This window comes from Halichoerus grypus, chromosome 10, assembly GCF_964656455.1.
Source record: "Halichoerus grypus chromosome 10, mHalGry1.hap1.1, whole genome shotgun sequence".
In the NCBI taxonomy this organism is placed as follows: Eukaryota; Metazoa; Chordata; class Mammalia; order Carnivora; family Phocidae; genus Halichoerus; species Halichoerus grypus.
The window spans coordinates 52,235,883-52,524,240 of record NC_135721.1 but is presented as its reverse complement, the minus strand read 5'-3'; the positions used below and the strand labels follow the sequence as shown (position 1 = coordinate 52,524,240).

General features: G+C 43.7%; 5 protein-coding genes and 1 long non-coding RNA gene across 7 annotated transcripts; 3 read left to right on the top strand and 3 right to left on the bottom strand.

The window, feature by feature from the left end:
• Window positions 1-20,724: 20,724 nt before the first annotated feature.
• On the top strand, window positions 20,725-31,841 carry PROKR1 (prokineticin receptor 1). The gene is made up of 3 exons (XM_036078618.2): window positions 20,725-20,896; window positions 22,864-23,514; window positions 31,145-31,841. Exons 2-3 carry the CDS (start codon window positions 23,030-23,032, stop codon window positions 31,839-31,841), a joined length of 1,182 nt encoding a protein of 393 aa, XP_035934511.1. The 5' UTR covers window positions 20,725-20,896; window positions 22,864-23,029.
• Window positions 31,842-70,613: 38,772 nt separating this feature from the next.
• Window positions 70,614-79,260, bottom strand: LOC144379221 (uncharacterized). The gene is made up of 2 exons (XR_013441761.1): window positions 79,123-79,260; window positions 70,614-72,087 (listed from the first exon to the last, which is right to left on the bottom strand). It is a non-coding gene; the product is annotated as an uncharacterized LOC144379221 (long non-coding RNA).
• ARHGAP25 (Rho GTPase activating protein 25) lies at window positions 78,752-163,709 on the top strand. Of its 2 annotated transcripts, XM_036073094.2 has the most exons (11): window positions 78,753-79,199; window positions 118,234-118,433; window positions 126,628-126,715; window positions 130,914-131,030; window positions 144,940-145,147; window positions 150,275-150,407; window positions 153,509-153,582; window positions 155,047-155,168; window positions 155,983-156,179; window positions 159,179-159,711; window positions 162,760-163,709. In XM_036073094.2, the coding sequence occupies exons 1-11, from the start codon at window positions 79,139-79,141 to the stop codon at window positions 162,965-162,967; spliced, it is 1,941 nt and encodes a 646-aa protein (XP_035928987.1). In that variant the 5' UTR covers window positions 78,753-79,138; the 3' UTR covers window positions 162,968-163,709. The 2 variants fall into 2 exon arrangements, with proteins under 2 accessions (XP_035928989.1, XP_035928987.1); XM_036073096.2 differs by lacking the exon at window positions 130,914-131,030 and having other exon boundaries at window positions 78,752-79,199.
• A 32,564-nt stretch (window positions 163,710-196,273) lies between these two features.
• Window positions 196,274-202,637, bottom strand: BMP10 (bone morphogenetic protein 10). The gene is made up of 2 exons (XM_036073093.2): window positions 202,304-202,637; window positions 196,274-197,362 (listed from the first exon to the last, which is right to left on the bottom strand). Exons 1-2 carry the CDS (start codon window positions 202,635-202,637, stop codon window positions 196,422-196,424), a joined length of 1,275 nt encoding a protein of 424 aa, XP_035928986.1. The 3' UTR covers window positions 196,274-196,421.
• Window positions 202,638-253,399: 50,762 nt separating this feature from the next.
• Window positions 253,400-261,064, bottom strand: GKN2 (gastrokine 2). The gene is made up of 6 exons (XM_078057448.1): window positions 261,053-261,064; window positions 259,028-259,078; window positions 258,448-258,585; window positions 256,243-256,353; window positions 255,438-255,594; window positions 253,400-253,527 (listed from the first exon to the last, which is right to left on the bottom strand). Exons 1-6 carry the CDS (start codon window positions 261,062-261,064, stop codon window positions 253,445-253,447), a joined length of 552 nt encoding a protein of 183 aa, XP_077913574.1. The 3' UTR covers window positions 253,400-253,444.
• Window positions 261,065-279,517: 18,453 nt separating this feature from the next.
• On the top strand, window positions 279,518-284,954 carry GKN1 (gastrokine 1). The gene is made up of 6 exons (XM_036073092.2): window positions 279,518-279,588; window positions 281,504-281,557; window positions 281,893-282,030; window positions 282,974-283,084; window positions 283,945-284,092; window positions 284,737-284,954. The coding sequence occupies exons 1-6, from the start codon at window positions 279,577-279,579 to the stop codon at window positions 284,814-284,816; spliced, it is 543 nt and encodes a 180-aa protein (XP_035928985.2). The 5' UTR covers window positions 279,518-279,576; the 3' UTR covers window positions 284,817-284,954.
• The last annotated feature ends 3,404 nt before the right edge of the window (window positions 284,955-288,358 follow it).

The window sequence follows — 288,358 nt, the reverse complement described above, 5'->3', positions numbered from 1 at the left end:
GAAGGTGGTTCTAAGAATGATGGCAGGTGACTGAGGCCTTCTCCTCATTCACTCTAGGTCAATAGTTCAAGAACTCCCTTCCAACCTACCAAGTCCCTTCTACCTTTTGAAGCTGTCCCTAGTTAATAGTGGTGGGTTCAAGGATAGAACCGGTTCACCTGATGCCTTGACCAACTCTCTCACACCTAAACTTATAAACAAAACGAAGGGCCAAGAGGTCTGATTTTTATCTTGTGCTTCGATCTTGCTTCAGGGCACCAATTTAGAATGGACAATCAATGACAGATTAACACGGTGACTGGCCCTATTGAATCCCTCCTTTCGTGAGCTAAATTCTCCTTTGCTAGATTTGCTATTTAAGAGAATGAGAGCCCAGGAAATAAAATATATGCCAACCTGGTGTCATTCTTTCAGTGACAAATCAAGTATTTCTGAAACAGGAGTTCACGATTAAAGATGCAAGGACCTGTCATGTTAATGTTAGCTCATTTCCTGCCTCAAAATGTCTTCCTGCCTCTGTCACTGCCAATTAAATTCAAGCAGTGTTTGCTTTTCTTGACCTTTAATGAGAAAATGCATTTTCAGGCTCTGGACGTGAATGAAGTGCTTTAATTTGGAGAGAATAATGTGTTTGCATCATCCCAGCAATCTGTGGATCTGACGACCTGTGTTATTTCTACATTCCACTTCACAGCGGACTTCTGGAGGATGGCTGGTAGCGTCAGACGCACCGTAATTAGTGCCGAACCTTGTCTCTCTGCACATGTGTCACCCCAAAAAGGGCCTGTTTATTTCTGAAGGGAATGAATGAAGGCTCTAGCTGACCGCTGCTTTCAAGAGCCTCCGAAACCTATTTCTTTTGGACAGCCTAGATTTTTCATATTCTGTTAAGGTCTTTGTTTATACTGGCTCATATGAACAAATAGTTTTCTCAAGTTGTACCTCGATTTTCTTGCCTTCACCCGCTCCTTCCTGGTTTCCTCATTGCTCTCCATCCCCCCCTACTGGGGAAGACTGGGTGGTGCAGCAGCTTTGTGCCACGCAGGGGATGCGGGAGAGGAGCGCCAAGGGAGTGGGCTCAACCGCGCAGGTGGGGAGCTGCCCAGGAAACAAAAATAAAAAAATGGATAAATTGGGCTACATAAAAATTCTAGAGCAAAAAAAAAAAAAATTAAAGCTTCTGCGCATCAAAGGACATAACCAATAGAGTGAAAAGGCACCCTATAAAATGGAAGAAAATATCTGTTAATCATGTATTTAATGAGTGAATACCCAGAGTATATAAAGAACCTCTACAATTCTACAACAACAAAAAACAAATAACCTGATTAAAATATGTGCAAAGGACTTGATGGGGCGCCTGGGTGGCTCAGTTGGTTAAAATATGTGCAAAGGACTTGAATAGACATTTCTCCAAAGAAGATTTACAAATGGTCAACAAGCATATGAAAAGATGCTCAACATCAGTGATCATTAGCGAAATGCAGATCAAAACCACAGGAAAATACCTCTCACCCATTAGGATGGATACTTTCAAAAAACAAACAACAACAACAAAACACAGAGAATAAGTGTTGGTGAGGACATGGAGAAGTTGGAACCCTTGTGCACTGTTTGGTGGGAATGTAAAATGGTACAGCTGCTGTTGAAAACGTTATGGCGGTTCCTCAAAAAATTTAAAATACAATTATCATATGATCCATCAATTTCACTTCTGGGGATTTACCCAAAGGATTGAAAGCAGGGTCTCAAAGACATTTCCATGCCAGCATTATGCACAATAGCCAAAAGGTGGAAGCAATGCAAATGTCCATTGACAGATGAATGGATAAACAAGATGTTGTATATATGTATAACGGAACATTATTCAACTTTAAAAGAGTAGGAAATTCTTTTTTTTTTTCACGGTGCAAAAAGGTGTTTTTATTATAGCACAGGGACAGGACCCATGGACAGAACGAGCTGCATTGTGATTGGAGGGAGTGACTGATCACACAGGGTTTTCTATCCTATGGAGGTGAAGGTGATGTTAGGGCTCTAGGAAATTGAGTCTATAGGTTCCTGGAGGTCTGATGATTAAGATTGTGTTTTTCTTTTTAAATTTAATTAATTTAATTTAATTTTTTATTATTATTATGTTCAACTAGCCAACATATAGTACATCATTAGTTTTTGATGTAGTGTTCAACGATTCATTAGTTGCGTATAACACCCAGTGCTCATCACAACGCGTGCCCTCATTAATACCCATTACCCGGCTACCCCATTCCCCCAGCCCCGTCCCTTCTGTAACCCTCAGTTTGTTTCCCGGGGTCCAGAGTCTCTCATGGTTTGTCCCCGTCACAGTAGGAAATTCTGACACCTCCTACAACATGGATGAAACTTGAAGACATTATGCTGAGTGAAATAAGGCAGTTACAAAAAGACAAATACTCTATGATTCCACTTAGGTGAGGTAGTAGAGTAAGTCAGATTCAGAGAGACAGAAAGCAGAGTGCTGGCTGCCAGGAGCTGGGAAGAGGTGGAAAGTTAGCAGTTGTTCTTTTACAGGGATAGAGTTTCAGTTTTGCAAGATGAAAAAGTTCTGAAGATGGTTTGCAAAACAAAGTGAGTGTATTTAACATTACTGAAATGTTCACTTAAAAGTGGTTAAGATGGTAAATATTATATGCATTTTATCACAATTAAAAACAAGAAATTCTTCTTACAAATAGAGACATTCCAAAGCACAATTAGAGAATATCAGTTAAAACACTTATTCCAATTTTTTAGATCCTCTAGCTTTTATAGGGATAAATTTCAACATTTCTGCTTATAAACTTTTTTTCAATAATTGTAATTTTCTTCCACATAGAAAATGTGTGTGTGTGTGTGTGTGTGTGTGTGTGCTGATAATCAGCACAATTTAAGCCGTTTGGTGTTACAGTCACTGAATACTTTAACTGAAGATCTGAAATTGTTTATGCTCAGAATGCAACCGAAGTTTAGAGGTCCTATTAAAAAGGTTTTAAACAATTTTATACAACTTTAATTGACAAAGTTGTTCTTCAAAGGAATAAACATTTCTAAAATCTGATTGATAACACAAAGTAGAGAACATTCTGCCAACCTAACGGCCTTTTTTTTGTATTTAGCAGTAACTTAATTTTAAAATTCTGTTATTCTATGTATATTTATAATATTTATAAATGTTGACAACTGTAGCTTCTATGTGGTTTTGTAAAATATTGAAGTTTGAGTATAATATTGAATTATGTGTGCAACAAAACTAATTCTGGAGATGGAATTCTACTCCATAAGTTTCTTTATTTAATAAGAACATAGTTTTTGCCACAATATTGTGCTGCATCGAAATTCTGATCATCAGCACACACACACACACACACCATATAATTTTGTCATCAATGTTGAACTTATTACTTGACTTTACAATAACATTCGCTATAATGTCAAATGTTTGCCTTTGCCAGAATGAACTTCCTAAAGCTTTACTGTGAGTCTGTAAGTATTGAAAAAACCTGATCAAACCATTATTGGAATCAGCTGACTTTCGATTAGAGTCATTTGAAGACACCAATATAAAATGTTTATATAAAATTTTTCTTTTATAAATGGAGCCAAAGCACTAATAGCTATTGCTTCCTTTGTTTGCACAGACCAAAAAAACTGAATTAAAGCAGAGTTAACTTAGAAGATTGGTCATTTGTTCTAAATGAAAAGCCTTACTTCACAGAATGTAAGTAAATGGACCTTCTGCATTGGAACATAGCAAATTCTGCAGCCTTCTTAAAATAATTTCTAATTCTTGTGCTGATGCTTTCCGGCACGTATGTATCTTGTTTTCATGTGGTCAGTGATACCACCATGGCCCCCATCGTGGACATTTGTCATCAACTGCCCTAAAAAATGAGAATAAGTATTTTCCTTTCTGTAAGTTCATTGCTACCAAGGAGACTAATACAAAATAAATTTTAAACCCATATTGTAAATTTTTAAAACTTCATATTTTTCTGATGTCTTCCACAAACAGACTGTGAGCAGCCTGCCCAGATGACCAGGTACACAAGTGTGATAAGGCAGGTTCCCCTCCTTGCCCTCCCTGTGACCTAGCAGCATTCAGTTGCACTGATGAAATCCCCTCATGCCTTGTGCTGTGTACTTCACCTTGACCCCAATGAGGTTACTTGTCCACAGGTCCTCACTCTCTCTTGGCTCCCCACTTGCTTAGTTGAGCTCACTCCCTTGACACTCCTCTCGGTGGTCCCCTGCATGACACACTGCGCCTTCCTCTTTTAGGACCTAAGAATATAATAAATCTCTTTGACTTTCATACACCCCTCCGTCATGTGATTCCATGTCCATAACAGACTGATCATCCAAACACCCCATTTTAAGTAACATAATTATTCCGTGTGATGCACAAACATTAAAATAAATACACGGATCTAGATTTACACCCCAAATGATTAAAGCACTGTAGCACAAGCATTCAGACTCCTCTCTAACTCTGTGGCAGGGCAGCTCCCGACACACTTCCCGTGTTTCCCAGGGGCCCCGGCAGCGGACGGCTGGGAAAGCTCGGAGCATCTCACAGGCCACAGCGTATGGGCCATGGTGCCCCTGGCTGGCTCGTTCCCCGAGTAGCCAGCACAACAGCAGCCCTGAAGACTTCCGCTCCCACCAGAAGAGCTGAAGAAGTTAAATAACCCTCAGGTCTGGTTTTCTCTGCCCTTTTGAGGCTTCACCGGTTTACACTGCCTTCCAGGCAGACATCTGAGTTTGCAAGCCCTGGTTCTAAAATGCCTCCAGCCTTGTTAAGGTATATTTTTGTTTATAATCCTTGGATTTCTCTAGGTGATTATTTAATTAGATTTGTCTAGTTTTAGTTTTTATTTATATATTTATGTATTTATTTTAATTTTTAATTTTTATTTATTTTTTATTTGACATGTATTTAAAATATACTTGACATATAACCTTGTGTAAATTGAAGCCTTACAGCAGGTTAATTTGATATATTTATATATTGTAATATGTTTGTCCCTGTAGCAATAATTAGCGCCTCTATCGTGTTGCATAATTATCCTTTCTTTTCAGCAGTTGGAATCATTATGTTCTGGTCTCTTAGCAAGTGTGATGATTATAACAGAATATTGTTGTCTATATTTACTGTATTGTGTATTATATTCCTAGGGCTTATTTACTACTCATGGCATGTAGATGCTTTCAAATACCTCTGTTTTGCACCCACTCACTTTCTCAGACACCTCTGACAAGAAGCAAAGTGCTGCTCCCCGGCCTGCAGGGGACGTCGAGAGTACAGATAATAAATGGCAGCACAGGACGTCTGATCCCAGGGTTCGTGCTCTGTCCGAGACTCCACGCTGCCCCTCTTACCCCGGAGCACAGGTGGGAGCACGGATGATGGATGAATATAACCATCACTGTTTGTTGAGAGCTGCCGGGTCCCGCGGTAAGCATTTTAGGTTCTGAAGCACTTTAGAGGCTCAATGTCGTTGTTTTAAGCGCTCAATTTGAGTAATTTTTATGTAGCAATCAATAATGAATGTAATTAATGTTACTTTGATTCCTTTAACCAACCAACCGAACTTATTCAGCTTCCATTGTTGTCCAGGAAGCTTACCCAGAGAAAGCAGCTGATTCCTGGGGATCTGCCTGTTCCAGATCCCATGGGAGTTAGAGTTCTTTCTTTAAGTTTGTCAACAGAAATGTTGATTTTATTCTTCTGTCTCACATGCTTGAATGATAGGAGTTCACCACTGAGAGGTGCACCAGCCTCGTTTGGCTGCAAGGCCCTACCCTGCGTGGTTGTGAGCACAGGAAGTTAATGATTGCCCAGTGAGGGGATAACAGCCTTCAGGCCATTCCTTCGGTGAATGCACCTGCTTTTCTACATACAACTTCTCAATTTGGCTACCTGGGAGTAAGTAGGAGTCCTGAGGAGCCTAATTCTCATGGGACCTTGAATCTGCAGCGCTCATGACTCCTCTGTTCTCTGTTTTAAGTAGAAGCTGAATGAGATTGAGGTGGTGGTGGTTAAATAAAGGAATCAAGTATTTGTGGGTATGTTATTATTGATTACTGTCTCATGTTACCCCAAACAACAAACACTTATTTCTCTAAATTTCTGTGGGTTCAGAAATCTGGGCATGGCTTAGCTGGCAGCCTCTGGGTTAGGATCTCTCATAAGACTCCAGTCAAGGTGTCATATGGGGCTTGGGTTGTCTCAAGGCTCACTTCTAAGCTCATTCATGTGGCTGGTGGCAGGTCTACGGTCCCCACTGGCTACTGGCCAGACATCAGTTCCTTGTCACGAAAGCCTCTCCATCGGGCAACTCACAATATGGCAGCTTGCTGGCTCTAGATCAAATGAGACACCAATATGGAGCCATCGCTTTTTTTTTTAACCTAATCTCAGATGTGACACATATCATCACTTTTGCCATATTCTATTTATTACAAGTGAGACAGTAGGACCAGCCCATGCTCGAGGGGAGGGGATTGCACAGGGCATGAATACTGAAAGGCTGGGGTCATTGGGCGTCATCTTAGAAGCTGCCTACCACAACCCTCCCTGTTCTTTTTCAAAATTGTCATGGCTATTCTTGGAGATAGACTTTAGAACCGGATTTCCAAATTCAATAAGGAATTCTTTTCAGATTTTTAATTGGAGTACACCAAATTTATAATTTAATTTGGAGACTGCTGACATACTTACAAAATTCAGTCTCATCCAGAAACATACCAGCCCCTTGATCTATTTTGTTCTGCTTTTATGTCCTTTAATATTATAGTTTTCTTAATAGGCTTGCATATTTCCTGTCACTTTTATTTCTAAGTACTTCATAATTATTGTTGCCTCTGTGGATGGAATATTTTTTTCTTTGCATTTTCTAATTGGTTATTGCTATTGCTGTAAATATGAGAACAACTCCATTTTCCTGTGCTGATCTTTTATCAGCCCAATTTAATGGACTCACTTATTAGTTTTAATATTTCTTTCACGTATTCTAGAGATTTTCTGGTCAAACAATGATGTCATCTGCAAACTATGGTAGCTTTGTGTATTCTTTTTTAAATTTTTAAAGAAGATTTTATTTTATTATTTATTTGAGAGAGAGAGAGAGCACGAGTGAGGGGAGGGGCAGAGGGAGAAGCAGACTACCCACTGAGCAGGGAGCCTGATGCGGGACTCGATACCAGGACCCTGGGATCATGACCTGAGCCGAAGGCTGACGCTTAACTGACTGAGCCACCCAGGTGCCCCCATTCTTTTTCAATATTTCTACTTCACTAATTTTTCTTGTTGCATTAAATATTAGCTAGAACTTCCAGGACAATGTTGGTAGTGGAAGTGGCAGCCAGAATCCTTATCTTGTTCCTGATTTTAATGAGAGTGCTTCTAATGTTTCACTATGAGGTATGGGACCTGCTGCCATTATAGAAAAAAAAAAAATCACAGCATTAGAATTTTATAAACTAGGGGCGCCTGAGTGGCTCAGTCGGCTTAGCGTCCAACTCTTGATTTCAGCTCAGGTCATGATCTCAGGGTGGTGAGATTGAGAACCCCCTGCCGCCCCCCGTTGGCTCTGCACTGAGCCTGGGAGCCTGCTTGAGATTCTCTCTCTCTCTCTCTCAAAAATAATTTTACAAATGAAACTTCTGTCTCTTATCTGAAGAATTGTATAGAGGAGGAAATGAAGGAAACAAAAACAATAGCTGGGTCCTTTATGCATTAAAATCACAGGGTCTTTTTTTTTTTTTTTAATAATGTAAGCATAATCTAAGAGCTCTTCAAGAATTGCCTTAGGGTAAGCAAGGAGAAGGGTCTCATGACATAAAGCAGGAAAGGTAAGACCCATGATGCTCAAAAAGGAAGATGAGAGTGGCACTTGGGTCATAATTTAGAAAGGTCATTGACGGGGCACCTGGGTGGCTCAGTTGGTTAAGCGTCTGCCTTCGGCTCAGGTCATGATCCCAGGGTCCTGGGATGGAGCCCCACATAGGGCTCCCTGCTCAGCAGGGGGCCTGCTTCTCCCCCTCCCTCTGCTTCTCCCCCTGCTCATATTCTCTCTCTCTCTCTGTATCTCTGTGTCTCGAATGAATAAATAAATTAAAAAAAAAAAAAGAGAGGTCATTGATAACACACATGATATTTATCCAGGAAAGTATTTGAGAAGGCACCACAACATCGTTTCCAAAGGAGTCAAATACTGAGCGCCTATAAAGAGATCCCGGAGTTGGTCCAGAGGAGTAAAATATTAAGTAATTCTTTGAGATGTTAACATTTAGAATATATGACATGATATTTTATTGATCACTGGGTCTGCTTTCTTCTGTAAATAGGTTTCTAGTTAAATAAGTTTACTTTTATTTATAGCTTATAAAGAATTTTAAAAGGAAAGAATGGTTTTGAATTTATCACAATTTTTAGCATCTACTAAATATATTTCTTTGCCATTCACCTATTCTTTAATTATGTGATGAGTTACATAATATATTTCTAATATTGAACTATGCTTGTATTCCTGGAATAAATCCTGCTCATGATTCTCCTGCTGTATCCAATTTTGCTAATATTTATTAAAGGTTTTTGATCTTTGTTCATAAGGGTGATGGGCAAATATTTGGGGAGATTTCCATCATCTGTTCCTCAACAATTCTATAGACTTTTTGCATAAATCTGGGCTTGGTACGTTTAAAGAAGGAGATCTTTAACTACTTTCTCATTTATCTATAATTACTGTGATTTATGCCTCTTCTTGGGTCAATTTTTATAATTTCCATAAAATGAGACATTTCGAATGTATAAAAATTTACTTTCACGTTATAAAAATCTCCTATACAACTTTACTAATATTCCTTTTTTGACTGCTAAAGCTATCCTCTACCACTGATCTGTTCATTTCCTTCAGAGGTTTCATGCCTTGGAAACTGCCTTAGTAATAGTGCATGAAGTTTATGGTGATTTGAATGTGTATGATTGTTATTTTCTTTTCCTACCACTACCTGGCTATTTCCTTTATTCTGTTTGCTTTTGTTACCTCCCTGAATCACTGACCACTAACAGGGCAGAATGGAATAGGGGAAATGTTCTAATATCAAGATACCAAGTTCTCATCCTGGTTCCAGAACTTATAAGCCTCAAACACATACCATGCTGTGAACAACTCATTCCTCTCAAAATGAGAATCATTACAATAGGGGCCAGTGGTACAAGGTGGGGAAGGTAAGCCATAATGATGTTTGGTCTCTTTTCTTGCCCTGATTCAAGGAACAAAGTATAGAAAACACTGCTAAGGATTGAACTGTGTACCCGCCCCTCAAATTCATATGTTGAAATCCTAATTCCTAGCTCCTCAGAATGTGCCCTTATTTGGAAATAGGGCCATTGCAAATATAATTAGTTAAGATGAAGTAATGCTGGAGAAGAGTGGGCCCGTATCCAATAAGACTGGTATCCTTATTAAAAGATTTCATGCTTATTATAACACAGGGCCACAGACATGCATACAAGGAAATCACCATGTGAAGAGGGAGGCAGAGTTTGGGGTGATGCTTCTACAAGCTAAAGAATGTCAAAGACTGGGGTGCCTGGGTGGCTCAGTTGTTAAGTGTCTGCCTTCGGCTCAGGTCATGATCCCAGGGTCCTGGGATCGAGCCCTGCATCGGGCTCCCTGCTCTTCGGGAAGCCTGCTTCTCCCTCTGCCTTTGCCTCTCTCTCTCTCTCTCTCTCTGACTCTCATGAATAAATAAATAAAACATTTTTAAAAGAAATTAAAAAAAAAAAGAATGTCAAAGACTTCTAGCAAACCACCAGAAGTGGGGAGAGACATGGAACCAGTTTTCCTCATGGCTCTCAGCAGGAACCAACTCTAACTACACTATGATCTTGGATTTCTAGCCTCTAAGACTACAAGACAATACATTTCTGTTTTTTAAAGTACTCAGTTCGTGTTACTTTGTTGTAGCAACCCTAGCAAACTGATACAAGTGCTGAGCTAAATGGTATCTCTAGGAGTATTCTGGATACGCCAGCATTCCATGCTTCTTGTATTTGTAAACCATTACGGACTATATTAATCAGCCTTTGCTGCAATAATGGTGCAGTAACTCCGAAACTCAGTAGCTTAAACCATAAACATTCCTGTTTCACTCATGGGTCTGGGGCTGTGGCCCTGCCAAATGCTGCTGGGCTGGGTGGGACTCGGCTCCAGCACGTGGGAAAGATCCAGGTCTGCTCTCTCTTCTCATTTTGGGACCAAGACTGAAGGGGGCCCCCACACACTGCCAAGGCTTTTCTCATGGTTGTTCCCATCATCAGTCAGGACAGTGGAGGAAGTCTGGCCACACAACCATGATGCCTCTCGAAGACCAGTTCACTTCTACTATTGGCTCTTCCATATGGCCTGTCTGTGCCTCCCTGCCACCTACCCCAAGGCCCATCCGTTTCCTGCCTGTGCATGACCGAGATGCAGAGTGACTGCCTTATTGTCTTGTCCTTTTGGGTTCCCAAGAGACCAACTCCCTGGGGGGGAAGTAATCTGAGCTCGGAATTCTACCAAAGCACGGATTGTTCATCCTTCTACCTGGTTTCTCTGACACGTATACATAGACAGTGTGCTGCTAACAAGCCATGGATGCCTCAGAATGTTTAATGTTCTGGCACGGAGGCAGATACTTGCCACATTTGTGAATTTATAGTCTATCCTATTTGTTAAAATATATGTTAACATATGCTACTATCACATTAATGAATTCTGTATAAGATTATTTTATTTATTTATTTTTTTAAAGATTTATTTATTTATTTGACAGAGAGAGACACAGCAAGAGAGGGAACACAAGCAGGGGGAGTGGGAGAGGGAGAAGCAGGCTTCCCGCGGAGCAGGGAGCCCGATGCGGGGCTCAATCCCAGGACCCCGGGATCATGACTTGAGCTGAAGGCAGTCGCTTAACCAACTGAGCCTCCCAGGCGCCCCATGTAAGGTTATTTTAAAACACACCATATTTACAAAGGTATCTATATCCAACTGCTAATCATGGGATTAGGGATAAAGGTAAATGTGACAATTTTTTTTTTAATTTTTTTTATTGTTATGTTAATCCCCATACATTACATCATTAGTTTTAGATATAGTGTTCCATGATTCATTGTTTGTGCATAACACCCAGTGCTCCATGCAGAACGTGCCCTCCTCAATACCCATCACCAGGCTAACCCATCCTCCCACCCCCCTCCCCTCTAGAACCCTCAGTTTGATTTTCAGAGTCCATCGTCTCTCATGGTTCTTCTCCCCCTCCGATTTCCCCCCATTCGTTCTTCCCCTCCTGCTACATTCTTCTTCTTCTTTTTTTCTTTCTTAACATATATTGCATTATTTGTTTCAGAGGTACAGATCTGAGATTCAACAGTCTTGCACAATTCACAGCACTTACCAGAACACATACCCTCCCCAGTGTCCATCACCCAGTCACCCCATCCCTCCCACCCCATCCCCCACTCCAGCAACCCTCAGTTTGTTTCCTGAGATTAAGAATTCCTCATATCAGTGAGGTCATATGATACATGTCTTTCTCTGTTTGACTTATTTCGCTCAGCATAATACCCTCCAGTTCCATCCACGTCGTTGCAAATGGCAAGATCTCATTCCTTCTGATGGCTGCATAATATTTTAAATGTGACAATTTTTGCTTTCTATGTTTAATATGGTTTACTTTTTTTTAATGACAACACATTACTTTTGTGATTAGACAAAACTTAAAGACATTGAAAATATATACCTCATGTACTATTCCTAATTAAACATTATATATACGCTATATATATATTATGTGTCTGTGTATGTGTATATATCCCCTTGTTCGTGAGAATGGAGTTTGTTTGGGGAAGGAGAGAGAGGTTGAGACGGAGAGCAGGTGCAGGTGAGCACCAGCTCTAGATACATGCTGAGCACTGGTGAGGGGTACCATCACTCGGGAAGGACGGATGAGGAGGCCAGGGAGTCGAAGAGAAGGTGCTACCCTACAAGGTGGCCTTTCTGTGAGCACCTTCAACTCCTCAAACCCTGCTTACTAAGTCATGGCTTCCATTCTACTTCACCTACTTCACAGAAAGTTCTAGTCCTTTGTCTTGGTATTTGCCCTTCCTGTCATTGCCCTCTCCCCAAATGCTCTTTAGGTTAATCAACATTAAACGTGTTTTCATTAGGTTGGCTGTGTCACTACATTCTGGCTTTTGGTTGGTGATAAAGTGCCTCTGGGGCTTTGCCAGGCATATCCCTTGTCTCCCACTCCCCACCACACACACACACACACACACACACACACACACACCCCCTTGAAAATGGTCTGCATATAAGATAGTACTGTAACTTATTCAAGAAACCACGCAAAAGATTAACCACACATTTTTGAAGTATAATGTGAGTTCAGTCTTCTCCTGTGGTTTCTCTCTAAGTATAGGGAACAAAGTACTCTGACACTTGACCTTACTTCGAATGACATCATCTTCTTGGCCCCGTGCCTGTGTCTGTTCTCCTGGCGGCAGCTCAAGTAAATGTCAGGCAGAACTAAAATCGGAAGAGGAGAAAACGGTTGTGTGGAATCAACGGAATCAACCTGTATTTATTACAGAGCAACTCTAGACACAAGGCAGGAAAGGCTGAGGAATCTCAGAAAGCTCAAGATTCTTTCCAAGTTACAGAGCTTATTCGATTCTTAAAGTGAGCTACTGATCCAATTTCAATTTTTAGTTTGTGATGTTGGCTTACGTGATAGGCAAAATGGTATCTCATTGTTTTTAGATGATATTTCTTTTTGTGAATTGCCTATTAGTGTATTCTGCTCATTATTCCTCTGAAGTACTGATTTGTTTTTTTTTTCTTATTACAGTGTAATAGTACTTCATATATTAAGAATCATGACCTTTTCTTTGCAACATTTGTCATAAATATTTTTCCCTGGTTTGACATTTATCTTTTAGTTTTGTTTATGATTTTTCTTTCAAATGTTTTGAATTTTAATGTAGAAATAAATATAAATATCTATTCATCTTTTCTTTTGGGAGCTCATCGATTGCTTTTTTTTTTTTTTGCTTAGTAAAACCTTCACTACTCTGAAATCAGATAAATTTTTATCAATTTTTTTAAGTTTTAAATTTTTTGAATTCAACTGTTTAATCCTTTTTTAATTTTTTTATATATTGCATTTTTAGAAAGTAGTGTGAGATAAAGATCTAAATTAATATTTTTCCCTAGTAGTTGAATCTCTTATTCATTGTTATTGATTAATTCACACTTTTCTCATTTATGAAACGTAAAGCAAGCATTATACAAATAATATAGGTTCATTTAAAAAAATTAGAAAATAAAAAATAATTGAAGGGGAAAAAACTTGTATTTTCTTTCTACTCTGAGTTGAATGTTAACAATTTGCTTTGTTTCTGCAGATATTTTCTTCTATAGATATATGAATATTTTTCCCCTCCAAATGGAATCATATTGCAATATGGTATTGTAACTTGATATTTTTCCATTCAGTAATATGATTATCTTTCCGTGTCAATCAATATACTTTTTACAGTGCTAGGTCCTAATTAACTTTTCATTGAAATATACTACACATTCAGAAAAAAAGCACATTTCATAAGCGTATAGCTGGTTGAGTTTTTACCAACTGAACATACCCATGTAACCAGCTACCACATCAAGAAAAAGAATATTACTGGCACCCAAAAGCCCTCCAAATGGCTCCTTCCAGGGATCTCCCTTCCCCGAGAGTAACCTTTACCCTTCTATCCTGACTTCTAACAACATAGATTCATTTCACAGCCCCATTTTTGATAGCTTCGTAGTATTCTGTCACACATAAACGTATCGTAATATGCTTGTTATGGGTTAAATTGTGTCCTCCGAAAGGATAGGTTGAAATCCGAACCCCCAGTACCTGCTAATGTGACCTTATTTGGAAATAGGGCATTTGTGGATGTAATCAAGTTAAGATGAAGTCATTAGGGTGGGTCCTAGTCCGGTCTGACTGGTGTCCTTATGAGAGGAAAAGGCCCCAGGAAGACAGAGACACACAGGGAGCATGCCATGTGAGGACAGAGGCAGAGACTGGAGTGGCACAACTTCAAGCCAAGGACACCAAGGGTTGTCGGCCACCAGCAGAAGCTGGGGAGAGGCAAGGAAGAATTCTTCCCAGAGTCTCAGAGGGAGCCGACCCTGTCGACACCTTGATTTCAGACTTTAGCCTCCAGAACAGTGAGAGAAGGCATTTCTGTTGTTTTAAGACACCTAGATTGAGGTACTTTGTAATGGCAGCAGTAGGAAACTAATAGATACTTAACTAATTTTGATGGAATTGGGGTCTTTCTAACATTTTATTATTTTTTTACACTGTTATGAATATTCCTTTAATTTTTTTTCCTTAGAAGAAACTACAAAAGTGAACTCTTTGTATCAAAGAATATTCATAGGGAATATTAGTAAGACAGTGGCTATGAACGATCAAATCACTATCTTTAAGTGTTGTACTTGGTGATATAGTTGATGTGGACTGCTTCCTTTGTAATGTGTTCTCCTATAACTCCACTTTCACCAGGATTCCCTAACTTGTGGGTACAGTGGACTCACATAAAATATAACTGTCTCCTGCCACCATCCTCATAAAGCAGAAAACCCCAGACCCTTATTTCTGGAAGTCTCTGGGGTGAGGGAGGTTATCATTCAAGTTCTCACTTTCTTCCCCTCCTGCCCAACCCCTCAACACATCCACCCATAAAGACTTTTGGGGCCTGGCTGTGCTATTTCTCTTGAGAGAACACCATGTTAATGGAAAGGACCCATGTCAAGGCCTCAGAAGGTAAAACAGGGTACAAAGAAGGACGTTGTGACATTCCATGTGGTACTCACTGCCTTAGAACCAGGCCACATGTCTCAAACAAGGAGAGGCCTTTCTTCCCTTCCCTGTACTAGGGGCCCCAAACCAGCACTAGCAGTGTCCCCCGTTTCTCAGAGTCCCATTGCCTCTGGCCCCGTCTCCACAGGGCTTAGTCAGGAAGACCAGAATCGGAGGCAGATACCATGCACTAGCTCCATCCTTGTCCTCAGCTCTCCCCTCCCCCATCCCTATGTGAAATATGCCAGACTGGCGAGTCCACTGAGTTATCAGACTTCATGTAAAGACATACCCAGATCTCAAGAGTGGGCACACTTTATGCTCAAGCTCGTTAGGTGCTGTTTCCTTGAACCTTCATAATATTTTAATATTAATAGGTCAGATTTCCCCGTATTACTCTTCTTTTTCAAAAAAATTATTTTTTTTAAGATTTTATTTATTTATTTGAGAGACAGAGAGACAGAGATAGCGAGAGAGAGAGAGCATGAAAGGGGAGGAGAGGGAGAAGCAGACTTCCCGCAGATCAGGGAGCCCGATGTGGGGCCCAATCCCAGGACTCTGGGATCATGACCCGAACCAAAGGCAAACGCTTAACCAACTGAGCCACCCAGGCGCTCCTCAAAAAAATTCTTATATGCTATTACCTGTTTATTCCTTCAGATAAACATAGGGATAGTTTGGTCAACCATTAAGTATTTGTTAGGGAGGTATTAAACCAATGAAATTAATGAAAGAATTGACATCTTTGAAGTGTTTGGCCTTCCATCAAGAATGAGGTCATGTCTCTGTATCTATCTGAATCTTCCTTCATGGCTCCTCCAGAGGGATTTGGGGAAGTGGAGAGGAATAGCAGAGAGCAGTCCGAATGACCCGCTGAGTGGGCTTTGGGAAGCCCACCAAACACTGCTGGCTTGAGTGCTTCAGAGGTAATTGGAAAAGGAAGCAGGATGGGTTCCGAGCCAGCTCTGGGTTTCTTCCAGGAATCCTTGATTTTTTTCATGGCACTGGATGAGAGTGTGTGCCAAGAGAACAAATCTGATGAAAGCAGAAAATGAGCTGATTTAGTAAATTTGCCAGCCAGGAGGAATTGTGACCAGAGCCAAGGTTCATGGAGAGAGCGGCAAATGAAGGCTGGTAGCAGTAGGTGTTGTGAGTGTGGCCGTCGGAGATGCAGGATGGGGCTAAAAGTCAGGAGATTGGGATTCCAGTCTGGGCTCTGAAATCAGCGCTCTCTGTTCCTTGGGCTAGTGGGCTTCCCTCCTGAGCATCTGCTTGTTCCTTGCTCAACCTCAGAGTGCTCACTGAATGAATTCCGAGGGCTCCTTGAGCTGAATTTCTATGTGGTATTTACTAGAGCATCACAGGAATTACATGGCTGAAAAATGCCCCAAGACATTAAAAATTTCCATGTGTAAACCAAAGGATATAAGTATAGACTAAAATGATGAAGAAATGAGATTCAGAGGACTTTTTGGATGATTCCTGCTAGTGAAATAGGAAAGAAATCTAAAGTAGCCTAAGGACATTATTTAGGGGTGAGGGACATCTCCAAAGAAAGTGCTTCCTAAGTGAGTTCTTTGATCTTGTTTGGTGAGGGGTCCCTGGGATGGCAAATTCTCTCAGATATTGTGGCTTCTTTTGTAGGTAGGATGAGGCAAAGCACTTTTACCCCTCCTGGCAGTAGACTGTAATCATAGGAAAGATTTTTAGGCTGTTGGCATCCTTGTGGCTGCAAGTTTGAAAAAAGAAATTGTACCATCGTAGTACCGGATTTGTTAATTCCTTTCCTTTCCTTCCCTTTTTTTTTAAAAAAACTTTTTTAGTGCCATATTTTGCTCTAAGCTCAGGTAGCCCTAGTTTAACTCTGTCACAGAGACAAGCTATTAATGTAGGGCCCCCGATGGGCGTCTACTCCTCAGATGAAAGGGAGATCTCTTGAAGTCTGGCAGAAACTGACACATAGGGATTGATTTCTCCAAGGGAGTTCCCAATATGACCTACCAGACTGTATCTATTTCCATTATTTCATTTCTTTCATGGGGGTCCTGGGCCAACAAATCATCCCAATTATACCCTCCAACTCCAGAGGTTATGCAGGACCCCCCTACTCTGAAGTTCAAAAATATCTTCTTTGTGGCTAACCTCTTTGCTAAACTCAGGCACCATTCCTTGTCAGGTCTTTGAAGGGGAAAAAGGAGAATTCTAAGTTTTGCATGGTAACCAGTCCTTAAGGTGGCCTATACCACATAATCAGTCCCCAGTGACTCCCCCCCACCCCCTGGTATTCATACACTTGTGTGGTTCCTTCCCACATTGCACCAGGGTGATCGTCATTGTTGTTTGTGGTGAATAACATATAACAGAAGCAGGTGGGGGTGCGTCAGCTAGCAAGTTGTGAAGTCATTCGGGCAGCCTATGCGAGGCTCACATGATGAAGAACCAAAGTCTCAGCAACAGCCAGGGAAACACTGAGGCCTGACAACAACCTCATGAGTAAGCTTGGGAGTGAATTCTTCCTCCGGTTGAGGCTTCAGATGAGACTGCAGCCCTGACTGACAGCTTGACTCCAATCTCATGACAGAGCCTGAGCCTGGCTCCAACTAGCTGAGCCATTCCCAGGTTCCCAACCTTCAGAAATTTTGTGAGATAATACAGGTTTGTTGTTTTCTGGTGCTGGAGTTTCAGGGTAATTTGTTTTGTAGCAATAGATAAACTCTGTGCTTTGTTTTTGATTTTTGAGTAGAGATAGAGTCAAGAAGACATTTGCTATATGGAATGCCCACATATGCTGTGTGAAATGACAAATCAATATTTGTCTATCTTTTGCCAGGCTCTGATCTAGGTCCCTGAATTCCTAGATTTATTTGAAAATAGGAATCACCTGGGGTGCTGGTTTAACGTACAGATTTCTAGGCCCCTTCCCTGGGGTTTGGGGTGAGACCAAGGAATCAGTATGTTTAACTAGCACCCCAGATAATCCTGTCATCAGGCAAGCCTGAGAAATATTGCAAGAAAGGATTCAAAAAAATGAACAAGACATAGCCCCTCTTCAGGTAACAGTGCAAAGTAGAAAGCAAATTGGTTGGTTAAGATCTCATGGAGCAAGATAGGGAAAGAATCAGAGTGATAGTAACAGCTGGCATTTATCAGGTACCTGCTAAGCATCAGGCATTGTGCCAAACACTTTACCTGTTTTACCTTATTTAATCCTCACAACAACCTTATGCAATAGGAGCTACTGCCATCTGTAACTTACAAATGGGAAAGCTCAGCTTTGGTTACCATACTGCCCAGGGTCACACAGCTCCTGTGTACAGAGCTAGGTGGAAAGGAGGTGGGTGACTCCATATGCCATTCTCTTAACTGCTATCATGTTCCATGTCCCAGCAGATGTGAAAGGGTTGTGACATCTTTGCAAATGGCAGGAGTGTTGTGCAAATGACAGGAGAAAGTGTTCAGGGAGGGATATGGGCCCGGGGAAGATAACACATGAAGTCCTGGAACCTGGCAGTGACTTCCCAATATAAACTCAACTCGTTTTGTAAATGAGGAAAGGGAGCTCCAGAAAGTTTATAGGACTTGCCTGAGTGGCAAAGAAGAGTAGAGATGCAGAACTTGAGCAGCCCCCTTTCCATTGTGGATAGTTGGAGGTCAAACTGGGATTGGCCTTGGATGCCTTGCTAATGAGGACTGAGCTGTTCTGTAGATCATTTTAACCATTTTAAGGGTACAATTCAATGACATTAAGTGCATCCATCTTCAGAACTTTTTCATCATCTCAAACAGAAACTCTGTATCCACTAAACAATAACTTCCCATTCCTCCCCCTCACCCTGTACATACCATTCTACTTTCTGACTCTGAATTTGCCTATTGCAGCTACCTCATATATGTGGAATCATATACTATTTGTTTTTTTGTGTCTGACTTATTTCACTTAACATGATGTTTTCAAGATTCACCCACATTGTAGCATGAATCAATAGTTCATTCCTTTCCCCCCATTTCTTTATTGTGGTGAAATACACATAATATTTACTATCTTAACTATTTTGCAGTGTACAGTTCAGTGAATTAAGCACATTCACATTGTTGTGCAACCATCACCACCATCCATGTCCAGGATTCTCTTCATCTTGCAAAACTGAAACTCTGTACTCATTAAACGGTCACGCCCCCTTCCTCTAACCCCCCAGCCACTAGCAACCACCATTCCACTTTCTGTCTCTTTGGTTTGGACTACTCTTTGTATCTCATATAAGTAGAATTATACACTATTTGTCTTTTTGTGACTGGCTTATTTCACTTAGCATAATGTCCTCAAGTTTCATCCATATTGTATCGTATGTTGTATTTTCCTCCCTTTTGGAGGCTGACTTATATCCCGTTGATTGTATACATCACATTTTGTTTATCCATCCATCTGTTGATGCATCCTTGGGTGGTTTCCACGTTTTGGCTATTGCGAATAATGCTGCTATGAACATAGGTGTATAAATAGTTCTTTGAGACCCTGCTTTCAGTGATTGTGAGTGTATATCCAGAAATGAGATTGCCGATCCTATGATAATTCTATTTTTTAACTTTTGAGGAACTATCATACTGTTTTTCACAGTGGCTGTCTCATTTTACATTCCCACCATCAGTGCACCAGGATTCCAGTGTCTCCACATCCTCACCAACACCTGTACTTCATTATTTTTTTAAAGATGAGAAATATTCTCAGGTTATGTCACATTAAAAAAAAACGATTCATCAGTTGATGGACATTTGGGTTGTTTCCATCTTTTAGCTATTGTGAATAATACTACTATGAACACTGGTACACAAGAATCTGAGTTTCTTTCTTTCTTTCTTTCTTTCTTTCTTTCTTTCTTTCTTCCTTCTTTATTTTTGAAAGTGAAATTTCTGGATCATAGGGTAATTCTATATTTAACTTTTTGAGAAATCTAGACTTTGGAAGGAGATCCGTGCTCTGTTAAGTTGGCCCTGGTCATCCTAGCCTTCTTCTGCACAGATACGGGTGAGCGGGGGACTCCTCCCTCTCTCCAGCAACCACACTGTCCCCTCCCCTCACTTCATCGCTTTCGGGAAAGCAGTTCTCTGAGCCTCTTTCACACAGAGGTGCAAGCTGCTGAAATGAAGCTGACCCTAGTGTGCAGCTGGGCTTGCCCGAGGGAGCGAGGTTTAGGTCCGTCCCAGCGTCTCCAGCGAGGGCGGTGCTGTGGGCGGGAGGGGAGGCTCCTCCCGGTTCTTTGAAATCCCACCAGCTAAGCGGGCCGTGTCCGCCCTCTCCCGCGGCCGGAGCTGACCAGGTGAGCGGGCCCACAAGTCCCGTGCCCCCGGGCGGGCACAGCGGGCGGGCGGTACTCCCTGCTCGGATCCGCGCTGAGCCCTGCTTTGAGCGCCAGCGCCCCCGATCCTGCCCGCGGCGGTCGTTCCGGAGCCTGAGCGCGGGGAGCGCGCGCCGCCCGGCGCCCGGCTCCCTCCCGCGTGTCCTCGCCGCCAGTTGCCGCCTCTGCGTCCCCGCCTCTCCGGTCCTGGCGCGATTCCCGGGTCCCCAGCCGCGCGCCGGCCCAGCGACCGCGACGTGCCCAGCCCGACCCTGCCTCCTCCCACCCGCCCAACGCCTCCCCGGAGCAGGGACCCCAGGACGTCCGGGAGCCCTGCGGACTCGGCCTGAGCAAGCCTCTTCTAATCAGCTGGCGGTGCTCTGGGGCCCCGCGGCCACCGGGGGCGGGGACCGCCAGTGCGGGGCGGGCCCGGGCCGGGGGTGGCCCTGCCTCCGGGCCCGCGTTCCTAGGATCTGTGGCGGCGGCGCGAGCGCAACTCCAGCCCGAGCCGGGAGAGAGCCCGGAGAAGAGGAGGAAGAGAGGGGACCGGTCCGGTCCCTGCGGGCCTCTCGGAGCAGCAGTTCGTGCCCCCGGGCCCGGATAGAGAACCGGGACCTCGTCCGCCCGCCAGGATGCCGCAGGTACCGAGCGCGCACTCCCGGAGAGATGCTCCGAGGACCCCACGCGGCACGCGCGGTCGCGGGGTGCAGGGGCTTCTGAGGGGGGAGAAGCCTTTCAAGAGACTCGCTTTCGCGCTCATTTCCTCACGGGAGCCGGGCTACCCGTCCCTCTGCCCTTGGAGTAGCCTCGGCGACTCCGTGGAAAAAGGTGGGAGCCCCAGAGGGCTTCTCAGCCCAGGCTGCAGAGAGGCTTCCAGTGATCCGCAGGGTCTGGCCAGGGGGCGAGCGCTAAACGACAATGCCCCAGGGGACACTGGGTGGGAAAGGAATGGGGTTCCTCTTTGAGAGGTAAGAGTACAGGAGAAGAGATCGCAGGACAATTTCTCCCCAAGTGCTAAATCTCCCAACACTCCCTGCGCCCCAAGAAGTTTATATTACCCTTTGTTTTTAAAACCTGACTGGGAGTCTTCCAGGTAGCATGCTTGAAGGGTACCCCTGGGGGGGGGGCGTGCCTCAGAGACACACGGGGCCTGCAAGGGATGAGGACTGTCCCACCAGGATTGCAGCTGTACCTGTGTGGACCCCAAGACTTGGCCCCCTCTGACCTTTCAGCTCACGCTTGTGCTCACACCTGACAGGGGCATAGGGCAGGGACTGAGAGGGACAGAACTGATGGCTCAGAGGAAGGGAAAAATATAAGAAAAATGGGGGTGAGGAGTTGGGGGAGAGAGGCAAGTAGTGGCTGAGCCTCATTGGGGTGCAGAGCGACTTTAACCAGGGTCCTCCAAAGACAGGCTCTGGAGATCTCACTGCTGAGGAGTGTGGGCAGCAGGCTTTCCCGGGGCAGAGGGGTTGCTAGGTGTCTCCGGTTCCCAGGAACCTCAGGTTTTCCGTGCTTGCCTGCCCTCTCCTGTGTTCCTGACATTTGAGGTCCTCTCCAGACCTCAGCTCCCTTACATCCCAGCAAGTTGGTCTGATGTTTTCAGGCTCTGGGCCGGACTGGGACTGCCAAGGAGAGGGCAGAGGTTCCTCTTGGTTTTGGGTCCCCAGCAGGGTAGGCCCCCCGCCCCCCCCCCCCAGCCCCCATGTGCTACGGTGGAGTCATCTGGGTCAGGATTCCCCTCCCCTTCCTTGTGGCTGACTGAGGAGGCCTGAGCACTCAATAGTAATTCTTTGCAGTCCTAGGGTGTAACACCCTCCCTCTCTAGGGAGCTCCGTGCTTTACAGATGTTATTGATCTGCTGCCTGGAGGATGTTGAAACCCTGAGTGTTTAAGCTATTTACCTCAGGACACACAACCGGTCAAGGAAGGATTTTGCTCCAGAGCCCCCTTTCTAAGCCACTCAGGGATTTAGGCTGTGATTTCAACCCTGCAGCCTCTGCCGGGGGACAGGCCTTGGTAAATGCTGTGCTGGACTACTAGGGTCACAGCGGACTTGGGTGTGGGGACAGGAAACCAGTGAGCAGAGGAAAAAGGGGTCTGCTAGATAGGCTCCGGGATTTTAGAGCTGTGTTTTGCCGGAGGAAAGAGACCAGCTCCAGGGGAGCAGACACGGTGTCTCATACACGACTGATGGATGATATTCAGCATAATTTCTCTTAAGCCCCACAGAATCGGACAATTTCACAAAGACCAAGTTCAAGCTGTTAGGACGGGGAGTAGAGTTTGGAGCAGGGCACTTTCATTCTCTTTAGCTTCCCCACACTCAACTTTGGTCCTTGAGCAAACCTGCAGCATTTCAGATCTTCAGTAGAAACGAAATACACTGAGCCGGCGCCTGGTTGTCTCTACAGCAATGCAGCCTCCCCTGTAGGAGTGGGTCTGTGGTTTTTGTGCATCTGTTTTCTCTCCCTGGTTCCTTTATTTCCGCTCCATCACTCAGTGTTCGTTCTGAGCAGGTGGCTAATGGGTCTGCTTGGGTTACAGGATGGTTTTGAATTTGGCCAGTTCACTCACATGTGTAGCCAACTGCTTGTATGTCTTTCAGAGGCTTAGGATGGAGCTCAGATACTGTCCCCCAAGGATGCTGGCAGACACATTCTGACTCATTAAAGGAGAGCTGAGTGTAAGCAGAGAGGGGAGAAGACATCAGCCTCCCACACATCACCTCAGAGGAATTCTAAGTAGCGCTGCTCAGAGCACCACCTGGCCCGATGGAGATCACAGCAGGGGTCATGGATGAGGATGCCAGCAACACCTCCACCACCTTCCTTTCTGTGCCGCCCCCCCCTGGAGCCCACGCTGCTTCCTTCCCATTCAACTTCAGCTATGGTGACTATGATATGCCTTTGGATGAAGAGGAGGATGTGACCAATTCCCGTACTTTCTTTGCTGCCAAGATCGTCATTGGCATGGCCCTAGTGGGCATCATGCTGGTCTGTGGCATTGGCAACTTCATCTTCATTGCTGCTCTGGCCCGCTACAAGAAGCTGCGCAACCTTACCAACCTGCTCATCGCCAACCTGGCCATCTCTGATTTTCTGGTGGCCATTGTCTGCTGCCCCTTTGAGATGGATTACTACGTGGTGCGGCAGCTGTCCTGGGAGCACGGCCATGTCATGTGCGCCTCTGTCAACTACCTGCGTACTGTCTCTCTCTATGTCTCCACCAATGCCCTGCTGGCCATCGCCATCGACAGGTGAGTAAGGGGGCACAGAGACAATAGGAAAGGGGCATTGGAACTGTCCCTTCCTTTACAGCAGGTGTGGACTGATGAGAGAGATCTTTATTCTCCATCCATGTGGATGCATGGGGGGTTAAAAAGTGGGCCCATTGACTGAATAGTAAGGAGAGTTCTAGTTTCCCAGCTGTGGGCAGGGACAGTAGAGCTCCCCAGAGTTGGGCAGTTGGGAAGGCTTTTGATCCCTCTGCTATGGACATGCGCCTAGATGTATCCCGTCAAGGTCTAGAGGTACATAGGTAAGAGGAGCGTGGAGGGACAAGTTCAAGTTCCAGGCGGGTACTTCTTGAGTCAACTTAGAAATCCTGAGGAAGATTTTCTCAAAATACAAGCAGCCCTTCCCCAACCCCCAGCACCAGCTGATTTTAAAATAAGATTGATGATTTGTTTTGAACAAAATAGAAAAAAGAAAAAGGAAAAAAGGTAACATACTTTTACTTGTTCTTTTTTGTTGTTGCATTAATCAGTTTGCTCCTTTCCATACATTTGCACATGACAGTATAGAAGACCTGTTTCTAGTGATGGGAAATCAAAGCAATAAGAGCAGTCTATGTAGATCTTTCTTCTGTTGTGTTTAGTCTCCTCGTTTAGGACAATCACTTGTGCTAAGAACCAGGATGGGTTTTGTTCCCTCAGGACAATCTTTGCAAACCTCTCTGCCCAAAGTTTACTCACATTTACGAAGCACCTTGGTATAGTCCAGAGCCAGTTGCCTGGAGGGTCAGGACCAATGTGTACTTGGATCTGAACAGCCCGTCTCTCTCCCTGAACCCAGAGAGCCCGGAGCCCAGATGCCCTCCCAGTTTCGTGGCCCTGGGGCTCTGGTGGAGTTTAGCCTGCCCCCGCCATCAGGACATCCCAGGGCAGTGTTCCAGGGAAGAGCACAGCAGATCGAACCTGTTTCCTGAAGCCAAAGGCAGAACAACCAGAGATTGGATAACCTGGAAACAGGCCACTACCCAGGACAGGGAGTCAACCCTATCCTCAAGAAGAACCCTGGCTTTAAAAGCATTAAGGATTGGGGCCTTTGTCTCCTTTCTCCTGGGAGGAGTGACAGGGAGTTTGCCACTTAACCAGCCCCGGCTCTGTCCCCTGTGGAAAGAAGGTGCTCGGAGTTGTCATCCCTGCAGAGGGCTACTTTGGCCAGGGTCCTCCACAGGAGTCCGGGAGCTCCACGGCATTTTAGCCACCCAGGAACAGACCCTGGGTGAATCAAGAAAGGGACAGTCAAGTAGAGTATCTGTCCCTAAGTCCCTTTCAGGGCGGTCAAGGAAGAGCTCCAGGAACCTTGTCTCTGATCTTTCTGAAAGTAGAGGCTGAAAGCATAGAGTGTCCTTTCCCGAAGTTTCACTCCAGCAAGACATCTTTGCGGAGGGGGTGCTCCCAGCCACTAGAAGTGGGGTAGGTTACTGCCTGCTTTGGGGCAGGCCCGTGTTCCCTAGGTGAGATCCATTTTAGGATGTAGGGGCCCATTGTCGGAAGGGGTCACACGGCAGGCGGGCGTGGCTTCAAGGGGGACAGAGGCCAGGATAAGTGAAGGGGCCTTGGGTTATTCTGAACATGTAAGAGGTGATTTCTGTGTCGATCAGTCCACCTCGAGCTATTGCATTTTTTCACATTCGTATCCTACTTATGTACCAAACTCAGCTGTCTAAAATCCTGCAGGCGTTTCTCTTGCAGTGTGAGTTTATGTAATGCAATTTAGATACAATAAAAAAGTTCATTGGAGAACGTGTTTTGCATCGTGGGACTGCTAGTGTTTACAGTGGGGTTGTGATTGGAGACCTGGAAACCAGACACTGGAGGAAAGCTCTGTTGGCCTACACAGGCCGTCCGGGGCCTTGACCAACTAACTGGCTGCTCCAAGGTGTGAAGTTACTTTACTGATGTTTGTGATCCTTGCTTCAAAGTATTTGTATGCGTTTTTACCATCTAATTTCACTTTTGTGGTCAGGACCCCATTGATTTTTGTCTGGCCTTGTGTGTTGTTCAGGATGTGATCAGGGATGTTCAGGTTCTATTTGGTTAGTTTGGGACAACTCATTTTTATCTCGATCTAACAAATACACTCCAGTTATAAAAATGCCTTTACTTTTGTTTAATGAAATTGTAGGGGTAGTGTTAGTGGTTATTCTGCCAGGCTTCAAACCCCTGCTGCTGCACCTGCTAGCGGCTGGGCCCCGTGTGAATTCTTTAATGTCTCTCTGCCTCGGTTTTCTCATGTGTACAATGGGAATAATAAGAAGACTTAAGGATGGGTTGCCTTGAGGATTAAAGGAAGTAATACATGTAATTGTTTGGAACAAGGCTTAAACTGGAGTAAGCAACAAATAAACAGTGGATCTTAGAATTTTTAAATGAACGCTTCCAGGAACAACAACAAAACAAACACAAGTAAACTAATGGAAATTTTCTATTGAAGTGATTCATTTTCATTGACGTGATTGTTTTTAGGATGTGATGTTTAAAAAAAGATAATGCAAGGTTTCTAAGAAATGCAGTTATGACGCTGTAGCGGAACAGAACTACTTACGTTCTAGCTTCTCTGTTTCTGAGATTGGTTCCGTGGTTCTCGCAGATATCTACGCTCGCACGGCTCTGTTGTCACGGCTGCTCTCTCCCTTTCTCCAGCATGCCTTTGGTTTAAAGGACCTGTCAGTGCCTACTCCACCCCCCCCGCCCCCCCCCCCCCCCCCGGGCCTGTTCACTCCAGCCCGGGCTCCTTGCCTCAGTGCCTCTTGGCTCTGCCCAGCTGCCACCGCTCCTCCCCTCACAGTCCGTGCTAAACACTCATTCATTCAAACAGCGCGTTTTTGTAGAGCAACTATGATATGACAGAGACCCGGCCAAGCACTGGGTGCACGATGGTACAGGAGAGAAAACAGCTCCTCGCCTTCGTGGAGCTTTAACTCATGGGAGTGGAGAGAGATCACAGTCAGGCAAACAAACAAAGGTAATTTCAGAAATGCTCTGAACAAAAAAGACAAACACTGAAAGTGACGGAGGATGGGAGCTGCTCCAGGTACGTCGTCAGGAAAGTGTCCCTGAGGAGAAGGCATTTGAAGGGAACTTTGAAAAAAAAAATAAATAAATAAAGCCAGCCGTGTGAAGATTGGGAAAACGCATTCCACACAAAGGAAATTATCAGTGCAAGGGTCTGAGACAGGAACAAACATGAAGGGTTCAAAGAACAGAGAAAAGGCTCCTGTGGCCCAGGGAAGAAAGCAAGGCTGCAGCTAAATTAATCTTCCATCTTGTACGCATCTCCCCTCTCTTGCTCAAAAGACCTCTACTAACCGCATTGTCTACAAAATATGGCTCAAATCCCTTCACCTTTTATTATGATTATTGAGTCCCAGACAGCCTCCCAGGCTCAGGCTAGGTAAACACATTTATGTCCTGTTTTCTAAAAGAGGTTGCAATCTTATTGAGAACTGTCACGATGGCTTGTTACATTCTATTCATCCAGTGCCAAGCACTTGCTGAGAGTGAAGGTTTACTAAAATCCTAGGTGCCCAGAATTCACTGACAGTAAGAAGTTACAAAAGAAGTAAGACTGAGCTCTGGAGGAGCTTACCATCAGGGGAAGGGGGATGGGGATCGTGGAATAACACTTAGTAAATAGAACATAAAGTAAAGGATGAATTCTAAATGAAATTTACAGAAGGGTGACATCATTGTGTACTAGAGGAGTCAAAGGAGGCTTCATGGAGGAGGCTGACTTTTAACTGGCCTTCAACTAATGATAGTCAGTAAAGGACAGGAGAGGTTTTCCATGAGGGTAGGGCAGTGTTTGCAAAAAGATGAGGTGGGAATGCTTGAGGTATGAGGTCCCTTGGGGAGGTCTGTGGGATCCTCGGGGGCAAGGAACAGAAGCAGAGTCGAGATCAGAAAGGATAGGGTCATATTCCAGAAGATCTCAAAATCTAGGTACAGGAAGTCAGACCTGATGGAGCGGGGAGCTGAAAAAGATCATCAGAGGACTCTGTCCCCCAAGGTCTGGGTTCCCTCTTGGATGTGGAGACACCTGCACTGGACTCAATGTGTAATCCATAGGTCCCAGGGGAAATGACCAGCCAGCCTGCCCACTGACCGCTCTTCTCTTCTGTCTACATGGGGCCAGCTAAGGCTTGAGTACCTGTGCTCAGCCTTAAGAAGCACAAATGCTCCCCAGTGAGTTCATTGATGGGGCTGACTGGCCCGGGGAGTGGGTTCTGAATTCCCTGATGATCTCATGAATGGCCTAGAAGCTGCTGCAACCACCATTTCCATGGTTTGATCTGGGGCTGGGTCCTGGGGATAGAGGGAGCCCAAATTTTCTTTGCTTAATCACCTAGCCCACCCTCATCACACAATCACTGCCTAGATGTTTCTTTGTCCAGCAGCCTTCATTCTTTGTTCTCTGGGAAATGTAGGCTCTAAGTGGATCTGGACCTGAGCCATTATACTGGTAGACACACAGGGCAAGCCAAGGACATACACATACGTAGAGAAAAGTAGCTGCCTCTGCCTGACTCCTTGAAACATCAATAGGTAGAAATCAACTGCGATGGAGAGAAAAGAGAAAAAGGATGCTAGGATTCTGGTAGGATGCCAGGAGGGTAGAAAGAAGGGGTATTGCTTGCTCCAATAGGAAAGGGAGGGAGGGGACAAGTGGCGTATAGGAGACCCAGCTGGATTTGGAGCAAGACATGGATGGGTCTGCAGCATGGTTCTGTCAATTTCTAGCTGTGTGGCTTTTGGCAGGTTATTTAACTTCTCCGAATCTCAGTTTGCTCATCTGTGAAATGGTCATCTTTGCTCTCTTACCTATTCAATAGACCTAGGGACATGTAATGAGAAAGTGGATTTAAAAATGCTCTGTAAATTGTAAGCTGCTTTACAAACATAAGCAAGTATTACTATGCTAGAGTTCTGGAGTTCTGATCCTAGCATAGCCAAGACTGCTGGCAATCCTTGAAACAGTTTTGCAATTTTCCTTTTGGTAAATGTATTTGGAGGGCTTCTTGCACAGCTCCTGGGGCTAACCCTGGGGTTGGAGTCGGGGTGAAGGCCAAGAGAGCCGGGATGGGATAAACATCTGATGGGGAGTCACAGGTTACCCTGAAGATTAATTTTGATGTGAAGATAAATAGATCCAATAAAATAGCAAGTAGCAGAGAATTTGAAAATGAACTATTTGCCAATAACAGGTAAAAAAAAAAAATTGCTGTGTATACCGAATAGCTCTGAAAAAAGACATTTTAGGTTGCTAACCATTTCTTGTAATTAGAAACCTCTGGTTGTTTATGTGCAGTTGATGCCAGCAGGCTGGGTCTGAGGACCCAGAGGGGGCCCCGCAGCACCAGCCAAGAGGGGTCCCTGGCTGCACGCAGAACAGAAGGCAAACACGAGCCAGCACGAGGTGAAAGCAGTTTAGTGAAGGTTTAGAGAGCGTGCAGGGACAGACAGAGTGGGAGACTCAGAAAGGAAAGGAGGGAATCTCTCCTTTGTTCGAGGTCTGGGGTTTTTATTGGGGACTATGGTCTAGTATACGTGTTCTCTCAGGCATCCAGGAACTGGTTAGAACAAGGACCAGGGCCCAAGTGTTACTCCTTGGAGCTGGGGGTCTTCGTGTTGAGATGTCTGGAGCCGGTGGTCTGGAATATGCATCTGATGGCTTTGTCGGGTCATTCTCATGCGGCCCTTCCTTAGGTGATATCTATTCTAAAGAAATCATTAACTCCTTGTCCCTTCCAAGGAGGACATATACTCTTTGCATTATGAGGCATGTGTAAAACGGGGGTGCAGTTCCTAGCAAGAATAGAAGCAGGAAAAGGAGGAAAAAGCAGATTTTTATGGAGTCCCATAGTTTCCCTATCTCACACTGTCTAACTGGAACCTTGCAGTATCTCTGTGAGGTCGGCGAGGCAGATGATATTCCCATATTACAGATGAGTAAATCGAGCCCACAGGGCTAAGAAAAGTGACTCAAATTCACATAACAAGTTTGTGGCAAAGCTGGAATTAGATTCTTGGTCTTCTGACTCCTAGATCGTCATCCTCTCCTGCTTGTTCATTGAAAAAAAAAAAAAAACACTCTGATCTTGAAACATCATAAGGACTTAGGAAGTTGCCATTGAGAAAGGAAGGAATAGAATTATATAGTGAAAATTCATATAGTAAACAAGTATAAATATAGAAATATTCTTTGACAGAATAATCAATAGAACATGGTGGGGCAGATAAAGAGGGAGAGAGTGAGTGAGAGCAAAGATACCAAACTCTTAGTACTTGTTATGAGTCTGAGTGAGTTTGGCGCACTCATTGTAGTGGGAGCAGCGCGGTCTTTCTGAAGGGCCCACACACGTGCATTGCCAGGAGCATTGCCAGCACCCTGCAGACATTCCCATTCCATCCTTCAGTGCTCGAGAGATTGACAAGAGTGACAGGGACTGTTGCCGGTGGCAGAGGACATCAAGCAGCCAGCTGCGTGTACGGAGGGTGGGCCCAACCCATCCAACTTCATCTCACATCTCTAGAAGACAGCAGGAGCCTCACTCCAGCGAACTCTCCAAATGACACTCAGGGGAGCTGGCTGCCTGTGTTTGGGGGAAGAGGGACACAAATAGCAGGAATATAAACAGGAAAAAAAATAGGAATGAACTTCTTCCAATCAAAATCCCAAGAACGATGACCTCAAAGGCATTGGTTTCAAAGGAAATAGAGTAGGTCTGGCTTTCCTTCAGGTTTCTCTCACATTTGCTCTTGGCTCTACCTGGGAGAAGCCATGGACACGTGAGAATATGGTGTTGTTTAGCCATTCCCTCCCACTTCACTCTCCATCTTTCTCCTTCTCTAACTTCTACCCCCTGCCAGACACAGAAAGTCTTCCAGGAAACCAGAACTCTCTGGGAAGGAGGCTTTCATACCACACAAATGACTCATATCCCCCAGAAAGTGCTCTCTCTTTGTTCCTGGACCACTGTGGCAACAGCAGTGTGGTTTTTTGGGAAAGAACAAAAGCAATATCTTTTACTGTCTGATGCTTTGTGGTTAAAAAAAATACATTCAATGTATATTCTTGATTGATTTTTCACATCAACCATGAGATGAGGTTAAATGTTTTCTGTCGAGGGTCCTGGGGTATATGACCTTGAGAGTGTCACTCATCTGTCTCCAGATTCCATTTTTACACCTGAAAAATAAGGTACGTTGTCACGCGCTCTTCCTTCACTTTTGCATACGGAACAATATTTTAAAAAATGTGGAATGAAGACAAAACTTTGCCCACGGCTTCCACTGGAAAGGGCAAGTTCTCCTGACAACTCTTTGGAATTATCAGGCCCTCTTAGCTCTAAACGGTGGGGTTATTAGGATGAATGGCCCTGGACACAAGAAGGACCTGGGAATAGTGCCAGGCCAGAAGCCAATGGGAGGCATTACTACTACACTTAATAATAGTTACCATTTATCGAGTATATGTCATATTTAAAACTGTCTCCTTCACACGTACTTTTCAGTTGCACCTTCTAATATTGTTGCCGAAACAATATCACCCAGAACTTTCTCCTCACAGTTGTTGACCCTATTTCTGTTCTTGTCCTAGATATCTGGCCATTGTCCACCCACTGAGACCCAGGATGAAGTATCAAACAGCCACTGGCTTGATTGCCTTGGTGTGGATGGTGTCCATCCTCGTCGCCATCCCTTCTGCCTACTTCACAACCGAAACGGTCCTCATCATCGTCAAGAGCCAAGAGAAGATCTTCTGTGGCCAGATCTGGCCAGTGGACCAGCAGATCTACTACAAGTCCTACTTCCTCTTCATCTTTGGCATCGAGTTCATGGGCCCCGTGGTGACCATGACCCTGTGCTACGCAAGGATCTCCCGGGAGCTCTGGTTCAAGGAGGTGCCGGGCTTCCAGACGGAGCAGATCCGGAAGAGGCTGCGCTGTCGCAGGAGGACGGTGCTGGTGCTCATGTGCATCCTCACCGCCTACGTGCTGTGCTGGGCGCCCTTTTACGGCTTCACCATCGTGCGCGACTTCTTCCCCACCGTGTTCGTCAAGGAGAAGCACTACCTCACCGCCTTCTACGTGGTCGAGTGCATCGCCATGAGCAACAGCATGATCAACACGCTGTGCTTCGTGACCATCAAGAACAACACCATCAAGTACTTCAAGAAGATCGTGCTGCTCCATTGGAAGTCTTCTTACAATGGGAGTAAGTCCAGTGCAGACCTCGATCTTAAAACCACAGGGGTGCCGGCCACGGAGGAGGTGGACTGCATCAGACTGAAATAAGCCGATGGACCTTTCAAAGTTTAAGCGAAGACAGACCTTTGGGACACTGACCAGTGTACTAGGACACAAACCATCAACCAAGAACCCTTGGTTTGCTGCAGAGGGCAGAGTGAATGGACAACTGTGTGAACACTGTGCCCAAGGAGCTCAGAATTCCTAAAACTGATGTGACTAGGTTCCAGCACCGGTGGCCAACATTCGCTAAATGTCTGATTTGTGCAGAGTAGGCACTGGTGAAACGTGTATGTGTTGACAACATTTAACTGGCAGAAAGAAATAGGGATTAAGCCAAGAAAAATACTGGGGCATAGAGAGCCTGAAATGAGAGACTTTCCAGAAGGGAACCCAAGTAGGCATCTAGGACTGCGGTACATGTGTTTGTAGGGTGATGGTCTCTCTGACCATCTCAGCTACTCATCAGATACTGATGTAGCCCATCTCTAGGATTGTCCTTAGGCTTGAGTTCACTCCTAACATTTGTGGGGTTGGAGCAAGAATACAAAACAGGCTCCTAGTTCTTTCTTCAACCCTTCTATTCTCATCTCTGGTCCTGACTCTCACTGTGAGGAGCCTTACGTGCATGCACATGGACACCCCAATATGCATGGGCAAGTTCTGTCCAAACCCTCCTCCCCAACACTGCTCCATGGCTACCCCTTGGGCTTATGGCTGTGCCCATACATGGTGAGACTCATCATCAGGAGAAGCCACAGAGACCCTGGAAGCCATTTGGTCAAGGTATTAAGGGGTTCTGGATATTTTGACTTGCTCCAGGGAAGGCCTAGGCTCAGGATGAATATGTTCTCTTGGCTCCATGGACTTCTCATCCCAAGGGGAGAAGTGCAAATAGCAGACCTCTAAGAGCCTGTGGGGCTCAGGGCAGGAGCTCAGGTTTTCTGGGTCAAAGGATGATACTGCTTCTACCTCTCAGTTATTCTGGCTTGGACCTATTAGGCTTCCCCTTACGTCCTTCTTTTCCTTCCCTTGTGTCCATGCTTGTGAAACAGAATCTTTGAAAGTAGACACAACACCTCATGGATACGGCTGTCAGCCACTTCCCATTTCCACCAGCTCTCACCCTCAATTGTTACGATTTGAGGGCGAGATGTGTTTGTCACGGGTGCCTGAAACCCATCACAGTTACTAATCTTTTGGATTAAGACTTGCTTTTCTTTTAAAATGGATATAGTCTTGGGACAGATAACCTGTCATATTTCCACTCCTCATGTAAATGAAGCCATGTGATCCAGTGGCAGGTGGTGAAGGTTGGTGGTACAGCCCTGGGCACCCAGGAAAGACAGGGACATACAAATGGGTGGTGGGCGCCCAGTGGGATTCAGTGACTCCACAGGCTTATTGAAGGCTCATCCTACTTTCTAACGCACCCTCATTGTTTGGTGTTTCAAATTGTAGAATTTGGACTGGTGGAACCAGAAGATCTGATCCAGCCTTGGCTCTGTCCCCTGTGTGACCCTTGGGAAAGCTTCTCAAAGGGGACAAACATAATACCTGTGATAGCTCCTGATGAGGTGGTTGTGAAGAACCAATGAGATAATATGTGGGTAAACTCTTTTCAGCCACACGAGTAATCAAAGGAACGGACCAATAACTGTGTGTAACGTGCCTGACAAGGAAAAACTTGTCACCTTGGCTTATGTATCTAGAAACCTTATCATCTCCCCCTTTCCATTACTCTTTGTGTGAATTATTCCTTTACCTCTCTTAGCCATGCTATATGTGTTACATTCCTAACAACATGCTGGTGCAACAAGGCGGTGAAACTTGGTGGTAAAAGTGTAACAGGGAACGGCAGTGTCACCAGTTAGAAGATGAGCGCAGGGTTTTAAGAATTTCAGAATCAGAGCATCTTTATAATCTTGGAAGTGTTGACCATGTTCCTGTGCCTGTTCCCAGCCAGCATGAATCTGGGCAATGTGATATTGTTTCTCAATCTTTTTTCACTCTCATGGGTATGTGTACCTAAAGAGTAGATGTGTCCTTTTCCTCTCAAATAATTTGAGAGCAGCACATTTCTAAGGCTATTTAACTAACAATTGTATGGCGTTTCCCCTCCAAATATAGTCAACTCTTTATTTTTGGCAGCAAAGTTCATTTTTTAAATAGTTACTTTATTTCCCTGGAAGACACATTCAAATACCTATTTATTTCTTCCTATTAATCATCCAGCAGACTTATTCTACAGTGCAATCAGAATACTCTCAGAGAATAAAAACTGATTAAACTATTAGCCCAAATCCAACATGCCTTGGAAGGCAATTCTTGTTTCTTATAAAATTACATGTTACATTCTAAAATCGGGAAAGTTAGCTTTGGACCAAAACATAATTAAAGGACATAATACGTTGTTGTTCCGTTCACCTTTTCCATTAGAAATGCTAAGCAAGAATCGACTATTAAATAGGAGCTTTTTATATGTGACAACCACGCTTCTTTTTGCTTTTCAGCCTAGAATGTATCAACCTTTCACTCATTGAACTGTCTGTAATATTTTTAGATGTTGTGTCTGCTTGTGGTTTTACAGTGAATGAAAGTGTTGTGTTGTGATCAAGTGAAATAAAAAAAAATGCACATATATAATCATGGACCGTAGTGTGCCTATAATTTTCATCCCTCTTCCCCAACCTCTTCTTAGTTACGGTGTGGTGCTTCTTTCAGTGAGCGCTGAATAGAGGCTGATTCCGTGATCAGCAATTGTGAGAACAGTGCTACCTCATACCCCTTTTGCCTTCGAACTTCTCTTCTCTGTCCTAAAGAGATTTCACTGATTTATATCTTCTTCCTATAAGCCTGCTCTGGTAAAACCATTAATGCTTTTTAGCATCTGAATGCCAAGACTTGAAACCTGAGGACCCGTTTATGCCTCTTACATAAGCTACGGCTAACCTTTTGAATAGGCTTAATGTCTGCACATGTGAAACGAACCAGGAGATGAATGTGAAGATTCCACACCATGTTCAGATGAGTGGCTGACTCATTGAACTGAGTGGTAGCCTGCCCAGCTGATGTTCTCCCCAAAAACTGGGGGTGAGCCCAACAAGGTGACACTGGTGCTTATGTGTTCCTTTGCTGTTTTCTATGCATTTTCGATACGTAAAGAGATGTGCACATCGTCATATACAGAAGGATAAAGACGTGATTTTTAAAATCAAACCATTTCCTTAACTAAAGCAAACGAGCAGGGTGGATTTACAACAAAGCTTTTGAAAATTTTGCCTAATGATTACACACTTAAAAAATAATTTCTTAAAGACACTAAAACTGGGGCGCCTGGGTGGCTCAGTCGGTTAAGCGTCTGCCTTTGGCTCAGGTCATGATCTTGGGGTTCTGGGATCAAGCCCTGTATCGAGAGTCTGGTACCCACCCCCCCCCACCCCCGCGGGATTGTGCTCTCTCTCTCACTCACTGTCTCTAATAAATAAAATCTTTTTTTTTTTTAAAAAAAAGACACTAAAACATGGCAAGGTGGCAGTCACCATGCCAGCCCTCAAGCGTGAAACAAGTTCCATGCTTATGGAAAAGAATGCTAAAGAATTTGTGATGGCCAGAAAATTCTAAATATGAATCCTGTTTCTTGAAAAATCTGATACACTTTGGAATGTATCCACAAAGAATGAGTCCAGTTCTGCCTAGAGTGTAAGTGAGAATATTAAATTCATCGAATTCGTTTTACCATTAGTGAAACTGAAACCCAGAACAGAGAAGAGAGGTTCAAGTTCTGATAGCGGGTCACCATGACAGCCAGGGTTAGACGTCAAGGCCCCCAGAGCTCAGTCCACGGTTTTTCTACCCCAGCCTTCATGGGTGCAGGAAGCATTTTTGGAAGGGAAGGATCTTCCCCAAGAATCCTTGAGGTGACTAGTCAGCTCCAGTCGGGCCTTCTCTGGAGACCCTTAAGGAGTTAAGCAGAAACATTCCTGGTTCCTTTGCAAGCCAAATTTAGCTCATCTTAATCCCCAGGAACTCACAGCACAGACAGGGAGGTCAGGAGGTTTTAAGGGAAGAACTGCTAAAAAACGTTCACCGCTGCTCTTTCTTCACATCGCCTAATTGAGGGTGTGAAAGAATATAAAAGGAAAGATACAAGGCTGTTCAAGAGAGTGGCAGCCCTGCCCCAGCAAAGCAGGAGAGAAAGAAGCCGTGCTTTGCTGAATGTCCACACTAGAGGGCAGGCCTCTGTGTTCAGGGTTCCGTGGCATCAGAAGCCTACCTCCTGCTCCGGCAAGTGAGGACAGAGATGTGGAAAGCTTGGATGAGAGAGGACTTGAACTGGACGAGTGGGGTGTAGAGAAGCAAGAGGGCGAATACTCCACATGAGAAGAGAGATGTCTGTTTCACCTGCTCTTGGTAACAGAAATGGATTTTTTCCAGGAGTGGGTTCGGGGGGTGGGGGTAGGCTTCTCACACAATGAAGGGATTGTCATCCCTGGAACAGGTAACCGAAAAACTGAAAAACAGAGGGACATAAGGAGAGACAGACACTAGCCTCCTGAAACAGGTCTGTATGATGGAGTGAGGGATGCCGCTCACAATAGGAAGACAATCAGTGAAGGGCTATGGAAGAGGAAGCTGGTGAGCACAAATTTGGCTGACTTGAACTCTAACAGCCAGGAGCATCTACCGTGTGCCGGGGCTGATCCAAGCAGGGCACAGGAATGTCTCACTACATCCTCACAGCGCCCCCTCTCAGAGCAAACGACCCTCATTTACAGATGAGGAAATCCAGTCTCAGCTCAGAAGGGTTGCTCAGGGTCACACGAGGACTGAATGGTGCTCTGAGATTTGAACCCAAACCCACGCTTTTGATCGCACTATGCTGCAGCCTCTAAATGGTTTTCCTCCACCTTCCTTGTGCTTTCTAGAAAACTAGATAAATGCCTCTCTCCTTGAGTGCAAACATGAGGTGATAAATCATCTTCTAAACTAACTAGATTTGTCTCAAAAACTGAAAATAGCACACTCCCACCTTTGTTTGTCCTTCTATGAAAAGTTTTGTTCACCCTCAACAGCTGATCCTAATGGCGGAGGTCCTTAACATTTGGTGTCATGGGTGCTTCTGGCATCCAGTGGATTATAGCCCCTTCTCAGAATAATGTTTTCAAATTTATTAAGTAAAATACATAGGAATGTCAAAGAAATAAATTATATTGAAAAGAGATTAAAATATTTTTAAAGTTTATGATATAATTGTATAAATCTTTATATCAGATTTCTTTGTATTAAATCTTTATTGAATGCCTTAAACAAGATTTAGCATCAGGGCTAACAACTACCATAATTTTGAAGTAGTGATGAATGTGAATGAGTGTTTAGGTCTTTCCCCAAATTGCAAGGTAGCATAAAATATCCGTGATCTTTCCTGGGGACAGTTTCAGGGACTGCTAAGACTAGAGTGGCTTGTTGCCTATGTCATCATGGCGGGAAAGGCTCAAGCTTGGTTACAGGTTAGTGAGAATAACAATGAATTTTGTTCATCCATGTTCCTAGCTCTGGAACTGGTTAAGAAGACCTTCCTGAGGGATGCCGAGGCAAGCGCAGCCTGGAGTGGGTACTGGTAAAGATTTTTTTTTTTAATTTTATTTATTTGACAGAGAGACAGAGAGAGGGAACACAAGCAGAAATGGAGATTGCAGGAAGAGGCACACACATTTAGATGGAATTAATCAGTAGAACTTCACTGGGTGCTCTTCTTGTGAAGACACCTCCGTAGGCGTTGGGGTTCCCTGACTCTCCGCCCTGTGCCTTCTCGGGGCTCCAAACCTCGTCCGTGTGGCAGATTCCTCTGAGAAACCGACAAGTTCTCTCTTTATAACATGAAGATTCAGGACTCTTTTACACAATTATTTAACATTTATGGTTGTAGGTTGTGATGTTACAAAAATGAATGACACAATGATAACTCTTGTCCGTTGATGACCTGACTTAAAGAGATAGGATGCTTTGGTTGTTGGGAAGCACAAAGAAAAATCCTATAAAAGCAGCATTGCAGATTTACTTATCAAGTTGACTGCTTTGCTCTCTTTTCTTTTGTTACTTTCTGTTGTTATATTATTTTGTTGCTGCTTTCCTCGCTTTAATCTTTTGGTCTTACCTTCTTGAGTTGAACATACACGTGTTTTTGTTATTTTTTGTGTTACTTTAAGGGAGTGAGTTTCCTTTGAACAGAGCTTTACTCTTGGTTGGACATATAGAACATCTTTAGCTCTGAAACACCCCTTTTTATTTCATCATTTTTGACATATGTATCTCTTGGGTCATGGTTTCCATATTCTCCTTACGTATTTAAAATTCCCAGGATTTGTTGTTTTCCTTTCTTTCCCATGATATTTATTTCTTTCAGAGTAGACTATTCAGTTTTCTTTTGCAGGCTCTAGTCTTTTTTTTCTTCCCTTCCTTCCTTCCTTTCTTCCCACCCCCTTTCCTTTTTGCATAATTGTATACAGTTTTTCTATTACTTCTTTTCATTTTTCCCACCTTGGACAACACAATATCTGGTTCTAAGGTGAATATTTATATAGGTATCTATCTATCTATCTATCTGTCTGTCTATCTCTATACCTATACACAGTTGACCCTTGAACAACACAAGTTTGAACTGTGTGGGTCAACTTCTAGGCAGATTTTTTTGATAAATACAGTACAGTACTATAAATGTATTCTCTCTTCCTTATCATTTTATAATAACATTTTCTTTTCTCTAGCTTACCTTGTTGTAAGAATACAGTATATAATACATACCAGCTATGTGTTAATTGACTGTTGATGTTATTGGTAAGTCTTCTAGTCAACAATACACTATTAGCAGTTAAATTTTTGGGAGTCAAAGGTCACACTCGGATTCTTGAATGTGCGGGGAGTGGGGAGGGCAGGGTCAGTGCCCCTCCCCCCCAGGGTTGTTCAAGGGTCAACTGTGTATGTTACTGTTGTTTATTTCAATAGGTTTTATGATCCTGTGTCTCCTTCACCGTATTTCCCCAGAAGTCTATCATGTTTGTGTAGAAGAGTGCAATAGGACCACTGATATATTAGAAGGATTAGTGGCTGGAAGGACTAGAATCAGAAAGACTAATAAGGAGCGAACAAAAATACAAAGGAAGAGATTGTTGCAGTGAACGTTTTATAGGGCTACTGGAGATAAGGAAGGAGGCATAGGGATGGATGATGCTCATGGAAAATTCAGGAGCAGGAGCTGGTTTAGGGCAGATAATAAGTTTATTATTAGATATGTTGATTTTGAGGTACTGATAAAATTTTGATGTATAGCCAATGAGTAGTTAGAAATCTTGATGAGGAATTTAGGAGAAAAGGGGAAGTTAGAGAGATGTGGCTACCATCCACATTGAACTATCACAAAGGGTCAGATTGTCAAATTAGACTCATAAATTAGAGCTCTTATTCAGTGTCAAGCTTTGCTAGTCATCTCAAGTTTCAAGAGATCAAGAGGCTCAGGTAGAACAGGGCTTGTCTAATACAATGCAGTGACTATGCACGTCCTTTTTGGTGTGAGACGTAGTCTTTCCCCCAAAATAAAAGATGAGGTCTCTAAATGAGGTTTGCAGACCACGATACTGGGTGGAGAGCACTTAAGCTATGAAATATCACAATTATTTTTTAAAGATTTTATTTATTTATTTGAGAGAGACAGAGAGAGAACAATTGGGGGGGAGGGGCAGAGAGAGAAGGAGAAGCAGACTCCCTGCTGAACATCGAGCCCCACTAGAGGCTGGATCCCAGGGACCTGGGATCATGACCTGAGCCAAAGGCAGACACTTAACTGACTGAGCCACCCTGGCACTTCCATCTCAATTTTTTTTAAACACAAATCATTACAGGGATTTTGTGACATTTGTTAGAGGTCATGACTCATAAGAGTCTTTTTTTTTTTTTTACATTTCTTTTTATTTTTTAAATTGAAGTATAATTGACATACAGTGTTATATTAGTTTCAGGTGTACAATATAATGATTTAACAATTCTATAGATTTCTCAGTGCTCATCAAGATTAAGTGTACTCTTAATCCCCTTTATCCATTTCACCCATTCCCCACTTACTTCCCCTCTGGCACAGATTCTAGTTTTATTTACCATAAGTGATCCTGAAATAGGGATATCCTGCTAAAAGAATTTTACAGATGAGGACTCTTTCCATATAAAATCTTTAGTTGATTCCAGGAGATCCAGTAATCAACAGGCTTACATGAACATTAGACTGGGCCACCTGTCTTCTCACCTTGGGAATATCCCTCTGATTATAGGGAGAGAAATGGACCACAGACCAGCTGGTTTGACACCTTCTTCCCTTCACATAAACTCAGAAATTGAAGTCTGGAATGGATGAAAAATTGAAAGGACAGAATCTATAGAGAAAAGTAGAATAGTCAGTGAGAAAAAGGAGAGAGAGGAACCAGGAATGAAAAGAGAGATAAAGAATATTCAGAGAAGAGGAATGAATTGAGTGTGGCTAAGTTTAGTTTCCTCTCACTCTGCAGTACTCTCTTTTTCCTTAGTAAGAGAACCAAATTATTATTTCAAAGTAAAGACTATATTTCACAGGCCCCCTTGCTGCTAAAGATGATCTTGTGACCAAGTACCTATCAAGAAAACCTAAGAGGAAACTTATGAAAGTATGGAACTTACTTCACTAAAAAGGGAAATGCCTTTCTCTTCGACTTGCAAAATCCTGTAGTTTAGAATGCAGATGTAATGGCTCCAGCAGCCATCTCAGACAATGAAAATAAGGCTTGCACCGTAGGGATGGTTGACCAGAGAGCTGGAAGGGTATTGGGCCTATGGTAACTCTGGGTGTCCATACCAAAAGGGGACTGACTATCTCTACACTTCTGAGTGAGATAAAAATAAACCATCTAATTTAAGTTACTGTTTAAGGAGTTCTGTTCCTACCTAACTGAGCACGTAGAATGGCTCAATATCAGCTCGCTCTGACTATGTTTTGTCTTCCACATAATGCCCATCTTTTCTAGAATGGTTATGTTGTTGAACTGTATGAAAAAGATATCAATATTCCCTAGCATATTAGTACCTTAATAAAAATCTAATCTGAACAATTCTAATTTAATCTCTACCACATCTATGAGGGTTTTTTTATTTTTTTGTAATTGGCCTCAAGGTGCATCATCTGTATCATAGGCAAGTTTTTCTTTTTATGGATAAGAATTGCTTAAATGTTGCTTTTGGCGATTCTGACATGGAATAAATATATACTATATATAAATATATACTATATATATATATAAATATATACTACACTATTAATTCTAGTTAATCAGGGATTTCTATACACTGTATTAAGTAGTTTATAAGTGTGATTTTATTTAATCCTCATAACCCTATGAGGTGTGTGGTAATATTGTTCCTGAGGGTCACTTGTCCAGTAGGTAGTCAGCCTGCCATTCAAAACCAGGCTGGTTTGATTTCAGAGCATGAGGTCAGTAGACACTTATGGGGTGTCTTCTACCTTTGCATTTAAAATGACAAGGCCACAGATTGGAAGGGATACCTCTGAATTATATCAAGATGGAACTACCTTATTTGTTCTTTTCTTTAACCCCTCTATATCTACTAATGTACAGAGGACTGTTTACAGACAAGGACTCCACCTTTTAGCTCCATCATAATGAGAATTCTGTCTAAGTACACAAAGTTTCTGCATTTTTGCCCTTGTCCCCAAAGCTAAAAAGCAACAGGTAGGCAGTGGTTCTAATGAATCTGTCAGTTTCCATACACTGCTAAGACCTCAAACTGGCCACCAAGATGGGAGTTCTGAGGCTACTGATAGCAGAGACGTGAGCACCACTGACTCTTTCAAAATTAGGGTTTCTGAAATGTTTATATCAGAGAACTAAAATGAATAGATGGCTTGTTTGGAGTAGGCTTGCAGAAACCCAACATTAGAACAGTTCTCAGGATAAGGCATTAACATGTATTCCTACAGCTCTTTGACCTTCTTATTTAAGAAGTAGGTCAACCAAAGTCTTCCATGAATTTCAAGGAAGAACATTTTGAGCATGAGTAAATAGTAAATAACCTAATGAAGACATTTTGTTTTTTAACAGCATTGAAAATATATGGGACAAAGATAGGTCATCTTCTGGACATACATAGAAACTTAGAGAATCCTTGCATTAGAATAGGCATCTGAATTTTTGTGTCATTATTTTTGGAATTCACCAAGATAAAATGTCTAAAGACTCTTAAGATGGCAGTTTGTAAAACAAACCGGACCTCATTCTAGGTGTACTTCCAGACATTTAAAAGAACTTTTGAACCCTAGGGGAGGTCAGGTCTTCAGATGAATGTCCTCAGGAGTCAATCAGTGTATCCATAGCAACATATCACCAAACCAAATAAGAACACCACCCCCCACCTATTAGTTAGAGTGCAGTGATCTTACATTTGCTTAATGTAATTGTCATTCATTTCATTGTCACCTATTTATAACTTAGCAGAAAATCCAGGCACATGATCCTCTTTCTATGTATTACTGAGGCTCCCTGAGGAAAGTCTAGGTTTCACAAATCTCTTCTTGGTTTTTGCTCATCACTTCAGCTGGGTCTCTTACTTCCACAGTCTGCAGCAGCTGTTGCTGGAGTTCGGTGGGCTGTGCCTCTCCACAAGGGGGTGACAGATGGCCAGCATGTTGTAGGGACTTGTCTGCCTTTCAAAGTCCCTCAGCATGGGAGAAAGAGGAAACTCTCCCTCCTCAGTCTGAGACCAGGCTGCATGCATTTCCTTGGCAGAATTCCCTTCTCTTGCCCACTTTTACTACTTTACTAATATTTCTGAAAACCTGAGTTTTTTCAGTCTTTAATGAGACTGATAAGTCTTAATAAGTAGCCCACCTTGTGCTCAGGAAACCCAATTTCTCCTTTTATCCAGCATGAGGTAAAGAGCAGGTGGCCCTAATGTGTGCTCTTGATAATGTGGTCTTCAAGTGAGTAAATACATGTGCAGAAGTATACACAGACATCTACTAAAAATAAACACCTGTTTTTTAGGGATTGTTCATAATCCACAATTAGGGTGTGTCTGTTGTGGGAGGAGAGGACACTGACTAGAAGGACACAAAGATATATCAAATTACACTATGAAAACCAAATTAATCTCAGTCTAGAGCATCAGCAGTCAGGTATGGTGTCTTCTCCATGAGCAATGGATAAGAGTGGGTATTATATATGGGTATTATATATACTTTATAGATATATACTGATATATATATATCATACATATACTTTATATACATCATATATAGTTTACTTTATATACTGTGGTAGGTTGAATAATGGCCCCAGAGATATCGAGGTCTGAATCCCAGGAACCTGTGAATTCGGCCCTATATAACCAAAGGGACCTTGCCCACGTGATTAAGTCAAAGCTGTTAAGATAGGAGATGATCTTGGATTATCCAGGCGGGCCCTAAATGTAATCACCAGTATCCTTATAAGTGGGAGGCAGAGGGAAAAAGGGTGATGTGACCATGGAAGCCAAGATTGGAATGATGTGCTTTAAAGATGGAGAAGGGGTAACAAGCCAAGGCCACTAGAAACTGAAAAAGTCAAGGAAATAAATTCTCCCCTCTGAGTCCCCAGAGGGAACCAGCCCTGCCAACACCTTGACTTTAGCCCAGTGAAACTGATTGTTGGATTTCTGACCTCCAGAACTGTAAGATGACACCAAACTCTCCTTAAGATTGTTGCCTTGAGTTTACCCTGGAGACTTTAGGTTTCTACCCAACCCCTCAGCTCTGCTTCTAGAATCTGCTTAGGGGAACTCCAGTGTTGGGTCTTGTCTGCTTCTCAATCCCAGGCCCTCGACTCTGGACTCCCTCTGCTGTTGGATTCCAGGCTCCAGCTGCCAACCCTGTATTGTCATGCTGAAGACGCCTGCCAAGTTTTCCTTGGGGGACATGGCATTTTTGGAGAATGAGATTATTATTATTTGTGGTAAAATGAGATATTTGGATTACCAGTGGATTTCTTTACATTGTCCTCTCCATACTGCTTACTACAATGGAGATATTCCATAGGAGTTGACAGTCTAAATACTCTTCTCAAAAAAGTCTCCCTCATGGTTTAAAGAAAATCCATCTCCTCTGCATCCTTGTGGCTTGGAACAGAAAGAAACTAGCTGGGAAAAGGCAGGTCAGCACTGCTGATCCCTTCTTCTTCCGACGTCTTTCTGAGCCATCATCAAGAATCACTTTCCTGGAGAGCTTAGCTCATTTGGAACTGAGACTCCTTCGGCCTTGGTGTGTCCCAGTGGAAGCATTTTATTATGCAGAAAATGAGCAGAGGCAGCTGCTGGCTTGTTTACATGCTTAGCTAATAGAAGTGCTGTGTTGCTCCCCTTCCGTGCCTAAGGTTCTGCCAGAAGGGAGATATCTCTGGGGCTCACAGAAGAAATGTCAAGAGCAAGCTGTTCAGGCCAGATATTCTGTTTGCAGCTACCCCCTCCAAGGCTTATAGGTGTCACAAAAATTAAACCAATTTCCTTTGTTTTTTGTCCAAACTTTTACTTTACTTTGCAGATTGAAAATTTAGGGATTCTATAAAAATAGTCATTGCAATTGGTATCATTGTTTTTATCATGTAACATTATTTATTTAACAAATATCTATTTAGTGCTTACTATGTACTAGTACCATGTAGATTTTGGGGATTCAACAGTGAACGAGACAAAAATTCCAGCCCTTATGGGGCTTATAGCCTAGATCAACCAACCAAACAAGCAAATAAGAGCACATACATAGACATGTAATTTCTGACAGTGGTATTATGAAAAATGTAGAGCAGAATAAAGGGCCAGCAAGTGACAATTCATGGAATGAGACAGAAAGGGGTTGGAGGTAGTTTAGGTTGGGAGGTCAGGGACAGCTTGGCTTCTTGGAGACTTTGCTCTGCCAAGATCTGGGAGAAGAGCTTTACCAGCAGAGGGACCAGCAAGTGCAAAGGCCCTGAGGCAGGAGCAAGTTTGGCAAGATGAGAAACAACAAGATGCTTGCATGGCTGGAATGAGTGAGGAGGAAGTGACCAGAACTGACTTTTGTGAGGGGGCCATACCTCAGATCATATAGCCCCTCATAACTGTGTGAATTTTATATTAAATGTGAGGGGATTTTGCTGGAGAGTTTTGAGCAAGGAATTAATGTGACTTTAAATTAGGCTTTCAAATTAACCACTGTGCCCATTGCACTGGGCCAAGTTTGGAAGCCAGGAGACCAGCTGCAAAGCTATCCCTTCCTCTACTTTCTGGAAGATTTCCATTCCATTGATTCTATTTTCACTTATGTTTCCATATTTGTAATTGTTAAGATTTTTTTTGTTCTCTTCATACTCCATTTTATAGCATTCTTTTCTTGTTTCTGACATGAAGTTCCTTCTCTTATATTTCAAAGGATATTATTGGTACTTTTTGAAGTCCTATTTTCTCTGAATTGTCTCTATTGCTAACATGGGTGTTTTATTTTATTTACTTATTATTACTTTTTTGACTTAGTTGTTAACAGCATCGATTCAAGCCACATTGTGTGGTTAAAATAAAGCTTCCCCACTTACTAGTTGGGTGAATGTGGGCCAATTACTTAATGTCTTTATGCTTCAGATTCTTCATTTGTCAGTGGAGATAATAATAGTATTAACTCGAATGCTGGTTGTGAGGATTAAATGAGCAATTGCATAGAAAGTACTTAGAACAGTGCCTCGCTCCTATAGGGGCTCAATAAAGGTCAGCTTTTACTTTTTCTATTTGGTTTGGTCTACCTGTTATACCAGATGCTTTCCTCACATGTATGGGGATTCTTGCCTCTCTGTTCAAACTCAAGACTCTGAACAGCCTCAGGAGCCCTGATTTGATCAAGTCGAGCAGATTTTCTTTGTGATTTCAACAGCCAAGGGCAAAGAGCCCACTCTGGCCTCCAGCTTGTTGTTAAAGCCTGAGAGAGCTTGGAAAGTTCTACTCTCATCTTTCCCAACTTCTTATCCATGAGGTTGTCATCTGTCCATGGGAGAACAAGTCAAGTTTCTTATTCTCCCTCACAGTAAGCTAATACCTGAGGGAGGTATCTCATTCTACTAAGTCAGTTTTTATAAAGAGGATAAAATTCCCCTGAATGCATGAGTAATAGGATAGATATTTCCTCTCAGGAAGAGAATCCAACCAGACTATGTGTAGAAGACAAAGCAATACGATGAAATACAGGGGATGAGTTTGGGGAAATGGAATCAGTGGTGACCCAACCAGTGCCAGGATCAAATAAAGCACATTAAGAAGAGAAGATGAGTGCTATAGCAGGACAGGCCAGGGGTGGGGTGGAGGAGGAGAAATTATTTGGAAAGTTTTATCTGCTGATGATTTTACAGTTTTGGATTGTGAATATCCTAACTATGAGAGAGAAGTTCTTACAATAATATGTCTCAAAAGGCTTAACTCTTGATTCTTCTGTGATTCAGAACAGTAGACACCTACAAGGCTTGGCGTCTTATGGATATCTACCTGCCAGCCCGGAAAAACACTTGGGCACAACCCTGGCCAAGATCACCCCTGGTACACGATGACCTGCAAGAAACCAACTCTCAAATGGATACTGCAACAACTGAATACCTCAATGGCAAAGAATGAACCTCAAGTCTTATCTCTCTGTAGAAACAAAAATTAATTTCAGATGGCTCAAAGACTTAAAAATATTAGCAAGAACTATAAGGATTCTGGAAGAAAACTGAGTATCTTCAAAATCTTGGGGGTCAGAAACAGATTGATTAGGACATGAAAACCATAACAAAAAATAAAAATGTAGTAAATTCAATTCATCAAAATTAAATATTTCTGCACATTTGAAGGCACCTTTAAGAAAATAAACAGGCAAGCCAGGTGGCGCCTGGGTGGCTCAGTCGTTAACCGTCTGCCTTCGGCTCAGGTCATGATCCCAGGGTCCTGGGATCGAGCCCCGCATCGGGCTCCCTGCTCAGCGGGAAGCCTGCTTTCTCCCTCTCCCACTCCCCCCTCTTGTGTTCTCTCTCTCACTGTGTATCTCTCTCTGTCAAATAAATAAACAAAATCTTTAAAAAAAAAAAAAGAAAAAAAGAAAATAAACAGGCAAGCCACTGCCTGAGAGAAAATATTTGCAAAACATATACCTGACGAGGGCTTGGATACAAAATATATAAAGAATTCCTAAAAATTAACAATAAAATGACAAACAGCCCAATTAAAAATGACAAAAGACTTGAACAGATACTTCATAAAAGAAAATATACAAATGGCTAATAGGCACATGAAAGGTTCTCAACATCATTTGCTATTAGGAAAATGTAAAATAAAATCAGTTGATGCCAATTCCCACCAACTAGAATGGCTAAGATACAAATATTGGCCATACTCTACATTAGCAAGAATGTGGAAGGGCTGCAACTCTTTTTTTTTTTAAGATTTTATTTATTTATTTGACAGAGAGAGAGAGAGATCGAGCGCCCAAGCAGGGGGAGCGGCAGGCAGAGGGAGAAGCAGGCTCCCCGCTGACCAAGGATCCCGATGTGGGGCTCAATCCCAGGACTCTGGGATCATGACCTGAGTCGAAGGCAGGTGCCCAACCACTGAGCCACCCAGGCGTCCCCGAGGGGCTGCAACTCTTGTATATTGCTAGTGGGAATGCTAACTGACACCCCCTGCCCCCGCAAGATGATGACTTCTGGGTCCTTCTCTATAGCTTCCTGTAAAAATGATCCCTCTAAACACCTCCACTGCCACATTCTGGACCACCAAGCACATAGAGCACACAGCTGGATATGAGTGTCAAGCCCCTACCCTACCACACACAGAGGAAAGGGTATCTTAGTTACTGTGTATTTCCTAGAAAAATATGAAATTTCCATGTCAATTTAAAGGAAAGCTATGACTGCACAGTCTTTCACCATTTACTCCATTTTCTCCCTTTTCAAACTGCACTGTGATCTCTTCATTTCTGAATCTCCAGAACCTAGTACAGTTCCCAGACTATAATGAGGCACAATAACCATGGGTTTGGTCACTTTCATGTGGAACCCACATAAATGGCGGAAATAAATTGGTTAGAAATGTCACCCGTTCATATTATTCATTTATTCAAAAATATTTATGGAGCTATTATTTTCTGCTTATTGATTTATGATGATTATTTCTTATTTTTTTCCTTTTCCGTCTCCTTTTCAAATTTTTATTTACATTCTAGTTAGTGCAATATTGGTTTCAGTAGTAGAATTCAGTGCTTCATCACTTACATATAATACCCAGGGCTCATTATTACAAGTGTCCTCCTAATACCCATCACCCATTTCAGCTTATTAATTTAAAAAAACCTTGGGCTTTTGGAAGAAATACCACATATCCGCCATCTCTTAGCTACCAAGCAGAGCAGAATCAGTAATTAGAAGAAATGTGTTTTATGTGAAATTTTTTACTCACAACAACACTGTAGCTGTAGCTGAAACTGACATCACATTCTAAATAAGGGACTAAGTAATTCTTGTATGAAATGTAAGTCTGGTATGAAAATTTACTGCTTATCTATAACACTTCTAGGGAGCCATTTCCTCCCAAGGGGCCATTTGGTTTGCATTCTAGGTCACTGCTGAGAAATTTAGGTCATAAAATTCCTTTATTCCATGTGACTTGTATTACTTAAAGTTTCAGAGTTGGAAGGGACCTTAGAGACTACCTGCTCCAATCCCCCCTTTTTCAATTGAGGAAACGCTCCAGGGAGGTTAACCCCAGATGAAGACCACACAGCTAGTTGAGACTTGGGATACGAATCTGGTCTTGCAACTTCTTGTCCATTGTTTTTCCTTTACCTCAGGTAGGTTAAGAAGAGAAATCCTGGGAATGGCTTATTTTGGGGGGCCTTGGGGGACCAAGTGTCAGCTTTGGGGAGAGTAGGTTTATTACAGAGCTTTCCAGAAGCCCTGTTTCTCAGAAGCCAAGCTATGCATCTTCTTTCCTCCTTTGCATGTCTAGGTCAAGTTGTGGGAAGGGGGTGCTGGATGCTAAAGGATCTAGAGAGAATGAAGTTCAGCAACTTATTTCACAGAAGAGGAACTGAAACCAGAGAGGTTAAGCAACCTTCTTCTTCTTCTTTTTTTTTTTAAAGCAACCATCTTCACCCTCCTTCTTAGTGAGAGCTAATTCTGTTGAAGCTGATTTTGAATATTGCATTTAATCATGATCTCTGGGCTATGTGCCTTATTGTCACGAGGCTCTCATTTTACTGATTGATAAAGGAGAAAAACAGAGATGTGGTGTGCTGTGATGAGAATTCTGGCAGGAAATGAGATGGCCATTACCACTTGGGGCTCTCCTCTTTCTCTCTCTGCAAGGCTCCTTTTGAAATCTTCTTGTGTTGCCTTCCCATTGAGTAATTTAGCAGGGCTTCATTTAAATTGTGCTCATCTGCATTAACTCTCATAATGAGGGAGTATGTTCCCAACTGGACTGGAACAAATCCTGTGGTTACTTTGTGCCTTCTGCACTGCGTCCATTCCCTGGGGGCCTGAGCCCATCATCAGTCAGAGTAGGAGCAGAGGAAGGAGGCGACTGGCAGGAGCAGACCGTGGATAAATGGAATAATATAATAGGTGCCCTGAAGCCTATATCATAGTCAATGTTTGTGAGCTCCTAGTATCATTGCAGAATTATCATGAAGCACAATACAGCAAGTCCTTTGGTTCAGAGGTGTCATAAGGCCTTATAACTATTAACCAAGCTAACGAGTTATTGTGAGTTATTGTTTTAGTCCATACTTTTGTTTTAAGATCTGAATATTAATTCCAAACAGATATTTGATCATTTGGGGTTTTTTAAAAAGATTTTATTTGTTTATTAGAGAGAGAGAGAGAGAAAGCACAAGCAGCGGGAGCGGCAGGCAGAGGGAGAGGGAGAAGCAGGCTTCCCCCTGAGCAGGGAGCCTGTTGCGGGACTTGATCCCAGGACCCTGGGATCATGACATGAACCAAAGGCAGATGCTTAACCGATGGAGCCACCCAGGCATCCCAATCATTTGTAGGAATGTTATGGGGTAGAACCTTCTGGAATTGACATCAGAATGACTAAAATGATAAGGTCCTTGTGTTCACGCATCCTAACACATAGTAATTACAAGCTGAAAGTCAGTGGTAAGACATGCTTCTCAACCCCCGATGGAATACAAGGAGGTGTTCACAGGGACCTATGTTGTTCCCAACACATCTGACCTGGCCTGGGCTCTGCTATGCAGGTAAAGAAAGGTGCAGTCCCTGTACCGAGACCCCCAGAACTAGAACATTTGGGGAGAGAAGCCAGTTCTGTAATGTCGCTGCATTTGGGGAAGGTCTCTAATTGATTCAGGTGCTTAGCTGAGGACAAAGCTTTCCAGAAAGTGCTGTTCTCTCTGCACCCAGCCTGTGAGCTCTTAGCCAGGCTTTAACCAGCAGGAATGTACTAGTGAGCCAGATTCCCTGTCAACAGCTGGGGCAGAAGGGTCTCACCCTTGTTTCTCCTGAGGAGCTGGCCTGGAAAATTTTTGTCTAGGTGGAGGTGATAGCTCTGGACACTTGTCTAAATATGCTATTGAAATTTGAGGGACAAAGAGCAAATAACAGAGGTGACCAGACCTTCGCTGGGTCATTGGTATGTGTGGCTTAGATCACTCAAGGTCTCTGGGACCCCTTGCTCAGTGATTTCACTTCAGTCCTCACAGTTTCAAGAATTCTCATGCTCTGGGTTCAGGCTTTAGTTACTGTGGCCCCTTCTGTTATTTTTCAACAAAATCCCTTACCCAGATATAAAAGAAGTGGAGGGGTGTTTCCTCCCTCCCATTTTCCTTGTACAATACAGATGAAATCAAATAACGCATATGCACTCATGATTTCTGATCCTCCCTCTGAGCCTCCCCTTGCCCATAAGGAACATTCTGGAAATTCTAGCATTGTTGACTTAGTATTATTCCTTTGACCACACCCCTTCTACTCTCCTCCTCTCTTTATTCTTGCTCCCTCCTCTCCTCCCCATGGTCCTTTTTATTATTATGAGGATCTAGTTTCTTAGAGAACAGAAGAAGTGTTAGCTAGACAACTTGTAATGGAAATGAAAGAAAAAAAGCCAATAAATCTAAGAAAGAGGTGAAGTGCTAGAAGAGCCCCATAGGGTAGACATCAGAGTTTTAAGTTGGGAGCTGAGTATGGGAGGCAGAACATTCCCAGGGAGTATCTCCCATCCACATGGAAGATATTGAGGATGGAAGAGCTGAAGAGAGAGGGTGCTTAAGATGTTTGAGTCTGGGGGAGACTGGGTGGCCTCAGTCGGTTAAGCGTCTGCCTTCAGCTCAGGTCATGATCCCAGGGTCCTGGGATCGAGTCCCCCATCAGACTCCTTGCTGAGCGGAGAGCCTGCTTTCTCCCTCTCCCTCTGCAGCTCCCCCTGCTTGTTCTCTCTCCCTCTCTCTGTCAAAAAATAAATAAAATCTTTTTTAAAAAAAGAATATTGAGTCTGGATTAAGAAGGTGGTTCCTCAAGAGATGCAACAATATTTCAATTAACTTGAATTGTTTTTAATGACTATTTAGTTGTCTTTCTTTGAATTAGGTGGTATTTTTGGAGTTTGGTCCACGGGTTGGGAGCAATTATATAAACGTTCTTCAAAAGAGAAAAACATGGTGAACCCGTCTTTGCACCAAGTGCAGAAACCATGTCTGAAGAGAGAAGGGACACGTCTTTCAGTAACCCATCAGAAGGGTGGCCGGTGCCTTTGTGTGCTGGCCTCACCTCCCGCCTCCGGAGCCACTCGTCTTTGGGAGCTGGGACAACTGCCTACGTGAGTTGCTCTCCCTGCAGCAGGGACACCATGCTTCACGGCTGCTCACGACACTTGGCTGACCGTGTAGAGCTGCAGTCCCTGGCCAAGAGCCAACTCATGCCATCGTCGTCAGCCTGTCCCCCCTCACCCAGCGCCCCTCCTGATGGTGCTCCAGAGACTGCAGGCAGTAAAGTCTTCACTGAACCCATAGAGTCAATCTTATAGAATGCAGGAAAAGAAAAATATCAAAGAACCTAATAAAAATTTCCAAATACATTTAAAAAAAACCTGGTTTAGCTGAAAAAGAGACATAAGGAGACCCACAATTGTAGTTGAATATTTCAACACTTCACCCTTAGGACTAGATGGAACAAGTAAGTAAGGATACAGAATACTTGAAAGAAGGCATCACCTACTTTTACCTAGTTAATAATGATAGAAAAATCCCTCACCAAAACAATACACTTTCAGGTGCACATTGATCATTCATGAAAATAGGCAATATTCACGAGAAACTTAGAATTTTAATTATATAAAGTGTGCTCTCTGAACAAGTTGAACTTAAACTAGAAATTAAAAAAGTAGAAACATACCTGAAACATCCTCAGATAACTGAAAATTAAGCAACACACTTTAAATAACCCATGGATGAAAGAAGAAGTCACAGAGAAAATTGGAAAATATTTTGCATTGAAAATAAAAACAGCAGTAAAAGTGATGCTTAGAGGGAAACGTATAGCATCAAATGCTAATTTTGGAAAAAGGATAAAAAGTCTTAAATAGGTCATTTAAGCCTCCATCTTCAGAGACTAGAAAAGGAAGAATAAATGTAATAATAATAGGAAATAATAAAAAGTAGGAATTAATAAAAACAAGAGCAGAAGTTAATAATAACAGGAAACAAAAATACAATAGAGAAAAATCAATGAAAAGCAATAAAACAGTATACTGTTGCTGTGAAAAGGCACAAAAGTCACCCTGACATTCTCATCTGGACTCTGATTTGCACATATCCCCCACAAGCAGACCTTGACAGATATTTAATTTTGTTACTATTCCTCTCTCAGATTCTATTCCTAGGGGATCGGTCACACCCAGGGCAGCTAATTTAGTTGTTGGAAGATTATACCTTCCCTCTGTGTGCCGATCAGTTCAGGATCAGTGTCCCTGCACAATACTGGCCAAGAGGAATCAGACATTGACAAATCTTAACCACTTTATTGACTTAAGATGGTCCCGGGTGGTCATATTTAGTGACCCACTTTAGAAGGTATTGAACACACAAACTTCGTTTTCAAAGACTTCCTTTTAAAGGGATGGTGTGTAAAACTTGCCTATTTTATATTCTATTAATGGCCTCACAGACATCCCAAACTTCTTATGTCCAGAACAGACCTTTGGATCTCCTCTCCCCTCATCCCCAATTCGTTTTGGCTCCCAGTCTTCACCACCTCAGTAAGGGACATTAGTAAACACCTATTGCCCACTATAAGAAAGAGGACGTCAACTTGCTTTCTCCTTCTTCATCTCCTTCTTTTAATCCAGCAGCCAGACCTGTGTCTCCCATTTCCAGTACAGATCTAGGATCTGTCTCGCCATTCCCACTGCCACCGCTGTGGCCCAAGCCACCGTGATCTCTCCCCTGAGCTAGGGCAGTAGCCCAATAGCCTCCTCTGTGGACTTTTCACATCCTTCCTTGTCTTCTTCCAGTCTGTTTCCTCCACAGCAGCCAGAGTGGTCTTTTAAACACACAAATCAGGTCAGGTTACTCTCTGCTTAAATCCCCACGTGGCTATACAAGGCACTTAAAAATACCTGAAATTCCTATTTAGGATCGACAAAGTCCTGTGCTCGCTTCGGCAGCACATATACTAAAATAGGATCGACAAAGTCCTGAATGGTCTGACATTTAGTCATATCTCCAAACGGATCTCAATCTGCTCTCCCTCTAGCCAACTGTGTGCTAGTATTGTTGGCCTTTTCTTCTCTTCCTGGAGCATGTCAAGGGACTTTGGCAATCCCTTCTCTGCTAGGAACATGCTCTTGGCCACCAGACCAGCTGCCTTGATAGTACCATCTTCTGGCTGAGTGGCAGCTCTTCTGAGGAGCATTCCTGACCATATTAAGTAAGTTAGTTTCCCTCCCACCCTCATCACCACCCTTTCACTTCACCCCGTGGGCCCCCTCCTCACAGGCTTTGTAAGTGCCATGACAGTGGAAGTTCACACCCATTTTGCCTGCCGTTATATACGTGGCATCTAGCCAAGTATCTGGAAACCAGCAGTTGTTCAGTAAAGACTTCAGGGTTTTGTGCCTGTTGTTTCCTGTTTTGAAGAACTCTTCCCCCATCTTCACAAGGCCTGCTCTTTCAGGTCTGTCCCCTGGGCTCTGCTCACCAGTCACCTCCTCAGAGAGGCCTTCCCTGACCACCCTGTAAGGCTTCTCACCATACACACCCATCGCTCTCTTTTCCCTAGTTAAGCCTTCATTATCTTTATTCTTACCACCTGATGTTAAGTGAATACTATTGTTGATTGTCCATTTTCCCCTAGGGAATGTGACTCCACAAAGGCAATGACTTCGTTTAGTGCTATATCCCCAGCACTGAAAATAGTGCCTAGAACACAGTAGACACTTCATAGATATTTATTGAGCGAATGATGCAGAAAGCCTGGCAAGGTCATGCTAAATTCCATAATGAAATGGTTGTGAAGATTAGAAAATGAGCTGGCACTGAGGCCCAATTAAACCTTAAGCATTTGGGGGTTTAAACCCCTTCCCTTGTCTCCTGGCTCCATCCCCGTGCCGTAAGATGAGCATAGGAAATGATTCAGAGTGTTGGTCTCCTTAATTCTTTCTAGTACCCAGTGTATTTTCACTTCACTTTGGCAGCTTTGTGTGAGCTTTGCATTCATCTTTTAGCTGTTGGGAAGAGAAGATAAAGTGAATGGAAGAAGGAACATTTCAATGAGAAAATAGGAGCGTTCTTAGTGGATGCTTGAAGGTGTCAGTCTTCCCCTTGGAGAGTCACAAATGGCTGACAAAGCATTGTTGACATGATAAACAAGAGTCTCCCAAATCTGGTGCATGACAGAGCTATAGTATATTGGTAATAAAAAAATATGTTTTAAAAAAGATATGTCTCTGACAAACCTAGAGAGCTTTATCTATATTTATCTCAGGACTCCTTTTCCTATTCATAGAACCTAGATCATTTCAGTGTATTGGTATTGGTATTTTTCAGAAGGTCCCTCACAGGGGATTAAATTTGAGTGCTTGTGCGTTGCACCATTAATTGAGTTCTTACAGGTATTTTGGATTAATATTTGTCAAAACTGAAAGATTATTTTCAATAATCAAAGAGCGTATCTTAAAGATGTTAATCTAGGGGCGCCTGGGTGGCTCAGTCGTTAAGCGTCTGCCTTCGGCTCAGGTCATGATCCCAGCGTCCTGGGATCGAGCCCCGCATCGGGCTCTCTGCTCCGCAGGAAGCCTGCTTCTCCCTCTCCCATTCCCCCTGCTTGTGTTCCCTCTCTCGCTGTGTCTCTCTCTGTCAAATAAATAAATAAAATCTTTAAAAAAAAAAAAAAAAAGATGTTAATCTATTTTTTCAAAAAATTTTCTGATTTAAAAATTATAGGTTTATGTAAATATATAAAATGTGTGTGTAAGAATGTATATAGATATATAAATATATATACATATATGCATATATATATATATACACATATACACACAGAGAGACACACAAATCAACTGTAAAAAACTGTTGTAACAAGTCACAACATTTGTGGTTATGAAACTTGGTTGTAAAACACCTATTAATCTGCTTTGTAAAGAATGAAGGGTTATAGGAAAGTATTACATTGTGTGTATAATATTTTCTTAGAACAAACTGTGTGTTTTGTTCTGTTGTCTTTTGTGTAGTTTGACTGGCCCATGACTATTTGGTACAAATTTTGAGTTATTTCCTTTGGTAGGAAATAACCAAGACCACACATTTGTAAGGTGTCTGGCCAAGGTCTTGGATATAGCCTAGAGCCCTGAAACCATTTTCCTTGGGGCAGCTCTCACTGGGGTATATAGAATTTGAGTGCTGCCCTGGCCAGTGAGAAGCAATGTCTTAGTCCACAAGCTGATGTGCCAAGACCTCTTCTCTTGCCAGGGATGGGTTTGATGTGCAGACCTCAGGATTATGGGGTCAGTATGCTGTGTGTGTCATTCAGCACCATGCCCCATCTTCCCTCTCATGTGCAACGAAGAACATGAATATTTTGGGAGGTGTGACCCTTCTGTCATTGAGTGGCTGTTCACCAGCTTCAGAAGGAATGCACTGACATTAGCAAAATCCTTAAGAAGAAATGAGGAAACCAAAGATGAGAAAGTAGCAAGGCTCAGAAACATGAGTGCATGCAATGCTGAACGCCTCTCTGAATTGCTTTATTCGTTCCTGAAAATCTTTCAAGAGGATAGAAACTGGAAAAAAAAAAAAAGATAGTGGAATTTGGGTTTTTTTAGCCTGATCAAACAAGGCTATAGGTGCCATTTATTTATTTATTAATTAAAAAAAATTTTTTTTAAAGATTTTATTTATTTATTTGAGACAGAGAGAATGAGAGAGAGAGAGAGAGAGCACATGAGAGGGGGGAGGGTCAGAGGGAGAAGCAGGCTCCCTGCCGAGCAGGGAGCCCGATGCGGGACTCGATCCAGGGACTCCAGGATCATGACCTGAGCCGAAGGCAGTCGCTTAACCAACTGAGTCACCCAGGCGCCCTATAGGTGCCATTTAAATAACCAAGCATATTGGGTCAGGTTAATATGCTGATTCTTCCCTGCCCCCGAAGCCTGTAAAACAGATACAAATTTGAACTGTAGGAGCCAGAATACACACATTAAATATAAAACAGAACTTCTAGGACCTGTGGTTCCTAACCAGGAGGTGCAACAGCGTCACCTGGGATTCTTTTTCTGAACAAACAGGCCTGGGCCCCCACTCAGGCTTACTTCTTTGTAAGGTGGGCTGGAGAATCAGCATTTTAGTTTGGACCCGCCATCGGGTTGGCCCCTCTTCCGTGTTCATCGTTTGGAGCCCTGGGTTCCTTGAAGAGGTTTTCCCAGTCCATGTGGCCCTAACTTCCCTCTTGGCTCATGGCTCACGTTTGGCCCGAAGTTGGCCCACTAGGCATCCACCGCACAGGATCTGGTAGCGAGAGGACAGATGGTTTTCGGAGAGGCCAGCAGAGGGAGCTGAGAAACAAGTTTTCCTCTGGCCACGTGCCTCCGTGGCCACGGAGGTAGACAGGTACTTTGTCTCTGTCAGATGATAATTTGGAACAAATTAAACCAAGATCCCTAAAATCCTGAAATTTGGCAAGCGAGTGTGCCTGGCATTTCAGCCCCACTTTGCCTCCCCAAGCCAGCCGTGCGGTCCTTGTCCCTGAGGGCTAAAACACAAACGTACCACCCTGGGAGCCAGTGTGGACGTCCGTGCTGCCTTATGATCCTCTTCGGGAGGGATACAAAGACAGTGGAATCACACTGGATTCCGGATTACAAGACAAAAAAGACCAATACATTTCCCTTCAGGTTTTTTTCTCTAATCAGTTAAAGAATCGCTTTCCCTAGGGTGATAATGTTATTCTTTTTGAGAGATGCCTTTTTGAAAGGCCTGACGACAAGCTCCTCCATTTGATCCAGAAAGGAAACAGCTAATTACTCTAGACAGATAACATGAGGCTGATTTTATGCTAGGTCTGCTGATGAGTCAAACAGGTAATTTATACATGAAAAGGAGAATCAGCCACAGAAAGGGAGGAGAAAACAATAATTCGACCTAGCTTTACAATTGCAAAAGGAAATGGAGATACTTAAGAAAAAAAAAAAAAGATGAAACCCGAATTGTAAAAGAAATGTACTGATGAATGGGATCTTTCAGTTCCTGAGCAAATGGAATAATAACAATAAAGTTGTCCTAGTGGCAGAACTTTGGATTATTTCCTGGGTATTAGTGGGAAATGACCAGAACTAAATGGAACATAAGTATTATTTGATCAGAGTCCCTATCCTTCAGACGGTGAATGAAATAATGATTTTAGAGTGAATCAGGCTAAAAACAGCTATAGGGCTTTTCTTTCTTTCTTCATTGATTCAGACGTCTGCGATGGGTCAGATTTGGCTTTTCTGGTTTTTGTGTAGATAAATGGCAACCTAGGAGCTCTGAGAGTTGTTCTACCTGAAGGACACACTCAGTTTTTGGCCTATAGCTCCCACCCAGGTGGCTCTGGACACTGCTAGACCACTGCTTCTCCCAGGAAGATGTCTCTGAGTGACAGCTCCTTCTCAGGAGGTCAGAGCCCCTAGGTACCTGGCAGCTTCACAAGGCTGAAATATTTGCTCCCTCACATGAGCTTGGTGGTCTTTTCTTGTTCTTGTATAACTGGGTGTCACCTGAGGGCTGGGAGACATAGGTGAAATATCTTCAACGCTCTCATAACTGGGCGTCCCTGAGGCAGGGAGCACCTCACGTTATTCTGAGTGTCCTTGGTCTTCTGTTTCCTCCGAGGTTGTCTGAGTTGTCCCATGTCAAATGTGAAACATAGCTGCTTTAGTTTCCACCACAAAATATCACTCACACAGGATGGATAAGACTCCTAGCTGAAGAGGATCCTGGGAAAATGATGAAGGATGTGCAGGTGAACTCAAAATACAGCCCACCCCTCTCAATGGTACCATTTTTCTCTCTTCCTCCTCCCTGTTCTCCACTGGATTTCCTTGGGAGGTCTGGCAGTTTCTCCCCTTATTTGCAGAGCATTTCAGTCTTTTTCTCCTGAGTCTTGGTGCTGGCCTTCATGGAGGTCTGTGCTGCTGCTGGTGGTGGTGATGGTGGTGACCTGGGGAGGAGTAGAGGTGAGCTTTTCCTTAGATTCTTGTCAAATTATTTTCCAAAAATGAAGAGTGCCATTCTTAAGACAAATTTTGGTGCAAACCGTAAGTTAATAGTTTATCAACCTCATTATGATAATTTTAGCTCAGTTACTGGTATCTTTGAAAGATAACCACTTTCATGTACATGAAGCTCAATTCACAACCTTGATCTTGATAGGTACATAGAAGTGGCTGGTTGGAGAAAGGAAGAAAGTTGAGACTATTTAGTAGGAAAAACGTGCACTATAAAAGTGTTCTTATTAAAGAATTATTATTCAGTAATACTGATGAAAAGAAAAAATCCAATCAATTCAGATGGGCACATAAGCGAAATAAAATATATCATCATCACTTCCTTTCTCCCCCCCACCCCTCCCACCTGCTTCCCTGAGGTAGCCACTTGTGACCATTTCTGCTTTTAATTCTTCTGATGGTTATAATCATAACTCCCCTGAAGGAGAGGGATGACTAAGCTTTGAGCATGAGGGCAGGCTGCGTGCACCAGAAGGCTTAACTTGAAACATGTGGGTGGGAAGTCACGGTAGAACCACTCAAAAGCCTTTCACTGTTGGCTGTCTCCTCAAATCTAGTGATGCTTAAACCAGCACCATCAGCATCATCTGGGAGCTTGGCAAAAATGCCAACTCCCCAGCCTACCCCGAGACTCACTGAATCAGGACCTTGGGGGGGTTCCCAGAAATGGGTTCTTTCAACCAGTTCCCCAGGCCATTCTGATGCCCACTCAAGTTTAAGAAGCACTGCTCTGAGTCAACCACAGAAATTCCATTCCTCTTGCTAGTGACTGGTTTAGGGGTGGGCATGTGACCCTGTTCTGGCCAATGAGATGTGGTAAGAGGTTGGTTCGGGGGGCTTCTGGGAAAAGAGCTCTTGCCCTTAGAAAAGAGGCATGGAAGAATGGGAGCCATCCTCAGTCCTTGCACCGGATGTTGTCACATCTCGGGGGGAGGATGGAAGTGCTACCGGCATCTTGCGGTCATGGGTGAGCTGATGCGCTGAGCAGGGCACCTGAGCGATGGAAAGAATCTATAGGCCTCCTCATGTCCCCGAGCTCTGAAATGAACCATCTTGGAATCATCCTACCCTGGACTTGTTGTGTGAATGGGGGAAGGAGGGGACAGGAAAATGAGCCTACACCACCATTTCTTCCACAGGCATCTGTCTGTTCATTTTCATACCAGCCGTCCCTGAGTCCCCTGCCCCTGTTCTTTGCAGGTTTGTCTTGGGCATGTTCTGAGCTGACGTCCCTTTTGCCCAGTGTTCATTCCTCAGTAGATTTCTACCCAGTGACTGTCTTCCAGAGATTCATGAAAACCCTTGGCCTGCTGATCGTCTCCGATGCCCTCCATTCTTCTTTGCCGGTCAATACTGTCACGTAGATGGGATTTGGGGAGGGCAGAGAGAGAGGAATATGCTTAGTTTGCCTACTTGCATCAGAAGGCCCAGTTTGTTTGTTTGCTCTTATTGAGATGTGGCACCCATTTCAGTAGAAGGAAAGATGAAGTATATAGAGAAAGAGAAGAGCTGTTCCTGTGAGGTCTCCTCTGGAGTGTCCGCGTAACCCTTGTGGGACACACACCGATGCCATGGAAATTATTCTTAACTCTTATATGCCGTGGCTTTTCCCAAAATGTGGATTCTTCAAGATAGACAGGCATAGTGCAGCGAGGAAGCGTGGCAGTGAAGAAGGCCAGCAGGGCTCCAGAGCTTGCCTTTGGTTGCTTTTTGCTTCACCCTCCCCTGGAACTTGGGTCAACATCCTTCCCTCCCAGCTCAGAAGCTGCAGAATATGGGTCCTTTTCCCGTCATAATTCTATAAAACTGAAGTTTCAATTGTCCAGCACATGACGACTGAGAATGTATATATAGTTTTATTCCAAACCTCAACCACATGATGTAAACTTGAGGTAGTACTTACATTGGTGAGAAACCACCATGGGGTCTCTAGGGCCATCTCAGATAGGCATCTGTATTCTATTTTATAGAGTTTTCTGACCTAAACTTCCTTCAACCTGATGTGGTTTTGCAACAGCTGCTATTTCACTTTACTCTTTCACCCTAGTTTATCAAACAATATGTGCGATTCTCTCTCTTTAAATGTCAGAATGTGACATTCTGTTTGTTTACAAGTATTTGCCTTATGTGTATTCCTGACTGCTTCTCTTAGAGTTAAATATATGTTAAACAATCTGTCTTATGCTGTTTCTAACCAGGGACCCCCATGAAAGAGTACGGCTTGGCAGAAGCACCACGATCAGGTGTGATCATGGGGAGGCTTCTACTGGTTCCAGAATCGAGTCAATTCACTCCTTTCTTTTTGAGCTTCAGATTCTTCCTCTGCAAAAGACAGAGATTAATCACAGCCTCTGACAGGTTTGTGGTGCTGAGGCTTGACAGGGGTGGTAGGTAACAACTGCTGTGTTGTGTAAGTAAAACCAAAGGTCTGAAGCATAAGCAAGTACGCTATCACCACCACCGAGAGGGGTATCAGCCACTTGACCTTCAATTCTTCACCTAAAAACCAGATGCGTATCCTTATAGCTTTTCTTGTCTACATGTTTGCTATGTATAATGCACTCACAGGACAATTTTGCTTTCTTTCAAATGGGAGTGAAAATTTGAAGGCATATTTTAAAGCATTCTAAGTGCAGAGAGTTTTAGGATTCCCCCCTCCACTTACTCACATGTGATTTGACATATTTTATAGTGATATACATTTTCTCTTTCCAAATCCATTAACTGAATTTTCATAGAAAGAGCTCTGTGTTTTTTCTTTGCACTCATATTTCCTTGGTTTAAGTAATCAACTTCGTCATGTAATTAAAATAGTAAGCACAGCTTGTATTACCCTGGGATGCATTTGCTTGGGAACAGATCCAACTGAGATAATATGTACAGTTCACTTGGTGGGAGTGAAAGTGAATGATGTACCACTAGTCATGAGCACTCTGCAGACCCTGGGCACCCATCAAGGAATTTTACAAAGGACTGGATAGACTTGGGAAATTGGTTAAGGGCAAGTCCATTAATGGAGGCTCTTGTGTGCTATTCAAATGTATTCCTTTCAAAGTGGTCCTCTAGAGCCTGGCTACTCAAACTGTGGCCTGGGGACCAGCTGCACAGCATCATCTGGAACATGTTAGAAATGCAGAATCTCACGCCTCACCCCAGGCCTCCCGAGTCAAACCCAAGTGATTCAAAATCACAGGGAAGTCTAAGATCATTACTCTAGGGTCTGCTTTAGGGCTTCTGTTCTTCTCACTCCTTACACGCTCCTTGGTGAGCTCATCTACTTTTGAACCTGGTATGAAATAGGTATGTCATAAATATGTGATACTCCTGTTCTGGAAAAATGAGAAAGTTTGTTTTGCTCGACATTGCTTCCAGAGTCAGGTTATGGGCCACCCAAGAAAATTAGTTTTATAACCTTTGTATGAGTTTCTGCTTGCTATTGTAATAAATTACCACAATCTCAGTGGCTTCAAACAACACGGATTGATTCTTAGATAGTACTGGAGGTCAGAACTCCAACATTGGTCTCGCTGGGCTAGAGTCAAGGTGTCAGCAGGATGATTTCCCTCTGAAGACGCTGGGGGGAAATCTGTCTCCTTACCTTTTCCAGTTTCTAGAGGTCATCTGCATTCTTCGGCTCATGGCCCCTATCTCTGTTCTTTCTTTCTTTTTCTTTCTTTCTTTCTTTCTTTCTTTCTTTCTTTCTTTCTTTCTTTCTTTCATTCAAAGATTTTATTTATTTATGAGAGATAGAGAGAAAGAGAGAGCGAGAAAGCAGGGGAGGAGCAGAGGGAGAGGGACAAGCAGACCCCTCGCTGAGCATGGAGCCTGATGCAGGGCTCCATCCCAGGACCCTGAGATCATGACCTGAGCCAACACCAAGAGTCAGCTGCCCAACCGACTGAGCCTCCCAGGCGCCCTTTGTCGCCCCTTTCTCACCTTATTCCATACTTGCATCTATCTCCCCCTGCTTCCTTCTTATAAGGCCCCTGTGGTTACACTGGACTCACCTGGAAAATTCAAGATAGTGTCCTCATCTCAAGATCTTTGACTTAATCATATCTGCAAAGCCCCTTTACCCATTCTCAAGTTCTGCAGATTAGGATGTGAACATTTTTAGGGGGCCATTATTCAGCCTTTTACAACCTTGTTGTCAAATCTTGTTTAAAGGAAATTTAGCATTATTATCATTACTATTTAACAATGCCTGCCATGTGCCAGGAGCTTTCCATACAGGGAAATCTTCACAAGTATAGCCCACAATAGCTATCATCAACCTGTCCTTGTAAATGAGAAGCCTGGGGTTCAGAAATCACAATGGGATGGAGCAGGGATAGCTCTCATGAATCCGGGTTTACTGAGCACCTCTTGGCTCCTGGCTCATGTCACCAACATAATCACCTGATTTATTTCCAAACTTAGCATGCATGATGTCAGACAGCCCAGGGTTGTCCAGTTACCTGTTATGTCCATTGATCTGAAGTCCATGCTTATTTTGAGAAGGAATCTTTAAATGTAACCCGGAGACCAAAGTGATGGTTTTGGTGAAAAGCCCTAGCAACTTCCTGTGCACTATCATCTGACTGATCAGGGCTCATTTCTAGAAATCACACACCCAGACAGGGAGGGTCCCCATCTTTAAAATCACAGGAGCCAGCAGAAATACTGCCCCTTGGCAGGAGGTGGTTTAAGAGATGCCACGTTGATGAGCTTCTATGATAAATTGTGGCTCCAACTTTTGGTGGAGCAGAGGAATGAAGCTGGGTCAGAACAGAGATCACAGACATGGAAATATTTCAAATAGCTTTTCTTAAAAGAATAATAATAACTCTTCTGCTTGCCCTGGAAGTTTTGCTATGGGCAGAGATCAAATTCCCTTCAATTATGTGACCATAATCACTTTGTCATTGGAATCATCCAAAAGTGCATGTTGTTGGTTCAGAAGGACCACAGTGTTCTTTGAAGATTTCTCCATCTCCCAGATTCAAATGTTCTTTAGCAAGGTGGGCAAAATCCATGTGGTTTTAAAATGTATAGGCTATTTTCTGATACGCTATGCCCCCAAATCCCACCAGATGTTTTGGAATATTTGAAGGTGATCTTGATAGACTCCTCTGCTTGACCAGTATTATCTTTCTAGAAGGAAATAAGTTTTTATAGAAATCCAGCTATGCTCACAGATGTGATTGAATGCAGAAATGCTTAAGACACCCTCAGACTCCAAAGTCTTGTTCTTTTTTTCCTCATTTTTTTTTTCCTTCCCCATGGTCATGAAGCTTCTTAGTAACAACTTTAACTAATACCAACTTTACATTAACATCACAAACAGTTATGTCTCAAATGAAAATGTGTACAAGTCTTAATTACAATGGCCACTTAAAATTTCATAAACAAAGCCTTTTTTGAACAACAGGTAAAGCATGGTGATTCGTTTTTGTTTTATGAAACTGACCAAAACTCATTTCCTCTTTTTGCCATAAGAACTAACAATCAGAAATTAATTCCTTGCTTTATTTCGAATTTTATACTTTATTTCAAGGGTTATATTGTATATTTTCTGACCATTAAGATTTGCAACAACGCAGTGCCCCTGGGTGGTTCAGTCAATTAGCCTTCGGCTCAGGTCATGATCTCAGCGTCCTGGGATTGAGCCCCACCTCAGGCTCTTTGCTCAGCGGGGAGCCTGCTTCTCCCTCTCTTGCTCCCCCTGTCTCTCTCTCTCAATTTCTGTCAAATAAGTAAATAAAATCTTAAAAAAAAGATTTGTAACAACTCTTGGACAAAATACAGATTTCTGACTTGGCCCTTAAGCAAATTGCCTTGCCGATTCATGCCTCAGTTTTCTTATCCGTAAAATAGGTGAACGATATTTGCCCTATTTACGTGAGGGGAAAATGGATTTGCAGTGGGCCTGGAAGTCAAAGTGTTCTCTTTGCCAGTGTGTGGAATTAGTTTAAAGTGAAGTTACATGCTTGTACTGACTCTTCTCTTGCCCCAGCGGGGTCTGGCTTTCATAAAGTCACATGAAATGCAGCTTCAAGGGCTCTTTGTGTAATTATTCAATGTGAACTGTGGGTTTCGTTATCTTTGGTGAAATCAGCTGCCTTTGTCACTTCCTGTTCTGGCAGCGCCCTGCTGAGCATCTCGTGATCTCAGGAGAGTAGAGGCAGGCTGGCAGAGCAGTCCAGGAGTGGCTTAAAAATAGAATTTTCAGACTGTTGGCTCAATGTTCCTCCCAGCGAATCCCCACGTAGACAGAAGATGACAAGTTTGCCTGTCTGCAGCTTGGATCCCATTCCCTGTTCTGGGTGTGCGGATTGGAACTCTCCCTTCCTACCTACTTTTCTCCACAACACCACTTCCTTCCTCCCAGTATGTCCAGACTGATAAAACTGGGTGTGTCATGGTGTGCACAGGTGCGGGCTGCCAGGCGGGTGGGAAGGGGCTCTTTAAACCACACCACGAGTTTGTGGTCCAGAGTCGATCTCCATCCTCAGCATCTCAGCACCACAGAGCTTTGTGGACAGACGGCGGCCTCCCTCATGCCTTTCCATGCCCCTCCCCAACTGGTCCAAGATGGCTTTGCCGCCTGATGAGCCTTTGAAACAGGAAAGGGCATGTCCCTCCTGTACCCTGGGTTGAAGCAGAGGTAGCATATTTTAACTTGTTAGCTATCAGCTTACTTTCTTAGGAAGTGACATGAAATGCAGCTTCAAGGGACACGTAATCTCACCAGCGGAAATTATCTTCTTTTTGAACATTTATTAAGAGCTCGCTACATGCCGGACACCATGTTGAGTGTTTTCCATGTGGTATCTTATCTGATCTTCTCATCAGTTCTACGAGATAGATAGAATTCCCTTCATTTAGCCTATGAGAAGAGGAAAGCCCAGGGAGGTTAGTCAGCATGCGCACCGTCACACACTTAGTGGAGGAAGTAGGATTCAAACCCAGGAGGCTGGCTCCGGGTCCTCTGCCCCCTGTAATGCTTCTCACCCCGGCTCAGGCTCCTGAACTCCCTGACCCTCCCACATCACTGTGGGCACATGAGCGCTCGGGGACAGCTTTGTAACGCACCGCGAAGGACTCGGGGCAAACACGAGCACGTTTCACTTGGTGCCGACGCCCTCGGGCAGGCGGTCAGCAGACGCAAGGTTTTCCCCACTCTCCAGACTGGGGAGGTGATCTTGGTCTGGGTTCAGCTGGATGCACATGGGCTTGTCCTCCAACAAAGTGGCGCTACCTCCTCTTTGCTCTCTCTTCTTATGGGGCAACTGTGACGGTGGTTGTGCTTTGCTCGTGGGCTGGCCATTTGCTATGGTTGATAAGGAGTGTGGACCAGCCAGCAAATTCCACGATGCTGGGCCCACTGGCAGGCAGCGGTCATAAGTGGGTTCCTGTAGTCAGAGATTCCCAGCAGATGACAAAGGAGGTCAATTATAATCTAACAGTCTGTGGCTACCCATTTGCGAGAGGTGGCAACTTCTTGCCCTAAGAATGTGTTCAAGAAAGTGAAGCCCTCTATTTGGGAGCAGGGAGCATATAAGGTTAATCTGCTAGTTGTGGGACAGGCTAGAGCATCAGGGAATTAATCCCCATTCACATACCTGGCAAGCAGGGCCTCTCAGTGTCCAGTAGCTTCCTTGTGGCTCTTCCCAGTCCTCGGAGGCTGTCTCCCCACGGTGAGCAGGCATCCTGCCGGCCTCTGGGGTCTGCTGTGGCTGTACCATATGGTGGCTGCATCCGAAGCCTCCTTGGGGTTTTTCATTCCAAATGCTTTTCTCAGAAACGGTCCCTCCTGTGGAGCACAAGCCTACACTTGTAGGCTAGAGGTGGAGTCCGTGGGTACCGGCTGACCCCCCACCCGTGGTTCCAGTCTGCACCAGTGACGGCACCAGAACATTCTAGGGCAGAGTGTGCTGATGTGGAATGAGTGCTGCCCAACTAGCTGTGTATAAGGGATCAACAGAGTCCTTCGCACACCCGCCCTCAGGTTGAGCCGGACTCCCAGTGATCAAGTCTGCATACCTGTGTGGGGTATGTAACTTCCCAGAGACCCCGGATGCAAAGTTGAACACCCTTGCTAAGACCACAGGGACCCTGAAAGCTCAGCCTTACATACTGTCGGATCCCAGACAGGATGGGTACAACTCCCAGGTCTCTACCCAGGAAAGAGTTAGGAGATGAAGGGTAGAGGAAGCTCAGAAACGGAAAGTGGGTGCCTGCCATGACAGCCCCTCACCAAAACAAGATGGCTACCAGCATTTTCGATAGACGAGAAATGGAGGAGTATCTAATTCTTAAACCAGGGGACAATACTGAAAGCCTAAAAGGGAAAGCCAGGCTCAGTGGGTCTGAGGAGAACCGGGGCAAATGCACATGAGTGCTGTCTCTCTGGGCACTTGGCTTGGGTGGCCTGCACAGGGCAGGAGGACAAGTCTGGGCTTGAGAGCCTGTAGGCAGCCACCTCAGTGTCTGCTGGTTAATGGCAAAAAAGACTCAACGGAGCCAAGATGAGGAAGGGGGCTTTGGTCATTCAGGGTGACAGGTGCTCCAGTGGTCTGACCACACTGGGGCTCTTGGGCAGCTTGCTCAGGCCTGTCCCTACTCCAGGACCAGCTCAAAACAGAAAGCCAGTGGGCTATCCCAAATCCTGGAGGGGCCTTTGGAAAATTATAGGAATGAGCTACATTTATTGGGAACCTGCTTGCGGTGGTTTGTAATCATTGGGAGAGAGTACAAAGGGGTAGATGCAAACCTAGAGCCGTTGTTATAAGGAGTGTGACCGTCCAGAACATGGTCAAAGAGGAAGATGGGCAACAAGGGCTCCCTTCTTGTACTGGGGTTCCTTCTAGGGATTAGGGAGCAAGCACCACCCCCTAGGTTCCAAGGGCTTGGAGGGAAAGAAAGGGGACCTGAATGTTGGCATCTTGACCATCTCAATCTATTTTGGGGATCTGTTGTGAGCTGAGTGCTTTGGAAATGCAGATGCAGGGACTTGCTGAGGGGGCAGTCAGAAGGCCTAGACTCTTCTGCCATAGGGAGACTCCTGGACCCGTGATCATGGAGATCTGAGTAATGGCAGGTGGGAGAAGCTGTGCTTCCACTCCCTTGCTCACCTGGCCTTCTTGGCCCAGGTCATCCGGCAGGTTGCTCTGACCTCCCATCCTGGAGGGTGGTGTCCAAATCTGCAGGGCACTTTTAAACATGCCTGAGCATGGGGGAGGGGAAGGACACAGACACACCACTGCCTATAGTCTGGGATGGACATATCAATACGCTTTGGGTGATTTTACTAACACACTCTCTGGTCCCTGGAGTCATCTGCAGTGGCAGGATGGAGACTCCCGATCCCCACAGAGCTTATTGCTCCAAAGAGATGAATAATCTGGCTCACTTTGGCAGAGGTGAAAGACCCCAGGTGGTTGGGCAAGGATACTTCCAACACTGGCAAGTGGGTGGGGTGGGGTCAATAATCTCCCTCTTCCTAATCCAGATACAACAGAGCTCTGCCCCTGATAGATGAGCTGCTGGGGTCAAAGAGCAGGATGGTGAGCTGGGCAGGACTGTCCAATGAGTGACCTGAGGAGCTCTCTGCACAGCTGCGGGGGATGGCTTCTTTCTTCCAGTGGGGAAGGTTGAGACCCTCCTGGCCTCAACTTCCCACCATATCGGGGCCTCCAATTTGCCAGGTGTTAGGTTGCTGACATTCCTTCCAAGTTCCCTAAACCTCTGGCCTGTAATTTAGACTGCTTGACATCTGAGCCTATCATGTTGGTTTCTCCTGGGTAAAATCTCTCTCATATTAGCCCCATGAAAAAGGAGAATGACATGGGCAGCCACCAAGCTGTCTCTTGGTCGTATTAGGCTTGCTTCCACCTCTGGTGACGAGGCTCTTGCGCTCACTCTTCCTTGTGCTGGAAGGTTCTTCTACAGATATTTACCTGGCTCAATCCTCACTCTCCTTAGATCTTTACTCAAATGTCACCTACCTAATGAAGGCTTTCCTCGCCGGCTATTTCAAACTGCAAGCACCTCTCCTGAAACCTACTTCTTCTCTCACTTCCCATGATATATTTACTTTTCTCCACAGCACTCACCACCAACTAGCTTGTTATACTTATTTCATTTATTTAGTTATTGTGTGCATGTCTGTCTCTTCTCACATAGGCTTCACCAAACCAGACATTGTCTCTCTTGCTTTTGGCTACATTCTCTGCACCTAGGACAGTGTCTGATACATAATAGGTGAACAATTCATTTGCTATTTGTTGAGTGAATACGTGGCAGGAAACAGAGTGGGCCTCTTACAATGAACCCTATGAAACTGTTGTGTTTGCTGGTCAAAAGTGGTCAAATATCAGCAACTTCATGTGGTTCAACCAAATATGCAACCCGTAACTGGCTCAAAGGAGGTGTTATATGGGGGGAACATTTCCCCCGGATTTGCTTTGTGTGCTCTGGTTCAAAAAACTCAGGTTCTGTTTATAATCCCGTGGTTATAAATTTCCCGTTTAGATAGACATTCCTCTCTCTTACGCCATGACCCAGGGAACAGTGTTCCTCTAGTTAGAGTGTTGGCAGTGACAATGGCAGCCTTGGCCTTCAGAACTAGAAAGATTTCTTTCTTTCTTTCTTTCTTTGGCTATGATGGGAAAAAAGTAAAGTTTAATAGACTATCAAACTATGACCAGACATCAGAACCAACACCAGGGACCTTGGCAGAGATGAGATCAGTAACAAGGCATGTCCACCCCATTGCTCAGGCCCCAGAGGGACGAGGCTCTGAGCCAAGACACCTCTAACTGGTCCCCTGAACTCCAACAGAGTGTTCAGAGCACAGAAGTCTCTTCCTCTACCAGAGTTTTTTGTTTTTGTCTTTGTTTGGATTTCCCTCATACAGCCAAGGGAAAGGGAATCAAATCTTGAACTTGTGCCTTCTAAATTGAGCTTTCTTAGAGATATAGACTATCCAATCCATATGAAAAACATCTTTCTTCTTGGTGTTGACAAATGCCACGCTCCAGGACACACATGCTGGGGAATCAGCCACGAGCACAAGTTGTAACCACGAGCCCTGCACACGGGAGTAGCTGCTAGAAGTGAGTTGCTAGGCGAGTGTGCCCTCCGTGTGGGGCCCCACTCCAGCGCGGGAGCCAAGTGCGGGGTAGAAGCAAGCGAAACTGGCTGGCCCACATCTGCCAAGAAACATGTTGTCTCCCAACGTTTATGACCTCAGACTACTTTTTTTCCTCCCCGCTTTTGAATGAGACATGGGTGGGTACCACGGATTACATTTTTTCTTCTTCAGTCTGTTCCAAGGAAAACAACAGTGCACATGTGCCTACCAAGGACACCCGTCCCTGCCTCTGGAGAATGGAAGGGTTTTGGCCAGCTGGACCTGTGTGAGGAAGGTCAGCCTCGGCTGAGCTCCCGCTGACCATGGTCTCGTGGGCATGCAGGTACCGCATCACTGAGTGTTTCAGGAAGCCAGAAACCCGCATTCCCATGTGAATCTCCTATTTAAAATCATGCAATTAATTCTAATAAAAAAAACCCTGTGTGAACAGACAGGGGGAGGGGTGTCAAAAAAGTGGGTGCTCTACGCAGGGGACTTTTAGGGCAGTAAAACTCTGTACAATACCATGGTGATGGACACGTGTCATTACAGATTTGTCAAACCCATAGAATGTGCAACACCACGAGTGAGTCCTAATGTAAACTCTGAACTTTAGTTAAGAATAATATACTCACATTGGCTCATCATTATAACAAATGTACCACACTAATGCAAGATGTTGATAAGAGTGGGAATGCAGAGTGTGTGGTGGGTTGAGGAGAGAGGTGGCATATGGGGACTCTGCTTTCCATTCAATTTTTCTGTAGACCTAAAGGTGCCTAAAAAATAAAAGTCTTTTAATTAAAAAAAAATGGGTGCTCTACTCAAATTGTCAGGATTAGCTCATTAAGATGCAGTCTTTTAAGGCATTTATTTTTATTTTCATTTATTTTTAGAAGTTTTTATTTACATTCCAGTTAGTTACCATATGGTGTCATGTTAGTTTCAGATGTACAATTTAGTGATTCAACACTTCCATACAATACCCGGTGCTCATCACAAGTGCATTTCTTTTTAGTATAGCGTCCTGCAGGCTTTCTGACCGAGCCATCTAATTCAGATTCAAGGCTCGTGGAAGGAAGAGGGGGTTTCTTAGACCACCACTGGGGAAAGTGGGGTAGGGGCTTGGATAGGAGTTCAAATCCTTGAGAAGCTGGGGTGGGAAGGAGTGGGATGGTGTGGATTTTGCAGGTGGGTGGTGTAATCAATCAAAATACACAACACTGGCAGGTTCCACAGCAAGGAGAGAATCCCCCGTGGAGGAGGTGGGATTATCATCAGCAGGGGCTGTGGGGACCTACCACGGGGGTAGGGGTTGGAAGTGGCCCAACAAAGGGAAGGAGTATTTAGCACAGATATTATTTAGAATTACTATGCATGGTGATGAACTTTTAAGTAGGTGGCTTTTAGTTTTGTTATACTTTTAGAGGGGAGGGGGGAGGGGGGATGGGTTAGCCCGGTGATGGGTATTAAGGAGGGCACGTACTGCATGGAGCACTGGGTGTTATATGAAAACAATGAATCGTGGATCACCACATCAAAAACTAATGATGTATTGTATGGTGACTAACATAATAAAATTTTAAAAAATAGAATTATAAAAATAAAATAAAATAAAATAAAATAAAATTCTCTATGGATAATGCGCTCAGCTGCCTGATCAGAGCAGGCCCTTCTCATTGCTTTCCCCTCTTCCCCCACTGCACACTCACCACTGAAAAACAAAGACATTCGATTCACGGAACCGCCACCATGGTCAAGGCCTTAAAATTTCACCAAGCAACTCTTCAAGGACTGTGGGAGACAGGTGTGATGGAGGCCAATCCTCAGCCACCTCTTTATATGCCAAGAGTTTTTTTGGTTAAATAGTAAAATGGAAAGTCCCTTCTGTTTAAGCTCCAAAGGCTCAAGATTCATCTTCGCTCATGTCCCTCTCCCAACATACAATTAGTTCTGTTAAAAACAGCATCAGCAACATGTTTGGGTAGCAACAAAGTTCCTCTTTGTTCTTGGTAAGGAGAAACTTATGGATCACAGGGAATGGTCAGGCCGCACAAGGACCCCAGCCCAGAGAAAGCTCCCTGGCTTTGTCTCATGAACAGAGACCTCCTGACGAAAGTGGGCACTCAAGCGTTGTGACTCTCCTGGAGTCTACTCAGATGCTCCAACTGTGGAGAATCCAGAAAACTGAACTCGCTTTCTCTGCCATCTGTTTCTCTGATGCTGATCCGTGAGGCAGCTAATGTATTGTCCTTCTGGCCCCTCCAGGCATTGTTACGAATCCTTGCAGAAAACAACAGCCACGAGGATAATGATGTTGAGGATGACGGTAACAACCACCACCTGAAATGGGCAACGGGGAAAGAGAGGGAGGGATTTGAGGGCAAGGGCATCCCTCCAGCAAATCTAATCGCTGCCGGGAAGGTGTGACTGCTTTTTTTTTTTGCAGAGCATCGCTTAAAAATTCCTTAGAGCCAGGCAGGGGGTAGGGGAACGTGGCACTTCAGCGGGAGTGGAAGCACATAGGAAAAGGACATCTGGAGATTTGGGATGATATTTAGCACAGTGTATATCAGCTTTCCCTAAGGAAGGACTTAAGTTTTAGCTGAATGCAGTCTTATACAAGTGCAGATTCCCCGTGGCTACATCTTTGGATATTTCAAGAAGCAGAATTTAGGTTTTGGAAAACCAAACCAGCCAATAAGCACACAGAAAGATGCCCAACATAATTAGCCATCAGAGAAAGGCAACCCACAATGAGATGCCACTTAATACCCACTAGATTATTAATACCCACTAGAATGGCTAAAGTCAGAAGGACAGATGATAACAAGAGTTGGGGAGGATGTGGAAGAAATGGAACCCTCCTACATTGCTGATGGGAGTGTAAAATGGTCCAACCACTTTGGAAAATGTTCTGGCAGTTTCTCAAAAAGTTTGAAAGTGAGTCACTCTATGACCCGGCAATTCCACTTCTAGGTACATATCCAAGAGAAATAAAAGCATACGTTCACATAAAAACTTGTACACGAATGTTTATAACAGCATTATTTATAATAGCCAAAAAGCGGAAACAGTCCAAGTGTCCATCAGCTAGTGAATAGACATAGTGTGCTACATCCGTACGATGGAATATTATTTGGTCATCAAAAGAAATAAAGTTCTGACACCTGCTACAACATGGATGAACCTTGAAAACATTATGCTAAGTGAAAGAAGACTAAGTGTCACATATTATAGGATTCCATTTATATGAAATGTCTAGAATAGGCAAATATATAGAGACAGAAAATAGATCAGTGTTTGCCCAGGGGCTGAGTTGCGGCGAATGCGAAGGGGCTGCTCATGGGTATGGGGTTTCTTGGCAGGGGGAGAGCGATAAAAATGTTCTAAAATGGATTGTGGTCACGGTTGCACAAACCTGTGAATATACTAAAAATCACTGAATTGTACACTACAGATGTGTGAACTGTATGTTATGTAAATCATATTTCAATAAAGTTATTAAAAAAACAAAACCAGTGAGATGAAGTACAAATTGTCTCAAAATGCAGAGGATTAGTAATCCAGGTGACAAAATGAAAGACAAGGAGGCAACAAAGTGGAGGGCTAGCATGCAGATAACCAGAAGTTCCGAAGGAGATACTGGAGCCAGGAGCCTGAAAGTCACAAATAAGATTGAAGACTCCCCCGCCCCCCATCTGCTGGTTCCTTGCAAAATCATTCAGACACACAGACACCTAGATGTATCTGACCCCTACAAATGGCCCATAAGCACATCCAAAAATAGCTTGCGTTGCACTATTTGGTGAGGGATTTTTTGCTTCAATAGTTGGCAGTGGTTTGGTTTGGTTTGCTTTTGAAATAAAAATGCCAGCACTTAGTGAGGCCAGGAGGGAACTCACCCCTGAGGGATTCAAGTAGAACCTTCTGGAGGACAGTTTAGACATATCAAGTCTTAACATTTTCTCATCCGCTTTCCCAGCATTTCCACCTTGAAGAACCCACCTAGGGGTGGAGGGGTTTTGGGGAGGGAATGGATTTCCCCAGACATTTAGCTACAAGAATATTAGGAAAACTGGTATACATCTCACATGCTCAGTGATACCGAAATTTGTTGAATAAATTATGCTCTCACTACGTAATTACAGACTATGAGGCCATAAATGATGTTTTGGGAAAACGCTTAATAAGGTAACTATTTACGCGTTTTGCTTTGTTTCGTTTTTGTCAAGGGAAGATAACAGCTTATAAAACAGCATACACACTAATTTTTAAAATTAAAATACATATACACACATTATATATACACATAAATAGAAAAAGAGTGATGGAGATCGAAACGCGAAAATTCTCCTGACACATTAAATGGTTAACAGTGATTTTTTAGTTCTTTTTTAAAAAATATTTTATTTATTTATTTGTCAGAGAGAGAGAGTGAGCACAAGCAGGGGGAGCAGCAGGCAGAGGGAGAAGCAGACTCCCCGCTGAGCAGGGAGCCCAATATGGGGCTCGATCCCAAGACCCTGGGATCATGACCTGAGCTGAAGGCAGACGCTTAACTGACTGAGCCACCCAGGCGTCCCAATTTTTGTGTTCTTTCTGCTTATTGAAATCTTCTCTGAAGATCATGCAGGGACTACTGTAATGGTAAAAATTACAATAAAAGGGATGTTTAAAAAAGCTCTCCAAAGACCATCACCTCAGAGCGGAGTCCAATCCCTCAGCCCGCGCATCAGGCGTGGGTCCAGCAGGCCTGGCCCCCTCTGCCCGGCTCCCCCTCTGGCCTTACCCTGGTGCACCATCCCCGGGACTTCCCTGAGAATGGGTCTGTGTTTTAGCAGCCATCTGCTGTTTCATCTGCCCAGGGGTCCTCCGCCTGCTTGCCTGCCTTGCTTCGCGCCTGGCTGCTCTCCCCTGAGTCCCCTCTCCTGGGAAGCCGTCCCTGGCCACCCAAGCCGAGCCCACCGTTTCCTGCTGTCACCCTACCCTGTGTGTGCACTCTTTTTATACCTCGAACAGCACTGCCATTATGTTTATACTTCTCTCTTTCATTGAGTCATTTGGGGATTAGGCCAGGATCTTAATCATCCTTGTTTACTCAGAATCCAGCCCAGTCCTGGATAAATGTTTATGGAGTGGAGGAGTGAACGAATGAATGAATGTGTCTGCTGAGCTCTAGGCTCAGGGCAGCTGTGCTCCAGGGTCCTACAGGTCTCTGAATGCAACATGCCCCAAACTGAGCCCATCGGCTTCTCCCTCTGGCAACTGACTCCCCGCTAGTTGCTAGTCCTTAGCAACCTCGTCAATGACCCTCACTCTTTTGGTGCACTCTCTGACTTTGTGGTGGGAGCTCCATCCACCTCCAGGGACTGGAGCCAGGACCAGGCACATCTGTTTTCTTCCTACAGAAATTCCCCTGGGCAGTCAATCCCACCACCAGAATGGTTCTTGCCTCGTTTTCCCTTCTTTGCCTGCACACTGCTGCTGACCTCTTTCTCTCTCCCTGGCTCTCACCTGGCCATGTGCCACAGACCCTCATCCCGACCCCAATAATAATGTATACATGCTTTCTCTTTCCTCCAGGGTAAAGTCAAAACTCTTTAGGAGGCTTACCAGGGGTCCATCCCCAATCCAGCCATCTCTCCATCTCTCCTCCCTCCTACCACTTTCATCCTTTCCTGGAGCAACCTGATGAGTTCTTTCCTACCTCTGTGCCTCTTGCATGCCCTTTGTTTTGTCTGGAAGGCTTTCCCAACCCCCTTGCCTCCCTAAGTCATTCATCAAGCCTTAATGTAAATGACATTTTCCCCAGGAAGCCTTCCTTCACTCCCCAGGTCCCTATTAGGCACCTCAGATGTAAACTCCCAAAGCTTCCTACACTTCATCCAACATAACCTTTCTCGTGCTGTATTTAACTCTTCTTCTCAATGAACCGTTGAGAGCAGAAACATGAAAGCAGAAACAAAGTCTGCTTGTTCATGGACATTCCTCCAAAGTCTAGCAAAAATGAAGTCCTTACTCAAGAAATGGTTAATATTCAGTAAGCAAATAGATGAACGGGGTTTTGCTTTTGTTTTTGCTACTGCAGATGCTGATTTAAACTTTGGGGCCAGACAGGACATCCAGTTCTTCATTCCCTGAAGGTCAGGAAGAAGGCGAGAAGCCCCGCCATAGACAGCTGCTCTCTAACCCTGCCCAGCAGCTGGCTGACCCAGAGTGGGCTCCTCAGAGGGAAGCCTGCTGGGTTGGGCCTTTCCAGGGGTGCTTTTCATCTGATTGTCTTTCCAAGTCACACCCAACTTCCCCATCGGTCATGAGTTTTTCCAAGACTTACAGGAACCTACCCTAAAGAGCAAAGGAAGTTCTCTGTATGTTTCTAAGTGCTACCTTCAAGATATTTTCAGAGTTCCAGAGTTAAAGGTCCCAGGACTGGAACTCTGGATGGTGTCAATTCCCTGTGGAGATGCTGCTGGGCTGGGGCTCAGGATGGTTATCCACTGCCCCTCCCCTCCAAGCCAAGATAGAAAAAAGAGCATTGGTGTTTGGTAGTAATGCAGAGTTGGGGCTCCAAAGTCTCTGGTAGGATGTGTCAGCTTCAAAGGAACCCAGCACCCCTGGGGAAGTTGGAAGGTAGCTAAGTGAACTGGGTTCGTGTGATGGATTGGAGTCTTGATCAGCAAATAATCACTCCCTTCTCCCCTCCCCCACCACCTCAGGACTGTGTGTACTTCTTGCCTCCCTGCCTTTGGACTTGGCCACATGATGTGTGTTGGCCACTGCAATGTGAGCAGACATGATGCAAGCAGAGACGTGAAGCATGCATATGTGGTTCTTCCCTCTTACGCTCCTTTCATTCGCAGTGAGAATATGCCTCGGGTCACCATTGCTCCTTCAGCTTGGTCCCCCGAACAGAGGTTTTGGACATGATTACTTTCAGATGGTTGTGAGATATCTAAGCAGAGATGTGTATGATTGGGGGCTTGGGGGTGGTCTGGGCTAAAGGTCTCCACTGGCACGATCAGCAGATGCACGGCATTTAAAGCCTTGAGGTAGACGAGCTCACCAAAGTGTGGGTATGGATGGAAAAGAAGTCCTCCAATTTGTAGCAGTCAGAGAGATGAGAAGGAACCAGCAAGGAAACAGAGATGGAGTGGCTGGGAAAGGCAGGCAGATGAGCAGGCCAGTGAGGGATCCTGGGAGCCAAGCGGAGAGAGAGCTCAGAGTTGGACAGAGTGATCGGTGTGTCCAAAGCTGCTGGTAGGGCACTGAGTTGACATGCAGAATTGAAAGTGATTTAGTGACAGGGATGCTGTCGATGTCCTTGAGAAGAATATATTCCATCAAATCCTGAGGGCAGAAACATCAACAGAACAGTTTCAGGAGAGAATAATAGCACAAGCATTTGCAAGTGTAGACAATTCTTAACAAAGTGCTGCTCCAAAATGAAGAAAAGAAATGGGACTGTAGCAGGAGGAGGAAGTGGAATTTAGAGATTTTTTTTAAAACAAGCTTGAATGCTAACGGGAACAATCTAAGAGAGAGAAGGAATTGATTCAGATGGAGGAGTGATAGGGGCGCTTGGGTGGCTCAGTTTGTCTGACTCTTGGTTTTGGCTGAGGTCATGATCCCAGGGTCTTGAGATCGAGTCTTATGACAGGCTCTGCACTCAGCGTGGAGTCTGCTTGGGATTCTCTCTCTCCCCCTGCCTCTCTCCCTGCTCATGCTCTCTAAATAAATAAATAAATAAATAAATAATTAAAATCTTTAAAAAATAATTGAAAAAAAGATGGAGGAGTGATGTGGTTCATCCACTGTAACTAGGAGAAGTTTGAGTGTGTGGGCTTACATGTAGGACTTAGTCAGATACAGTGGTGGGAGCTTGCAGACATTCTCTTCCAGTTGTACCAACTTTTCTCAATAAAACAGGAAGTCAGGTCATCAACAGAGAATGAGCATATGTGAGGCGAAGAAGAAAGTATGACAGAGTCATCCAGAAGGGTTGAAGAATGAATGGACCAAGGACGTGTAGCTCGCATGCTGGCGAGCAGGGCCTCTTGGGAGCCCTTCTACCCACTATCTAATAAAGCCTCACAACAGTCATATGAAGTAGGGCCTATTATTTGCCTCATTTACAGATGAGGAAATGGAAACACAGAGTGGTCAAGAAACTTGTCCAAAGTCACACAGCAAGAAAGTGATGGAACCAGGATTTGAACACAGGACATCTGGCTCTGGACTCAAATACTTAATCATTAGATTAGGCTGACCCAGAGCTGAACTAAATGAAATAAAGGTTGAATTAACATTTGTGGTACAGCCACCGTGTGCCAAGCTCTGCACTAGATGCCTTCATAAATCCCTGCAGTCATGGTTATTATCGACCTCATTTTACTGCTTGAGGACATCAAGGCCCAGAGAGATTCAGTTGTTTGTGAAAAGCTGCAGAGCTAAGGAAGAGGAAGATCTGCATTTTGAACCCATGTCAGTCTGATTCCTAATCCCGTACCCTGTACACAATGCCAAAGAACCATTATATCATGTGAGTGGGTCTACCCAGCTAAAGCTAACTTAGTAGCTAACTTAGTAGCTAAGAGCATCAGAGCCCTCCCCACACGAGGCTTTATCCCGAGCTGGTGGAGAACTTACTATTTGGTCCTAATAGCAGAGAGAATTTAAAAGAAGGAAACTTTGGGGAGGGGGGGTGATGCAGGTTGTCTTACTGACCATTTTTGGATGCTTGATCCATTCAGTTGGGAGGAAGGCTTAGAGGTATATGGTGGGACTCTTGGAATTTTATATTTCTTTTTCTTTTGATCAAAGCTATAGCCTTATATCATGAGAGCACTTATTCTACTTATACGAGCATTTCCAGAAACGGTTTTCTCAAGAAAGAGTGCTCATAATGCATCATCTATACCGAACAACCACCCACTTCCTCAAATGCAAGGAAGCAGACAGTTAAAAAAAAAAAAAAGCCGAGGCGCAGTTGTTTATCACGACCTCGCCTCAGTGAGGCCTGAGATTCTTTCGAACAGGAGCCCTGCTTCTCATGACGCAGAGTGAAGTTATCAACTTGGATATTTCTGGTAAAACTGAAAGCAAGAAAAAGCAAGGTGCACACTTCAGGAAGTAGCAGCCCCCGTGGGACAGTTGGAGGCCTTGGGGGGATTTGGGTGCCATCCCCCAGTGACAGACAGATGGATGGACCTTTCTTCTGAAAGAAAGGAGGACACATGCTGGCAAATCAACCTCAAACCCAAGATTGCTTGTGAAGAAATCATAAAGGGGAACACACACACAAAACCTAGAGGGAGAGAGCGAAAAAGCGAGAAGGGCGGGAATCGAGGCAGACCTGTCGCTTCAGCAGCTACTCACCCGAAGCGGGAGCAAAATGTCCCTGAAGTTGCCGAGAAACTGGGATTTCAACCTGAAAGTGGAGACTGGGAAAATAGGTATGGTCAATGTCTTTTTGTTGCCCTTGGGCTTCTTATACTTGAGCACCCACCATTTGCATGTTGGTCTGCAGGGAGCTTTGTCTACTTAAAAATGGATCTCTCAGCAAATCTGAGTTTGGGGAAAATTTGCATTCAAGTTGATATGTTGGCTCAAAGTTCCCAGACCCTGAGAGGGGATTCTTTTCTGTTTGGAGGTGGTGTTGGAATGGAGCTCGCTAGTGTGAGGCCACGATGGGGTACTTCGGATGGGCTAAAGCTACAGATCACACACAGATCTGACAGTTTTTCTCTCTTTTTCATGAAGGGATAATTTCCCTCCTGTTTGGACACCTGTCCATAATTTGAGAGGTTTTTCATAGGAGCACAGAGAGTAGAGTCTTTTTGAAGTGCTTGATCTGTGAAGAAACTCAAGGGGTCCTGTTGGTGAGGCAGAAGGAGCAAAAAGTAAACAATGAGGACCAGGCAGGAATGTAGAGACAGTTGAAGGTATAATAGAGACACTTTTAGTTAAAGGGACAGAATGGGAGGGAATTCTTAGTGAAGTTGTTCAAGAGAAATGCATTGTAAGTTAATTAAGGGATGACGGAATGTTTTCTGAGATATTCTGGCCTTGAATCCAAAGCTCTTCTTATTAATGATAATAGTGACACATTGATTTTAATCTGCTATATAACTGTCATCATAAGTTTCTTTATATGGGTTTCTTCTATTATTAATCGATCACAGCAATTTGGGGGAGAGCAGTTGGGCTGAAAGTGATTTCCCTGTGTTTTACACTCACCCCTGCACAGTGAGCTAACTTCCTTGACATTAGATAAGTGGGGGGGTGTTTCTCATGGCTTGGAAAAGTTTTGCTTGGAACGAGGTTTAGACGTGGTCTTCTACTGGGGGTTAATGTGTTCCTAAAATAAGTTCCTAAAATAAGCAAAGCCACACAATGAAGAGTTAATGATGTAGGTCTGAGAAGAGATTTGAAAAAAAAAATCGAGAGTAATCAGAGAAGCCATTAATCTTGGTGTCCAGGGAGGATTTGTGGTCCCTAATCAAGCTAGGAATCACTGCATGCTGAGGTTGGTTCCGAGAATAGGTAGTGTGCATACCTCTTACATAAGCAAGAGTTTTTTCTCCCAATTACTGTTGATACCAGTGTACTTGGCAAATGCTCGTTTTATTATATGTCATAAAAATTAGTTTTTAGAAGTAAAACTGCTATGGTTTTGTTCCTTTTTAAGTGTCCTGCTTCTATCTACACGGGATCATTCTACCCTCTCACCATCTGTGTTTAAACAGGTCTTACTCTCCTTTTTAAAAATAGGAAACATGAGATTAATGATTAAATGATTAATTGATTAAATGGTTAAATGATTTTTCCCCCCTAGGGATATAGGAAATGACCACATTAGAGCTCAGGTCTGCATGTTCTCAGACCTGGGGTTAGGTTGGGTAAATTTCATGATTTTATCAATGTTTATTAAATCATAGTCCCGTGGATAACCTATATGAGAGTCACCTCAAGTACTTGCTAAAAATGCAGGTTCCTGGGCATTTTTCTGAATTGTGAAATCAGAATATCTGGACGGGGGCTCATGTGCCTGCAATTTAACAAGCACCCCTCCCTCCATCCCATCTGATGAAGAAGTCCTGCTGTAGGTGCTATGGTCTAAGTTAGTGGACTCGAAGAGCTACCATTCATCTAGCATAGAGCACAGTGTCTGGTCCTAGTGGGCACACAATAAACATTTGTTGACTAAATGAATGATTGACTATAAGTGGATGATATAGTTTAGTATTATTTAATGAAAAAATAATAATTACATCATGAAATATAAAGAAGCCCTTCTCACTATCCATGTCATTTACGAGTTTGTCACCCCAAGAGATTGGATGCTGCCAGAGTATCTTTCATGAGTGTCACACTGATGAGAATTCAGATCACAAGCTGAGTTCTCCTAAGAGAGAGAGTCACTGACTCAGCCACAGACCACTGGTCCCCTCTCCAGCATCCTGTGTCCAGGTGCGACTGTAAGAACTGGCTTAACGGTATAGCAAAGAATCCCACAGCTATTTAAGAAGACGTGTGGAACTGGGAGTCATGTCAGGGAAGTCAAGGACCAGCCTGCATAGTGAGGAGTAGATCAGGGTTTCTCTACTGATATTTGGGGCTGGATAATTCTTAGTGATGGGGACTCTCCCGTGCATTAGAGGATGTTAGCAGCATCCTTGGCCTCTACCCATTAGACGATGGTAGCACTCTCCTACTACCACCAGTTATGACAGCCAAAAATGTCTCCAGACATTGTCAGATGTCCAGGGAGAGACATCTGCCCTAGCTGAGAACCACTGGAGTAGATGATCATCCCAAAGAGTGGAACCCAAGTATTACCTCATGATTCACTGCCTGGGTCAATTTTCAAGAGACTCTTGGTAAGCTATAACTTCAGGGGGATGAGCAATAGCCTAGGATGGATACCAGAACGAGCATTTGCTTAGGGAACTAGCAAGGCTTTGACACATTATGTGACCCAGGAGGGGATCCCAGCTATTTCTTTTTGCCAGCTGTGTTTCCAATTTCCCCTAAATCTTGTGAGTGAGGAGACTGGGCTGGAGTGAAAGTGAAAGTCTGTGAGAGTGGGGGAGGGGATCCCCATTGCACTTCCAACTCAGAGAGCTGAGGGTGGGGGAGGGGGGAGCATGGCGACTGGCTGGCAGGGCTGACCCGGAGACCACCAGCATGGGCCCAACAGTCCTGGGGGAATGTGACCAGGCCAGCCTGCATCTGCCTGGTGATCCTAGTGGACCACCCTGGAGCAAAGGGGAATGGAGAGCAAACAGATTTGACTTTAGGTGGAGCGCAGAGCACGCATTTCTTTGATCCTTTATCATCTTCCATTTAGTCCAACAATGAAAACCACTACAGCCTTCCACTGCTCTCATGCTGTTAGTCAAATCTCCTTTTCCACATATTCGTCCTCACTGAATCGTAAGCTTCAGAGGGCAGGTTCCAGGGCACAGCATCTTCTCTTGCACACAGTCCGGGGGAATCTGGCACATCTGGCACCCAGTGTGCAGAGGGCATTGACTGTCCAGAGAAAGCCCGCTTCTACCCTGTGGGTTGGGAGCATTTAGTGGGAAGATTACCTGTAAATTTCAGGACCACCCGTATTGCCTTCAGTCTCGGGTCCACCTGATTTTGTTCTCAGTTCCCCCAAGTCCAAATGGGAAGCAGACCTTAGAGAGCATATGGACTCTGAGACTCATAATGAGAGGAACTGTGGACATGGTGTTTTAACGTTTCTTTTCCTCTCTGAAATTTAATGTTGAAATCAGAAACAATTGAGAAAGAAAATTTCATTATTCTAGTCTCCCAAGGAGTAAAGGGTATAATGACAATGGTGGGGCTTCTTTTCCCTACTTGATTTTTGTTTTCTGTTTGATAAATTGTTATTTGTCTGTATTTGTCTGATATAGTTTGTCTAGTTTGGCTCTTTAGAAAATCACAGTAGAGGGAATGAAAACGTTTGTTCCTTAAGACTGTCGTTAACTAGACCTTAAGACTGTCGTTAATTAATAAAACCTAAGGTTTTATGCAACGAAGGTTATTATTCTTGTTAAAAGAAGTCAGATTTGAAAATATAGTTTTAGATAAATAGATGCATCAATAGATGCACAGATACACAGAGATAGAATTCATATATAAAGCAGTCCTATGAGTCAATAAAAATGATAAAAGGAAATAAACATGAATAGGAATTTTACAGAAGGGGAATGATACCACCAGTAAACATATGGAAATATGCTTAATTGCAATAATCAGGAAATGTAAGTTAAAAGCATGACAAACTCGTTGTCACCCACCAAACTGGCTAAAATGAAAGTTTGACAATACCATGTGTTCTTGAGGACATGGACCAAAAGGAACCGTCTCGTACACCGAAGACAAAACCATTTTTGAAAAACAACTTAGTGAAATTGATGATGCACCAACCCTCCGAAGCAGCCATTTCACTGCGGAGCCGGTCCCTCTGGAGAAGCTCCTGTGCATGGGAATCAGAAGAGACACGGAGGTTCCAGAGTAGCATTGCTCATAATAACAGGGGACAGGAAGCAAGCCAAATGCCCATCAGCAACAGGTGGAAAAAGAAACTGTAGTATTTTCATTAAATAGAATGCTGCATAAGACCAAAAAGAAATTATAGTTACATAGTTAAATGAGATTGAATAGCAAAAACTTAAACTTCGGCAGAAAAGGAAAGGCACAGAAGAGCAGAATGGGAGTCATTATATTAAGGTTAAAAACTCTTATCTGTTCACAGCTGCACTGTAAGGAACAGCAAGGAGCTGACTAATATAAAACTCAGGGTGATGGTTACTTCTAGAGGGAAAACAAGGGAAATACATTTGGGAAGCTTCAAAGGTGCCTAACTATAGTGGTAGGTACATGAGAGTTTATTTTGTTATTTAAGTAAAATGAACAAAGAAATGAACATGTGCATAAACCCTCAAAAATCTGGAAGGATGTACACAATTTGTTAACAGTAGTTAACTATGGGTGAAGGATTTATGGGTGAGTTATACCCACACATATATGCATTATTATTATTAATTATTATTATTATTAGTGTACTCCTTAATCCCCACCACCTATTTCACCCATTCCCCCAACCCTCCTCCCCTCTGGTAACCATCAGTTAGTTCTCTATATTTTAGCCTGTTTCTTGATTTGTATCTATTTCTCTTATTTTTTCCCCTTTGCTTGTTTGTTTTGTTTCTTAACTTCCACGTATGAGTGACATCATATATTTGTCTTCTCTGACTGACTTATTTCACTTAGTGTTAGACATTTTACCTCCATCCATGTTGTTGCAAATGCTGAGGTTTCATTCTGTTTTATGGCTGAATAATATTCCATTGTATATATGAAATATATATATATACACCCAGAAGTGTGATTACTGGATCATAGGGTAGTTCTATTTTTAACTTTTTGAGGCATCTCCATACTGTTTTCCAGAGTGGCCGTACCAGTTTGCATTCCCACCAACAGTGCAAGAGGGTTCGCCTTTTTCCACATTCTTGCTAACACCTGTTGTTTCTTCTGTTGTTGATGTTAGCCATTCTGACAGGTGTGAGGTGATATCTCATTGTAGTTTTGATTTGCATTTTCCTGATGATGAGGGATGTTGAGCATCTTTTTATGTGTCTGTTGGCCATCTGTATGTCTTCTTCAGAAAATTGTCTGTTCATGTATTTTGCCCATTTTTAAATTGGATTATTTGTTTTTTGGGTGTTGAGTTTTATAAGTTCTTTATATATTTTGGATCCTAACCCTTTTTTAGATATGTCATTTGTAAATGTCTTCTCCCATTCTGTAGGTTGCCTTTTAGTTTTGCTGATTGTTTCCTTCACTGTGCAGATTTTTATTTTGACGAAGTTCCAATAGTTTATTTTTGCTTTTGTTTCCCTTGCCGCAGGAGACCTATCTAGAAAGAAGTTGCTATGGCTGATGTCAAAGAGGTTACTGCCTGTGTTCTCTTCTAGGATTTTTATGGTTTCAGGTCTCACTAATCCATTTTAAATTTATTTTTGTGTATGGTGTAAGAAGGTGGTCCAATTTTATTCTTTTGCATATGGCTGTCCTGTTTTCTAAAGCCATCTGTTGAAGAGACTATTTCTCATTGGATATTCTTTCCTGCTTTGTCAAAGATTAATTGGCCATATAATTGTGGGTTTATTTCTGGAATTTCTGTTCTGTTCCACTGATCTGTGTGTCTATTTTTGTGCCAGTACCATACTGTTTTGATTATTACAGCTTTGTAATATAACTTGAAGTCTGGAATTATGATGCCTCTGGCTTTTTTTCTTTTTCAAGACTGCTTTGGCTATTCAGGGACTTTTGTGGTTCCGAACAAATTTTAGGATTCTTTGTTCTTGTTCTATGAAAAATGCTGTTGGTATTTTGATAGGGATTGTATTATTATTTTATGAATGTTTTCCAGGCTTCCTTTGATGAACAAGTATTATGTTATTAAAAATACTTAAAACTAGGGGCGCCTGGGTGGGCCAGTCAATTCAATGTCTGCCTTAGGCTCAGGTCATGATCCCAGGGTCCTGGGATTGAGCCCTGAGTCGGGCTCCCTGCTTAGCAGGGGAGTCTGCTTCTCCCTCTCCTTCTGCCCCTACTTGTGCTCTCTTGCTCACTCACTCTCCCTGTCAAATAAATAAATAAAATCTTAAAAAAAAATACCTAAAGCTAAAACAATTCCAAAGTGCTTGGTTAAGCATGTTGGCATAAGATATTACAGGCAACACATGCCCTTTGGTGATCTGCAGCCAGCTGCAAAACCTTCATCTGACTGCAGAGGTTGGAACAAGCCAGGACCCACAGCTGATTATCTGTAGACTTTCTGCACCTCTAGACCCAGGATAGAAGGTTTTCTTGGAAGAGCTACATGGCCCAAAGTCACCAGGCCTCCCCATTTGAGCATATTTCTCATTTTATATGAACACAAAAATGCTGGTTCCCCAGGTTGGGAATCCCAAGACCATGAAGCCCACGGTGAGCTGGTCCATTTGGCATTCAACTTTGCTTTCTTCCTTTTATTTTTAAATGATTTTATTTATTTGTTAATATCATTAAATGATATTATTATTTATTTGAGAGAAAGACAGAGAGAGCTCGAGCAGGGGGAGAGGCAGAGGGAGAGCGAGAAGCAGGCTCCCCGCTGAGTGCGGAGCTTGACACGGGGCTTGATCCCAGGACCCTGGGATCATGACCTGAGCCGAAGGCAGATGCTTAACCGACTGAGCCACCCAGGTGCCCTGGTTTATTCCTTGTTTGAGTAAAAATGCCTACCCTGTGTTGTAATCGACTTACCTTTAGGCATCAATTAAATTCTTTACACAAGTTGCATATCTCTTGCTGCCCAGGCTGAGAGCCTCCTGGCCATTTGGGGAAGAGAGACTGATGCTATTCTAAACAGCAGCAGAGTGAGGGGCAACTCGAGTGGTAACAGGGAGTCAAAATCTTGTTTTCTGTTCACTCATTGGCAAAGTCCTCCCTGCAGAGGCCAGGCAAGGTCGATTTAGATTCTGGACTTTGTGTTAGACTGGGAACCAAAGTATACTTGGATGGGCAGAGGTGAGCTCAGTGGCCTGGTGCGTGTATCTCAGAAAACGGGTCCTGAGTGAGATACCCCATGGTCCTTACATGGTATACACAGCCAAGTGTCTTCTAGTCACGGTACTACCACTGTCTTTGGCTCACCATTTATAAAGCATCTGCACAGACTGTCTAGTGGGGAACCATATAGAGACTTGGCCTGTCCACTTCAGAGCTGGAGTGTGGTCCTTTGGGTAAGGAATGCACGTTATGGGGTTTTGGAAAGATCCTGGGAATGATTGAGAAGAATAAGCTGCTGCTGATGACCCTTCACACACAAGATGCTTGAAGGGAAAAAAGTATAACCTCTCATGAAGCAGCCCCGCGGTTGGCTAACTGGATGCAAGAGAAGGGAGTGTGTGAAGAGCTGACGTGCAGCCCCGGCTGTGGCCACAGCGATTAAGGCCCACTGGCAAGGCTGATGAACCGGGGGCAACACCAGGGGACATCCATGGGGAGGCACAGGCCAATCGAGGGATTCCTTCCAGGGGATGGTGTGTAAATTTTGTAGAGTTCCCAGACAGGAACTGAGATATGGAAGTTACAAAAGGAGACAATAATTTACATTTCTTGTTTTATGCTTTACTTGTCACCATGTTTCTCCTTGAAGTTTTTCCTTTGATCGCTTTCTAAAAAACCAAATATCACTTTACAAAAAAATAATTATACCCATAGGTCTGGTAGCCAAATATAAAGATAGTCTTGCTCTCTGCTCCTGCAGGGCTTACAGGCTAGTGGGGCACAGACAAGGAGACAATTATAAGACGAGTCCTGTGTTGAGAATAGCCAGGGGAGGGTGGAGGGTGCCTATGAAGAGGAATTCTGGTCCAGCCACCTCCCCCATCTCTGCCATTCTTTTCTTTAGGATACAGACATGTGCTTTCTTTAGTGAGTCCCAGCCTTGGCATCTTTCTCAGGCTGGCTTTCCTGTACTTAGTTTCTGTTTCTTTGGAGAAGAAAAAAGCTTTGTAATTTTGTATAGCTCCTCCTGGTGAAGGGATTAAACTCAAAGTCCTTAGGATCTGGCCCTGCTCACCTGCCCACTTGACCCCGCCATCCCTGCTTCCCGAGGCAAACACACAGTCATACTCCAGACCTCAGCCACATCTGACCTTTCTCAGCTCCCTGCTCTTTCTCATCTGCCTGGAGCCCTCCGTACTCAGGGCTCCCTTTCTCCCAATTCCTACCCATGCTTTGGTTACAGCGTTGACATCTTGCCCTCTCGGAGACTCTAAGTCTTCCAATTACTGGAAATAGAGTAAAAGAATCCTTTCTCAAGCTGCTTAAACAGAGAGGCTTATAGATTAGAGACTGTGGACTTCCTCCGAGGTGAGCTCCATGAACGTTCCTGAACTTGCCTATATGCGTCAACTCCACCAACTTATGGTTTTTGAACCATAGAAATTTGTCCTACTCTGAAATATGCAAAACCAGTGCTCTAGGCCCTCCCTGGAGAGAACAAACTCGAATTGCCTGTAAAAATTGTCTAAGGGACGAATTGCTCATTGGCTTTTCTTGATAGGAGTGTAGGCGGGTAAGAGGGTGTATGGTAGAGAAAAGAATTCATGTGTTTAAGACCCTTCTGCTAATTTTTAGTGAATCCCAGGACAAATTGCTTAGTTATCAAATAGGATAATAATACATGTGTTGAGAGGAAAAAAATATTTCACACACATAGCCCATGTTTAGGTGATCAGCAAACACCTGTTTCCTTTCTCTATAGATAATCTCATTTCCAACTCAGATCAAGCTAGACACTGTACTTGGACTACATGACCTTTGCATCCTCACAGAATGGGCTCACTGAGTTATGCTTCCACATTGCACGCTCGGTTTTTATCTTTACTGCAAGTAATGACTTCATGAAATTTGCCCCTGATTTGTGTCATAAAATGAGAACAAGGAATGGACAATGCCATTGCCATCTATGTGAAACTCTGTGTGAGAAAACTCACTGAGAATTCAGCGCTTGGAAATACTTTGTCTCCTTGGAGGGACTGGTGCGCTTTCTCCTTTCTGCACAGTTGTGCAAGTTATTGTGTTTCTCTTTTTGTCTTGGCTGCCAGGAAGCTCAGAGCTAAGTTGAAGCTCGATCACAACTTTTACCTATTCACTTCACACACGTGTATTTCCTTTGTCTTTGATATAACTTTATGTGTTCATTGCAAATGAGTTTTCTCTTTGAATATGAAAAGCCAATTAAGTCTTTGAGGAAGGGGGGGTAATTATAGGCAATATATTAGCACACAATTCCTCAGATTTGCTGTGGCTAGGTTTCCTACTTATTAGTAGCAACTGGGCATGACAATTTTTTAAACAATGGTGTCCAAAGAATGCCAAAGCTGAGAATGAGGGTTTTTTTAGTTTATAAATGCAAATGCAATTCTACGACCACTTATATTCTTTCCCTGGAGTTTTATGGAATGATGGTATCCTCAGTACATTGGGGCCAGTCACTTCCATCATTCATTCATAAAACGTTTATTTGCTGACTTCGACATGATAGGTCCTTTTCAGGGAGCCTTCTCAATGCTGTGCTCCTCACGCTGATAACACACGCTCACCCACACCTCCATCTTTCTGAAAAAAAGTGTTTTCAAATGTTGGTGCCACCACATTTTCTCCGTAAGCTGTGAGGTATCAGTCACCAGGACTGTGACTGACTCAGGTCACAGCTGCTTCACTTCCTTGCTTCCTCCTTATGCTACCCGCCCACCCCCCAAATGTGAGCACACGGACCTTAGTTCCAGATGGGGCTGGTGATTCTCTATTGCTGGACCCTGGCCTGTGGCTTCTGAACCATTCGTGTGCTTCCTTGTTGGTTTGGGAATTTCAAAGTGAAAGAGGAAGTGCTACGGTATAAAGATTTTAAGGCTAAGTAGAATTCTTTTAATATTTTAAAAGGAGCCAGCTGTAGATGTGGTACAGTAGTTTGAAAGCTAGCTTTGGAGTCAGACTGCCTAAATTTGATCCCACCATCACTAATCGCTAGCTATGGGACTTGGATCCTCTGTTTCTTCATCTGTAAAATGGGCACAATCATAGGGCTAACCAACACGGTTATTGTGACGATTAAAGGACATGATCTTTGTAAAACCCTTAGCATAATAGCAAGCATTGGTGTGTGCTGCATAGATATCACTTGTCATCATCACTGCATGGGCATGACGACACTGTAGATACGATATCAACTCCTTCCATCAAGTCAGCGCCGAAAGTCCCGGCCAGCGGTGCTAGCATTTTGTCTTGGTCCAGTTAAGTTCTTCTGTCTTTTCTTTAGACAAATGGTCTTTGTAACATCTGCTGATCCACTTTCCTGCCCAGTGTCGGTCCCTGTCCCACAGCAACCAAGCTGGGCTGTTGCTGACTGGCCATCTCTTGTTTCTTACTCCTTTTATCTCCAATCTTTGTGCAGTCCTTCCTTGGGTTTATATGGCTTCTTTTTTCCGTTTTCTTTCTTCTTGCTTTTCTTTTTTGTTGTTGTTTTTTTAAAGATTTTATTTATTTATTTTAGAGAGAGAGAGTGTGTGAGTGGGGGGAGGGGCAGAGGGAGAGAGAGAGAATGTCAAGCAGACTCCAAGCCGAGTGTGGAGCCTGACACGGGACTTGATCCCAGGACCCCTGGGATCACGACCTAAGCTGAAATCAAGAGCTGACTGCTTAACTGACTGAGCCACCCACGTGCCTCTCTTTTTGCCTTTCTTCCTTTCTCTTTCTCTCTTTTTCTTTCTTTCTTTCTTTCTTTCTTTCTTTCTTTCTTTCTTTCTTTCTTTCTTTCTTTCTTCTTCTTTCTTTCCTTCCTTCCTTCCTTCTTTCTTTCATTCTTTCTTTCTTTTACCATTTCTTTCCTAAATCAGTAAAGTACCTGAGTTATAACTTTCCAGAAAGCCTAATGGGGAGCTTGTGCTACGTTCCCTGCAGAATGCCTATGGGAGAAATGTCGCTGTCCCTGCGTTGTTGTGAGAGGAGAAGTTCCTCAGACTTCCCTTACTTTGGGGAGGAGAAGAGTGACTCTGGGCTGTGCACGGCCTGGAAGACCCTCCCCCATTACTGAGGAACCACTTCCTCCTGAGCTGCTAACCTCTCCCTCTGTCACATGTACCTCTGGCCACCGAAGTGAGATTGTAAGTTGTTTGTTTGGGCCTCACTGGAGTCCACGTTCAATGTTGGTGATCACTTACATGGGGCTTACAGCCGCAGCAGGCCAGTTTTTCCGGTTTACTGTAAGAATCTTACTCTTGTGCCTACCATTCATTTTTAGATCATTATTTTTAGATATAATTATGAGGAAACAACAGGCCCTTCAAAGTGAGACTCCCATTTTCCCTTGGCCTCAATTCTGCTGTTGTAACTCAAGGGTTTTTGTGAGTGTATTCCTTCCCCTCTGATATCCTTCTGCATTGTATCCTGTGTGCTCGGTTAATTAGAACTCAGAAACCCATTTTGCTGGTGGGTGAAAAATCTCACCATGCGCACCACCCAGAGTTGTGATGATAACAGAGACAGAGTATAGTTGTCACCTTCTCATCCAAGGCCCTTTGTGCTGTGTCCTGCCACTGACCTGCCTTCTCTTCATTCGGCACTGACCTCCTTGTGAGCCGTTCTGAATTCTCCCCCTCAGCTAGGGTGACCAGCTGTCCTGATTTGCCTGGAACTCGGGGGTTTCTGAGGTATGAGATTCTCATTATGAAAACCAGGAAAGTCACCCTGCTCTTAGTGCTCAGTCTGAGAAAATAAGGTATTTTGAGAACATTGTGAGAGGTGCTCTGTATATCTATCGAAGTGAATTTTGGTGAGGTCACACAGTTTAGGGTAAAAATGAAATAATAGGAACATTTCTTTAAACCTTGACTTGTCCTTTTCTTTCAGTGCCCATGGGTCGGAGGAAGTCCTTCCAAATTCTTTCTTCAGCCTACCTGCATCTGCTATACTAGCTTCCTCTACCTGCTTTTATGAAATTTTTTTAATTCTTGCTCATACTTTCTCTGGAAGGATTGGGAGCCTCACCTGTCAGCCATATGGCAGGGTACTTCCTTCCAGAATCACACACACAAAAATCCCTGTCCTGTGGGATCTCTATACCTGCCCCCTAGGTTTGACATTCTACTTTCTGGATTTTCTTTTTGACTCTAGTTCCCCCACTGCCATCACCATGGCCACCACCCATCTCCTCCTGGAAGCCTTCCTGAATTGCCCAAGTGGATTAGTCCCTCCTGTTCTGTGAAATTCACCACTTTGCTCATTTTCCTTCTATTCTGCTTGACACATATTTATTGGATGCCTACTATATGCTGGGCACTTTACTAGGCTCAGGATGTAAGAAGATGAAAAAGACTAAGGTCTTGACCTCAAGTAGCTCACAGTCTCAATGGGGAGACACTCAGAGGGAAGCAGGGCTCTCCCACTAAAGAGAATCAGAAGTTCCTAAGTGAAGTAACTGCGATTGTGAAATTTATTTTTTTTAAAGATTTTATTTATTTATTTGAGAGCTAGAGAGAGAGAGGGAGCATGAGCAGGGGGAGGGGGAGCAGCAGGCAGAGGGAGAAGCAAACTCCCCGCTGAGCAGGGAGCCTGATGCGGAACTCCATCCCAGGACCCTGGGATTATGACCTGAGCCGAAGGCAGATGCTTAACCGATTGAGCCACCCAGGCGCCCGCGATTGTGAAATTTAAAAAGTTTCTGTAACTAAGTTTCCTTGCCCCACTTGAACCACAGCCCCTAAATATCTACTAGGGGCAAGTTTTCACTTGGTAATTCAAGTCTATTCTCTTCCAAGAAGAGACAAATCAAATTTCTGATCCCAGGCTGCTATTCTGATTGACCGTCCATAGGGGGCGCCCGCAGACAGCGTAGTTGCATTTCTACCCCTAAACGTGGTTGTTTCTATTGTTACTCTCCAGAAAGCCCTGGGTTTAACCAGTCTCTGGGCAGCACAGTGTTGTCTTTACATCTTATCCTTCAGTGGCTTGAAATGCCCAGCGTTATAATGAAAGCAAATGATAATTTAGCCCCTTTTGTGTCTTTACAGATAAAAAGTGAGGTTCCACATAAAACGTGTTTCTTGAAAGAGAAAAAAAAAAACCCACAAACAAATTCGAATTAGCTAAGAAGCCAGACCTGAGTGTAGTTGGGGGTTTGGGGGGGAAGGTTTTTAAGAACACAGCCCTTGAAGTGAAATAAGCTGGATTTGATGTCCAGCTCAGTCCTTGGTCACCTGTTTGACTTTGGGCAAGTAGCTTTAATCTCCCTGTGCCTCAGTTTTTTCATCTGAAAAATGGGGGCAGTAGTCCTGCCCACTTTATAGACCTGTTATAAGAATCAAATAATGTTTGTACACGTCACTTGGCAACGAACTGGTGTTTTTATTATTGGTAATATCTCTCCTTTGACGGCCCCATCCCCACTAGTACTTTCTCCACCCAGCTCAGCTGCTCCTAGTCATAATTAAACCGTGTCATCCCCTACAACTGTACCATCCCCGAAAGCTCACTTTTAGGCTTCCCATGCTGTGGTGCCCAGTTCACCCACGTCAGTCAGTCATTTTCTGACCTCAATGAGCTACCATTCCATTGGCTCTACCACTTTTTCACTGCTGAACAAACGCCTGTGAGCCCCCTGTTTCTCTCCCACAGTCATCACCACGGGGAATATCCCCGAACCCTGTTTAAACCCAGTGACCCCCCTTCTGGGTGCCTGTACCTAGGCAGCTGAATGTGGCTGAGGAGAATCAGACCACTGAGCCGCCTGGATTTACTTCAGTTTGTGACCAATTATATTGGCTGGACAGTCAACAGAGCCAGACAAGCCTACCATGCCTACCTAGTAAATTTACTTTCCTTTTCCCAAAAGCCTTTTTTTCTCTCTTTAAGGCTTTACCTCCTCCTCCTGCCTTCACCCTCACTTTTATATTTCATAGAGAAAAACACGGGTGGCTGTGTGAAAACCCCCTCCTTTTCCTATCACCGAGTGCTTTCACTTCCAGCACTAACCCTTAGACTTGGGCCACAGGGCTCCATCTGGAGGTCCGGCCCTGCTCTGGTCCAGCTGCAGCTGTGTTCTCCTTCCTGGGGTGAGGCGCCTGGCCAAGGGGACGTGCCCTGCTTGCTTCGAGACCATGTGGGACCATAAAGTTCCCTACACAATTGGCCAGAGCTGTTTCCAGACTCGCACGGATGTTTTCCTGGGACCCCCCCGCCGCGGGGTGGTTGATTGCAGGGAGGTCCAGAGCACAGCTAGCGTGTCCGGGCTGACGTGCCCCCAGGCACGTGTGTGAGGCCCCTCACTGTGAGAAACAGAGCTGGGTGCCGAGAGAAGGGACGTGGACTGCAGGATAGGGTCTCCATTTGTGCTCTCGGTGGTGGACCCGGTCACGTCTTGTTCTGCAGTAACCTAATTAAACAGCAGTGCACACCACTCCACCAAGAAAGTCGTCATCAAAATCGCTAATATTTGTACCTTGGCGAGCCAAGGGTGGACTCTGTTCTCTTCTCACTTGGCTGCTCTGAAAGCTTTGACCCGGTCAGCCCTTTTCTCCTGGAGATAATGTCAAGGCTTCCTTGACAGCACACTCCCTGGCTTCCCTTTGCCTCATTAGCCATTCTTTCTGGGTCTTCGTGATGGAATCTCCTACTCCCCCTGACCTCTTAACTCTGAAGTGTCCCAGGCAGAACCAGCCACATCATTTGAGGGGCCCGGAGCAAAATGAAAATGTGGAACCTCTTGTGCCAAATATTAAGACTTTCAAGAGGGCGACGGCAGAGCATTAAACCAAGTGGCGTGAGCATGGGGCCCAGTAGGACCGCACAGCCTGTATGATGAAGAAGCCAGCCCTGGTCCCAGGCTCAGTGCCCTTGTCCTGACTCTCTCCTCACTAACTGGGTGACCTCATCCCTTCTGTGGCTTTACATTCCTTCTGCCCTGTTTCATGCTAGCCCCACCTCTCTGGGGGATTCTAGACTGCCCACTACTTCCCCCCTGGAGGTCTCATGGGCTTCTCTCTCCCAACAAGTCTCTCTGTCCCTGCCCCTCCCCATGCAGTGCACCTGCCTCAATAAAGCCTCCACCATTCACCACATTGCAGAGACTCAACACCTACAGTTCCCTTCCGTCCATCTTCCTTTCTCCTACCTTGCATCTAATCCACCAAGAAAAACTTTTGGATTCATTACCAAGTAAGGCCCCCAATCTAATTATTCCTATCCCTCAGGTACTGGAAACACATCATGTCTTGCTGAGTCTACTGCGATCATTTGCTAACTAGCTTTCCTGCCTCCACTCTTGTCCCGTATCTTCTCTCTGCCCCGCGGCCAGACTCCATATCTTCAACAGAGAAATCAGGTTATGTCATGTCTTTTTTGGAAACTTCCATATACGTAGAATGAACTTCAATCTGAGGATCCCTGCCTGTGGGATCTGCACCCCACCCCCTCTCCCCACCCATCTGCCACTCCTTGGCTCTTCTCACACTGCCCTTCAGCCAAGCCCACCTTCTAGTTCCTTCAACACAGGTGCTCAAGGCTACTGCATGGCCTGCTTGCTGCTCTCTCTGAAACACGCTTCCCTGGGTCTCCCCGTCATCTTTCCTCCACCCCATTCAGTTTCACTTCAGATATCGGCTCTCTGAAAAGCTCTTTCCTGACCACAGGATCTAATATGGTCTTCCTGCTCCAGTCTGTCTTTATCCCAATATCTGATTTTATTTTCTTCATAACACTTTTTATACCTGAAATGATATTTACTTGTTTGTGTGTCCGTGGCCTCCAGCCGCCACTAGACTGTAAGCTTCCCGAAGGCAGAGCTTCGTCTGTTTTGTTCCCTTTGACGTTATCACTGCCGACAACAGGGCCTGACGTACAGCTGCTGATCGAGGGATTTTTGTGGGCTAGCTGGGGACTGGCCTGTGGCCCGCTGGCTTTCTTCCATCCCAGTGAAATGAAAAAAGTCGGAGAGGCAGTTCTGATTTCTTGTGGAGAAAGAGGTAGAACTTTTGGTTCCTGAAGCTAATTAGGACAGCATGTGGATGACAGAGCATTTGCCTATTCTCGAGAGAGATCACAGGGCTCACATTGCCGAGTAGAGTCACAAGGGATACTTCTTGCCCCTATAATCAATCTTCTTGATGACTGAGACTAAAGTGTGGCCAACGAATTCCTTCACCTCAGACTCAGGGGGCTGGGAGCCATGTTCACCAGCCTGCTTCCTTCCCTCTTCTCTTTAACTGGACACCAGTTCTCCTCTTTAGCATCCAGGGAGCTCCTAACTCAGGCGCAAAGCAGCTTTACTCAGGAAATGCGAATATTAAAGTTATATATCTGTGTTGTCATACAGTCAGATAGTACAGTGGATGGCTGAGCTAAGGAGCAAGGACGAGCGAGCAAGGGAGAGGAGCAAAGATAGGAAGCCAGAGAGTAAGAGAGAGGTCCTAGTCTCCTGTAATACCCCCAGCTAGCACTTCAGTGGCTTCTTCTAAGGAGCAGAACATCAGTCCAGTGGTCTTCCATTCTAGTCGTCTCTCTCCATGCACCCCCTGCTCCACCCTCCCTGCTCTACAAGTGGCCAGGATCCCCTCCTCAGGGCTGGATCCCCTCCTCAGTGGCCAGGATCCCCTCCTCAGGGCTGGCTGTGTGGACACGTGACCTGTGCTGTTGCACACGGCCCCATGCTCAGAGTCCTGAGTGTGCTTTAGTGCTCTGCTCTTGCCGTCTTGAAAGTCAATATTTTTAAAAAATATTTATTTATTTGAGAGACGGAGAGCGAGTGAGAGGGGGAAGGGGGCAGAGGGAGAGGGAGAGAGAGAATCCCCAAGCAGACTCCCTGCTGAGCGAGGAACCCGACGTGGAGCTCGATCTCATGACCCTGAGATCATGACCTGAGCCAAAATCAAGAGTCAGACGCTTAACCAACTGGGCCGCCCAGGCACCCCAAAAGTCAGTCATTTTTGAACAAGGGGCCATACATTTTCATTCTGCACTGGACCCTGCAAATTATAGAGTTGACGGTCTTCCACTTTGTAATCTGGAAACTGGGTCATCTTTGAGTCCACCCTTGAGCTCAGGGCCTCTTGCTCCTCCAAGTTGTGCCTATCAGTCTATTGGTTCTGCTTCCTGCCCATATTGCAGATCTGCCCACTTGTCTTCTCTCCATTTCAGGCCCAGATGACACTGCAAACCTCCTAAGCACTGTCCAGCCTCTGGTTTTCACGATCTTTAACTCGTTCCCTGTGAGCTCCCCAGTGCCTGCATGTGTCCCTAGTTCCAGTGATCACAGCAATCGCCCCACAGCTCACGGAAACCACGTGCAGGTGGCATCCAGCTCAGGGGTGGAAGCTCCCCTTCACCTCCTCTAAATCACTGCTCCGCAAACATGGATGCTAGTCGGAATTGCCCGGGGAGGTCTTAACAAATTTTGCTGCCTAGGTTCCCCTCCAGAGGTACTGATTGAAGTGGCAGAGGTGTGGTCTAGGTATTTGGGACTATTTATTATAAGCTCCTAAGGGACTAGCTACGCAGCAAAGATTAGGGTCTACTGCCACGAGTGCTTCCAAAGGGCAGGGCCAGCAGGCGCTTCACCTGCTCGAAGCATGCACGGCCCATGGAGTGTCCTGGGAGCACTTGCTTTTGCAAGAACACTGCAGACTCAGAAATTGTAGGCCGCTTCTCTTTCCATGATTTTCACCTATCCACAGTGTCTCTTCTATCCCCAGAGGGATTAAGGAATGCTTGTCCTCAGTCAGAGCCCAGAGAGGGTGTGGGACTCACTTACACCCACCTGGGTGAGTTGGGGTGCTGGCCTCATCCCAGCCAGTCTTCCCATTCCCACCTCGGGACTAGCTCCTGCTCTGCCAGGGACTCTGGACAGAAACCACAGGGAATGGGGAAAGCCGGGAGAAACTCAGACCTGTAAATGGGGCCCGTTGTTAAGGGTGAAGGTGGAGGATACACAGCATGAATAAATATGGGTCAAGAGTCATATGGGCATTTGACACATTTTAGAAGACAGTAAGGGGCTTCAGATCCTTCAATTACCTGTGACATTTTTCCTTTCTGTTTCAAATGATTTCAGAGGTGTGGTCTAGGTATTTGGGACTAGAGCGGCTTATGATTATACATTTAATACCCAACTAACAACTTTCTCAGGCCTGTATTTGGTGCCCTTCCCTTTGTGTCCTGGATTGGCTTCAGTATGTAAAAAAAAATGTGTGCGCGTGTGTGTGTGTGTGTGTGTGTGTGTGTGTACATGCAGATTTTCAATGGGATCTGCGATCTTATAAAGACTAAAACCACTGCTTTATGTTTCCAAGCACAGGAAAACATCTCAGTAAGGAGCTCTGTGATCATTAGGTATAATGTGACGGGCACATGGCTCCCATCCTCTGCCCTGCCCCTCCCGCCCAAAAGTAATTATTGGGTGCTGTGTGTAGAGAGATGTGGAGAAACAGATAAGGCTGGCTGGGAAAAATCACATGGGTTCCCCAGTCCATAGTCTTTTCCTGACCCAGTCTTCCTGGCCTGGGCCAATAGGAGGGTGACAACAATGGGGACATTCCTAGAATTGCTTCTTGTTCCTGAACCACAGGTCCTGGTCCGCCGCAGAGCCCCATCCTGCCTGTCGACCTGTAAAGCAAGGCTGGCCGCGGGCACCAGGGGGCAGCACGCACAGCCAGGGCTGGGATGGTCTGCGGGCGCCGCCAGACCCCTGCAGCTGCCGCTGGGAAACTGGGCCGGTTCCTGGCGGCCGTTTCCTTCGCTTCAGAATAACGTGCCCGTGGGGAGCCGGTGATTGACTTTCAGACCCCGCGTATTGTGTCGGAGGAGGGATATACTGTACTTTCTGATATCTCACTTGGTCCTTCTATCGTAAAGGGTAGGTAGCAAAATTACCCTCCACATCCTGACAGCTCTAAGGTGTAACTTGGAACAGCCATAAATATGCAGAACTTATTACAGCTCATGCAATCAGCGATGCAAACTGGGAAACATCCGTTATGTGGCAGTTTAAAAATTGCAAACTATTCTTCAAGACAGAACAGAAATTAAAAAAAAAAAGAAAAATTATGAATTCCATTTGAAGGAGAGACCTGCCATTTCCGCTTCCAAGTGACCCCGGGGCCCCCAGTCATTTATTTAACTGAAGGCTTCTAGGTGGCATTATTATCACTTTCCTGATAAATATAATAGGCCTCCTGGGGGCTGTTTCCCAGCTCCCCCCTCTCGGAGGGCTTCCAACACAGTCTTCATGGGTGGCACAGGCTTGGCCTTTGTAACCCTGCCCCCTTGGACAGAACTGACAGGAACAGGATGAACAGCTGACTTAAGCTGCGTCTGTTTGGTTTTCTCTCAGTCTGAGGCTCACAGAGAACGGGCATTTGGAACCGAGCCCTGCAAATCACAGGGCACTAAGAGGATGCCCTTGAGCTCTATTAAGAGCTCAAAACTCACAAAATCTACGTTGATTTCTACTCATCCTGAGGCATGATTTTTTTCCTGAAATTTCTTTAAGTTTTTGTTTCAAAATAAGGTTATCCTTAAAAAATTATATATACACGCACACACGTGCTTTATTTATATATGCCCGTGTGTGCCTGTATTCATATCCACCTCAGCACTATTGCCATTTGGGGCCAGACAATTCTTTGTTGTGGGGGCTGTTCTGTGCGTCACAGAGTATTTAGCAGCATCCCTAGCCAATATCCCCTCCCCATTGTGACAACCAAAGATATCTCTAGACATTGCCAAATATCCCTTGGGGGGTAAAACTGTCCCCACTCGAAAACCACTTATGGATTGATCTATCTATCTATGTATCTATCTGACTTAAACCAGTTTGATTCAGAATCTGTTTCTTATAGTCAAAAAATTGTTGACTAAGACAGTGAGGAAACACGGGAGAAATTCTGTGAACTGCCCCAAATTGAACACAGCAAGTTAGCAGCAGAACCAGGACTGGATATTAGGTCTCCTGAATACTACCAAGTGGACTACCTACTGTTTTCCACAAGAGAACTTCTTTGCAGGGTCTCTAACCCCTCAACTTGCCTACCATCGTGCCCTCCCTCCCACTAAACACCCAGTACCACCAGAAATGGGAGATTATGTATATGGAAGGAAACACTCCTGGCTTATATCCTTATTTGTTTGGGACACCAAAATGAAGAATCTGGATGAGGGTCATGTTCCGACTTTCTTCACAGGAGTGTGGACCTGTTGCTGGGGATGGCATGTCATGACCTTCCCTAGCGCCCATGAGAGAGACAAGCTCAATGAAGGGCACTACCGCCAACCCTGGGAACCTGATCCCTTACCATCTGGAGAGATTTAGCTTGACGTGTTAATCTTCCCCACATTCCCATGTTTTCTGAGGCCACTCACCTCACCCAAACCACTGTGGATGGTAGAAATAACTGGTTTTTTCCATTCAAAACTCCCATTAGCTATGGAAAATTTGAAGGTCAGAAGGAGGTGAGAATGCCAAATAATTCTGTGTAACAAGCACGCAATAAATTTGAGCAGATGGAAAGGATTATTTTGAAATTGACATCTAGTAAAATTTATTCATTGTGGTCCGCAATTATATGAGTTTTGGCAAATGGCTGGAGTCCTGTGACAACCAGCATAATCAGGATAAGAAGAGTTCCATCATCGAAAAGAATGTCCTCCTACTGTCTCTTCTTAGTCAACTCCTCTTCACCAGCCTAGGCCTGGGCAACCACTCATCTATTCTCTCTCCCTATAGTTTTGCTTTTTCCAAAACGTCTTCTAAATAGAATCATGCAGTATGGAGCCTTTGGAGTCTGATTTCTTTTACTCAGCAGAATGCATTGGAGATTCATTCATGTTACTGCTTGTCTCAATAGTACTGTTTTTATTGCTGAGTAGTATTCCATTGTATGGATGTGGCCATTCGTCAACTGAAAGATCTTAGGGTTGCTTCTAGTTTTTGGAGATTATGAATCAGCTGTTTTAAATATGTGCCTATGGATTTTGGCATGAACATAACATCTCATATCTCTTGGATAAATTTCAAGTAGTGGGACTGCCGGGTTATATGATAAATGTATGTTTAACTTTGTAAGAAACTGCTAAATTGTTTTCTGAAGTAGCTGAACCATTTTGTGTTCCCATTAGCCATGAATGAAGATTCTAGTTGCTTCTCGTCCTTACCAGTACGCGATATTGTTAGCTTGCTTTAAAATTTTATTTTAGGTATTCTAATATGTTTGTAGTGGCATCTCATTGTGGTTACTTTATGTTTATCTAATGACTAAGGATGTTTAGCATCTTTTTATTTGGTGAAGTGTCCACCCAGATATTTTGCCCCCTTCAAAAATCGGTTTGTTTGTTTTCTTAATGTTGAGTTTTGAGAGTTCTTTGTATCTTCTGGATACAACTCCTTTGTCGGGTATGTGATCTGCAAATGTTTTCTCCCAATCTGTGGCTTGCTTTTCATTCTCTTAGTGCCTTTCACAGGAACAAGATTTTAATTTTGATGAAGTCCAATGTCAGATTGTTCTTCTATAGATTGTGTTTTTGATGTCAAGAGTTGTTTTTGACAATCTCAATCCAGGATTTTCTGTGGATATCAAATATGCTTCACAAATGTTATGGGCTCTTTGAGTCTCTCATTCAGCTCCTGCCTGCAAAGGTCTGCAAATGTTTTCTTTCATTTTTCTTCTCCAGCACTGCCCACGTGAACACACCCACACACTTAAGCATTACAAACACAGATTTCCTGTGTCACTCGGAACCCTCAGCCCACCCTTTCCAGGCTTCCTCCCAAAGATCACAAAAGTCACATTTTCCAAAGTAATTTTTTTTATCAGGCAGGGGAAAGTGCTGGAAGATTGGAATGGTCTATGCTATTTTTATGGCCGAACACTCCAGAATGTCATTCTAGATCCCTTTTCTCAAAATCATGCAAGCAGAAATGGTATTCTGGAAACTCATTTCCCACCCCCAACCCCCCCCCTCCAAAATACATCCATCCCTGGTGTAACAAAGTCATGCTACAGATCAATGGACTTTAATGTTCAACCAGCTAGTTAGCTATGCTTATCTATTTTTTTTTGAAACATCTTCCCACATGTTCAAAGGAACAGATGTTTTCAGGGGCTGCTCTTAAGTCTGGGTGCAGTGTCTTCCCACTTGGGTCCAATGCAAAGCCAGCCATTTCGCAGTTGCTCCAGTGAGGAAATGCCAGGAAAGTGGAGCGGGGCGGGGGGGAGGGTGGAGTTAAAGCACAGAAGAGGAAAAGTATGATTCATTCCTGAGCACATGAAGTCCTTTCTTCCATTTTTTTATTCCACATTAAAATCTTTACCACTTTTTTTCTAAATGTGCCCCATGCCAGTTTATTATAAGACATGTATTCTATGTTCAATGAATCTCCATGTAGTGCCTACCTTGAGTTTAGTGAACTTATTGCCTTAAAACAAACCCAACCCAAACATTACAAGTTATTTTTCATCTTGAAAAGGTCTCTGATGCTATAAGATGCGCCAGGCCAGGGGGCCTGAGAATTGGGAGCAAATCCTGCATGTCATGGTGTCAGTCACCGAGTCACCCACTCATGGTTCCCCTTCTTCCACTTCCTGTTTGTCCATTGGTGCTTCCTGCTTCTTTGGCTTCTGCACCAGAAGCTTAGTTTGTCCTTCAGTGACCAAAGTGGCTAAAAGCAAACAAATGGATACAGGAAAAAGAATGATGTCCTTCTTGTTCTTCTGTGGGCAACAACAGACTTGGTATGGCGGCCGTGAGAACCGTCAAGTGGGGCCAACCACAAAGGGACCTGTCAGGGAAAGGGGCTATGTCTGAGCACCATGACAGCTCGGGGCAGACAGATGCACTACGGTTGTTCACAGATGCATACAAAATAAATCCTAACATTTTTGTGAGGACCTCGGGCGATGAAAGGGGAACCCCCCCCAAAGCATTTTGTTTTCAGACAGCTGATAACATTTGACGGCTTTGAAGAGGAAACAGAACTGCAGGATGTTAGTGGCAGAATCACAGGGGAAATTCTGCCTCCTGCAAGGCCTCCCTCGAGTACTGTGAAGCACAGCCTGAAATGGGTAGAAACGCTGGTAAAGGACATCATTTTAGAAAAAAGTGACATCGCAATCATTCCTCACAAGTCAGTAGCTCTAAGCAAGATTTTGACATTGATGTTTTTCCGTTTGATTGTGTTTCATGAATTTTAGAACGATTTCTTCTGTCAAACCCTACCAGCATTGCACAATATCACGGCAATGGAAATTTTCATCCATTTGACAGCCCTCAACTATATGACACAGTAGAAGTGTGAAAATGTTCGGCTGTGTCATTTTCGGTGCCTTTGATGGGCCTCACCTGCACGACTTTGTTTGCCCTCATACAACCCAAACAGCAAACACTTGATCTGATTCCCAACAATGTATGAGTCTTCCAGTCTTCAGTAGCTGACTTTTCAGGAACACAGAGCATTCTCTCAGTCCCCTGTATGAATATGCATTCTTTACCACCTAAGAAATATTCTCCCGTTCTTGACAGTTGATTTTCTCATATGAATCAGTATTGAACTTTATCAAGTGTGAGTTCACAATCTTTTGAAAACATATGGCTTTTTAGTTCCTGGACCTATTGATGTAATGAACCATTATGAAAGTATTAGAGTAGTTTTTCTAATATTGAAGTATTTTTACATTCCTGGGGTACTCTGGACACTTGGGTTACATGAGTGACAAAACAGGCAACTCTCTAACTTTGTGGAGTTTATGGTTGATTTAAAATGATTTTTATAAAAAGAGTTAGGCATGATTCCTTATTTTTCTGTGCAGAGACTGTTCTGCTTTTCAGTACTTCCTTGTGTGTGTGTGTGTGTGTGTGTGAACTAAATATATACACTTCTTGATCTTTCCTTTTATAGCTTTACTGATGTACACGTTTTTATGGTACAATGCCATACATTTTTTTTCATTGTAAGTTTAGAATTCAATGATTTTTGGTAAATTTATAGTGCTGTGCAGCAATCACCACAAACCCGTTTTAAAACACTTTTTATCACCCCAGAAAGTTTCCTTCTGCCTATTTATAGCCGTTCCCTGCCCTCACCTCAGCCCCTGACAACCATGATTTGCTCCCTGTCTCCTTGACATTGCCATTTCTGGGTATTCTCATACACGGAATTGGAACATGCCGTCTGGTGCATTCCATCTCTTTCACTGTGCATGATGTTTCTGAGGTTCGCCATGTTGGAGCAAGTGTCTGGGCTTCATTGATTCCTTTGGCCTTTGAGTAATGTTCCATTCCGTGGATGGGCCACCTTGTGTTTATTGTGTTTATCCATCGCCCAGTTGATGGACTCTGGATTGTTTCCAGCTTGACCACGAAGAATAATGCTGCGGGGAACATTTGCTTCCAAGAAAGTTGGCGCTTTCACTTCTCATGACTTGATTCTTAGAAGTGGAAATGCTGGGCACTAAGGTAAACTTACGTGTAGCTTTTTAAAAAGCATCCAGTGTAGGGAGAGTAGCGCCCCTTCTGAAGAGTTTCTTTTTTTTCTCTTTATGTAGCCCCAGAGGAGTTGGAAAAGTATCCCCTGCTCTCACTGGTCCAGTGACCCCATTTGAGAGCCAGCAGGACAGGGCCATCAATTTTTCCTGGCCAGACTTTGAGCACCTGGGGTAAGCTGGAGATGACATGGCCCAGCCGGGCTTCTGGTCTCTGAGCACTTGCAGAAGTGGCTCTTGCGGTCTCCGTCGTTCCCCATCTCCAGCACTGCTGTTCTGCTCTTCAGAGCTGGTGCAGACTCTTCCTGGGACCTTCCCCTCTGGGTGAGCGGCGCTTCCTCTGCTGATACTGCACTGCAGGCTGGCCGGCCCTGCCTTCCTCCGTCATACAGAAACCCTCCTCCCCCCAAAGAGCACACAGCTAGCATTCTTTTTTTTTTTTTTTTTTTAAAGATCTTATTTATTTATTTGACACATGGAGAGAGAGCACAAGAGGCTCGATCCCAGGACCCTGGGAGGTCGCTGAACCAACTGAGCCACCCAGGCGCCCTGCATTCTTCTTTACTTTTACTTTCATTTCACATTTCCCCAGATTCTTACTAAAGTAATTTTTTGTCATTTCAATGGAAATTTGGATATGGGTCTGTTATGCCATGAGGTTAAACCGCCTGAAATTTTAGGTGGTTCTTCCTTCCTGAGCTCCCTCAGAGCATCCCCTTGTGCTCCTTCTGGCATTCCCACTGCCCTTTCTCTCTCCCCAAGGACTGCCTCTGTGTAGCCGCGAGGACCGTGCGTGTTCAGGTTCTGTGGTTTCGATGATGTCTCGGCGGGCAGCTTCAAGCTATACGGATGCCGCTCCTTCCCTGAGTGCTTTCTCTTTTGTTCTTTCCCAGATAATGAATCCCTCATTCCTGCTACCTTTCTCTCTAATTGTAAACTCTGCATACATTATGGTCTTAGTAGAAACTGCCGGTGAACAGAGAATAGAAGAATTTGGGGGCCGAGGAGGACCTTAGCAAGCATCTTGTTAAACCACCCAGCATCTTGTTAAACCACTTCATTTTATATATGTAGCAGCTAAGCTCTGCAAAAATTCTTCTTGTTAGTAATAATAATAATAATAAAGCAAATCTATACCCACTTTACATTTCAGAAAGGATCATTTATATATTGTATCCTGCTAGCAAATAATCCCGTGAGGCAGGACAGGGTGAGGTGCCCCAGACGACATAACTAGCTACTGAAATGCTCTCTTTCAAAACTTCTGGAATTCCCTTTGGTTTAGATTATGTAAATTCTTTCTAAGATTGGGACAGATTCTCCTTACTGATTTCTCTTTCTTGACTCACTTACTTTAGTCTTAAAATCTTTGCTTTGGGAGACTCAGCCTGAAGGTCATTGAAGAGAAAGCTAACACAGAGCTGTTACAAATAATCTTTGTTGTTGTTTTTATAAAAAAAAAAAATGACAGCAAAGAGAAAACATAAAGATTACTCATACGCCCACCTCTCAGGAAAATAACCTTTAACCTCACGCCAGTCTGGTGTGAATCTTGCTATTATGTTTTTCTGTGTTATACCACATTTGTATTTATGATTTTCCAATGGTATACTGTGCATATATGGGTATGAATGCGTATTTTTTTTTTAACAAAATGGAGTTCCCTTGTATGTACTCTTTTGGAATAAGTAATTTTTAACCCAACTACATAAACTCAACATTTTCCCATGTCATTCTAATCCAATAAAGCATCATCTTTAAGTCTACATAGTATTTTACTTTATAGGCATCCCATACTTCATTTAACCGATTCCATGTTTTTGGACATTTAGTGGTTTACATTTTTTAAACAATAGTACTGTAGTGAATATCCTTATAAATAAACTCAACAGACAAACATTATTATCTCATTAACTAAACTACTAGAAGGTTTCTTTGGTTGAAAGAGCATGGATGTGTTTGCAGTTTTTGATGTATAAGGTCTGGTTTAGAGTCGGAGAGATATGCGCAGGAGATGACGGGCCCATAATATTTGGGAGCTAAGATATTGCTCCAGAAGAGATGGACCACACAGCCTGTTGCTTTGTCAACCCTTGAGTAATAGTCACTGTGGCTTTTGTCTTTGTACCCCCCACCGTGTATTATCACTGGGACTCCTCAGGGGATCTTCCGTGGCCTAATACTGAAATTCACAAATACTCTACCCAGGGGTATGCCAAACCATCTGTGTTTAATTAAAACCGCCCAGAATATGTCTTTTGCCAAATCCATTTTTTCTTAGTCAGTTAAATAAATGCATTGCTAGAGGCCCATGTTCTTGATATAAAACTGGAGTCCTGCCTGAGTTGACAAATTTAGACCTGTCGCACCTAAAATAGGGTTACAACACAAATTAAGCAGCTGAGAGATGCTTTGTAGGTTAATCAGAAAAAATTTAGAGTTGGAATTGCATTCAAGATGGTTTATTTTCATCCTTTGATTTTATAAATGAGGAAATGAAGGCTCAGAAAGGCGCAGAGAATTATACCGCTGGTTTGTGTCTGAGCTAGACCTTGAACCCAGGTCTCATGAGCCCAATCAGATACACCTTCCACTACACTATGCTGCCCGCCTCTCTACCACAGGGCCAGGGGAGCTAAGATCGACTGGGCCGTCTCCCACGCTGCAGGGGAAGCCTATGGACTATCACTTTCTCTAACTTCTGACATTGCAAACACCGATAATCAGTCACTCCATTTTTCCCATTGAGCCTGTACTAGGCCTCAGATGTCCCAGACAGTCCCCCCAGTTAGACGGAATTGTCATACAAGACGGAGCCTCCTTGCCTTCCTTGCCACAGCTGTTTTTCAAGGTGGGGTTGTCCATTCCTCTTTCCCCTAGGCTGGGGAAGTGTGTGTGTGTGTGTGTGTGTGTGTGTGTGTGTGTGTGTGCGCGCACGCGTGCGCACACACGGGTACATATCCACGTGTACGAATGCACATACACACACCATCACCACCACTAACAGTTTGGGTAAAAGTTGACTTTACAGGAAATACTATCCATAACTGGGAGCATCGGGAGTCCCTCAGTTCTTCGCCTTCATTAAGTGATAAAGTGACAGCCCAGGGGGACGGAGGGGCAGGATCTGTCCGGGAAGAATGTGTCCGTGTGTGGTAGGACATCTGTGTAGGATCATTCTGCTGTGCTCAGAGGAATAACTAACAGGTCTGGAAATGCAGGCCTGGGAAAATGAGCAAGTTGAAATTCAGGGCAATAGTTGATGTGTGAAAAAAAAATAAGCCTAATAGAAGGTATTTTTAAACACTTAATAGAATCTTGAAAAAGATTTTTTATTATATGCACATTTCAAACACCAATATAGAGGATAAGTATAATGAACCCCCATGTATATCCATTACTGATATTAAATAGATATTGAGATTTTGTCGCATTTGCTTTAGCCATCCCTTTTTTTTTCTTTTTTTCTTTTCTTTGCTGAGACATTTTAAAGCAAATCTCTGATGCTATGGACTTTTATCCCTCATCTTTAATTATGCATCTCTAAAATATGGACATTTTGCTTACTAACCACACTGACTGATCACACCCAGCAAAACTCATTAATAATTTATTGGTATCATCTCTCCTCTACCCTTAATCTAATCGCCTCAATTTTTAATAGAATCTTTTTATCAGGTTGTAGAATAAGAGAAATATATCATGACTTGTATGCCAGGCCCATCCCACTGCAAGAATTGTTCGTTGTTCACATCCTTAGTAGGATTGTCGGGTTAAAAATCACTAGTCCCAAAGACCAGGGGAAGGCTGTAGGAACAGAATGGAGTGACATCTGTGGGATGGGTAGCCTTGTGCTTGGTCACGGGGGCCTGTCTTGAGCACTGCCCCTGCTGGATCGCTGCTGGGAAGCACCGGGAGGGACCCCAGAATTCATCCGGGCTTATAAAATGCAAATACGTCAAGCACTCGAATGCATTATTTATTTATGAATGCCAGTGACTAAGCAAAACCTCTTAACTAGAAAAAATGACTAGCAGTGACAATGGAAGGGGAACTACTTCTCCCAAGGCCCTTCTTGCTTCAGCACAGCATGTGAGCACCAAGCGGAGCCTCCTGTGCTGTCCCACGGTCCTACATGATGCAAAGTCTTTCCTTGTGCTGATGTCTGGGAAGGCAATTAGCGTCCATCCACAAACAGCCACGTTGTCAACACAAGCTACATTTACCACCCGATTGCCAAATCTCCACTTCACCTTGTGCTGAGGAAGAGGCAGCCCGGGCAGTGTTGAGTAGGAAGCATTCACAATTCTGCAAGCTTCTTGTTATTACACTTGGCTTCCTGTTATGCAAAGATAGAAGGAGGGGGGCCCTTGAAGTGTTGCAGCTAATGGAGACACACACCCACAAGAGGCAACTGTGCTCTAAATTCCTAAGAAACGCACAAGCTCCAAAATGTGGACACCAGAGGGGTGGCCCTGGAAAGGTGCCCTTGGCCGAGGGAATTTGTAAGCGCAGAAGACCTTGCAAGCCCAAGAAACAGGAAGCCAATTCTCTCCCTCCCTTGCCCTGTCTCCGCCCCCTTCTCTCTCTCTCTCCTTCTCTGACACCCCCACCCAGTTCTTGTCTCACTCTCTCTCTCCTTTATATTGCTACTGAGACCACATTTTTAACCTCTTCCTGCAAAAGACAGTGATCTGGGCTAAGTGTCTTTCCAAAACAGAATTTGTTCTTCTAGGCCGAAATGTTTATTTGTCAAACAATGAAGGGCATTTCTATAGCCTATACAATATGGGAAAATTCAACCTGCTCAGTTCCTGGGTATAGAGGCAGGCGTTCAGAGGACGACTTTTAGATAGCTCTTTGAATGAGGTTATGTAAATTTGTCCCATGGGTGAGTGTCCTGGGGAAGCCCATGTGATTTAACTTCAGGTGCACAGAGCAATCCCCTTGGCTGCCCTCAGTCTTAGCTTGTTGTTTTTTTGCAGGTGGCAAGGACTTTCACTAAAATTAGAAATGAAACTTAGAATTCAAAGAAAAATCCAGGAGAGTAATCACAGGATACATTTTTCCTAAAGTTTAAATGCCAGGTTTTGAAAGTGAAAAGATTTTAAAAGTTCCCCACGTCCCTGAATAGTGGGTTCTTTAAAATGGAGAGCAATTTGGGGCGCCTGGGTGACTCAGTTGGTTGAGTATCTGCCTCAGGCTCAGGTCGTGATCCCAGGGTCCTGGGATCAAGCCCCGCATCGGACTCCCTGCTCAGTGGGGAGCCTGCTTCTCCCTCTCCCTCTGTCTGCCGCTCCCCCTGCTTGTGCTCGCTCTCTCTCTCTGTCAAATAAATAAATAAAATCTTGAAAAAAAATAAAACAACCACCATTAAAAAAAAATGGAGAGCAGTTTGCCTTGGAACCCTACTTGCCTTGGAAAAGAGAAAAGGAATAAAGAAAGTGAGCCTGGAGGTTCTGAAGTTAGAAGACCTAACTTTCTTCTGGGGGGGGCCATGTTCCCACAGTCTGGCAACTGGACAGGCAGGTCTGTGTTCGTCTGCGTGTGTGTGTGTGTGTGTGTGTGTGTGCATGCTGGGAATAGGGAAGGCTATAAGATCCCTGTTAATCAGGGATTTGCCCAGCTCCCCAGCAGCCCCATCCTCAGCCTCGGTGGGCCGCCAGCCGCAGGCTGTGGTGTGGGCCTGAGTGCTGGGCTGGCCTGGGTTAGCTCCTCCCTCCCACACCTCGGCCACATTGGGCTTTGGTCAGAATCCTTAAGTCTCTTTTAATGAGCTTGGGCACAGCTCTGGTAAGACATGACAGGACTACCTATTATGTCCATTTTCCTATCAGCGTGTCAGCATAGCCTCAGGGATGGGCTAGAGGTTTCAGCACCATTTTTTGTCACTGTTTTTTTCAAGACCTATTGAGGCTTGCAGAACCTACTGTGGATAGGAAAAGTAGCACAACATTGTTTATGCATAATATGGAGGCAAAATGGGTAGAGGCTGAAGCAGGTGTCTCACGTGATGGGTTGGGAATAGTGGCTTTGGTCCCTTGCCCCGAGGAAGGGGAGTACCTTCTCTTCTTCACTTCCCACTTACCATCTGACCCTGGCAACTGTATTACACATTGATTCCCAACTTAGGTGCCTCTCTTTAACCCTAGAATACATGCTTCTCTGGGGGTACTGTAGCCTAGAAGGGGTATGGGGCTTTGAAATCAGATTTCTAGCAGTAAAACTGGGGCAAATCATTTCACTTCTGTGAGCTTCAGTTCTTTGTCTGTAAGACGGAGATGACCTTGTCTGTAAGACAGATATGGTGCTTCCCATAAAGAGTTCCTGTGAGATTTAAATGAAACTAGATTTATAAAGTGTTTGCACTGTGGCTGACACATGATAAATATTCAATAAATATATCACTATTGATGTGCATCTTTATTAGATCAGGGGTTATATCTTCTATTGGCCACTCTGCTTGAGTGGGCACATGTGAACACATCTAGAAATCCCATGAATAGGTAAACTGGCCAATATTTGTTGCATATATGCAATACCTGATAGAAGGTTGCATTTCATTCTAAAATGTTGATTTTATTCACTTAACAAATATTTATTAGGAAACTTCAATTGGCCAGATGCTCTTCTAGGAGGTGTGTTTAGATTGGTGAAGAAATGGGTTGAACTCCCTGACACTGGGACCCTACTTTTTGATGGATGAGCTTCCATTCCATTGTGTTCATCAATGCTACTCTTTTCTTATTCTGATTTTACCAGAAAGAAAGCCTCAACTAGATGCTCATCTCTCCTTTAATACTTCGTGATTCACGACTGATTATGAATCCCCCTAGTTTATACAAGGAGAGTATGACAGGGCTGAGGTCATCAAGAAATAAGACTGGGGTTGGGGCAGCCATGGGAAACAGTGGAATGCATTTTGTATGCCGGGGTGCACAATAAGTACTTGAAACCCCACAGTCTCAAGTTCACTAATCTAGAAGGTTTCCTCTATTTTTTAAACCTTGCCCATTACCCAGCACAATGCCCTGCACATAAGAAATGTCCAATTAATTTTCCTGATTGGTTAATAAAGGAAATAAGAGAGAAAGACTAGGTTTTTTTTTGTTAAAAATCCATGTTATAAATCTTTTATCAGAACATTATTCAACATTATTTTCTCTCCATAGCGCGCGCGCACACACACACACACACACACACTCAGGCACACATCACACATACACCTCTCTCCTTTCTTCATTCCTCCCAGTTAACTTTTCTGAGCCAGACACTATGAGGCTGCTCAGGATACTAAAATGAGTAAGACATGGTCCTTCTTCCTCTCAAGAACCTCTTTATAGCTCTAGCAACTTATCACCTGCAACCATGCAATAAAAGCACAAAGATGTTTATCCCTGAGGCCATGGGGCTTTCAGCCCACCTTTGGAGTCAGGTAGACCTTTCTGAGAGAGAAAACTGAGATCAGAGACTCAAATACTCCTTTAAAAAGAACGTCTTGCTTTTGAATGGTGCTTTATATCCTTAAGTGACCTCTTGCAGAACATGGAAGGTTGTATAAGTGTGCACTGTACAAGGGCCTTGGCAGAAAGGGTGAGTAGTGCTGAAACCCACTGGTGCTCCTCTCTTCAAGTTATTACCCTGGTGTGTGGCTGCATCCATCCATCCAGAGGCAGAGGAAACCTATTTCTCCACTCAAAGGCCCCATGTGCTCCCCAAGGACAGCTCCTGGCCCAGGGATGTGAAATGGGCCTGACCTGGCCCTGGATCTTTGCTTGGCACAGGATGACAGCCTCTCTCCTCTGATTTTGCCCTTCTAGGTAGCCCTGCTCCACCCCCAAACTCTTGGTGATAATGGATTTTCTTGCTACACTTCCTTTTCCCCATATTTAGTCCTACTGCAAGCTCTCTTTAAGATCCCAAGAAAAATGGTAATAATGTCTTCCATCTCACATCTAAGTTTATCTCCATAGCCTCAAGTTAAAAATGCTTCCCTCTGTGCTGGTGTCCTGTGCGCCCAGGCTTTTCTTTGGTTTCTGAACATCTGTTGTGTTACTTTTCAGATCTGAGATTTTCACGTCACTCTCATCTCCTGGCTTTCGCTTGCACCTTTCCCTCTTATCTCTTTCTTAATCCCCAGGCCTTACCTGTCAACACCAGAGCTCGGGCGAAGTCCACAGCTCTTGGTCCAGCTTTACATCTAACCAGGCCCAGAATGGGATTCCCCTGCCTGTTTAAACCCACTTTGTCCTCTGACCTCCTTCCCTGCCTCTATGAACAGGTCTCCCAGACCCATGAGCTATTTGAGGACAGGGTTGCATCTAGTTGATCTTATATCCCAGAACCTGACACGGTTCCTGGTACACACTGTGTGCTCAGCCAGGGTACGGCAAAAGAACAGATGGAGCAGGCTGCCTTACCTGAGGTCACCCCAAGCCTCACACGAGTCTTCGCCTCCCACTCCTCCTTGTCTGGTGGTTCCCCTCACAACCGCCTCCCCTATTCTGTCCTTCTCCACTGCCACCATCCAAACTAGGCCTCTGGATTTGCACCTGGAATGTTGTACAATGCCCAGCTAGTCTTCCCTTTTTCCTTTTCTCCCTCTCTCTCCCTTCTTTCATCCCTTCTCTCTTTCATCTCTTCTGTCTTTTCTCTCATTTAACATAAAATCGAGTCCATTTTAATAATAATAGCCTCCATTTAATGCCCATGTTCTAAGAAGCAGACAGTGGCTTGGGCCTCTCCACTTATCATTATTCATTCTTAGAGACTAGCCACCCACAAGGTACATATCATTATCACAACTTCACGGAGGAGGAAACCGAGCCTCAGAGATAGAATATGACTCACCCAACGCTACATATGTAGAAGCCTGTGCCCTCTGCTACTTCACCCTGCCCTCTCTTTCAGGCACTGTGTTAGCTGCTGGGGATACAAGGATGAGCAAGGCCAAAGGCAGAGCCCCTTTAACTCTTTAGAGCATATGTGGAGAGGGAAGACAGAGTAAGAGAGAGGACTAGGCAGGATGAGAAGTGCTCTGATGGAAGTGTTCCCAGTTAAAAGCGAACAGAGCCCAGGGAGTGACTGAGTCCGGCTGAGCTAGGAAGTCTTCTCATGGGAGATGTGGGCTGAAGTAAGTCTTGAAGGATGAACAAGAGCTTTCCAAGGGGTCAAATTGGGGGTGGGTGGGTGGGGGTAGAATATTCCAGCAGAGAGAATAGCATGTTGTCAAGAAGGAAAGGCAGTATGCATGTGGAGAAGGAGCGGGAAATGCGGGAGGAAAACCACAGGACTCTGAACTCCTGGTAGGGAGTTTAGCCTGCATCTTTTAATGATGAAGGTGCTGGAGGATCATCGGAGGCTTTAGGCAAGTAACATGATCAGATTTGTGTTTTAGAAGGACCATGTCATAGACAATGTCACCAATGGACTGGAGGTGAGACTGGTAGAAGAGACACATAGGGAGCTATTGTGGAAATCCAGGGGGAGAACAGAAGGACCCACAAAAGCAGGGAGGTGGGTGGGTAGAGAGGAAGGCTGGATCTGAGAGAGAGTTGTTGATTGTGGTGACTGTGGAATGGGGCAGCTTTCTGGTTTGCTTGGTTGGCTGGGAAGACATCCCTCACAGCCCATCACGGAGATCCGTGGAGGTAAAGCAGGTTTGGGTGTGTGTTTGTGGGCATAAGGTGAAGGGAATGGTGGAGGGGGCAGGGTAAGGTGGCACTTTCACTAGCAACATGATGACCTTGAGATTCCCATCAAAGTACATGTAGGCAGTTGGACAGACAGGTCTGCAGCTCAGGTTTCTGGGGGTGAAGCATGTATTATCTACTCCCTTTTCAAAGCCATTTAACATGGTTCCCAGACAAATGCACAGCTTGTATCAACATATTGAGAAAATACCCAGCTTCGGATGAACCATTAGCATCTCACCCGTACATTTGACCATCTAAAATAGAATCTAAACTGAAGTGTAGCTGAGAGCAGATAGAAGAAATATCTCAAAAGTAGACCCTAGAAGATTTTGTGATTGATTATTTTGGGGGTTAGGGGTCAGAAGATGGGAAGATGAAGAAAGGAAGTGATAATGCTTCCCAAGCTGACTTTTCTGTTTATACTTCTATCTTGAATTTTCTCTTGCTCCAACTTGGGGCAGAGAGTAGCTAACTTCTACTACAGAAACAGAAGTTTCTGGGCTTCCTCTGGGCATGTGGCACTTCTTCCATTTGTCTTCTTTTCTTTCTGGTGGCCTCCCAGACTGCAGACTAAAACTCAGCATACACATTTCGTCTATATTTTCGTCTATATTTTCTCCCAGGCCTCCCTTGCCAAGGTACATGTAGTGGTTCCATACAACCTGTCAGATCAAGGCTGAGCTTCTCGCGCTGCCACCTGAAGCCACTTCTTCTCAGGGATCTCTAGCTTGATTTCCTATTTGATGAAATGCTGCCCCACCATTTATAACCTATTTTTGTCTCATGCTTAGTAACGGTAACACTCCGATTCCAGGAAGTGCTGACCAATAGAACTTTCTGTGCTGATGGAAATGTTCTCTATCTGTGTTGTCCAATCCTGTAGCCAAGAGCCACCCGGGGCTACTGAGCACTTGAAATGTAGCTGGTGTGATTGAGGAACTAAAGTTAATACATTTTAATTCATTTACATGTACATAGCCACAAATAGCAAGTGGCTACTGTTTTGGACAACACAGTCAGAGGGGCTTCTTCTTTCTCTCTCTACTAAAGTCAGGGTGGGTTTCTGACTTTACTGAGGCGCTCACTTCCCACTTCCCCAGAGTGTTCTGTAAATGCTTAGCAACTGCTTTGTGACTTCCTGCCTTGCCTGGTGTGCCTGCAGCCCCCTCTCCAACCCACAGCCTGGCTCAGATCTCCTTCCCACAGGGCTGGGAGCGTGCACTCAGTGTGCAGTGACTGGCTCACAAGTGAAGCTTATCACAGTTATTATTTTCTTTATGAGAAACAGCTCCATTAATAGTAACAGATTTCTTTGTTTACTTTATCTGGGAACAAGTCACACCCACAAAGAAGAGAGACTGTTCAAAAGAATTAACAAGGAAACTTAGCCAAGAACAAGTCAGACTCAAAGCCCACCAGGCTTCCTTCCCTGATATTTGAATCATCTCAGGATAGGTCTGATTGATGAGCAATGCTGAAAGCCAAGGTGGGAGATGGTTCTGATGTGGGACAGAAAGCTCCCCTGCTTAGTCACTGGCTCACTGGAGGCCCAGCTGTCACCTCGCCAGTGTTTGGGGCTAATTCCAACAGTGTGGAGGCTTGTACTGGGCTATCCACACTCCAACTTGTAAGCATGACACAGTGTGTATAGTCATACCACCCACAATGAGGATGATAACAGGCACTCAAGAAGCACTGGGTGGATGTCTGGGTGAATGGTATCATTTCTGGAATATAAAAGATGGTTAGTCAAGGCCTTGACCATATGCAGACAGACAAGGTGGTTGCCTACCAGTCCCAAGGGCATCCAAGTCCCTCTTGGCCAGGTCCGAGGACATAAGATCCTCATACCTCCTCTTGCCTTTGCTAGGCCGTTCTGTAGAGCACAGATGTTTCTAGAGGAGGTTTTGTTTCTGTGTATTTGTTTTTGTCATCGTTTTTGCCACAACAGAGCATAAAAATTGCACAGAATTAACCAGAGAATAATATTCCAGCAACCAAGTTCCATGCTGAGTTAATTCTCTTCAATCTACAGTGTCTTTTTGGCGTCTGTTTCCCCCACCCCCCTTTAGTTTCTCCCATCATGGTTCTAGCAATTTCTTTGGGTCTCTGGGGGTGGCTCAGGAGGCCTGAGTCCTCATAACCATTGTGTGGCATCTGCTTATTTCTATCCTTTTCTGGGCTGGCTTCATTTGGTGGCATCACCCCAGAAGCCAAGTGAAGCTTCCTCATTATGGCCCTGTTTGGAGGGCGGCCCTCCCTCCCTAGTCTGATGCTACTTCAGGAGAATGGTCATACTAATGCTACTTTAGGAGAATGGCTGGGCTATGCTGAGGCTATTGGCGTGAAGGAGAACACCCCTGAATTTGCCAGAATGCCTCACTCCTCCATTTTCTCTAAAGGTTGTGGGTACGAACATTCTTTTTCATCTCTGTCTATTATCTGCCCTTTTCTAGGACAGATAGGAGTCTTCACAAGTTACGGTCTCTGATCTAGAGAGACACAGAGCTGTACACAGTTCTTCAAATTCCTTCCTCCCGTTTTATTCCGGCCAAGACCCTGCTATCATTCCTTTAGATCATGTACACAGCCTTAGAGTACGTGACTAGCCTCAGTGTGGTGGTTGTTTGAACTACAGGTGGAAGATCATGAAGACAGCAGTTCACTGAGGAGCAAGATCTAAGATAAAATTCTTAACTGGGGTGTCAGGACACACTGATATAAAGCAAACCCTTTGCAAGCATGCTGCCAACTTGTCATCAAAATGTCAAATTACTGTTCACTACAACCGGGCTTATGCACTGTTACGATGATGTCTGCCCAAGAGGAGGTTGAACCGAGTATGCCTTGTCCTCCGGTGTCCAACATAGTATGGCCTCTCCATTCCCTGGTGGGAGGGGAGGGGTGATTACAGCTACAAGGGATGTGACAGGAACATAGGCTCCTTGTGAGGATCAAGGGAGCAGAGTCATCTTCAGACAGCCTTATAGGACTGAAGGGTAAAACACATAAATAGGGTGATAACTCTGAATACAATTAGTCTGTGTTGCCATATAAAATTCTGGTATTTAAAAGTATGCCATGAACAGAAATAAAGGTTGAAAGCCATAGGCAGAGAAGGAGATAGAAAGAAAGGAATCAAAAGCAATGGGAAAGGTTCTCGATTCAATGCATTAAAGATAGGAGTGAAGGAAGAGAGGAAGCTTGATGATGGAGCGACACCTTGAAATGCACAGGGAAGTTTAGGAAGCTCTCAGAGATGATCTCCAACCTTGTAGTGGAAGCAACGTTACCTGTTGATAAAATGAACAAGTCACTTTTGCTTCCCTTGGACAAGTTATATATGTCCAAGTTATATATGTTTATATATGTTAGCTTGTTTAATCTCTACAATGATTCCATAGAGTAGGGACTGTCATTACCCTAGTTTAACAAGCGAGGAAACTGAGGCTCGGAGAATTTGTGTACTGGACTCAAGGGTCTAAGAGCCAGGAAAGGAAGAGCTGGTCTCCAACCAGGCTGGGAGAAACTGGTCAAAGTGAAGTTGGCTGCATTCAGCTGTGTCATGAATGTTCTGGGGACCCACAAAAGCTGAAGAAAGGGGCTATAAGACAGAGACTTCTTCCAGCAAGAACAGGAGTGCAGGCACTGGGGGGTGGCAGCACATGATCGGGGTTTGGTGCTCCCATGTGGTGGACCTCTGTAGAAGGGTACGATAGAACTGGCAGGGAAAGAAAGGAGGTGGGGCTCAGAGGACATATCCAGCCGGACCACAGGCCTGCAGACCCATTGCTGTGGAGGGAAGGAAAGGAGACCGCTATCCGGGCTGGGAGTTACCCTGGAGACGAGCTGTGGACACCTGGACCTGATCTGGTGACAGCAGCGCTCTGGTGTAAAAACATGAGGGTCTGGATTCAAATTCCCCTTCTGTGTTCTGCTGGCAGATGCGTTTTCCATTGGGTCCTTGTGTGTCGTCAGCGCAGGGAAGGGCCCACCCGACAGGTCCCGTGGTAGGAAGGCAGCTACGGTGAGGCCCCCGGTGGAGCAGAGAGGGCTGTAAATACGCTCAGAGGGCCAGGGACAGAGTGGCAATGGATGACACTGGGCAGGAGCACTCCGGAGGGGCCAGCGTCCTGCACGGTGGGGGCGTGGAGCGGGCCGGGGGCTCGGGGTCTGCTGCGGAGGGACGCTGCGGGGCGCCAGGTCCTGCTCTGGGGACAGTGCCCGGCCAGCTTCCGGCTGCCTCTGCAGCTGCGTAGGACTCCCCGAACCCTCCGAGCGGGCACCGTTTTCTCTTTCTCTTGTCAGATACCGACTCCCACGCAGGAAAAAGGAAGCACCTTTTGTCAGATGCTGCGGCCACTTCCTCTTCAGAAGGCTCCAGCCAGCCTTTCTCTTTGCAGAATGACGGGGCTGGCGCCGGGCGCCGGACTGCGTGTGCGTCGGGCCTCTGGCTGTCGCCGGCTTCCCGGTCCCTGGCCGGCCCGCGCCTGGAGCAGGCCTCTCGGCTGCCTCTCGGCCGCTCGGGGCTTCCTTCCTCCCGCAGGCCTGGCCCCCTGAGCCAGCCTGGCTGGGGCGCAGCCAGCCTCTCGGCCCCCTGGGGCTTCCTCTGTGGCCTCGGCGCCCCCCCGCTTCCCCCCCCGCTCGCCGCTTCATGTCCCTCAGCCAGCCTGCCTGTCTGTTCCTCTCCGTAGCTCGGTCCAAGAGTGTGATGACCGGCGAGCAGATGGCCGCCCTCCACCAGCCGTCCGCCCCCAACCCGCTGGAGAGGCCCATCAAGATGGGCTGGCTCAGGAAGCAGAGGTCCATCGTGAAGAACTGGCAGCAGAGATACTTCGTGCTGAGGGCGCAGCAGCTCTACTACTACAAGGACGAAGAGGACACGAAGCCGCAGGTACCAGCCAGCCGTGGGTCCCCACTGGCAGGGCTCCCCTGCTTTCGCCCTAAGATCCGTCGGAGAGGCGTCCCCTTTCTCCTTCCCACCAGGTTTTAGATCCATAAACTGAGTCGCAGAGAGGACAGGGTGATCCTCGTGTGCGAAGCCCCGAGGGGAGCACTGAGGAGCTTCCTAAACTCAGCCCTTAAGTCAAGGCTGGTGACACAGTCTTGATGGTGACGCTGAGTGTGAGGGCTCAGAGCCAGTGGATTTGCCTTCAGGCAAATTGATTTGTTTGTTCGACCAACATTTACTGAGCATCTATTATGTACCAGACATTGTTTTGGGTACTTGAATTCAACCAGTGAGTAAAACTGATAAAAGTCCCTGCATGTGGAACTTAGATGATAAGGGGACAGACAGAAAATAATAAATAAGGAGAGTATGTGGTTTGTTAAAAAATGGTAAGTTCCATGAGATTAAAAAAAAAAAAAAAGAATGGGTTAAGGGGAGATCAAGCATTTGGGGAGGTGATATGATTTTATAAAGGGTGGTCAGCATGATTAAGAAGGAGAGAGGCAGTTAGCCAGGCGGATCTCTGGGGAAAAAGCACTTCATGCAGAGAGGAAAGCCAGTGCAAAGGCCCGGTGGTGGAGCATGTCTGCTGTGCACTGAGAATACCAAGGAGGTCAGTGTGGGAGCAACAGAACTCAGGAATGAGAGAATCAAAGGGGATGCGGTCAGAGAGGGGAGGGCGGGGCCCAGGATCACAGTGCAGATAGCAAAGAAGAAGACCACTGTAAGGGCGTGAGGGTTTATGCTGAGGGCTATGGGGAAGCATTGCAAGGTTCTGAGCAGAAAGGGGACATTTCTTTGGCTTATGCTGTAAAAAGAAGGCTCTGGCTACAGTGTTCAAAATAGATTCAGGGCCAGAGGAAGGAGGCGTGAGGGTAATCTAGGGGAGAGGTTATGTTGTTTAGAATGTCAGTGGGGGTTGTGGGCTGGAGGAAAGTGATCAGGTTCCTGGTATACTTTGAAAGTACAGCAAACAGGATTTCCAGTTGGAGTGGATGGGGCCAGAGAGGACTTTGGTCCTAAATCTTGGGACTAGTGATTCCTCTTGGCCATCATGGTGCGTGAAAGTGAAAGGGAGTGCTATTAACAATTACCCTGGGACCCCAGGTGTAAACTGCATGTCTTGGAGCAACCAGAATGACTGGCCACCCCATCTAGAGCTCATGTCTGTGGAGGTGGAAGAGTGAGCTTGGCCAGAAGGAACTTATTAGGGAAGACAGACTCTAGAACCTTCTGGACCCAGGAACAAAAGCCCCAGGAATGGTAAGGGTATTGAGGGTATGTAAAGAAACAAGACAGTCATTTTGGAAGAGGACAGTTCTCTTTAAGAATAAGCTTGGGGATCTGTGACATATCAGCAGCACCTGGTTAACCAGGCCCTCCACTTGAGTGTCTGTCACTGCAAAGGCTGGAGAAGGGCCAGAGACCCCACCACCGACTGGGTTCTTGCTCAGTGACCTGTGCATGGTAACCAGACTTCCTTTTACTTTATGAACAACGCAGACCCTATCAGAGCCAAGCAATTATAGGCTAAGATGGTGGTGACTAGTGCATGAGGAGCTGATGCAGCGAGTCTTCCCATCTGCAGAATGAGGGAGGCGGCACTAAAGCATTAGCCTTCCCAAATCAGCAGGAAGGACAACTCAGTGGGGTTTACTTCCCCGAGGTGTAGATGGTGAGAGGTATAATATGTCCAAGCTTGTATTCCTTCCCTGGCTTTTCTACCAGGAGACTGGCCAGGTAACTATTTAATTTTTCTGGACTCCTCTTTCTTCTTTTATAGAATGAGACAATCATATCTGGCCTGCACTTACCACAGGCTCAAATGATATGAAGCATGTGTATATAAAATGTTTTGTGAAAGCTGATGTCAAAGGTTAAATAAATTATTGGAGGTCCTAGCTTCTCTCCTTTGCTTCTGAAGGAAGTCCTTCCGGGGGTAAAATAGCCTGGGATAATTAGGCAAAGCTTCTTCTAGGATGAAAGTATGTTTTTTTTTTTTAAGGAACTCTATTAATATAATACATCAGATCAATAGGTTGACATCAATAAGTCAAATAAGGAAAAACTGCACAACCCCTAAATTGTGGCTGAAAGAAGCATTTGGTAAAATTCAATACTCATTTCAGATATAAAAAGTTTTTTAAAAAGCTTTTAGGGATGAATGATAATGTATTATAAAGAAGATTTTACTGTATATAGATATGGATACTTTGATTACAAAAGCTATATGTGTGCATGGATGATAGGAAATCTGGAAGATGTGGAAAAACACAAAGCAGAAAATGAAAAAGATCCCATTAGCAAGAAATAGGCACCCAAATTCTCACTTCTTCCAGTTCTTTCTATACATATACATTTAGAAACTCATCTATTCTAAATGTAAATTAGTATAATAATATTCTTTATTTAAAAATTAACAATAAGTCATGAATTACTATTATTATAAATAAATATTCTTTTACAATGTAATTCTTAATGGTGGCAGAATAATCTACCATATGGACATTTTATAATTTATTTAACTAATTTTCTAACGAATTTGGGCTGATATTTTTATATTATTATTACAAATAAGAGTTAAGTGGACATCCCTGTAGACTTTTTATATATCCATAATTATTTTGTTAAGATAAAGGAAATCTATTAAAAATAAAGCACTTATTTAACACTGTTTTGGGATTCATAGACATGTCAAACATCTAGAAATGACATGAAAGTTACAGACATGAGCTAAATTCTTGGGGAAAAATAAAGGTATATTTCTATGCTATGTTTCACACCATTCATGATTCTGGATGGAGTGAAGACTTAAATTTAAAAAAAAGTGAGTTCATAAAAGTCCTAGAAGAAAATGCAGTTATCTGCATAATCTTTGGAAGGCAGGTGTTTTTCAAGCATAATGTAAGCAACAAAGATAGCACAAGGGAAAGGCTAATTTAATTACATAAATAAAAATATCTCTATACCTTAAAAACCAATTATCATAATGTGAAAAGGCAAATAATAAGAAGGAAAAATTGTATATGTGCATATAGTACACAAATATTCTTAATATTTAAAGTATTCTTTCAAACCTATTTTAAAAAAAGTCCAAATAGCTCAATAGAAAAGTGAGCAAATGACGCAAATGGACAATTTACCAAAGAAATGTAATCGCCAATACGTGTATGTGAAAAAGTTCAGTCTTGGTAATAATTAAAGACATACAATGTAATCTAATGAGACATCACTGTCCCCTTATCAAATTAGCAAAGCTTTTCTAGAAATTTCAGTGTTGGTAAGGACAGGGAATAGGAATTATAATGCATAGCTGATGGAAATGAAAATCTGTACCACCTTTCTGGAGGGTAATACATGCCTTTTTAAAAAATGCGAACTCTTTGACCCTGCATTTCTAATTCTAGACATTTAACCAAAGTGGTTGCTTAAGACTGGTGTAGATAATTATTTTTCTAAAGATTTTATTTATTTATTTATTTATTTATTTATTTATTTATTTATGTGAGAGACAGAGAGAGAGAGAGCATGAGCCGGGGGCGGGGGAGGGGAGGTAGGGGTGGGACAGAGGGAGAAGCAGACTTTCCGCTGAGCAGGGAGCCCAATCCGGGCTGGATCCCAGCACCCTGAGATCATGCCGGAGCCAAAGACAGCTGCTTAACTGAATGAGCCACCCAGGTGCCCCAAGACTGATGTAGATAATTAAATTTACCTGTACATGTTTTCACTACAGTATTGTTTATAATAGTGGTGTTAAAAACAATGCCCAGTGGTAGGGGCTAAGTTATATCAAGGAAATTTTGTATATTTATACAATAGAATATAAGTCTGTTGTTATGCCCTAAATTAATACTTTTTGAAATAGAAAGATATCTGTAATATGGCTTTGAAAACAAAAGCAAAAAAGGCCAATTCACAACAGAGGATGATGTATCTAACTAATCCCATTGTTGAGGGAAAAAATAATGAATGTGAATTTATGGGAAAACGGCTGGGAGAGAAATACTCAGACCTTTTAATAGTGGTTATCTCTTCTGAGCACTGGAGTTGCAGACAATTTTTGATTTTCCTCTTTTTTGTTCATTTTCTAATTTTTCTGTAAGGCATAAATTAGTTACAAATTTAAAAAGAACACGCACAATTCTATCCCTTAAAAAAAATCTCAGACAGAAACCCCAGTAATCTTGGAGCAATCGGGTGAAAAGGGCCCTCATGTACACTGATGATATGCATATGAACTGGTGCAAACTTTCTAGAAAGCCATTTGGCCGAATTTCTAAGAGCCAAAAAAATATCATAGGCTTACAGCGAGTCATTTTAGTTTTAGGAAGTGATCCAAGAGAAATAAGATACGTGCAGTGCTGTTTATAATGAGAAACTTTGAACTTAATGTCCAACAAAGGAGAATGATTAAATAAATGATCGGCCCCTCTCTGACGGGCCTCCTGTGCCTGCTTCCCAGGAAGCTCGGGGCTCGACAGAAGGCAGTCTGTGCATTTTTTCCCCTGAGGTCTCAGCATGGTCTGTCCAGCTTTAATAGCATAATGCTCTGTAAATCTTTGACTTAGCTTGATAGAACTCATTCCAAAAGGTTCTTTGTCAGGGAAATTGTTTAAACCAGAACCTCAGCAAACTGCCCTCGAGTCCCTGCTACAGTGATGGTTCTGGACAGTCCTAGCTTCTTTGTTCCCTTGTCTCATCTCCTTTTCAGGGACGTTACCGCAGGTGGCTGGGAAGTGTTTCACAAATGGCTGTCTGGCGGCCGAGCTGATCGTGATGCAGTATTAGCCAATTTCCGTGGTGTGAATACCCCAGCCTGGCTGATTCAGGCTGCTAACATGACATCACTGAACACAGAGTTGAGAAGAGATGTGTAAAGCACAGTGTTTTATAGTATTTTAACCACACAGATAGAACAGATGTAAATAACGACATGAACAGAAATCATAGTAAAATATAGTAAATAACTAGGAATCGATGAACTCTGAGTAGTATTACCGTTATTTTTAATATAAAATATTTCATTATAAGCTTGTATAATTTAACTTTCGATAACGGCTGTGTTTAAAAACTGCTCACATTGTCCCTGAAGCTGTGGCGGTGCATCCTTGCCAGCCGCTGTACGTGGGCTCCAGCACCCCACTGCCCCGGCTATCTGCCCTGCTTCATTGCTGTAGGACGTGTGGCCTCCTCCTTCCATCTTTGTACAGCGTCCACCCCAGTCGACTTGCAATGTGGGGGAAAGTGGCCACTTGAGCCCTTCCCTGTCCGGGGCCATTCCTCCCTCCCCATCAGTGTCCCCACCCCCACTACTGTCTCTCTGATGGCTTCCCACTCTCCTCTCTTCATTTATGATGTCCAGGGTTCTTGTGCTCAAGATGAGGAAGGGCTTGCAGTTTGTCATTTATGTCTTGGTGTGAATAAGTTTAACTCTGATGGTTACTTCTTCCCCCAAAGTAAGTGGGACTTGTAAGTAAAGTCTTACTTGTCATTCTGAAATCCCACTGACTGGAGTTTGAATCACAGCACTCCTATTAACTAGCGCTGTGATCTTGGATCATCTAATTAACCTCTCTGACCCTTACTTCCTCATGTCTCCAGTGGGGAAAATAACAGTCTGTCCTTCAGAGAGTTCTTTTTATTTATTTATTTATTTGACAGAGAGAGACACAGCGAGAGAGGGAACACAAGCAGAGGGAGTGGGAGAGGGAGAAGCAGGCTTCCCGCCGAGCAGGGAGCCCAGTGCGGGGCTCGATCCCAGGACCTTGGGACCATGACCTGAGCCGAAGGCAGACGCTTAACAACTGAGCCACCTAGGCGCCCCCTTCAGAGAGTTCTTATGAAGATTTAATATGATAATATATTCAGGGCATTTAGCAAAGAGCCTGGCACTTAGTTACTGCTTGATAAATAGTACTTACATATTTTGTACTTTATTTTTACTATTTTTGGATGAAAGTAATTTGGACATATCAAATAATAGAGGTATTTAGGAGATGCAGATACTTCTGAAATTATACTTTCCTTTTCTTCTGCCAGGCAGTGCTCCTTCTTGTCTAAAAATAATGTGGCTTTTTATTCTAGTGCCGTAACTCATGCAAAGAAGCCCAGCTGCACAATCTCAGGGTCATTTTTTTTCCCGAGGCCATTGATATTATTTAAAGATGATGAGGACCTTGTAGGTTTGAGGTTATTTTCAAGTAATAAAATTAGAGAAATGTAGAAAAATGCAGAATTCCCTTTTATAGACAGATACTTTTTCTTTTTTCCTCTTCCCCCTCGCTGTCTCTCCCCTCTTCCTCTTTTCTTCCTCCTTTTCTTCTTCTTTTTCTTCTACCTTTTTCTCATTCAGTCTTAGACATTTTTATTTCTAGACTCTCAAGAAACATTTATTCTTTGAGGTTCCTCAGCTGATCTGAGAGTTCATTAAGACTCTTGTCCTATACTCTCAAAAGTTCAGAAATAACAGAAGTAAAAACAATGAATCACCGAAGTAATAATTAGTAAAAATTTATTTTGCGTACACCAAAAAGACAGTTTGCAAACTGGAAGCATTTAAACCAAAAATGTGGAATGAGGCTCAGGGATATATTGTTATAAAGCAGCATTTTAAGTTGAGAAAGGAGTGACTGTTTATTCTTTATAGTGATTGGTTATAATATGAGAATTTCCTTAGGGGTGCCTGGTTGGCTCAGTCAGTTAAGTGTCCAACTCTTGATTTCAGTTCAGGTCATGATCTCAGGGTCGTGAGATCGAGCCTCACTTAGTGCAGAGCTGCTTGAGATTCTCTCTCTCCTTCTCCCTCTGCCTCTCCCCGCCCCTTGCGCGCGTTTCCTTAAACGATAGGAAACTGGTCAGTGATTACAGTTCAAGTTTTGCTTATGATTTCCAGAAGCATGAGCAAGAAATGATCCAGGTCAAGTTTGTCTTGCAAAGTAAGCAAAATTGAGCTTTGTATGACTAAACTGGTTTTGTTTGCTCAGGGACTTTTCAAGGCTGCCTCTCTGTTTTTGATGTTAATGGATTTTCTGATGCCAATCCTCTTCACTGACACTCTGTTCTAAAGACACATATATTTACTCAGCTAGAATCAGACACGCTGCCTGTCACGGCCAGTGAGATATAAATTCTGACAAGCCAACTCTAGGACAAATAAGCTGTGTCCCTTGGTGCAGTCGCCTAGATTTCCACAGTATTGATTACCTCGTCTGCAAAGGAGAAGAGGCACATGTTGCCAGGCTTATGGTACAGAGCTGTTGTGGGGATCTAATGGGATATTGCATGTGATGGTGCATGTAAGTGCTAAAGCACTGAGCACACACATAGCGGAAGTGACTTGTTCTTCTGATAACATATTCACATATAAGAGGTCACCTATCCTTCTGCAATCTCACTTCCTGCCATGGATCCAGGATCCTCCTCCCCACTTCGGGGGGACATGAAGCTGGTGGGTCCCCACCACCTCACCTTGAACTCGCTACTGAGATGAATTACCATTCTGTCCCTTATTAGCTCTGTGACACTGGGCAGATTATAGAACCTTTCTGGTTCTTCACTTGTAAATGTGCATAATGACACCTGGCTGGGAGGGTTGCCGGAAGGACTAATTGGGTAACATAGTCAAGGTGCTAAGCAAAGGGGCAGATGCTTGGAATGTGCTGCTCAGCAGCTCTTGCAGCTCCTAAGTACTCTATCTTCTTGACTGGCTACCTGTGGTTCCATCCCCCGTGCCATCTCCGGCAGCCGGGCAGGTAGAATGCCCACCATACTACCTCTGCAAGGCATACCAGTCTCTGCCCTGCTTACAAAGGTCCGATGTCTGGTTTGGCCAGGAAGTCAGGTCCTTGGAAAAGTGGCAAGAGGCAAGTGTTGCTGATGGTTTCCCCTCCCCTCACTCTTCTGTCAGGACCTTGTTCTTTTCTCTCTAGGCACCTAGCTTGCTCTCAGGTAGCTGTCAATTTGTCAGAGGCTTGAATAGCAGAAGGGCCCCATTCAAAACTGGGGTGCTAGCTTTCCATGTTCCTCTCCACCTACCTATCTTCTTCCCTGATCCCATCGTTATCCTGTCTGTCCTTCAACTTAATTTTAGGGGACCAAATTGCTGCTTATCTTAAAGGGCCAACTTTTGATCTTTCAGGGTTGCATGTATCTACCAGGAAGTACGATCAAGGAGATCGCCACGAACCCAGAAGAGGCGGGGAAGTTTGTCTTTGAAGTCATTCCAGGTAGGCAACAAAAGTGGGGACAGAGGTACATTATATTCCCGTCTTACTTCAGGATCCTAGAAGTCAAGGCTGAGTCTGTCAGCCAGCTAACCAACCAACCGAGTAAAAATGCACTGTAGTTCTGTATGTAGTTAACGAACCTATACTAGTTCATTAGCTGGCAGGCCAACTAAGCGGGTGCGCGTGTGGTTCAACCCCGTAAGCATCTCGTGAGTGTGTGCTTGGAGACACGTATTCCACCAGGCGCTGATACACTGCTCTGAAAAGTACATCATCCCTGCTCACTAAAAGGAGCTCGGTTTCCAAGTTGAGTGAGATATTAAAATGAACAGTTACAGTGTAGACTGAGCAATGTGAAATTGCCATTTTGGTAGGTCAAAAATGGTCCACGGTCAATAGTCTCATATGATTCAACACGACCTAATAAGAAATGACAGCCGCGAATTACTGAGCACTTAGCACATGTCGGGTGCTGAAGGTCCTCTACTGCGCGTGTTAGCAGTGCGCTGGAGGGTGCTTCTGCCCAGGCAAGGGTTCCCTTCCTCAAGTGCATCTGGGGCAAGAGGAGTTGCTCTTACTCCGTCTCAAGGGGAATTCGGGTTTGTGTGAGCCTAGCACACTGAGGCTGCTTCTCCCTATCTCGTGCTCCTTTGCCAGCCCCAGCCCCGCCAGGAACTCCAGACCTGCTGGCCAGGTGGTGACATAGCAGGGAAGGCCGCCAGGCCCCTGAGCGAGCGCCCCTTCCCTTAACCCCCTCCTTACCACTCGCTCAAGGTAGCGTGCGCATAAGACATGATGAAGAAGGCAACGTAGCCGTGAGGTTAGAGTGCCTGGTCTGGAGCTGGCCTGCCCTGCTCCGAATCCTGGCCCTGCCGCTTTCTATTTGTGTAACTGTGATCAGGTTATTTCATTTCTTCCTGCCTGTTTCTTTATCTGTGAAATGCGACAATGATGAGGATAGTGAGGATGAAAGAAAGGAATCGACTTGGCACATTTGGTCTAGTGACTGAAACATAGTCAGTGTCATGTAGATGTTTGATCTTTGGGGATAACTGGAGGAAATTACAATGTAGAAATCAATCCTAAAACTGGCTACTGCTATAGAAAACAAAGAAAGACCGTTTTTAAAGTTCAGCTCCTCCGGGCGGCCTCCTTCCCAGTGGGCACTCCTTTGCTCTTTTATCTGAGTTCTGTCCAACTCTCTTCCTCCTCAAAGGAAGAGTTTATTTTTTAGTCTCTCATCTCTGAGAAAACCCCATCTCTTTCCCACAAGATTCTTCTAGTCCGAGGACCCCTTTCCCAGCACAGTTCATGGGATACAACTGTCCATGGTAACATGTTTCCCAAAGCCTGAATTTTCTATCAAGGGTAACCCTACTGAGAGGCCTGGCTGCAGATTCAATGTGGGCTTTGCACGCCAAGCCCAGCACCCTTGAAGATTGCTATGCTACAGTATCTCATTATCACGTACACTTGCTGCAGCCTCCTGGGTGTGCACGTGCATGTGCGCGCATGCACACACACACACACACACGTCTCATAAGAACAAACAACAATTCTAAAGCAATAATAAGGTAGGGAACCATTTTCCTAAAGGTTTCCTAAAGGAGCCATCATTCTCAAGTCTTCACCCAACTTAAAGCGAGGCAAGCCTTTGTATTATGATGTAGAGATTTTTCGTTCCTCTTTTTGCCATGCTCTTATGCAAGATTATTCTCAGGGACCAATGCTGGCCGAGGAAATGGCCTTCCTAATCAGGGCCCTCTCTCTGTGATCACCAGTATCAGTTGCACAAAAGCCAGAGAGAAGCCTTTCATTGTAGTCATGCTATGTTTTTCTTTATTTGGGGCAGGCAAAAATTTAGGACAAGTTTCCCTTTCCCTACTTACCTCTAGCAGAATAATTATCTGTTCTCCTTCCACCCAAAGGACGTCATCACGGATACAGAAAGTTATTCCACTTGTTGCATTTCATTCTCATGCTGTCTGGTGAGATGTTACAACAGATTTATTGAGCACCTGCTATGAGCCAGGAACTATCATAGGAACTGGGAATCCAGAAAAGAGCAAGCCTGCGTGTAGCTCACAGTCTAATGGAGGAGACTGACAACTGACTGCTTATGATAGAATAAGCACAATGGAAAAAATTAAAGCAAAGAAAGAAAAATTCTCATTGAGGTTGGGATAGTGGCAGTTACTTACCATTTTATTCTTTATTTTTTTACTTCAAAAAAAGTTTCTATTTATTTATTTGAGAGAGAAAGAGAGACAGAGATAGTGAGAGAGAGCACAAGCAGGGGTGGGGGGAGTGGGTGGAGAGGGAGAAGCAGACTCCCTGCTGAGCAGGGAGCCCAACACAGGGCTTTATCCCAGGACCCTGGGATCGTGACCTGAGCCGAAGGCAGACACTTAACTGACAGCCACCCAGGCGCCCCTCACTTACCATTTTAAATAGAGAAGGCACTCCAATGTGCCCAACATTAATTGTTTTATAGGGCAGCAAAAGATTTTCAAATTCCCTTTGCCTTTGATCTCTTGAACCTATTTAATATCATGGAGCTTCACCTTCTTTACCCTTTGGGATGACCTGATTTAGAATCTTTCTTGTGATCGGGTCATCGGCTTTTTTGACCAGAAGTGTCAGTCCATCGAAGTCCTGGCCAGTCAGGAGCATCCTGAGAGCTGGGTGTTCCTCACTGGAGTCGAGAGACAAAACTAATGGCAAAACTAAAAGATCTTCCAGAAGTCAGGGTAAACTGAAAAGGCATGTTTTTGATAACACAACAGACTGGAGAATAGGCATGGTGGAGAAAGGTGCCAGATAAATTTTGGCTAAGGTCAAATTGGACGCAACAGGGGCTAGTGGCAATTATTGGGAGAAAGATCAGGGGCCATGCCTAGAGTTTGGTGGTCACTTACTGGGTGCCAATGGGCAGGCCTCTTTGCATCTCTGGACTTGAGTTCCATTAGCTGTAGAATGGAAATGATACTAGAGCCCATTCTATTTCAAAGGGATATTATGATTCTTTAGTTCTACCCTGACCACTTTTTACTTCCCATTTTACTTCTGGAAGCACCTAGCTCTCAGGAATGGTCAGGGCCTCCATGGACTGACCCTTCTGGTCGGAAGAGCTGATGACTCAATGATAAGATGGATTCAGAATCGGGTTGTCCCAAAGCATAAAAGAATGTGGTGATATTAATATAGGTTCAAGAGATCAGAACCAAATGGAATTTGAAGGTCTTTTGTTGCCCTGCAAGAAAGTACAGGTTTGGGCACAACTGGGGTGCTAAAACAAACTCTTTTTGAGAGAACTGCCCTGACATTGTGAGAAGAATGTGTTGGTGTTTACACAGACACTTTGAAATTTAATAGCCTCTTGTAATTGAAAGGGATTGCTATTATGTTCTTGTCCTTCCTAAGACCTATGTTTGATGATTTCCTTCTCCCTCTCTTTTCCTTCTCTGTCATTTTTCTTTTTGTCACTTTCTTTCATTCTTTCTCTTGGCATCCTCTCCCTGTTCCACCCCCTTGTCACTTCTTTACCCTTTTGTCTGTAACACAAAACCCAGGAAACATTGCATATGTCTGTCCATAATCATGGGTTTAAAGTGCAAATGTAAAGAAAGTCCTAACAAACTTCATTTGTCCATCAACTATGTGTTGAGAACCTACCATTTACAATGTCTTGTGCAGGTAGGAGAGTAGAAATCCTGAATAGGAAACATTGATTTTGTGAGAAAGGCACACATGTGCTCATTGTCTCTCTCTCCTGAGTTGCTGTTCTCCTCCTCACCCCAATAGCTGAGCACATGAGTAGCTTAGGAAAATATCTGTGATGGTGTGATGGACTAAAGTCTTCAAAATTGTACGGGCTGAGCCTCTCTCCTCTAACACCGACACTGCCCCTTGAACTTCTCTTCCTTTCTGGTGGGAAACGGCTTCTCTCCCCGATGGGAGCAGATCTCAGCCCAAGGCATCCCAATTGCAAACCACGGGTGTTCAGTGGTTTATCTATAGAATTAGAGTTTCGAGTGCATAGGTATTTGGTTCCCTTGAGGTTAAGTAGATAATGCTTTTGTGTTGTTTGGTCGTTTAATTGAATCAAGGAAGCAGCTGAGGTTCAGCTTTCCTTGCTTCCCTTTGTCTCGGCCACTTACCGCTCGAAGACCTTCATTAGTATTACTTCTTCCTCCAGCCTCATGGGACCAGAGTCGCACAGGACAGGACTCCTATGTCCTCATGGCCAGCTCTCAGGCGGAGATGGAGGAGTGGGTTAAATTCCTTAGGAGAGTCGCTGGCACTCCCTCTGGAGGTAAGGACTCTGCAGGCTTTCCTGGGCAGGTGTCTGTGACATCTCAAAGATGGGGAGTTAGGAGCTCCAGACACAATCCCTCCTTGAACAGTGTTCAAGGGACACCACGAGAGGACAACTCTGAGGCCATGCTCATTGCCAAGCATCTAGCTTCCCTCCCTGCATGACCTCGAAGAGCCGACTCTAGATTTGCTGGGCAGACCGCAGCCCTTTGCAGCTCAGCAGCAAATGTGTGTGATGTCCTGAAGCAACATTCCGCAGTACCATGAGTCTGCCCGGTTATGGGGTCATGGGCCGGAGAGGGTGATGGCAAGACCTATGCCAAAAGCTGGGGGAGGCTGATCAGCACAGGAAAGTGAAGCGGCTGGCCAGAACTGGGGTGGTTAGACTGGGGAGAGGTTCAGGAACTGGGTCCCGCTCATAGGTTCTCGGTGAATTCAGGGTGACCACTTTTCTGGGTTCCATGATTCAAGTGTTTGAGTTTTCTGGGAACCCTGGTGTTGGGGCCCCACTAGAGGAGAAACTGCTGTGAAAAAATATCTATAATTAACACAGTGTCCACAAGAGCCAAAATATGGAAAGAGCCCAGATGTCCATTGACAGATGAATGGATAAAGATGTAGTATATATGGGTATATATATACACATATAATATATATATTACTCAGCCACCAAAAAGAATGAATTCTTGCCCTTTGCAATGTCATGGATAGAACTAGAGGGTATGCTAAAAGAAAAAAGTCAGAGAAAGAGAAATACCGTATTTCACTCATATGAGGAATTTAAGAAGCAAACAGATGAACATAGCGGAATGGAGGGAAAAATAAAATAAGATGAAAACAGAAAGGGAGACAAACCATAAGAGACTCTTAACTCTAGGAAACAAACTGAGAGTTGCTGGACAAGAGGTTGGTGGGGCGATGGGGTAACTGGGTGATGGGCATTAAGGAGGGCACTTGATGGAATGAGCACTGGGTGTTATATGTAAGTGATGAATCACTAAATTCTACCCCTGAAACTAATACTACACTATATGTTAACTAAATTGAATTTAAATAAAAAATTAAAAACAAAACAAAACAAAAACATCTGCAATTAACAAACAGGTGAATCCAGTATATGTTTTTTCCTTTCATAAAAATATGAAGAACTGCTGATATGGGGGATCTCAAGTGACCACTTTGCTTCAACTTTTTAGGAACGAACTTTGTGTCAACTCCAGGATGACTGTATATAATTATTTATCAACTGTGCTGCCTATTATTTTGGAAGTCACGTGGGGGGGGCTCTTACAGCTCAAATATTAAATATTTATTGGATTGCCCAATGGGTTCTTTAAACATTATGAGTGCCATAACAATTTTGTGGAAATTTGAAAAATATAGGAAAATAATCACCCCTACAACCACCAGAGGAATTTTTATGTCTTCCTTCCAGGTGGTATTCATATATACATTTCTTTTTTTTTTTTTTCAGAATGACAAGCATGGAATATATACAATTCAATATCTTTTATTTTGTAGCTAAAGGGTTTTTCCCATGTTGTTATATTGATTCATTTCAGGGGTTATTTGGTTACCAAAAATAGAAATCGCGTGCAATGATGTTAAGCAACAAAGAGGGATTTACTGGGTTGGTACGGTAGCTACTCAAAGAGACCAAGGGAGAACTGCCAAGAGGACTCAAGACACTGGGGCCAAGAACTGGACCATCGGCCCAGCGCTTATCCTGTCAGTTTCTCTGGGGCCACACAGCTTCACATTCTGCTTTTCTCTTTATGCCTGCCTGTGTTTGCGTAGTTGGCAGCGCTCCAGTACTCACTCGTGGCCCCATACAGCCATGCCAGCCCCAGCTTTCCTGCATTTCTCTCTCAAGCACAGCAGAGGCTGAGCTCAGCCTCCACCACCCCATTCCAAACTCCTGAGAAAGACCATCTACCTGGCTCAGCTGGGGGCAGGAGACCACTTGCAGACTCAGGAGCTGGGGCAAGGAGGCAGTCCTGTAGCCCGGGACCTGCCTAGCGGGGGCTGGGAGAAAAGAAGTTACTGATGGGACACCCAGACTCAGGAGTGCCTGCCACAGGCATCCTGAGCAGTTGCATCCTATTACAAAAAGAGGAGCGTGGTTTCGTTAACCATTTCCCAGGTCCTAAACACTCTCTTTTTTGCTGTGCTAGTCAGTCCAAGATGAGGTTTTTATTGATTAAAGCTCTCTTCTGTGCCATTCAGCCTGGATAAGCTTAGCTGTGAGCCTCCTTGTTGCCCCGGATTGTGAGATCATGAGCCCTTGCCGAGGTTTCCTGCTTTCCTCAGTCCAGCGCTCTAGGCAGCCTGCGTTGACAAGGGTAGTAGACTTGGCCTACATTGCCTACCTACGCACTTATTCTGAGTCAAATGAGGTCCCTGCACTGTAAGTAGCCTCTGTGCCTTATATGGTGCTGGCTCAGCCTTGCGGCGGTGAGCTGCTCTACTGGGTCCTGCGCCACGCGGGGATTTCTTCTTTCCCCCACCTCACCCCTTGAGAAGCCAGTCAAGCATAAATCCTGCAGGCAGGGGAAAGTCCGAGGGACGAGAAATAAGAGTGCAGCATATTTATTTATTCAAAGAACAGAATTTGTCTCTGATGTGGCATTTCAGATGTTTCTAAAGCCTCTTGTGGAATCTGAATGCTGGATCTCGGGATGAGAAGGCATTTTAAGACAACAGAGAGTCCAGTCTGAGGCCACGAGGCAAGCCAGACATTTGTTCTTCCTGTTTGTAAGTCAGGAAGCTCCTGTCCTGAGGAAGTAGATGATTAGTCCGAGGGGCCCAGCTGCCGAGGAGTGGGGCCGGGGCTCCTGCCTCTTAGGCAGCTCTTGTCACAGCATGGCCCCACTCGGAAAGTGCCTCTGAGCCAGGTCCACTAGATCTGCAGGGCATGCCCCTCAAACATTGGAAAGTCACTGGCAGATGTTGCTGCTGCCTCTTTCCAGCCCTTCCTGAAACTTTCTATGGCTTTTCCCATCCAGAATCCGCTCTCTTCTTACCATTTCCACTACCACCATCCTGGTTGAGGCACCCTACCGTCTTGTCTGAATCACAGTAGTGGTTCCAAAACCAACTCCCTTGCTTTTCCCCAAACACCCAAGGCACGTTCCTGCCTCAGGCACATTGCTATTTTCTCTGTCTGGAATCCTCTGTCTCCGGGTACCTGTGTGGCTTGGTACTCTGCTTTTTTGCAGGTCTTTGCTCAAGTATCACCTCAGTGAGACTTCCCCCATCCCCATCATCCCATTTGACATTGAATCCCTTCCTTGCCCTACCCCTGGCCCTCCTTGTCCCTCTGTCCTGCTTCATTTTTCTCCTATGTACTACCCTCTTAGAACCTGCTAAATTTTTCACTCATTTGTTCGTAGTTGGTCTCCCCTGGCTAGAAGGAAACCTTTAATCTACTTGGCATGAATTTCTTTCTCCGTTTTGTTCAGTGCTATATCCCAGAATCTAAACAGTGCCTGACACAGTAATGTGAAGGAATGGCCTTTTCTTCCCATGGTGGTCCTGGGTTCTACTCCCGTAGGCTCTCCTCTTTGCTCAATGACCATCAGCTTACCTGGGAAATTACTTGGAAAATGGGTTGCTGCCTCTAGAATGATCTTGCTCCAAGTGTGTTAATGGTGAGCTTTGGTGAAACTCTTTATGGTTTGTAGACCCCTTAGAGAATCTGATAAAAGCTGTGGAAACGCTCCCCAGAAAAATGTTCAGACAGAGCAATTTTGTGTTCAACTGCATTCAACTGCAGGTACCTGTAGTCCCTTTGTACTACCTAGGTACTGAGTCCAAACTATGTTTTACAAGTCACCCTCGTTGACAGTTTTGCAGAGCTAAGGCCCTTCTTGCCCCAGTTTCTTTTCTGGCTCCCTTTCTGCCTTGACAAGAAAGAAGGCCCACATAGTTCCCATGACACACCCCGCTTTTTCCCCTTGGCTCCTCCTGCCTCCTAGCTGCTCTAAACATTCCTCTCACCTTGTCCCTTTCTGGGACCATTTCCAATGTTTCTCCACACGTCCCAGAAATTCTTGGACACCAGCTAGATGTCCAACAATCTAACTCAATTCGGACGCTATCTACCTAGAGATAGTTCAGATTGCACAGGCAAAGGGCTCGGTCCTGCAACACATCTCCCCTTCCATGCATTTCAGGTGCCAATTTCAAGGCCAGATTGTCACCTGTGCTTCTGACCCAATGGTTATAGATTGGAGGTCCCAATGACCCCCTCCCTGGGTTCAATTAATTTGCTAGAGGGGCTCACAGAACTGAGGAAACCAGTTAGCTTATTAGATCACCAGTTTATTATAAAAGGATATAACTCAGGAACAGCCAGATGGAAGAAAGGCATGGGCAAAGTGTGGCGAAGGCCCTCTCCAAGACTACCAGTCTCCCCCAAATCTTCAGGTATCCATCAACCCAGAAATTCTCCAAACCCCATATCCTTTTGGATTTTATGGAGGCTGTATTGCATCTGCACGATTGATTAAATCATTGGCCATTCGTGACTTAACTCAATCTCCAGCTCCCGCCCCCCACCCCTGCCCAGAGGTCAGTGGGTGGGACTGAAAGTTCTAACCCTGTAATCACTGGGTTGGTTCCACCGTTAATCAGCCCCTATCCTAGGTGCCTTTCAAAACTCACCTCATTAACATAACAAAAGATGCCTTGATCTCTCTCATTGCAGCAAATTCCAAGAGTTTCAGGAGCTCGGTGCCAGAAAATGGGTGAAAGACCAAAAATATATTTCTTATAGCAAATCACAATGTCACACCTTGGAAAGCAGCACCGTGGTGTTCTAGTCTTTTCGTTCCTAGCCAGCCAATTTATCTCTTTTTTCTGCACTATTCTTTCCTAAGGACCTGGTTGGGAAAAGTTAGATTAATTTTTTCCCAAAAGTTCTGGATGCAATTCCAAGCGTTCCTGATGTAAGTAGAAGAAAAGGAAGGGAGGTGAACACATCTGGACTTTGAGTGACTTGTCCCTTTTTCTCTAAACCACCCCCTCCCTGAGTTGGAGGGCTCTGTGTTCCCTTGATCCCCATCCTGAAACCAGGTGTCTGCCCCACCCCCAGGGAGCAGGCAGGCCACATTGCAAAATGCTGATTGGTCAGAACCTGCTTTGCCCTCTTGCTCCGGAGGCTGGCCTCTCTGTTTTTTTCTCAGTCCACTGCTGCGTACGTAAGCACTGGACTAAATTGTGCATTGTTCTGCTCTGACCAACCTGGTTATAAGACCCGGGCCAGGTCTCATGTTTTAGGCATCTTTGTGTGTTTGCCAACACTAGGCGTAGAGTATTTAAACAGTGGGTTGTTACATGCCTTGGGTTCCTTTTCTTCCTCTTCTTTCTTAAGTTGTCCGCATCCTTCAGAACATGATTTCACAATCTACAGCAGAGTTTAGCCTGTGGGAGTGTGTTATCTCTGTGACTCATTGTTATTCCATGTGTGCTGATTCTTTTTCTCTGGCTAAACTGGACATTAGGAAGGATGGGTTTTTTTTCTTTTTTTCTTTTACTGATTCCCCAAGAAGGATAATTTTTACTTATTTCAGTAATCCCCCTCTCCCCAGATCCCAACACAAGACACTTTTTTTTTTTAAGATTTATTTATTTTATTTGAGAGAGAGAGTGAGAGAGAGAGAGAAAGAGTGAGAGAGAGAACACGAGCAGGGGGAGGGGCAGAGGGAGAGAGAAAGAATCTCCAGCACACTCTCCACTGAGCGTGGAGTCTGACACCTGACACGGGGCTCGATCCCACAACCCTGAGATCATGGCCTGAGCGGAAACTTAAGAGTCGAACGCTCAACCGACTGAGCCACACAGGTGCCCCAAGACAGATACTTACTCTTTTAGTCAACAAATATTTCTTGAGCATGTGCCAAGCGCTGTGCTAGCCCTGGGGGTACATCAATGTGAAAAAGACTAAGTCCCCTCTTCCAGGAGCTCACAGTCTAATAGAAGACACAGAAACAAATCGACCCCCAAACCATAACATTACAACTGGGTAAAGTACCATGAAGGAAGCCTACATACTGCACGGGGGGGGGGGGGGGGGGGGGGAAACTTTGTCAAGAAATTTAGGAAAAGCTTCCCTGAACTAGTGATGATTAAGCTTAAATCTGAAGGGTCAGTAGAGGCTAACGAGGCAGAGGAGGGAGAAGAGGAACAGTATTTCAGCCAGGGGAAGAGCATATACGAAGGTCCTCTGACAGAAAGGAGAACAGGCTCTGGAGTGAGAGGAAGGTGAAAAGAGTGGACATAGCCTTGCTAAAGATGTTGGTCTTCATCCTAAGGTGGCTTGGACGAGGGTGGTGGTGTCGAAGATGGCAAAAAGTTAGCAGGTGTTCACAACGTTTCAGAGGTAACACTGCCATGACATGGGAGTGCATTTGACACGGAAGGAGAACGTGGTGTCTGTCGATCGAGTCCTTGATTCCCAGCCTATGAGTGAATGGAGTGAACATTTGGCGGGCAGCATCCCATTACTCCTCCTGGCAATCCTTCCCGGCTCCTGCCTGTCCCCTCATGCTGAGAGTCCATTTCAAGTCTCCTGGGCATGTCTGGCAGGGTGGCTGCACTGTTTGTTAAAATCTTCTCAACGGGAGGGAGAAATCATCTTAGTTTACCCCACAACCCACCTCCAAGAGCTTTCTCTCTGAAGGCTTGACTGAGCTACATGCAACTCTGAAAGCATTTCCAGAGAAGGGTGGGCTGGCTTCATCAACACTAAGTGAAATCCTGTGTTCCTGCCAGACACTTTGATATATGGAGCAATGCTGGTAAGGGCTTGTGTGGGGGATTTTATTTTTTTTTTAACCCACCTCCATTCTATCCCTTGAATGGCAGTTGACAATTAGCTGCTAAGTAAAAGGAGGCACTTCTTTTTATTGCGGGCCCTGACAGCTTTATGTTCACTCTTTAAAAGCCAAGACTCATATGTGTAAAGGTGAGTGGGGAGGGGAAGTAGTGTGGGAAGGAGGAAGGGAGGGCCAGGGGCAGGTGCCGACAGATCCTGTGATTTCCGTGCTGGAGTCAGACAGAACCTGAGCAGTACTTACAAGCATGTGTTGATCTGGAAGCGAGAGAGGATGGTTCTTCCAGGCTGGAGAGGAGGGAAGGCCTGAGGCTGGCCCAGCAGAGGCTGTGGTTCCTTGGCCCCCACCATGCCTCATATTCTTAGGATGCCGCGGTGGGACCTGGGCTGTGGCTTATCTGCCCTGACACTGCTCTCTTGCTGGAATTTCAGGACGAAAACCCCCAAGCTCCGAAAGAAAGGTATTTCTTCCCTATTTTGTGATTCAGTTCTTCCACTAAAAGGCACTCTGCCCAGCTCCCCTTCCCTCTCCTGTGGAGATGGGGACGTTCCTAGACCTGAGCCCCTGGGAAGCAGGTACCAGTGCTGGGTCCCAGGGCCAGTGGGAAAGAGGGGACGGGGGCAGGGCGGGCCCTCCTGGGGACCGGGGCTGGACCAGAGGCAGGGTGGGGAGGGGCTCTTGTCTTGAACCCAGGAGTGTCTGTGTGGTGAGGAAGCGGGGGATGAGGTTAGAAAGGAGGTGACAGATAATCCTTCCACTTTCACTTCCCCAGAGCAACTGTGTCCTGGGGCTGCCTAGCAAATCTGAGGAGGAGGCTTAGAAGTAAAGGGCAGAGGATGGCCCACAGATAGAGACTTAGGCAGCCACCTACCCCTTTCTTCTTCCCCTTGAGACTTAGTGATGTCTGAAATTTCACCTAGACAGTTGTATTCCACTGGCTTTAAACAGAGAGATTAAAATATTGAATTTAGAATCATGGGGTAAATATGACAGTGGACAAACTCCTAATCTAAGTCTCAGTTTATCCGTCTGTAAAATGGAACAATAATATCTATTTTGTAAGGTTCTTATGAGGACTAAGTGAGAGCACACATGAAACCTTCTAGGGCACTTCTTCATAAAATTAACTTAATTAATTAAATGCATTAATTAGAATTATTATATTATATATTATAATTAATCAATTAAGATTTGTACCCATTAAGATGGCAATGCCTCTATTAATAGTGACTGGTCCAAAGTGAGGAGCAGTTCTGAGTGGATGACTGGCTGGTAAGGGCAGGAAGAGCAGGGGCAATCATTCCTTGAAGGAGTGGGTGCAGCCTGGGAGGCAGGGGAGCCTGGGGTGGAGAATGGTCTTCAAGTGCCTCCCACCCCACGGTCTGCTGTCTTCCTCATTCCCTAGTTTCCTTGGGGTCTAGGCTCTTTCATGTCCACCCAGGATCAAAGGGTGGTGATCAGGACTGAGAAGTCAGAGGTGCAACTCAGGATTGGGTCTTTGGAGTTCCAGGAAGAATTTCTACTCCAAACTCCTCCTATGTGATTGGAGATGGAGAGTGACAAAGCCTGATTGAAACAAACTGAAGAAAACCAGGATGCTCTTTCTCTCCTGTTGGTCTTGCGGTCTCTACAGCCTGCAGTGGCCATTTCTTGTTGGAGGGAAGAGCTCTGACTGATTTCTAGGCAGGAAGTGTGCAGTTCAGTGTCTTTGTCGTATGGGTAATACGAAAGCAGTGGGAGTGCTAAGAAACACACGAGGATAAGGGAAGGAAGGCCCAGGACACTCCAACATTTAGAGGACAAGGAGAAAAAGAGGAATCATCCGAGGAGGCTGAGGAAGTGTGGCCCATGAGATAAATCAAGAACCAAGTGGGAGTGCCAAAAGCCATGTGAAAAGTGTCTCAAGAAGGAGTGATTTGCTCTGTCACATGGTGCTGATAGAGCAGTTAAGAGGAAGACTGAGAATTTGACTCCTCAGTTTTAAAAATGTAAAGGCCATTGATCTCTTTGACAAGAGCAAGTTTGAGAAGTGCTGATCAGAGTACTTTCAGCAGAGAAGGGGCGGAAGACGAGAGGAATGGGAGACCGCCGGTGACAGCTCTTCGAGGACTGGTCCATCATGTGCCAGACTCTGTGCCAGGAAATAAAAATAGATGGTGAACCAGACGGGCTGTCTGCCTTTGAGGAGCCCACAGTCCGGTAGAAGAGAGTCACGTTTAAAACTAAGCTACATGAGAAGTGGTAGGATAGAGCTATCTACAGGGAGCTCTGTGAGGACAGAGGAAGGAGACACCAGTTCCCTCTGAGGAGAAGACAATTGTAACTTCTGCTGCTGGAAAATCAGGTTCCCAGGTGGGGAGAGGGAGGAAGGGTATTAGCTCCAGAGTTTTCAAAAGCAAAGACCTTTTTTCATTCTTTTTATCAAAATCTCCAGCTACCAAAGAGGCTGGCCCACAGCAGATGCTCAGTTTGTATTTGCTGGCTGATTTTGTGAATTCCAGTGGAAGGAGTTTACAAGAAACAGAGTTGCAAAAGAAACCATCACAATAATTTTGACAGTAGCAGCAGGGACAGAGAAGAGAGATGGTTTAATTTAGAAAGTGCTGATCGGTTTGGAGGGAAAGAGAGGGTGTTGCAGATAATCCTAACACTCACACTTTAGCTAATGAGGTTTGTTGAGTTCAGGTACCTTGTGTTGATGGTTTTGTATTCTTCGGGCCTAGGAAAATGCCTGATACTTGACTGCTTGAGTGACTGAATGCTATTGTCTGGGAAGAAGGCTGCAGGATAAGCAGTGATTTGGGAGTGTTGGGGGTGGGACAAGAATGAGATTGGAGAAGACACTGGGAGAAATGCCATTAGACATTGGATGGGAAAGGATAGAGAGATGATAGATAGATAGATAGATAGATAGATAGATAGATAGATAGATGATAGATGGATCTGGACCAGACATGTGGATTTGCAAGTTACCAGTTTGTAGGTGATATCCAAATCTACGGAATCATAGGACCTTTGCCAAAGAGAATGTCTAGAGGGAGGAGACATTTGAATGTCTGAGTTTGAATGCCCGGAAGTGACATACTAAAGGAGCAGTTGGAGGAAGGAGCACAGTGAAAGACTGCAGAGGAGCCAGCAGGGAGATGAGACTAGAATGAGAGCAGATGGTTTTGTCATCACGTGGGGAGAAAGTCTTGATGAGGAAGGAGAATCAACAGTATCAAGAGTCTCCAGGGAAGACCAGCAGGGTGTGGGATGAACATAGGCCATGTCTGGCCATTAGGAGGGCACTGGAAATTTTATTGAGTGGGTTGGATGGAAAGATGCAGGCTGATGAAACCAGACTGGGATGGGTTGAGAGGTTGATAAGTGAAGAAGTAGAGCCTGTGAGGATGGAAGTAGACATGTTCTTTTATGAGTATACTGATGAAGAGAAGGAAGGCAAGTAGTGGTGGTTTGGGAGCTGGGGCAGGAAGTTATTGTTTCATAAATTGGCTGACTTAGACTCACTTGGGCTCTTTCGATTGAAAAAAGAAAAATTTAAGATACAAAAGAGATGGAGTGAAGTGCTGGAGAGGTGGGAAAGGATGGAACCCACAGGCTGAAAAAACAACATCTTAGAGGAAAAGCACAGGGTCCTTTTCTTCCTCTGAGAGCAGACCAACAGACAGACAGACAGAGGAGGAGGGACCAGAAAGGCAGGGACTGGGGATGAGGGAGTCATCATGATGTCCTCCACTTTAGGAAGAGAAGGGAAAGAGGAGCCAAGGTCATCTGCTGAGTCAGAGAAGGGAAGGAGTGTGAGTGCAAGGCGAGTGGGGAAGATTTGGAACCAAGGTTTTACAGAGATTGGGAATATAAACTCCCATGATACGGAATGCTGTGTTCCCTGGGAGCTCTGGGTGACAGGTGAAGGCGTGGAGAGGGTACTGGGAGTCAGCAGAGCCGAGATGATGGAGGAGAGAGGAGGGTTGGGAAGTGGGTTTACTGGTGAGAGCGGCATCGCAATGACTGACTGTGGGGCTGGGAGGGATAGAGGATGAGCACAGGATGAGGCTGAGAGGCTGGGATGGGGAGAAAAATTATATGGGACTTGCTACCCAGAGGGTTGTAAGAAGGAGCTGGATTCCAGGTCACCTGCAAAATGGAACATCTGCCTCTGGACCTCAGGAATGGAGCTCCCATTTGACAGCTCTGACATTTCCACGTATATCCCCACGTTGTGTTTGGGATATGGTTCTCTGTCAGGATCTGGGGGGCACCCTGAGCCTGAGTTTCAGCTGCTCTGAAACACATCTGCCTCCCCCTTTGCGGTGCCCCTCAAGGGATTTTTACAAATGCCACGTGGTCTATGTTTTAAGTCAGATTATTTCAGTCATTTCCTTCCATATCTATTCAGCTCCTTTCACAGACATATAGGAACCAAATTCTATATGGCTGTTGACATCCTCTAATTGTTTCTCATATTGCACATTGTCATTTCATTTCCATAACTCGAGTATAAGTTCATTGAAAGCAGGAACCATGTCCTATGTTCTCTTGTCTGTATTACTCATTCCACATGGCCTGCTGCTAGCACTCAATAAATGTTAGTGTGGAGCTGAATTCCTCACCGAGGAGATCTCTACTAGTATTTAAAGAAATGCCACAGTTATCATTAATCATGGAAAGCACTTGCTTAAAGATGAAATAATAAGTAATTCAGCAAACCTACTATCTACCTTGTGTCAGGCCCTATGCTGAATACTGGGGATGAAAAGAGAGCATCCCCATATTTCCAGCATTGGGGAACCTAGCCATGCAGAGGGTATGGGTATGTACACATTATTACCGTACAGTGTCAAAAGGTATTGGGATATTTGAAAAGGAATATAAGTACACAAAGTAGGGACAGAATCTCTCAGGCTGGGGTCAAGGAAGGCTTGGCAGACGTGATGATATTTGAGTCAGCCAAGGAAGACAAATAGAATTCCAGCAGACAAGGAAGGAGAGATGAACAGACTGGGCAATGAGAAGACCATCCAAAGGTATGAAGACTGGAGAGAGCTGTGGGTTTCGGGAACATCAGGGTGAGGCGCCTTTGGGGACGTGACCTGAAGTCAGACTAGAGAGGTAGGTGGGGGTCAGACCGAATGCCAACCCAAGCAATGCCAGCCCCAACTTTCAAACTTTAGCCGCAGAAATATTCAATCGAACAGTCTCACTGAAATGGATTAAAGTCAAATAGACACCAGCCCAGTGGATTTGGTTGGGAGTAGGGAGTACAGGGACCCCGCCCCCACCCCATGCTCAGCTCCTCCTAGATTCACTGCCCTCACTCCCAGCGCCTGATGTGATGAGGGAGGGGCTGCAGAGGAAGTCCCTAGGACTTTGAGGGGTAATTTGGAAAATGCTAATGTGGCAGTTGGGGAAGAAGTGGATGACTATTAAGAACAGGGTTGGGGGGCGGGGGAGTGTGCTTAGGTAAATTGGAGGCGGTTTAGAGAGGTAAGCAGCAGGAGAGCTTTGAACATGTCAGAAGAGAACAGACCACAGCTGTGGGAGAGGTGAGAGAGTAGTCTAGCCTGGCTTAGGGCAGTGGGTGGGAGTGCAGAGGATGTGGTAGATTCAAGAGCTCAGTACAGCTCTTTATAGGGGGAATCCACATTAGTTAGAGACTGGAAACAGGGGACCCACCAGAGAGAGAACCATGGGGAAAACCAAAGGACTTTGGGAAGCAGTGTCCTGGCAATTGAAACGGTCGGTATAGCAGGGTCCTAATCATGACAGAGGGAAAATCAGGCAGGACAGAGCTGAAGCCATGACCTGTCTCTGAGCCTTCAGGAACCAAAGGGCCTGGGGTCCTGGTGGGAGAATGGGTAGCCAATGATTGTCCTGATTTAAAAACTAACCTTGTTATACCACTGGGGTGGGGAAATTATAGAGCCAAGTACTGACAGGGTTGGGTTAGAGCTGGTCCACACATGCTTTGCTGGAGGCAGTGTAATTTGGAAAAATATTTTTGGACAACAATTTGCATACCACTGAGTCATAAAAATGTTCAAACCACTTGACCTAGTAATTCTACATATGGGAATCTGCCCTAAGGAAATAGTTCAGAAGAGTGAAAAGCCTATGTTCACCCATCCAAATGTTAATTAATTAATTAAGCAATTAATTAGAAATTATACAGTGCACCGAATACATTCCAGGAACTCTGATAGGTGGATAATCATGTTCACTGTGGCAATTTTAAAAATAGTAAAACATATGGGGCGCCTGGGTGGCTTGGTTAGTTGGGCGACGGACTCTGGATTTAGGCTCAGGTCATGATCCAGGGTCCTGGGATCCAGCCTCGCGTTGCTGGGCTCCTCGCTCAGCAGGGAATCTGCTTGAGGATTCTCCCTCTCCCTCTGCTCCTCTTCCTGCTCACGCTCTCTCTCTCTAATAAATAAATAAATCTTAAAAAGAAAAGTAGTAAAACATAGTAAACAATCTAAATTATTAAAAACGCCACAATGGTTTAATACAGTATGAGATATCCATGTGGTAGACTGTTATATTTTGATGCTATATGACACAAGCAGAATTCAAAACAGCCTCCTCGCTGCTGTGGTTAAGAGCACGTTCTCTTGAGTTTACTGCCTGGGCTTGAATTCTGATTACCATGGCCTGGCACCTGACCTTGGCAAGTTCACTAGTGCGTCTAAGGCTCAGTGTATTTAGTAGTAAGGTGAGTATAACAATTCTACTACCTCGTGGGGTTGCCACTGAGATGAAATGAGAACAGGTGTGCAAAGTGCTTAGCACAATTTCTAGCCCACAACAGGTACTCTGTAAAAATGAGTTGTTATTTTAAATATGTAAAAATGTGGGTCAAGAGAAAAAGACTGACAGAGACCGCCCCAAAGGTATAGCCCCAGGAGATATTATGGGTGACTTGTCTCTGCCCTTTTGTCTAGTATCATTGCACTAAAACTTTTAGGGTTACAGGCAACACAAACAAATCTAGATAGAGGCGAAGCACTTTGACCTATCAGTTCATCCAGTGGAAGTCAGAGTGACGAGCAGGTCCTGTTTTTCTCTTCCCAGCCGTGTTTGGCCAGCGTTTGGATGAGACTGTGGCCTATGAACAGAAATTTGGCCCCCACCTGGTGCCCATCCTGGTGGAGAAGTGTGCAGAGTTCATCCTCCAGCATGGCCTGAATGAAGAGGGCATCTTCCGACTGCCTGGGCAGGACAACCTGGTGAAGCAGCTCAGAGATGCTTTTGATGCCGGGGAGAGGCCCTCCTTTGACAGGTACCCTGTCCTCACCACGCCCTCCCCCTGCCTCACTTGGGTGGGAGAACCTCTCTCTACCAGCTGAGCTATAGGACTCACACAGATGTTTCCAAAGCCCTGGTTTGCCATAAAGAGAGCCTTTTGTTTTGCTGGTCTCTTACGTGAGGAATGATGTGAACTTGAAGCAGGGCCTTGCTGATGCAGGGTTAGGGTTAGTGCCGTGGCGGGAGGAGAGGAAGATGGGACCTAGCTCGAGGCCCACACTGCCGGGCCCATGAGGACTGTGGAGGAGCTGAGCTGGCTGTACGAACAGACTCAGTGTGGTAGTGAACGTACCATATCTATGCCCAAGGGCTCCGATGTTCTTCCTCAGCTTTCCAGAAATGGCCAGAACCAGGACTTCTTGTTAGTTTGGGAGACCACAGTAGCATCCACCTCTGAACTTCGTTCTGAGCCTTTTTGGAGAGAGTACATACATACTGATGTCTTAGCAGTCTGGCGTCCCCCCGAGGCCTCCCGTGTGGAGGTTGCCCAGCTTTGGTTGGGGCATACCAGCTGTCCCCCCGAGGCCTCCCATGTGGAGGTTGCCCAGGTTTGGTTGGGGCATACCAGCTGTCCCCCCGATGTCTCCCCTGTGGAGGTTGCCCAGCTTTGGTTGGGGCATACCAGCTGTCCCCCCGATGCCTCCCCTGTGGAGGTTGCCCAGGTTTGGTTGGGGCATACCAGCTGTCCCCCCGATGCCTCCACTGTGGAGGTCGCCCAGCTTTGGTTGGGGCATACCAGCTGTAGTGACATTTCTTCTGACCATCGCCGACCCACCCCACCCCCTCCAGCTACCCAGCCGAGGTTTTCTGTTTTGCCACAGTCACCTAGTGTAGCCTCCACCCCGATATTGGACATTCTCCACCTACTGTGCAATATTCGCCCTGGTTGCCTGTGTGTGCTTGTCCTGCTGGCAAGAGAGAGCCATTGTTCTTTCTAAATCAGCAGCCCGTACATCAAGATTTGGTGAGACAGGCCTCAACTCTATCCAGTTTCCAAAGGTTGAAATTCCCCAAGAGGTTATTTAGGACCTAGGAACAGGGCTGATCCTGGCAAAATCCTGAACAGCTAAGTGCCGTGAACGCCCTCTCCCCATCATCCACCCCGGTCGCCAGGAATGCCCATTCTCCCTCTGCAGCATCTCTGATACCTTCTGTTCTCTCCATTCTCACAGCCACTGCCTGAGTTTGGACCACCGCGTGTCTGTCTTGGCCGCCGTTGGCGTGCACTAGGTTAACTTACCAAGGGTGCTGTCTTTTTACAGGAAAGCAATGGGTGGAGTTGTTACTGGAACTATAGCAGGTTATGGGCATCAAATTTACGGACCTCTCAGCAGCACTATAAATTGCATTTCGTTATCAGGCACCTGTTCAATTAAGCTCACCACCTTTGTATTCAGTTTTCTTCTTATGTTTTTAATTAGCTTTGAGTTGATCAAAAGATACAGTCGGGTTGTTGCTAAAGCGATGTGAACAGTCAGCCAGGAGGAAGAGAGGTGATTGCAGGGGTTTGTCAGATACTTGCCCTGGGCTTGATTTTATGTACCTATAAAGTCAGCCTGGGTGGTGGAGTCATAGTCTTTGATTCCTGTGAAATATTTGGAGCTGGAAGAAGGAAAGTTACACAGCTTGTCATGACCTCTCTACCCCACCCTAAGAAGTAGCGTTTGCACACCTAGAAATAGGAGGGTTACCTGGGGCTCTTAAGAGTCCTCCCAGGGCCGATTCTGGATCTACATAATCCTTGTGGGTACTCATCTAGACCTATGTTGGTCATAGGTGTGGTTTGAGATCTCCCAAATTGTCTCACTGGGATGAAGAGAAACAAAGGAGCTTTTATTTGGTAGATTCTAGTGCAGCTGTATCTGATTCTCATTAAACATATACATATACAGATAAATTTTCAAATCTCTTTGTTGAGTTTCTGCTGGGCTGGATATGATCCGCCACAAAACTAAGATACTTCTGATACCTATATTTCTGTGAGAAACATACAGATGTACCACATTTTAAGGTCCGGGCTACCAGGGAAGGCTTGGCAGAACCATCGGTGTTGCCGGGGCTAATCTCTGGTGGATCAGGTGTTTAACTCAGAAGTCACCTGGCTCCTGACTTGTCTTTAGTTCTTGACTTAAAAAAAAAATCATTTAAAGGTGGTTCATTGGGTTGAAGGAATAGCAAACTCAGGAAAAATCACGCTGGAAATTTAGACTGTAACAGGGACAACTGATTTGGCCGTGTTACGATGGGGGCACAGACATTAAACTAAAAATTTACAGAAATAATTCTGTAATTTCCATTGCGTTAAGTGCTAAAATGGAAAACTAGATGGTACTATGAGAACTTAAAACAGGTGCCTCTTTTTAAAAAGGTTTATTTATTTATTAGAGGGGGGAGGGGCAGAGGAAGAGAGAGTCTTAAGCAGACTCCGCATTGAGCCCAACCCAGGGCTTGATCACACAACCCTGAGATCACAACCTAAGCCAAAACCAGGACTGGGATGCTTAACGGACGGTACCACCCGGGTGCCCTAGAATAGGAGCCTTTTGACATAGTCTGGTGGATTTAGGGAGACCCCTAAGAAGAAATGACATTTACGCTCAGACACATTAAGCAGGCATGAGGAGTTTGCCAGGACAAGCAGCATTATCTTACCCTGGTAAAATGAATCAGGAAGCTTTCTCTGGTTTTAAATGTTCCAAGATGATTTACATAGATAAGTGTGTTCTTTGGTTATAACTTTGAAGCATCTACACTATATCAGTGGTTATAACCCTTTCTTTTTTCTAACGTTGGATATTTTTGCTGTCGTTTCTTCTGATTGAACTATCTAGTAGTTTGTGCGTTTTGTTGTCATTTATCTTCAAAAGATTCTGTTGTTTTTTTTTTAATGTATCATTGATACTGTCTTTCTTATTTCAAATTGTTGTTGGCAACATTCATTGCTTGGATGTATTTTGTGTGTTGGGGGCTGTGCCAGGCAGGGGACAGTACATCAGAGACTGGAACCCTGGAGGCAGGAGGCCAGATAGGAAGCTGGGGCAGGATCCTGGCAAAAGGCCATCACCTACTGAAATAGAGCAGTGAAGGGCGGGACTTAGAGTGATTCACGTGACATTCGGATAGAATGTCGGGGCTTGGGGAGCATAATTGGATGTGGAGTGAAGGAGAGGCTCTGGATTCGGACTAAGACCATAGAGAGGGTTGCAGTGCTGGGGCATGAAGAGGAGCCACTGTGGGACTTTAGGAGAATGTGGGTCAGCAGGTTGTCGTTCTGCCATTTTCTTGGGAACTCCTCACGTATTTTGACAAGAGGTCTTTGCCCAGGAATATTTTTAGGCAGTGACCCAGCAGGGAAGACTTTTCCAGAATGCCCACCTTAAGTGAATGGTCCCCACCCCTAATTTCCTGAGGCAGCAATGCAGCATAGTCAGGACTCTATGCCAGTTCGCATTCTCATTTTGAGGCTGAGTGCTCACAGGCTGCAAGGGGGGGCGCCTTTTCAGGAGACAGCTCCGAACACACTGGCTATCAAAAACAAACAAAAAAACTTACTCGGGACATCAAGACAGAGCTTTACAGTCAAGTCCTGATGTCTCCAATGCCTCCCTCCTCCTCCCTCTTCCCAAACTGACCCCTGCTGTCCCTTCTCCGGGAGGCTCTTCTACCAGCCAATTCTATATTCCCCATCCCTGAAACCGAGGGGACACTCACATGGTCTGAGCCTCTTACCACATCATAGCTTTTCAAAATAACTACCTGGACATTTGCTTAAGAATACTCTTTTTTTTTTTTTATATGAAGTAAATAAAATTGAAGTAAATAATTTCTTCGCTAATGAACTTCAAGCGTATGGTAGATTCAGACTTATTTTCTCTTATAGTGCTGCAGGATAAATGCCATAGCTCTATAACCAGGGGTCAGCAGACTTTGATGAAAGGCCACATGTGAAATTTTGAGGCTTTGCAGGCCCAGATGGTTTCTGCTGCAGCTACTCAGCTCTGGTCTTAGCACAAAATATAGCACAAAATCAGCCAAAGACAGTGCAAAAACAAATGAGCATGACTATATCCCTGTCACACTGTGTGGATGCTGAAATTCAAATTGCATATTTCACAGGGCATGAAATAGGCTACTTCTGAGTTTTGTTCCCAACCATTTAAAAACATAAAGTCCATCCTTAGCTCAGAGGCTGTACAAATACAGGCATTGGGCCAGATTTGACTCCTGGGCCATGGTTTGCCTACTCCTGCTGTAAGCTGGAGAAGCTGAACTGAAAAGCACGAGCCACCTTCTTAGGTGAACAGGCAGTCATCTGCATGCCGTCTCTGTCTGCTGCAGGGCCTCTGCTTCCCACCCTCCAGGCTGATACTGGGCTCCCCCCCCACGCTGTAACTCCTTGCCACTCTTCAGATCTTGTCCCCTATGACTCTGCACTGGATGTCCCTCTTTTTCATACTTCCGTACAGTCCCAGGTCCTGGGCTTTCTTGTCATGGTACTAACCTCACAATATTGTAATGACTTGGTAACCTGTGAGTGTGCACAGCTCTGTGGCTCAGTGAGGCCAGGTGTCCTGTGTGTCCCTCAGGTTCACTGCTGAAATTGCAGTGCTTGACAGAATATCTTGCCCCTAGTAGGTTCTCTCAATGCTTACTGATTGAATGCATGATTGTGCAAATATGTGAATGAATCCCAGAAATGTTTTAAGCTCTCTGAGGGTTTAAAGAGATCATGGGCCATGGGTATAAATGAGTTATCACATGAAAAATTAGACTAAGTAGAAAATGCAAAATTGTGAGGCACTGAGTGACTTGGATAAAAAAGAAAGAGATGAAGACAAAAATAATTTAATAGGATTAATGAAAAGGTAGACCTTGAACTTACCTTTGAGGTAGTTGGTGGAAGAGATAAAGGAAGAAGTATTGGGGGTCATTATTCTAGAAGATTAGCAAAGATGGTGTGTTTGGATACATCTTTATCAGACTCTACTCCTTTGCAAAACTCCCTTTGGGAACATGGGATTCTATTCAGTGGATCACCAGGGGGGAGGTGAGGAATGTTCTGGAGTTTCACTTTCAAAGAACATTGCTTATTTTTTTGCAGAGAGACAGACGTGCACACAGTGGCCTCCCTGTTAAAGCTCTATCTCCGAGACCTCCCGGAGCCTGTGGTTCCCTGGAACCAGTATGAGGGGTTCCTGCTCTGCGGGCAGCTCATGAATGCAGATGAGGCAAAGGTTTGTATCTCATTTGAGTTAGTCATCCTGTTTTGGAAGAAGGTGATGGTTATTGAACACTATTCTGGTGGGCAAACTACAGCGGGTCAGGGGACCCATACCTTTGAGTGAGATACTTTGTCAAACTGCAACTTTGTCAGCAATAAAAGGCCATTGAAGCCAATCATAGTGACAGCCTTGCTGGGATGTGACAATCCAATGCAGAATTGACTATCTTGAATATACCCAAGTCACTTTAAAATTAATAAGAGAAAGAGGAAGCTTCTGAGAAGGGTATCAAGCAATATGGCCTTGCTGAGACCCTCATGGGACACGAGGACAGGTTGACCAACCTGGAGGTCAGGTGAGAGGTGAGAATGTTCTAGTTCCACGGTGAATGTGTGTCAGGCATGGGCATTCAAGGAATGCATGTGCCAGAGAAAGGAAAGACAAGGAGATTTCTTTGTTCTTTTTCAGCTGCAGCTGCTTGTGGGGGTGTGGTCAGCTGCGGCAGCATGCTTGTTAGAGCGCACACGTTCGCCTGCAGGATTTGTGATCTTATGTAAATTGTTTCCTGAAAGTTCTTACAGTCAACAGTCACCACGCTGGAGTCATGTTAATTAAACAAACCAACCAACAGAAGAAACCAGGAAAACCCATCTAGCAACAATAAAACCTTCATGGTTTTTAACCAGGATTTGCAAAACCAAATGCCCGAGGAATACGTTTATGTTATACTGCAATGGGATCTAACTCCCCACTTTGGGGGGTGGTTTAGTTCTTAGCACTACTGTGTTAAAACTCTCTTTGGAAACATGGTGCACGGAAAAGCCTACAGTGAAGACCTGGATTTACTTTGATTTTGCCTTTAGGCAAATTAAGCATTTTCTACAAGAGTTTACTTACTTAGAGCAACAGAACATTCTATAATGGCAGAACTGGTATATAGTTGCGTTGATCAATATGATAACCACTAACCACACATGGTTACCGGGCACTTGAAAAGTGGCTAGTTCAGCTAAAGAACCAAATCCCTAATTTTATTTTATTTTCTTATTTAAGTAGTCACATATGTCAAGTAGCAGTTGTACTGAACAGCACAAACTGAGACAAATTTCGTAATAACATCTGCTATACTTAGGATTGTTTTGAGGACAAGGGATATGAGGTAGGTGAGTGATATTTTTAAATTATTGGTTTAAGGAGAGGTTTATTCTCTATTTTAGAATTTATTACATAGTATACCCCCAGAAAATAATAGTTTTATATTTATAGTTATCATTTTTAAACAAAAGACCAATAGTACCCTAGACCTGGTAGAAAGCGTAGCTGTGAGAACTTCTCTCCTGACTCAGGGCGAAGAGCCTCACCATTTAGGTGGATCCTGGTACAAGAAAAACAGTGATTTTGTATTTCAACATCAGGAAATGAAAGGGACGATACGGATACTGCTAACACGCTGGAGCTAGTGTAGCTATTTTCCAACACAAAAGTTAGGTTACATGATCTCATCTAGATCTTCCTCAGCAACAAAAGGCAAATGAAGCCAATCATGGTGACAGCCTTCTTGGGCTGTAACAATCCAATGAAGAATGGGACTATAATCAAATACCTCAAGCCACTTTAAACTTAGTAGCTGAGTGCATGATTTTGGGCAGGATTTATGAATTTTTTTGTGGGGGTTGAGACGAGGACATGACAAGTCTTAATTAATATAGGCATATCAGCTCACCTTTGTGAACGTAATAACACTTTATGGAATGAGGTTTAAAAGTTGTCTAAAAAAACCAGTGTTTCAGGCAACTTCTCAGCCCCCAGCACCAGGGAAAGCAAAGGAGGTACACGGATGCAGATCTGACAATAAGACTCCCACCCCTGAACTTCCCCACTTTGGACCTGTTTCTCCCAACTTGCCTCCATCTCAACATATCTGAGTTTCTAACCTATGGTAATGCACGTCTGGGCAGGGCAGAGGGACTACAGCCTCCCTTGTTGGTGAAAATGTGGCAGGGGTGGTAGCTGGGAGCCGTGAGTCTACAGCAGCCTTTGCGAAGAATTGACTAGTTAAAATGAAGAGGAGGGAATCCCGGTATGAAGCGGGCATTCTGGATACAGAGGGTCTGCACCAAGTCACTGCATGCAGGCTGACAGGCCATGGGGTGCATAGGAAGACCTGCTCAGGGTTGAGGGAGCCTGTGCGTGTCATGTAAACTGACGCGCTTTTACAATCATGATGTTACCGGCAATCACCACAGACCCTACAGGCAGCTGCAGGTGAAAGGACCTGAGAAAAACTCTCTGTCCTTCCCCTCCCTGGCACATGCATTCCTTGTATGATGGTCTCATGGAGCTAGAACATTCTGACCTTTACCTGCCCCCCGCCCCCTGGATTAGTCAGCCTGTCCTGTGTCCCAGCAGGTCTCAGCAAAGCCTTATTGCTTAAAACCCTTCTTAGAAGCGTCCTTCTTCTCTCAATACTGATATTTTTCTTCTTTGGGGGTATTCGGTTTCATTTATTTATTTATTTATTTTTAAAGATTTTATTCACTTATTTGACAGAGACACAGCGAGAGAGGGAACACAAGCAGGGGGAGTGGGAGAGGGAGAAGTAGGCTTCCCACTGAGCAGGGAGCCCGATGTGGGGCTCGAACCCAGGACCCCGGGATCATGACCTGAGCCGAAGGCAGACGCTTAACGACTGAGCCACCCAGGCACCCTTTGGGGTATTTGGTTTTAAAAACCAAATGGCTTGGGGTATTTGGTTATCATCCAGTTCTTTACGGGAGTGTTACATCTCAAGCATTCACTAAGCAAACAATGATTGTATGAATTGTCAAATCATCCTTGCCTTAGAGTAGCTCTGAGTTGGGGAAGAGGGTATGATTAGAGACAAAAAAATGTCCTGTAAAAAAAACACGTGAGCCTCTCCATGCTATTTTTTTGCAGCTTCCTGTGAATTTATAATTATTGCAAAGTAAAAAGCTTTTTAAAAAATCACAAAAACCGTGGGAACAGGAGTGACTGCCCGTGCTGCTTCTGCACAGATCCACCAATTATGTTCCTCCTGTTCCAGAGTCTCATTGCCAGTGAGGGATGTTTACGGTGTTAAAATCTCTTCCCAGGCTCAGCAGGAGTTGGTGAAGCAGCTGTCCATCCTTCCTCGAGACAACTATAACCTCCTGAGCTACATATGCAGGTAAGAGTCCCCCAGCATCAGTTCCCAGCCGTATCAGAAAGAAGCCCCCAATTAGAGTAGAAAAGAGTGTCTCTGTGAACTCAGAGCTTCTGGTCCAGACCTTGGGAAGGTCAGCTGTATTCACGCAGCACTGAAGAGGTTCCCTTTATCCACAAGATGATTTAAAGGATCCACTCAGAGTCTGATTGGCATGCAAAGTGAACATGCTTCCTCCTTCAGGCCTGCCCCTGTGCTGCCCGGAGTCCTGGGACATACAGTAGCACCCAGAATCCTTATAATGTTTCTAGAATTATCTCCCATCTTCCTGACTCTGGGGCCATAACTTTGTGCCCTGGAGACATTCATGGCAACACATAGCATGTAGATTGACCCAGGTCTGTCTGAGCTGGGAGCCTGGATCTCCATGCCAGACAGAGCTGAAATTTATCTTCTTTTTAAAAAATAAATTGTTGTAGTATCCAGGTTATAAAAGTGATACATGCTTGATTTGGAAACCAGGAAAATACAACATACTATAAATAAGAAATAAAAATAATATACAATGTCCTCACTCAGCAAAAATCACTATTACTGCTTGGGGATGTTTCCTTTTGGATGTTTTTCTTTCTATGAAAGATCTTTACATACATCAGTATAAATATTGGGGAACAATTTTTTGTATATATTTGTATCCTGGTTTTAGCTTAATATTATATTATGAGCATTTCCCTATGTCATAAAATAGGATTATAGATGACTCTGTAATATTCCATAATGTTTCCTCATTTGAAAACACCACCATTTATTTGATAATTTCTATGTATTTCGAATTTTAAGTTGCTTCAACCTATCCATTTAAAAATGGTTTTTGGAGAAGGTATTTAGAAATTCCTTTGCCGATATTTTCAGTTTTTTTTTTTTTTTAATAAGGAAGCTGAGAGCTTCATGCCTCCAATGGGTGTAATTATAGTAAAAATTCATTGCTAGTTGTTGAGCACCCACTGAGAATTTGAGATGCTTGGTGCTATAATCGGAGGATGAGAGCAAAGAGGCATTGTGGATTCCCCTCTGTGACATCTCCTCAAGATAAAGTTTCCATCTCTGGAAACTTGGGTGGGATGAGTGCCGAGTGCCTGAGAGATAAGCCTATAAAGTCAGAATGAGGGGTAGTCACATACCCATTTGAGTCCTTCTAGTGTCCTCTTAGCTCCCTGAACCAGATCCTACCTCCTGCTGTTGGGGCGCCCCACCCCGAGCCCCCACGCCACCCCTAGCAGCTGGGCAGATCCCTTCTGGTTTCTCTTCCTCCTTGATCTTGAATGTCTCAGGGTGAAGTTAAACTCATGTGGGCTGAGCAGACTGGTTCCATTCCTGAGACTAGAAAGATGGAGATGGGATCCATCTCTGAGATCTCAGTGGTACCTGGAAGTGCTTCCTTCTGGCAACTTCCTATTTCCTACTATGGGATTTCCTGGTTGCCCACAGGTTCCTACATGAAATCCAGCTCAACTGTGGTGTTAACAAGATGAGCGTGGATAACCTGGCTACCGTGATTGGTGTGAATCTCATCAGGTCGAAGGTCGAAGACCCTGCTGTGATCATGAGAGGTACAGCTGGTCCTGTGGGGAAGGCACGTGCAGAGGAAGTGACAACAGTTACCTAGCTACCAAAATGCGCTGCAATTTGCCAAGCATTTTTAGTTGATTACCTTGCCCCAACTGTGAAATAGCCCTGTGAAAGGAGCAGGGCAGAAATTATGTCCATTTTCCAGATCACAGCAGAGCAGAGAGGTTAAAAATTGACCCAGTGGTCACACAGTACAATAGGCTAGCACAAAAACAGTATTTCTTAGTCTTTTATGACTTTTAAATACCCTTAGCCAGAGAAAGCAAGTTTGCAAGAAAGTAGAGAAAGCAAGTTTGATTTTATAAGACAACTCACAAAAAAAGGCTACTGGTAAAGTTGTGTCGAAAAGGCTTCTGTGGCTGTGTCTTGGTTCAGTGAGCAAAAGTCCTGGCATAGAGTACTGATGTCTGCCGTGGATTTGGGAAGGCAGTATGGCTGTCACATATTTACTATGTGTGCAATAAGAGATCAGATGACATATCGAGGACCACATCAGGGGGGAAAGATGTCTTCATTTTCTCTACTATTATATTGCTTATTTTCTGATCAAAGACTGACCCACAGGACCGTATAGGCTGAAAATAACCCTCTTTCACCCCACTCCCATATCCTTCTTCTATCCCTTCTCTTTCACCACAGTCTCCTACCCTTAGAAGGGTCCCATGAGGAGCAAAATGAGGTCTTTTGGGCCCTGTGGTTTTAGAGCCAAGTTTAAAGACATCCCACGGGTGGAGACCCTGAGGACTGCCTGCCTCCTGCCATGGTCCAGCTTTACAGATCTCTTTCTTCTTTCAGGGACTCCTCAAATCCAAAGAGTGATGACCATGATGATCAGAGACCATGAAGTTCTCTTCCCCAAGTCCAAGGATGCCCCCCTTTCACCCCCTGCTCAGAAAAATGACCCTAAGAAACCTCCAGTAGCTCGAAGCTCTGTGGGCTGGGATGCCACTGAAGACCCTCCAATTTCTAGGACAGATAGCTTCAGTAACATGGTAAGGTGCCGAGAACCTTCTTCCTTCCATCTGACTCTTCCTTTAGTCCAAGTCATTCGACGTAAAAGCTGGTCTAGGGTGGCAGTTTGAGGAGTTTTAGATGATGCCATGACAGTGGGCACAGATGGTACAGACCCATTTGAATGCATCTTGAAAGCCTGGCCTCTTTCTAAATCTAGTGTCTGTTGGCATCCTGGAGGTGGGGTTAGTGACACGTATGCCAGTCTCCTAATGACTGAGCAGTGGGAGTCCTCACTAAAGCCCACTCTAAAAGGGAAGCCTTGCCAAACACAGTCCAGGAAAGTTCAGTAGGGGAAATTATATATCACATTGTAAGTGTTTTAGCGAGAGTTGTTGAAAATTCCGGGTGAAAGTCCAGAGAGAACTGGTTTCCTGCTGACCCATGAAACGTGATTTCTTTCTCAGAGTATGTGATGTGTTCATGTAATATTTCTCATTCCCTGATAAGCTGTCTCAGCAATGTCACCCTCCTCATTTGTACTGAAGGGTTGGGACTCACGTTCACAATGTCAAAAAACTCTGCAACCTCTGAAATGTAGACGAGTTGAGGCCAATAATTTACAAAGCTCAAATATTTTTATATATTTATAGAGACAAATATTTAAAAAAAACATGAACTTTGTGTAGCAGCTTGATTCTTTATGTGTGACCAAGAGATGAATTTAAAGTTTCTGGTTGACCCAGTAATGTAAGTTGTCTATAGTACTATTAATCCTGAGGATAATTAAGAAAGTATTGAAAAAAAGGTAGGTAGTGGTAGTGGTTATGATTCTTCTTAGGTGATGTCTGTACATGATGCATTTTGCCAACACTCTCAAATTAAATTAATATTTAGAAATGCTCATACTTCATGTAATGAAATCCTATTAGAGGTCCTTGGGAGTAGACATTGTTAGGCTTATTCGACAGGTTTCTGTTATTTATTGTAACAGTGTGGGCAGCTATGGGTAGGCACTATTCTGGGAAACTTAAGTAGGTCACTTCTGGGGTCCTCACCATAACTATGTAGGGCAGACTTTGTCATCCACATCTTACCTTTCAGGAGCAGAGTCTCAAGGTGGTTGACCAGCTGGCCCAAGGTGGCAGCACTAGGATGTTACAGAATGGAATTTAGTTCTAGTTCTCACTTTGAGACCCGGTGCTTCTGACTCCAGTGGACTTGTGGAAGCAAGTGATTAGCTAGAGCAATTAGAAGGAGAGCCTGAGCCTTGATTTTCTGATTTTAGGACTCATTCTTTTTCTTCTTTTTTTTTCTTTTTAATTTAATTTAAAAATATATATACACGGTTCAAAAAAAAATTAAAATGAGAAAAAGATATACATTGAGAAATCCTGCTCCCTCTGCTATCTCCATTCACCCCATCCTTCCCCGCCTTTATTAGTTTCATACTTATTCTTCCAGTGTTCCTTTATGCAAATATAAATAGATATGAATGTAAATTATTTACTTCTTTTTTATGCAAATATAACATATTCTCTTGCTCTCTCTTCACACACACATACACACACACAAGCACGCACACGCATGCTACTCTTTATCTTCTATTTTTCCGCTTAAGAGTATATCCTGGAGACCTTTTTATGTCAATACGTGGACAGGTCCCTCAGATGACCGGATTATTTTCATTCCTTTGTACAACAAACAAGGCTGCAATGAATAACCTTGACCATGCTTCATTTTATACTCGGGTAGATGTATTTCTGGGATAAATTCCCAGAATTGGGATTACTGAATCAGAGGGTAAGTAGATTTGTGTGTAATTTTTACTAAAATTGTCAAATAGAGGTTGTGCCATTTTGTACTTCCACCAGCAATGCACGAAAGAGCCTGTTTCCTTACAGTTTCACTAGCAAAATGTGTTTTCAAATTTGGGGAAGTGTCTTATCTGATAGGTGAAAACTGATATTTCACTATTTTTTTTTTTTTTTTAGAGAGAGAGAGAGCACATGAGTGTGTATGTGAGAGGGGGTGTGGGGACAGAGGGAGAGGGAGAGAGAATCTTAAGCTGAGCATGGAGCCCAAGGCGGGGCTTGATCTCACGACCCTGAGATCATGACCTGAGCCAAAATCAAGAGTCGGACACTTAAACGACTGAGCTACCCAGGTGCCCTGATATTTCAGTAATTTTAATTTTGATTTGGGTTTCTTTAATAATGAGAGAAGCTAAACATCTTTTCTTATGCATAAGGGCTTTTTGCATTTTTCTTTTCCTCTGTGGACTGTCTGATCCTGTCCTTTATCCATATTTTTGTTGGTCTTTTTCTTCTCAATTTGTATGAACTTTATATATGAGTAGCTTGTTGTCTGTGATATGTATTGCAAATATTTTTGCTAGTTTGTCATTTCTTTTTTGATTTTATATATGGTGATATCTTTGTTTTATTTTTGTTCTTTTTAATTTGGGGGGGTCATGGAAACCCATGTAGATTGAATTTATCAGACTTGTATTTTATGACTTTTGGATTTTGACTTCTAGTTAGAAAGTCCTCCCCGGGGCGCCTGGGTGGCTCAATTGGTTAAGCAACTGCCTTCGGCTCGGGTCATGATCCTGGAGTCCCAGGATCGAGTCCCGCATCGGGCTCCCTGCTCGGCAGGGAGTCTGCTTCTCCCTCTTACCCTCCCCCCTCTCATGTGCTCTCTCTTTCTCATTCTCTCTCTTTCAAATAAATAAATAAAATCTTTAAAAAAAAAAAAAAAGGCCTCCTCATCCTAAAGCTATGAAAGAATCCTAGTTTAAGACTCTCTTACAACTAATACACAATTAATTTTTAGAGCATGAGTTAGTTCCTTTTCAGTGCAATAGCCTTGTGGAAAAACACCACACAGATAATCAATAATGTGATGAATTAAGGTCTTCTAATTAAGAGTTTCATGGGTGTGCAGCCAGGAGATACTTTCTTTCAAGTTGCTAATCCTTATCCTGGGGACCTGACACACGGGAAAAACCCATGTGACATCCATGGCCATTTCTTTCTAGACCAGCGACTCAGACACAACCAGCCCCACTGGACAACAGCCGAGTGATGGGTGTCTAGAAGAGAGCAGTAAAGCCCCCAGGGAAAAGCTAGGTGATTGGAAGCTGCAGTCACGAAAAAGGACTCAGACACTCCCTAATCGGAAATGCTTCTTGACATCAGTGTTTCAAGGTGCCAACAGCAGCAAAGTGGAGATCTTTAAAAATGAGTTCTGGTCACCTTCTTCGGAGGTAAAGGCCGAGGAAGGGCACAGGAGAACGATGTCTCAAGGTGTGCCCCACTGTCCCGACTCCCAGCGGACTTCCACCTACGATAATGTCCCTGCCCCGCCCGGGGCCCCCGGGGAGGAGGCAGCTACTGTCTCTTCCCACGCCTGTGACTCCAAGAGAGAAACTCTTGCCAGCCCTAACTCTGAAACCGGGCATGGAAAAAAGAACTCTGGAGAAGAGGAACTTGAATCCTTGCAGAGGGTGGTCCAGGAGCTGCGAAAGGAAATAGAGACACAGAAGCAAACGTATGAGGAACAGATTAAAAAGTAAGTCACCTGCGGAGGGGCCTCGGGCAGTCACTCGGCTTCCATTTTCAGAAGCAACAGGGATTGTTCTCCTCTGCCAACGAAGTGATATTAGAAACCTTGAGTTTAGAGAATACAGCAATCTATAGCAGTTGGGCTTAATTGAAGAAAGGGGTAAAGGGAATGATGAGATGACTACATTAGTGAAAACTCTTAAGTTTTAGGTTAAATTCATGGAAAGTGAAGTATGTAGCTTATGCAGTTTAAACAACTATTTCCAAATAGTGGTTCTTTAAGGATCGACATGCTCTAAAAATTAAGAGGAACTTGACTTTTTTTTCATATTCATGTGATTCATCCCTTCTGAAAATATTTATTGAGCACCTACTGTGTGCCACACACCATCCCAGCTGTTGGGGAATAGCACTGAACAAAACAGACAAAAGTTTTATAAAACTTTCCTATAAAGCTTTCCTTCTATCAGGAACAGACAGACAATATGTATAAGAAATTAAAATATATGCTATGTCAGATGGCGGAGCATGCTACGGGGAAGATAAAGCAGGGCAGGAGGTTGGGGGGGTCCAGGAAGGGGGTTCCTATGTTAAATAGGGTGGTCAGAAAGGCTTCACTGAGTTGGTGGCATTAAAGCAAGGGCCTGAAGAGAAGAGGGAATAAGTCAGGCCCACCTATGGGGGAAGAGCAGGCCAGGGAGGGAGAAGCGAAGGTGCAGGTCTGGTATGTTCATGCACAGGAAGAGTGGTGGTGAGCTGGAGCAGTGGGGAATAGCTGATAGGAGAGAGGGCAGACGAGGGCAGGAGGCCGTGCCAGCCACCTTAAAGCCTGTGTGAGACAGAGCTTCTAGCCAGATCTACTTGACTAAAGCTTCACCAAATCACTGGCTTCCTACTGAGCACAGGCCCCCGGGGGGGAGGGGGGGGTTGAAGGGAAGGCCAGTACGGAAGCTATAGCCACAATTTTCATGCACATCCCTAAGGTGCTTGGACACAATGTGCTCTCTTGGGTAGGTAAACTATTCTCTTGAAATCTTTTTCACACCACTGACTTTTCATGAGCATAAAGCTCAATCCAGCTTAGCCCATATGAACTACATCAGTAATGACGTAAAATGTGAACTAGTGGGGTTTTCAAATTATGGGTACTTTTTCAGTCCATTAAGACTCAGGTACGTGAAAGGAAGACTTTTGTGAGCCCTCATTCTTTGTTTCCTATGTAGAGGACTGCCCGTCTAAAAGCAAAATGTAGATCCTTTGTCTAAGAACCTGAAATCAATCATTTGTAGGACTGCAACATTCATGTGCCATCTTGTCTGTGACGGAAGCAGCCACAGAGAAGTTTCCCACTCTACTCTCATGTGAATATCATTGACAGGGTAGGGAAAGATCCAGCTGCCATGGAGGGGCCATTCCTCCTGAATGGAACCAAGTCCTCTGAATTCACCCATCAAAGGGGTCCTCCGTCCTCAACAGTGAGAGGAGAATTAACAGTCCATAGCTCCTGCTCTGAGCTTCATGTTTCAGACATACCTTTTCATGTAATCCCCCACAGCAATGCTGTAACATAGATAATATCCCCATTTTACAGAAGAAATGGGGGCTCGGGAAGTATAAAAAGATTCCTCAGGAGGCACACAAACATCAGTAGGGCTGAGATTTTAACCTGGGTCAGTCACACTCCTGAGCCCACCCAGATTCTACCTCTCACCGGAATCAGTCGTCTGAATTTAACTGTAGTCTCTCAGTTGGGATTTCTCCTAAAGCAAGATGGAAGCAAGAGTATACTTGGAGAAGAACTGGATTTGTAATGAGAGGGCCAGAAGGAATGAGACTAATTTAGCTATAGGAAGGGGGAGGCAAGGTTCCAAAGAGGGGCTGATACTGGAGAATGGTCCAAAGCCCCTGAAGACAGAAACCGGGCTGGGCTCAAATGGGAGCTCAAGTTTCTAAAAAAAAAAAAAAGGCCATTTTGGGGGAGGGGGGTGCCGGGCAGGGAGGCAGCACCTCACAGAATGAAATTCTGAAGAAAATTTCCAATCACACAATCTCCCCACAGTCCTGAAATTTCCTCTTTAGGCTTAAAAATGGCATTGTACTCTCATTCCTAGGAGTTAATTCAGCACAACCTGGTAGAGCAGGGAGCACCTGGGACTAGACTAAGATTTGGGCCAGTAACAGGGAAACTTCTGGGAATTCAGAAACGCAACAGATTTTTTTTTTTAAAGATTTTATTTATTTATTTGACAGAGAGAGACACAGTGAGAGAGGGAACACAAGCAGGGGGAATGGGAGAGGGAGGAGTAGACTCCCCACTGAGCAGGGAGCCTGATGCAGGGCTCGATCCCAGGACCCTGGGATCATGACCTGAGCTGAAGGGAGATCCTTAATCGACTGAGCCACCCAGGCGCCCCCCAAGAGATTCTTCACTTGGAGCAGACTGGAAGTGAGGGTGGGGCTGCCAGGGCCCCTGCTCCCAAAGGGCAGTTCAAACTTCTCCAAATCCCTACCCCTAGAGGGCCTTAATAAGAGAAGGCATTGGTACTCTCGCTGGAAGCAGTATGGGCAGGAACTCATGTGTGCAAAGGTCTTGGGAATCTGGATATGGGGCTTCAGCAGTCAATCAACATTTCTGTTGAGCAGGACATGAGCAAGGTGCTGTGGAGGTAAAAAATATAGATAGATAGACGATAGATAGATAGATAGATGATAGATAGATAGATAGATAGATAGACAGATAGATATATTAGAGGTGGTTCCTTCTTTCAAATACTTTATTTATCTGATGGAAGATAAAAAACATAGAACAACATGAAAAACAACAACACAAAAGATGTTATAAGATCATGTTAAATGACAAAAGAGGGGCTCAGACATGCCCTGGGATTTCAGGTTTACTGGGAAGTCTGCGTGTGGGGGCCATGTGGGGGGAGTGGAAGTTGGATATAGGACTTGTGATGTAGAAAGGAAAGTGGACAGAGTGTGTGAGCAAGGGTGAAGGGAGAGTCTAGAGGTCACACCCTGTTCTTTCATTCTGTTATTTCCTTCCTTGTAGCCTTGAGAAGGAAAATTATGATGTCTGGGCCAAGGTGGTGAGGCTCAATGAAGAACTGGAGAAGGAGAAGAAGAAATTTGCAGCCTTGGAAATCAGCCTCCGCAATGTGGAGCGCTCCCGGGAGGATGTTGAAAGGAGGAACAAGGCCCTGGAAGAAGAAGTCAAAGAATTTGTCAAATCGATGAAAGAGCCCAAAGCTGATGCTTGAGGGTTCCAAGCATACCATGAAGACAGCGCACAGTGGCCCAATAACACATTCCCTTTCTCGGTGCTACCTGATGACTGAGAAGCGAAATTACTCCCTAGGAGGGAGAAGACATTTAGGGGGAAACATCACTTTTCCCAGTAAAATAAATCGATGGAATTTGCAGGAAGATGAGGGTGAGCAGGGACATGTGGGGACATTTATGACCCCTGTGGCTGTATTCAAAAGGATTGCATTATTCCACCATGGTCTCAGGCCGAGGGAAATGGAACCTTCCATGGCTGGGTGACTAAGTCCAAGGGAGACATTTGAAACAGGCCACATCCTAGGACCCTGGCACAGGGGCTGGCCCCCACCAAGGCTGGACTGAGACATTAGTTCTTTTTTGTTTTCTTTCTTTGTGGAACAATTCATCTAGTCAGATGCCTCATGGTGTCCTTGAGACACAGGGGCAGAAAATGATATTTAGCTTTCTTGTACTCATCTGTGGTGAGCTGTGTTTTGGGGGGGCCGCACCTGCTGACCAGAACCCCATTCCGTACCCCCCTTCCATGATGCACACTCTCTAGGGGCTGGAAACTCAAAATTATTATTAGACTAAGACAAAACAAGCAACAAACTTTGTATTTATGAAGGCAAAATTGATAAGAAAGGCATATACAAATAAAGCGGAAAGAAAAGAAAGAAAGAAAGAAAAAGAAAAGAGAAAGAAAGAAAGAAGGAAAGAAAGAAAGAAAGAAAGAAAGAAAGAAAGAAAGAAAGAAAGAAAGAAAGAAAGAAAAAGAAAGAAAGAGAAAGGCAGAGCAGTTGGTAATCCTTACAGACACCTTGGTGAGCCTTAGTGAAAAGTGCCCTTTCCCGGCACGTGGCATGGTGAGCAGGGCCTGCGCTGGGTTCCAGTCCCGACCTGCCTTTCCATGGCCACAGTTGTATACGGTGGACCTGTGACAGAGACCTTCTCACCATGATGGGACTTCCTTAGACGGTGGGTGGGGGGTTTAGATAGTAATAGTCACAATAATATTTTTTTCTGTTTCACCAAAGTGCAAGTGATTTCACTCCTGAAAGGAACCAGAAGCACTAGGGAACAGCGGGGAGGGGAGCCTTCCCAGCAGACAGCTGACTTGTCCTCCTACATTAAGGCAGTCTAGCAGAGGGCCCTGGTGAGGCCCCACACCTCGCTAGGTGGGAGAGTGGACTCTTTCATGGTGACTGTCATTGTCCTCAGCAGGTGGTCTCTAAGCTCTTTTGACTATGTACCCCATCAGTAGAAAATACTGATGTAGAAATACACCCCCCAATAGATTTCTTTACTTATAAATTATATACATGTACTACTACATTGCAATATCATATATATCCTAAAACACACTCAGGACAGACACTGAATAAGGATGAGCCCTAAACACGTATAAATAGGTGTCCTCCAAGGTGCCTTCCGCTCTGGAGGCCACTGGCCCGATTTCCCAGCAGGCGTTACCCGTGCTGGGTTTATAGAGGTCACGCTGCTTCCACGCATTTACTTGAACTCTTGAAGCCACCTGGCTTCCTCATAGATTTGAGATCAATGGTCACCGTGGTGAGAGTTGAGGCTCCCCAGCACGTGTTTCCATCATTTTTCCTTTTTCTCCTTTCGTTTTCTCACTTTTTCTCCTCTTCTCTTTGTTTTCGTCGCTCTGGTTATTTCCCCCCTGCGTGTGGCCGTGACACATTACCCACAGAGCAAAAGGTACCGACCGGAGGGTGAGTGTGGCTCAGTCCTGCTACTCAGGTCCCGCTGCAGCCACCACCAGCCACCAGACTGCTGGAGGGAGGGGGTGAGAGCCAGCACATTCTCTTAGAGACCTGCTTACAGAAGACTGGGGGGTGTGGGAGGGGGGTGATTTGGCACATCATTAAGTAAAGCAATAAAATATTCGATTTCCTGGGGCTTACTTGTTTTGTAATTACGGAGTGGCAAGCGTGGAGACACTTGCTGAACACCTAATTCACACTGATGAGAGTCTGTAGTTCTGCAGGGCGTGGATTCCTCACACTGATTCTTTAGGCGCTGAAACAGAGCTGAGGATGCAAGTAGCCAGCTTCATAATTCTAAAGGGAACGTTTGCTTGAAGGTGCAAAAAGGGGGACCTGAGGTCAGTGTTTGCAGGCTGGTGTTGCAGGACCTTGCTGGGCCTCGGAGCAAGAGCTCGGGCTGAGTAGAAGGGCTGCATTCGAATTCCAAGCTCCTCCTGGCCAGGGGATGCCTCTTGTTCTCTTCCTTCCACCAGGACTATGAGCTAAGAGAGCGGCTGCTCCAGCCTGGGAAGCTGGAGTGTCCCTTCCTCTTCACGATCAAGAGGGGGACTGACTGGCTGAAGTTGCCCTGCTTCCTCCTGTGCCACTGTCCATAGAAGGAGAACACAAGAAACAGGAGCTTTTCTAGTACCCTAGGCCCTGTGAGTGCAAGGAAGGGCCCGCGAAGATCTGGGGTCTGACGTCACTGGCCTCAGTGCCCCCAGAGGCTACATGTGAGGTGGACGACAGGGTAGCGCTGGACCTCGTCTGGACCAAGAAGCAGCTCCTTTGGAAAGCAGCTCCCAGAGACTGACCTAGGTCATCAGTGTCCTGTTGGCTCCCACCTTTAGCTCTCCCAGGGGCAAGGTCTACTAGATCTGCCTTTTTCCAGCCACCCGCCCCCTCTTCAGCTCACCTCTCGTCCACCCACACAGATAACGAGAAACTAAAAAAGGTCTGCAACACGCACATCAAAACCCCTGGCCTTCTTCCCTACCAAAATTTGTCATTTACCTCACAGCCTCAAGTATGGCACGTGTCAGCTCACTTTTCTCTCAAATTTGAGGCAGAGCTGAGGGGTTTCTAGTAAGTTTGTGCACCGACAGGACATTGTGTATTAGGGGATTGGCTGAGATGATTTCTGTCTTTGTCCGCTTGGGCTGCTATAACAAAATACCACAGACTGGGGGCCTTGTAACAACAGATATTTATTTCTCACAGTTCCAGATGCTGAGAGTCTGAGAGTGGGGTGGAGTGAGGGCCCCCTTCGGGGTTGCAGACCTTTCCTGTGTCCCCACATGGTGGAGGGGCTTGCAAGCTCTGTGGTGCTTCTTTTCTGTCACTAATCCCATTCATGAGGGCTCCACCCTCCTAATGCCATCCATCTCTGGGGGTTAAAATTTCTACACATGAATTGGGGGTGGGGGCGCCACCATTCAGAGCACAGCAATTCCCTTCCAGTGAATTTTGGTCAGAGTCTGAGGCCTGGAGTGTGACATTCCTCATGCAGAGCCTGGGTAGAGGATGTAAGCACCAAAGATTCTTGTGGTTGCTGTTCTGATCAGTTCCTTAAGCCCTGCTTAGCAGCCCATCCCATTTAAAAAAGCACAAAGCAGGAGACTCCAAGGCAAGTCAAGGCTGCTGAGACGGGCGGACGAGGAGCACCATACAGCAGTTGTTGGCCGGGCTCCCAGGGCTCAAGACAGGAGGATGTGCGCACACTGACGTCGTGTAAACTTCCACATTCCACCGCTTCCTCTGCAGATACCATCAGTGGTCAGGCCGTGTGCTCGCCGGGGAGCAGAGAGATCGCTTAGAGGCCGCCCCTGCAACTCAAAGGAGCTGCCTTTACAAGAATTGCACACAAGCTTCCATCCTGCTGGACAAGGCCCCCAAGGGTGGAGGTCTCTCGACTGCTGGAGGAAGCCAGGCTGCCATTTGGCCAGCAGAACGAGGGCTGGAGCTGGAGGACCCGTGGGTCAGTAGGCTTCCCAGGGTGACTTCAGATGAGGAATGAGCAGAGAATACCAACGCAGAGGTGCATCTTTCCTCTGATGCTCGAAAACTATCTTAGAATCATAGAATAACAGCACTGGAAAACACCCATGAGCTTATCTAATCTAAGCTGTTCATTTAATGGATAGGGAAACTGAGGCTTGGAGACAAGCTGAATTGCCAGTGCTCACATATCAATGCGGAAGAGGATTTTTTTTTTTTTTTTTTTTTTTTTTTTTAAAGATTTTATTTATTTGAGACAGAGAGAATGAGAGAGAGAGAGCACACGAGAGGGGGGAGGGTCAGAGGGAGAAGCAGGCTCCCCGCCGAGCAGGGAGCCCGATGCGGGACTCGATCCAGGGACTCCAGGATCATGACCTGAGCCGAAGGCAGTCGCTTAACCAACTGAGCCACCCAGGCACCCTCAATGCGGAAGAGGATTAAAGTTAGGGGATTTTTGCGGCTCCTCTAGCCCACTATCTAGTGATTCTTGACATCTGTCCGTGAGTTCTTTCCCCCGGGCCATGACCACGAGGTGAAACCCGTTGAGCGTCACTTGCTGAGTATGTCCAGAATAGAAAGCCAGGCTCACCTCTTGGTCACAACTAAGGCTTGGCTAATATGATGCCATTTTCCACCTACTTTATATTACTGATGCTGTTTTACGACAGTGGTTCTCAGTCTTGGCTGCACTATAGAATTACCTTAAGGAGATTTTTTAAAAATTCTGATGCTCAAACCCCACCCCATGTCAACTGAATCAGAATTTTGGGGGGTAGAGTCTAAGAACTTTTTTCCTTAAAAAAACTTCCAGTTAATTCTAATATGCAGACAGAAGTGTTAAACATGGTTCTAAAACTGCTGAGTTAGGCTCAAGTCATGACTAATGATAATATTAAATCTACCTACTCCTTTTTTCTTTTCTTTTCTTTTTTTAAGGTTTTTATTTATTAGAGAGAGAGAGAGAGCATGCAGGAGCAGGAGGTTGGGGGCGGAGGAAGGGGCAGAGGGAGAAGGAGAAGCAGACTCCCCGCTGAGCAGGGAGCCAATTTGGGGGTGGACCCTAGGACCCTGAGATCATGACCTGTGCTGAAGGCAGTCGCTTAACAGACTGAGCGCCCCCCCTTTTTTAAAGATTTTTTTTACCTACTCCTTTTTTCTATCCCCAGTCAACACAACTACACATTCTCTGTTCTCCCTACTTGCTGATTTATCTTGTGTTCACTCATTTAGGAAAGAGATGCTTAAGATATAGAAAATGGATCATTGTTATATACCCATTTTTCAGATGAGGAAAACTGAGCCCAAAGATGTTACCAAAAAAACTCAATATAACAGTAGCTTAGACATGAACAAATTCAAGGAGTCTGAGATTTCTTTTATATATGGGAATGCTCTCAACTTACTTTAAGAAGGTCGGCACTTGAGGGCTTGATTTAAAGAGTCTCAAGAACAGCTCTGATTAAAACCATCTTCCTGGGGCGCCTGGGTGGCTCAGTCATTAAGCATCTGCCTTCAGCTCAGGTCATGATCCAGGGTCCTGGGATCAAGCCCCGCATCGGGCTCCCTGCTTGGCGGGGGGCCTGCTTCTCCCTCTCCCACTCCCCCTGCTTGTGTTCCCTCTCTCGCTGTGTCTCTCTCTGTCAAATAAATAAATAAAATCTTAAAAAAAAAACAAAAAACCATCTTCCTTTCAAACTCATAGTAGATTGAGAAATCTCTATCAGGAGCCTTTGGGAAATTAACCATGAATGTGATATACCTGGGAGAGAACCATGAAGCCTCCGTTAATCATAAATACCTAATCTTTATATTAGTTACCTGATTCCAAGCAGAGAGCTGTGTAATGAAAGAATGAGAGCCTGCATGGGTAAGATGGTTGTGAGTGGAGGTAGGTCAAAAGTGTGGGATGTCACCAAGGAATGATGTGGTGTGGGGACACAGGGCTTATAATCTGAGGTGGGGTGTGGGGGCAGGGCCCTGAAAGGGGAAAGGGGGATTTAGGTAGCAGGATAGAAAGCTGGTTTGCCCTCAAGCAAACTTGACAACTGGTCAAAGTTGGACTTGGACTTCCTTTTCTGCTCTTGGTTCTTGATTGGCACCATCAGCAACATTATAACAGTAACTACCACTCATAAGCAACAAATACCATTTGCTTTCTGTCAGTCACTGTGCCAAGCATTCTGTACATGACATCTCCTTTAAATCTTAAATAGACTATTGGATTAAGTCTACTCTACCTATTTCACAGATGCGGAAATTGAGGATTCAGCGCAGCAGAGCTAGGAGCTGAGTCTGTCCAATTTGTTCGATGCTATATCGGCCTTGCCCTCATGTGGGGAAGGAGTGTAGGATAGAAAGCTATCTCTAAGTGGTGATGAATTAAAATAAAATTTCCAAGGACTTCTTTTTTTATATAAAGAATACTGGTGCAGGTCCAGGAAAGAACCACTAATTTTGCTCTGATTCAGCATCAAAGTGGAGAAATATCAGCAGGCAGGTCCCCGGGTCACAGCCTGCCTGCTTGTCCTGAGGGTGGCTGGAGGCCACATACCACACCCAGCCCTCACCCAGAGTACATTCATGGTCCCATGTCATGAGCTCCACACTGGAAAGGTCTCGTGGGAGTATCTCCAGGATCAGGGTCTCCCAAGAGTCTCTGGCTCCACGGTGCTGAGGAGTGAGTGTCTAAGACCTCTTTGCTGGCCTTCTTCACATATTCTTCACTCTCTTTTCCATGTAGAGACAACTTTTCTCTTTCCACGAGCCTAGAAGGGCCCTCAAGTGGGCTTATTGGATAACTTTGAAGGATGTGCTGCCAATAAGTCCTATAAGAGAGGGAAAACACCATCTTCCCATTCCATGTAGGAACCTTAGGGATTCTACATGAACGGGGTAGTGTTGGTGGGAGGAAATAAGGACACAGTTCCCCATCCTTTCCTCAACTTAAGATGTGTTATAAGTTAAATATAGGCTCTGCCCTGTGGATATTTACAGGCTAAAAGAGCCCATTCTGGCCGGAGGCTTGCAGCTTCTGAGTGTAAGGCACTGGGATGTCTTCAGCTTACTTCACATGGTGTGATTGCTTCCAAAGCACTCCCAGTGGATCAGCGAGCAGAGCAAGGGGTCAATGTGTGACTCCTTGGGAAACAGGGCCCATCTAATGATGCATTTACTCGGACTTGCCCTCCACCTCTTGCATTTTATCATTACTGATTTTCAGCTAAGATACGAAGCCCTTATTTCCCTTCGAAGTCACTCCTTCCTGGCTGTGAGAGAGGGCAGTGGTTTGCCTGTCAGTGTCCTTTTAGGGAAAGAGCTGGGGGAGCACGCAGTCCAGCTCAGCTGGCTGGGTAAACATCAGACACATTCTGTGGGAACTTGCACTTGATCACCAGGAAGCAGGTGGTCTGGATTAGGTATTGTGTCTATTTTCGGGCTGGCTATGACCTTCAATGGAAAACCAACCCCAATCAGAAAAAGCCAACACCATGCTGTCACACTGAGTTTACTTACCTATTGAAATGCTGGTTATTTATTAATACAAAACTCATACCCTCAGAATTCCAGCCATAATCTTCATTGAGATTTTCTTATGTTGGATTTCATAGACTCCGTTGAAGTGAAGTAGGTGCACATCAATTGCTTGGCTTGCTATTTATGCTACTTACGTAGTCACTGACTGTCACTCTTGTATGTCTTTCTTGCTCTTCTGAGAGTATTGGAATCTATCTCCCAAAGACTGGAGAAATAAAATACTTGAAAATCACACAGCATTTGGCAGTGGCCAGGCCACTTTGGGAAATTAAAAGAGAAAGCTGATCTCTATGCAGCGATAATCCGGAAAGTTGTGTTGTCAGTGATTATCTTTAGCACGAGTAAACTGCCCCCAAGATAGAGCAAAATGTTGCAACACTGAGTCTTCCTCCTGCCCTTGAGTGTTTTAGAAGAACTACATTTGACTGGGGACATTAAAAAAAAAAAAAATACACTTGCTGAGTGCTTTCTATTCCCTAAGCAAGATATACTCTGCTTTACCTGCAATATCTTAATTAATTCTTACAGCAAACAGCTAGCATTACAATCTCTGTTTTACAGATGAAGGGACGGAGGCTTTGAGAGGTTAAGTAATTTAATCAAACTCATAGTTAATATCTTATTTCTGAGAGATAATTTTTTTTCATTTGAGCACTTTTGAAATTAGTGTGTCCAACGTGTGTTTTTCCCAATACAACCGAGCAATTAACTCAGTTCTGGCGCTATCGACCTGGAGAGAGCATCGGACGCCACAGGTTAAGGGCTCAGTCCTACAACAAAGACCCCTGCCCCAAACATTTCAGATGCCAATCGGGATCTGTGCTTTTGACCAACTGGCTATAGATCAGAAGCTCCCTCCACCCCTCCTCGGGTTTGATTAATTTGCTAGAGTGGTTCACAGAATTCAGGACACATTTTACTTATTAGATTCCTGGGTTTATTATAAAATGATATAGCTCAGAAACAGCCAGATGGAAAGTTGCGTAGAGCAAAATATGGGGAGAGGGGCTCCGAGCTTCCATGGGCCACATGGTCACGTGTTCACCAACCTGGAAGCTTTTCAAACCCTGTTCCTTTGTGTTTTTATGGAGGCTTTATTACATAGACGCTGTTGATTAAATCATCGGCCATTGGTGACTAAACTCACTCTCCAGCCCTTCTCCCCTCCCCAGGTAAATGATGAGACCAAAGATAGGGACCACTGAGTCAGCCCTAGTGATTGCTATCCATCTTCTTTCCCAGCATTCCCATTTAAATCGTTATTTTTATTTTTCATCTAGTTTAATTCCTAGAATTTAAATGCATGTGTAAAATTAAAAGTAATAATTATCATAATAGCAATAATTGCTAACATTTCCTGGGCACTGAATATTGCCTGCCAGACTGTTCTAAGTGCTTTATTTGTATTAACTGAGTTCATCCTAACAAATCTCCCACAGCTAGACAGCCGTATCCCCTTTTCACAGCAAAGTAATTTGCTTCTGCTTTTGCTCCTGCCTTTGACTGTGGCTCTGCTAATTGTCTCCTGCTTAGAGGAACACATTTTTCTGACAGTTTCTAGGGTTAGAGATGGAGCTGGGGCAGGTTGAGGGCAATGCTAACACTTCAGAAAATCTCCAGTAATTGGGTGAAATGCTCATGTGACAAATTGGCTTTTGACAAATTAGTCTGCTTTCGCATATTAATCGCCAAGCCGGCCAGCTGGAAACAGATTTACTAGAAACCAGAGTGGAGGGAGGAGGGGGGCAGCGCCGTAAGTGAGTTCACACCTGACGGGGAGAGTTGGACAGAGCGTACAAGGCAAGGCCGAGGCCTCGTCCTGGACCGCCGAACTGAAGGTCCGGCCAGGGGGGTTGGAGGGGGCAATGGTTAGAGACCCCAAAGACAGGCTCGGAAGGGAGAGGGAGCTTGACTTTTGGAACTGGGGGTGAGCGCCTCCTGCCTCTGCTGCCCTGTGCAGCTGTTCAGCCACGGGGCTGAGCACAGCCCCCACACTCTGCCCTCGGCGCCCCGGGCCCTGACTGCCCCCCCAGGGGAAGGGGGACCCTCCCTCCACCCAGAGGCACAGCCGGCCGGGGCACTCTCCAACGGAGGGCCTCAGTGGAGCAGAAAAGGCCGCGGAGCACAGTGAGAACAAGGAAGGTCAGGCAGGCCACCCTGGTTACAAGTAACCAGGTAAAGACTCAGAGACAGAGGGGCTAAGAGCATTCTCAGACCTCAAGAGATTTCCCAAGAAGTCCTTCTTAAGATAGCTCTTTATGTGTAGATGAAGCTATTATTATTATGATTATTATTACTTATGGCAGATGAGAAGCTCTTTTTATAGATCAAAGAGTTAATATCAGGGTGCCTGGGTGGCTCCAGTCGGTTAAGCGTCTGCCTTCGGCTCAGGTCATGATCCCGGGGTTCTGGGATCGAGCCCCACGTTGGGCTCCCTGCTTGGCGGGAAGCCTGCTTCTTCCTCTCCCTCTGCCCCTCCCCCTCCCCTCGTGCTCTGTGTCTCGCTCTCTCTCGAATAAATAAATAAAATCTAAAAAAAAAAGAGTTAATATAAAAAAGATCTAGTAATGGAGACAACAAGTAGGCTGAAACTTCCCATCCTAAAATGATTTCCTTTCACTAGTCTAAGGCAGTGGATGGTACTGGTCAAATTTAAATAGGAGTATTATCTCAGGGGAATTGTTTCAAGGTTGTAATTATTTACCTCAAGGAGTACTAAACATCTTACAGCGCTGCCGCACCATTCTGCCTTATAAACCTTTGACTGCCAACAGCACAAGCTCAAATACCTTCACTCGGTGTGGGGGGCACTTAGAGAATGTGGGACCTGCACGCATGCAACCCCGATGCATGCATACCCCCTTGGTCCTTGTGTTCCTTCATGGTCACCTGTGACCTGGGATAATGGTGAGAGACCCGTGCTACCCACCACACCAGATGACCATGAGGACTGAGTGGGGTGATGTATGTGTACACATGTGAGCTAGTAGCCTGAGTGTTAGGGTGTACTGCACTTCGTGACCCCCAGGACAAGGAATTCTCCTTAAAGCCGACTCTGTGCCCCATGTGCCTGTTGACATGCCGGCTGTCACAGTAAGACTTGCCACCAGGCCATGCTCTCCCAGCAAGGCAGAGATTCTCCCCAGCTCCTCTGAGTGCCTGGGGCTCGAGGATGAGGGTCCAGGCCCACAGTGAGGGCATCTGGGCCTCCTGACGCAGCCTGAGAAAACAGGCTGTTGTCCGCACATAAAATCACTAGAAGAAGTTTCAAGTCCTTGACCCAGTGTGCACGCGAGGATCTTCTGCTTCAGGCACGTACTCACATAGCCCAGGGATAGCGCTTTTTGCTTTCCAGGAACCATGTTCACACCAGAGCACTTGGCTTGGAGCAAACATCTGGAGGAGATGCGGAAGCCAGACTGATGTCTTCAACCAGAAGCCTCGTGTGCTAGGACAGACAGATGAAGGGCCCATCATGCACACTGAAGCTTCCTGCTCCCTCCTCCACACCACCTAGAGAGCAGTCTTTCCAAAAAACCATTCCCCCCAAATGTTTTTTAATAGCCTTTTAAAAGCCATGATTTTGAAAGTCATTGCTTCAAAGCAGGCCTACGTGGTGGTGTAATTACTAACATTTGGTGAGTGAGTAATTACTAACGTGGTGAGTAATTACTAACATTTGCCATATATGTAAAGTCTCCAGAGAGGGAATTACCTGAATCTGAAGCCCAGTTCTACTCTATCCAATGGTGATGTTTTGACTTTGGCCTCACCATTGGTGATGAAAAACTCCCAACCTTGATGTATTAGTTTTCTAGGGCTGCCATAACAAAGGACCCTAGACTGATGGCTTAAGCTATAGAAATTTATTTCCTCACAGTTCTGGAGGCTAGAAGTCTGAGACCAAGGTGTCAGCAGAGACGGTTTCTTCTGAGGTCTCTCTCCTTGGCTTGCAGATGGCTGTCTTCTCCCTGGGTCTTCACAAGGTCTTCCCTCTGTGGCTGTGTTCTAATCTCCTCCACTTCTACGGACACCAGTCATATTGGATTATGTCCAATGACCCGTATGACCTCATTTTACCCTTGATCACCTCTTAAAGGCCCTATCTCCAAATACAGCTATGTTTTGAGATACTGGGGGTTGGGACTCCAGAAGAAGGCACAATTCAGCTCATAATACTTGGTAACATTTTAAAAGTATCATCACTTAGACCTCTAATGAAGAGGGATCCTTATCTTTCAGAATCTCTTCGGCAAATTAGTACAAATTTTAATATCGTCACAACTGGAAACCGTGGGTTGTTGCTGCATTTTGTTTTAAATTTTCTGTCACAGAAGGTCAATAGGATCAGAACTTTAAAATCTTGCTGACCCGTAGGTACTGTGAGAAGGACACTGGATGGGGGTCAGGAAGCCTGGCTTTAAATGATGAGAAATAGCATTTTTATTAGATTATTTATCAAATTATAATTATTATTAACATTTTTATTATTAACATATTTTATTCGTTAGCTGTAATGAGGCAGGATCTCACTTGACCCAGGAACCCTGAATGCTGAACCTATTCTCACCCAGTTTTTACTGTGGTGGGTTTGTGGGGATATGCCAGACAGTAGCACATTCTTTATTGTTATAAAGGTTTTAGTCCAAACTACAGTTTAATCCCCCAGTGACCTGGGCTGGACCTCATGGCAGCACCAGGAGGCCCTTTGCACCTGGGCTAGAGGTGGATTTGCAGCCTGTACTCCGGGAGGGCTGAGCAGCCTCCCGGGCCCCTGCCTGCTGCCTGCTCTTTACCCCTGCCAATCTCACCACTCTGACACTGAGAAAAAGCAGATCTAGGAAGAAGCATCAACAAGGCAAGGAGGGGAGGGAAGCACTTTTCTTAATCCCTGAGTGGAGCTTTTCCAAGCCCCTCACTGCAGACTCCCCAGCAGCCCTATCTATCTCCCTGCAGGTGGAAGGCAGGGCTAGTCTAACTGCACGTGTGTGCGTGTGTGTGTGTGCGCGCACGCGCGCGTGTGTAAACTTCACATCTTGATTCTGAACAGTCCTCAGAAAAAGAAGGGAAAAGGGGAGGTGGGGAGGTGGTGTTAAGGATGAAGTGATTTATTACACTTCCCTCCTAGTAGCTGAAGCTTTGGGGGTCAATAATGAAGAAGCATTTATAAAAGCCTGGAGGCATCCATTGTTTTCTGAAGGTCCATAGAAAACTGCCAATGGTTGGGAAAATGTCCCCACAAAAGTGAAGAGGGCATTTTTCAATGTTTCTCGTAGACCACCAGCCTAGCTGTTAAACTCAGTGTGAACAAGGGAAGAAACAAAGGGCAAGTGGAACAATGTTGGTGCCTCTCTCCCGCCGCTAGTGGGAGCTCTAGATTCGTGCCTCTCCATCAACCCAAGGATGGGCTAGAACCCGGGGTGAGGATATTTTGGTGGGCCTGGCACCAGAGGCTGAGAGGCTGAGGTGAAAACTAGCCCCTGCAGTGTTATCTTCTGGGAGTCATTACTTCACTCGACTAGTTTGGTAAGCAGACCGGGGGCCTTCCCCCACTTACACATCGTGAGCTTAAAAACTATAGTTCAGGGGCACCCGGGTGGCTCAGTCAGTTAAGCGTCTGCCTTCGGCTCAGGTCATGATCCCAGGGTCCTGGGTTTAAGCCCGACATTGCAGGGAGCAGGGAGCCTGCTTCCCTCTCCCTCTGTTGTCCCCCCTTTTGTGTTCTCTTAGTCAAATAAATAAATAAATTCTTTAAAAAATAAAAATAAAATAAAAACTACAGTTCTAGAGATGAAGGCCAGGGTCCCATGTACAGAGACCCAAGATGCCAGATAGCCTGCTTCCAGGTTGTAGGCTTTAGCCTGTGCAGGACCAGGACAAAAGGCATCCATCCTAAGAGGCCCAGACATGCACCCTGGCCCGACCTGTAGGATTTATAGCAAAAGCCTTGTTGAAATAAAGTGATTTTTCTTGGAGAGCCCCCTCTGAATATCCTTCCTGAGAACCAGAGGTAAGGAGATGATGCTGAGGTACGTATGGGCATCCTTGACCCCACAAGATACATCTTATTAAGACTGACATTGTTATTTTTAATTCCCCAGTTCTAGTCATATCAATTTTCTTCCCTGTCTAAGTCATTGTTTAGGAAGGACAGTGCTGAGTACAACTATAGGTTTGCAGCTGCCAAAGGAAACACCTGCTGAGAACCAAATGAGGACAGATTCTTCTCTCAGGCCTGAGAACAAGACCCAGCCAAGAACAGGCTGCTTTCACTTCACTGCACTTAGTTTGTAATAATGCATTTTTTGGTAAGATTCTTTGATTAATGTTGGTCTCGTCCACTAACCTCTAAGAATTGTGGGGCCCACACTGTGTCCCTCCGATTCATGCATCAGATCCGGTGATTGGCCGACCTCTTGGCACACAGCAACGGAGCGATCTAACCGGCCGTTCCCAAACCGTGTGCCGAGGCACCCTGCCACAGGCGCCGTAGCAAACCCACAGGGCACCACAGTCTTTTACCTTTCTGAGGGAAACAGCGATCCTCGACATCCATGAGGCCCAGAGCAGATGACCAGCTGGAGACAGATAGTGCACAGCTTCAACATTAGATCATCTGCATTCCTTTCAATGACATCAGATCTTTTGAAGTTTGGCTTTGGGTTGTTGCTGTGACAAAATGCACGAGTTGCAGAAAACCAGTGTGGGACAGGAAACAAGGGTGGCTGGTCTGGGAAAGCTTGCCCTGCCCAACAACAGCACAGCCTGCTAGTAACTGTGGGGATTTCAAAGTAAAATGAAAAGCAGTATTGTTTTTGTTTCAATGTATGTGCGTGTTTTTTCTGAACAGCGACTAAATTATTAAATAAATAAATAGATAAATAAATGAATGCTTCCTAGATTGTTTGGACTTAACTACTCAATAAATGGTGCCGTTAGATAGTTCTTTTGGCCCAGGGACCAGAGAACCACTTACTGAGAAAGCAAGAGCACTGCGAACTGAGGTCGGGGAGCCTCTGGCTTCGTCAGCATTGGTTGACTGACTGATGGCCTCAGGATCGAAGTTCTGTACCTGGTCGCTCTACCTACAAAATAATTCAAGATGGACAAAAAGGCACTGTGGGAGCAAAAGAGTCACCGAATTTTGTCCTCACAGAGGAGAAGAGAGTTCTGCTACTGAGCTCTCTTCTTGAGCAGCTCAGGTTTATTGAACACTTACCTATTAGCCAGGCCCTAAGCTTTCATTTCTTTATTTTTTAACTTGACCTCCCCGAATCCCCTCGGTAGTCTTTTGAGGGCTATTGTTGCTCATATTTGCACAGGAGATATGCAGGAGGAAAGGAGCACAAAGATGGCAAGTGGTAGACACAAGGCTCAAAAGCTGGTGTGCTTTGGGCGCCTGGGTGGCTCAGTTGGTTAAGTGACTGCCTTCGGCTCAGGTCATGATCCTGGAGTCCCTGGATGGAGTCCTGCCTCGAACTCCGTCTGCTTCTCCCTCTGACCAACCCTCCACTCCCCCCCCCCGCCCCGCCCCGTGCTCATTCTCTCTCTCTCTCTCTCAAATAAATAAATAAAATCTTAAAAAAAAAAAAGGTGGTGTGCTTTATATTAACACCCATTCTCTTAATCATCATTGTAACAATAATGATGCTGATAAATGTTGATAATTTATCAGGATTAGCTATCATTTAAACTCATTGTATTTTTATTACTATTGCTAAAATGTAAGCTTTAACAGTACTTTAGACGTTGTATGAACAATTTACATGGATTATTCCACTTAGTAAGAAAATCTTAAGAAGGAGGCATTATTAATGACTCTTATTTCGCTAAATAATAACACATAAGCAAGCAATCAGTGAAGGAGGTTGGGCGAGGCCACATGCCCAGCCCAGCGTCTCGCTGCTATTGCAGGTGCAACCAAGTTTTGAATTCAGGCTGAGTGTGCTCTGTACTAACACTGCTGGCCAAATAGGGGAGCTTCTGGAGAAAACTTGGTTACTAGACGGGGAAATTACTTAGAGGCAAGTAATAGCTACTGATGCCGAAAGCAGGAGGCCGGCAAGTAAGAGTCACTAAATCCCAGCATTTTGATGTTGTTCTCCATGTGGCAGTCCCAAATGAGCTGGAAGTTTCAAGAAACGTGAAGGCCAAGGAAGCCAAAGTTCTCTTTTTAAGAGTTAGTGGCTCTTGGGGCGCCTGGGTGGCTCAGTCGTTAAGCGTCTGCCTTCGGCTCAGGTCATGATCCCAGGGTCCTGGGATCGAGCCCCGCATCGGGCTCCCTGCTCTGTGGGAAGTCTGCTTCTCCCTCTCCCACTTCCCCTGCTTGTGTTCCCTCTCTCACTGTGTCTCTCTGTCAGATAAATAAATAAAATCTTAAAAAAAAAAAAAAGAGTCAGTGGCTCTTTTGGAGAGGAGCTGTAAAGCCATCTGGGAGCACATGGGCCTCTCAGCGCCGGGGTACTTCCCCTACGGAGAGACTTAATTGCTTGAATTCATTGTAGGGGGACCTGTATGGAAGTGACCCAGTGAGAGCCATGGCCTGGGCATCCTCGGGGCCCCTCCTCATCCTGCCTTCTACAACCACCTCTGCAGGACCTGAATGACAGATATGCCAAGGAAAAAAAATGCGTAGAAAAAGAAAAGATCCTGTCTTGTCTACTCCATGGTGACAAACAGTATTTCTCTTTGCTGGAGGGAATATTGAGGAAACAATATTTTTCGAGGTCTTCATCCCCGCCTGGGTAGGTAAGTGGAGGTGGGAACGTTAATCGATGGGTCCAGAGCACTGGGCTGGAGCGAGCCTCACATACATCCCAACATGGGCTACAGGGCAGGTCCCTTGGGTCTGCCCCTGCTCTAAAACCAAGAAAGGAATGCCCAAGGGTGCTTCCAATAGTTTCAAAAAGAAGGGTTTTTTTTTTCTTTCTTTCTTTTTTTCAAGATTATTTACTTATTTATTTGAGAGAGAGAGAGAGAGTGCGAGTGGGCACAAGCAGTGGGAAGAGACAGAGGGAGAGGGAGAAGCAGGCTTCCTGTGGAGCAGGGAGCCCGATGCGGGGCTCGATCCCAGGACCCTGAGATCATGACCCGAGCCGAAGGCAGACACTTAACTGACGGAGCCACCCAGGTGCCCACCAAAGGAAGGGTTTTTAAAGAAAATGTGCTTTGTCTCAAAGCCCTGAAGAACCAGTAGTCTCCAAGAAGTACGCAGTCCTTGTCACCAGCAGACACCATCCCATCGAAAAAGACTTTTGCATCATTTCCACATAATACGTGTGTGTGTGTGTGTGTGTGTGTGTGTGTGTGATATTAATGATACTGGTCAGCATGAAATAAGAGTTTTCTACAACAACAAAGAAATACAGAGAATTAGTTTTTGGAAAGATATGCAGTAATGCAGCTCTGGATTGAATTTTAGGTATTTTTTGGCTATCATGTATGTGCCAGGCATGTTATTATTTATTCTAGGTAATATTTTTGGAGCACCTAGTGAAAGCCAAGCTCTGTGATGGAGACAAGAAAGCAAGGTCCTTGCCTTCACACAGGGTCCTTCTAGAGGGAGAGAGAGACAGATACTAGAAAACTAACAAATGAAAAAGCTGCAGATGATGATTAATGCTATATAAGAAGTAAATAGAGTCCTCAGTAAGAGCATAGATGGGTTTTCAGAGTGAGCCCTAAGAAGGGCATTCTGGCAAAGGAAACAGCAGAGACAATATTCCTGGTAGGTATGGGATGAAATTATTAAAAATACAGTCCTTGTGAGTAGACTTTTCCAGATTGACAGGACAAGTGTTGTAATGGTCGTGTGTACTGGGTGCTGATAGGACACATAAAAAAGAAGAACCCAACACCAAATGTGGGGGAGCCTCTTGGGGAAGATGACACTTGAGTGGTAGTCTTATGGTGGGTACGGTAAGGGTGGTTCTTAAATTGGTCATTAGTAGAATCTTGAGGAAAGAGTAGCTAAGTGTCTGGGCCACTTAGGAACAGATACGAGAAACACAGACCAAGAAGCTCTACTAGAGAGTATTTATTCAGAGACAAACATACACAAACATACAGAAGCTTTGCTGTGAGATCACCTACCCTTATCTCTGCAATGCTGATGGAGTATACACATCTGTCAGAACTCTTCTCTCAGAACTCCGTGAGTCAGCCGGAAGTCAGGTCACAAATAGGGCGCAGTTACCCCAACAGGTAGGTGCCTTCGCCTGCTTATCCTCCCCCCACCACCATCATTTCTCTGGTGATGGGAAAGTATAAATTCTTTGGAGCCCACGGAGAGGTTCTGCAAAGAGCGGAATGCCAAAAGTAAATCAATCTCTGTCTTTCTGGAGGAGGAAGAGGAAGACTATCCAGGAAGACCTCCAGGATTCCCTTCCAATCTTTTCCAAATGCTTTCTGTGGAAAAGTCCTGGCAAGGTGGTCTCCCTTTTAAATCTAGAATTTTCTTCTCACTGGCCATTCGCAAAGCTAGAAATCTCAGGAGTTCCATTTTGGCCTGTTCCTGTGGGATTTTTGTTGCCAACAGAGATAATTTCAGATCAGCCCCATTTAAAAGTGTGTGTTCCAATCCCCCCAAATTCTGGTGTGCCCGCTTTATGGGGCTTTGGGAAATTTCTTTGCCTTTACTTAGAATGAACATCAGGAAAGCAGTCTGGGAGCTCTTCACTGAAACCATCCAGGTTTATAAACATGGTGTTTCCCCCTCTGAAAACCAACTGCACATGTGCTCACATAAAAGTACGATAAATCAGGGCGCCTGGGTGGCTCAGTTGGTTAAGTGACTGCCTTCGGCTCAGGTCATGATCCTGGAGTCCCTGGATCGAGTCCCGCATCGGGCTCCCTGCTCGGCAGGGAGCCTGCTTCTCCCTCTGACCCTCCCCCCTCTCATGTGCTCTCTCTCTCTCTCTCATTCTCTCTGTCTCAAATAAAAAAAAAAAAAAAAAAAATCTTTAAAAAAAAAAAAAAAGTACGATAAATCAGTTTTATATTCAGCCTTATGGGAGGAGAATGGAAAAATGTAACAGAGAAAGGTGAACAAAACATCAAAGGTGGCCCGAACTTTTCAGCAGTAGGGAGCTGGGCTTCCTGCCTTCACTTAGTAACACCATTAGCTGACATTTATTGCTTCTTTACCCACTGGCACACACTGTTCCAAGTACTTCGTATGCGTTCACACAGTTCCTTCTCACAGTAAGTCTATCAGGTAGGTGCTTTTATTTTTCGCGCTTGGCAGATGAGGGAACAGAGGCATAGAGGGGTTAAGTGAGAAGCAGGCAGGCTGGCTCTAGCACTCAGGCTTTTAGCCTCTAGGACACACCTGCCCCTTCAGGAGCAGAAAGGAGGTAGAGCTGGCTGAGGGACGTTTTCATGGCCGTCTATATGTTCTCCAGAGTTTGGTAGTCTAGGGAACTCTTCCCTTGGCTCTCTCTTCCCACACCTCAGGTCAGCTGCTCAAGTGGATATACAGAGCACTAACCACTGTTAAAGATTTTACGAATTCTTCGTTCGTAAAAATGTGGCAGGAGAATGTGGATTTTTTTCCCTACACTTATTTCCCCTTCCTGCCTCCACTCTCGCTCTTCTAATCGTGCTACCTTCTCTGTCATTAGACCAAAATTGTCATAAACATTTGTTCAAGTCAGATATATTTAAAATAGATGTGTGCACACACACACATGCACCCACTCATGCACACATATACACACAAAGCAAAGGAGAAATTCAAAATATGTTCACTTATTTTAGGTCATTTTCTCACTTTTTAATAGAGTTGGCGTCAGAATTAAAAGGAAACTTAAAGTTCATTTAGTCCAATAGATCTCAAGTGGAGGCAATATCGCCCCCTAGAGGGTTTACTCCAGGGTTCTGGGTGTGTTGAAGGATTGAAGATGGGCTACAACCTGTGTTTAGTGAGGGAGATAGAGATGTTAACTATCCCATAACACGAGGGACAGTCCCTCACAACAACACGTTCTTCTGCCTTTGAATGCCAATGGTGCCTCACTAATAAACACCGATTTGAGTTCCGAACTTCCATTTTTTTTTTAAGATTTTATTTATTTATTTGAGAGAGAGACGGAGGGAGACAGAGAGAGAGAGAGAGAGAGCATGAGAGGGGGGAGGCTTAGAGGGAGAAGCAGATTCCCCACCGAGCAGGGAGCCCGATGCGGGACTCGATCCCGGGACTCCAGGATCATGACCTGAGCCGAAGGCAGTCGCTTAACCGACTGAGCCACCCAGGCGTCCCCCGAACTTCCATTTTAAAACTGAGAAACTGCCATAGAAAGGTGAGGAAACTTTCTTAAGGTCACTTAGCTAGCCTGTAACACTATACATAGTAGATCTACATAGTTCTAGAAAAGGGCTCTTTCTGATACACCAGAGGGTCCATAGAGGTCACAACCATTTTCACAACAATCCAAGATACTTGCTTTTATCGTTTTCATTCCCTCAGGGAGAATGAGGACTATACAATGCAGTTTTCCGGGAGCTACATGATGTGTGATGATGTATATGTATAATGAAGTGTGTCAACGTTTAGAAGATGTGTGAACAAATATTTTCCAAATGACAAAAGCATGATATTATAGAATCATTCTTAGGTAAAATATCCATTAAAAGTGCAAGAAGACCTCTAGTCGTGGAATGAGTAAGTCACAGAAATAAAACGTACAGCATAGGGAATATGGTCAATGATATTGTAATAGCGTTGTGTGGTGACTGATGGGAGCTACACTGTGGTGAGCACAGCATAACAGAGAGAGATGTTGAATCACTATGTTGTACACCTGAAACTGATGTAACATTGTGTATCAATTATACTCAAAAAATGTATTTAAAAGTAGAAGAAACCAACCCTGCCAACACCTTGATTCTGGACTTCTGGCATCCAGAATGGTGAGACCAAAAAAAAAGTGCAAAAAGGCCAACGGATTTTAACGTACTAAGTACAGAGTTCATTAATACGATTTAAGATTTCACTTTGCCACTAACATTTAAGAAAGTATCACTCACTGAGTTTTACTATAGTATCAAAGAATATCCACAATTATCTGAACGAGCTATTAAAATATGTCTCCCTTTTTTAACTGCAAATTTGTAGGGGGTCAAATTTTCTTCATCTCTTCAACCAAGACAACATATTGCAATGGATTGAATGAAGAAGCAGAGAGGACAATCCAGTTGTCTTTTATTAAGCCAGACATTGAAAAGATTTGTAAAATTGTAAAGCAATGCCAATCTTCTCATCACTTTTGTTTTGGAAAATATATTTATTATTCACAAAATATGTTAGTTTATATTAACGTGCAATGAGTTTATTAATTTTAAAATGGATTAGTAAATATATATTTAAATATTTTCAGTTAAAAATATAATAACTGTAAGTAGTAAATATAGTAAATATAAATAGATATAACCCACATAAAGTTCTTTGGGATCTTTAGTAATTTTTAAGGATGCAAAAGGGGTCTTGAGGACAAAACATTTGAGAACTGCTCCCCAACATCATACCCCTTTGACTAAATCTGATTCTCCTGGGTAAGACCACACACTTTTTAAAAAATTATTCCTCGGATGATTCTGATGTAGCCTGAGAACTATTGGAATAGAATGCCTCTTTGTTGGAGAAAGTCCCATTCTAATGTTGAGCTGTAGGAACAATGCCAGGAACAAGGGCAGGCCTTAACAGGCCTACTGGGGACTCTAAAGATGCTGTTGACTTTGTATTACCAAGGAGCAGAGGTAATCTCTCCAGATCTGGGGAGGAGGGGGCAAGGAAACTCCCAACCCAATTCCTGATTCTTCTTAACTAAGAGAAGCAGCTGAGAGTCAAACAGAGAGAATGAGCCTTAAGAGGAAGAGTTCCAGTTCTGGACACCATTGCTAGAGCTCTGGGCTTGGTAGGAAAAATCATAGACCCAGTCAGGGGGATTGTGATTCTCCCCCATGTTCCAACTAACCTCGAGGCCAGGAGGTAGGTTGTGGGCCAAATCTGGCTCACGGAGATGCATTATTTGTACTTCGCAGAATGGAGAAGCTTTCTGGAATCAGATGGAAGCATTCAAAAAATTTGAAATTCCAGATTTCTAGCTCATCTTAAAAATTGGAAGATCTGGAACACATGGGCCCAAACTCTACGTGGCAACCATTGTCTGGACCTGCACCAGTGTTGCTGCCAACAGGTGGAATCTAAGCCCTCCACAGTCTCCAGGCCACCTCACTGTTGATGTTACTTGCCTGGCCCCGGGGGTTGCCATCCCCGTTCTAGACAGCTCAAAGAGAAGGGTGGGATCATTTGGTGGTCTAAGGAGAAGACAAGGATGAGGTCTGTCCCAGCGCCTGTACTGTTCTTGTCCAGAATGACAAGATGGCCACGCAAACTCAGGGTGGGTCTAGCAGAGTCTGAAATCTGGCACTGGGACTTCGGGTTGATCTAATTTGCCTGGGTGCAAGGATTAGAGGCCAACAGTTTGATGTTTCCATTACCGATTTTAGTTATTGTGCTAGTAATAGCACTAGTCATAGCTCTAAAGGGCTCCAATGAGCTGTATGTGATCGATTCACTGCATCTTCTTTGTGAATATAAGAGCTCAGAGAAACCAGTATTCTCCACTTGGTGTCTTTTTGACATCACTTGTGTCATCATGAAAAGAGCAGTTATACTGAATCCCTTGATCTCCTCCATAGAGAAATCTCTTGCTCTGTTGCTTCATTTTCATATTTGGTCTTCATTCATCAATCCAGTTAAGAAAAGCCACCTCCTCAAGTGTCAGCTGTGGATCCAAAAACATCTACCAAAGATAAGCTGTTGTCATGGCAAAAAACAACAAACCTAAAGGTGATGGATCACGGGACTTGGTTACTGTACTTGCCTGGGAGTCCGCACTGCCTCCAACCTTTACTTAACTCTACATGCAGCTTTTCAACACCGCGTTCCTGGGTTGTTTCAAAAGCACTTTGCTTCTCACTTTGCAACTCCTCGAGCCAATGGCATTCAACCACATTACGTAGATCTGCACTTGCTATATTGCTTGGCAGTCTTAAAATCTGGCTTTTGTTCAAAAATGTTCATAAAAGTTTGGAAAATATAGAAGGTAGTCTGTTAGGATCTGGAATTTTTTGTTTGTTTTCTGCTCATTAAAAACAACAACAACAACAACAACAACCCCAAGTATTGAGGCAAGTCTTAGGATAAAAGTTCACTAAAAACATCTTGGTTGCATGTCAGGTTGAATCCCAACATAAGAAGTTGCAGTAACTAGGTCTTAATGATTAATTCTTCCACTGACTAATTTGTTGACTTTAGTTAGGTTACTTAGTTTTTCTGCTATTCCTTTGTCCAAACAGCAAGAATTCCAAATTAGAATTTATTTAAAATCTAATAAACAAACAGAACTGAAAGAGGCTTATGGCTCTAGCTTAAACATGGTGTTTAACCATGTTGACTCACCAAATTTTTAAAACCTATCACAATTTGACTTAATTTAAGAAAAAAATTTTCTTATTAAGGAAATATTTTCCATGCCTACATGTATTCAAAATATGATTTTGTGACTATGAATTCATTTGGACTGTTTCTGCATTTTGGAATTAAGGGGAGGGGAAGAATGCCCACCCTACCCTTGAAGTGAAGTAAGAGTTGCTTCAAACTGTGCCCCCACGGAAAACTTGACATGCATTTCCCATGTTTGTGGGGAGGAAGATCAAGCACTCAAGTCTGAGCCCCATGAGGGAAATCCAAGTTCAGGAGCCAAGCTGCTGACCTGCTCTGGTGGAAGAGTGAAGAACAGAAGTTACTATTGAGCAGGGACAGGCTGGCTCTCTCAGGGTTAGTGGGGCAAGGAATGCAGGCATATGGACCCATGAAGGACAGTGCACAGAAGAAAGGGAATCAGCTTAGAGATTTCTTAGATTTCTTAGATGTTATTGATGGGAGTATTCAAAGATGCCTGAAAATCATCAACATATGTCCCTTCAGAAGATGAGTCTAATTCCCATCCCATTGATCATCTGGCCTTGATGGCTCAGTCCTATCAAATAGAATGTGGAGAAAGTGATGCTGCATGTCTTTGGAGGCTAGTTAATAAAAGACAAAACAACTTCTGCCTCACTAGCACTCTTAGGACAGGTACTCTGGAAACCTTCTGCCACCACATAAGAGGTCCAGTTACCCTGAGGTAGCCATGCAAAGAGACCGAGAGAGAGAGACTCAAGGAGCCCCTGGCCAGCTTCCACACTGGTGAGGTATTATACTCCGAGCACTGTTCGGGTATGGTTGGTCCCATAGGGACAGAGAATGGGAACATCCAGTACGACAACCTGAAGACGTGATGGAACATTAGCACAGAAGAACCTGCGGTTGGCTTCCGGTTCCCTGGGCATTGAGGGAGGAGTAAGCAACCAGCTCTCCGGTCATGGGAACTACGGATTGAGAGGCAATTGCAAAATTGGAGGTTTTTGAAGAACTTATAAGATACAGTGAGGCTTTCAACGTTTTCCAGGCCCAGTGTGAAATTGCTTTATGATGGTCGGAGTCAGGAAAAAACATCCCTATTCCCTCAACCTCTTCTTCTTCCTTTGGCTGTTTCATTAAGCTAGGCCACACATTCCCCTGCTGAAAAAAACATTTTCATAACTTTGAGATGGAGAAACCATTTCTAAGCATGATGCACAAAACCAAGAAGTCACAAAGGAAAAGACTAAACAAAAATGTAAAAAGTTTGAGCAGCAAAACACAGTATTTTTGCAATGTTAAAAGAGGAGCAACAAACAGGAAAACTATTGACAGTCTATAACAAAGGATTAATTGCACACAACATATATGGCATAATATGTGCCAATAAATCAGTTAGGAGAATATGAACAATGGGTAAAAGGAAGTCTCTTGATAGAATAAAGAGAATTAGTCAAGAAATATAAGCAAATATATTCAAACTCACCAATCATTACAGAAATAAATTTAAATGTATTCATATTTATTGTACTTAGCATCTGTATTGGTTTCCTGGAGCTACTGTAATAGTACCACAAACGGGGTGGCTTGAGAAACAGAAATTGATCGTCTCATGGTTGTGGAAGCTAGAAGTCTGTGATCAAGGTGTTAGCAAGGTAGGTTCCTTCTGCGGGCTGTGATACAAGATCTTGTCCACGCCTCTCTCCTAGTTGCTGGTGGTCCTCTGACAATCACTGGAGGTCCTTGCCTTGAAGATGCACCATGCTGACCTCTGTGTTTATCTTCACACTGTGTTCACCTCATGTTCATGGCTCTCTCTACGTCCAAATCTGCCTTTTTTATAAGGACGCCAATCGTGTTGGGTTAGGGCCTGCCCTAATGACCTCATTTCAACTGACTACCTCTTTGAAGACCCTATTTCTAAATAAGGTCACACTCTGAGGTACTGGGGGTTAAGGCTTCGACCTATGAACTTGGGGGACACAATTCAACAAGAGCAGCATCCATTAAGAAAAGCAGTAGTGTTGAATATTGGAAACTGTAGAGAAACAGTACTCTTGTATATAGCTGATAGAGTAGAATTTGTATAACATTTTGGAGATGAACTTGCTAGTATCTCTCAGAATGATATATTCTGAATGTGCATGTCCTTTTCTCTCCAATTTCACTTTTATGAATTTAACAAAATCTAAAACAGGCAAAGTCAATATGAGAAAAAGAACCTTTAAAGGTAAGATTTTTGGGGCACCTGGGTGGCTCAGCCGCTTAAGCGTTGGACTCTTGATTTTGGCTCAGGTCATGATCTCAGGGTCGTGAGGTTGGGCTCCGTGCTCAGTGGGGAGTTTGCTTGAGATTCTCTCCCTCTCCCTCTGCCCCTCTTCCCAGCCTCTCTCTCTCAAATAAATAAATAAAATCTTTAAAGATTTGTCAGAGAGAGAGTGCACACAAGTTGGGGGGGGGTGGCAGGCAGAGGGAGAGAAGCAGGTTCCCGGCCGAGCAGGGAGCCCGATGTGGGATGCGATCCCAGGACCCTGGGATCATGACCTGAGCTGAAGGCAGCCACTTAACCAACCGAGCCACCCAGGCGTCCCAATCTTTAAAATTTTTAAAGGAAAGATTTTCCGGGGAATGGGGAGGATGATGTGTGAGGTAACGTTACTGTTTTCAACAAAGCGGGTATCATGGACAAGTAGATTTCAATCTCCAATCTCCAAGCTGCTCTTCAACAATGAACCTTGCTAGGCTTGATTTGTGATTCTCCGAATAGCCCACGTGGGAACGGAAGGATAGTTACTTTATTTTCCTCTGGCTCTTTCCACTCCTGTAACCTGCAGAGCACTAGCTGACTAAGGTTGCCACATTTAGCAAATAAATGCACAGGACACCCAACTAAATTTGAATTTCAGATAAACAATGAACATGTTTTGAGTATAAATAGGTCCCATGCAATATATGGCACATACTTATACCAAACAAGTTATTCATTGCTTATCTTAGATTCAAATTTAACTGGACATCTATATTTTTCTCCGGCCATCTGACACCTGGCTCCAAACCCCACAGCAGGTGCGCCTGGCCTGGGGAAGCTAGGATGCTGTGACATGATTCCACTATATATCCCTTATTCAGGCCTGGTCTCAGTTACGCTTTTGCAAAACCTTCATAAAAAACAAAGAACAAACCATGTGACAGTTGCTGCAAAAACTGTACCAGGAGCTGGTCTCATGTAAATATGATGTTAATTAAAACAGATGGGTCTACAGCATAAACAAAACGACCGCAGGGGGCTGGTTTTTGTTCTGTCTGGGTTCCTTAATATAGTAACTCAGTTCCCATCTTGTTAGCACTCTTTCCTTATCAAGCATTGAACTGGGGTATAAGGAAGTTTAAATTACCAGTGATTGGAGATCCGTTTTCTAAACACTTGAAACAGATGGTTTATTGCCTGAAAAGCATGCTTCTTTTTAGGGAGTGGAGTGTTGAGCTTGGCTATTTCAGGAAAATGTTTTGTTGTAGCGCATCTACTGACGTCAGGTTTGCCACACTGATGAAGTGTGTCCCCTACAGCCACCCCCTCGCCCCCGGCTCTGTTCCTTCCATTGAGTTTGCCTACTGGGCAAAGGTCTCATTTTTAGTGTCGCCTGCTTGCTTCTTCAACATTGCATTGGGCAAAAGCCTACTTACTCCTCCTGTAGAAACCTCTCGCAGCTTCCAAAAAAGAGCAATAACCATGCAGAAGATTTTTGAAAATAAATGTCATTTGAGAGTCTACAATTGATAAAGTTGGATGCTCTCCTAACTGAGCTGCAGGGAGCCTAACAAAAAGATAATTTCCTTTTTGGCCATTTTTTAGCGATCTCGGACCAGTCCAGGGTGACATGTTCCATTTAGGTGTCACATCTTTTTCATCTCTTTTAATCTAGAACAGTTTCTCAATCTATCTTTGCCTTTCTTGGATGGGTTTGAAGAGTACAGACTAGTTATTTTGTAGCATGTCCTTCTCATGGGTTCGTGTGATGTTTCTGCATTCAGGGTCAGGTTAGGTTATGCATGTTAGGCAGGAATACTCATAAGGTGTTAGCACCAGATTTTCTAGCACATTCCCATGCGGTGCAAGAAAGTTGGCCCTGTGTCCTGTGAGTGAAACTTTTCTGCCAAATCCTGATTTGACCATGGTGCTTCCTGCCTCCCACCAAAGAATCTCAAATTGAACTGAATGGCTTAAATTTTTTGTAAGATTCTCAGAATCACATTTAAGAGTAAGAATGGATTGAGGTGTCCATGTGTTTTGGGGTTTCCTTCTCGGAACGAGATGAGCACTTTGGCTCTGTGCTAACGGTCTGAGGAAGGTTAAGAGAGGGCAGGAACTGGTTCTTGTAAACTGACAGTTCGGGAGAGTGAGTTGGAGATAATCGCATAATCCATTTATAACCACCCAAGTTAACAAGCTCTCACCTTCTCCAAAATAGGCCCCTTATTTACAAATAGTCACTTCTGGCCCAAAAGTGGGCTCCCATCCACGTGACTAAAGTCACATGCAGCCCTCCCTCATGGCCTTATTTTCCTGCAACACCACCAAGACCAATTCCCATTAGGAACGCCATCAGAAACCGTATTCAATGCATAATCCGAGCTTTGAAAATGTTTTCTCTCTGTAAACACACTGTCCCCCAAGATAACTTGCAGCTGTGTCTCCACAATTTGATCCCAGGCTGTCTCAGTAGATAAGAAACTCCTAGAATAACGGTGGCTGGTCCTATGCCGCCATGCTCAGGTCAGACCACATATGGAGAATGGGTCCAGGCACCACCCTGTGAGAGACAACCACAGATGGAATTGTTTATGGAACAGAATGAATAGGTTGCTAAAGAATTCAAAATCAAGTCAGAAGAACGGCTTTCCAGGCCTTTTTAGTCCAGCCCTGGCCCGTGCCCCATCTTGGGTTCTCAGCTCCCTTCCCTTCACGACTCGAACTCTTGTCTTGGCCTTATCAGTTCTCCTGATCCTGAGGGACAAAGACTGTGCTCTCTGCTGACGCTTTTGTCAGATAAAGCCTACCAGCCGGGACATCAGAAGATTCTCCCCAAAAGAGGTACACGATGATTGTCCGATAGAAGGAATTTTAGTTCACCTGGCTCTGTCTCTATGGCCTTCCAATCCCACATTCTACCATAGAAATGAACTTCCTTCCAGAACAGGCAGCAGGGTCTGTCAGTCCACCAGGCCCGCTATCCACTCAGGGGACAGGCCCTGGTCCAGGTGCAGACCTTCTGTTTCCATCTGGCTGAGGGAGCTCGCTGTGTCTGGCTCTGTGCTCAGAGGCACATTGCAGGAAATGGGAACAGTGGATCCAGAAGGACAGGAGAGCGATTTGCATGCCAAGAGGCTGTCACAAAGATGGATTCGATGTGTATGTGCCCCGCCCCAGACTTGTGAACTGGGAAGTTATGAGGGACAGAGGAGACACTTCAATTCCATAGAAGGAAGATCTCCCCGTAACTTTCTGCTTACCTTTGTTTCTCCTACAGTGACTTGTGCACATAGTGACCTACATGATTGGATAAATAGAGTACAATCGAGGCAGAGCCCTCTAAAACTGTAATAGGTGCCTTTAAGGAGGTATGGCACTCCCTTCTCTTTAAATATTTGCAGAAAAGATTGAAAGTACTTTGGTGGGCTGCTGGGGGCAGTTAATAGTAACATGTTTACAAGTCTGTTCTAGCCTGAGATTCTATGATGGTCAATAATCAAATTTCAGTGAAACTTGGCTTGAATGTGCTTCTCGAAGTAATATCTCTTTCATCTGCGTCATTCTAAATTCGAAGAAGAAATATTTCTCGGTTGTGGACCAAGAAGAGCTCATTTCATTTTCTAGCTATGTCTCTGGCATTCATGGGATTTACAGAAAGTTGTGTGAGATGGGAGAACCACATAACAGAAGCTTGCTCTCTGGTTTAGAAGCTAAAGCCAGGACACTGTTTCCTCAGGCCACTGCTGTTCTACTAATACAGGAAGAAGTTTTAGTCCACCTGGATTTACTGTGAGATGAAAACGTAAAAAAAAGCGGGGGGGAGTAGGATTGGGGGAGTGCAAAAGACATTTCATCTTAAGGAAAAATAAGTTGCAAATAATTATGGTCAAAATAACGTTTCCATTTTATTTAACACGATGACTCTGAATGTACACATTTGGTTTATGAACACAGTGTAAAATATCTTCATCTTCGTTTAGTCTAGTCCTTACTACAGAAATTTGGACATAAATGATGAACACGTTTTACACAAGAAAAGAAATGTGTGTGCTTTTTAGCTGGTTGTGCGTGACTGTGGTTTTAGCGGGTTTCCCGTTTGTCAGATGGGCAGGAGCGCGCACACCTCCCCCGTGCGATCAAGCCGGACACGCACAAAACAAGTGCTTGTGTGTGAGACAAGCATGCCCAGCACAACAAATGGTCATTCCTAGATGAGGTTGTTGACTTAGAATACATTTCCACATCCAGAAACACCCTTTTTTGTGCCGCTGGTGTACATTACGTACTTTTCTTCCACCGACTGTGTGAAGTCAAATGTCCTTGTTGGAAGTGAGAAAATGCACAGACTTACAGCCGTGTTCCTTTTTCACCAGAACTGCAAAGGGTGAGGTATGGCCCACAGTGACTCTGTGAAAAGGTCCACCACCCTCAGAAAAGGCAACATCCCGTCTGTGCTACAGACAACTTGTAAATGGCTTTGCCACAAAGCTTCTGGGCTTTATAGGCTGTTGATGGGTCCAGTACGAAGTAATATGTAAAATTCCTTTCTGTGGAAATCTGTTTTACCTGAAGAATATAGATTCCAAACAAAACCAAAACACGTACTAACAGTTCTGGGAAAAGTATTTACCATTAATTTCTTGGGCCAAAAATTACACACAGGGAAAGAAATTACGCATTTTGAGGCTGACTCCCTTGGGAATCCCTAAATCAACTTTTTTTTTTATATTTATAGAGTAATTGGTCTAGTGACAAATGGATTTGTCCAAGTGGGTCTCTGAATTGGCGGTCAGTGAAGGTAACGGATACAATCAGGAGGAAGCACCTAGTCTGGGGAATGAAAAGCCCAATTAAACTCTGCCTCCACTCACTGACCCGCAATCACAGCCCCTCACAGCCTGACAATATTCGCCTCTCATGGAAAAATGACAACGTATTGGTTAAATGTTTTCTGGAACGCCTACACTTCAGTTAAAACTACAGTATCCAGTTAAAACTATACTATTTACAAATGAGTAAATACGCCTCGGGGCTCACAGCATGCCTGCAAGACACAAATATACAAAGTGATGGCAAGCTTATTGCAAGTCCTCTTAAAGTAACAGGAAATTTTGGTGCAAAAAGGCAGATGAAAATACAGGCCATAAATTGTAAAGGAGCCATACTCTGAGGAAGGCATTATTTGAAAAGCACTGTTCTATCCAAGAGGGAGTCACAGACATTAAAAATAAAATATTTGATATTCTACACTATATTACAAAAATAAATATATCCATCAATAAATAGTTAAGAAGCCTAGAAACTTTTACATGAATATTTTGTTTGTTGGCTGTCAAAGTCCCTCTGCTACACTCCTTCTCGAGAGTCATTTAGGTGTATCAACTTCAGTGATGATAATTCTTCCATAAAAGAGTAAAAAAGACAGGTGTGGCATGCAGCCAAGGTCTACGACCAGAGAGGACATTTAGTGACTCCTACTTCCTAAGGATCTGACAATTTCATGGCTTCGTGTTAATGCAGTGATGGAGGAGAGGTGCAGACATGCTGCAAGGCGCCTGATTTGGGCGGGGGGGGGTCTCCTATTTATGGTTTATGGCTTTGCATTTCTTGATGAAAAAAATGCAACTAGCAACATTTGGAGAACCAATATGTGGCTTTCGGTACTCTTTTTCCCTAGCTAGGAAACCAATCATAGAAATGCATGTTTATGTCTGGCCTGTAGTCTAAGGACAAACATCTGGGATACGCAGCCTAACCACTGACAGCCTAGATGTTCACACGTCTTTAACAGAAGAGTGATTATAAACGCTTGCCACAAGGTTTTCCCCAAAACCTGGCCGTGTCGGCAGGGAGCACGCAGAAAGCAGGGTCCGGCACATCCTAGTGTCCTCACATCAGCGTGCTAATAACAGCGGGTGCCAGGCCCTGCCCACATGTCTCCTGAGAGCAGCCTGCTCCGTTTTCAGGAATTTTGCAAGCCGCTTGATATCACATGGGTAGCCTGAAAGAGGCTCTGGTGAGAGTATTTACACCATTGAAATCTACACATCAAGAGGACTGGCCCTAAAGCATTTACCAGCACATCAGTGTCATATATATTTTATACAGAAAGAAGATTTTGCTTGATTTTTATCTAACCAGAACTATCCTGCTCAGCTGAGGTTTTACTTTATGTCTATTATAGACAGTGTCCTTTAGAAAGGAGAAGCACTACTGAGTAACTGAGTACACAGTGTGTCCCATGGATATAAAGGATGCACCACACCCCACTGAGGGCTCTAAGTGTGGCTATCCAAAGGCTGTTACACACACACACACACACACACACACACACTCATGCACTCATGCACACCATTTTATATGGAGGCTCTTTCATAAATGAATGATTCTGAGTTGTGTGGCCATCTCAAATTGTCAATCACTGTATATTCACTGATGGTCAAAACTGCACTTTTGTGGGGCAGTGAATTCCCAGGATCTGCCCTCCGGACATCAGTGGACAGTGGATGTACAGAGCAGATGCCCAAATTGGGCAAAATGTCCTTCAAAACAGCTTCCCTTACCTCTATTTTCTAGTGCAATATGAGTTTATAACCCCAAGAGGTTTGTGAAAAGGAAGCTGATGGTTTCCCAGGGTAAAAAAAAATGCAGGACTTCTTAAGGAAGTATTCAACGGGGTGAATGGGGGACAATGTACTGGAAACTGCATTCCTAGAAGTGTGAACCATCAGTGTCAGATGCCTGGAGGAGTCAAAAACAGTTTGAGAACTGCACTGCTCTGGTTCTTCCCGCACAAAGCCCATGATCTTGCATCGATGGTGGTGCTGGGGGCTGCTAAGATCAGAGCTAAGATCAGAGCCAGAGTCTCCATGTCCTTCCAACTAACCAACTGCCGGCAAACCCATTAGACCATCCTCATCAAGAATGCTTCCCAGTCCCTTAGTCCTGGTCAGTTCCAAACTGGAAAGACTGCTGCAGAATGGGAGGACTGGGAAGCCTCCCATGGGGCAAACTTGATTTCAGAATTCAGGCTTAGCTTTGGAGTCATTTGCGTGTGTGTCTATTTATTAATTCATTTATTTAGAAGTATCCTTTTAGACCCTGGTTTGGTTTTTTTTTCCTCTTATACTTAAGTGTTCTTCATGAACAAAACATTTCATAAAGAATCTTACCAGAATAAAATCAAATTAAATATTGGGAGGAAATCTAGACATTAGAGCACTAACTCCACTCACCGTGACAGCAAATGCTTTCGGGTGTCCCCTCCCAACCCACAGCAAGGGCAATGAAGGCCAGTGAAGACAGGGAACACAGGAGTGAGAGAAGAATACGAGGCACTGGGGCAAGAGAGAAAAAGGGAAAGAGAAAGGTGGAAAGAAGCAAAAGCAGAGCTGCAGAGGCGAGGGAAAAATATGAAGAATTGAAGCAAAATATTAAGAAGAGTCCAACAGAAAGATCCCTTCTGATTTTCCTCCTTTGGTCTCGGGTAATTTTATTTTGTCCAAAAGATTTAATTCTGCAGTTAAAACTGTTTATAATTTTACACACGCATCCTAGGATAGCATCTCTATCCTTTCCCCTCCTCCCCTGCGAGTGCCCTCCCCACCTCCTCTACCCTCTGCAGCGGTGAAGGCCAACACACCAGGCCTTGCGATCCTATTATCTCAGGAACGTCCTGAAGGCCCCTCTGTTTTCTTTTCTTGACCAGGTGCTGCCCTCTAGAGCGCAGTGGTGCTCCGTGGGCTCATCCTTTGCTATGGTAGCTTCAGGCCACTGCCTCTGGAAACCATCTGGTTTCTGTATTAAATAACCCCTCCCCTCAAACATGCAGCATCCTTTACCTGGTCCTGCTGCTCTGAGCAATGGCACAAACTCAACTGATAAATGCTACACCTACATATCCAACAGTATTTGGGAAATGTAATGCTTCCTAGGTGGGTGAAATTCTTGGTGCTCATTATCTTGACATAAATCCTACTCAGAGAAGAGTTGACTGAGAACGTACCATTGGTTTTTAATATATACACATTTGATTGAGTCATGCACACGTGTGAGTATAATCCACCTCTATAGAACCGAAAGAGCTTTATGAGTTTATCTATGTACACATATACATACACAAATATCTACCATCTGACACGCTCTTTCTGCCTGGGGCTTGTTGTTTTCAAACTGACCTAGAGGACAATTAGGGGGGCTTGCCCCTTGCTATTGGAAATGGCATTGCCAGGAAATGGCAAGTCCAAAGAAAAACAGATTGGAAGGGATGAGACTGTATTAGCAAAATATGCATTTCGTACAACAAACTGACCTGCCCATTTCCCTAAGGCAGCAAGCTTCTATGATCTGTACACTCTTATTAAATAATCTCATTAAATAGGAACACAAAATATACACATTTACAGTTATTAAATAAGCACAGGACTCCTCTTCTATCTACAGCCGCATTCAGAGACTGCCATGCCTTCATATTTGAACTTGTAGGTGACGACGCCCTTGTCTAAATAGAGGATGGAGATGGGCTCTAGCTTGGTGGGCACACAGCAGGCTTTGGAAGCCTTTTGGGAATTCTTGAGGTGGACCAAGGCCTGGATAATTGCATGCTTTGTGGGTGTGAGATGCTCTGCCAGGGGGTAGTTGCAAACCCCACGGCATTCGTAGGCTTCGTATCCAGGTGGGGCGATGATCCAAGAGTCCCAGCCAATCTCCTTGAAGTCAATGTAGAGCGGGGTCCTCTTACAGTAGTTTCCTTTAGCGTTCCTTCTGATGCGGGCAGTGGAGTCATAGATGATGTTTGACCTCATCTGCAACAAAGCTTCTTCTCCTGGCCCACTGGAATAACCGTCCAGGCCCAAGTGGTCAAACTCCAGTAGTTGCTCATGGGCGATCATTTCATTCAGTTCCTCCTTCCGCTCCTTCTCGCTGCTCTGGTCATCAGAAAACACGACAAGCAAGGGGACATGCTTATTCCGGGCACTGGTGTCTATTTCCAATTGTCCCCTGCTAGCATCCTCGGCTCCGTCGTGTCTGCTCTCGATGTGGACCTCCAGCTGGTGGGTGGATGAGCCTGACTTTTGCCAACGTCTAATGGCATCGGTGACATCAAAAGTCTCCCACTCGCTGTTGGTTCCATAGATTTCCCCCGACACCAAGACCAGCATGCTTCTTTCACCCTCAATGTCCCCTCTGCTCTCAAGTACCTCAAAAATGGTAATTTTCCGGTCTATTCCATCATATATCATGCGATCTCTTTGCACCAGTGTGTACAACCTGAGTTCGGCCATGATAACCTCTTCATGGTGAGGAATGGACACATTGAAGAGGAGAGGGTATTTTCGGAGCCCGTTAAAACTGGCTGGCTGGGAAAACAGATCTGAAAAACAAAAATCAGATTTGTAGTATGTCACAGAGGAAAACAGATGCTTATTTATGCAATAAGAGGGCCTATCTGTGCGGGAAGCTTGATACACAGGAATGAGGGGGACGATCAATGAAAACAAACATAATGTGAGATTTCTCCGACAGAAAATACTGAAAGGTCAATGGTAGAATGCTAAACTGACTTAAGCTGCCAAGATTAAGACAGAAAGTGGCTGCCTAATGAATGGGAGAACACTCTCTCAGCCTTGCTTGCATAGCTTATCGGCCACAGAATTACAGAGCTGGGAGGGACCCTGGAGATTGTGCAGGCAAGCCCCCAATTTTCCTAACCAGTAAAGAGCCATCAATGGAACATGGGGTGGTTGTTCTTTTTTGGAAGCTTTTCAGGGATGAGCACTTCGTGGCTCATCTTTGCATTCATATTTGCATTCATAATAGGTGAAGATTCCCCACATGGTTGGCTGAGCCCTGGTCTTCCTAAAAGACCTCCACGTAGATCGGAGGTTGGTAAACTATAGCCCGTGGGCCATATTGGGCTTGCTTCCTATTTCTGGAAATAAAGGATCAGGGGAGCACAGTGTGGCCCATTTATTTCTGTATTGTCAATGGCTACTGTTGCAATACAATGTCAGAGCTGCGACAGCACATGGCCCACAAAACCTAAAATATTTACCATCTGTCTGGCCCTTTACACAAAGAGTTTGCTGACTCCTTCTCTAGACACCAAAGTCTGACAAGGTCAACAAAATAGCCATAAACCAAGGGGGTCACAGCAGTTGAATTTTGGGTGTGTGGTCTTCAACAAGGAGGAATGGGAGAAAACGAACCTTGGGATAGATTGGTTGCTTTAGTCTTGTACCCTTAGCGACTGGCATGGAGTTTGGCACATAAGAATCACTCAGAATGTTTATGAAATAAATTGTTACAGGTCCTTTAGTCTCAGAAGCACACCTCCAGATATTATCATGTTGACTTCCTATCTGAGAATTTTATAGGAGCCCAAAGCTCTTGTATACTTGCCCCTGGTAATACATGACTACAAAATATCCCTGAAGGCTTTTGTCATCCATCAAAGGGTTCCATGACACCAGAGTGCTAAAGACCACCAATTGAGGGGTTCTTTGTCATCTTTGGCAGTGTTTTCCCAACTGTATGCCCGATTCATTATTTTAGTAGGGTCCCTGTTCCAGATTGTACTCTTTAATATTTTTCTTTATATGATTATTTTTATACTTACTATCTCTTTTAGGCCTGTCCTAAGCAACAACATTCATGAAATGAGGGCATTGAGGTGATTGTCATGTGGATTTTTTTTCTGATCCACATTAATGAAAATATATAATTATTTCACATGATTCGTAGGTTTCTCTGTGAAGGGTACCACTTAAAATCATCTCATACTCTGCCAGTGGGAAATACTGGCCAATGAGATGAATTGAAACACTAGCATGACCCTTAAAACTAGCTATAACCAGGCCTTACCCTCTTGATCTAGTCATAGTTCCCATTCATCCCCTACAGTGCATGGAACATTGTAATTGAACAATTGATATTTGTAGAAAGGTTCAAGAAACTGTAAACCCGCCTAGTTAGGGTAGACAGATATCTTCACCATTTGCCAAAACACTCCTTTGCCTTGCTGTACACCACACCTCTGGAGATGTGCTTCTGACTCTTAGAAAGCCTTCTCTCCTCCCCTCCCCCTCTCTAGCTGTGACCCCTCCTTGTGGGACTTTCCCTTCTTCACCTCCCTATCTAGAAGTTTACTGCCTTCTGGGTCACTTGAATATTTACTCTTTTTTTTTAAGTTTTTATTTAAATTCTAGTTAGTTAACATATAGTGTAATATTGGTTTCAGGTGTAGAATTTAGTGATTCCAATATTTACTCTCTATATCTCTCCTTTGAGCTTTGCCATTTCAGTTTTCTTTTTATGAATGGGTCTTCCCAACCAGATTGTCATCATGCTGGCAGGAAGCCCAGCTTAAACTCCTTCTATGCCCCCGAGCTACCACGATACCTTAAACAGAGGCAATGTTTCCAAAATATTAACTAGTTGCTGATTCTGGACATCAAATCAAATTGATTTATGGGCATGGCATAGGTCCTTAATACATCAAGTAACTTGGGAGTTGACCCCTCTTATAAGAAAAAAGAGACTTGACTCTCGTAGGACAGGGAGCATGAGAAGACCAAAAGTGGGGGAGTAGACTGGTTGCTCCGTCCATGAGAAAAGTGCAAAATAAAAGCTCATGGTAGTGGGAGGAAGGGATTAATTACAAAGAAGCACAAGGAGACTTCTGGTGATGATGAATATGTTCACTATCTTGATAGTGGTAATGGTTTCAGTGGATGTTTATATATGCCAAAACCTGTCAAATTATACACTTCAAATATATGCAGGTTATTGTATGTCAATTATACATCAATAAAGTTGTTAAAAAAATAAGTTCACCGTGCAAATATACAAAGTAGTATACGGAGGTGTTGTGTTCTAGGCAAGGGAACTGATGTTAGTTGAGCATATTTTAATGTGCCAGTGTTTTGCAAACACTTTGATTTAGTTCCTACAATGACCATTTATTGCTATTGTGTTCGTTTTACACCAGAAGAAATCAAGCTTCAATGCGGAGGACTGACTTCCCCAAGATGACAAAGTGAGGTCAGAAGTGGTAGGAATTGAAGTCATGGTTTTTCTACTTTAGAGGTGCATTTGTTTTCCCCTGATCAGTTAGATTTGGAGGAGGGGTTTTTTTGGTTTTGGTTTGGGGGGGCAGGGCGGGCTTGGTAATTGTCTCCAAGGCAGCTGCACTGTGCAGACCCAAAGAGTCAAAAGAGAGACAGGAACAACCATTAGAGTCAGCCTGGTGCAGGATTCATGTCCTCGGGGCTGCGCATTCCACCCGCAGAGCAGCAGAGATGCGGGCAGCCGGGTGGGCACAGACAGATACGCTCCCGCTTTCACTGGTCTCCGGTATTAAGACCCCCTGGAGGCACCTGGGTGGCTCAGTCGTTAAGCGTCTGCCTTTGACTCCGGTCATGGTCCCAGGGTCCTGGGCTCGAGCCCCGCATCGGGCTCCCTGCTCAGTGGGAAGCCTGCTTCTCCCTCTCCCACTCACCCTGCGTGTGTTCCCTCTCTTGCTGTGTCTCTCTGTCAAATAAATGGATAAAATCTTAAAAAAAAAAAAAAAAAGACCATCTGTAAACTGCACTTCCTGACCTGCATCATGCAAATCCTCCATGGGAGAAGTGAGAACTAAAAAAACTCCTGTTTTCCCGGGGTATGTGAACATTTTCCCAGCTATGCTCCGAACCAGGCACCCAGGGCTCAGTGCTCAGAAGTGCTAGGAAGGGTTCCCTTGGAAGGAGGCCATTTATTTTCAGTTCAGACTCACCCCCAAAAGGAATCTGTAATTTCAGTTTGCCATTTCCATTATGTTACTAAATGTTACTGAGTAACATTTCCAATGTGTTACTGAATACCTAAAATTTTGGCAGTTATCTAAATTTTAAAGGCAAATGGTATCTTCAGGACTGATCAGTACCCACTCCACATTTCCTCTAATGCCTAGAATTTAAGGAATTCCTTAGTAATAACTAATGTTTGTTCAGCAATTCATAGTAAATGCAATGCTTTCTTACTCATAACCTCTTTGAAATCTCTCAGTTGTGTCACATAGGTATATTATCCCCAATTTACAGATGAGAAAACAGGTTCAGAGAAATTAAGCTAATTATCCACAACCACTAAGTCAATCCTGCCTCAAAATTCCAAATCCCAAGCTATTTCTTTGCTACCACCTTTCTGCTTTTAAGAACAGCTGGTCAACATCAATCAAAACCCTCTTTTGGGGCGCCTGGGTGGCTCAGTTGGTTGGGCGACTGCCTTCGGCTCAGGTCATGATCCTGGAGTCCCTGGATCGAGTCCCGCATCGGGCTCCCTGCTCGGCAGGGAGTCTGCTTCTCCCTCTGACCCTCCCCCCTCTCATGTGTTTGCTCTCTCATTCTCTCTCTCTCAAATAAATAAATAAATAAAAAATCTTTAAAAACAAAAAAAAAAAAAAACAAAAAAAAAAAAAAACAAAACCCTCTTTTGTACCCTGTTAATGACAATGGTAAATATTAAAGAATTCATTTCTTTGGATCCACATCTTTTACCATGCATATTAGGAAAAAATATATATTTTGGCCTACTAGCACCATATTAAATAAAAGATTAACTTGCTAGGTCATTACATTTAGTCATTGAATAAAGCTGAGGGAGCTAACATCATTTTCCTGCTGATATTTAAAGCTTGCACATTGCTATTCATAAAGACACTGAAATAAGCTGGATCATTAACTGGGCCATGCATACGTCCTGGACATTATAAACAGTAATTTAAGGATGTACACGTCACATACACACAACAGTTCTTTTATATAAGTTTTCATCCTGTCTGAATATTTCTTAAATAAGGTCAGGAAATGGAAACACATTCAAAGTTTGAGTGAAGCACAAGTCACGATTTTTGGGTTTTGTCTATTTTCATTCAAGTAGAAGTTGACAGATTTTTTTAGTCAATTAAAAGACAAAGGGAAACTGAGACCTACCTGGAAAATAACAGACAAAGGTATCGTAGTAACCCAACATTAATTTCTTGTATTACTTGCGGTTCAAATTAAAAAATTTTAAAGACCAAATTATGATGTCAAAATGGTAGACACTTTATGACTTTGAATTAAAAGATATTCTTTAGTACCTTTTAATAACATTTGGGAAATGACCATGAAAATGGTATAGACCAAAATGTGCATTGTTTTTGAGTATCTGTGTACATACACCCTTACATAGATGTATTCACCCTTATCTATGTTATTTCCATGAGTTGTAAATTAACTTCTCACTCCTTGAAAAAATCCAAGCCAAATTCATCAATAAAATGTAAACTTACCTTCATTCTTGAAACTCCTAATGATGTTGGCCGATGGCATGGAGGTCCGATCTGTTGCGAATTTGTTGTAGAGTTCCAACATGTACTCGGGTGGGTCCACCTTGGCCGAATCCTGCGAAGGGATGTCAGATAGGTTCAGTGTCTTGAGAAATTCATTTTTCATGCTCTGCAGCAATGTATTAAAGTCGACACCATCTTGCTCTGAGAAGACATCGTCGAAGAGGGGCATATCTTCTTCCAGAGGCGACTGCTCCAGGCTCATGATGGGGCTGCCAGAAACCGAGTGAGCCACCAGGCAGAAGAGAGCGCACAGCTGCAGGGCCAGAGAACCCATGACTCTGCTCAAGCCCCCAGGCCAACCCAGGAAGGTTTAGCTCTCCTGGGCTCTAAGTGGCAGTTTTATCTTGTGGAGCGTTAATGTCTCGTGTCACTGGAGACAAGTTTGGAAACTCTTCGCCTCTCTCCCCCTCCCCCCCACCACTCTTCCTCTCCCCCCAAAAGTCAGGTTGCAGTAATTGGATAACGAAATCCCCTATAGGGGCCTAGCCTTTCTTATCTCCCTAGTGTAAACTTGTGCACCAGATTTTGTTTCTATCTCGCGATCCTTTTTTCTTTTAATGAGCATTTTATAAACATTTCCACATTCTGACACTGGCTAAGAGATAGGACAATTTTCTCCTTGCAGAAGCTCTGCTTCTCTTCCTTTCAATTCACTTCCTTTCGGCAGGAATGCCTAAATTCTGCTTTTATGTGGTTCGCTTTCACACATGCATAGAATAGATACTAAGAATCAGCGCAATACACATCATGGCACCACGTATTATTAATTCAAGTGCTGGGGCTTCCATCTTCACATCAACAGTTCTGAAGAAAGACCAAATATCCAGCTCCAAGTTAAGTTAATAGACATAAATGCATTTCTATAAATTTCTAGAAGCTTACATTTTTAGAAACAGGGAAGTATAAACTTCGTGGTCAAGGGCCTTTTTCATACAGATTTGATCTGGCTAAGTGGCTTTTGAAAAATAGGGTGAGTGTTTAATTATAATAGCAACTCAAATTTATTAGGTGCTTTCCTATAAGCAGGCGTTGTGCTAAGTGCTTTACATCTATCACCAAATGTGCTCCCTATAAGAACCCTGTTATTATGCCCGTCGCACATGTGGGTCACTAAGGGTCAGTAACTTGCCAGAGGTCACAGAGCCACAAAGTGATAGAGTCAGGATTTGAACCGAGGCATTCTGACTCTTACGAAAAGGAAAAAACAATCAGACTTTTAAACAAGTGTTCCCCGAGACTGGGGCAAGGGCAGAGGTGCTGAAAGGCTAAGTCTCAGCCTAACCCTTCCCCAGAGAGTCCACAGTCAGGAGGCAATGATTTGCAGCTGGTTGTGGAGCTCAGGTCCTTCACCCAGGCGAAGAATTATGAGGATGACAAAATCTCTGCCCACTCCATCTTTATGGCTACATCACATGGATCAGGTGGCTCCGAGTAAAAGTTTGGCAAACCACATTGTTGGGCAGATGAAAAATGCCAAATGCCTTTGTCTGAGAAACAATGGTGAAATTGATTGTGTGCCTGGTTGAAGAAAGACAAATGAAGTTCTTCTCACTCTCCAGCCCCAGTTAGTGGCAGTAGCGGCTTGGCGTGGTCGTGATGGGCCCGCGGACGACCCCCGGAAGCAGTGGGACTGGTGTGTCCTGACTTGTTCAGTGCGCTCCCTGTGCGATTCGGGTGCCCTGCACTGTGTCCAGAAGGCTGTGTCTCGGTATTTGGTACACTGGAATACTCTCTCAGTTTCTGAGTTACATTTTAATTAGGTTAGCTGCAGTATCTCCACTATCCCTTTTCCTGTAAGCCCCCTATGGAACCGTCTTCTGATTCTTTCCTCCCCTAAAATGTAAGTTTACAACAATTTTTTGAACTACCATAGAAAGACTTGTATTTTGAGGAAAAGTCTCTGCTCAGAATTGTCCGTGTGTCTCGTAGCTGTTGATTTTGATTCAGTGCTCTGTCTTGGTGAAAGGTTCTGCTCCTACATTAAAAAGACAATTGCAGACTGAAAATAGATTATACCCTAACAGGCCCACAAGTGAGTGAGTCCAACCCATCCTGCGGTGGGCTTGACCACGAGGCTCCTGACAGCATACCAGCAGGGTCCCAGTATCGTGTCCTGCATCAAAACAAGCACCCGTTTCTCTTCACACACACACAGATGTCAACGCACACTCCAAAACTCTAAATGGCAGGCATGCGCGTGTAACTGCCACAGGACAGCCGAGTAAGTGGCGGCACTTAGAGCCCGGGCGCACGGGCTACATGGGTCAGGAAGAGGCACGGACATCCCGCCCTGCTGAGTTCCAGCTCCTTGCGTTCTAAGGGGAAAGACAGGCAATTGAGATTTCTACCAGATCCCCTGGACTCGGTGTTCGAGGAACTGTTGGGGTGAATGTATGGACCGGTTTCTGCATCATAAATGTTTATATTTTTGGCTGACTTAAAGATAAGATAGGAAAATATCTATAGCCACATCTCAATGCCTATGACTTCTTGAAATGCAAAGTCCTTAAGCCCCACACCTGCGCTGGGGTGGAGGAAGGAGATTGGGCTCCATGCATGGAGGAAAGGGGCATAAGCTTCCACCCTCTTCTAGGCCTGAGATACCTTGCATTTTAGCTGCAGAGTTTTTATCCCCGTGACTTTGCCTAGAAGTTTTTCCTGATGGCTCTCATCTGACTTTAAAAGGTCCAAATATTTTCACATTTCTTTTTCCAATCTTGATTTTCTGGACACAATCTATTCTATTACTCTGCACTGATCTCATTATTTTGGATTCCGCTCATTTGGAATGTGTTGTAATTCATTTAGAGTGGATGGAAGATGACTATTTTGCTGAGCCAAAGATGAAAGGCACGTCTAGATATTTTAAGTGAGCCCCCACGGGTGGAAAGCGAAATATTAACTACATATCATGCTTTTCAATCCTACTGCAAAATGCTCCCAAGTTTCTGCTTTACAAAGTTTTGGGCCAACTCTTAAGACTAGTTCTAATAGCTGTACTTACCTAAAGGATCTGACTTAACTCCATTGGATTCTCAAAGCGATCTGTGATCCAGGGAAGGTTGGATCCATTGGACAGCACCCATGTGAATTCTACTGTGCCCGTTAGGACTGAACAGATCTTGAATAAATGTTATCAACCAAATTCTCCTGACCGACCAAAGGTCAGTGAACTTAGGAGGTCTTTCAACGTGACCCTAGGGCTTTGGAACCACTTGCACCTTGGACCCCACTTCAGAAGCATGACACCACTCTTGCTACTTGCTCAGGAATTTTCAGGACTTTGAGGGATCCCTTCTCAAACCAGGTAGGATAATAAAAATATTTAGTAAGCTATGTAGCAGGTCCCAGCCATCAAAACAGATTACAAGCTGAAGTGCCAGAGCAAAATCCCAGAGACCTCAAGTTTCACTTACTGATCTCTAGATCTTGGGGAGATTGGGGTGGGATGCTGGCGGAGGGGCTTGGGCAGCAACTATTTACCTGCTTGTCTGGGAATATTTGGGTATTTCAGCCTACATATTACTGTTGCACGATGAATGCAAGTATCGTCTAAAATTCCTAAGCCAGAGTTCTGCAAGCTCCATGCTGTCAGCATTTGCTAACTCAGCATGAGGATAGATAGCCTGCTCTGATTACTACTCCCTTGCCTGTTACTAGAATCTGCTCTCCAGCTGCCCTCTCGTTCTCCAGCCCAGATCTCGCCCACCGTACCCAGACCTAGGCAATCGTTTGGGCTGCCTCTGCCCTCAGAGGGCTCGGAGAGCTCCTGTCCTTCTCCTCTGAGATCATCCACGCCAGCACCTCCTCTCAGATTGGAAGCTGCCTCGACAGTGACATTGCTCATCAGTCCAGATTTCAGAGCCCGCAGTTTTAGTCGGGAAAGTGTTCCCTTGCCTCTTCTGGCCCCACAACATTTAGGTTGCTACTTACCTGAGGCTTATCAGTCTGTCAAGTGTTTCTCACACAACAACACACAGGGGCCATCTCCTCCAAAGTCTGTGATTTAAATAGTCCCTTACCTCTTTCCTTCTATAACCTTCTGCATGGGCCCTTCATTCACCAATAATGAAGAATTCTCATCAATAATTAGGCTAGCAATAAAAAAAATTCAGGCCTTTGGGGCGCCTGGGTGGCTCAGTCGTTAAGCGTCTGCCTTCGGCTCAGGTCATGATCCCAGGGTCCTGGGATCGAGCCCCGCATCGGGCTCCCTGCTCTGCGGGAAGCCTGTTTCTCCCTCTAACTCTCCCCCTGCTTGTGATCCTGCTCTCACTGTGTCTCTCTCTGTCAAATAAATAAATAAAATCTTTAAAATAAAAAATAAAAAAAAAAAATTCAGGCCTTTGTCTTTCCTTCAGGATTTCTTGTGCGCACCTACTATGTGCTAGGTACTGTGCAAAAACAAAACCTGAAGAAAATGGACTAAACCAGGGACCGTGTAGACTTTGCTTTCCAGCTGGGAGAAGAGAGACAATAAAAAAATACACAGATAAAGTGTCTGTTGGGTGGTGATAAATACAGCGGAAAAAAACAAACCAAAGTAAGAGGATAAGAAATGCCAAAGGCAAGGGGTTGCTATTTCACTGTCAAGGCTGGGGAAGCCCTCACACATGGAGGTGAGGGCACCAGCCATGCAGGCCCAGGAAGGAAGGGCATTGTAGGCAGAAGGAACAGCCTATGCAAAGACTGTGAAGCGACCGCATGTTTGGGAGGCATAAGCGTCAGTGAGAAGGTCAGGATGGTTATTCACGTCAGGTGCTGGGGAGGGTTACAGAGATGAGGTCTAAGAGTAAGCAGGGGCTGGACCAATTAGGTCATGGATTGCTTTTTAATAGCCACACTATACAGATGCAACTTTGCCTTCTCCTTTCTGTCACTGACCATTCCACCTCAAGGGTTTTTCATGTTGCCACATAGTCTTCACAACCGTTAATATATTAATATATTTGCTTACTTGAAATGTGGGTCTGAAAAAGAGAACCCATGGAGTGGTCAATAATGTTTATTCTCCATAGACTACCACCGGGCTCAGGGGTACGTGGAAACTAATCGTCTGTGCCACAACACGTCTTGCCTGGATTGCAGGAAGAGGCTACTAACTGCTTCTGTCCTCACCTCCTAGCAGTTTATTCTCCACATGGCACCTAGATCCTGATATGACATCATATCGTCACTCCTTTCCTCACTCAGAGAAAAAGGCAACGTCTTACAAAAGCCCTCATGGCCCTCCTTTACCCCTCTGGGGTCCCTGCCTCTTGCTAACTCCACTCCAGCCCCAGTGGCCTCCCTGGTATTATTTAAACACTCCATGCGTGTTCTCACTTTAGGGCCTTTGCTTCACCTGCTCCTCTGCCTGAAACAACCTTTCCCCCAACCCCCACATAGTCACTCTCGCCCCCTTCAAGTCTTTGCTCAGAAGTAACCACCTCAATGAAGCCTGCCCTGAACCCCCTATTCCAAATGGCAGCTTGCCAAGCAATCTTAAACCCACTTACCTACTCTAGCATTTCTTACCACCTCCTAACATAAGATATAATTTATTAATATAGCTTGCACATGGTTTTCTGTCTGTCTTTCTCTGCCCCCCACTCCTTATTCCTTAGCAAGACCATGTGCTCCACAATGCCAAGGATCCTAGTTTTGTTCACCGATGTATCGTTAAGTGCCTAGAGCTTTACCTGGCACGTAGTAGTTGATACATAAGTCACTGAAGGAATAAATCATAGTAAACATTCAAATATTCTCTTCCTTAGATTACTTAATGTCATAAAAGCACAGATGCCATATAAAATAAATATCCATTATTAAAGTAGGCATGCATTTTCTTGAGACCCACTCTTTGTATCTAGATCAGTTTTTATATCATAGTATACCATTCATCTAAAACTTGACAAAAAATTAATTTATCATTCTAAAATCTTATTACCATATACACAAAGTGTTTATATAATGTATATAAAAAATGTGAAGATATAATAAAACTGAAATAACCGTGTATCCACCACCCAGTTTAAAAGTGGAAAAGCCTACAGTGAGGGGCCGCCTGGGTGGCTCAGTCAGTTAAGCGTCTGCCTTCGGCTCAGGTCATGATCCCAGGGTCCTGGGACGGAGCCCCACATCAGGATCCCTGCTCAGTGGGGAGTCTGCTTTTCCATCTCCCTCTAACCCTCCCCCTCCTTGTGCTCTCTCTGTCTCTCTCTCTAATGAAAAGATAAGATCTAAAAAAAAAAAAACCCACAGTGAAACCCTTCCCAATTCGTCTCCTTCTCCTCAGCAGATGTGATCACTAGGCTGAATTTTCTTGAATATTCTGCTAATCAATCCATTACATTTTTATGATTTACTACATATGAACAAATCCCTAAAAATACAAAGTTTAGTTTTGCCTCTTTTAGCTTATATATAAACTGAATCACACTGTAAGTTCTCTTGTATGACTTGATTTTTGCATTCAACAGGATGGTTTTTGATGCACATAGGTTGATGGACGTAGCTGTGGTTCATTGATTTCCACTACTGCATAGTTATGGGTTTTATAAATATATAAAGATTTTATTTGTCCATTACACTGTTGGTAGACAGTTTCTTTTCTCCCCATTCAATACAGTGCTACTACAAATAATCCTATTGGCAACATGTTTTCCCAAATGATTTTCCCAGTTCTGTTTCTCACAGGAGGAGTCCCATTGTTCCACATTCTTGCCAACAGTTGTGTTGGTTGACTTCGAGGACTCCGGTTGAGGCTTAAGGGTTCTCTCTTCTGTTGCTCTCCCCATTCATTCCTGGCATCTGCAACAGAGCATGAGCTCGTTTCCCGGACAAAAGGCATAGTTTAATTTGGGAAGCAAGCACTGGTTTAAAATATTGTGTTGGCTCCCACAACTCTATAATGAATGATTCAACCCATGTGAATCATGATATCCAGGAGCAAAAAATGTTATTGAGAGACAGGATAGGAGGCTTCTATAAATGTAGCGACATTCCAAGTTCATGAATAAGAAGACAACATAATAAAGATGTCAAGATTCCCTAAATCACTACATAGCATCGATAAAATCTCAGTCACAATCCTAACAGGACTTTTAATAGAACTTGAAAAGATAGTCCTAAAATTTAAATGTAGGAGCAAAGGGTTAAGAATAGCTAACATACTCTCGGAGAATTCTATGAGAGACTTTTTTTTTTTTAAGATTTTATTTTTATTTATTTGACAGAGAGAGAGAGACAGCAAGAGAGGGAACACAAGCAGGGAGAGTGGGAGAGGAAGAAGCAGGCTTCCCATGGAGCAGGGAGCCCGATGCGGGGCTTGATCCCAGGACCCTGGAATCATGACCTGAGCCAAAGGCAGACACTTAACAACTGAGCCACCCAGGCACCCCTCAATGACAGACTTTTCTTACCAAATATTAAAACCCATTAAAAATCAGCAATAATCAAGATGGTATTGTGTTGTTATAGAAATAGATCAAAATAGAAAAGAGTCTGGCAAAAGACTCACAAATATGAAAAAAATGATACATAATGGCTGGCATTTTGCAGGTAAGTGGGAAAAGTATCAGTGATTTGATAAATGGTGCTGGGGTCATTTATTGGAAATATTGATTGCCTCCTTCACTCTTTATGCAAAAATAAAATCTAGATGGATTAAGGCCTTGCTAGGAAAGAACAATTTTGAACCTTGTGTTGCTGCTCTAGAGCCCTGGGAAGAAGTTCTGGGAGAAGGGTACCTTTCTTCCTAAGAACTAGGACCTCATCAGTGAGCTCCAACTCTTGAAAATAACAAGAAGATAAATGGTTATCTTATCCCCCTTTGCTCAAAAAAGAAGAAAAGACAGCCCCACCTTTAGAAAAAGTATATAAATTGATACTATCCATCAAATTCCAAAGAGACAAAATATTATTACAATTATCAGCTCAAAAAAAAAAAAAAAACTTCACCAAGAATTTCTTAGAATAGTGAGTTCCCCAGTTACATTTTAAATTGAGTTTTTTCCTCCTTTCAGAAACACATTTATTCATGGAGCAAGGCAAGCTTTTGCATGTTACAGAAGATTACGTTATCTGTATCTTAAGTAACGTTTTCATAGTTCTCCGAAGCTAAAAAATCTTTTTTGGCATGTGCTTCTTAAGTAGTAAAGGCTAAAAATGAAAATGCCCACTGACATAGGAGATCCTATGAGTGGCATAGACCGTCCATCAGCATGCTCTTGGGATCACTCGAGGTGTCTGACAGCGGCGCTAAGCAACCATCCAGAGTGCGAAGACAAAGACGTAAACCCAGCCAGGGCGCTCTGCCATCACACTGAGATAAGTCAAGCCCTTTAACACCAGAGGCTGCTAAGGGTTTATTCCACACTCTCAGCAAGATAAGCTGCCATTCACGCCTCACAAGACACTCAGATCTGGAAAGCAGCTTAGAGGAAAAACTAAAGAGACGTGAATAAGTCTAATTATTTCAGGGAAGGAAACTAGTAGATTTCTGGTTGTTTGGGCTCCAGTTCCATGAGGACCCATGAAAAGCATGTCTCCTGGGCTTTCCAAACATGGTGATGTGGAACAGAGGAGAGGAATAAACCCAGGGTCCTGCACTAAGTCCCACTGCGTGTCAGCCATTTGCCCCCGTGATCGGAGCCTCATTTTGCTATGGTGGCATTTATTTCCCCATTTTACAGATGAAACTGAGGTCCAATACGATTACATGAATTCCCCTGAGGTCATAGAGATTGGAGAAACTTGGATTTAAACTCACTGCTCCCTCCAACTTGTCCAAACAGGTTGATGGTCCATATGGCTGGGCTCTGAGAAGGTGGCTAGGGCATGATGTAAAACCTTGACTGCGGTTATATGCGTAAGTCAGGTGTAGAGTGTTGGACTTCTCTGTACTAGCTGTTAATGTGGTTTCCCTGAAGGCTGAATGGACAGGTTAAGGTTTTTAGATTTCCTAGGACGGTTCCAATTTCAAATGTTCTGTCCTGTTTCCCCAGGACAAGCAAAATATGACTCCCTTTTCTTTTTTCACTAAGAAAATATGGTCCCCTTGTCTGTAGAATTCAGCGTACCTACGTTTTGCACACACATTCCCTCTTTGAGATCACCACCACGACCTTCCCTAGAGAGCTGTGAGGTCACGGCAAACACACTCATGATATTGAACTTGGAAAGTGACTAGTGTAAGATGATGGATACCTGGAAGAAAAAAAACAGACAAACATGGTTTTGTTTAAAAAGAGTCATTTCCACCAAATCAGTTTGTGAATATCAGTGTTCTAGTCTGAGAATGCATGACCATAAGGAATGTTACAAAAGTAACCCCTTGCTCCCCAGTTTCATGAGCCACAGAGGCAAATCCTAGAACTGAGACTCGTTGCCTCTCAAAGTGGGAAGGAACACCAGAGGTCAGCCTAGCTGGCCTCAGACACTCTGCAGGAAGAGAGAAGGAAGGAGAGAGAAATCACTGAGACCTCCTTATCAATGGGCAGCCACTCTTCTGAATACTTTCACTTGACAAGTTCAGAAGGTTGCATGCCAGAAGGGCTTCTTGGAGAAGGTCTTCTGTATCAGAGTGATAGCCTAAGTGTGTTGTGACAGCACTGTTGCTGGGCATCATGCATTTCCTTGTGAAATCACACAGTCTGCGTGTGACCCATCTCCATTCAATGTCATGCTCACAACAAAGAAAAAAAGAAACTTGAGGCCACGAATAATTTTTGGACGTAGGTAATGTTGGAATAGCAAATCTATTTACGGAATCAAACTTCTGGTTTCTAAAGGAAAAGAGATGATCACTTCTGCCTTAAAAGTCTTCGTTACCCCCCAAGAAAATGTCTTTTCATTATTTCCCTTCAGTGGAAAAAGGTCAGGTTACAGAGTCAAGTTCCAATCTAATCATATGATGTCATAAGACAGCAATTCTGTTTAAACAATCTTTACAAAGCAATGCGAATATATGACTGGAAAAATGACAAAGTGAATTTTAGATAAGTTCCTTCAATGAAGCATGTTCTGGTACAATTTACTTTGTGTGGAAGTCCAGGAGACCAAAGCCATTGATATGGTTGTTTGCATGCTATCCAAAATTATTATTTGAACTATGTATCAAGGCTTTGTGTTTCAGACTTGTTGGTTAATTACCTCTGGGGATTTTGTGCAGTTGGGATTGATAACAGCATCTAAAAGGAATTCTAGTGAAGGATAACAACAGAATTCTTTAAATAACCAACCAGGCAGCTAAATGGAGTTTGGCTAGATAAATAACAGAAAATTGTAGGACTTTTTAAAGGAGATTTCTGCAGTCACCTGATTCTGACACTCTTACCACACAGCAATCATCAGCTTAGCTAACATGAAACACCGGAGTAATAAAGCCAAGTGACCAAATTTGTGATAAAAAAGATTCCAAAATATGCAGACCCAAGCTGTTATTCCAGGCACAAGAATGGTCATTCTCTGTTGCATGGTTAACATACTTGTGAGTTCTATCAGCTTCCCTGAGATAAGGTTAGAATGCCTGTCTTCTTGAATACCACGGACAACTTGAGGGCAGAGGCTGTATTCCATTCATTTATCCTTGGAACCTAGTATGAAGCTTGGCACATAGTACCTGCTCAATGAAATCAATGAACAAAGGAGTGCATTTCTGATATGATGCCATTCCATACTTATCCTCTTGTGTTTTATTTTATAGTACTGTACAGAGAATTAAGCTGAAAGATGTTCAAAGGAATCTACATTTAAATTAACGATACCAACCTCCCTAAATGTCTCAATCTTCCTCAACTCTGTGGATGCATTCTAACCCCTAAAAGCACTTATATCTCTTGCCTCTTGCCATCCATCTTCTGTCCTGACCTACCACTCTCCTATAGCTACCTACTTTCTCAGGGGTCTCCTTTGAAAATATTGAGGTTCTCTTCTTGACCATTTCTTTATGGATTGAGTGTGTTAGTCATACTGGCCAGGGTTTGACTCATGAGAATTCTGGTCCTCCAAGTGGCGGATGAGACCAGAGGGTCTGGGCATCCTCTAATTAGGAGAGCACATCCTTCCCAAACCCCGACTCCCTTCCCTAGGTCTTCAAGATGAAGGTCTCTGGACCTCTTCTTGTTCTTAATGTGTTTTCTATATAGTCATTTTTCTTCTCCAATGGATTGGATTGTGATCCAAAGGGAGACAAGGAGATTGTTTCAGCCCCATAAGCTTTGAACCTGCATATAGCCAGAGAAAAGGTGTTCCTCTGCTTGGTCCAGTCCAACTCTCTGGGAGACTGCATTAGGTTTGGGGCAAAATCCTCATGGAAATAAAATGATTTTGGTTGGAGCATCCCCCTGCTCCACAAATGTTGCTCTCTGGAACTTGCGGTGGTGATATCAGGCAGCTCTCTGAGGAGTCAGGAATCTTGAGCCCCAGCCAGAGGCAACTTATCATGGCTAATAATTCATCATTCACCACCAGCACTAGAACAAATGTTTATTAAGCACCTACACTGTGTAATGCACAGTGGCATGAGGCTGGCAAGGAAAGGCACCGTGCTGGCCACACTGACAGACATACCAAGAACAATAAAAGGCTGCTATTTATTAGGTCTTTCTCTGTGCCTGACTTTGAGTCCCATGCTTTATGCCCATTCTCTCATCCAATTGTTCTCCCAACCCTATGATCAAGGTGCTATCATCATCTCCACTTTACAGATGAAGAGTCTGGTCGGAGGGCCAGGAAGAGGAAGATCTAAGATGGACACCAGCTGTGTTCAGTCGCAAAGCCCAGGCATTCCCTTCAACACTGCATCCCCCAAGAGGGGGACGCTGGATGGAGGGAGTCAGGTGGCAAAGACAGCACAGCCGGGAGAAGGAGGAGAAGTCATAGAGAACAGAACATTGTCTATGACGGAGGGAAAGAGGAAAAGAGGGAGCTGTGGCCACATGTGAGGTGGTAGAAGTTAGGGAGTTTCATCCCTCATGTCCTCCATTTCCTCTGGGAAGTGAGAGGCAATGGTGAGTAAGATGAGTGTAAGGACAGGGCAGGGGTGACGATGGTGATGATGAGAAAAATAATAACAATAATAGCGAATATGGAGTCCACCGTGTGTCTGACAATAATTTCTTTATGTGAGCGATTCTTTTTCATTCTCACAATTCCAAAAGCCAGGCACCATTTTGCATTCCAGGAAACCGAGGCTCAAAGAGATGATATACTAGACCTACTGTGGAACACGTACCAAGTGATGGAACTGGGACTTTAACCCAGACAGTCTGCCTCCAGAGCCCAAGCCACTGAAGGGAAAGTGAGAAGCTTTGTGGGGACACGTGGAAAGATGACTCCTAACTTATCTTTCACTTTAAAGATAAAAATTGGAAAAGTAGTGGTCTAAGAGGTGGCTTGGGGGTAACTTTTCTCGTAGCACACTTGAACTGAAAATGGGACAGCTAGGCCACCATGTCAAGGAGGTAGCTGAAACTGAAGCTCAAGAGAAAATTGAGTTGCAGAGTTTCCACAGGGATACCACGTCATATATGTATGATGCATTGTAGGTTCCAAAATTTTGACTTAGCGAGCTATACAATTCAACACATACATAAATCCCAACCCTTACGAACATCACTAAAACATATCATTTCCCTCCATCAAATACAGTAAAATATAATATAAATTTTAAGCAACCTCTCTAGAATCTTAACCAGTCCATACAAGCAGGACCAGAGCCATTTCCATACTTACTAAAGCCAATGCTGCTTTGAATTTCAGTCATGCTGTAAACTTCAGGAGTGAAGTGGGCCTGCAGAACCACAGGGATGACAGCAAATATTGTGGGCTGCTCTGAGACGGTGTATGTCCTCACCTCAGGGCACGAGGGCACGAGGCAGCCCTCAGGGGAAATAGCCAGTGTTCAACCCTGAGAAGTGGACGGGGCGGGGGGGGGGGGGCACTGGGAGGGAGGATGGCAAGGGCCAGAGGCCTGGAGAGAAGGCCTTCTGCGGGGAGGAGATAAAAATGGGCTCCTGCTTTATTTCCTTGACTACTTGCTCTTCTTTACTTGGTACGGAGCCAATGAGAGGTTAATTTCCCAATAGAAAGTTCTTCTTTCGGTGCTGAGTTATTGCAGATCACTCAAGTGTTGTATTAATTAAATTAATGAACACCTCAGGTAAGAATTGGTAAAACACTTTAACACGACCTTCACTTTTCTTTTTCTTCTTCTTTTTTTTTTTAACTAGTATTGCTGCCGTTTCACAGACTCTTTCCGTGTGTTCCTCCCCACCCCCTTCAGCCAGTGTCCCACAGCTCCCACCCAAGGCCACAGATCCCATGCTCTGTGCACACGTGGTACACTGCTTCCCATGCTCCCAGGAAGGAAACTTCTGCAGGACCTCACGCCCTCTGCGGCGTGCTCAGCAAGCACGTGGCTTTCGAGCCTTCTCCTCTGGCATGTCTTTACTCTTCCTCATGCTGACTGTGTGGTGGTACTCCCATGTCAGCTGTTAATTGAATCTGTAAATTTCTACTTTTTTATTCCTAGGAAATCCCTCTGAAACTGTGAAGATTTTATTTTCACCTTCGTGACTGGAAAACACAATTTAAAATGTATTGCCCAGAGTCAGACACAATTTAGCCTAGGACTTCCTGCTGTTTCCAGTGTAACCCTGTGGTCAGAAAACCTTGATCCTTGCTCTGATTAGGCAATTTTCTTAACCCCTCAAAACCTTACTTTTGTCATCAATAAATAAGGGGAAATTGTGCTGGAAATAATAAGGCTTGGTTCTAATCATTGTTATTATGAATGTAGAGATCAATTCAGCTCCACCATTTGAAACTATTCTCCCCTTTTAAGTAAAATCTTGTTTTAAGATGTAGTATCTTCTCTATCTTTTATCATGTCCTAAGTTATGGATCAAATCCTTTTGAAAACTTAGAAATTATTTTAAATGTTTAAGTGAATACACACTTAACTCTCATTTAATGAGAAGGTGTCATTCATTGCAATGGCCCATTTCGTTTATGCTGGTTAACGTAGCCCTTAGAATATTCCACACAAGAGAAGCTCAAACCCTGAAGTCTCCATTTTGTATATGAAACAGGAAAAAAGTTAGTGAGATGTGCAGTCTGCACGCCCAGGAGAAATGCGGAGTGTCTGTCAGCCTGTCCTCTCGTGGCCGTGTGGGTGTGAATGATACGACCAGAGTCAACAGAGGTAAGCTGAAGGAGTCAGTGTATGAGAAATCCACAGCCTTTACCGTATGGGCTTAGGAGTAATTTATTTGCTGTGTCCTCTCTCCCTCCTTTCTTCTTTCCTTCCTCCCTTTTCCTCTTCCTTTTTCCTTCTCTTACCTCCTTCCTTCTATCTTCCCTCCCTTCCTTCCTAAATATATGCTTTGAGTGTTTTAGGTTGTTCAACTTTTTAAAATACATATATATTAAGGAAGGAAAACTTGCCTAGTACAGTACTCCCCATCCATTTCCATGTCATTGGACTGTCACAGACACCCTGTGGAATAAGTAGGGCAGACAAAAATCATCCTCTTTCTTTTTTTTTTAATTTTTTATTGTTATGTTAGTCACCATACATTACATCATTAGTTTTTTGATATAGTGTTCCATGATTCATTGTTTGTGTATAACACCCAGTGCTCCATGCAGAACGTGCCCTCTTTAATACCCATCACCAGGCTAACCCATCCTCCCACCCCCCAAAAATCATCCTCTTTCTATAAATGGGGAAACCAAGATGCCAAAAGATGAAATGACTCTTCCCAGATAAAATCCTTGTCAAAGACCTCTTACAATGATCATGAAAGTCAGGGGTGAGGGCTCACAGTTACACGAGGTCTAAACTAAGGTGAACAAGGAACTAGGCAGGGCTGGTTTTTTTTTTCTTTTGGTAAGTAAAAAAAAAAAAACTGTGCTGGTATCAGAACAATAAATGTAGTAGGTTGGTTAATGGTTTTAATAATTTCAGACCCTTGATATAGGTTTCAGTATTCTATAGAATGTTTGCTGACAATATTTTAACAATTGGAATCAATAATTCAGGCAAAATTAGGCACAATGACATCCAATCTCCCTTATATATATGACACCTGGCTTTCCTCTATATTAATCTACAAATATTTCTCACATAATGTATCTCATGTAAGCCCAAATATAAGATAGTCCCTCTGTTTTTCCAATGAAAGATGAAAAAAAATAGACTGAAGGGAGTGGTATCTTGAATACATATCTTTTAAGAATACGATGAAATAGTCAAACCCTAACTTGTTATTTCATTTAATAATTTTAATGCACGTATGGTTAAATGTTATAGAAAATACGTTGTGAGTTTAGAATTGTTTCCATTTTCACATTTCTCAAAATTGCATTCAAACTCTCCGCAGGAATCTTCAACATCAGTGTCATCACATGGGCCATGTTGGGAGTCATTTAACACAGCTTCGAGACCACCCCATGTCCCCTGAGACCCTGCAACATCAGCCTGCCACTAGAAAACTGATGCCAAATATGAATTTGGAGAGCACTGGCTATTAGTCTTTTCAGGTTTCCTATGGTGTATGTGTATGAGCTACCTAAGTAACCACTTATTTTATTGTTTTTTAAGCAGATCTTTAAAAGGTTTCTTTTTTTTTCCTTCTAGCATTCAATGGTTGCATTTGGGAAGCACACTTCTAGGAATAATGACAAAATTTGGGTTAAATTTCTTTGCCTCTTTTTTTTTAAAGATTTATTTATTTATTTGAGAGAGCGAGAATGAGAGAGAGAGAGAGTACATGAGAGGGAGGAGGGTCAGAGGGAGAAGCAGGCTTCCCGCTGAGCAGGGAGCCCGATGCGGGACTCGATCCTGGGACTCCGGGATCATGACCTGAGCCGAAGGCAGTCGCTTAACCAACTGAGCCACCCAGGCACCCCTGCCTCTTTTTTTTAAAAATTAATTCAAATAGACTGCCCTCGATAAATACCCATCTGAGGTTGTTACACTGTCCAAGCAGTATTTCATGGGTAAAAGAAAGTGACTGAGACAGCACTGTAGCATGAGGCTTTGTAAGGGCTCAGGGTTTCGGTCGCCTTTTCAGAGCAGCTGACATTTAGACCTCTGAATCGGGATTAGTTCAGAATGGACCATGTATGGGGAAAAACGTGGATAATGACAGTCATTCCAGAGAAGGCAGAAATGAGGATCTCAGATTGGAAACTAATTTTAGTTATCCTGCACATGCTCAAGCCCCTGTCACACTCCTCTGTATCTCTCTTCTCCCTGAATGGTCCGCTCATGTAGCAGGCAGTGCCTGATAGCATTTATGGGCATCTTCGAGATGCTCTTCCCACCATGCTTTGCAAGAACTCAGCATTGCCCTTTGGTACCAATGACTTACGAGAACGACTTGTAGCATTCCATTGCCCAAAGAGCATTGATAGATGTCAGAATTCTGAAATAGCTGCAGGAGCAGTTGCCAGCACACATCTTGCGAGCAAAACTTAGAGAGTGGTGGATTACAATGTCAGAACTTCGGCAAAGTGTATTCATCACAAGATGGAGTCAAGTGGTTCACACATTGGTGTTTTATCAGTTGTTGACCGTTGTTAGTAAACGCAGAGGTATCCTACCGAGCAGATCGCCTCTGCCCAAAGACTGCCTGAATCATCGATGCAGTAGATTTTTTTTTTTTTTAAGTAGGGGCTTGAACTCACAACCCTGAGATCAAGACAGGAGCTGAGATCAAGAGTTGGACGCTTAATGGACTGAGCCACCCAGGTGCCCTGATGCAGTAGAATTCTGACTAGAATGTATTAGTCAAGATGGGACCCATTCATAGTCCACATATCTCTTCTACTGATGTTTCATACTGCTACTTAATTTCCATGAGCTTATATCTCATCCCTTAACTAGTTTATGGTTGGATCCTGGGACTGCCTAAGGCCTGTTGGAAAGAGAAGAGCTTACTATGGAAACAAGATTCTGGTCCAACAGGTTGAAGATTCTTGCAGAGATTATTCACTAAAGGGGAATTAAGTGGAGTGTTTTGCAGAACTTCTGGAAACAAAATCAGATGGAGATGGTGCCCAATGGGAGATGTTACAGTGTGAGGGAACAATGATCTGTACCTTTTGGAATATAAAAGAAAGATAAGGAAGGGTTTTCATACTTGGGTATTTTTTATTAACATTCGTCATTCCTTTCTCCACCCTCCAATTTTACTAAGCACACTCTATACAGCAGACACTTGGATAAGAATTTCTCTATTACTTAGCCATTACTTTGTCTCCAATTCCTTTAATGTTTTCTTTAGTACAATATTTAAGAGCATAGTCTTTTTGGGTCACACAGAGTTTTTTGTGTATCATGCAATAAGACCTTATTGACCCTATGAACTTGAGCTGATTACTGAATCTTTCTGAGACTCTGTTTTCTCATCTATAAAATGGAGGTCAAGGGGCGCCTGGTCTGCTCAGTCAGTGGAGGGTGCAACTCTTGATCTTGGGGTTGTGAGTTCAAGCCCCATGTTGGGTGTAGAGATTACTTAAAAATAAAATCTTTAAAATAATTAATTAATTAATTAATTAATTAAATGGAGATCAAAATACTCCTTGCCTCATGGGGTTGTTGTAAGACTAAACGAGATTATGTCTATAAAATAGTTTAAGCTCAATGTGGGTAAATAGTAAGCATTTGCTATCACTATTTACTGCAAGTTTTTCATTTTTCTATTAGATTGAGCCATTTGAAACTGCCATTTTTGTATGTCAAAAATTGTAGAATTTTGGTGACTTTATATGGTTCAACTTCATGTTTGTTGTGTTACCTAGGAGGACTTAACGTTGGTTGTCATTACAGTTGAGGAGACTGATCTCCTAAATAGTGTAAATAAGGAAAGGAATATGTTATCCAAAGACTGGAGGTCTTTTATAAGTTTGTTTCAAATTGTAAGTTTATTTCATTCAGGATTACATTTCTTTGTACAACTGAGCACTTAACTCAGGGCTCTCTACCTACATAGGAAATGATTAATAAATATTAGAGTAATGAATTCATACATATGAAATACCTGAACTTTAGGAAACAGGCAACTACTTTATAAAAAAGCACCCACTGAGTGGCTCAGTGGGTTAAGCATCCGACTCTTGATTTCAGCTCAGGTTGTGATCTGAGGGTTGTGAGATCAAGCCCCTGTTAAGATTTTCTCTCCCTCTGCCCCTCCCTGCCCCTCACCTGCTCTCTCTAAATAAATAAATAAATTTTTAAAAACTTAAAAAAAAATTGCCCTATTTCCTTGGTTATAAAACTCCATTTCTAATACCTAAGATCCAGGTGACACATCATTTCAAAAACATGAATAAAGCGAATATTTCTGATTTGAGTTGACCCAGTTGAGTTTGGGAATTAGATCTATCATATAGAAACCATTTCACTTCAATCCAGTGATTCCTGATGAAAAATAAGGCTGTGCAAGCCACAGCATGGAAATGGGTGTTAGGTCAAGGGTGAAGGTTGCAGTCATATCTCAGTTCTTCTCCAAAAAAAAAGAAAGAAAAAGAAAGAAAGAAAGAAAGAAAGAAGAAAGAAAGAAGAAAGAAAGAAAGAAAGAAGAAAGAAAGAAAGAAAGAAAGAAAGAAAGAAAGAAAGAAAGAAAGAAAGAAAAAGAAAAAAAAGAAAGAAAGAAGAAAGAAAGAAAGAAAGAAAAAAAAGAAAGAAAGAAAGAAAAGAAAAGAGATCCCAGATCAGAAATAAAAGAAGCTAGAAGTTACAAGCCTCTGTTTCCAGCCAGGGATGAGAGCACCATACAAAATCAAAGGAAGCTTAGGTTCTTCACTCCTCAATCCACATGCTAAGCAGCTTTACTGTCAGGTCTAAAACCACCCATAATAAGAAATGCAACTTTGGTTCGTGGTTTTGGTCCAGAGGAAACAGTTAAGTAATGAATGGTTGCTTTGAAACTTGGTCACTGGATGTACTCTCAGGTGAGTTCCAATGAAAGGCGAATTTAATATATAAATGTGAATTTAGAATATAAATTAGGAGGGTGTTTGCAAACCTATAGAGACAGAAAGTAGATTAGTGGTTACAAGGGGATGGGTGGAGGTGAGGACAGCTAAAGGATGTGAGGTTGTTTTTTGTGGTGTTGGAAATGTTCTAAAGTTGCACAGCTTTATGACTTTCCTAAAAAGCACCAGATTATACACTTTAAATGGCTGAGTGATGTCGTATGTGAATTATATCTCAATGAAACTCTTTCAAAAAGCAAAAGAAAAAGTGAAAGAGAAATTTCTTTTACAAACCTTTACCCCTACCATGAAGATATATAACCTTGGTAAGCATTTTGGTGTGTAAGTCTTCTGGACTTTTTTCCATGCTGTAAGACCTGTTTAGTAACCTGTCTTTTTAAACTTAACAATGTAATATGCATATTTTTATGCCAATGTACATCATCTTCATTAAATGGCTGCATAAGACTCCATTTATTTACATATACCTACATTTGCTTAGCCAATATCTTATGATTAAATATTTAGATTGTTTCCTCTTCTTTTCTTTACCATTTACATACTTCTTTGCACCTAAAAAAATTAACAAGGAGAATCTCTGATAAACAGACTGACAAACCCATAACACATCAGTGGCACAAGCAGAAAAGTTGACTTTTTTCTTGCTTTTAATGCAGCTCACACGTATAAACACGGTCTCTATGATACATAAACACTTAACTGTGCTCCGGGCACAGTGCTTTGTGCTGCAGATGCTACAAATCACACTAATTATCTGTCCTCAGTTCAGCCTCGAATTACCACTTCATGGGCAATATTTCTAATTCCTTTTAGGTAATAACTCAAGATAATAGCATATCTTATACCAGACAGTAGTTCATTTCCTACGGCATATTTTGCTATCATAGCCTACACCATAGAATCCAAGAATGTTATGCCCACAGATCATCTACGGAAACCCTACATCATTATATTGTAGATGCCCCCGCACCTCCCAGCTCTAGACCCCCTTTCCCCATCAACTGGTGGTGTGAGAGTAGAAGCTGGATCTGAAACAAAATTCTCTTTTTTCCATTACTAATTACAGTGAGAAATCGGGAGAATGCTATTGCTATCGGCTAACGCAATTAACACTTAGATGTGAATGATAATAGGTTTAATCTTCCAGGAGCATGCGTATTTTAAAAGAGAAGTCACCAATAGTAATACTTTCGGCATACTTATAGCCCTTGGCCATTTACAAAGCACTTTCATACTGAACTGCATAATAGTAGGATATCTATTGTACAGATGGACGGATCCAAGACTCAGAGGCAGGTCTTCCTTTGTCGGGACAGAAATGGTAGATGGCAAAACTGAAGCAGACACCAGATCTTCCCTCACTTAACCCAAAGCTCTTTCCACTCACAAATTACAAATGAATCGGTGGGATGCCTGTCTGGGTATTTTTGAGCAATCTACACTTTCCCCTCCTCCAGCAAGAATAGGAGTCAACCACCTGGCTCTTTACTTCTGAAAATGTGCTCCCCCGACCCCACAGCTAACCGGAGAAATCGGGGTCCTTTGACAGCTGTCTTAACAGACTTAGATGATAGACCATTTCGGCATCTCCGCAGGGCCAGTGCTCTTTACAAAGTTCACCAATGAGCACAAGACACATGCTAGCTATGCTTATTTACAACTCAGTTTTAGTGGAGGCCAGGTTGAAATATTCGAGGGAAATGGATATGAAATGTTTCAAAAAAAAAAAAAAAAAAAAGATGGATTTTGTATTTCTTCAAAACAATTATGCCCAGGGAAGCAAGAGCTCCTCCTAATGCTCTCTGCATTCTTCCCCACGACCCCGGCCGCCACTTGCTGCCCGCATGAGGATCACGCCCTTTCCGTCACGGGGAGTCATCCGCCCTGACACGTCCTGGGCTCTGTTTCTCCTCCCAGCCTTTCAGCACCAAGTATTGGACACACATTCCTTGAGAGGCTGCGGGAGGCGGCCCCGTGCGACAAGCAGCTGCGCAGCGCGGATGTACAGCCCAGTCCAGCACGAGTGGCGGAACGGGTTATCACAGATCAAATTCCTGCAGCAGTCACTTCCTCTCCTTATCGGGGAATCGGGGCTTTTTATGAGGGATGGGCTGGACGGACGCCCTTGCTGTGCACTAGCAGTCCTAAGAAGCGTGACTTCCCAGCAACGCGATCTGGGAGGGAGCGCTCGGCGGGGCGAACAGTGGATGCTTCCAAAGAGGGAGACCCGGCCAGCCTGGGGCCCTTCGCCTGTGCGCTCACTCACCCACAAAGGCCAACGGGACGCCTCCATTTGCCAGACCCGGCTGGGCACAGTGGAGATGACAGTGAGGCTTGGTCCTTGTCCCTGAGGAGGGTGGGTGGACAGTGTGATAAATATACTGTGTGCGGGAATCCTGGGCTGCCTCACTGTAAGGGGATCTAGAGATGATCAGGTATTTCTCACAAGACTGACGCTCAGCAGTTCACAATCTGTCTCCCCGCCTCCCTGAATGGGCTGTGCAATCAGGATTAGAACCCAGAGCCCAATCCCGCTAAGCACACTTCCCACCCACTGCACTGACACCCCTCCCCACCAAGTCGGGAGGACAAATCACAGAGACATCCTCACAGGGTCTTTATTCACAAATTGCTTTTATCATTTCTGGTTTAGGTCATCACAGCTTGTTGAGGCTGTCTTTGAACAAAGATGATCTCCTTGGGAACAGTTTTTTGGTGTAAAATTATCAGGGTGTCATTCCCAGATTGATTCCCTTCAACTCTAAGCCAGTTCAAGTACTCACCATTACAAATATTCAAATAATACAGTGTTAAGGTGGAAGAGCCCTCCTCTCCTTTATCTTGCAAAAAAATAAGTAAATGCTATTTCTAGTGTCTTTCCTTCCCTTCCTGAACAATTTCTTCCTAAATCCATTAGGTAGGGTCCAGCAAAGCAGGTATCCATGCCAGGGAGGATGGAGAGAGGAGGGAAGCATGGTAGCCCAGAGCAGGGACTCTGGGTCTGAGTGGGGCTAAGGGGGCATCCCCCCAGGAAACGGGTGCTGGTGGCTATGGGGAAACTGGTTACTGCAGGATGACTGAGCAAGTAAGTAACTATATTAAGGACAACAGGAGTCAGGTCCCTCACTGTCAGAGAAGGGAGTTACAAATATGGAAAGTAAAAAGCTATTAAAATGAACTCTGTGGTATTAAATTTAAAATGGAGGTATTGTTATGAACTATGGGTTTTTTTTTCCAATAGGTGTAGATACAGATAAGAATGACATAGGATTGATATGGACGATTAATAAATTATCAATATTTACAGAACCAAAATGTGACACATTTACATCTATCTATGTCTCCATCTATTCCTACATATGTATGAATATTTCTAAGTATGTATAGACATACATATACTCCCTACTCTGACCACTCTGAAGACTGAAATAGCAATGAGCACATCTAGAGCTCAGAGCCAACCTTCGGAATACCATCTTCCAGTAAAAGGACCCAGTGTTCCTTGAAGAAATGCTCAAGAATGAGCCTGCTCAAAAGACAATAAACAAGTGCTCAAGGAAATGGAAACCAGTGTGTGGCACTCCCTCTGGCCAAATTGGGGAGAATTTGAGCATCCAATAAGTCATGATTGTGATGGATTACAACCCATTGAATAAAATAGGAAACAGAGTCCACACAATAGAAACAAACAAACGAATGAGTGAATAGAATATTCAATGAGAAGTGGAATATTTACATAATTCCCAAGTGTTTCTCAACAGTATCCTCATTAAGTATAAAGGGAAACAGAGTAACTACAGGGGAAGAGCTTGGCAGAGGCCCCCTTAATCCGAGATCACAGTGAGCATGGTGAGCACAGAATCAAATGCCACCAGATGGGATGCAATGAGGAGAATACAGCATCACTTTGGTGATGCTCCTACCAGTGATGTATACCCTGGATCTAACCATAAGGAAACATCAAATAAATGTAAATTGAGAGATGCTCTACAATATAACTGATCTATAACATTCAAACATATCAAAGTCATTGAAGTGAAGGAAAGACTGAGGAATTGTTCCAAATGACAAAAAACTTAAAGACGCATGACAACTAAATGTAATTTTCTATAAAGAACCTAAATGAGACAGTTGGCAAAAGGCAATTGAGGGCTGGGGGTTAGATGGTAACAATGTACCAATGTTCATTTCCTGATTTTGATGGTTGTATTGTGTTTATGTAAAAAAATATCCTGGTTTGTAGGAAATGCAAATAAGGTTTCGCTGCTAATGGGCATCAGAGTGGCGATTTATACTCAAATCGGTCAGGAAAATAAAGCTCGTTTTTCTCTGCTTTCAACTTTTGTATAACTTTTTAATTGCGTCAAGATAAAAATAAATAACGTGGAATTGGTACTCATCTGTGAACAACATGAAGGAAGCATTCTGCACTGCCTATTTTTTTCTTATTTACATTGTCGTGTGAACACCATTATTCCCACCAGATGAGACCATCAAAATGGGATGTTAACTTATTTGTCAATCTTGTGGTATTACATTGAACAATAAAAGCCCCTAAGTGGTGAGTATTACAGCATTTACCTTTTTAACAAAGATGTGAGAGGGAAGAACATTGTAGTTGGCCAGCCACTATTTGCTTTTTAAAATTAGACATCTCAACCAAAGCTAACTGGCTCTGGTTCTCAGGTTTTGTCTCACTACAGGCGAATAAATCTGAATAGACCTCTTTCTTAGTCAGGAGGTAAAGATCAGCATGGGAACAGGGTGGAGCTCTGTTGGCTCCCTGAGAATCTTTTTCTCTATGGCAGATGGCAGTGAAAATCTGTGCTCTGTGTGTGTGCGCGTGCACACTTAGCGTCGTGGTAGTGGGGTGGGGGGGAGGCCCCGCAATGGCCTGCATTTGATCATGCCTTCTAGCTCTGACATTCTGACATTCTCAAATCTCTTTTTGGTTGTGTAGGATCTGAATTCCCACGTGCAAGGTACAGAGCAGCTCCCAGACTCAATTTCTGAGTTTTATAACACAGTATTGTAATTTTATGACACTAAATTTTATAATACAACTGTATAGAATGGGTCATAGGATCAGTTATGGAATCAGATTTCAAGCAAGCTATAAAAATTCTCTGAGTCTCAGTTTCCTCATCCTTAAATTAATAATAATAAGACTCACTTCACATAGCTGGCATAAGAATTAAACAAGATAATATATGGCAAGAAGTTAGCATAGGGTTGAACCCATAGGAATCATGCAATGAATTGTCACAGTTATTATTTGGTTTGAAAGGAGGCACAGAAACAATAGGTGTGTGACCTTCAATGAGTCACATGACCTCTCTAGTTCTCATTTTTTGACATGAAACATATATTTAATGCTAGTGAAAGCTATTATCGTCTCCCAGTGGAACAACCTACACCAGTAGCTTTGGTAGCTTGGGGTGGAGGGTGTCATGGAGTGGTCTATTTCCACCACCCTTCAGTCTTCCTGAGTTAGTTCCTCGGAGGGAGGGAAGTGTTATTGCTGAGTGAGGAGGTAGACGACATGAATGGATTTTCTAACTGAATGGACCTGGGCCAAGAGGTGTAGACCAGAGGTGCATTCCAGGATGTCTTCAACCATAGACTGAGTCCCTATTTTGAGTCATTGAGGCAGTTTGCTGAGGGATGTCATGGAAAGTCAGACAAACGATGACTTCTGAGTTTTCACGCATCACAAGCAGAAGCCCTATGATCCCCTGCATGGGCAGGTCCTTCTCTCCTGCAGTCAGGATAATAACAGCTTCCTCACATCATCTTTGGCTTGCCAGGCTGTGCCCTCTAGTGTTTCTGGATGGCCCACAGATCCCCCAGGAACAGCTTTGGGGACGTCACTGAAACTATATGATAAGATGAGGGACTAGAGTGGGACCACATAAACGCTGTATGTTGGAGTCTCAGGGGGCAAATATACAATACCACTGTTTCCTAGTTCAGATTTGAGAGCTAGACACAGGACCACATACATAGAGGTTAAATTATCATCTTTTCATTAATAAAAGCTGCGCTGGTTTAGGTGTTTTCCCACAAGACTTCTTAATATTTTGCCAGCCAACTCACTGGCACCACTGGACACCACAGGACCACAGGCCAGCTCCACAGGGCCTGTCCCGGGGAGTCACCACACAGCTGCATGCAGATGCCAGTTCCCTAGAGACAGACAGATCCTGACAGGAGCCTGGGAAGAGCGAGCTACCTATGCCAGTCCCTCTCCCCCATAACCAATCAGATAAGGCGTATCTCCTCCTCCAGGAAGGAGGCTGCTGGGTCTCTACTACATTGTTTCACTCCCACAGAATGGAAGAAACAGCCTCCCCTCTCTGCGAACATGAGGAAGGGAGTTAGTCCTTCTGCCTACCACCATGCTGCAGGAATAAACCACCCCAAAACCTTACAACAAAAGTGTATTTCTTGCTCATAATACACAACGTCCGTTATATGTCACCTGCACATCTGCTTGTTATCGTCATTCTGGGACTCAGAGGGACAGAATGGCCTCTATTTGGAATGTCACTACTGCTTGTGGCAGAAGGAAAGGGAATGTGCTAGAACAAATGCTGGCTCCTAGTACTACCGCCTAGGAGGGACACATCCTCTTCCCATTCACATACACTGGCCAAAACAAGTAAGCTGGGCCAGTCTGACATCAACGGGGCAAGGAGAGAGAATGCTTCCTTCCGTCCCAGGGAAGGGCAGCCGACATTTGGAACAATAATACGGTCTCCTATCCTTCCTGACACTGAGATAAGGGGAGATCTGCCTGGGCAAGCACAAGATGGCATCAATAAATTCTGCTGTGATAAGGAAAGTAGAACAGTTCTACAGTGACAGGTAAATAGCTGGTGACCTGCCATGGAAGTGTATCTGCTACTCTATGAACAATTAGTCTGTAGGTCATGAGCAACGGATTGGTAATTGTGAAGGGCCTTGAACAGCACTTTCCAAAACCAGAACAGAAACTAGGGACAAAGGATGGATATCACATAATGTGGGAATCCCGGGGGTAGAAGAAAGTGGTGGAGGAATATCACACTAACAAGAAGGAGTTGCAATGGGCGATTTGGGCAAGGAAATAAGACGGACCTTCTTCATAAGGACGGTTATGGGAAAGTACTGAATATTGAGTGGCTATGTTGGATCTGTGATATGAAGTACAGGTATCTCAGGACCATGGAGATGGGCAAGACATACAGCTGTTGTCCGGGGCCTCCTTGACCCTTGAGTAGGGACACAGAGGGAGGTGCACAGGCCACAGCCACCAAAAATGTCCATAGCCCACAGCCAGGAGTTTGAATGGACAGCAGTCGCCATGCAGGGAGGTGACTTGACCCAGGAGAAACACCTGGGTTTGGGTCTCCTGCCCTAATAGTTCCGAACCTCCTTTTCCTTCTCTCCAGGGGCCAGACAGTTCCCCAATTCACTCAACAGATTATCCAGCACCTACTCCAGCACCTATGGCTGCCAGGCCACAGGGTAACCTGGAACCCAGAAGAGAGGGGGGAAGGCCTTTGTTTGATTCCACTTGCCTATGGTACTTGCTAAGTGACGCTAAGATTTTGAACACAGGGCTGATGGCCCTGCATGCGTTCTTCGGCTGTTGCTTTGGATTTTAGTTTCCATGCATTTTGTATTCCATTCAGACACCGTGGAAAAGGGAAATCTGAAATTTGCTGTGGGATGCGATGGAAAGAGCAGTCGGCTTGCTGTGGGAGAATGTGGGCTCTGCATGCGACCATCCTGGTTGCAGAGCCTTGAGAAACCATTTCACTTCTCTGGGTTTCATTTTTCATCTATAAAATGGGGAAATATCACTGTTCCAAGGGAAATCATAGAAGTGAAATTTTTGAAAGCTAAACAAAGTATAAGGTATTCCTTATAGATAATTCCAACCTCCTTCCATCCAGCACACTCATCTTCCTCTCTGAGTCTCTTACCAGGCATCTCAAGATGGAACTGAGCTTCACCTTCTTTGCCCTTACACCCACCTTGTGGCTGCTTTGTAAATGGCATGCTCCAGTGAGGGGATAGGAAGCAGGAGAAAGAAGAAAATGACAAAATTAGCAAATAGAATATTATTTGTTCAGTCTCCCCAAATTAGTTATTAAATTCAATGCATTGCTAATCAAAAGCTCTTGAGAAGTTGATTCCAAGTTCATAGGGAAGACTGAACAGGAAAGAACAGCCAAGACAAATTTGAAGAACAGCAATAAGGAGAAGGAGAAAAATAAATTAGAAAGCTATAGTTCTAAAAACTGGTATCGTCACAAGAGTAAGCAAATAGATCAACGTAACACAATGAAAAGTCTGGAAGCATATCTGCATATATAGGAATTCAGCATGCAGTCAGGATACTATTTCAAATCAGTGGGGAAAGAATTCAATAAATGGGATTGGTACAACTGTCCATTAAAACCTAAGTCGCACATTCATAAAACTAAATCCTAAATGAATTATAGATCAAAACTTACAAAAGTATTAGTATTAAAGAGGAATATTTTAGAGGTACAAAAGGCTTTTAAACAAAAATTTTGAAAACACGCAAAACTAAACCTTAAACTAAACAATTGATAAAATTGATTACATCAAAATAAGAAAATTCTATGCAATAAAAGACCGTAAACAAAGTTCAAAAGATGAGTGAAAGCTGAGAGAAGAATTTTGCAACAAAGGAATAGTAGTATATCAAGAAACTCCTGTAAATTAATGTTTAAATGACCCAACTGAAGAGAGCAAAGTATATTTTTTAAAAAGTGTAAGCAATTTACATAAGAAAAGCAAATGGCCCATAAACTTATGAAAAGAAATAAATATTTCTCTGATAATCAGAGAAATGCAAAGTAAAACAATCATCATGTCCTTTTTACCAATCTGACTGGCAAAAACTGAAACCATTGTTTGTAACTGTCAGCGAGAACCTGAAAAAGGACATTCTCATTCTCTGCTGGCAACTAAAGGAATTATTCAATAAATTATGTTCTATCTATACTATCCACTGATGCAAAAGGGTAGAATAGATCTCAGTGTAGGACATAATGCCATCTCTAGACATATTGAGTGAAAAACATTTTAAAATGAAATACATACAGTATGATACTATTTATGTGAAACATAGAAACACACTACAGACTTTCCCTGGATGTGGGTGGGCGTGTGTGTATGTGTGCGTATGTATGCATACACGAACGACATCCACGAAACAAATGATGATGGTCACCTTTGGAAAGGAGATTGGCATTGAAGTGCTGGTCAAAAGGGACTTTAGTTTCAACTTTCATGTTTTAATAGGCTGCATAGTTTGTGTAATTAGAGGCTTAGTTAAAGATGAAAATGATAATGTGACAGATGGTATTTTCCAAAAATGGCAACAACCATAACTCCAAGTCCCCTCACTCTTGACAATGTGATCATGCCACCCCCGATCAGCTTCCAAATGTCAGAGCCAGGCTGATGACATCCAAGCTAAGCTTGCAACCACTATCGAATCCTGCTTGATTATTTAACCCTCACAAAAATCCTACAAAGTAATACTGCTGGTGTCCCCATTTTACAGAAGACCAAGCTAAAGCTCGTTCAGGAGCCACAGAGAGCAAGCAACTAATAAAAAAAGAAACAGAAAAAAATCATATGGAAAAATATTCAATTATCTCATCAATAACCAAGGAAATAAAAGCAAAACAAAGACATATTGTCATACTTATTAACCCATAAAACTAAAAAAAAAGATAATATTTATCCCTCTGAGATTTATATACATAAACATTATAGGTGGAAGTGCAAATTAACACAATACTTTGGGAAATCATTTGGTACTGTGTATGAAAAATCATAACGCATTCAAATATTTCAATTTTGATCTACTTCTGGGAGTTTATCTTATGGAAATAATACAAAAGAACAAAAATGTTTTGCACAAAGACGTTCATTGCAATATTATGCATATAATTAGGGGAAAAAAGCCCTCTTTGTCCTGGGGTTTGTATATTCCCCTCCTTCTTTGTTAACCTCTTTGAATGATTAATTGAAATATATAATTATAAAAATTCAGGGCACATTTTTTTTTACATCATTAGTTTTTGATGTAGTGTTCCATGATTCATTGTTTGTGTATAACACCCAGTGCTCCATGCAATACGTGCCCTCTTTAATACCCATCACTGGGCTAACCCATCCCCCCACCCCCCTCCCCTCTAGAACCCTCAGTTTGTTTCTCAGAGTCCATAGTCTCTCATGGTTCATCTCCCCCTCCGATTTCCCCCAGCTTCATTTTTCCCTTCCTACTATCTTTTTTTTTTTAACATATAATGTATTATTTGTTTCAGAGGTACAGATCTGTGATTCAACAGTCTTACACAATTCACAGCGCTCACCACAGCACATACCCTCTCCAGTGTCTATCACCCAGCCACCCCATCCCTCCCACCCCCCACCACTCCAGCAACCCTCAGTTTATTTCCTGAGATTAAGAGTCTCTTTTTTTAAAATTTTTTTGTTATGTTAATCACCATACATTACATCATTAGTTTTTGATGTAGTGTTCCATGATTCATTGTTTGTGCATAACACCCAGTGCTCCATGCAGAACATGCCCTCTTTAATACCCATCACCAGGCTAACCCATCCTCCCACCCCCCTCCCCTCTAGAACCCTCAGTTTGTTTTTCAGAGTCCATCGTCTCTCATGGTTTGTCTCCCCCTCCGATTTCCCCCCCTTCTGATTAAGAGTCTCTTATGGTTTGTCTCCCTTTCTGGTTTCATCTTGTTTCATTTTTTCCTCCCTTCCCCTATGATCCTCTGTCTTGTTTCTCAAATTCCTCATATCAGTGAGATCATATGATACTTGTCTTTCTCTGATTGACTTATTTTCCTTAGCATAATACCCTCTAGTTCCATCCGTGTGGTTGCAAATGGCAAGATTTAATTTTTTGATGGCTGCATAATATTCCATTGTATATATACACCACATCTTCTTTATCCATTCATCTGTCGATGGACATCTGGGCTCTTTCCACAGTTTGGTTATTGTGAACATTGCTGCTATAAACATTGGGGTGCATGTACCGCTTTGGATCACTACATTTGTATCTTTGGGGTAAATACCCAGTAGTGCAGTTGCTGGGATGTAGGGTAGCTCTATTTTCAACTTTTTGAGGAACCTCCATACTGTTTTCCAGAGTGGCTGCACCAGCTTGCATTCCCACCAACAATGTAGCAAGGTTCCCCTTCCTCTGCATCCTCGCCAACATCTGCCATTTCCTGACTTGTTAATTTTAGCCATTCTGACTGGCGTGAAGTGGTATCTTATTGAGGTTTTGATTTGGATTTCCCTGATGCCGAGTGATGTTGAACACTTTTTCATGTGTCTGTTGGCCATTTGGATGTCTTCTTTCCAGAAATGTCTGTTCATGTCTTCTGCCCATTTTTGATTGGATCATTTGTTCTTTGGTGTTGAGTTTGATAAGCTCTTTGTAGATTTTGGATACTAGCCCTTTATCTGATATGTCATTTGCAAATATCTTCTCCCATTCTGTCGGCTGTCTTTTGGTTTTGTTGCCTGTTTCCTTTGCTGTGCAGAAGCTTTTTATCTTGATGAGGGCAGACATTTTTTTTTAGAGATTATGTTAATAGATAAATTCCCATAGGAAAATACCAGGAGGGATTACACAAGAATAATCAAACTTTATGAGAGTGTTAGGGTCAACTTTATTTTCAAGAAGCTTATTAATGTTCTCATCCTGTTTAAAAATTTATTTTTAAAAGGACAAAACTATGTGGATGATGCTTTTCTGTCTGCCAGTCTCTCTTCCTCGATCACAGCTTATGTCTGAAAGAGTCCAGACCAGGAGATTTCGCCCACAATCGGGCGCAGAGTGGGTTTCTTCCAGCCCCAGGTGTACAATGACCACAGAAGGCGGTAAGGTCCCCGGGGCCGTCCAGGAGTTCAAGGCACTGCCCCTGCGCCCACAGCGGGGAGTCAGGCCTGCAACGTCCACTGTCTTGCCATAAGAGTCTGGCATTCTTCATCATCCAGGCCTGTCCGTTGGCGGCTGAGGTCCTTGACAGTTGGTTAATCTGCAGTGGGGTTTAAAGCCAAAGTCTACAATTGAATTATTCTGTTATCTAGATTGAGGATTAACACCTCTATTGATTTGATGTAGAAAATGGCTCAGAAATCCCCCTTGACAGGCTCTCTCTTTATCAAGAAACCACTTCGATCTCACCCACTTAGTAATTCACAGTAAGTGCCTATATTAACTGAAATTAGGTAGGTCCCAGTCTGCCCACTCTGTCCAACCCCAAGAGACAAGGTAACAATAACGTAAGCCTGCCGCCTCCCCACCCCACCCACCCTACCCGCCACCCCGCAAGGGCCTAGACTGACTCTGATTTGAAGTTCATAAAACCCAGACCCTTTTCATAACCCTTATTACCAGAAGATAACAAGCCTCCACATTGCACTTTTACTGGCCTTCCAGCTCATTCTCCCAGAAGAGCTAGAAAGGATTTTTTAAAAGACCCTCTGGTGGCTTCCCATTACACAGACAATAGAAACCATGTGCTGACCCAGCTTACAATGCCTGCCCAGCCTGGACCCTGGGGCCTCCCCAGCAGGCATTTCCACTTGTCCCAGCTTGTGCTCAGGACACTCTTCCTTCTCCTCTAGAGCGACCAACATGTCCTGGTTTGCCTGGCACTTGCCTTTTACTGCTGAGGAAACCTCTTAGTCCCTGGCAAACAAAAATAGTTGAACAGGCTACTTCCCCCACCCCCAACCCACACTCCTAACTGGCCATGCTCATGCTTCTGGAAGGTCTTAGCCCAAAAGCCACTTCTCCAAGAGGCTAGACTCCTCCCTACCATTCCCCCTGCATCTAGATTGGTTTCTCATTGTGATTCTCTCTTGACACTCTTTTCTTTTGCTTGAGGGCACTTATGCTAATGATTCACAGTCATTTATTGAGGACCTCGTAGGTGCTATGCACTGTGTTATGAACTGTAGATAAAGCAGTAAACTGCAGAAAAGTCCCTACCTTCACAGACCTTACATCCTAGTAGAAGAAGCAGGTCTGATTACATAGGTAAACTACATAGTATGTTAGGGTGTAATCAGTGTGACAGAGAAAAAGAAAGCAGAAAAAGAGGATGGAGGGTGCTGGGGGTGGAGTTTGTGGTTTTATTTTTTAATTTTTTTTAAAGATTTTATTTATTTATTTGACAGAGAAAGACAAAGCAAGAGAAGGAACACAAGCAGGGGGAGTGGGAGAGGGAGAAGCAGGCTTCCCACTGAGCAGGGAGCCCGATGTGGGACTCGATCCCAGGACCCTGGGATCATGACCTGAGCCAAAGGCAGACACTTAACAATTGAGCCACCCAGGTGGCCCAAGTTTGCGGTTTTAAATAGGGTGCCCAGGGAAGGCCTAACTGAGCTTACATCTTGATCCTAAAAGATAAGGGAGCAAAACAAGGATCCCTGGGGGAAATGTTCCAGACAGATGGAACAGAACGTGCAAAGGCCCTGAGCAAAGAGCAACAAAGAAGCCAGAGTGGCTGGAGCAGAGGAGTGAGAAGAGTAGTGGGATGGGAAGGCAGAGAGGTAATGGAGGTCTGACCCTGTAGGGCTTGGTAGGTCCCCATAACTCATGTGACTTTTACACTGAATGAGACAGGAAGCTATGGCTGGGTTTTGATCAGCAGAGTAACATGATCTGCCTTAGGATTTAACAGGGGGGCACTCGGGCAGACACCTGTTAGGAGGCTTTCAAAATATTCTGGTGACAGATGGGGGTGGATTAAACAAGAGTAGTAGTAATAGAGTTGAATTTATGTAACCCTGTGTATATTTTTAAGGTAGAGGTGAAAAGATTTCCTGATAGATTGGATAGGGGTGGGACAGAGGAATCAAGAAGACTCCAGTGGCATTGACTTTAGTGAGTAGAGGGCACTTCCATTTACTGAGATGAACAGGAAAGGCTGTGGGCTACGGGCTGGTCAGGGACGGAACAACAGGAACATGTTGATCTTTCAGTGACTAGAGATCAGGGGGAGAATTAGACAAAAGAGGCTGCAGGTCAAAAGAAAGATGGGCTGGATGTAGACACTTGGGAGTTGTCAGCATATAGACTCTATTTAAAGCCATAACACAGTGGATGAAATGGCTAAATGAGTTAAATGTAGACAGAAAAAAAGGAAAAGTCCAAAGACTAAGGTCCAGGAGACATCCACACTTTGAGGTTGGGGAAATGAGACAGAGAAGAGATGGCCAGAATGGTGGGAACAGCGGTGTCCTGGAGGCCCCCTGAGGGAAGAGAGGGGCTCCAGGTGTCCGATGCTGCTGCTTTGTCAAAGAAGAGAAGAGCTAAGAATTAACCTTTGCATTTAGTGGTTGTGGAAGTCATTAGCTTTGTTAAGGGCATTTTCACAGAGTATTTGGGGCTAAGCCTCATGGGAATGGGCTCAAGGGAAGTAGGGAAGAGACATTGTAGACCTCTCTTTCAAGGAATTTTGCTCTAAATGGAAGGAGAGAAAAGGAATGGTATCTGGAGGGAGAAGTGCTGTCAGGAGAGGAATTTCCTTTTTGTTTTATTTCTGCCATTGTTTTATTTCCTTTGAATGTGGGAGACATGGCAGCATGTATTTCTGCTTATGGGAATAATAGAGAAGAGAAGCAACAATGGATGACGCATGGCAGAGAAATTGATGAGAGGGAAGATATGGGACCTAGATCAGAAGCAGAGATCGGCCTTAGGTGGGACTGTGCAGAGTCAGTCCTTAGAAATAGGAAAGAAGTCAGAGCACCCACACAAACACACACACACACACACACACACACACACACACACGGTGGTGGACGAGCAGCCATGGTGGTGGGAACATAGGGAAGTCCTTTCCAGATCGCTCCCATGTTCTTAATGAAGAAGGAGCAAGGTTTATTAGTCAGTGTCCAGTCTGGAAAACAGGAAACATCCTCAAGCAGAGACATGTAATGCAAGGACTTGGAAAAGCTGAAGATGTCAATGGGAGAAGTGGTACCTGTGAGGGGACTGCTGATTGGCTAGTAAAGCCACTGCTAAGGTTGAGCAGGAGCCACCCTCTCATCGGCGCCAGAAATGCTGATTGTTGGAGCCTGCACCTGTAAGCAGCAGGTTTGCAGGAGCCAAAACCAGAATGACATCTCCCCATCTCCTGCCTTCCAACCTAGGGTCAACGCCTCCTCTTGGCAGAACCTAATGATAAAGCAGCTAGCAAGAGGGTCTGGGAAATGTAGTTTTGAATCGTCCTGCCTCCTGCAATCCAGGAAAGATCTTGGAAGATGAGGAATGGAGCTAAGTACCACCAACCACACAAGATCATCGTCAGAGAGTGAGGATGGAGAAGAGATGCTGGACGGTTAGGGAGAGAAACAGGGCATGCAGTAGCTGCCTAGGGAAGAGAGGGTATGACTGGACTGAAGAAATACAGTACAATCACTTGTCAGTTTTAAGGGCACACTACTGGTCAGTGAACAAGCTTTTAAAGATAGAACACTCCGCGTGGCTATGTGTTTTTCTCCAGCTTTGTCCTACTCAATGGAGTAGGCAAAGATGTGGTTAATCGAGAGGTTCATTGAAACAAGGGAATTGAGGGCGTATTTAAGGTAGTGATTATAATACCTGGCCACAGAATTTAAGCTGAGTAAGGGAGGAAGTGAAGACACAGGGAGGGGCAGATGATGGACATGTTTATGCACTAAGTTCCTATCTCTTCCATAACCGAGTTCCTTGTTATCAAAGACCATTCTATTTGGCTCACCACTGTGTTCCCTACACCTAGAATGCTGCCTACTACCCAGTAAGAATAAATATTTGTCGGATAAATAACCAATGGAACAAATGGATGAATGTGTTCAATGCTATATCCCATTTTAGCGTGTCAACTCTGTGAAGCCAGAGACCATGTTGGACTTAATTAATTTCTGACTCCTCAGTATGATCATAGTGCCTTGCCCATCGTAGGCAGTTCAAATGTATTTGTTAAGATGAAATGAATCATTTTGAAAGGCAAGAAAAGGAAACCCAGCAAGCAGAAGCAGATTATGTCATAAAATATATAGGCAAGCTGTATAGGACCTATAGACTCCAGCCAGGGGGAGAGGGGACAAATGGAGGCCTGGTAGTGATCAGTATAAGCCAGTCAAATACCAAGTTTAAGTTCAGTGTAAGCACACCTTACAATTCCTAATCTGTCTAAGCTAAAGGAATGAACAGGAATATGGCAGCATCAGAATAGGAGGGGGCCATTCTTTGTGTAAGACTGTGTTGATGGCAGGTGTGAGTTGAATGAAGCCTGATCCAAAGCCTAAGCTCAGGGTTTAGAACTGGGAGCTGATGAGCGAAAAAGACAACTCTCTCTCCCACTGACAGCCCAACTCTAAAGCTAAGCAGGTGTATTGTCAACTGAGCTGTCTTCTAGCACAGGGAAAGCCAAGTCCAGCCCTGGTGCACCTGAACATGCCAAGGGGTGGGGGAGATCTGGGGTGGGGTGCCACAAGCACGTGCTCATTCATTCGGCCTGGAAAGGTCTGCCCCTGGACAAAATTGTGAATTTGGCAATGTTGTCTCATGAACTTTTAGAATCTTGGCTCCTGGCTTCCCCCCCCGCCCCCCGAGTCCTGTATCTGTGTGAGGTTAAGTCTGCCAACACTTCCTCACATCTCCTTCAAAACTGCTCACAGTCAGAAGAAATTCGAAATGCATGCAAAGTTAAACATCTCATTTCTCCAGTGGCCTGCAACCTCTTTGGGGGCAAAGACCTCGTCTTACTGACCTCTGAGATCTCTGCAGCACCTGGGGCCTATTCTATAGAAGATGCACAGGAGGGTTTGTTCAAGGAGCGAGTGGATTAATGAGTTCATGAGTTCACCTCAATGTGGCATTCCTCCTAAGGCCCAAATTCATACTTTGATAGCTGACATTTTGAATAATACTCCTTTCTTAGGGAAATGCAAATAAAAACCACAAGGAGATAGCACCTCGTAGCCTCTGGGATGGCTATAATAAAAAAATCACAAAATCACAAGTGTCTGCGAGGATAAGGAGAAAGTGGAACCCTCATGCTTTGTTGGTGGGAATGTAAAATGGTTCAGCTGCTGTGGAAAACAGTCTGATGACTCCTCAAAAAGTTAGACAGAAAATGACCATATGACCCTGCAATTCCTTGCCCAGGTGTACACCCGAAAGAATTGAAAACAAGGACTCAAGGTCATGGACACACAGATTCACAGCAACCAAAAGGTAGAAACAGCCAAAATGAGTATCAATAAATGAGTAGGTAAACAAAATGTGTTATATCCATATGATGGAGTATTATTATCCAGTCATGAAAGGAATGAAGTGCTGGTAGATATTACAACATGGATGAAACTTGAAAACATTATGCTCTGTGGAAGAATCCAGACACAAAAGGATACATATTGTATGATTTCATCCATTTGAAATATGCAGAATAAGTAAATCTGTAGAGACAGAAAGCAGATTGGTAGTTGCCAGGGGCTGAGGGGAGGGAAGGTGGGGAGTAACTGCTTAATGGGTGTGGGTTTCCTTTCGAGTGATGAAAATATTTTGGAACCAGCTAGAAGTGGTAGTTGTGCAACTCTGCAAAGTACTAACTGCCAGTGAATTCTTCACTTCAAATTGGATAATTTTATGTTATATGAATTTCACCTCAATAAACAAACACTGGCTCTCACTAACTGCGTAATAGATTATCCCAAATGTAAACACAATAAACATTTATTACATTACACAATTTTTGAGGGTCAGGGATCCAAGAGGGCTTAGCTCTGTGATTCTGGCTCAGGATCTCTTATCAGGTTTCAGTCAAGATGTTGGTAGGGGCTGCAGTCCTCTGAGGGCTTGACTGGGGCTGACAGATCCGCTTCCAAGATGGTGCCCTCACAAGATGGCTGTTGACAGGCAGCCTCAGTTTCTTGCCACATAGACCTCTCCATAACGCTGCTTGAATGTCCTCACAACATAGCAGCTGACTGCCCCCAGAGTCAGTGATCAGTGAGAGCATAAGGCATAAGTCACAGTGGCTTTTATGAACTAGCCTACAAAGTCCCACACCATATTTCCACAACATGGCATTGGTCAGGCACAGGTCAGCCTTATTCAGTGTGGGAGGGACCATACAAAGGCATGAATACCGAGAAGTAAAGATTGTTGGGGCCATCTGGAAGGCTGGTTACCACACCCCTTCTCTCATACATAAAAGGTAGTAATGAATTAAGGCATCACCCACTCAGCCTGAACTTGACCACCAAAAGGGGATAACAGAAGGCAGCTTTGGGAAAACGTGGGAAACACTGCATGTGAATAACATATATGTGGCAAAGTGTACAGATCATGCCTGAGTATGTACACAAATTACATCATGTACATGTGTTATGATGAAAAATTGCACCTTGCAACATTTTTTCTGGGAACCCAACATTTTTTGAGGGAAGTCTCTCCTAAGTAATTGGACTGTTGATCTCTGGTAATGAGATACTGACTCATTATAGCATAGTGAGGATGTTGTAAGGGAACCAAGAATGAGTGTCTTGCCCCCTCCCTTTGTCTCCCAGTTTCCTTTCATTACATGTGAGCACACAGACTCCCCAGTCCCTCCCAGGCCTGCCCCACTGCCCAAGACCAAGGCCGCTTCCCTCTTTTCTCAAAAATGACAACTTTGCCAAAGTTACAACTCTTAGAGCCCAAAAGACGCTCTGAGAGGTCAATAGGCTTGGTTCTGTCATCTCATAAGTCAGATCTTCCAAGATCCTGCCACAATCAGACTGCTGATTGGTACATTCCTGAAAGTTAGCCAGATCGATACAATTGTACCAAAATCTTGACTTAGGTGTAATATTCTTCGGACATATTCATGAAGGCAAGTGATCCAAATGCTGGTCACTTGTTATTTGGAAAGGAAAAATGATCAGGCTGTTTGAGGCTTTTACTTGAATAAAGAATTTAGTAATAAGAGCAGTCAGTTAATTCAGTCTTGCACAGCATTTTGACCTCAGCTAGTCTCTTGCTCCAGCTACTGCTTGCGATAGATCACAAAAAGCAAGCATGACATATATAAGTGCATGCACTCGCACAGAGTGTCAGCAGATTAATTCCTCTTACCTGCTCCGCCCCAAGATAAAATAAATATATTTCCAAAAGGACTCCCCCACCATCAGTTGGTTGATGAAAAGTTAGTAGATACTGATAAAATTGGTTCTTACTGTCCAAGTGCCGACTGTGGAAGTTGGGGCTGAGACTAAAACCTTGGACTTTTGGTTTGGTACTTTTCCCAATACTCCGTATCATCTTCTGAAAAGTTCAAGATTAAAAGGCAAAGTTAGGTGTACAATAACAATACAAAAGAATATTCTAGAGGATAAGGGGGTTGAGGTTGCTTTGAATAGATTTAATTTTCTATTCCTCTAACAGTTCCTTTTCAAGCAAATGCACATGACAACAGTGCAAGGTTATAGTTATCATCTGTGTATCATGAGGGTGTCCAGGTCCCGATTTCATGCTTTCCCCAAAACTCACTCTCCTCTCTTCTCTTTCTGTTTCCTCTCCTCTCCTCCTTCTCCTTCTCCTCTCTCTCTCAAATAAATAAATAAAATCTTTTAAAAAAAGGAAAAAGAAAGAAGAATAAAGAAAGAAAGAAAAAAAGAAAGAAAGAAAGAAAGAGAGAAAGAAAAAGAAAAGAAGGAAGAAAGACCAAGAGGAACCACAATGAGGCCCAGAGAAGTCACACATGAGGGGCTCCAGGCTGCTACTCCAGGGATGGCTGGCCTTCTGCATTCTTTGGTTTGTTTTTCTAAAGCTCAAGGCCCTAGATTTGAGATTTTTGAAAAGATTATCTTTCAGGAATGAGTGACTTTGGCCCAGGAATCTGCAAGAAGATGAGCCATTGTTGGTCTGGTATAGGCCCTGGGTGAAAGAGAAGGGAAATTCCCACCTGGGGTAATACAGAGCCTGGAAGGAGGATGGGAGGCCTCTGCAAAGGGCCTGGGGCCAGCAGCAAATTGGACAGGTCCCTACGCTGTCACTAATTTGCTGTATGACCCTAGATCAGGCATTCACTTTATGTCTCTGGGTCTTATTTCCAAATCTGTGAAGTGGGTGAACCCATACTATATCTACTTCCCCAAAATGGTTTTGCCACCTAAAATCATTCTTCCTTACTATTCTCCCCTTCTGAAGTTTTCCCAAGTGAAGTTAAGTAGGAGACCAGAAAATAAATTTAAAAAGAAAAATATCTATTTTCTGTAGGGAAAAGAGGATCTTGGAGGCAGTGGTTCTTAAACTTTTTAAGATAAGACCTTTGAAAAATTTTGATGATAGGTATGGCTCTTCTCCCTGGGGAGAAACAAACCTCATCCACAAATAAAGCTTTACATGCAATTTCAGGAGGTCATTTTAGAACAATCCACAAATCATGGGCCTAGATAAAAACCCTTGCTTTAAGAAAAGATCAGTTGTAAAAATTAACTTTGTAAAAGATTCAGCTGCCAATCAAGAGAGGGTGAACTGGGATCCTGGCTGCCTATGGGCCTGGAATGAATTTTAGGAAGAAGTAGGAGCAATCAAGCCATCACAAGTTGAGTAGACTTGGGTAGAGAGAAGCTCAGGATGGATACAAGAGGTAGCAAGATAATGTTTGCTAGAAGGTTGTATCTGCTCGGGAAATGTAGGCCCAGAGGTGCCTGCTTTGGAGAAAATATTTGGGTCTGGGGTCCAGGGAAAACAAAAGAAAGGACAGAGGCAACCTCCAGGGAAACTGAGGCAGCCAGGGAAGAGGTAACAGGAGCAGGGTGGGGCCTGGGCAGTCAGTGTCATAAAAGGGCAGATCCCAGATTCCGGGATGAATGGAGGTATACTCTCATCCTCACGACAGACCTGTGGGAGAGGGCCCCAAATTCCCGCTTTACATTTGGGGAAACTGAGGCTCATGGAAACGGCTGAGGACCGTGAAGGTTGCTCAGTGGCAGAACAGGTGCTGACCACTCCCTCCCCTCCAGTCCCACCAGTCCTGCAGCAGGTGGACAAGGCCATGGGTCCCAGGAGCAACAGGGTTCTGTGTGTTCCGCGGATCCTGCTGCTGGCCCGGTACTGGGGGGCGCGGGGCCACGCTCTGCCCGGGGCTCTGTGTCACGGTCTACAGAACATCTACGTGCCAGCGCTGATGGCGAGTACGAGTCCACTAGTACTGTGACTGAGCCAATGACATGGATCTGCTGTTTTGCTTTAAGGCCCTGTTGGCAGCTCTGCTGTTTGGCAGGATGGCCTGTGTCCTGGCCAAGATGGACCAGGCTGCCTTCCCAACTTTGGCCGACGAGGCTCTGAACCATCAGCTCACTGTGGTGCCCTCTGTGTTTGGTGCCTTCCAACGCAGCATCCCGACCTGCTAGCAGGATGCTGGACACATGGGGGGAAGTCAGTGTATGCTTGCTTCTTAATGCCCATGAAATCCTCACCGCCACGCAAAGGCCCTTGATTCATTTAAGTCAAACCGTAATTGGATCGATGAGAATTCTATGCGATGACATGATTTTGATGTACCCCAAAAGGGTGTGAGCCACCTGTTAGTGAGCCTAAGTTGTTAAATATAAATACTGGAGGGAATTAATAGAGTATTTGCATCCCTGTGCCATCTCTCCTCCCCTGCACGCCCTCCAAACACATACACACATTTTATCGCTGGTTGAAAATAAGCCCAGGAGTGCTGAAGCGCTCTCTCCCTCTCAGCCTCTTAAATGACAAGGGTAGTCAAATGAATTAAACACCAATAGGAAGTCCTCGGCAAGTCTTTGAACTCTGCTGTCATTTGCTTAAGTAACCTGGCCAGCATATTTGGGCAGCATGGATGTCTGAATGTCCGTAGCAGGAGGGTCACTGATTTTTGAGGAAAAAAAAAAAAAATGCACTTCAGGTCACATTTAAAAAATCTTTTGTAGAATTGTTTTGTCATTTCTAAAATGGTGGTTTTATAGTGAAGTGTTCAAGGTTACCAAAAAAAGAAAAAAGTTAAATTTTTAAAGAAACTGTTCCACTCATCTGATTTATAGCAAGTAAAAACATAATCTAAAAGCAAAAACAATTCAAACCCATTCTACGCTATCATTAGAGATGAGAAAAGAGTTGGAGGCTAGAAAAGTTGAGAAATTAAGGGTAAAAGGAACATAGCCCTAGTCACAAGGACAAGCACATTTTTTTTTCTTGAGTAAGGTCGCCACCTTATGGCCAGATTGGATATTGCTGCTAGAGACAAAACGAGGGCCAGGTTTGAGTTCACAGCTATTTTTGAAAACTGCATCCTCTGGGTGCCCTGGAATATGTTTCTCTCTCTTCCTCCTTGCTGTACCACCTCTATATACTGTCTCACCATTTTAAAATGCCACTTCTTCCAGTCTTTAAAAAGCATTATGCCTCCAGTTGCGGCCTGACCTACACTGTATTCACTATTCAGCCAGGTCAAGAACTTAGCCCAGTGTGGAAAGCCCATCAAGGACTACGTGCCAAGAGATCCCCACCTAGTTTCCCCAGCAGCGGAAAGAAGGTGTGTTAATAATTTGACTAGAAAGCCAAGTCCATGGATGAGACAAAAAAATGCAGTATGATTTTTAGGTCATTGACAAATTCTAATGACCATTTTCTGGTCTCTTCCACCTCTTTGCTACTGGCTATAAAAATAATGTAGCTTGGCGTATTTACCCCAAAGATACAAATGTAGTGATCTGAAGGGGTACATGCAGCCCAATGTTTATAGCAGCAATGTCCACAATAGCCAAACTATGGAAAGAGCCCAGATGTCCATCAACAGATGAATGGATAAAGAAGATGTGGTGTATATATACAATGAAATATTATGCAGCCATCAAAAGGAATGAAATCTTGCCATTTGCAACGACGTGGATGGAACTGGAGGGTATAATGCTGAGCGAAATAAGTCAATCAGAGAAAGACATATGTCATATGACCTCACTGATATGAGGAATTCTTAATCTCAGGAAACAAACTGAGGGTTGCTGGAGTGGTGGGGGGCGGGAGGGATGGGGTGGCTGGGTGATAGACATTGGGGAGGGTATGTGCTATGGTGAGCGCTGTGAATTGTGTAAGACTGTTGAATCACAGATCTGTACCTCTGAAACAAATAATACATTATATGTTTAAAAAAAAAAAAGATACTAGGAAGGGAAAAATGAAGGGGGGGAGGGAATCGGAGGGGGAGATGAACCATGAGAGACTATGAACTCTGAGAAACAAACTGAGGGTTTTAGAGGGGAGGGGGGTCGGGGGATGGGTTAGCCTGGTGATGGGTATTAAAGAGGGCACATATTGAATGGAGCACTGGGTGTTATATGCAAACAATGAATCATGGAACACTACATCAAAAACTAATGATGTAATGTATGGTGATTAACATAACATAATAAAAGAAAATAATGTAACTTGGGATGTATTTCTCTCTGGTGGCAGAGATGACTTCCTGACATCAGGGCTCACTGAGAACAAGAGGCAGAATTAACTTAGCTTGCCCGGAAGGTCAAGGACATCCCTCTCCTTGGTGGATAGCCTCACCTGACCCAAAGCTTCATCACCATCCCACCATTAAAGGCCCATTGCTTTGGGGTTTTCAGTCCTCCTCTTTCTCATGCTGCCCAGACCCCTAATCGTAGATCACACTGGGGAAGGAACATCTCAGTGGCTGCCGCTCCTGCTGGGAAGGTGGTGGGAGATCAGTGATGACTAACTTGGGAAGCTACCAGATAAGACTTCAACATCCACTTGCTATTCTAGAGATAGTCGGTAACCTCTTCCCATTAGGCCGCTGCCCATCCCTTACATCTTAGTGTACATTAACCCAATGAACAAGTCTTCTTCATAATAGGAGGATCCAGCAGGAGAACAGGGAGAACTTGAGGGGCTGAGGTGAGGGGCGTCAAAGAGGATAAATAAAGGTCAGCAAAAGAAATAGAAATAGGGGATGTGAAGCCACTTATTGTAACAGGGGAGTTCTTCCATTTTAGTCCCACAGTCTCTTGATAGTAGAGCTGTTCTGAAGACCTCATCTAATTTAGGAACAACTCAAAATATCTCCATGCTACTTTGGGGTCTTAAAGTGATTAAATGATCTTTTTTTGTAAAATGCTTCTCTTTCTTCTTAAAAGAACCGCATTGGCTGGACGCCTAGGTGGCTCAGTCGGTTAAGCATCTGCCTTTGGCTCAGGTCATGATCCCAAGGTCGTGGGATCGAGCCCCACATCGGGCTCGCTGCTCAGTGGGAAGTCTGTTTCTCCCTCTCCCTCTCCTCCACACTCATGCTTTCTGTCACCATCTCTGTCCCTCTCTCTCTCTCAAATAAATAAATAAAATCCTAAAAAAAAGAAAAAGAAAAAGAAAAAACAATGGTACCGCACTGGCAGTGGACCCTGCTTCTTGTTTCATAGTCCAACTTCTGTCCTTTATGGGACTTTCCGTCTGTGGTGAGATCCCTGGGCTCTGAGCCTCCAGGGTGGCCGCGTGAGTCTGACCTGCCCGGTGGGGGCCGCTGGCCTGAAACCAGCACTCAGGGGCCCAGCCCCGACTCTGCCAATGGGAAGCTGCTCATTTCATCCTCCACCTTCTTCCTTTCAACGCCAGATCCAGCCTCGTCATCTGGAAAAGTGGGTACGCTTTCTCCCTCCAGGTTGGAACTATCCAGTTTCTTGCCTCACTGGTCCATCCAGCGGATGAGCTGCCTGCAGTTTCACTGCTCTCTCTGGGGTGTCCGGCCTTCCCAAACACGCAGGGTCCACAGCGTGCACGCCAGCACGGTGTGAGGAAGGAGGTGCCCTCCCCAGACTGGCTCCTTTCTAAGGGCCTCTCTCTGGGGTGTCCCTTGAGGAGTCCCTTAAGAATTCAGAAAGACAGTATCACAGTGCAGGCTTAAGCCCTTAGGTCTGGGACCACATCTCTGTCTCTGGGCCTGAGATTCTGTGGAAGCCTATTCGCTGTGGTGGCCCAGCCTCCACCATGAAAACCCCCGGGGGGAGATCCAGGTGAAGTGAGGCCTCCCAGAGCTCTCTTTGGAACTGGTTTAACCCCCTTAGTGGTAACCCCCAGGCATTTCCCTCTGTTACAGATGAATAAGGGACCTGATCACTTAGCACTCGTGCTTTAACAGTCCGTTCCTACAGCTGGAAGGGACAGAGCCAGCCCCACCCACACACAGAACATCCCTGGCTCCTTTTATTTTAGAAACAAGAATAAACAAGCAAGGAGTATTGGGGATACAGACGGAGGTCCACAGAAGATTGTGTCGGAGTTTGGAGCACTTTTTTTTTTTTTTAAGAGGGGAGGGGAGGGGCAGAGGGAAAGGGAGAGAGAGGATCTCAAGGAGGCTCCACGCCCAGCACAGGGCCCGAGGAGGGGCTCGATCTCACGACCCTGAGACCATGACTGGAGCCGAAATCAAGATCACACTAACATTAGTCTGTTACTTTAATCCACTTGTGATCGAAGAACTCAACCTTCTTGCTAAATCCATTGTACTAGTTTCTGAGCCTCTCTGGAAGCACCTAAGAAGTGGTTAAGAATTGGTCCATTGATCTTCCAAGCAGGGAAATTTCTTTCTTTTCTTTCTTTTTTTTTTCCCCCCTCTCTTGGGGTGCCTGCAGTCACTGACCTCTGAGGACCGGCAAAAGGGGTCTGGAAACCCACAGCCCCCAGTGTCCTCAGCTGAGCCGTCTCCACCACCGGCTGTGTGGTGTCCGGGGCAGACCCTGGCATGTCTGCCACTCGTTGGGGAGCCTTTGGGATTCAGAGGAGCATGGGCCTTCTAGACTCCATGCAGAGATTGGGAGAATGCATCTCCCCCATGCATTGGTGCCATTGTTCCCCACTCACCACCCTGAGACCTCCAGTATGAACCCACTGGGGACAACTGGGGACAAATCTGAGTGTGAGACCTCACCATGTGCTTAGTATTGCTTTCCCCATCCAGGATTTGTGGTTGGGTTGGACCACGGCCCAGCTCCCGCTTTCCTGAGCTTGAGCTCTCCCTGGGCTTTGTCCTCAGCCTCCTGCAGACAGTCACTGGGAGGGATCACCAGAAGTTCTCTGTCATGACTAAATCCCAGCTGGGACCACACAAAATGCTCCCACCAAGAAATCACTGAGATTCTTGCAAAACTTCCACACTTGCCCACGAGGTGCTTCTCAGAGAGAAGAGAATCAAGACTGAGGTCAAGTGCCTGGCCTCCTAGTTTGGGAACGACACTCCTCTTGCAGACTTCCCTTTAGGGGGGCAGTCTTGTCCCTTTGCTGCCCTTCCATCCTGGCCAGCTGTGCTCCCAACTCTTGCCATTATCCTTCTTCTCAGCAGCCTGAGGAAGAACCAGCTATTCTTGAGCCTCAGGTCTGAGGGTATGGGAGCCAGCTCGCCAGCCAAGGGCAGTAGCTGTTCCGTGTTTGTTCTCTGGTTCCCTGCTTGCTCTGTGCCTCAGTTTCCCAAGGGATCAGGATGGGGGCCCTTTATCCTTCCTGGAACATGCTGCTTCTCCTCATCCTGCAGCCTGCCTGGAGCAGAGAGACCAGCCCCACCTTTTCACCCAGACCTCTCGACAACTATTCCTATGGAGACTCTTCATTGGCCTGCTTCACTTTTGACGGTGCATTTCCTCCGGGCTGTCCCCCTGAGCTTGTCCCCCGGGCTGTGCCTCAAGCACAGTTGTTGCTATCCATGGGCCCACAAACCCCCACTGCAGCCAGCCCTCTGGCCTGGCTCCAGGCATGAGCAGGAGCCTTCCAGTGCTGCTGGGGGCCACCTACAGCCCATGGTCGACTTGTGATGTCTCCTAAGATGGCCACACACTGGGTGGGCCTTCTCTGTATTCAATTGCGTTACAAATTTTAGAAAAATCTATAGACATTTTCGGTGGGGCGCAACACACAGTAGAGTGCGGGATTTTCAGCAATATCTACATGAAGAGACCCTTGTAGCCATGACCTAGATGAAGATGTAGAAGGTTCCCAACACCCCCAGAAAGTTCCTCTGAGCTACTCCCTGGCAATGCCCACCCACAGCCTGGTCCCAGGGGAGTGGAGAAGTCCAGTAGTAGAATATTCTGAGGATCTCCCGGCAAAAATCAAACACACCCTGGGCAGGACCCTTGGAGTGGAGACCGACGTCAGCCTGTTACAGGCCAGCAACTACCCCAGGAACCTCCCTATCACGGCAACTGAATCGGGTCAAACAGGAGGAAAGTGAGGGTGCCAGAGGTCATTAAGGAGAGAACGGTTGGCCGTTGTACTACGTGCCTAAGCCCGCGCCCTTATGGAGGCGGCAAAGGCGACTTTTCAGAGAAAGGTCGAGAGGGGGGCTGTGTCATTAAAAACATGAGGGATGGATTCTCAGGGGCTGGCTTCACTAGGTCGCATGCTACAGCACGAGCAGGGGGACCCTGCTATAGCCAGAGATCCTCCCCTGCAGTTAGAAGCATGCTCAGGAAACGCGCTCACCTCCTTACATGGCATGGCTAGACCCAGACCCCAGAACCAGGAAGCACTCGCTTCGGTTCCTGGGTGTGTCCTGAGTCCTCTCAAAAGAGTGGCTGCAGCCTCACACAGTTGCTTCGGAGCTGAGGGAGCAACTGGGGACGGGGTCTGCACTAACAGAAGGAAGAGCAGGCAGGCAGAGCTAGATGGTGGGCTCCCAGTAACAGTTTTTTCTCAGTCATTCTTTGAAAAGTGCATGGCATCGGGTGTCTGCAGTGTGAGTGCAGGGATGTGGTGAACCTGGAATTTCCGAAGGAGTCGTGGGGGGGGAGCAGAGTGCAGCCACTGCTGCCGGGGTGGGCCCAGAGCCTGGGACACGTGTGCCCAGAGGATTAACTCTTCCTTTTCAGGTGGGTAAGGAATGCTTTTAGCTGCAAATAAAGAGAACACAGTCACAGCGACTCCAACAGACATTGCTCTGTGTCAGATGAATCCCGGGAATGATGGTCCCAGCTGGAACTGCTCTAGAATGATGCCATCCAGCACTCTAGCTCACTCTTTCCTGAACCTTTCCTCTCCAGGATTATTGCCTGATGGTCCCCAAATAGCAGATGCATCTCCAGGCATCCACGTCATGTCCGAGCTGAAGGAAGAATAACAAGAGAGAGCAGAGGGCAGACTTGCATGCCAGCTGGGTCTGTCCTTCTTTATCGGGAAAGAAAGACCCTTCCTGGAAGTCTCATTTAGCTCTCCTTGACCAGAACTGAGTTCATACGGCCACCCGTAGACCAATCACAAGACTCAGGGAGCCGGTGCTACGTTATCTTCTTAAGGGAAACAAGATGGAGGTAGCCCAGGCCTTCCCAACCTCGGCCCTCCTGGCTGCCATTTAGCTGCCACTTGAACAAAGAGGTTGTGTCAGCAGGAAAGGGGGGCTGGGGAATAGGGACTAAGTGGGGAATGAGTCCTCAGTGGATTTTTTTGTCATGTAATATTGGAAAACTCTGATCAACAATAGATGATGAACATTTCTTTCAAAGGTCTTACCTCTTCAGTTCCGGCCTGCTTTGGGTCACTCCTCACTGCCTCCACACACTTATTTTTTTAATGTTTCGTCCAGGTTTGTAATTGTTCTGTCAGCAAGGTTAGTCTGATATAGGCTAATTCATCATTATCAGAAGCTAGAAGTCTCAATATTTCTGTTAGTTCATCAATTGATATTTATTATGTTTGGGTTAACTGATGCTTAGACTCATTTAAACAGCTGTCCAAACAAATAATTTGCATAATAAAGTGTTTGGGTTCACATACTTGAATCCTGGGAGCTCTGAGTGAAATTACATTTAGTTCTACCTCAAAATGACCAAATGAGTCTATATGACATATCACTTACTGTGAAGAACGAATCCCCCACTGCAAGCCTTACCACAATTCCTACAAAACCCCTTTTGGCACATTCGTGTCCCTCAGGCCAGCTTTGGTAGCCAGCTCAGCTCTGCTAGCGTCCTTGGTGCTTTGTTTTGTTTGATCCGGACTTGCCCCTCCTCCGTGATGGCCTAGAGCAGGTTGATGCTTGGGCGTACAGCGGATTAACAGAGTTGATATCCCAATTAAAAAAAAAAAAAACAGGGTAGATAAGTGGATCCAAAAAAAATCCAACTATATGTTGTCCAAAAGAGACTCGCTTTAGATTTAAGGGCACACATAAGCTGAAAATGTAGGGATGGACAAAGATATTCCATGCAAATTGCACCTAAAATAGAGTAGAGGTGGCTGTACTTACACCAGACAAAGTACGTCAAAAACTGTCACAAGAGAAAAGAAGGTCATTACATAATGATAAAAGGATCAATTCACCAGGAGGATATAACAATTATAAATATATGTGCACTCAACATCAGAGAACCTAAATATAAAATATAAACCAGGGGAGATCTGAAGAGAGAAATGGCCAGCAGCACAAAAATAGCAGGAAACTTTGATAACCCCGCTTTCAATAATGGCTAGATCATCCAGACAGAAAATCAATAAGATGAAAGCAGACTTAAATAACACTATAAACCAAATGGACCTCACAGACCTCTACAGAACGCTCCATCCAACATCAGCAGAATACAGATTCTTCTCTAGCTCACATGGAACATTCTCCAAGAGGGATCATATATTAGGCTATAAAACAAGTCTTAACAAATTTACAAATCATTCCAAGTATCTTTTCCAACCACAGTGGAGTGAAACTAGAAATCACTAACAAAAGGAAGACAGGAAAACTCGCAAGTACATGGAAATTAAACAACACACTCTTGATATTTATTATGTTTGGGTTAACTGATGCTTAAAAGTTTCCTCGGGTCAAAGAGACGTCAAAAGGAAAATTAGAAAATATCTCAAGGCGTACAAAAATAGAAACAGTTGATATCTTCCCTCCCCAGCTCTGAAGAAGGAGCTCCTTCTGAAGAAGGTTTAATGGGGCCCCAGCTCCCTCATAACTTCCATGTGGACACATTCCTTTTACGCGTGTGCTGGCCCACTCCACCTGCTGCCCCTAACAGGTATTCAGCCTGACACCAGCACTGAGCAGGGTTAACCGACTTAATGATAAAGCAGAGTCAGGAAAAAACAGAACTCAAAGTCCCGCTTTAAAAAGGGACTAACGTTGTACAAATTAATGAGGATAATACAGCTCTAAGCAGTAAATTCCAAAGGAGGTTGCCAATCATAACACTTCCTCCACCCAACACACCCCCACAAGTCTTGGCCACGGGGAGTAAGAATGTGCCACAGGTGATTCAATCTGGCACCTTTCCAAAGATTTGTAAATTAAAACTAATTGAAATTAGAAGGAAGAGGAGTCCCTTCCTCTCTGACAATGATGCTGAGAAAATGGGGACCTTGGGGCTTACAGTGGTGGTGTTTCCATCCTCCCGGAGAAAGATGACATAAGATTCTGAGGCTGACACACGGAGAGAAGGAGAGTCCGGAGTGGGACAAGAGTCTGGCCACCTTCGTGCACCTAGGTCTAGCCACCAGAGACCAGAATATCCCGATCTTTCTACAGCAAGATGAGACAGTAAATTCCACCCTCCTTGCCTCAGTTAATTTGATTTTGGGTTCTATCACGCAAACACCAAGGTCTCAGCTAGTACACTCTATTATTCGTTTGGCATGTTATTATACACTCTTTACCATTGCTAGCAAATGTTTTCATGTAAATGTCTCACGTCCCCAACAAAAACATAATTTCCTTGACAAGGGTAGTTTTGCCAGCATACCTGTCCCAGTGCTGAGCACATGGTTAAGTGTTCTAAATACATTTATTAATGGTTATTATGAAGTAGATGCACAGCGTTAGGAATAAGAGCAGTTGATAACAGAAATTCTTGTTAAAGGCATTCCTCTATGTTCTGAACTTGCTCCCAGCTGACTGGTCCATAGGAGAACCAGCTGTCTGATCTGGGAATGTGCCCACATTAAACAATTTATTTGGAATATTGGAAATGGCTTTCCTTTTATATATTGACTTGGCGTTCCCGGTTAGTTTCTCACTCCTGTCAAGATTTTTCAGTAAGGTTCATCCTTCTCTGGGTGATGGGTGTTCCCCATGACCTCTCCCCTCACTCCAGGTCAAAATATATTATAATCGTATTTATTAAGATTGAAACTAGTGCTTTGATGAGCTAAAGGGCATTTTCTTTCTTTTTTTTTTTAAGATTTTATTTATTTATTTGACAGAGAGAGACAGAACACAAGCAGGGGGAGTGGAAGAGGGAGAAGCAGGCTCCCCACAGAGCAGGGAGCCCGATGCGGGGCTCAATCCCAGGTCCCTGGGATCATGACCTGAGTCAAAGGCAAGCACTTAACCACTGAGCCACCCAGGTGCCCCTAAAAGGCATTTTCTAAAAGGCATGTGACTGGTCCTCCAAGTTCGGTGCCTTGTCAAAGGGGACAGTTCCCATCACCTGAGCAGTCAAGTTGTTTGCTCCGGGGACACCACACCCTGCCCCCCTCAGCAGGGGGAGGCTGCTGCCGGCTCCGCCCAGACTGCACAGGTGGTTGTTTTTGTTTTATTTTTAATTAGAATTTTATTTTATTACTTTCTTATTCAAGTATAATTAACGTACAGTGTTATATTAGCTTCAGGAGTACAACGTAATGATTCAACAATTCTACACATTTCTCAGTGCTCATTACGATAAGGGTCCTCTGAATCGCCTTCGTTTCGGTGGACAGGTGGGCAGCTGGTCTGGTGGCGGCAAGACGGACACTTGCACCCAGCTGATCCCCTGTAATGACTCAGCTTTATTACCTGGGGAAGTTTCACACCTTATGTACTTTACTTGAAATCCTGGCAAATTCTTTCCTTCTATATGTTGACATCAACATTGTTTGGCTTCCCTTTGTTGTTTACAAAAAAAGCAAACACCCAGAGATCTGTAGATATAGGATTTATGTTTTACCCCTGAGTCTCAACGTTAGTTGGGGCTTTGGAAAGAACTTAATCTGGCTGCTGAGTGGAAACCAGGGGTGTGCGTCTTGGAAAAGACGAGGCCAGTGGGTGATGCTTAAGCGCCAACACCCGCGCAGATGGAGATTCCAAAGATGCCCAGGAATCCGGTCCTTGAGCAGACGTCAGCACGGACGTTATCTGAAAAGGGGACAAATTTGTGAAGAAGGAGCATTGAGAAATACATTATTAGAATGCAACAAACCCATGCCTTTTGGTTAATGTCTTGACTAGGGGTTGTACATGTAACTCTATGTTACCCAAGTTTTTAGCTATCCTTGTATTGCAAAGGGTGATAACATGTTAGCTTAAATAAGACTGATAACTCCTAGGGGCGCCTGGGTGGTTCAGTTGGTTAAGCATCTGCCTTTGGCTCAGGTCATGATCTTGGGGTCCTGGGATGGAGCCCTCCCCTACCTTGGGCTCCCTGCTCAGTGGAGAGTCTGCTTTACCCTCTCCCTCCCCCCCCTTGTATGCTCTCTCTCTCTCAAATAAATAAATAAAATTAAAAAGAAAAAAGACTGACAACTTCTAGAAGTGCTGTCTGACTCTATTCGATTGATGCTCTGACATTCTGCATTGGTGACCTGCCTGTGTGCTTTTTTTTTTAAATTTAATTTTATTATGTTATGTTAGTCACCATACATTACATCATTAGTTTTTGATGTAGTGTTCCATGATTCATTGTTTGCGTATAACACCCAGTGCTCCATGCAATATGTGCCCTCTTTAATACCCATCACCAGGCTAACCCATCCCCCCATCCCCCTCCCCTCTAGAACCCTCAGTTTGTTTCTCAGAGTCCATAGTCTCTCATGGTTCGTCTCCCTCTCCGATTTCCCCCCCTTCATTTTTCCCTTCCTACTATCTTCTTTTTTTAACATATAATGTATTATTTGTTTCAGAGGTACGGGTCTGTGATTCATCAGTCTTACACAATTCACAGAGCTCACCATAGCACATACCCTCCTCAATGTCCATCACCCAGCCACCCTATGCCTCCCACCCCCCACCATTCCAGCAACCCTCAGTTTGTTTCCTGAGATTAAGAATTCCTCATGTCAGTGAGATCATATGATACATGTCTTTCTCTGATTGACTTATTTCACTTAGCATAATACCCTCTCGTTCCATCCACGTCGTTGCAAACGGCAAGATTTTGGTTTTTTTGATGGCTGCATAATGTGCTTTTATTCGTAAGTACTAATGACCCTACTAAAAGAAAAATATCTTAAAATTTTTTTTCTAGACAGTAAAAGTGCGATAAATGCTCATTATTTTCTTTTGTATCTTACCTTCCACTACTCTGGGGAATTTATCTTGTTGCATTCCCCGTCTGTGGCCTGGCCCCTCTTTCCCTCTGGCCACTCTCCCATGTTTGGAAACTTTGTATAAAAATACCAGTAATGACTGCAGTGATATATGCTAGCTGGATGACTCAGGACTTTATTCCCTGTGGATCAGTGCACTTTGCTTGCTCTTCCTTAGACTCATTCTATCCTAGATTCTGAAAATAGTTTTTAAAACTTTCTGGAAGAATAATTGACAAATGGATTTGCATATATTTCAAGTGTACACTGTGATGACTTGATATACATACACGTAGAACAATTACCAAGATCAAGAGAACACATCCATAACCTCACACAGTTAACATGGGTAATTCTTTTGTGTGTGTGCGTGGTAAGAATGCTTAGGATCTCCTCTCAGCAACTTTCAAGTATACAGTACTGTATTATTAGCACCCGTCAGCACAAGGAACAGTAGGAAATCCAATAGTTTTTCCTTGGCACCCAGGACATCCCAAAATTTCATCCTCTGTGTTAACCCATCAACTTCTCCATCAGACTTAGCAGCAGAGTTTTACTCATTTCTGTATCTCCCTCATGTTTACCATGATTTCCACCCACGGTAGATATTTAGTTCCCGAAGTCAACTGAAATGAGTCGTGTTTCATGTCTACCTGTATTTTGCACAACCCCGAGCAGAGTGCCCCGCACAGGGGAGCTTTCAGAAAACATTTGGTGAAGGAATAATTTCCTGGTACTCACGTATCTTGTCAGCCACTTCCCCCTTGTACAGGGGAACATGACTGCAGAGCTGCCTGATGGGTGAGCCGAACAGGAACCAGTCTATGTGCATGATCAGAGACTGCAGTGGGTTGTACTTGACCCAGAAGTATTTGTCAGAGTACATGTTCTTCATAGCCTAGAGCAGTAGAAGAGAGGGGGATAAGATAAAGTAGACTGACATAACCTGATGTCCCTTATCCTAAACTGCTTTTTCTTTTTCATATTATTAAGCAGAAGGCCGTCAGGAATCTCAAGACACCATCTCTTTCTGAGCACTTGGTCTGCAGCGGAGCCTCGTTATTACCAATGTTATTTCACTGCTGGTGACAGTGAAACCCAGGGAGGGTGAATCCCTTGGCAGAGGTGGCACAGATGGGAAGTTACAGGGGGAGAATGAAACACCCAGTTCCGAGCCTCGTGCAGGGTTTGTTTATTCTCGCTATCCCGTATTGTTTCTTGGCACCTTTGTGTTGTGGACTATTATAACTTCGCTCGTTTTTCTCCCAGTCACTATTTCTGAGAGCCCTGCTGCTCAGTCCTTTCCAGAAAAACAGTGGAATTTATTATAAGTTCTTGGGTTGGGGGCTGAACGGTAGAAATCAAGTGAAGCCATGTACTCCTGTCCCAAAAACAATAAAGGAGAAAACACTTTAACAGGTAGAGATTACATATCCACGGTAAGAGAGAATATTATGATCTTCCCCCTTACCCTCTTCTTCCCTCTGTAGGCACCAGTTTTTCCGGGCAAAGGAACAGGGAATGGGAAAGGGTACTGCAGAATCACCTGTTTCTCGTAGATGTATCGTTTTAGTTCGTCCAGAGCGGGGATGGCCTTATGGTCCATCTTCAGGATGTAGCAGGCTCTTCGGGAGAGCACCTGGGAAGCGATGTAGCCCTGAGGCAGCAAGAGCACAGTTACTGGCCTGCCCGGCTCCCCGGGTTCGGAACTGGTAAGGAGAACGTTTGAGCCTTGAGGAAAGCCTTGAGCACGCACAGTGAGTGCACGGGACTGCTTTTCAATTCGCCATCCCTTCTATCCATTCGCCTTCTTTTACATCTTGGTTTTACTTTTGGTTTGTTGTTTCTATCTCTAAAGTTGTACAAACCCATGATTTGTGCCCCAACTTTTCATGTTTTGCAATCAGGGCCTGTAGTGTGGGGTTTGAACAAGTAAGAAGCAGCAGCTGTTGGTCTCTTTCTATTGATTTCGTTCTGCCTTTTCCTCAGTTTGGGGTAAATACAGTATTCTTTAGAACTGTGCTTTCCAATATGTTCATCACTAGCCACATGTGCTATTTAAATTTAAATTCATATTAAGTAAAATTTAAAACGTCCTTCCTCTGTCACACAACTCACGTGCTCGGTAGCCACAAGCGGCCAGTAGCTTCTCTGTTGGAAACTGCAGATAGAGAGCATTTCCACCATTGTAGAGGTTTCTACTGGCCAGGGCTGTTTGAGAAACTCTCCTTCACATCCCACACTCACCCTCACCGCCAACACCCACACACACATTTCGATTCTTCTCTCCTTTACCGTCCTCTCTCCATCCTTTCTCCACCTCAAACCCAACCTGGCTGGACGGGGCTGAGTTGGAGGAAGGTGGGATCGAAACAGCAATCGTGGGTGAGGCCCATGGAACCAGACGGAACGGGAGGCCACCTAACCTTCATCCCGAATGGAATTTTCTCTACAGAGTTCCAAATAATTACGCAGTCTGTGGGGCTGTATGGCATACAAACCCTCTTCTAGTTTCTATTTTTCAATTCTCACAAATTGCCAGTTCCTAAAATTCAAAAATAGCCTGAGGCAAAGCCTGATGGCAGTGGAAGGGGTTTAAACCAAGTCCTCACCACTCTGGGGGTTTTTTTTTAAAGACACTTGGGGGATTTCCCTGAAATCTGCTTTAAAAAACAATTTCAGTACCACTTCCTTTAAAACTGTATCTTTCAAAGATTCTATGCTTTCGAACGTGTCCTAGAACTCCCAATGCCAATGGGGAAGAGGCATGTGAGGCGGTCCCTACAAGAAAAGGAGAAGAAAGTGCGTTCAAATGTCCAGTGAGATGGACTATAACCTACTTATATCCACAGCGCATAGCTCTGTCCCATGGTAAAAGCAGGCTCCTAATCAGGTGGAACAAACGGAAAACAAACAAATAAATGGATAAAGGACCAAATAACTTTTCTGAGCAGGTTTCTGAGACTTATTGTTAATACCAGTAACTGAAACTTGGAAATAGTTTGGAGTTTTGGGTTAGCATACTTTCCTTCTTCCAGAAGAAGTATGATTTACTGCATATCCTACTTACATAGTTAAATGGGTATAGTTGTTCTGGATTTCTGCTGTTCTGTGATTGTTTATTCCATAATCGCTCTTTTTCTGCATGAGTGTTTGTATTAGAAGCCCTAATTCATTCATTCATTCATTCAGCGAATATTTTTGAGAGCCTGTGTGCCAGGCCATGTTCTGGTTTTGGTCCGCTCTCCTAGACACTTCCTGAGCCTGTAGTGAGACAATTATCATGATGCTTCCAGTTGCCACCTGAAACGGTCAAGCAATGTGTATGTTTCCTGTCACTTTTTTTTTTAGGAATGGTTTTGTTTGGCGAAGCCTGGGTGACTTAGTCAGTTAAGTATCCGACTCTTGCTTTCAGCTCAGGTCATGATCTCAGGGTCATGAGATCGAGCCCCCAGTCGGCCTCTGAGCTCAGAGAGGAGTCTGCTTGAGATTCTCTCTCCCTCTCCCTTTTCCCCTCCCCCTCCTCAAGCGCACATACGCTCTCTCTCTTTCTCCCTTAGATAAATAAATAAATAAATAAATAAATAAATAAATAAATAAATAAAATCTTTTAAAAAGGAAAAACGAAAGTAAGGAAATTCTGAAAGAATTGCAAGGATAGTTCTTAGAATTCAAATGCATAGTAAATGGCTGCCCCTTCACCCTTTAGAAGCCCAGTCTTGAAGAATATAAAAATTCCCTTTCTGCTCACATGTTTATAGTCAAAAATCGTGGTAGAGGAGCATGATCCTGCATGGATGTTAACGATGGCGATATTTTTTTGATTGTCAATTGTTACTGTCTCCTGAAGATTGCCACCATTGTTGTTTGGGCTAATGATGTTATAAACCTAGATTAACAACAAAGACATAATGTTTTTCCATAAGTCATATGTACTGGAAAAGCAACCCTCCCGACAAAATAAAGCCCTCCACTTGCTATGAACAAGAGACTGAAGTCTGAAACCTCACTGGCATCCCAGACCGAAAACCCACGCTAAAGTAAGAATGTGAAGCTCTTCTTCATGGTTTACTATGTTACATACGGGAGAACCAATGACATCACAGGAGAAATGAAATTGACCACATTTTAAAGCAATGGGTTGCATTTTTTGAGGCACTGCATTTGGAAAGAAATAACCAACCTTATCATTTCCATTATTGGTTATTTCTGGGATTCCATCCCAAATAGGGCATATGGGCTCTCTACGGTCCTCCAGACAGATGTTCTTGTATCTTCCTTTTCCCCTCCCAATAACTCCAAGGTATAAAGTCCATAGTGAACCAACTTACCTCATATCCATGAGATTGTGTCCCAAAGATGACCAGCACCAGAAATACCGCCTGAAAAACAGACCAGTTGCATCTATTCTCTTTAGGGCAGTCATTGAGAGTGGGGACCTAAGGAGGCATCGGACAGGACAAGTACAAGTATCTCAGAAAATATACACCTAGAGACACAGGTGGGTGGTCATGGGTGGTCAACAGTCCATTTCCAAGATGTGAAACACACCTTCCCTCATTTGACAGGTAATTTATTGACTTTATGCTATTTGTCAGACCCCAGGTTCTACCTTTATGCCCCATTGCCAACCCTTCCCAACATCATAATCTTCTAGGCAGCATGTGTTCCTATGCCAGAAACAACTTGGAGCAGGTGAACTGTGAGGAAGGACTCATTTTACTATGGGAACACCCTGGTGTGACTCACAGTGGATTTGGATTACAGGAGTGAAGTTGTGTTTTATGGTTTAAAAAAAAATGTACTTAATTCTTTGAGAGGGTAAAACAGATTTAAAATGGATTCACGGGTGATAGAGAGACAATGGATCCCCAAGGGAAACTATGAAAATAGGATGCTTGGAGGCATGGCTAACTTTCGAGGCTGACATCAAGGAAAGCCTCTATATTCTCCTTAGGGATGCCATCAGACAGATGATAGGCTGACGGGCCATGAGGCTGACGTTGACGCAGTTCTGCCATTTTGCTGCAGTTGTGGGAAGAGTCTTATCCAACAGGTTGATCCCAGTTTTGTGTTCTCTTTTCTGAACACCGCAAACCGCTCATTGCAAACCACTCCTGGAGGGGTCTGCAGGAAAGCAGATATTTTTAAGACCTGCCAGGAGGATTTTTCGACTTCCCTAACAATCACCAATAACATTTCTCTTCTGATGACTGGGGGTGGAGTGTCTGACAAAGACCCGTTTGCGATCTCCAACCTGGCTACTTGCCCAGCCTCACACCTTCTCTGACTCCAGGCCGGCTCCTGTAACCTCTGACACTCCTCTCTATTGTATTTAATGGGTCTAATACAGAGGTTTGAACAAATGGGTGGAGGACTGACTACCATAGTGATATATTAGAGAGAGCTCAGGAAGTGTCCCTGGCCCCCAAATAACCACCCACCCAACACCATGAGTAAATACACCCAGGTTACGCGTTTATGTTTCAGCAACAGATCTCCTCTTGGAAAATCAAGAGACCCCCTCAGAGATGGAACTCTTTAAGCCGACAATCTTGAACACCCGATGGGGAGGAACTTACTGTTTTGTTTTCTCCCTCAACAGCTGAATGAGAATAAAGGATAGATCACTGGGGGAAGGAGTTCCATTCTGGGTCAAAATATAGACCTCTGTTCATGGACCACTGCAATGTGGAGCCATGGGAGACTGGGATCAGGACTGGGATCGGCAGGAAGAGGGATGGCATGGCAGGAATGCTGGGCCGTGACTGATCCTGCCAGTGCGGCCGGAGATGGGTACAGTTCAAGTCTACACCTCATATTTACTGGCATGGGAAAATCACATTCCTCTGTGCCTCAGTCTCCTCACCTGTAGGATGGGGGTAATACTACTCAGTTCACAGAGTTGTTGAAGTGAATAAATCAAAGTATTTATGTTTAGCATAGGATCTCATATGCACTTAGAAAATGACAGCTGCTATTACCTTTTTCAAAAAATTGCCCCTTCTCTTTTAAACAGTAAATGCAGTTGTCCCAAAATGCCTGCATTCTTTCCCAAGCTCATAATAATAAGGAATTATTATTAAAAATTCTCCAAATTAAAATTCTCTAGATATTTCCAAAATGTTTTCTTTGCATTTCTTAGCAAATGTCTCAGAAAATAGACAATGGACCAGTAAATATCCAACTTCATGTTTAAGGCTATCCTTGCCAAAGACATTATTTAATTCAAGCACAGAAGCTTAGAAGCATGCACAGTGTTCTTCTAAGACTTCGGAAATCCAAGGCATACTGGATTTGAACATTCCCTGCAAGAACCACCACAAGAGTATAAAGAAGCATAAACAAATACTCACAAGGATTTTCATTTTGCCTGCTGGGAAGAAGGTGCTAGAGAAGTGAGGCTGCCAGTGCAACTTCTACCCTTTATATTAGCTTTAAGGTGTGGAAATCTCTTTCCAGAACAATTACGTTGGAAAAGACTATGTCCATATCTCTGACAAACCCCAGCAAACTCCTTTATCAGGATTGAGACCCAGTCACATAACCTGATATCAGTAAAGTTCATTAGTCAGTAATAAAAATCTACCACTTGGTCACTCAGTAAATATTCCTTGCTTATCTGTGCTATGCTGCAGTTAAGATGTCAACTTCCACCCTTTAAAAATATTACAAGACGCTCGTTCTACACCAGCATCTTATAGACAAACAGGGACATAGTCCTACTATCTGCCCCTGATGGTAAAGTCCTCCCTTCAGACCTGAATTGGGTCTTCAGTGTCTTTTTATGTCTGCCCTGCATTTTGAATTCTTCCACCCAAAGGATGGACATAAGACTAGAGGGGAACACAGTGACTGGGGGACACCTATGACTTTCTTTCCTCTCCCTGTTAAAGTCGCTCCCAATTTCCAGAGATTCATGAGGGACAAGGTCCAGAGAGCACTCTGCCCAATTACCAGGGTTAACAGAATGTTTACATTAAGCATTGCCCAAAACTCTGTAAAAACTATGAGTTATACATCTCTAGTTATCCTGAAGTGCATTGAAAATTTCTCAGATTAAAAAAAAAATAGGATAAAGTTGAATTTGTGTAATTTTTATAATACCACACTCAAAAATGTTTGGCTAGTGTTATGGTGGGATCATTAATTCAGAAGTCAGGGAAATATAAAAATAAACAGTACCTGTCAATGGCAAAATTGTTAACCATTGAGAATTGCTATGGTAAACACAGAAGGAACATACAGTCCGGATGACTTCCTAACTAGCAGCTTAAAAATGGGTCTTTTAAAAAGCAGACATTGGGCAATTTGGGGGTTACCTAGTTTACTGGAATTCCCCTACCCTGGCTGGTCAGCTGGGGTGGATGGAAAATGTGCTGCTTTATTAAGTCTTTTTGAGATAACCGGCAGCAAGAAGAAGTTTTGTAGCATGTCCGCAAATATTCTCCCATATCCAGCTCCCAAGACCCCCAAAAGCAAGCCACCTCCCATACCTGCAGACATGAGGGCAGACAGAGCTTTTACACCCTTTGCATTTCTTCCTATTGTTGTCTGCTTTCTTTGTATTAAGAATTTTACATTCTCTTTCTTTCCCTTCTATTTCTAGGACATTTTGACTTTTTAATTATTTAGTTCTAACTTTGAGATTTTAGCATGCATCCTTAATTATTCACATCACCTACAAACCCAAAAGGCGTCCTGTATTTTGAACTCAACAGAAACAAAGAACTCCATCATCTTGGACTCATTACTGAACATCTTTTCCAGTCCTGTATTGTTACATTTGGGCGGCGTTTTACTTTCACCTTTAAAAAATAGCATAAAGGGGCGACTGGGTGGCTCAGTCGTTAAGCGTCTGCCTTTGGCTCAGGTCATGGTCCCAGGGTCCTGGGAACGAGCCCCCCATTGGGCTCCCTGCTCCGCGGGAAGCCTGCTTCTCCTTCTCCCACTCCCCCTGCTTGTGTTCCCTCTCTCGCTGTCTCTCTCTGTCAAAAAATAAATAAAAAATCTTAAAAAAAAATAGCACAAAAATAGTCAAGTTTACCATCAATAGATCATTAAATTTGTTCAAATATTTTATCAGTTTTGGGGCTAATTCTTATTTTTTATATCCTGAAAACTTTATTTTCTTTTGGCTTAAGTATATCTTTTATAGTTCTTTTATTGGGAACCACTGGGTATTAATTTTTTCTGATGTTTGGAAATGTCTTTATTTTCTCCTTACTTTGGAATAGGAGTTATAGATTGACAGGTATTTTCCTTCTAGCACTTTAAAGATGCTACCCCATTGCCTTCTGGCGTCCACTGTTGCCAAGGTGAAATCTTCTCTCAGCACAGTTACAATGTTCCTGATTTGTTCTTTTCCACAGTAGTATGCTGTTATATATATATATATTTCTGCTATTTTGTCTCATAATTTCTTCTTCTTTTTTACAAATGTAATACCTTCATTTATATCTTAAACGCATCTTTAGTCTACATCTGAAACTAATAATGCACTATATGTTAATTAATTGAATGTAAATTTTTTTTTAAAAAAGCACATCCTTAGTTAATGTTTTTTTCTTGCTATTTTCTTGTTCAAACCAAATAGTAAATCCATTCCCAACTATTTATTTGGTTAGTTACATAAGTTGAAACGCATTTTAACTCATACCTTCTTTACTATGATCTTATCTTTTTTATTATGACTCTTGCCATTTTTTATTATGGTGCAGTCAGTGAATTCATCACCGTGTCATTTATTGCCATACCCAAGAAAGGGCTCAAAAACTGCTGTTAGGGGGAGAAGAAAGATTCTATTCTAAATGGTCCTGGGATGAAGCTATAGTTATTTGGGCAAGCTAACATAGATCCTACCATAAGAAAAATTAATTCTAAATAATTTTTAAATACATATAAACATTGTATATGATGTAAAAGAAACCCTCCCCCCCCCAAAAAAAAAGAAAAAAGGAAAAAACTGGAAGAAAATACAGGTAAACTTTGACCCAATTTTTGCAATGCAAAAGATTTTCTAAGCCTAAAAGTATTGGAATAAATCACAAGAAAAAAGATGTGCAAGCCTCACTGAATAATATATAAAGGATCATTAGTTGTTAAAAAAAGAGTAAAGGCACATTTAAAACTCAGGAAAAATACTTTTAACACATATAAGAAACAAAGAGGAATATTGTCTTTGTTTTGGGGGGAGTGAATAAACTTTCTTATTTTTATTATTAATAAACAGACAAGTGTGTATTAAAAATCTCCAAAAAGTAATATTTTCAACTTACATAAAGTTTTTACAAATTCACAGGAGAGTAGTGAACACATACAATGGTTTTTAATGGGCAAAGAACCTGATTACAGGAAGAAGGGGCACTACCAGGAGATGGTGCGACATTGAAGCTCCGAAAACATCCTGCCTGGATTTGAATTTCGAATTCTCTAATTTCTCACCATGTGTCTCAAAATCCTCATGAGGAAAGAAAGGAGAACAAAGTGCCTCCTTAGAGCACCCCTGTGAACATGGATGAGCTCATATACACAACATACTTACAATAGTCACTGGCTCAGAGTAAGCTTGCAAAAAAATTTACCTAATATTATTACACTATTTATTATAAATAAAGCATGTTCAAACTTGTAAGTTATTAAAGAATTGCAAATTCAAGCAGCTTTATTAAATTAAATATATATGGAACAAAGATAGCTGGAAAATCCCTAATTATCCGAACATTTTTAAAAACCACTTTTAAGTAAATCATGGGTTAAAGAGGTGGTCAGTCACAAGGAACTTAGAAAGTATTTTGAACTTAAGGAAGTGAAAATGCAACATGTCAGAATTTGTGGGATGCAGCTTAAAGAGAAAATTGTAGCATTGAATACTCATACTAGAAAAAAGAAGGGCCAAATAAAAAAAAGAGAGAAGGGCCTCAAATAAATGATTGAAGTATTCACCTTAAGAAACCTGAAAACAAATATCAAATTAAACCTAGAGCAAGCACAAAACAAGAAATAATAAAGATAAGAGCAGAAATAAATGAAATTGAATACAGAGAAACAAGGAAAAAAATCAGTGAAAAATGCCAATGGTTTATTTAAATGATCAATCGATAAATTTCTAGTCAGACTGTTCAAGGAAAAAAAAGGCATGAATTATTAATACTACTGATAAAAAGGGAACATCAATACACTGCTGCTGATTTTACACCCATTAAAAGGATAATGAGGAAATATTCCAAACAACTTTATGTCCAAAAATTCAACATTCTAAATGAAATAGACAAAATTCTTGAAAAACACAAACTACCAAAATTTACTCAAGAAGAAATAAATATCTGGAGTGGGCCTATATCAATCAAAGAAATTGAATTTGTAGTTAAAAACTTCCCCACAAAGAAAATTCCAGGACCTGATAGTGTCAATGGCAAATTCTACCATTTAAGGAAGAAATAATATCAATTCTACACAAATTCTACCAGAAAATAGGAGAGGAAAAAACACCTCCAAACTCATCCTATGAGGCCAGTATATTATCCTAATACCAAAAATAGACAAAGATATTATGAAAAAAGAAGCTATAGACCAAAATCCCTTATAAACATAGATGGAAAAAATCTCCAAAAATATTAGCATATTGAATACAGCAATATATAAAAATAATAATACATCATAATTGAAAGAAGTTTTTCCTGCGAATTCAAAATTCATTTAACATTTTCGAATCAATGTCATTCAATATATTGAATATAAAAATAAAAAGCCATATTGAAAGAACCCAGATGTCCATCGACAGATGAATGGATAAAGAAGATGTTGTGCATATACATACAATGGAATATTACTCTGCCATCAAAAAGAAAGAAATCTTGCCATTTGCAATGAAGTGGATAGAACTAGGGTGTATTATGCTAAGTGAAATAAGTCAGTCAGAGAAAGACAAATATATGATTTCACTCATATGTGGAACTTAAGAAACAAAACAGATGAACGTAGGGGAAGTAAGGAAAAATAAAATAAGATGAAAACAGAGAGGGACAAACCATAAGAGACTTTTAACTATAGGAAACAAACTGGGGGTTGCTGGAGGAGAGGAGAGTGGGGGGATGGGTAACTGGGTGATGGGCACTGGGGAGGGCACTTGATGTAGTGAGCCCTGGGAGTTGCAGGCAACTGATGAATCCATGAATTCTGCCTCGAAAACTAATAATACACTATGTGATAACTAAATTGAATTTAAATTTTTTAAAAATTTTAAAAATAAATAAATAAAAAGCCATATGATCACCTTGACAGAAAATCATTCGGCAAAATTCAAAGTACATCAAAGATAACCACTATTAACAAACTAGGAGTAAAAAGGAATTTGTTCATCTTGATAAAGTTCATCTATAAGAAACCTGCAGCTAATATCATACTTAAAGAGTCATAAAAGAAAAATTATTATGGACTTCAGGAAAGCTATTAACTTCTGCTGTTCCAAAGATACTGTTAAAAACCTGAAAATAAAAACCACAGATTGGGAGAAAGTATTTGCAAAAAAACCCCCAAATTTGACACAGAACTTATATCTAGACTATATAAAGAACTTTCGAATTTAATAATAAGAAAACATACATCCCAATTTTTAAAATAGGCAAAAGATTTAAAAGAGGGTTTACCAAAGAAGATATACAGATAGCAAATAGGTGCATAAAAAGATGCTTAGCCTTGGGCGCCTGGGTGGCTCAGTTGGTTAAGCGACTGCCTTCGGCTCAGGTCATGATCCTGGAGTCCCTGGATCGAGTCCCGCATCGGGCTCCCTGCTCGGCAGGGAGCCTGCTTCTCCCTCTGACCCTCCCCCCTCTCATGTGCTCTCTCTCTCTCATTCTCTCTGTCTCAAATAAATAAATAAAAAATCTTTAAAAAAAAAAAAAAAAAAAAGATGCTTAGCCTTATCGGTAATTAGGGAAATGCAAATTAAAACCATTACACACCTATTAGAACGGCTAAAAATAAACAAGCAAACAAAATTGAACAACCCAAGTGTTGTCAAAGATTTGAAGCAACTAGGAATGCAAGATACTACAACCACTTTGGAAAACCATTTGGCAATTTCTCATAAAGTTAGTGAAATTATCATAAGACCCAGAAATCCCACTTGTAGGTGTTTACCCAAGGGAAGTGAAACTATATGTGCACATTAGAACCTGTAGGTGAATATTTGTAGTAGCTTTATTTGTAATCACCCAATTTAGGAAACAACCCAAATGCTTTCAGTGGGTGATTGGATAGATAAACTGTGATATTTTTATATAATGAAATACTGCTTAACAATAAGAAAGGACCAACCCACTGATACACAACACAGAAGAATCTCAAATGCATTATATTGAGTGAAAATAGCAAGAACCAAAAACTACCTACTGTATAATTCTTTTAATATGACTTTTTTAAAAAGATTTTATTTACTGGAGAGAGAGAAAAAGCACAGAGGGAAAGGGAGAAGCAGACTCCTTGCTGAGCAGAGATTCCCAATGCAGGGCTCCATCCCTGGGATCATGACCTGAGCGAAAGGCAGACACTTAACCGACTGAGCCACCCAGGCACCCCTATATGACATTTTGGAAAGATAAAACTAAAAGGACAGGAAACAGATGAGTGATTGGCAGGGTCTGAGGATGAGGGGTAGGATTGCCTATAGTGGGGCACAAAGATGTTTTGGGAGGTGGTGGTAATGTTCTGTATTGATTTTGCTGGTGGTTTATGACTGCAGGCATTTGTTAGAACTCAGGACTAGAGCGTCATAAGGATAAGCTTTACTGTTTATAAATTCTATTTCAACCTGATCAGGAAAGTAATATTCATTAAGTATAAAAATATAAGCAACATTTAAAAACGAATTAAAAACTGAGAGATATATTCAACATATATAAGAAACAGATGGTAATATCTTCAACTTATAAAATGTTTTATAAATCTGCAGAGGCAAAAATGAACACATGTAACTTTTTTTTTAATGGGCAATGACCTGCTTTGAGGAAGCAAAATAATAGGAGATGGTTGAGAGTTGAGACTTCTGATACATCCTGTTTGAATTTCATTTTTTCATACAGTTACTCATGGTGTGACCTTTGGCAAGTTATTTGACCTCCATGTGCCTCAATATCTTCATCTGTAAATAAAAAGCAATACAATGGCTCCTCACAAGATTGCTGGGCAGATTAAATGAGGTCCTACATATAAAGACTCGGAATAGTATCTGACACAGTACGTTCACAATAAATGTTATCTAAAATTATAGTCACCATTTATTATAAATAAAACACATTCAATCCCATTAATTATTAAGAAATTGAAAGTCAATAATTTAATAAGATATCATTTATTTCTTTTAATGAACATAAGTTGAAAAAATTGTCTTATTCTTTTGGTGGGATTACAAACAATTTTTAAAATCACTTCCAGGAGGGTAATTTATTTATATGTAAAGAACCATAACAATGCTTATTCTTTGGACCAAGTAATTTTACTTTTACAAATGTATCAAAATGCATAAACAGAAATGTGCACCATATTTCATATACTAAGATGTTCAGTGTAGAATTATTTATATAGAGAAATACAAGTAGCAGATATGTTTAAAAATAACACTGCAGCCATTAAAAGTTCTGTTTGTGAAGAATATTTAAGGATATTAAAATGTCCATTATACAATGTTAAATGAAAAATTATAAAACTGGGTGTAAGGTATGGTTTTAATTCTATAAAAAATACCACAAACTCAATATATGTATGCACATACTAAAAATGATTTTTAAAAAAATATGCAACTTCTGGTTTTAGTTCCAACATATAGAGTGCTTAGAAGTTATCACTCCTATCCTTGCAAGAAATAAGCTGAACAGACTGAAAATCAACAAACTTTACTTGGACCCATCAGAGAACTGAAGTCACAGGGCAAAGTGCCATGCCAAAATCTGAAGAGACAGGTGAACCCAGAGAATCACAGCTGAAATAAGCTTGCCTGAAGCAGAAGCCAGAAGCATCAAACTGGTAGGAACAGCTAAGTGCTAATTTTGACAAGTTTCTGGAGTCTGAGTGTGGACCAGGGTGAGAGAGAGTGAGAAATTCCTGAAAGCCAAAACTATTTGTGAGTTTTGACTCCAGGAACCATACCAGGTTCTCATGATGAAAAGATAAGAAAACCACCTCAGGTCTCTGTCAGGGAGAGAGGAAAAGTAACCATTTTGAAATATGCTCAGAGCATTCTCTGTAACAAAGGCCTGATCTCCAGTAAAAGAGATTTTTCTGAAGCCTTATCTCACCTAGATGGAAAAGGGCTAATACCCAACACCAGCCCCCTCTCACTTTCTTGTCTCATCTCATCTAAGGAGGATAAGGAGAAAAAAAAAAAAAAAGGCTAAGAAACACTTGTGAAGGCCACAGCCCAAAAACTCAGGCCCACTAAAAGACTGACATTTAATTATAGAATGCTTCTCCTTCGCAACTTCTTACTACATCATTAACAGGGTTTGAGTTTAATTACAGTGAGTTACAGCTAAAAATAACTACAAGGCACAGACTATTTAAGAAGGAGATTTTAGGGAAACACAAAGGCAACAAGGGGACAAAAACTATGGGACTAGAGAAATTTGAAGCCTCTGACAAGAACGAACTCCAAACAGTAAACAGATCCCAATTCTAGCCAGATTAGCATAAAACATCATGCAGAAAGCTTTTTTGCCCCAAATCCTGATACATCATCTCCCACTTTGAACTTTGAACAAGGCATCCTAAAAGGCAAGAACAAAACAACAGAAAACCAACCAACCAAAACAAAACAAAAGCAAAAAAAAAAAAAAACACACAATCCAAAGAGACAAAGCAAGCCTCAGAACCAGATGCAGATATGACACAGATTTTGCAACTATCCAACAGGGAATTCACAAGATGTATGATTACTGTGCTAAGGGCTCTCATGAAAAAAGTAGACAACATGATGGAAAATGCAAGCAGAGAGGTGCAAAATCTAAGAAGGAATAAAAAAAAATGCTAGAAATCAAAAACACTGTAACAGAAATGAAGAATACCTTTGATGTGTCCAGTCAATATACTGGACACAGTAGAGGAAAAAATCCATGAACTTTAAGATATATCAGTGAGAACTTTCTAAACCAAAGCATGAAGAGAAAAAAGAATGAAAAGGTGGGTGGAGAATATTCAAGAACTGTGGGACATTTTCAAAAGTGTAAATAGGCATAATAAGAATAGCAGGAGAAGAAAGAGACAAAGGAGCAGAAGAAATATTTGATGTAATAATGTCCAAAAACTTTGCAAAATTAATGACTGACATCAAACCACAGATCCAACCTCATAGAAGATACAACACCAAGTAAACTTGGACTTTGGGTGATAATGAGGTGTCAGTATAGGTTCATCAGTTGTAACACATGTACCCCTTAGTGTTGATGTTGATAAGGGGAGAATCTGTGCATGTGTGGGAACAGGGGACATATAGCATATCTCTGTACCTTCTGCTCAGTTTTTCTGTGAACTAAAACTTCTCTTCAAAAAAGTCTATGAAAGAAAACTGTGTTAAAAAACAGAACACAGGGGCGCCTGGGTGGCTCAGTCGTTAAGCATCTGCCTTCGGCTCAGGTCATGATCCCAGGGTCCTGGGATCGAGCCCCATATCAGGCTCCCTGCTCAGCGGGAAGCCTGCTTCTCCCTCTCCCACTCCCCCTGCTTATGTTCCTGCTCTCGCTGTCTCTCTCTCTGTCAAATTAAAAAAAAAAAAAAATCTTAAAAAAAAAAGAAGGCAAAAAAGAAGAAACAAAAACCAAGAGCAACAAATGCAAAATAGTTACAAACCTACCCATCTTTGACTAGTAGTAAAAAATGGTAGACAATAGTCCAACTATATCAATGATCCCTTAAATGTGAGTGATCTAAATACATCAAGTAGAAAACAAAGATTGTTGGAGTGGATCAAATATAAGAACCAACTGAACGCAACCTGGTGCAGCCACTGTGGAAGACAGCATAGAGTTACCTCAAAAAGTCAAAAATTGAACTACCCTATGATCCAGCAGTCACACTGCTGGGTATTTATCCAAAGAATACAAAAACACTAATTCAAAGGATGCATGCACCCCTATGTTTATATCAGCATTATTCACAATAGCCAGGCATGGAAGCAGCCCAAGTGTCCATTGACTGATGAATGGGTAAAGAACAAGTGGCATGCATATATATATATCTATAATTCAACCCTAAAAGGAATGAAATCTTGCCATTTGCAAGGATGGATTTGAATGGATGGACCTAAGCAAAATAAGGCAGTCAGAGAAAGACAAATGCCATATAATTTCACTCACATGTGGAACTTAAGAAACAAAACAAATGAAAAAGGAAACACAAAAGAGAGAGAAGGAGAGACAAACCAAGAGACAGACTTTTAACTATAGAGAAGAAACTGATGCTTACCCAGGGCGGGGGGGGGGGTGAAAAAAAATGATGGGGATTAAGGAGTGCACCTGTCATGATGAGCACTGGGTGATGTATAGAATTGTTGAATCACTATATTGTACATCTGAAACTAATGTAATACTGTATGTTAACTACACTGGAATTTAAAATAAAAAATAAAACAAAAATAAGACAGAACTATATATTATATACAAAAAAGCCATTTTAGGGGTGCCTGGGTGGCTCAGTCAGTTAAGCTTCTGCCTTTGGCTTAGGTCATGATCTCCGGGTCCTGGGATCAAGCCCCACATTGCGCTCCCTACTCAACTGGGAGTCTGTTTCTCCCTCTCCCTCTGCCCCTTCCCTTCACTTGTGTGCGCTCTCTCGCTCTCAAAAAAAGCTATTTTAATATAAAGACACAGACAGGTAAGAAGTAAAGCAGTGAAGAAAGATATACCATCTAACATTAATTTTTTAAAAAAAAACTGGAGTACCTGTATTAATTTTAGACAAAGCAGACTTCAGAGCAAAAAAACATTATCAGCAATAAAGAGGGGCATCACACCATGATAAAGGGGTCAATTCCTCAGGAAGATATAATGATCTTTGATATGCATGCACCTAAAAACAGAGTATCAAAATACATGAGGCAAAAACTTAAGAGAAATGCAATGAGAAATAAAGAAACCCACTATTCTAGACTTTACTACCCCTTTTTCAGTATTGATAGATCAAACAGGCATAAAATCAATAAGGATATAAATGAACTGAGCAGCACCATCAATCAATTGGATCTAATTGACACCTAGAATATTTCATTCTGCAACATCGGTATACATGTTCTTCTTAAGCTCATAGGAAACATTCACTGGGAAAGACCAGATTCTGGACCATAAAACACACCTTAACAATATAAAAGAATAGAATCATACAAAGTAGTAGTAGTCTACACAATGGAATTAAAGTAGAAATCAATACAAAAAGGTAACTGGAAAATGCCCAAATATTTGAAGACAAAATGATACACTTCTACGTAACACACAGATCAAAAAGAGGCTCAAAAGAAGTAAAAAGGAAATATGGTAAGAGGTTAACAGTGATTATTTCTGCATAGTAAACTGATATGTCAATTATTTTCTTTGATAATTTTCTATATTCTCTACAATTTCCTATGAGTTACTTTTATGATCGGGGGCAGGGAGGGAAGTTTAGTTTATTTTTAAAAAGAAACACTGAAAAGGTAACATTTACAGGCCGCGGTGACAATTGTGTAAGGATGGGAAAGGGGTGAGGAAGTGGAGTTGAGGACAGCTGAGGCGCCTGTCTTGATTGCCTAATATTAAAAATGCCATTAAACTACATATAAGTTATAGAAACACAGCATGTTGGGGGACTAATGAAGATGTTTTGGTTTGGAGTCATCTAATACACACATTTGTAAACTAACCTCTGAAGCTTGGTGGGGTTTGGTCTGTTCCTCCATCACATAGAGGTGGCTCGAGTGTTCGGAATGGAGGAGCTTCCAGGGAAAACAAGAGGGATGATCAAAGAGGAGGGTCAAGGTAGAATCCAACACCGACATTAAAGGGACAGATGGAAGAAGAGAGGCAAGCCATTGTTTGGGTGGTAGAAGGAGCACTTGAAGAGCAAATGGGAGAAAGGGGTGTTAATAGATGTTAAGGTGCCGGAGTCCAGCTCCAGCCGGGGTGGGTCTCTCGTAGGAAAGGACGGAGACACAGACACAGGGTCAGGTTGCAAGCATCTCCTCCTGACAAGCTCGGAGGAACTTTATTTATATGTTAGGATATTTTTGTTTTTCCATACTTTCATAACATGTGATTATGTTTTTTCACAATTGATTGAGATAATCTTAGATCATTTTTTGGATTACAGACATAGTCTTCTTTCATTTTTCCTTTGTAATGATTAACATGACCTTTAGTGATTTCCACTTATTGACTTTCGCTAAAACTAAAAAACGGTACACAAAGAGAAAGCTGCTAGACAGAGCGTGACCATCTTGTTATTTTGTTCTATAGAAACTAATTCTTCGTGGAATTAGTTTCATTATGATTGCTTAGATAGGCATAACTAAGATGAGTAGTCACTTTATCATGAAACCCCAGAAATATTCCCACAATTATAAAGATTGCCATAAACAAAATGAAAGAGAATAGCAGGAGCCAGCTGCGGAGTCTCCTGTTTTCAGGATCGTCCCCCATACTTGGACCTTGTCAAACAGCATGAGTAGCTTGGCTCGCGCCATTAAGGGAGAGAAGAATTTCAAAAAAGAAGAGATTCTCAGGGTCAAAAAGTACGAAGAGGTCAAATCACATGAGTACTGAACAGATATCAGCACATCCAAGTGTTCAGGGTTGGGCTCCTTGCCCTGCTCACTCTGAGTCCCAGCACTACCGATTATCCCTCGGACCTGAGGCCAGATTGCAGGGGATCCAGCTATGACTGGGAGGTGAGGAAATGGAATCAGAAAATCTACATGATTCTTTTAAGAGTTATAAAGGGCGGGGTACCTGGGTGGTTCAGTTGGGTAAGCGTCTGCTTTTGGCTTAGGTCATGATCTCAGGGTCCTGGGATCGAGCCCCACATCAGGCTCCCTGCTCAGCGGGGAGCCTGCTTCTCCTTCTCCCTCTGCCTGCCGCTCCTCCTGTTCTCCCCCTCACGTGACAAATAAATAAATAAAACTTTTTAAAAAGAGGGAGATGTAAAGGGAAGGGGAGATATAAGCTTTCTGTATGAGGAAGGTAGAGCTAAGGGAAGGTTTTTATGTTTGGTTTAGGCTCATTTTTTTAGTATTGGGGAAATTTTCCCATACAAACCAAAAAGAAATAGCAAACCAATAAGCGGATATTGAAATTTGAGAAAAAAGACATCTACTTAATGGAGGAAGGTGGGAATCAGAGGTGGGAGAGGCAGGAAGTAGGACAACCCATGGGCCAAGGCTCCAGGCCCCCAGTGCATCCTCCATTGTCCCAGTGGATTTACTCACAAAAACACAAATCCAAAAATAAAATTATTAAAAATTTCAAGATGGCAACTGCAAAGCATTCAACTCAAGTGTGGGACTCTGAGTGTGAGCCCCGTGTGACTACACTGGTCCCATGTCCGTGAAGCCAGTCCTGTCTCTCATATAGATTACAGGATCTTGGAGTATGAGCACTGGTGGTTTGGCAACTTTGAATCTTCTGTGGGATTTGTGCCTAACTGGGGCCTTGCCTAAGTTATCCCTAAGCATGGCGTCTTGTTGGTAATTGATTATTTTTCAATATGAGAAAATATGAGAATATGAGGAATACGAGAAAGGATGGTAGGCCTGGTGACCCTCTGTTGAGCAGCAAATGAAAAAACTTTCCTGGCCTGGATGAGGGGAGTTGGTTCTTTCTTTAAACCCTCAGAAGAAAAAGTACACTCCAGAGTAAGCCCCAGTGGATACGTTTTATTAAGCATTTCCAGGAACTGGAGGCTGGGGTGTGGATAGGAAAAGAGTATATAATGGAATAAACATGAAAATTCAGAATTCCCTGAGGCACCTCTGAATATCCAATATCTTCATCTGAGGACGTGTTCCTCCAGGAGTGGAAAGATGACACATGTGTGTATATTTTCTACCTGAGATGTAAAAAGGAAACCAGTTCAGATAAGTCACCCTGCAGAAAACTCAAGGATTCACAAAATCCCGCTTTATGGTTCTGTGACCTTAGGGCCAGTCCTTGACTTTGGCCTTCTGCTCCTGCCAGCAAAGCTGTGGACGCAGTTCAGTGTGGGGGCGCTGGGTCCTCTCAAGACCTGGGCCCCAGTTGCAGCCCCGCAGCTACTGCTCGGTGGTCCTCCCCGTGTGGGATTGGATTTGCAGCTTCTAGGGTTGAGTTCAGCCCTCCCGACGCCTCACTGCTGTGGGGAAGGAACACACCTTCCGCGTGGGTGTTTTTACACCACTTTCTCTGAAATGCTCCAGTGTGAACACGAAATAATTGTTCTTATTTCCGAGTCATCTACAAAAGAATTATAAAAGCAACATGTTACTTCACTTGGCGATTTCTATTCCTCATGTGGTCATATTTTCTCCAGCTCCTTTGTAGGATGGAAGTACTTAACCAGGTCCGATTGTCCTTCATGATGACAAAAAATGAAGTTATTTACCAAAATTCTCTTTATCTCTACTTTCATATATTTTACACAAATGATGTCATCACTCTGGAGACCTTCTTTGAGCAAGATTTTTCCAAAGCCTGTTCACAACCCTCTAACGCTCAAGGTTAACGACAGGTCTGAGGCATAACGTATCACTGGTGGCCTCTAAGGGGATCCAAAATGTCTGGCAAATGCAACTGGACAGACATGCAAGATGCAACAGAAAGGCAGAGTTATATAGATTTTGGAGAGCAAGGGTCTCTTGGAAACAACAAAAAGGAAGGGCTCTATGATGCCCCAGGAAAAGAGCTTCCTCCGCTTTGTTGTAATTTGAAACGAATTTCTTTCCTATACAAAAACAACTATGTAATAAGCATGGATTTTCTGGAATTGGAAGCTTTCTAGCAACGATCATGAATGTGTTATTTTACATGGCCCGGTTGCTGTTTTTTTTGAACGTGGCGTTCCTGGCCACAAGTGCATATGGAAGATTTGACACCCAGGACAGACCTGCCACAGCCCCCATCGCTGTAGCCACGGGACAGAAACTAGGGTCCGAGCTGCAGGCCGCTACCCTGAGACCGTGAGAGCGGGCAGGAGTTTCTGACCCCCCCGGGGGGACCCAATGTCTTCAGACTTCTCAATCAACCACCTGACTTGGGGCTGTCACAAGGAATGTCCAGTGGGTGCATAGGGTGCTCAGAAAACAACAGTAAAGGCAGAGAAATTAGGAAGAAATTTCTGCATGGAGGGGCTTCCACACTCAAGCCACTCAATTATGGTGGACGTCGAACAGGCTGAAGGTCAGTTGAACCCTAAATATCGGAAAATGGGGGAACGGTTTAAGGGAAAAACAAGATTACCAAGGGCTTCCTGGAAGTTAATGACGTCGAGGTCCGCCCGTTAACACATCTACACAGGAGAGGGAATCTTGAAGGAGGACATTTAATGAGGAGAAAGGTCCTGTAAGTAAACATTCTCTTCTACTCAGAGAAAAAGAAGGAAAATAAAAGTTTGTCCGTGGGGAAGCTCCGAAAGGCCCTCCAGATTTATGGGATGAGCTTATCACAGGCAGAACCGCATTCCCTGTTTGTTCCACACAAAGGAGTTCCCACCCAGCTTGACATGACAGGGTGTGGGGTAAAGTGAGGCCTTGGGTGTGTGAGCCGTGAGATAAAATGGTGAAAAGGGCTTGCCTCTTGGCGTGGCTCAGCAACCAGTTCTGCGATCAGGGCAGGCCTTATTTATTCATGGGCTGGTTTGCCCCACGCTAATCCCAGGGCACTGGGCCACACCATCTCCTGGGACTCCCTTGGTATGTGACCACGACCAATGCAAGGCAGCACCTCTCCAGCTGGCCCCAAAAATCAGACTGAGGAAACCTAATGCATTTTTTTTATTCTTCTAGCTTGAGCATCTCCTTTATGCAATTCTAATTTTTTTAAAGATTTATTTATTTATTTTGAGAGAGACAGAGAGCATGCTTGTGAGAGTGGGGGGGGGGGCGCGGTGGGCAGAGGGAGAGAATCTCCAGCAAACTCCCTGCTGAGCATGGAGACCGACCTGGGGCTCAATCTCAAGAGCCTGAGATCATGACCTGAGCCAAAACCAAGAGTCAGATGCTCAACCCACTGAGCCACCCCGGCGCCCCACAATTCTTATTTTTAAAATGGGCATATTGAGCATGATGTGTGTGCTAGTATATTCTAGGTTCTATGGAGGTGACAAAAAATTTGACGTGTTCTTTCTCCCATGGGAGGATAAGAAACATACAAAACATTGGTGGGAGGGAACAAGAGACTCACTCACACTTCCTTAGGACTTTTGGCCTTAGATGAATCAAGGGTTGAGGTTAGGGTTGATCCCCTTGCCCCCCACCAACTCTGGCACATTCATAAATACCACACAAAGTACAGAGGAAAAAGTTCTTCTGATTTTTGGAGCCACTGAAATAATATTGTATAAAGGAGGAATTTCTTCTCTTTTATAGGAAATCTAAGGCCTAGAGGGTAAGAAACTCATATAAAGAAGGAAGCAGAACAGAATCTAGGTCTCCTGGCCCCTAGTTCCAACCAGTAGCTCCCCAAATGGATTTTCACATCCAGGATGTATTCTCAGAAGCAGCACAATTGTTAGTCTCCCTGAGGAAGGCACCCCCCAGGGATGTTAATAGGCATTAGGAAAAGTAAATCGGTAGAGAAGAAAAACAACCAGGTTCTATGGTCAATTAAATTTAGGGGAATCTGGATGAAACAACATGACATAGATTTCTCCCCTACAGATTTTCTTAGCACATTCGACATACGAATGTAAATTGTCAATCTTTAAGAGGGGCATTATTGGACTCTGAACTCTATCTCTCTATCTATCTGTCTATCTATCCATCTATCTATCATCTATCTATCTTACAATCTATTTCCTGGAATATCCTCCACACCAGCATTTCACAGGCCCACTGGAAAAAATGTCAACTTTGAATCTTTGATAAGGTATGACATGCAAAAAGTGTGCTAGACTGTATCCATATACAAAAGTGACTACCCATGGCTGGGTCTAAAAGCACCATGCTGTTCCTTCTTTGACTTTGCAGTGATGTGACAGTTCTTAAAGCAGATGAAGCCCTCTTCACATATGTCTACCCCCCTCCCAAGGCTTATTGATCTTTTGCAGCTAAAGAGTAAGTTTGCAAGAAATTAGTGGACACATTAAAAACATGAACAAAATGTAGTCACAGCTATACTAATCCACTTACCTCTTCAAAGAGGTGTTTCTAGTGAATCAAGCTTTTTAACTACGTAACCCCCTCCTAAGTTCCAATCCACAAATAAAAGGATAATCATGAGCTCAGAAAGGCTTCCAAAGAGGACGTTTATGAATCAATGATAAATGAAATACAGTTTTCCTCTTTGGCAATTTGCTTTAGTAGGTTCAATGTATAGGAGAAAGTAGAAAAAAATTAAAACTTTAATTCAACTCCAAGACTGTTTTGAGCATTTACTTGTTAGGCCAAGTGACAGTTTCTACTCTCTGCTTCTGCTGAAAATATTTTTTTATTATTTTGACATAATTTCTGAAAATTAAGTTATCTAGAAGTGAAAGAAAGGAGAGATTGCTTTTATAGCTCCAGGAAAAAAAAGAAAGTTCCCCCTGAGAGGTAGAAAAGGTGTGTTGGAAGGGGTGGTATTTAAGCTGGGCCTTGACAAATGAATAGTAGTTCACTAATTAGAGAAAAGCGGAGGGTACCACGCCAAGGTGGGACAACAGCATGCGCAAAGGCACAGAGGCATGAAACATCATGAATATTCCAGCAGGAACTCTGGTGTGGCTGGAATATAGGAGTATAGCATGGAGTGATACAGAGGGGGAGGCTTTGGAAACTTTATTATAAAGGACCCTCTGTGCCATTCCAATGAGTTTAAAGTTCATCCTGCAGGCTGTCAGTGAACATTTCTATGCATAGTAGAGTCGTGTTTATTTATAGATGTACTTCAGAAAGATCACCTTAGGAAAAATGTGCTGAAATATGAGAGACTGGTGACCAGAGTGATCTATCACATGACTATTATAAAAGTTCTGGTAAAAGAAGCTGTGGGCAAGACCAGAGTTGAGAGGCCCTTCTGAGACAAAATGACAAGGTTTAGAAAGTGCCCTGATGTGGTGGCGAGAAGACATTGCTGAAGACAGCCCCCAGGTTTTCTGGCTGCATGCATGGTACTCTCTGTGTACTATGTATGGTACGTGATACCACTGAGAGAGCTCAAGAGTGCAGAAAAGGAAGCAGGTGTGCAGGGAGTTGGGAATAGAACCTATTTTGCCTAAGCTAAACCATCAAGATGGGTTCAGAGAAAGGTACGAAGAGGAAACCATTCCCACATCCTTACCGGAGCTGCTATCTGCAAGGCCCAGGGTGCCCAGAGTTTCTCATCTACGGTCTTGTTTGACTTTAGGGATTATTCTTCTTCTGACTCCGAGTGACACCAATACGTAAAATACCCACACCCACAGCTGCAGTTGGACCAGAAGTTATCATAAACCATATTGAGTTTGTTGTGATATCTTCAACAGAAAGTCAGCTTGGCTCCATGTCAAAGTGCCTTGACAAACAGGTCGATATTCCCAAAGGCTTCCTGGTATGCTGGATCATGGTACAGATATGGAAAATGGAGAAAGATAAATCTTTGGCCCAACCTAGTCACACCTAGTTTGAGTAAAGCTGGGTAAGTACAAATATGAGAAGTGTTCTTGTCTGAGTTCATGCCTGCCTTCTCTACTCTTTTGCTTTGGTGAAGCCAAGATGAAGCTCACAGTGAGTAGATTTTTCCTTTTGAATTTATTATCTTCTCATTAGAGACTGTTAACATTTTGAGCTAAGGGGGGGGCTGCTTCTTATGACAATCTCACCATGATAGAAAATTTGTTTTAAAAAAATCTCCTTTCGTGTCATTGAATCATGGCAATTACAAGCATCTCTGTGGAGAATGATAGTTATACTGGGAGCAGACAGCTGTCTGAACACTGGATCCCTTGCTGTCTTAATAAAATTACCTTCCAGTCCTCCTGATTCAGGGCTGGTCACAAAGCAGGGAGTCCCTAAGCCCTAGAAAAAGCCTGATCTTTCTCCACATTCTTGAATTCCCCTTCTGACCAAAACTCCTGAGCATGCTCAGGAAAGATGAAAAGCTGATCATCAAATGAGATGGGTGAGAGACTTACTGTCTCATTTTCTGCTGTGAAATGGATCTCCAAGTAAGAATGGCTTGCTTGAACCCTGACCTTAGTCATTTATCCATGACAACACCTGAAGCGTGAAGCTAGTGCAGCATCTCCCCTGTGGCTCCAGATAAAAGGCTGAGAGTGTGGTAGGTAGACCACAAAATTCCACCAAAGTAACTGGTGGTACTGGGTGTCCTTTATAACAAGATGCAGAGGGGCTAGACATCCGATAAATATTTTCATGCTTTAACATACTAAACACTATATTATAGCAGCCTCTGCTTCAGAGCGGAGTTGCAAATGTAAAATGATTATCTAGAAATAAGTTCTAGTAACACCACAGTTCAAAAAAAAAAGGAGCTCCGAGCCCAGGTCAGATGTGGTTTCTCTCGTAGTTCTGCCGAGAACAAGGGGTATCATTTTAGCCAATACAACCTTGGCCATGTTACTTAACATCCGAAGCTCAATTTCCTCATATGTGAAAGGACTGCACTGTACTAGTAGATCTCTAAAATTTCCCCCACCTCTCACTATTTAGGAGACTAATTTTTACCTCCTTCTTAAACTATCAGGAGAAAAATAAAGCAAATAAAAGAATTACCTTGAATCACCAGGGCAGATCTCAGACCGGTTTGTCTCATTTCCAGGCCAAGGAAATGAGAATAGGTACTCGGAATGGGGCACCTACATAAAGCTCTGTGTTCTGATAACTAATGTTATGTACCCAGTGACAAATGACTAACCCAGATACCCTGGGACAGTGGCAGACGTCCTTTCTGCCAACCACCCTCGACAGCCAGACCTCTTCACCCTCAGGATCTCAGCAGAGCTGCCAGCTTGCTTACTAATCCATTGCTTAAAAAAAAATTTTCTTTTAGATAAAAAGAGTACTTTCTTTTTTTTAAAGGATTTTATTTATTTATTTGACAGAGTAAGAGAGCACAAGCAGGCAGAACAGTAGAGGGAGAGGGAGAAGCAGGCTCCCCGCTGAGCAGGGAGCCCGATGCGGGGCTCGATTCCAGGACCCTGGGATCATGACCTGAGCCAAAGGCAGACGCTTAACTGACTGAGCCACCCAGGCGCCCCAAAAGAGTACTTTTTTTTATTAGGAGGTCTATGAAGGAAGGAAAGCAACCCAGATCAAATAAGAAAATTAAATCATTTTCGGACATAATTCTCAGAACCTATATGCATTTTCATATCGTGTATGCTATTCATTTTCAAATGTGTTCTTCAATATACTGATACTGCATAGTTTTTTCATAAGGGCTACATTAATAATTCTAAAACTATATACCACAATAACATGATTACTACAAGTAATTAACCTACAATCTTACACTATCATGAAAACTTTCTATGGTTGAAAAGAAATCAAAGGTCAAAGAAGAAAAGACAGACCACTCAACAGAGTGGTAAAATTAGTATTTTTTATAAGCTTGGGTAGAGAAAAAAGAGGACATTGTTTTGTCATGTGATAGTAGACCAATGTTACTTATGATTTTTAGATTGTCTTCGCTGGACTTCTTGGAGTCTTTCTGACCCCAGCCCTTGCTTTCACTGTAAGTATTAAACTTTTTATTTTTTTATAAAAGTTTTTAAAGATTTTAATTATTTATTTGAGAGACAGAGAGAAAGACAGAGAGACCACAAGAGAGAGAGCATGAGCAGAGTGAGGAGAGGCAGAGGGAGAGGGAGAAGCAGGCCTCCCACGAAGCAGGGAGCCCGACGTGGGGCTCGATCCCAGGACCCCGGGACCATAACCTAAGCGGAAGGCAGATGGTTAACGACTGAGCCACCCAGGCGCCCTGGTATTAAACTTTTTAAAGTGCATTACTAAAATGCATTTGCAAAGAAATGTGGTATTAAATCACTGTCAATTTCTTATCAATTTCAGGATATCAACATTGGCGGTAACAGCAACAGTGGTATAACTGGGCAGCAGTCAGTGAGTGTCAACAATGAGCATAATGTGGTAAACGTGGACAATAACAATGGATGGGACTCCTGGAATACCCTCTGGGACTATAATACTGTAGGTAGCCAACATACAATTTCCATTCTTTACAAATATGATGTTTCTTTTTTAACAGCAACAAAAATGTCTGCTAACCATAAAAGAGTTAAAAATAAAGTAATTTCTAACTGTACATAAGCATAGACTTGTAAGTCAAAGTGCCTATTTTGGTAACCCAGTAGATATAACCCCTATTAATGTTTCCCACAATGAGTTAAAATTCAAACCCATGAACAGTAATTAGGATCCACTATGTCCAAGTGATTGTGGGACTGTTAGACAAATATGAACATCCTTCTGCCTTCCCTGAAGATACTCTCTGTAATGAGGAGAGACCTGCACAATATCACTGTTGCCTATCTCAGTCCATCTTCAATTTCCTTCTAAAAAGACAGAAATGGACATTTCACCTGTAGCTCAAAAAAAAAAAAAAAAAAAAAGTAAATGTAAATGATAATACTAATTGGTAAGAGAAGCAAAAATCTAAAACCAAACCAAAACAACAGTTGGCTCTGCTTTGCGATTACTAGCTTTTTATTTAACAAACTTTGCACTTTGAAAAAGGCAACTCTTTATCATTTCAGTTTTATCGTGTGGTCCATTAGAAAACCAATCCCTGTCTGACCTGTCGCCTTGAAATATTGCGAAGATCAAATGAGAGTAAAATGTGATAGCAATTTAAAGTTTATTTCAGCAAAACAGACATGTGGAGTGACTCCACGCTAGAACCTGAAGATAAAGCAACGAGTTAGACTCTAGGTCTCTGCCCTCAAGAAGTTTGTATTCCATCCTTACAAATGTTAGCAACAGATACGATTGCAAAACAGGGCTGGATCCCGTGCTCTGATGTGAGTTCATCATAATCTTGGAGTTCCATTTCCCTCTGCTGGTCAAACTGATTTTTGGTAAGAAAAGCTCCTTAGGGAACCTACTTCCTACTATCTACCATCTTCTTTACCAGAACTTTGCTGCAACCAGACTCTTTGGCAAGAAGAAATGCATTGTGCACAGAATGAACAAGGACATCATGCCCTCTCTTCAAACTCTTGATGCACTGGTCAAGGAAAAGAAGGTATAAATAAAAGTCTTTTTAATTTGGCTCAAGGGAGGTCTTATGAGTGCCAGTAAATAATGAGATCACAGTCATTTCCTCTTGACCACAGTACGTTGTAACGTGCAGCACAAAAAGGGAAGAGGAGCTGGTAATTGCCTGAGAAGACAGAGCTGCTACCACACTCAGTGCTGTGGATCCCACCTGCCTTTCCTGTTAGAGGAGCAAAGATCTGCTCAAGCCAATGAGAGCTGTCTCCACTTCTCCAAGTACATTTGCCCACAAGAGTCGGGTTGCGGTTATTAGATTTAGAAACAAAAATAGAGGATACCCAGTTAAGTTGGAGTCTCAGATAAACGATGGATAGTTTTTTAGCTTAAGTATGTCCTATGCAATATTTAGGACACACTTATGCCAAAAAATGGTTTGTTTACCTAAAATTCAAATATAACTGAGTGTCCTGTATTTTACCTGGCAACCCTAGTTGGGTGGGGAGAGAAGACCCATTGCTCTTTAAAATGTTTGCTTGAGTTCATATGTTTATAACTGATAAATAGGCACCTTTCATTGACCAGGTAGAGAAAATCAACTCCATTCTCAGAAACTGATTTTTATATAGCTCAATCCAAGAAATACAAAGTGACCAAATGAGGTCCAAGCTTCAGAATAAATTTAGCCTCAGACTTTTGCTTTTATGAGAAGCTGAGGTTTCACATCCGCTAAATCTTTTGGGACACAGAAATTCCAAGATATACAGGGTTGAGGCTGATTATGAAAAAAAACTGTAGCCAAGCAATAGCCCCTGCTGGCCTGGTACCCAGCCCTCATTCAACAAACCACTGGACTGGGCACTCATTCTCTCTCTTCATTTCCACACTCAGCTTCAGGGTAATGGACCAGGAGGACCACCTCCCAAGGGCCTGATGTACTCAATCAACCCTGAAGAAGTCAAGGACCTGAGCAAGTTAGGAAAACCCGTTGCTAGCATGTGCAGGGGAATTCCAACATACATGGCTGAGGAGATTGAAGGTGAGTAGCCTTTCAATGGTGCACTCCAAGTTATTGCTGCTGGAATTGTCAGACTATTCTTGGGCATGTCCACAGAAGACATCGATCACTCAGCACTCGCTTTGTGCTTTAAGTGTGTTAAATTAGTAGCTCCTGCCGGCAGTCTTACATGATAAATTATTGTTATTCTCTCTTTCTGGATGAGGAAACTGAGGCACAGGGAGAGGTCACAAGTCTCTTGTCTGGGTCAGTCCCAAGCATTCTGGCTTTGGATTCTGTGCTCTTCACCATTGGGAAATACTGCCTTTCGAGAGTGGATCTGGAATTACTGCAAGATATATTTAGAGGAAAACATGAATTGCTAAGGGAAAAGAGAATGCCAATAGAATTTATTGACTTTTTACAGCTCAGTCACTTAATTTCTGCACTTTCAAAGAATAACTTGCACAAAAACAAAGTATCCACCTACCTTAATATAACAGCAACTTTCCAGATCTCTGAATTGATTGATTAAATCTAGATGGATAGCTAGACAGATGATAGAGTTAGACAGATTGATCTTGAAATTACTACATAGCTAGTTTGGAAGCTGTGTGACACTAAAAAAAAAAAAGAAGAGTCCTTGAAAAGATATTGATAACAGTTTCTTCTTTTCTTTTTACCAGGGGCAAGCCTGTTCTTTTCCTCAGAAAAGTGCTTCAGTGCTGATATAATCTGGATTCTGAACATTACCTTCTGTGAATAACAGTGGAGAATTAAAAAAAAAAAAAGTCACTTTGAGTTTAGTCATCAGAATAGTCAATGCAAAAAAATATGGGTTCTGATGGTTGTTATCATGTCATTCTGAAATGTTTTCTGCTAGTTATGCTTGGCTTCTTTAAGTTTCAATAAACCTACTTAGCACTAAATTCCTTATGATGCTTATTTGGAATGCACGGGCTCAAAAGTGCAATGTGGTGATAGCAAGTTGTCGGAGTGCATTAGACCCAACTGTTAGCCTGTATTTGGGGCCTGTCCCTTATAAAGAAGCCCTTCAGATGCTTTGGGTACTACTAACCACAGTTCTGGGAATGAATCCAAGACAATCCAACTGCTCCGAAGACTGCTCCACAGTTGATGGGCACAGTAACGTTTCAGATCAGCAAGGGCAGAAATCCACTCAAGGCAGCTTACAACGGAAAAGGGTGGGGGGAGGTTATTGCAAGGATATTGGAGTATCTAAAGGAATCTTAGGGCAAGAAAATCAAAGAGACTGGAACCAGGAACTATATTGAGATCAAGACCCAAGTCTCCTTCTCTCTCCCGGAAGCCACTTACTAGTTCTTCCCTGTTCCTCTTTAAATTCTGCTTCTCTCTTCTTTCCTTCTTGCAGGTGGCTCTATCTATACTCATGGCTGAAGATGGCTGAACCAAAATATTAGCCTCAACTCCCATGTTTATATGTCTTTCCAGCTCAAGAGGTAATATCTCATTCTTTTGAATCCCAATTCTAAGTTTCCTTGATCCTGTTTGGTTCAAGGGCCTACAACCTGCCAGGGGAGTGGAGTCACATGCACATAGGAGCAACAACAAGGTCTTTGCTGAAGGAGAAAGATCTCAGAAAAAATAGAGACTCCAAGTGTTGTGCGTGACAATATGAAACTCAGTTCATTTTTTTTAATGCTCCCATACATATTTATAAATCCCGATGCTGTAAGAGGATATCTAATCCATTCTAATGTCTTCAGATGGGATATCCCTAAAGAACCATAGCAACAACAACAAAAAAGACATCAATTCCCACCATTTGGAAAAATGCAATATTTATTAGGCCTTATTGGGAAGCAATGACAATAGTTTTATTTATCCTGAGGCAATTTCATTGCTAGTCACATGACCTGTACTACCAGAGCAGTAGAGTTTCCAAAATACCCTGAAGCCATGAAATGTGGAAACCCATCAAAGATCAAGGCCTTAGATACTGCCCTATCACTGTCAGTGAGAAAGAAAGAAACCTGTGATTCACAAACTGGATACAGCGTCATGTAACTGACTTTTGGGAACTGATGAATCCCATGTTTCTTAGAAGAATTATCTAGTCACTATTTCAGGATAAGAAATTAAATTCACTAGGAAGACACAAAAATTCTAGATTATATACTCCTATCAAAATATATTGCTCAGTCAGTTAAGCATCTACCTTCTGCTCAGGTCATGATCTCAGGGTCCTGGGATCAAGCCCCGCATTGGGCTCCCTGCTCAGCGGGGAGTCTGCTTCTCCCTCTCCCTCTGCCCCTCCCCCACTCACTTTCTCTCTCTCTCTCTCTCTCTCTCTCTCTCCCTCTCATAAATAAATAAAATCTTTAAATAAATATATATATATATACACATATACATATATATATTAAGGAAAAATTGTAAGAATTACAGGAGAATTTAATAATCTCACTGTCTTAGTTAAAGATTTTAACACATATCTTTCAATAAATTATAGATGAAGCAGCTAAGAATATAAAAACATTTGACACAACTAACAGGCTTATTTTAGAAGCTTATTTTAATGAACACAATTACAACACTTCAGAATGCATATTATTCTTAAGTATGTGTGGAACATTTACAAATACTGATCACATGCTAAGGCACAAATCAGATCTCAAAAAATTTCAAATGATTGGCATCACAAAGAACACATTTTTCTGCCTTCAAGTTAATTAAGAGAACAAATATTCACTCCTAAATAAAACAAGATAGTTGTATTTGTTTTGAAAGTAGGCAGCATATTTCTAAATAACACATGAGCCAAAGAAGAATTCATGATGAAAGTGGAATGCATTTAAAACTGGGCAATAATGAAAACACTACATGACAAAATCTTATGAGTGGCAACTATAGCAATGGATAGAGGAAAATTTATACTCTGAACGTTCATTTCATAAAAAAAGAAAGGTTGAAAATTGAATCAAAAATTCAACTTTGGGGCGTCTGGGTGGCTCAGTCGTTGGACATCTGCCTTCGGCTCAGGTCATGATCCCAGGGTCCTGGGACCGAGCCCCGAGTCGGGCTCCCTGCTTGGTAGGAAGCTTGTTTCTCCCTCTCCCACTCCCCCTGCTTGTGCTCCCTCTCTCGCTATCTCTCTCTCTCCCTCTGTCAAATAAATAAATAAATAATCTATAAAAAAATATTTTAAAATTCAACTCTAAAAATGAGGGAAAAGCATAAAATATCCAAAATAAATAGGAGGGAGGAAATAATATTGACAATATCAGAAGTTAATAAAGTAGAAAAAGATATACGATAGTAAGACTCAACAAAGTCAAAACTTAGTTCTTTGGAAAGGCATAAAATTGGCAAATTTTAGGTAGAAATGACCAGAAATCCAAAAAGAAATAAGTGGAATGAATCTAAAAAAAATAAAACCAAAAACAAATGAATAAACAAACAAAAAGCAGAATTAGATCTATAACTACAGAGAACAAACTGGTGGTTGCCAGAAGGGAGGAGGCTGGGGCATTGGGCAACATAGGAGAAAGGTAGCAGGAGGTACAGGCTTCCGGTTATGGAATGAAGAAGTCACAGGAATAAAAGGCATAGTGTAAGGAAGACAGTGATACTGTAGTAACATTGTAACGGGATAGATGGTAGCTGCACCTGTGAACAAAGCATAATGTAAAAACTTGTCAAATCACTATGTTAGGCACCTAATGTCACATTGTGTGTCAACTACAAATTTTTTAATTAATTAATTAATTTTTAAGATAAATCACCATCAACGCTAGAAACAAACAAAAAGATACTAAGCTATAGATGCCACAGATACTAAGATGCTAATAAAATGATGTTGTGAACAACGCTGTATCAATAAATTTGAAAGCCTAAGTGAATTGAATTTCTAAAGAAAAAACCTACCAAAGCTCACTTGAGAAGAAATATAGAGCCTGAATAATTCTATAACCAGTAATGGAAATGGTTCAGAAGTTTAAAATTTTTACACTAGAAAATTCCAGGCCAAGGTGGTTTTTATACTGAGATTTAACAAAACTTGAAAATACAGATTATTCTAATCTTATAAAACTATTCAAATGTATGGGTGGGGGTTGGCAAGGGCCGGGGAGCAGGGGGAGCACTCTCCAACTCATTTCATGAGAATACTGTGAACTTGATTCCAAAACCTGACAGGGATTGTATGAGAAAAGAAAAGTACAGGACAATCTCTGGTATGAATATTGATGCAAAATGTCTTAACAAAATTATAGCAAATCAATTGAGCAAAGCGTAGAAAAGATTGAATATAGCACGACCATGTTG

What these genes read in the sequence shown, in the direction of transcription:
- PROKR1 (XM_036078618.2), top strand. Translation starts at nt 23,030, where the DNA reads ATGGAGATCACAGCAGGGGTCATGGATGAGGATGCCAGCAACACCTCC. An exon ending in CTGGCCATCGCCATCGACAG is followed by an intron (nt 23,515 to 31,144) that starts GTGAGTAAGGGG and finishes TTCTTGTCCTAG; the next exon opens with ATATCTGGCCATTGTCCACC.
- ARHGAP25 (XM_036073094.2), top strand. Translation starts at nt 79,139, where the DNA reads ATGTCCCTGAAGTTGCCGAGAAACTGGGATTTCAACCTGAAAGTGGAG. An exon ending in AAGAGGACACGAAGCCGCAG is followed by an intron (nt 118,434 to 126,627) that starts GTACCAGCCAGC and finishes TTGATCTTTCAG; the next exon opens with GGTTGCATGTATCTACCAGG. An exon ending in GAGAGGCCCTCCTTTGACAG is followed by an intron (nt 145,148 to 150,274) that starts GTACCCTGTCCT and finishes ATTTTTTTGCAG; the next exon opens with AGAGACAGACGTGCACACAG.
- BMP10 (XM_036073093.2), bottom strand. Translation starts at nt 202,637, where the DNA reads ATGGGTTCTCTGGCCCTGCAGCTGTGCGCTCTCTTCTGCCTGGTGGCT. An exon ending in TAGGAGTTTCAAGAATGAAG is followed by an intron (nt 197,363 to 202,303) that starts GTAAGTTTACAT and finishes TTTGTTTTTCAG; the next exon opens with ATCTGTTTTCCCAGCCAGCC.
- GKN2 (XM_078057448.1), bottom strand. An exon ending in CACAATCTCATGGATATGAG is followed by an intron (nt 258,586 to 259,027) that starts GTAAGTTGGTTC and finishes TTGTTAATCTAG; the next exon opens with GTTTATAACATCATTAGCCC. An exon ending in CGATTTTTGACTATAAACAT is followed by an intron (nt 256,354 to 258,447) that starts GTGAGCAGAAAG and finishes TTGCTGCCTCAG; the next exon opens with GGCTACATCGCTTCCCAGGT.
- GKN1 (XM_036073092.2), top strand. An exon ending in CCCTCTGGGACTATAATACT is followed by an intron (nt 282,031 to 282,973) that starts GTAGGTAGCCAA and finishes CTTCTTTACCAG; the next exon opens with AACTTTGCTGCAACCAGACT. An exon ending in CACTGGTCAAGGAAAAGAAG is followed by an intron (nt 283,085 to 283,944) that starts GTATAAATAAAA and finishes TTCCACACTCAG; the next exon opens with CTTCAGGGTAATGGACCAGG.